Consider the following 264460-nt stretch of genomic DNA (forward strand, 5'->3'; position numbering starts at 1 on the left):
TATTTGTTGGTCTGTGGTAAATTCATATACCGCCCTTCATCTGTGCACAATAGGGCGGTCTAAAGTATAGAAACACAAAAATACATAAACAAACAATAACTCCCGAATCCACCACAGAGAGAGAGAGAGAGAGAGAAATTCAAAGGCCATAGATTGTGTAATTAGCCGAAGGCCGGGGAGAAGAGGGATATTTTTGCCCATCACCTAAAGATATGTAATCAAGACACCAGGTGAGCATCCCTGGGGAGAGCACCCCACAAGCGGGGAGCCATCGCAGAAAAGGCCCCGCTCTTGTGTTGCCACCCTCTGACTCTCGCAGAGGGGGCACAGTGTCTCGGTGTCTTTATTATGTAAACTACTAATCTGTCAACATAATATTGTATTATACTTTGTAATTGTCATTTGCATCCGTCGGTCTTGAGAGACAGTGGAAGGGAGTGCGCTGTTGTAAGAATTTTAAGGTATTTTATTTATATATAATAATAATTGTTATTAATGTACCAAAACAAATAAGGCCACATGTCCGAAAACCAGCACAGGAAGACAGGCCTCACTCCCAACTGACCAAGTATTTCTTTGTCTCAGGAACAAAGGGGGGGTTGCCCCTCCAGCTACTCAGCAGACCTCTGCCTGAGTGATAATCTCTGGCATCCTGATACCTGTGTCAGACAAAAGGGTGTGATTAACTTGGCTGGGAGATAGGGAAATGTAAATATCTTTTGTTTCACCTGATGGGTTTTTGGTGGAGGGCGAGAGGAGACATGGGGGCAGGGTCCAAGATGCTACCAGACCCTCCCAATTTGTGATGTAATTCTAATGTATGGAGGGGTGGTCTTGAGCTGGGGGGGGGGATTTCAAAAGTCTATATAGGAGCTTGCGAACCTTTGTTCGTGGTCTTTTGCTTGCAAAAACACCCTGCTGCAGCAGTAATAAAATAAAGGGCTACCGCCTTGCTTTGGGAGATTCTGTATTGTCTCTATTTTATTCATAAGTGCTCTTGAGAGGAGGGGAGCCCTACTAAGGCTCTCCCCCCGGGTTCATGGACTCCCTTCTGGGGTTGAACCTAATTTTTATAACAGCGCCATCGGAGGTGAAGTCAAACCATTGGAGAGTTACAGAGCCTGCTGCAGCTGCAGAAACCAATACAGGAGAGACGTGTTTTACAGCAGCTGTGGCAGATGAAAGTGTCCGGTTGCGCTGATGCAGATGTAATGTGGCGTTTCTCTCTCTGCGTTCCTCCCAGTTGTCCTGTCTCCCCTGTTCACTGCTGTGGGTACACAACCTGATTGTTTCCAGGCAATGCAGTCGTCTGCAAGGGATTCCCACACAGCAGGGTTGATGTTGCCAGTATTCATGTAACGTTTGTGGAAAACTTTGTAATGCAGAGTGTCCGTATATTATATATACGCTGTTGGCATTGCTGCAGGAATGACACAATCCCTGGCATCCTGGCAGATGGATGCTAGACAAATAGTCATCAACTGTTGATAGTGGACCATTCAAAATTAGATACCACCCCTATCCTAGACAAATAAGTGTGATTGTTTGGCCAAGAGCACCACGAACTTGTAAATATTACTACAGTGGTAACTCTGGATAAGCACACCTCCAGTTGCATATCCTTCGTGATGCGAACGCGGCAAACCCAGAAGTATTTTTCTGGGTTTCCTGCCACGCACATGTGCAGAAGCGGTCCCTCTGGTTGCAGAAACCTTGGGATCCAAGCGGAGCTCCGGAACGGATCCCGTCCGCAACTGGAGGTACCACTGTATTGTCTTACTTGATGGGTGCAAGGTGGAGGTAAGGGAAGGGTAGGGGGCAAGCCCTGGTACTCAGGTTACTGCCACATAACCCTCCCCTAGTGTGATGTAGCTATGATGTAGTTGTGATGTAGTTTTATGGGTGTTACACTGGTAATTTTGGAAACTGATAAAAGTTTGAGCCCTCCCTTGTTCTGGACTTCTTCCTGCTTCTCCCATGTGGTGGGTGGAAGTCCTGTTGCAACAGCCTCGTTGAATAAAGATCAAGCCTACTGGCTGCTGTTTTGCTCCTATATTCTTTGCTAGTGTCTTTGTTTGGTAATCCAAAGTGAGCCCAAGGGTTTTCCTACAACAGTATCCCTCTGTAGTCAAACCGTTGTGTTAGTAGCACCAAAGTGACCTCCTTGGGTGCCAGCCTGGGCAGTGTGTATGCAGGCCCTGGGCTGCCCAGGCAACAAGACCCCACTCTCGGCCTCACCAATGTGGTTCAAAGGACAGCAGAGCAATACATTTGGCACCAGCTTGGCTGCAGGAGTTGCTGGAAGGCGCCATCCAAATGTCAAGGCGCCATCCAAGTGTCTTAGAGACTCCACTCCGGATTTGTGTAGAGTTAAATCTTTAGCCTTTTTTTACTGACAAAGATATCCCTCCAAGGCAGTGGAGGTTTAGGATAAGAGTTTTGGGTGTTAGGGGAGGTGTAGCACCTCTGAAGGGGGACACATCATGCTCCTTTTGCAGTAGTTTGTCCACCTTTGGTCCCTACCCAGCACTCAGCTCTCACCTGTCAGCATATAGGGTTGCCATATTTGAAAAAGTAAAAATCAGGACACCCCGAAAGATACTGAGTTTTTTTTTGAAGGAATGCCGAAAACCCTGATTTTTCAGTTTATTTCCCTAAGATCCAGGACAAAGCACCACCTTTCAGAAATCCCCCCCGGAATTCAATTCTGCCTTTGAAATCCTGATGGCGCTTTGGTCCAAACCACTGAGCTTCTTGGGCTTGCAAATCAGGTCGGCGGTTCGAAACCCCACGACGGGGTGAGCTCCCGTTGCTCTGTCCCAGCTCCTGCCAACCTAGCAGTTTCAAAGCACACCAGTTCAAGTAGATAAATAGGTACCACTGCGGCGGGAAGGTAAACGGCATTTCTGTGTGCCCTGGTTTCCGTCACGGTGTCCCATTGCGCCAGAAGCGGTTTAGTCATGCCGGCCACATGACCTGGAAAGCTGCCTGTGGACAAATGCTGGCTCCCTCAACCTGAAAGCTAGATGAGCGCCACAACCCCATAGTCACCTTTGACTGGACTTAACCGTCCAAGGGTGCTTTACTTTATCTTTACCTTTAATGTATGGCAGCCCTAGCATACAACAGTAGCCAAGCTCCCGAGAAGAGCTTTGACAAATGACTTAATAAGTTGATAAATGACCTTCAGATGACAAATGACAAATAAGTATTAATAAAATAAATAAATATTTAATGGTATTTTTGTGTGTGTGTGTGTGTTTGCTGCAAGTTGCATGAAAGACCTTCAGGTGACAAGTGACTAATAAGCTTAATAAGTAGGCCTAAATAAAAACTTGATGGTATTTTGTGTGTGCGTGTGTGTGTGTGCTGCAAGTCGCACAGAGACTTTGGGAAGATGAGCGACCAGTAAGTTTAATTTGTGCATGCACATGAAAGCTCATACCAATAACAAACTTAGTTGGTCTCTAAGGTGCTACTGGAAGGAATTTTTTTTAAAAAAATAAATAAGTAACTAAAACAAAATATTTGATACTGCTTCTGTTTTCATCCTTTTGAGCTCACGGTGCTCCCCAAAACCCCGTGTTTCTCCATTGCTTTCTATGGGCCCCCAAGCGCAGCGGGGTGGGATATCCTGCTGAATATTGTCTCTCTTTTTTTTTTTTAACTCCCCATTTCGTATTACTCTACAGTTTTTCTATCTCTGTGGCAGTATGCGCCGAGGGGGGCGGGGCTTACTCCGGAGGGTTGGGCCGTGCGTCAGGCAAGAGCGGTGAACCAATCAGAGGGCTGGGCGGAGACAGCGCCGCGGGGGGCGGGGGAAAGAAGAGAGAGCGAGCTGGGAGTGAAGAAGAGAACCTTGGACGGGAAGCGTCGCTTTTTGATTGCTGCTCCAAGGCTTGCAGCGCACACGTTTCCGCAAGTCAGCCGTCGTCATCACCTCTACGCAGGGACCAATGTGCAGCTCAAGTACAGAAACGCCAGCCAAGAATGCAGAAGAACGAATTCATATATCTCACCCGGGATTATTTAGGTGGGAAGGATGGGATGAGAAACCAAACTTCCAAATAACCCCTTTTTTGCTACTCATGCTGGGGAAGGAATTGTTAAAACGGGCTGGAATGCATGGGCGTTGCCCCCTCCCCTACCTCCCCTCCATATCCTTAAAAATTATTGAAAAGCATTAGGTAAAGGTAAAGGGACCCCTGACCATTAGGTCCAGTTGCAGACGACTCTGGGGTTGTGGCGCTCATCTTGCTTTATTGGCTGAGGGAGCTGGCGTACAAATTCCGGGTCATGTGGCCAGCATGACTAAGCCACTTCTGGCCAGCCAGAGCAGCACATAGAAATGCCATTTACCTTCCTGCTGGAGCGCTACCTATTTATCTACTTGCACTTTGACGTGCTTTCGAACTGCTAGGTGGGCAGGAGCTGGGACCGAGCAATGAGAGCTCACCCCGTTGCGGGGATTTAAACCGCCGACCTTCTGATCAGCAAGCCCTAGGCTCGGTGGTTTATCCCACAGCGCCACCCGCATCCCTATTGAAAAGCATTAAAAGCATACAATTAAGGCATAGCTGTCAACTTTTCCCTTTTCTTGCGAGGAATCCTATTCAGAATAAGGGAATTTCCCTTTAAAAAAGGGAAAAGTTGACAGCTATGAATTAAGGTTCTCCCCACCCCATCATACGCCTGTCCCTCCCCTCATTTAAACAACCTTAAAATATCAATGACTTCCCTTCTCTTTCCATGGTTCATTTTGCATATCATAAATCCCTGCATATTTTACATAAGCTAAACCAGCGTTCCATTATTACATCCATCAAAACTTATTTACACTGTTGAATTTATCTTAATGCTGCCAACATTTTCAAGTGTACATAATTCCCCCATATATTCAATAAACATTTTCCAATCTTCTCTAAATGTATGTTCTTGTTCTCTTATTCTATATTGCGCATATTCCATCGTTGTTGTTTTTTTTAAAAAAACCCCAACCCCTGAACAACTTCTGCTCCCCCAACAATAAAAATCCTGGTTACGCCCATGTCGCCACCACCCCCCACCTACAGTGTTGATTGGGTTTGAGAGATAAATGTTGTATCACAGCTACCTTTTCCAAATAAAAGAAACTAGCATACAAATGCAGAAAGTATTAAAATGTCTGTGTTATACAGGTGAATATAATCATACCTGGATGTTTAAAGTGTCCTATTTCCTTAGGAAGTCTCTCTTTGGTATAGGTAATTAGTCTTACTCTTACAGGTCGTTTAGCTGAGGCGTAAAATGTAAAATCCCACCAAATTGCAATAAAAACGCTCTGATGTTTCTTTTCCCTTCATGGCTTGCGGATCATGGGTTATTTTCTTGGCAATTGCTATATTTCATGCATTTCTGTACCACAATTTAGGAGATTGTATCTTTCAGATTTTGGAATGCCAGCTTTTGAGAGATCTAACTGACCAAATTCACATTGATGACACATATAATTCTATGAGGTAAACACAGGACTCAGCTACATGGGCAAAGAAAAAGTGCTTTATATGTGTTGCATATGCATTATAACACTGTGACACCAGATGGCGCTGTAGAGTTCTGTTTTTGCTAACCCGATTTCTCATACAAAGTTTGCAATGCGTTTAACTGAAATGCTTCTTTGATGTGTCTAGATCCAGCCCCAGTGACCCCCAGATCTGTCAAAAAATCACTTGTTCTGCTACCAATTCCCATGGATTAACAATATAATGGAAACATATAAAACAGTTACATGTGTAAAACCAGCTTAAACAACTGGATACATAAAAGTAATTTTTAAAATATATACCCAGGGCAGGCCTGCCAGCCATTAAGTGGGGTGAGGCCACCCCCGCAGGCAGCAGAAGGAACACCTGCCACCTCCACCTGTGGTGTAATCATAAAATTGTAGAGATGGAAGGGACCACAACGGTCATCTATTCCAACCCCCTGCAATGGAGGAATCTTTCACCCAATGTGGCGCTCAAACCCATGGCCCTGAGATTAAGAGTCTCGTGGTCTACTGACCGAGTTAGGAAAGTGGTGTGGCAAGAGCTTGCTGGAAACCCCCAAATCAATACTGATGCCACAAGATCTTACCCCAAATCGGTACTGATGCCAGTACCACTTCTCTGACTTCCCATTTTGCCTCACGTGGTGAGATGGGACACACCACCACTGTGTGTATTTTAAAACAACAGCGTGTACATGAAATGAATTCGAACCCCAGTACAGATGTCAACCGTAGAACAGGTTCGATTTTTTGAGGGGGGGAATGGCTCCAAATGCCAACTTCCAAGCTATCCAAAACAGTGTCAAACGACTGTTGATATATGCGTGATGTAGCGAGAAACAAAACATTCACAAATCCTGTATCCGTTCCTGATAATAAACAATATACCGTGACAGAGTGCGGGGGGCGGGGGCAGAGAGAAACCTGAAAAACCAATTTATATATTTATTGCCCTGTTTATTCCTCAAGATAAGTAGCAGAATGCAAATGGTGATTCTGTGCACCAGTTCTGTTCAATGCCATGTAATGTGTGAAATGGATAGAGAGGAAGTTGGCATGTTGCAGTGTTTGTGATGTGGATTATTGCTTACAAATAGAAAAATGTAGACTCTTTGGGAGCTTGGTGACTTTGGTATTATTCTCATCTGGACCTGTGCAATGCATCAATTCAATTGGTTCAGAACAGGGGTTGGGAACCACAGGCCAAATGTGACCCTCCTCGGGAGTCTTCCCAGGCCACAACATGCATTGGTGCTGCTCCAGAACCCTCCTCAGGTGTGGCATTTGTAACTGAAATGGGATAACACCACTTTGGTTTTTTTGTGTGTGTTTGTGTAACCCTCTCTGGCTTCTGCGTGTCTGGAATGTTGCCTAACACAAAGGTGAGGGCCACATCCATGGTCCCACTCACTTTTTTCTCTTGCCCTGACCGCCACGGGCATGCAGCCCTCAGACTGAAAAGGGTCCTTCTATATTGCGTTTAAATTTCAGGGGTCAGCAAACTTTTTCAGCAGGGGGCTGGTCCACTGTCCCTCAGACCTTGTGGGGGCCGGACTATATTTGGGGGGGGGGAAATGAACGAATTCCTATGCCCCACAAATAACCCAGAGATGCATTTTAAATAAAAACACACATTCTACTCATGTAAAAACACCAGGCAGGCCCCACAGATAACCCAGAGATGCATTTTAAATAAAAACACACATTCTACTCATGTAAAAACACCAGGCAGGCCCCACAGATAACCCAGAGATGCATTTTAAATAAAAACACATATTCTACTCATGTAAAAACACCAGGCAGGCCCCACAGATAACCCAGAGATGCATTTTAAATAAAAGAACACATTCTGGTCATGTAAAAAGACGCTGATTCCCGGACCATCCGCGGGCCGGATTTAGAAGGCGATTGGGCCGGATCTGGCCCCCGGGCATTAGTTTGCCTACCCATGAATTACTGGTAGTTAGTAGTAGTCGCTCTGGGCTATTTTTGTGCAACCCTGTTTATTGCTGGAACAGGTAGCAGAACGTGGAAACTGTGCAGATTTCATGAGTATGTATGGTTTCCACCTAGCCCTGTGTGACTTGTGAGCTAGGCGTTTTATATTCTTCTTCTTTTTGTGAAAAATAGGTTTTGGCTGGGAATAAGTTAATAACATTTCAAATAATGTACTGATCTCATTGCTTCTATGTGTATCTATCTAGTCTAACATATGCCCCTGCATAATAATCAATTAATTATTTCATTATTGCAGGCCTTTCAGTTCTAAAATATTGTTCTTGGGTATCTCTGACACATCCCACTGTTTTTTGCAACAATTTTATTTATAAAAGGGATGCGCTGGCCTGTTCTCTCTGTTTTGTTTTGTTTTTGTTTTTTTGCACCATCCCTATCCAAAGTGTTTGCTCTCACTTATTCAGTCTCACCATTTGAATTCCTGTAGAACCATTGCTTTTTGAACCAATTTGAATCATGATTTGTTTTTCCAATGTACACAAGGCGAATATCTGCCATTCACATATAGAGCACAGCGTAACTTTATGAAGACATTATGAAATGTTGTCATAGGGTGTATGGTATATTTAAATACCTTAATAATATCTGTTTGGGTGCCTTGATAGGTTTGTGGAATTTAGAAGTTCGTCAGCTTGCTGTGTGAGAAAGCAGCAACTGTAGTCTGTTATATTTCTTCTTTTGTGTAGGTGTTGTTTTAGAACACCTTGCAGCCGTTTAATTGCAAGTTTACAAATGCCTGAAACAAAAGCAGAATTAAAAAAAAAAGTAATAAAAGCAAGTGTTGCGTCTAGAAGACAAGGAGAATGTTGAAGGTCATTTGGATTCAGATAGAATAGTAGGTAATATGGAAATGCAGGTCCCCAAAATTGAATGTGCACAGCTAGTTCAGCAACCCACACTCTTAGCTGGGTGTCCCAGGACACAGACAGGACAAGCATTTGAAACTGACTCTCCTACTTGCTCAGCCTACATTTGGTCCTGCAGTTGTCTTTGTTATCTGTGCAGACCCGCAGCCTGTGCTGCTGTAATGCGTCAGATCCCTGAGACACCACTTTGGAGCATGGATGGGGAATCTGTGATCTTCCATCTCCTATTACCCCTCACCACTGGTCATGCTGGCTGGTACTCATGGTGGGAGTTAGGAATCCAACAATGTCAGGTTTGCTCCTCCTGCGTTAGGGGTTGTTGTTGTTGTTGTTTCATCGTTTAGTTGTGTCCGACTTTTCGTGACCCCATAGACCAGAGCATGCCAGGCACTCCTGTCTTCCACTGCCTCCTGTAGTTTGGTCAAACTCATGTTGGTAGCTTCGAGAACACTGTCCAACCATCTCGTCCTCTGTCGTCCCCTTCTCCTTGTGCCCTCCATCTTTCCCAACATCAGGGTCTTTTCCAGGGAGTCTTCTCTTCTCATGAGATGGCCAAAGTATTGGAGCCTCAGCTTCAGGATCTGTCCTTCCAGTGAGTACTCAGGGCTGAATTCCTTCAGAATGGATAGGTTTGATCTTATTGCAGTCCATGGGACTCTCAAGAGTCTCCTCCAGCACCATAATTCAAAAGCATCAATTCTTCGGTGATCAGCCTTCTTTATGGTCCAGCTCTCACTTCCATACATCATTACTAGGAAAACCATAGCTTTAACTATACGGACCTTTGTCAGCAAGGTGATAATGATGAAGAACAGTTTGGATTTGATATCCCGCTTTATCACTACCCGAAGGGAGTCTCAAAGCGTCTAATATTCTCCTTTCCCTTCCTCCCCGACAACAAACACTCTGTGAGGTGAGTGGGGCTGAAAGACTTCAGAGAAGTGTGACTAGCCCAAGGTCACCCAGCAGCTGCATGTGGAGGAGCGGAGACACGAACCCTGTTCACAGATTATGAGTCTACCACTCTTAACCACTACACCACACTGGCTCTCTGCTTTTTAAGATGCTGTCTAGGTTTTTCATCGCTTTTCTTTTGATTTCGTGACTGCTGTCACCACCTGCATTTAGGGGTACCATGGGAAAAAAATGAGGAGCCATGCTGCATTAGACCAAACAAACATCTACCGTAGTCCAACAGCTGTTCTCTCACAGTGGCAAATGAAATGCGCCTATGAAGTTCACATGCAGAGCATGAATGCGGTAGCTCCCACCCTCTCTGCTGCCATGTTGCTGTCCTCTGGCAACACCCTGAAGATGGACAGACGCAGTGCTTTTTGTCTGGGTCTATTTTTGCTCCTCACCAGGCTTACATCTCATCTTATTACAGGGTTCGTATGAAACTCTCTTTTTCTTTCAAAACCCTCCATCGGCAGCCTGTAATTTAAGCAACGAGAGACCTGGACTTCTCGTCCCTTTCTTTAAACTTTACATCTACTGTGATGGGGAATTTCCGTCCCTTGTAATCAGTTACTTTGACAGAGGCTTTCAATAAGCCCCCAGCCACAGAGTAGAAATAGGCTTGTCCATTTACCAGAACAGATAAAGTCAATGCCAGACAAGGGAAATAATTCCCCCTCGAAAGAATATATGATTTGGGGCAACAATTTTTTTTACTTTTTTTTTTTTTTTTAAAGGGGGAACTATCTCTGGAATTCCATTGTCAAATTCCACATACATGCACATTTTCTAAGATAGTGAAGTAGCAAAAGACTGATAACGCGACCCCCATGCATGTTTACTAGGTAGGAAGATAGTTTTGTTGTGTTCAGTTAAGTTTATTCCCCCAAGCAAGTGTGCCTAAGACTAAAATCCTATGCATGTTACTAGGAGGCAATTCTCATTGCGTCCAGTGGATCTTACCCCTAGGTAAGGGGCGCGATCCTGGACAGCATTTGCGTGAGACTAACTTGGGGGATTTATTTTTGAGTAAGCATCCTTCTGATCGTGCTGACGTTGTAAACCAGGAAGATCTTGCCTCCGTGTCCCCGTTAAGCAGTAATACTGGGATATCAACCTACTCTATTTAAACAGTTGCTGAGACTGGGTTAGCTTCTAGTTATGCATCTCTAGGGATGCTCCCAGATGGGGGCTTAATATGCAAGTGGGTCATTCAGATCTGTTTTTTTATGTGTGTGTGTGTGATTGGAATGTTAGGTTCCTGACATTCCAGGTTTTTTAAATATATTTCTGCATGCCACCCTGAAATATACTCGGAGTCAAGTGTGAATTTCATGCTCTTTATTCAGCTCATAGTAGTGAGGAATGCAGTTCCCCCAAAATGTTTGCTTTATATACACTATTTACACAATGGGCCCCATGTGATTGGCTAATTCCAGGATACTCCTGTATGCCAATCAGGTTGCGGATTCACTTCCACCTGGAGCTGGATTGGGTGGCTCCTGCGGACCAATCAGACTGCTGCAATCTCAATCCTATTGTTCTAGGACCAATCAGGCTGCTGCATTTTGGATCCTATTCAACTCAGTACATAACACACCCCAATCTCTGAACGCTGCGAGACTTCTGGGTCAGGGTCAAGTTTCCTTGGAACAAGGGACAGCAAAGACCTCATATGTGCTGTGTAGAGATCCCTGAGGGAACAACTAATCTGAACCATGTTGTTAAAATTTGGAAAGCCCTCAGCATGTAGGAACTGGTAGTATTAAACATGCTTTTCTCATTTGGGTCACCGAAAACGAAATAGGGAGGTTGTGGTCAGGTGAGGAAAAAAAGCAGAAGCAAAGGAGGAGGAGGAGGGATAGCAGGGAACCACCAAAATGTCGCCACACATGACAAACCTCTCACCCACCCCAAAAAAACTGCACCAAAGAACTTTCACACCAACAGCGACTGTGGATGGATATAACATGTTACTCTTCCTTGTTTGATTTTCCTGGGAATCTGTAAATCCACATTAAATAAAGAAAAGATAAGGGCTGGCATTTTGATGACGACAACATTATGTGGACAAAAAAACAACAACAAGAACTTCCAAGCAGGAGCAGTAATGATTCCACCATAAATTTCTACCTGGAAGAACCCTAGATGTCATGCAGGAATCTTGGGCAACAAGGTTTGGGACTAGCTTGAAACCTTGTATTCTTTTTCAAGCAAAAGGCCACACTTCAAGTTTCTTTGAATGGGCAGAGACCACGGAAGTTCCCCGAGTTCCCTCACGTTTGCAAATTTCTTATGGTGGCTGTTGTTCAGATTCCCATCTTAGACTTGGATTTTATTGATACTGTCTAGAGTCTTATGATGAGTCATGTGAAACTGAAGATGTTGTGATGGCTCGGGGGTCCTGGGTGGAGCTGTAGGATCACACCCTCCTTGTCTTGGAGGATGTGAAAATACTTCATTTGAACAGCTGCCAGCACTCATCACTTTGGACTAATGAGAAATGTATTGCAAAAGATCTGAACAAGCCCCCGCAATATACTTTGCGAACTAAGGAAGATAAAAGCTCTCTTAATACGTAGGGTTGTATATGAATTTATTCTGAAGGATTTGTTGTTGTTTAGTCATTTAGTCGTGTCCGACTCTTCGTGACCCTATGGACCAGAGCACGCCAAGCACTCCTGTCTTCCACTGCCTCCCACAGTTTGGTCAGACTCATGTTGGTAGCTTCGAGAACACGGTCCAACCATCTCGTCCTCTGTTCGTCCCCTTCTCCTTGTGCCCTCCATCTTTCCCCACATCAGGGGTCTTTTCCAGGGAGTCTTCTCTTCTCATGAGGTGGCCAAAGTACTGGAGCCTCAACTTCAGGATCTGTCCTTCCAATGAGCACTCAGGGCTGATTTCCTTCAGAATGGATAGGTTTGATCTTCTTGCAGTCCATGGGACTCTCAAGAGTCTCCTCCAGCACCATAATTCAAAAGCATCAATTATTTGGCGATCAGCCTTCTTTATACTGTAAAACAAAATTATTTACAGAAATCAGAGTTTCAAGGCATTTAAACTATAAAAAATAAAGCATTTAAAAGTATGAGAATACACAATCTTAAATCCTGGTTGTGTTTGTGTCAGGAAGCTTTTAGTTATTGGTTGCAGGAAAAAAGTTTTAGATTCACCCAACTTTACTAGCGAGCGTAGAAATATAGGAAAATAACTTTAAAAATCGCAATACATAAGGAGAAACAAAAATGTGCATATTCAACAAAATTCTATATAAAAATGTATATATTAGGTAAAATCTGAACTAAATGCTGGTGAATTTTCATGATGACCTTTAAAAAATAATAAATGCAAATTGATATAGAAATGTAGAGAACATGTTCACCCTATTCTAATAAAAGAGGGAACGCAGTAATATTTCCCACTAGTTTTTCTGTTAATATAATACTTATTATATTACATTACAGTATTGGCAATTCAATTTCTCATTATAATTTGCCTGGAGATTACATCAATTGACTTCACTTAAAAATAAATAAATTAATATGTATTTTGTCCCATTTGAATGATTAGTTGAATTTGTTGATCATTTGGTATATTGGGGAAATGAATGAATTTGTATTTATGAATAAATAAATTTCTATCTAATACCTTTTGGAATGAATTACTTGGGTTGTTGATCAGTGGGCACCCTGAGGAAATAAATATTAATTTATTTTGCTGTCTTCTTTGATTTTAACACATTTGCAAATTTATTTTAAAGTGTTACTCAGTTCATAATAGGGTTTTTTTGTCATTATGTGTTTTCTTAATTAACAGAGCCTAAAACTACAATTAGCATGTGGGCATCTGGAAGAAGAAGAAGAAGAAGAAGAAGAAGAAGAAGTTGTTAGACGGGGTCCTCAAAGGTTCACGTTAGGGTAAAGTGTTCATAAAAATGCATACTGTAAATGAATGCAAAATAGCATACAAAGTACATTATAGAGGGGTAGATTGCATTTCAAAAATGTGTATGTTATGCAAAATTGCATTCAATTATGTGTTTATTAGGATAAATTCACTCTAAAATGCTGCTGAATTTTCACGAGGACTTGTTTCTTGAAAATTCACAAAATGATGAGGAAATATGGAAAACTGAACCTAAGAAAACTGAACCTAAAAATTGGAGGCGGGGGAGCCTATCTCTGCTTCCAGACAACCTGTTCATCAAGCCTTCATCCTTACCGGTATGTGCTTGCACGAAGTTTGCAGGGAGAATATATGATTCCAATTGTTGCATTGAGTTTTCATTCTGATTTGTTTCACGGGAGATTACCGGTATATAATGTCACACCAAGCAATTGCTATCCCACATTTTCCATCGCATTTTCCTGCCCCTTTCCTTACTGCAAAAGGGCTGCTGGGTTGTTTTTCCCCCCCGGGGGGGGATCCACTTTAATTGTGTGAGAGCTTGTTCAGTCCCACCTGTGATATAGTGACAATCTGGAAGCAGCCCAAATGTAAATGCATATATTTCTCCTAGCCTACTAGATTGACAGGTGAATGCTGTTGAGTTGGAAATTATAAAGCATTTGAGCTTTGTTTATTATTATTATTATTATTATTATTATTATTATTATTATTATTATTATTAGCCTCTTTGCTTTAGGACTCTTCAGGTAGTTGGATAAAACTTACCTCTGGAAATAGGTTAGCTAGAACCCCCCCCCCCAATTAACAACAACAACAACAACAACAACAACAACAACAACAACAACGTTATTACTGGATAAATTAAAACACTGGATGATTGCAGCCTGATGCAAAAGCTTAGCTTCTTAGTATGCCTGGAATTGTTTGTCACTTAGTTTATCACCACAATTTGGGGGCGGGAATGAGACCTTCCATATGCCAGCTATGATGGTTGGGGAGTGTTTTGTTTAAAATAAATAAATAAATAAAAAATAGGGGGGAAAATGGGGAGAAATATATTCTTTAGCAGTGCCTCAAAACTTGGGATCCATTGCTTATGTATGATCACCATGGTAACCAGGAGACTAGAACAGGGGGAAATGCCTTTTATGGCCTATTTCCGTATTGAGCATGGCCAGAACGGGTGCCTGCAGACTCCACGGTTTCTTAGCAACCTGTTCCTTATGCTGCAGTCGCTAGGATACACTGTCCATTGCAAAGCGAGGTGGGGTTTTGGTTTTTTTTGTTGGGTTCCCCCCCCCCATTTTAGCAGAGGCTGACATCATGATCATATGTTCCATTCTGCTTACTTTTGTTTTTTTTTCTCCCCCTTTCCTTCCCCCCTTTCCTTTGCTATGAATAATTAGTATGAAATAAAGCTGTAGAAAAAAAACTGCTGTTCCTCCTTTGTCACTGCTGCTGCTGCTGCTACTCCCCCCCCCCGACCAGGTGCCATCTCCCCCTTGTTGGCAGTTGGCACCATGTAAACCGTGTGTGTGTGTGTGTAAATGACATAGCCCCCTAGTTTTGTGATTATGTAGCCTTGTATATATTTAGAGCAATCTTCCTATAGTGCTATCCAATATACTGTTGAATACAGCATACATATTAAGGGTCCGGCCTTATATGCAATATGCTAGCTGGGGGAAAGCGTTTTAGGATATCGTAGAAGACCTGCTGTGCTGCCAGAACCTCCCATTTGCCTCCACCAGTGGAACTATGCCGGTTCAACCCAAGAGGTGTGCAACTCCATGTCAGTGGAACCAGTGTGGTGTAGTGGTTAAGAGCGGTAGACTCGTAATCTGGTGAACCGGGTTCGCGTCTCCGCCCCTCCACATGCAGCCGCTGGGTGACCTTGGGCTAGTCACACTTCTCTGAAGTCTCTCAGCCCCACTCACCTCACAGAGTGTTTGTTGTGGAGGAGGAAGGGAAAGGAGAATGTTAGCCACTTTGAGACTCCTTCGGGTAGTGATAAAGCGGGATATCAAATCCAAACTCCTCTTCTTCTTCTTCTTCTTCTTCTTCTTCTTCTTCTTCTTCTTCTTCTTCTTCTTCTTCTTCAGTGTATCTGAATAGCCAACACAGAAACAAGGGTGAGAGCAGGGAAGGAACAGATATATTCAAAATCCTAAATTCCCCATGTCCCAACGAAACGGATCTAAGTTAAGGGATTTTCAGAAACCCACGGTGTTTTATGAGTTAATGGGCACCCCAGTTTGTGTGGCAGATATCCCATGGGAGGCGGGACATTCCGCTCTTTAAAAGGAAGGAGCAGCCGTTAGAGAGGTGAGTGGTGACTGGAAGGAGGAGGGCGTGGGGCCAGGATAGTGGCGGGTAGGTTAGGTTAGGTTAGGATACATTGAAGATGTGTATATGATGCTGAAAGAAAGAGTCTACACTGTTATGAAACTAAGCTTATAAACCATTACCGAAACCGTTATGTTCTGAAAGAAATAAAGACTCCTTATTGTTGAGCTAAGAAAATATCGTCGTTCGTTTGGTCCAGCGAACTATGTATGCTCATGAGGAGGTGAACTCAGGGAAAGGTCAAAACTGACCTGCAGTGATAGTTTGTGTCTTGGAGTTCCCTCAGGAGGGGCTAGCGGGCGGAAACCCTGGTATTGCCACAGAGTTGCTAAGAGGGCTTAGCTAACTGATATAGTGAGGGATCTAATGAAAAGAGAGACCCCGAACTGTAGGCAAAGAAGAGTTTAACCCCTGAAGCCCAGAGCAGAGGATATAACCGGCCACGGCCGCTGGACAGGAAAACTCCCGTTACTAAGAGATTCCCAGATTATAAATAAAAGGGGATTGACATCACAGACGGACCTCAGAGGGACAGGTGGGGTGGATTGAAATTTGACCCAGAACACCTGATTAGAAATTCACTTAGTAACAAGGGGAGAATGTGAAGTGGAGGTACGTCGCACCCTCCACCAGTGGAACTATGCCGGTTCAACCCAAGAGGTATGCAACTCCATGTCAGTGTATCTGAATAGCCAACACAGAAACAAGGGTGAGAGCAGGGAAGGAACAGATATATTCAAAATCCTAAATTCCCCATGTCTCTGAAGAGCCCACATCATATACATCATTTATCATCATCATCATCATTAAGGTGGAAGTGGAAAAGGTACCATTGAACTCAGTAGAGGGCACAAACCACCCTCCCCAACTCCTGCCATGAAACCCAGCTTACTACAAGGAGGACATGATTCAGGCTACATCTGTGAACACAGGCGGCACACCAACTCTGGTATCTAGCTCCCTGACAAGAAGGCCACAATTCAAGGGACAGGCTTTGTGGCATGGGCCCATATATCTCTGACCACACACACGTTCAGGTACGGAGCACACACAAAAGAGACCTTTTAGTGGTGGGAACCACATGGAAATGTCGCTTTGCAGAGAAGGAGAGCTCTTTGCACAAACAGCTCGGCCCCAGAACACACACACACAAAGAGCACATCCATCCTCAGAACCCCATAGGTAAAGTACCTCTGAATTCTCCGATTCACGTGCACCCCGTGCACTATGAGAACACACTCCGCCACTGAGTTTATGGCTACTATGACTACAGAGGCGTAGGAAGGTCAGGTGGTACCCGGTGCGGAAAATTTCTTGTCACTCCCCCCTTGATTCCCCCCCCTTTGCAAAAAATATTTTACGTTATTTCATATTTTCTTACAAAGGAATAATAACAAGTAATAATCATAATAAACTTTTATTTATATCCCGCCCTCCCCGGCCGAAGTCGGGCTCAGGGTGGCTAACATCAGATACATAACATTGGTATAAAATCAAACTATAATTAAATTACCTCCTAAAAACATCTCAAAATCAAATTAAAGTCTAATTAGATGACTTTCCACAGGGTTAGGGTTGGGAACAGTAAGTGCTCCACTGAAATGAAATTTCAGCCTTCACGACATAGGAAAACAGCCAAGTAAACAGCTATTTTGGTGGAGGAGGGTCAAGATATTAACCGATATGCATGAAATTTCATATATAGCTATATAATCCCTAGTATAGTAAAATAAGACCTTTGGAGCAGGCATTAAAAAAATATTAATGAACTGCCCTAGTAGGGCAGTAATTGTAAAAAACCTGATTCTCTCCTATTGAGTATTGTAGGTAATGAAATCCCAGTTAAAGTAAGGGAAGTTTTCCTGTATGCTACGGCAGCCGCCCAAATTATAATAGCAAAGAGGTGGAAAGAACAGGAGCCACCTACAATAACAGAGTGGCAAAATAAACTACAAGACTTCGCCGAAATGGCCCAGATGACCAACAGTTTGAGGGGGGATCAAAGCAAAAAAAATTAGATAATTGGGTTGGATATAAAACATACGTCGAAAAGTACACTAAGGGAAGGATAGCCATGACAGCTTTTCAATAGTCTTGGTGATGGAAAAGAAGACGTCGAAGTGAAATGGGGGCACTGGACGAGATGGTAGTGAAATAAAGAGTTCTATAAAGATAAGAAGACAGGTTGATTTACACTCATAAGTAAGAGTGAGTATTATGTTTGGGCTTGACAGGAAGTCAAGAGGGTTGAGTTCTGTTTCTTTTTGTGTTGTTCTATTTTGTTGTGTTTTTGGGTTGATATTGTTTTTCAATTTCGAAGTATGTAGTTTTGCTTTATGTGGGGAAGGGTGGGGGTGAGGGTATCTGATTGATTTTTCTTTTTTCTTTCCATTTTTTGCTTGTCATGTATATATGGATTGATGAAAGGAGATGTTCGGTGAATGCCATCTAAATTAATACAGAAAATTTTATTTATTTATTTATTATTCTATGTAATAATTCAGAAAGGAATGGTACAAAAACCCGACAAATTGATGACAATATTTGACAATGTTTTATTTTCCATTTTTTCTTTTTGGAAAAGTTTTTATTATGACCTGCAGTTGGAATGTTTGTTGTATATTTTTGTTAAACAGCTAATAAATAAACTATTTTGGGGGAAAAAAAGTAGGGCAGTAATTGTTCCTTGATAATTTGTCACCCCCTCCATTATGGAACATGGGGCGGACCGCCCCCTATGCCCCCCCTTGCTACGCCCCTGTATGACTAAGCCAGTCTAAGAGGAGGTGTTCATGGTGAGGTCTGGCACCTCTTTTTATATAATTTTTTTTTAGCACTGCACACCCCTATTTTCATCAGAGAAATGTTAGAGAGTATGTTTTAGTTGGGCCATAAGTCGTATCTCACTTCAGACACATTGCTCTCTACTTTGCTTCCATAGTGTGGAGACACAAATGCAGAAGATTCCCAACTGATAACCTGACATATTTTCATTAACCTCCCCAGTGTTAGAAGGCTTAAGATGTTTCTTGAGCACCTTTGCTATTTTACGACACACTGGGGGAATGCAGCGCACAGCACACACTGGTGGAAGGCAGAGCATGATGGCTTCATTCCTCTTTGATGATGTTCCAGTATCAGTAGCAGAACACTTGTTCTGCTAGTGTCTTCCACCAAGACAGTGAATGTTCATTTGCACCTCAGGTAATATAAAACCAACAACAGGAAAATAGGGATGTTGACACAGATGAACACTTTCCATATTCTCAGTATATGACATTTCTGTGACCATTATTACATCTGTCTCTTCAAGATGAGTAGCCTAGGGCTCTGCCCTTCACAAGATACCTGGGCACTGTTAACAAATTAATACCTGTCAGGTGCACTTTGAGTTGGTGGTGTAATGATTATTCAGTAACACATCCAAGCAAGAGGTTCTGTATCATGTCTTCTGTGCTGCATGCCTGTGTGTGCTGTTAGTTTAACTTGTAAATCAGTAATAATGTATGTTAAGTAAGTGTCTCAATGTCTTCATTATGTAAACCACTCATTTGTCAACATGATATTGTATTATAGCATGCAATGGTCAAGGGATAAACTGTGGGAATGTTCAGGGAGGCAGGAGAGGATATATTGTTTAATAATATCCCTCCTAACTTGCGTTAGCAAGTCCCTTTACTTAGCAGAGTGCATTCCCCTTTTGAACACACCAGTTAGCTTGTTGCAAGCTTGTTTAAGCTTCTCAATATAGGATTCCTGGTAATCCACTTTTCTCCCCCTTAAAAAGAATAGACATGACACGATCTTATGTAAAGTATTATAAAATAAGTTTACTCACATATTCAGTTCACAGATGGATCCCTGAAGGCAGACTTACGTTACAAAGTACAGTGGTACCTCGACTTCGTATTTTTCAACTTTCGATTGACCTCCGGAAGTGAAAAAATGGCTGCCGCTTCCGAATCTTTCGACTTGCGAAGGGAAAGCGGTGGCACGATACTTTGACTTACGAAATTTTGAATGTGGTTTTTTCGACATACGATTTTTTTTGCCGTTTGGAGATGGCGCCTTTGACTTACAAAGATTTTGACTTATGAAGGCACCTTCGGAACGTGTTAACTTCGTAAGTCAAGGTACCACTGTATATACATGTGGAACTACCCCATATGGAAGTTAGTCCCAGTGACTGCAGACAGGCAGTCACTGCTGCTCACTCGTTGAAAGCAAGATGGAGAAGAGGGGAGTGTGGTGCCTGCCTTGCCCCTTTAGATACCTGGGCAGGTAAGTTCACACCCACCTCTAGTCACATGGAGAGGAAGTTTGTCCCAGCTCAGGAGGAAACAGGAAGTTTTCTACTGACTGGAGCAAACATCCCCTTTTATGTTCACTCTAGGAATGTTGTATTTGACTGCTATCTATGTGTCACATCACACACAAACCAGAGAACTGCACATTTATTAACGATTATAACTTGTGATTTTGGTAATGCTTGAACTGAATGTTCAGCTACACTCCCTTTAATGCTTGCGTTCCCATTACAACAGTCATATTACCAATGGTGTTCCTATAGGCATAATTCATACATAACAATGTCCAAGAGGTCTTATTCAAGTGATGCTTTTGAGAATTATTTCTGGACATATCCACCCAGTATTTTCCAGGTATTATGGGGATTCTTAGTCACAGATGATTTATTACATAATTTGTGTTCTGTTGCTTTCCTGTGGTAAGTTGTGCTTTACTCCAAAGTGGCAAGACAGGGGGTAGCAGTTAAGCAATTTGTCTCTCTCTCTCTCTCCCTCCCCCCCCCCCGAGTCTCTGTTAAGAGGAGTGCAGGTAAGGAAAGGAGTTTGACTGGGCTGAGATCTCAGCCTATCAATAGTTTATTTTCGCTTAATTTATTAATTGGCTTATTTACTGTACGTTATCTCAGGTGGACTCTTTCTTTCTTTAAGTTGTCACTTCCCTGCTAAGCTAGTCCACTGATTATACCGAACAATGGCTTCATCTAATGGAACTTTGCTCCCCAATTAAATAGAAGAGAGCAACGCAATCTTTCTGAAGGCGTATCCAGACACAATAACTTGATTAAAAAAAAAAAAATTATTATATTTTCCAATTAAACAAATTAAAACAAATCATAAACATACAAATACACATAAATCCTCGCTCTGCCGAGCTACGACTTCCCTCCATCACGTCAGCAGGTTTTCTAGTCCAATCTAATCACGCAGTTTATTACTTTAATCCTTCCAACAATGTCATAGGGTCATTCCAATCCCGCTAGTGTCTTCAAACTTCCGCAGTTAGATCTCATATAGTCAACGAATTTACTCCAGTCCCTTTGGAATTTTGATTCATCCTGGTTTCGGATCCTGCCAGTCAGTTTTTACAAGTTCTGCATATTCCACCATCTTCGTCTGCCATTCCTCAATCGTTGGTACTTCCTGTAATTTCCACTTTGGGGCAGACACAATAACTTTCAAAGTCCCAGCCTGAGTAAAAACTCACCTGTTATGTCTTCTGAAGGGAAATTTTGACACGTAAATCCAAATTGCCTAACATATTTGTTCTTGCGGCAGTTTTTTGATGTCTGAGAGGAAATAGCGCAGGGAATCTATATCCACCTACCACAGAAACATTAGAATTTTATGAAATTGTGCCAGAGTCCAATGAAATTATTTGTTCTTACAGATATACTACAGGACGACACAAACCAATTGTTTGGGACGCCTCTTAACTAGTATAACTGCTTTTCTTGGTACAGGCAGCGTAAGAGTTTCTTTCAATGCAATCTAACTTTACCTTAAGTTTACTATGTTTTTAAAAAGCCATTTTCCCTTCCCTGTCACAACACTTTGTGACCCCGTGCTCTGGTCAATGGGGTCACGAAGAGTTGGACACGACTAAACAACAACATCACAACACAGTGGGATCCATTCAGAATAGCCATTTTGGGAGAGGATGGTGCATCAACCCTGGAATCCCAGATGCTGTTGACAGATCTGTGTTATTTCCTGAGCTTATCACATGTTGGATCTCTGAAAGCGGTACAGTTCCATGTTTGGAGCTCAACATGACTTGTATACTAAAACAGCATTGTGGTGCAAAGATTAATTCAGCGGTCAGCAACCTTTTTCAGCCGTGGGCCAGTCCACCGTCCCTCAGACCATGTGGTGGGCCGGACTATTTTTTTTGGGGGGGGGGGGAACGGAACGAATTCCTATGCCCCACAAATAACCCAGAGATGCATTTTAAATAAAAGCACACATTCTACTAAGGTAAAAACACGCAGATTCCCGGACTGTCCGTGGGCCGGATTTAGAAGGCGATTGGGCCGGATCCGGTCCATGGGCCTTAGGTTGCCTACCCCTGGATTAATTCCAGCATTTGAATGCAAGTGTGGAACAAGCAGGTGACATTATTAAACATACACCATCCAAAACAACACCATTCAGATTTCAAGGGCAAATTTCCTTCTGTCATTGTTGTCATCCAGAGGGCAACCGATAAAAACTTAATTTCAGCGCGGCAAAAGAATTCCGTAAGATCCGTCAACAGTAAAAAAAGAAAAGTGTTTGATTCTTGGTGGTATATGGGACAATATTTCAAGGCAGGCTGTGTACAGCATGAGGCACTACAGAATGTGTTGTTTCCTGCATGCAGTTTACACAGGGAGTGTCCCTCTTTGCTTAACCAAACAATGTAATTATATAGACTGCACTGTCCTATTCAGGCCTTGGCTTCTACTGCAGGCAAGAAATAAAGATGTGTATCTACAATCTGCTGCAGTCTTTGAAAGGCATGTGGGCACTACTGGTGAAGAAAAATTATGTGCTCTTTTGACATTGTTTTTGTTTTAGTGGAATATACTAGACTAGGTTCATGCTATATATCAGTAGCAAACTTAGTTCTCCAAGGAAGCCTGGGCATAGCCAGTAGGCAGAGGGGCAGCTGCCACCCTAAATCAAGTAAAATAAAAATACTTAAGTAAAAGTAGAAATAATCAGAATATTCAAAATTGAAATGATTGCTGAGGTCACTTGGGTGATGTTTTGGGCATTCTAGCACAACTGAGCAACAGGCTTCTGCAAATGGACCAATCGCGTCAGTAACTTCCTAGTTTTCAAATGACTGAGAGCCAGTGTGCTGTAGTGGTTAAGAGCGGTAGACTCATAATCTGGGGAACCGGGTTCGTGTTTCCACTCCTCCACATGCAGCTGCTGGGTGACCTTGGGCTAGTCACACTTCTTTGAAGTCTCTCAGCCCCACTCACCTCACAGAGTGTTTGTTGTTGGGGGAGGAAGGGAAAGGCGAATGTTAGCCGCTTTGAGACTCCCTTCGGGTAGTGATAAAGCGGGATACCAAATCCAAACTCTTCTTCTGATGGTGATTTTGACAGATTTTTCTCTGTGTTTGGGGTCAAAAGGAAGTAATTTAAAGCAACTGTTGAGACATTTCATTCAGACCCAGACAGAGGATGATGGCATGTAAGTGTCCTGCCCCCCATAACATAAATCCTAGCTACGCCCAAGCAAGGATGGATCCTTATGTAAAAACAAAAACCCACCACAGCACCATCAGTGCACAAAATTATCAATAGATTTGGGTGAACCCAAAGCTTTGCAGAAGTATAAAAATATTTAGCATGCCCCTGGGTGCCCAGGGTGCAGAATGATGGCTGAATGCTGTAGGAGAGAAAGCAAAAAACAAGGGACATGAGAAAGGGAGTGGAATGAAGTATAATGGAAAAGGACACTGTTGTCCAGCTAGAACCCTGAAAGGGAGCACCTCACACCGCAACCTTCTGTTCAAGTCCTACTTACTAAATGTCATTGGTATTACCATAGTTATTGAATTAGGTAGAAACAAATGGAATGACCCAAAGCCAATAAGGTGACAGTTTTAGTGGTCTATTTCCAGCTTAGGAGTTGAAGCAGTGAACTGAGAGGGTTATGCACAGATGTGCCCTTAGAAGATCATGCAACAAAACTGAATTTCCTTGTTCAGAATCTGCTTAAAACAATGGCTTGTAGTAAGTTGTGCTATCTCTAATTGCCTATTTTCATCACATTGGAATTTATCCTTGGATGAGGTAAGTGTTGCAGGGCTGTTGTTGTTGTTGTTGTTGTTGTTTTAAAGTGCCCCTTGCCACTGCCCCAAGTCCTATCGTGTTCAATGGGTCTTACTTCAAGGTAGATCAGCACAGACGTTAATAACTATAGTTTTAATTATTTTTGCAAGTCAATCCATCATTTTTATTGTATATAGTCAAAGGCCTTTACAATGGATGGCAGAGAATAAAAGGAAATTTTCATGTAAAATCATACAGGTAACCTGTAGCACCCACCTACCTATCCAGAGGCATACCTGGGAGGGTCCCTGGAACTCTTTGCATGGAGCTGTATCAGTGCCCCCGCCCTTCACTGAAAAAAAATCGCTTTACCACCATAGCCACATTAGAGATTACACATTTCATGCACCCAAAGTACTTGAAATGTCCCGAACGAGGACAAGGTGGGGAGGGAGGGCGCAGCGTAAGGATTAAGGGTTTGATCTTGCCCCATGACAGCAGAGGCGCATCAGCACACACACACACACACACACACACACACACACGTCACCAAGGGGCTATTTTTTCCGCTCGTGGCCGGGGGACGACTTGGTTTCCCCAGCCCCCAGGTACGCCTCTTTACTCACCCACCCACCTACCCACCCACTCCCCTATTAATGGCAATGCTTCCTTCCCGCTTCCTTTAGGGAGCACCCCCGGTTTGTGAAGACCCACCCTGCTCTATTTCAAGAGAGAGAGAGAGAGAGAGATGGAGACCCTTACTCCTGAAGGGTCAGGGGCGTGCCTTGAGCGGGAGAAACGTGCAATGGAGGCGGGGGGGGGGAGAAAGAGGAAACAAGCGAGCCGCCTCCTCTATCCACCCCCCCCAATCCGCGGCTGGCAGACCGGGAAGGGAGGAAGTCGAGCGGCCACGCCCCCCCCTCACGCGCGCACCCGCGGCGGCCAGCCACCCAGCCAGGGAGGTGCTTCCTAACCCCACCCACCACCTGTGCGCTGGCAATCAGCTGCGGCTCCTGCTGTTGCTGCCGCCGCCCCTCCTTCCCGTGGGGGGAAAACACACGAGAGAGAGAGAGAGAAGGAGGGAGAGTGCGCGCGCACCAGTCACCCCTCGCCGCCGCGCTGCCCGGCCCTGGCAGGCGCGTGGCGCGTGCGCGGCGGCGCATGCGCGCGGGGCAGCCCTGAAGAAGAATAAGGATCAGGAGAAGCGCGAGGCGGTACCACCGCCGCCGACCCCCTCCCCCTTTTCTATCCCAAACCCCGCTGAAAGCGCTTCAGCCGTCGCGCGCGCAGGCAGGCAGGCGGGCGGGCGTGTGGAAGAGGGTGGCGCGCGTGCGCGCACTACCTCCTCCTCCTCACTATCTCGTCATTTGCTTCTCCCTTGATTGGTGAGGTGTGTGTGGTGTTGTAGAGGAGGTGGGGAGGAACCAAAACAAAAGCGGCCGGACTGACTGACTGACTAAGGAGGCGGGCGGTGGGGTGGGGGGTCAGCCGCCATCCCCACCACGGTCCCCGTCAGCAGCATCGCCTCCCCGCCCCCTCCTCGCCTTGGCTTGTATCTTTGTGGAGGGAGGAGGGAGCCGCTCCTCCTCCTCGTCGCTTTCGGGATGTGGTGAGGGAGGCAAGGGAAGGCTCCCCACTCCCTCCGCCCCGCAGCCCCTCCCTCACCCCCCCCACCCCACCCCAGAAAAGAAACCCTCCGGGGAAGGGAAGGAGGTGGAGGACAAGCCGGAGTTGCCGCGCCCCGGAGGCAGCCGGACGCCCCCCTGCCCCACGCACGCCCCCACCCCGACGCCCCTCAGGAGGTGAGTGTGGGATTGGCGAGAGGGGAAAAAGGGGGAGCGGGGTGGGCGGGTGGGCGCTGGATGGGTGTAACCCAGGCGGGGGGAAAGTGGGATTCTGTCACCGTCTCCTCCTCCCCCTCCTCCTCCTCCTCCCAGCTGGCCCTATCGCTCCAAAGCCTCGATGTGGAAGGAGGGGATAGGTCGCCCGCGCCGTCTGAAGGAGTGGTTGCGTGACAGCGGGCGAAGAGCTCCGTGCACACACCACGGGACGAGCGGGCGCGGATGCTGTCTGGGCATCGCTTTTATGTAGATGCCTTCCGTCCCCCCCCTCCCTCCTTCCCGCGCGGGCGGGCGGGCTGGAAGGGCACACCTTCGCGCGCCGGCCCGACACGCATCCGCGTTCGGCTGCCATTAACGATGCTCCTGCTACACGCGTAAAGTTATAGGTGGTATGTTAATAATAATAATACTGTAATACCTTGCTCGTTTGCGGAGGTCACTTGGCGGGCCGGGTTTAGTCGTGGCAGCCGGGTCGCTTGAGGTGAAAAGCACACGCTCTGAACGTACAGCAGCGCGTATTAATTCTTATATCGGGGGCGAAAATGGGGTGGCGTTTTGACTGGGAGGAGGAAGATGAGGATGTTGCTGTTTGGGAGCATGTTTGCGAAGAGGAGGATATCCTGAGCTGCTGATATCCTTTCTCTCCTTCGCCTCCCCGCCATCCCAGTTTGCCGTGGTCTGAGGTCATCTGGTCTTGCACGGTGTATGTGTTTTGTGTTTAGTTAGAAGTACTGTATGTTGTTACAGGCGATCGGGGAGGGGCATGAATCATCCCAGTGACTCAAAAGGGGAAGGGGTTGTGGTATCTTATGGGGCAGTGGAATTTGCTGACAAGTATTAATCTAGTGGGGCAGGAGTTTGTGGTACCTTGCTTTTTGTTTTGGGTGGCAGATGTGAATGTGGGAGCAGTGTGGGGGGGCATCTTCGTTCAGTCTGCATATGTAAGAGTTGGGTCACATCAGCCTGGGTGTGTGTGTGTGTTCAGAGTGGGGGTGATGCCTGCACTGCATCATTACTACGGGTTGTGTGTAGATTGGGGGCAGGGAGCAGAAAAAAATCCCATGATGTACCAGTGTAGGCATGAAGCCCTTTGAACAATGATGTCAGCCATGTATAGAGAACAGAGGGTATATTGACATGAAGAGTATGATAAATGTTTCCGCCATGGGCTGGAAGGTAGAGACATTGAGTCCATATGGGTATTGTAGGGTGAATGGGCATTATAGCATGGTGATACTGAATTGGCAGTCTGTTGTCGAACTGGAGGGGTGGGTCTCTTTAGGACTTGTTGATATCAGGGTGACAGAAGGTGCTTGTTATACAACATACATACTCATAAGCCTGGATGTGGTATAGCAATTACAGTGGTCCCAGTTGGTGTTTGGAGGGTGGGAAAGTCTCTTTTCAGTATTATTGATGAGGTAGCAATTATATTGGGGAAACTAGTAATTACTTTAAGAAATCTGAATTCAAAACTTGGTGGCCAGTATTCGTATTGGAGTCAAATTGTTCACACACAATAACTGAAAGTAGAGACCAGTGTAATATTATTCCCTGTTTCAGTAGGAGCAGCACTAAAACTGTATTAACTGAGGTAATAGGATATATTGGCTTGTTATGGTTGAAGTGAAAAGAGTTGCTGTTTAACATTTATGTACTAAAAGTGCTACTATGGATGTATTTACTATTTAACTTTACAGGAATCTTGGTCAACTACTCTTCCTCAAACAGTGTGACCTATATACAAAAATGAGGACGAATCCTGTTTCCCCCAGAAGTAAATTCCGCTGAAATGATGCCTAGCTTTGATAGCTTTAGCAATTTCCTCCTCAATTTTGTTTTTGTTTGTCTTATTATCAACTTCACATTTTTCTTTTTTCACTTGGAAAATACTTATTCCCCCCCTTTGATACTAGTTTGGTGTAGTGGTTAAGAGCAGCAGACTCGTAATCTGGGGAACCGGGTTCGAGTCTCCACTCCTCCACATGCAGCTGCTGGGTGACCTTGGGCTAGTCACACTTCTTTGAAGTCTCTCAGCCCCACTCACCTCACAGAGTGTTTGTTGTGGGGGAGGAAGGGAAAGGAGAATGTTAGCCGCTTTGAGACTCCTTCGGGTAGTAAAAAGCGGGATATCAAATCCAAACTCTTCTTCTTCTAAGGAGCCAGACAGTTGGGAATAAGCCCCATTGAATTCAGTGGGACTTGCTTCAGAGTAAAGATGCATATCCTTTTGGGCTTGTTTGCCTTTCCTGGTGGTCTGTGGCACTGAGCTTCCATGATAGTGGTTGCTTAATTCTCCAAACTTCAAGAAGGGTTCCCTCCCCCCCTTGTACTGTGTGCCATCTAAAGCTATAAACAAATAACGCAATCGTCTAATTTTGATAGATGGCACTATTTGAAATTATTGTGTTGCATACGTTGTAAGCAAGACTGTTTGGGAGCTCTACTGTCCCTTGGGGGAAATGCTGAGAATTTATCCATTTTCTATGAATATGATGCTGGTGCCTAGGAGATTGAAACATTACTTCCAATTCTGCTTTGGTGGGCTCCACTAGAAAATCTTGTGATGTAGAACTTGTCATTTAATTGGGCTACCATTTGTGGCAGGAGTTAGGGAAATAAAGTATAATTCCTTACTTTCGTATCATTTTAAAAAAATTAAACTTGCATGTCCTTAAAACTGTTGGAATATAAAGGCCTATTAGAAGGAAATGTATTGGACACCATTCTTATTTACTTTCCCCAGAATTTAATTTTACCTTGTGTTTAGCTTGATTTCACTGTCTTGAGAAAGGTGAAGAAAAGTTTAGGTTCTAGTCATACAACTGGCCAATTGCGAGTTGATGACCCACCACCCGCGTGGAATAAATAAAACACACGGACACATGATTTTAGGTTAATGGGAAAAATAAGGCCACAACTTTATTGGTTACGGCGTGTGAGTGGTATTGGCTTAGGCACTGGACAAGAGCGCAACACTTTTGGGTTAACAACCAGTGGGAGGAGCTTGTTGATGCAAATTCAACTGGAAGCTTCCCCTGACGTCACCAGGGGTCATGCCATGGCCCTAGCCACTAGCAGGGCATCGGACAGGATCCACGACCGCCGGATCCCTTTAAAAGGATACCCCTAGGAGGTAGGTGATGGCCACAACCTGACCTCCAACCACAACACATATTACATCACCTAATGAATATTCCAATGCCTAACTGCCAGTACCATAAAGTTGTGACGAGTTGCTACGAGGTAGGCGAAAAAACCAAAAAGGCCGGTGCCAATTTGCCAAATGGATAAAAAACTCCTACAAGGCCCCCTGGGCAACCAAGGCAACCAACCGAAGTCCATAGCAAGGTCAGAAGCATAGCAAGACCTAAAGGGAGGGAGGGAGGGAGATCCGATGCGAGTAGGGGCAGAATGAGGAAGATGGCAGTGCCCAGGCTGGTTGAATGCAGCTAGGCACCGCCCCCCCAGCCAGCCCTATTGACTGGCTATGAGGCTTGTGCAGCAGGAAGGAGGGGCTAAGGCAGGGGGCGGAAAACACCCCCCCTGCCAGCTTGGGAAATGGCTCCTGCTTGCAAATTCTCCCCTCTGGACATAACTGCCAACTTTTTCCTTTTTTTAAGGGAAATTCCCTTATTCCGAATAGGATTCCTCGCAAGAAAAGGGAAAAGTTGACAGCTATGCTCTGGGATGAGGAGAGGTCTTCTGTGCTAGCCAGCCACTGAATTACTTTCATGTCTGTTCCTGTTGGGATACCAATTTTATGTTGGTGGATCCTTGGGTAATGATATAATTTCAGGACTGCGAGCCTTATTTAGCAGTGTTGTTGCTACAAAAACCAGAAGAATCTTTAACTCAAATTTCCCATAGCACTGTACTATAGGAAATGTCTGAGGTTTGTGAAAAATTGTATTTTGAAGTTTAAAAACTGTTTGCTATGCCTTACAGAACATGTACAGAAACATCTCACTGGTTTTCTTTGGTTTGCTGTCTGTCAAATAGTGATTTTTGAAGCTTCAGATTTTCTGGACACTTGTTTGGGTGCAAAGGCAACCATAAGAACAGTTTGGTCTTGAGAGTTTTTTTTTTACAGTCTGTTTCTATATAAACTTTCATTTTGTAAATGGCGCAGTTCCACCCAATTGCATCTTTGTAGAATGTATTGCTAAGGTTTTGAAATTTTAGAAATTAAGCATTTACATATGAGTAGCTTTTATATCTTACTGCAATATTGGACTACAGAATGTGCATATGCTCCTATTCTGAATGTGAATGTTTAGTTCAATGGTACTATTCATGTTGTGTGTCTTGACATATTTAAGGCTTTAGTTCTTCACAGGGAAGGCTTTGTATGAGAACTGATGGGTGGGGAAATTAATCTGTTAGAGTAGTATGCCTTTCAGATTAGCACAAAAAAAGAAGGAAAGCAGATGAATCACGCTTGTTGACATTTCATTTCACTTGTTGTCAGTATTTGCCATTTATTCATGCTAAAAACACATTTTGGAATATCAAAATATGATTTTACATAGGCACTAGAATTAAAGCAAAAACATCAATAATAAGGTCTAACATTATGTTTTAATTTAAGTTATTGTGAAACATGAAAATAAAATTTCATAGGCTTTCTCACAGTCAGTGGATATAGGGGTTGCAACCTTCATTTTCTTTGTTGTGCTTTACAGCATTAGGTTTTGACTTCACTCATTTTTCTTCATATGTGAAGTAGGACAATTACTCCTCTTGGATTTCTGTCCCATCCTGTCTTGGAATAATAGGGTGAGTTACTATTTATTTTGTTAAGGATGAAGGATTCTGATTTGTACTACATTTGGACAAATTTGCAGTATCCAAGGTCTGCCTTCATTCTGTTTGAGTCTTGTGGAGGCATAATGCTCCCAGTTTGCCTAGCACTTGGGAGCAACCTCCCTCCAGCCCCTGGAGTGTGAATTCCTGTCACAACTTAATTATAATTAAGCATCACATTGGCAGAGATGTACACCATGGTCAGGGCTATTCAGCATTCCCACTTAATAAAGATTTCAAACTGTGGTTTGAACCCAGCTCCAAATTATGGTTAAGGAAAAGCCCTAATTATGCAGGTGGTAGAAATTTGCACTCCAGAAAGGAGGGATTGGGAAGGGAGTGCAAGATCTATTCCTGAGCTAACTGGGAGTGTTACACCTGCATTTATTAAACATATTCATCACAATGTATTACCCTCACTTTCCATTAAAAAGTCTCAAGGAAGTTTAAAAAAGTTATGAGAGCAGTGAAAGAGTGAAGCAGTAAACAAAAATTCAGAAAAAGACTTGATGTAACAATTCAGCTGATTTAAGTTTAACCATTTTATGCCAATTGTTCTCTGAGATCTTAGACCCCTTTGCATGTTGTGGCCTCCCCCAAAATACATTTGGTTGGGATTAGAGCTAGGGTGGGGAACCTGATTGTGGCCTTCCAGATGTTGCTGGACAGCTATCACCCATGAACATTGACCCTGCTGGCTGGAGCTGATGAGAGCAATACAGTGGTACCCCGGTTTTCAAACGTCTCTGTTGACGTACATTTCGGTTTTCGAACGCTGTAAACCCAGAAGTAAATGCTTCAGTTTTTGAACATGCCTTGAAGTCAAAATGCCACCTGAGTGCAAGATCCTGTGGCCTAGCTGTCAGCTATTGAGTTTTCGGTTTTTGAACGTTTCATAACTTGAACGGTCTTCCGGAACGGATTGCGTTTGAAAACCGAGGCTACAAATTTCCCACCCTTGGACTGGAGAGTGTTTTTGCAGTGGCTGCCCATGGTTCTGGAACTGCCTCCCATTTCAGGTCTGCTTTACTGTCATGTTGCTCACCTTTACTTTTTAGGAAAGCTTTTGATCCTTAAGTCAGAGGTGGATTTGGGCACAGAGCCTTGGGAGCACCACAGGGGTTATCACAGCTATGATGTAGAATGAAAGGTAAGAGGCATAGGGCATCAAATTTTGGCATTGCACAAGGCGCCGCTGAAATTCGAGGCCTCAAGGTCCGCCACTGCTTAAGTATATAGAGTTCAGGACAGATAAAATAAAGTATTTATTTACACAGTGCATAGTTAAACTGTGGAACTTGTTCCCCCAGGAGGCAGTGATGACCACCAACTTGGATGATTTTAAAAGAGGATTCAACAAAATGGAGGGGAGAGCTATTTATGACTACTAGCCACAATGGCTAAGTGCTGCCACCATGGTTAGAGGCAGCAGTGTTTTTTTAAATGCCAGTTGCCAAGGGCCACAGGTGTAGAGAGTAGTCAAGTGCTTGAATCCTGCTTCCTGCATGCATCTGGTTGGCTGCTGTGAGAATAGGATGCTGGACTAGATGGGCCATTAGCAGCAGCAGGCTCCTCTTATGTTCTTAAGTTCTAATTCTACTATATATTGTTTTAGTAGAAATGGTTTTAGTGGATGCTTTCTATATTCTCAGCACTGTTATACTTTTACACTTGTATTATAATGCTTGGTTTCTCTGTGTTAACCACCTTAGACTTTCCTTGAGGAAAGGAAGGGCAGAATGTTATTTTATTTATTTATTGAGAATATTTCAACTAAAAAATAAAATAGAAATAGAAAGTGAATGATTAAAATGTTACAAATAAAAAGCTGATGGAGCAAAAAGGGTTTTATACTGAGTTGGGAGGCTGGCAAAGAAAGGAACAATACAGGCGTTTCTAGGAAAGCTTAGGTGGGGCAATCAAAACAACACTTCTGTGTTTTAACCAAAGGCAACTCAAATGTTAGTGGAATGCAAAGGAGTGTGTTTCCAGAAGATTATAATCAGCTTGTGGACGTAAAGGTACTGTATTCCCAAAGTTGTTCAGGGCATTTTGAATTGGAACCAAAAGCAGACCAACAGCCACGGAAACTGTTGTAATAAGTGACTCTGGTCAACAGATTGGCCACGACATTCTGGACCTCTGAAACTTTCAAATACTTTTAAAAACGTAAGAGGAACTTGTTGCATCAGGCTGGCAGATCATCTGTTCCAGCATAATGTTCTCACAGTGGCCAACTAGATGCCCGTGGGAAACCTGCAAACAGAACCTGAGCACAAGAGCATTCTCCCCTCCTGCAATTTCCAGCAACTGGTATTTTCAAAGGTAGCTCCACATGGAGCACATTGCAGTAATACACTTGCAATGTAGCCAAGCTGGGTTACTCTGGTAAAATCAGATTTTTCCCAGGAGCAGATACAGCTCATCTACCAGCAAAAAAGGGCAATTTCCAGTGAAAGATACACAGAGTAGGAACCTAAGCAATTTCAATTAGCAGGGCATTCTAGAATTGTAACATAGCCACAGCAAAGGCACTATCTCTTTTGTTCACTTGCCATATCTCCTGAAATGGTATCCAGAACAAGGTCTTTGACATTAATCTTAATTCCTAGGCAGGCTTCTCAAAGAGAGAGGTCTCTAAGGTAACCTGGTCCTAAGCTGTTTAGGGCTTTAAAACGTATAACCAACTCTGCTTGTGCAGCTGTTTTTAAAAATGTTTGAGCAAAACTTTCCATCCCATAACTGCATTTAAAGATGTATTGTAATGTGTCTAGATAATCCTGGAAAATTTGGAGTTGAAACATCTCCCTATGCTTGAGCACGTTGCCCCAAAATAGAATATTAGGTACAGTCAAACCTTGGTTCTTGAACGACTCCGTTTTTGAATGTTCCGGCTCTCGAACACCGAAAACCAAGAAGTAAATGCTCCGGTTTTTGAACATTTTTTGGAACAAATTTGCATATTTCCAAGAGTTTTTTTGTATTCAGATTTTCTTTCCTAAATTGAGATTGTTCACATTATCAATCAGTTGTGAATAACCGAGATGACTAACTTCTATGTCAGTGATTGCCGGAAAATGATACTTTATATGGTATATTGGAAAGTTCTGCCTTTCTTTCACATGGCATAGAACATGGGTGGGGAACTTCTGGCCCACTAGGCTAGGTTCCTAATTTGACTCACAAGTCACAACACTTTTCCTCCAGCCTTGTCCACCTGTCATTTCCCTGATGTGCTGTTACATTAGATATTAACATTAGATATGGAACAGGTAAAGCTGTGGATGCCAAGGAACAATTGCGAGCCTTATAGGACTCTTCCTGCTGTTCCTTTGCATTTGCAATTTGCATTTGGTGCTGTTTAAATTTGATGCTAAATGCAAAGTCTGCTGCATTTGGCCTGGATTGCATCCACTTGGGAGTTCCTGAGTGGATCCAACCAAGCAACACAGCTTGCATTCTGCACCAAATTTAAACAGCAGTGAATACAAGCCATGCTTCAAAGGAACAGTTGGTCAGGAAGGCTCCCAGTTCAGTTCTGTTTCACACTGAATAAAAACCGCACTGCTTTGGGCTTGATCTAATTGGAAGGTCGATAACCCTGTTAAACTGTTAAACATGTGGAGGGTTAATCAGAATTGTATCCAGCCTGCTGTCTGAAGCAGGTTCCTCACTGTGGCATAAAAATAACTTTGCTTGTTTTTGAGATCCCACAGTTCAGTATTTATTTATATGTATATGTATAATAGGTAAAGGTAAAGGGACCCCTGACCATTAGGTCCAGTCACGGACGACTCTGGGGTTGCGGCGCTCATCTCGCTTTATTGACCCGAGGGAGCTGGTGTACAGCTTCCGGGTCATGTGGCCAGCATGACTAAGCCGCTTTTGGCAAACCAGAGCAGTGCACGGAAACACCGTTTACCTTCCCGCTGGAGCAGTACCTATTTATTTACTTGCACTTCGTGCTTTCGAACTGCTAGGTTGGCAGGAGCAGGGACCGAGCAACGGGAGCTCACCCCGTTGTGGGGATTCGAACCACCAACCTTCTGATCAGCAAACCCTAGGCTCTGTGGTTTAACCCACAGCGCCACCAACGTCCTTATATGAGTAATATTTATATTTATTTATATCCCACATAATCTGTTTTGCAAAGAGCAACAGCATCTCTTGTGCTGGAGATCCATCTTAAACAGGAAATCTTCTTAGCTGAGGATCTTGGTTTGCTTAAAGAAACAATGTAGTTTTGAGGACCATCCATTTTCAGATGAATTTAAGGTAAGGCTTTCAAGTTGTCACAGGTTTCTCTGAAAGCAAAAGCAATTTTTTCATCATGCATCCTTTAATAGATGTAATAATTTTATGTAGTTACATGTTTACTGTGCTTAATTAAGCTAATCCACATAGTGGTAGCATAAAATAAGATACTATGATATCTATATCTATATCTCTATACTTTTAATTTTATTAGCTTTTTAAGAAACGTGATATAAGCATAACAATTGGTTCCCCCCCCACCCCCAGAAGACCATACAGTAAATTTTTCCATAAATCTAATTGCATAGTTGGTCGGTGCCAGTCATCAGGGTGTTCATTTGAATACTTTATAAAGTAATGCCACATTTTAGCAAAATCGTCTGTATCAGTTGCATCATTTAGGGCGTGTACTCTTAGTTAGTTTCTCAGATAAAGCAATTGTCCATATTTCCTGTGATACTATTATCTCTTTATTTAAAATATTATTTCACCCTTTTGGCGAGAAGAGCTTCCAAAGCCTCTAAGGAATTCAGCGGTGTGACCATGAATACTTATGGGTACTTTAGCTGGAGAAGATGACCACGTTGTGGATGGATGCTTCCATACAACCTTGACGGAATAACATAGGAGAAACTTGTTAGAAAATCTAAAAAAGGAATGAATATTCTAAAGGCATGGAGGGGTGTTACGTTTACCTGTCCAGTTATATTTTGTTACACATCTATGAAAACAAATAAAATTACTTTTTAAAAAGTAAACACAATTTTAAAATAAATGATGAGACTAAATAAAGATTAAAAACCATAAAGCATTGAAACCAGATCAATAGCAGCACATTAAGTATTATTATAAGTATAGGTAAACAGCATGGAATTGACAGTTTATCTGAAAAAATAGTGAAGATGGCAATAATTGAGCTTTCCTGGGGAGAATTCTTGAAGACAGGATGCCTTTGAAAAGACTCTTCCACCTGCCTAGCCTCAGGCCTCAGCTACATTGGCAAAGAAAAAGCACTTTATATGCGTTGTTTATGTATTATAACACTGTGATACCAGATGGCAGTGTAGAGTTCCATTTTTGCCAACCCGATTTCTCATACAAAGTTTACAACGCATTTAACGAGTATCCAGAGAAAGGCCTCAGAAGAAGGTCTTAATTGCTGGGTAGACTCTTGCTTTACACTGCACCTGAACTAAACAGCATCTCTTGACTGAATTTGGAGAAAGTGTAAATCTTAAAGACAAAGAAACAATTTTAACTTATAATTAGAGTCCATGTACCTGTAATATTCTGCATGGTTGAATTTGCAATGCCAGCTGGAGCATAGGCTCTGTACCCTGGGCAAGAGTTACCGGTAGTAAGTACGTTATAGTTATAGTATAGTATAGAGGCTTGATCATGGACTTGGAGTTAAGTTTCTTGAGTTTATAAATCTGTGGTCTATACCTTTGCAGGCAAATATATTAAAAAGTATTGACTAGCGTGTCTGAATATTTGTGTGTTGTATTGTGGCTTCACTGGTGGATCTGGCAAGCTACTTGCTCAGAAGAAATTGTTACTATTCTGCATTATAACTGCAAGGATGTCATCTTGGTTAATACTTATGTATTTATTTATTTTATTTATTCCACAATATTTAGATATAATTAGATATAATTTGATTTTAATAAAATCTCAAAGCAGTTTAATATTTGTCCACCATCCTTTACTCTCTTCCACCTGATTTCTACATCAGAGATTTCATATAAATCATGTGGGGAATGACAAGTGATTTCTGATAAAGAAATCCAATGCAGGGAAGGAAATAAGAGTGAATAGATAAGAATACATAACTGACAGTTGAATACATAATTTGACAATTTTGGCCATCCTCCCTCAAGAATTTTCTATCTACTTCAACAGTCACTGTTTAAGGGAGTACCCAGAACTATGTTGGTTATAAAAATATGGGTGCAGCATTAATTTTCATAAGTGTGCCCAGTTAATTCTTTAATATTCTGCTGAGTCTGCTTTCTCCTTTCCCTTTTCCCCATCAACATCCCTTTCTAACCTTGATGTAGTATACTCCTGTGACCTACTTCCTTTCCACTCATTAACATTCTTGCTTATCATTGGCCCTTAAACCTGGACTTAAATTAATAGAAACAACAGAGCTCACACCTGAGTACTGGTAATTATTTCTGGTTGACAGAAGATTGTTTTACTCTGTTTATATTCAGAAAATCATGTGTAACTCAGTGGAATAGAAGGCTTTTTTTCAGAAAATGAAGCAAAATGATTTTTTCATTACTCTGGGTCCAATAAAAATAAAAACATAACAAAAAGTAAAATAAAAGCCACATCCATTTAAACTAAGGTTCACAACTTTATTACTAAACTATCTGGGATGGAATGGATGGTAAATTAACATACCGGTACTTCCTTTTTCTTCCTATGTGCATTGCCTGCTGCTTAGGTGAGAACCAGAAAATGCTGTCTGCATTGTTTAGGTCACCCTATCTTGGCACAAAGCATCAATTCAGTCCTAAAATTGAACCTTGCACCTCTCTGCCAGCATCCCTGAAAGGTGTGCCTAGGAGACCATTGACAGCAGCACCAGTCTGCAAGCCTGTGAGTTTGGGGTCAATGAGTCCCAAGGCTTATTCCCTTTCCATGGTGTCTTGGTGACATGTGAGGAATCATTCATTATTTCAAGAAAAGGTGAATTTCATTGTCACTATAGAAATCAGTCAGTAAGTGCTTGTTGCCAGGGATGGGGAATGAAAATCTCCAGTGATGTGTCGTCGTCCCCCCTGGAAAATTCTGAATTAGAAAATGTCCCAGAAAATTAGTTTAACTTACAACAAGAATGGAAAGAAACCATAAAATAGGCAGAAGCATTAAAGCCATAAATAGTACTAAAAGTATTCATCCGCCAGCAATCGGTAACAAGGATATGTAATTTAGCATGCTTATATTACTTTTATTTAGTAGTACTTCAGGGCAGATTTTTGAAAATCCAATTTCTAAATAAATTGTGTCCAAGTCCCTTAAACCTTGACATATGCATTCTTGTACATATTGTAATTTCTATTCTGATTTGAGACGCCATATCATTTATCCTCTACTGTCTATTTTGCCAGGGCACCCAAATTAAAGATTTGTAATCCCTTGTTTATTGGATAAAGTCTTGTATCACTGGACAGGTGGCTAATGTTTTCAAAATTGCTATATCCATAAGAGGTCAAATGATGGACTGTATTACAGGGACTGATTTTTATTTTTTTTGCTCTGTATCTAAACCGGACCAGGTCTTATTACTGTAATTAAGGTATTGATTGATTACTTGTAAACAAAACTAAAAACTTTGAAATAACCAAGCTCGACTAGTTTTTATTTGTAATTGGCATTCATTTGTTGTTGCTAATGAATTTAGGGAACAGATTTTTTGTGTGCAGAAAAATAAAGCAGTGAAGGTTTTTTTAAAAAATAAAAAACCTTCCTGTTCCACATCACTGACTGTAGCTCTTCTCCTGTCCAAAAAACAAAGTCTAAGGAAAGGATTAAGGCTACATTCATTCTGATAGTCTAGTTGTACCTTAACCTCAACTGAAGCTCATAAAGTCTCTGTATGTTGTGTTAAGATACTTGACCAAAACTGGGTGAATGCTGCAACCCAGTTGACCCAGTTGCAGTCAACCTGCTTGTGATGAATGTTCTCCTGGTCTTTGGCATCATCTGCCACTCTGATCTTGACTTCATGCTCCTTATAAGTAAGCATTCACTCTCCCTTCCCATTTTTTTTTTCTTTTGGTGCTGCAGGCAGGGAATAGCCCTCTATCCAGAAGAATATTGTGCAACTCTGTTAGGGGGTAAGCATAGTCATGGCCCACCAATCTGTGGGTCATCCCTGGTTCTTGCAGGATGAAGGCATAATGACCTTCATTCTAGCAGGTTCAATATCCTGTTTCTAGCACGTTGATGATATGGCTACACCCAGCCATACTTGCTCATGTTTCCTACAAGGAAGGCCAAGCTGCTTGCTTAGGGCCTGGAATACCCCCATCCTGCCCTATACAGTGGTACCTCTGGTTACGTACTTAATTCATTCCGGAGGTCCGTTCTTAACCTGAAGCACCACTTTAGCTAATGGGGCCTCCTGCTGCCACTGCGCCGCCAGAGCACGGTTTTTGTTCTTATCCTGAAGCAAAGTTCTTAACTTGAAGCGTTATTTCTGGGTTAGCGGAGTTTGTAACCCGAAGCGTATGTAACCTGAAGTGTATGTAACCCGAGGTACCACTGTAATGTGATCTTGAGAAGAAAGACACAGCATCTATACCTCCTGGAGGTTGGTAGGACCCTTATTATCCACTTAAATCAGGGGAGTCACAACTCCCAAGTCCTCTCAATCCCCCAGATATGTGGAATTAACCTATTTGCACTAGTGCTGTCTTGTAATAATTAATCTTTTGTCTTCATTGGATGACCTAGTTGTTCATTGTTTGCTCATTCAAAATCCTGTTAGAAAGTAACTTAAGTTTCTTTCATATTTCCTTCCTGGCCATCCTTGTATTGGTCTCTGGTTGCCTAGATCAAGCTCTGCTCTATGGGTTGACGTCTGTTTCCCTTTCCTGCTCCAACAGCAGTTGGATTATTATTATTTTTTGCCACTCCTTGTCCTCAATTGAAATTACCGGTAGTTCTGTGTTGGATGAATGCTGTTTTCTGGAGAGCCTTTCTTGGGGGCATGCCTACTGCTGCCATTGATGCCCACTGTCATGAAATACAGTAGACTGGGTCTCTCCATTGTGTGTGTGTCAGAGAGAGGGGGGTTGGGGGAGTTTTTTAAGGTATTCCCCCCCCCCTTTTTGGCACAGCCTGCCATGCTGGTGTATGCACCTGCAGGCTTCACTCCTAGCTGTCACTTGTACTATGTAGTCTAAAGGGAAGAGAGAAAAATGGAGTTTTTACTGTATGCAGTTTCCTTTAAGGTACTGGGGCGGGGCCGGCACCAGCCCAGTCAGCTCACTTTCCCTGGACTGGGAAGAACCAAATATATTCTGGTCCAATCTAACTTCCTCAATAGAACCCCTTCATCCTTAGAACTCTCCTGCTGATGCTGCTTTAGAAAACAGTTTCCTCTTTGTAGGACTTCTCAGCCATTGCTCTCCTGCTGTGATGGAGGGGAGTCCTGAGCACTCTCCAGTCTTTCCACCACTGCCCTGCCAAACTTCTTTTCAGTCATGCTGGACTGCAAAGCCTGCCAGTGCCAGAAAAGCAGCAAAAACGGTGTGATCTTGTTTCTGAAATTTCACCTAGAACAGGGTGGTGGATGGACACGGTAAAGCAGTTCTTTTGGTGGCTCATCACAGCACTCTTGCCACTGTCGGCTTGATCTGCCTCTGCCTCTCATTCCTTTCCAAGGAGTGGAGGTAAAGTTGCTGCTCCTCCCAAATAGAATTCAGCATTTTTATTTTAAAACGAGAAATTATTTTGAAGTGAGAGTTTTGACACATACATTTGACACACATATTCCTGTATCACTACACTCGATTGTATGGAAGTGTTTAGAAAAGATACACTTGGGAGTATAATGTTTCAGTGTAAATGTGTAATATACATAACATTTTTATAGAAGTCGAATTATCGCTGGATTAAGCATAGAAATGATGACTGTTGAAATGCTTACTTCTAGAGTATTTCCTTGATTTTTGCACAAGTTGTTTCAGACAAGCTTCTTGATTAGTATTTGCGTTCATAGTATGATTACTTTTGTGCAGTGTTGACTTTTTTCAGCTGTCCTATTTATGTAGTGATGATATATTTCCTCTTCCCCTTGAGTTGCATTCACATAATTGGTGCCATGTTGTTTATCTCCTAAACTATGTTACCTATTTCTGCAGTCTACAACAATATAGCTATGTAAGCAGTCTGAAAGGTGGTGTTATTGTCATGGCAAAGGTGCCAATTTGTAGTAGCTTCAAAGTGGGTAAATTAGTAATTGCCATACTAGTTTGTTGAAATGATACCTTAGTGTGTGACAGTGGCCACACCCCAGGAATGGCTTCGACTCACCAGCTAAACCAGGCAAAGGTAGCCGATTGGTCTCAAACCCTCAGTGAGTTAGAGACTTCCCCTGCATGTGAAGACAGGCTCCAGTGAATTGAGAGGATGAGACCAATAGCAGGTCCAACAGTTAAGGAGGTGGTTTCTACATGATCTGTAGGGGGAAGTGAGGGACAAATTAGGCCCATCAACCTGGTAAGGCATCCCATTTTAGAGAAGGAAAACTTAGTTCCTAAACCCGCTGCCTTTCGGGATATCTTTGGGATAAGAAAAGACTAAGGAGTAAACTCTACACAAATCCAGATTGGAGTCCCTAAGACAGTTGGATGGCGTCTTGTATGCCTCCTTCCAGCAACTCCTGCAGCCAGGCTGGTGCCAAATGTATTGCTTTGCTTTCCTTTGGACCATATCAGTGAGGTTGAGAGCAGGATCTTGTCATTTGGGCAGCCCAGGACCTCCATAGACAGTGCCAAGGCTTGTGCCCTAGGAGGGTTGCTTCAGTACTGCTAACACAGCTGTTTGACTTCACCTCTGGAGGCACACTCTGTTGTTCCTTGGGACAGACTGATGCCAACAACAACAACCTCTTAAACAGCTTAGCTTGAATCACTTATACTCTATCCCGAAAAGTGTTTACCCATGATGTAGTTATCAAAACTGACGGGGAAAAATAAACTCTATTGATTTATGTTAAATCCAGACAGAGTAGACTTCCTGTGTGTTAGATTAAATTGTCAGTTGACTTGTAGTATAGATATTGTATATTCTGGCGTATAAGACTACTTTTTAATCCAGGAAAATCTTCTCAAAAGTTGGGGTCGTCTTATACGCCGGGTGGAGAATCTGCGGTCGAGTATATCTCAAACTCTATATTTTAACTGGAAAAGTTGGGGGTCATCTTATACGCCCAGTCGTCTTATACGCCGGAAAATACAGTAATAATTTGCAGGTGGGCCTTGGGTTGCTTTGACATGCTGAAATACTACTTGGATTTCTTCCGGGGAAACACTGAGATGACTCAAGTCCACAAGCTAACCATGGTTTGTCGTCATGTCGGAAACAACAGTATGCAGCTTAGTATGTCTTTCAAACCAGGATCTGAAACCTGGCAAAGCAAGCACTCAAACTAAAGGGACACTTTCAATGTTGCCTAACAAAATGCCGTCATTTTAATATACAGTAGCTTTAGTATATTAGTAAATACATATTACATTTATGCAATTTTAGAAGAACACTTCAATCTCCCAGGACATTCTATACAAGATCCCAAAGTAGCTGTCTTATTAAAAAGGAATTTCAGAAATAGACTGGAAAGAGAAGTTGTTGAATTGCAACTCATTACCAAACTTAAAACCATGGAGAGACCTGGTCTGAATAGAGACATTGGATTCTTATTATACTTGGCAAAGCTATTTTTAACCTTCTCATCCCTTGCTTTTTCCTGAAAGACCAATTGCAGCCGTTAACATTCATCAACAGGTTTACCACAGCTTTCAGCCTATCTCCCATTCCCACCACTCTTCTGAGTCATACCCCTCCCCACCCTCTCACTATATATAAGGGTCTGGTGACTTCTGTTTCAGTGTATCTGAAGAAGTGTGCATGCACACGAAAGCTCATACCAAGAACAAACTTAGTTGGTCTCTAAGGTGCTACTGGAAGGATTTTTTTTATTTTTTATTTTGTTTAGAAGAGATTATCACTGTGAATCTTACGAAGTTACTATAGATTCTGAAACAGGGGTTGGAAAGAAAATAGATTATTTGCCAGGAAGCAATACATTATATCTATTTCTCATTTGAGTTGGCTCTGCTGTCCCCTTTGCCATCTTGTCTTATAAAAAAATAAATTTTTATGTTTGGTGGTGATGAGAATATGTCCATTGGATAGAACCCTAGGGATTTTATTATTTATTTATTTATTTATTTATTTTCCTCAATAAAAATGATAGGAAACCTTAGCCTGGTAATGGATGGTAGAGGGATATATGTGTGTCCCAATGGTTTTTATTTTAATCTTGCACTGATACAGGACTGGATTTAAGTCTAATACTCAGATATACTTCTGAAACTGTTTGATGTAACCTATTGAAATATCCAGTTGTGATTCCGGCACAACAAACTGAACACAGCTTCTACAGTTCATATCTATTCAGTGTAAATGCATCTCAGAAGTAGGTAAAACTAATACTAGATTTAGATTTATCCATCTTTGGTAACCTCTGGTCTTGTCTAGTTGAAGGTTGGAGGATGGATGGCTGTGTTCTATGGAAGGATCGTACTGTGCAATGATATCATTCACATGCTGGAGTGTGTAAAAGGGTTTGGAAAAGCTCTCCAGGGTCCAGGTGGGTTGGGTCATCCTGTTCACCATTGCCCTCCTCTTCCGTGCTTTCAGAGCTGGAACTTGATCTCACCAGTTCCTCCAGGTCTTCCAGACTCAAAGCCTGTTGCCCCTCAGTCAGTTCCCCCTCCTCTTCCTGGATGAAGTCAATAAAGCCATCACCACCAACTTGCCTCACCATCTTCATAATAGTCTCAACCTCATTGGCAATGCCCGGAAATCCCTTGAAGTCGTGAATGCATTCCTTCCACAGGTTGTGCCAGCATGTTTCAGGTTTCAGGCTTGATTGCATCCACTGCCTGCTTGATGTAGGTGACACAGTCGGCAGTGTTGAAGGACTTTCAGAATACCATGAGGTTGAGATGTAGATTAGCATCCATCATATCGATCAGCGAGGAAAAGGTGAGCCTGGTGTAATGAGACTTGAAGCAGCGAATCAGCCCTTGATCCAAAGGTTGGATGAGTGAGGCTGAATTGGAGGGGAGAAAGGCAACCGTGATGTCGTCATGTGCAAATGGCAGTCCTTGCGGGTGACCAGGAGCATTGTCCACCATCACCAGCACATTGTCCACCATCAGCAGCACTCCAGCCTTTTCTCCTGCAGGTAACGCCTCACCTCCAGAATGAAGCACTTGTGGAACCAGTCCAGAAAGCTGGCAGGCCTTCTTGTTGGATTGCCAGAAGACAGGCAGCAGATTCTTGTTCTTGCCTTTGAGGACATGGCTTTTTTGAGCTGTACACCATGTCCAGCTTGATTGCTATGCTTAGCTACATTGCTTTCTCTGCTTTGTCAATGTAATCTGCTCAGACATCTTCTTCCAGAACAGGCCTGTCTCCTCTGCTCTGAAGACCTGCTCTGGAAGGTATCCTTTCTCCTGCAGCAGCCTCCTTAGCAGCTCTGAGTACGCTTCAGCAGCCTCCTGATCTGTGGTTGCAGCTTCACCAGCTGCCTGTACAGTACTTGCCCAGTTAAGTGAAAAAGCAGATAAATGGAGCCAGACTGGTACCTGGGAATAATCTGCACCAGGATGGACCTAAAAGAGAACATAACAAAACACTACAGTATTTATAATCTAATAGCTTTCAACTAAAACCATGCATCCTTAGTGATCTGTAGCCCGTCCTGAATAATCACACTTCCTTCTCTCATAGGCCTTCAGTACTGTATTAGGTCTGTATTTGCTTACAGACAGTGCCCAGCCTAAAACAGCCATTTGCTATTAGCAACAGGCCATATATCAAGAGACACAAACACAGAAGCCAGCCTTGCAGCAGGCTGAGATATCAACTTTATCCCCATATCTTGCAGGCAACACTATTACAGGGCTTAATAATGTCAGCCCCATCAGTGGCTTATTTGTGTGTTCATCTACTTGCCATCATCTCCCAGCAGTGCCTTTCTGCATTCTATATAGGACAAAACAAACCTATTTCTATGCAAAATAAGAAATAGACCAGCCTAATATTAGAAATAGCAATATGCAGAAACCAATAGGAGAACATTTCATTATACCCGAACACTCTATAACTGATTTTAAGGTGGTCATCCTTGAACAAAGGAACTTAAGAGGGAAATTCTAGTCTGAATTATAAATTATTGGGGAATTAATTTTTGTCACTTGCAGCTTGAATTGAGATTAAGGTTTGTTTGTTTGTTTATTTTAAATCTACATGTGCTTGTTTATTAGCTTACCAATGCCAGGATGTTTGTGTTCTCAGCAATAGTGCTGTGGCAATCGGTCATTGCTTTTAAACAATTGTTGCTGTCTGTTACTTATGCATTTCATTTCTCTTTACCTCACTCTCTTACATTCCACCTCCCCCAGCCATTACTTGGCAATTTAGGAATACAATTCATGCATCTGATAAATAATTATTATTTTAATTTCTATACTGCCTTTCTTCTGAAGTTCACTTGGTGGTTTACAGTATATTAAACAAAAATACACATCATAATAACAAACCAAAACAATGTCTCCTACAGTTTAAAAGGCCATAGATTGTTTAATTAGCCAAAGGCCTGGGAGAAGAGGAAAGTTTTTACCTGACACCTAAAGATAGGTAGCACAGGCACCATGTGAACCTCCCTGGGGAGAGCATTCCGCAAGCGGGGAGCCACTACAGAAAAGGCCAGTTATCGTGTTGCCACCCTCTGGCTCCGTCATGGAAGGCCCTCATGATGATCGCATGGTCTAGGTTGATTGATATGGGTAGAGGCAATTCATGAGGTATTGCGGTCCTGAGCTGTTTATGAAGGGGACTCTAGTCCACAAATGCTTATTTCATAACATTTTTTTCTTATTCTTTAAAATGCCACAGAATTCACTGAGTCTTACTTTAAGCCTGACTTGCATGGATCCAGAAAATCTGTCTAATATAAAATAATGCTTGATTTACCACTCCTTTTTAGAGTACCAGGAAGCAATATTTACAATGGCTGTTAAAAGCTTATTCAGCATAGCCTGAGAAGATTTCACAAACCAGATTGGACAGGGATTGAGTGAACAAGTGTGGAGCCTCAGAATTCCAAGAAACCTGTCCAGATATTTGTGCAACAATAGTTGCACCCCTTCTTAGGACTGCATGAACTATGATATATTATTGGAAGCAGGTATAAGTGATTTAAGCTGCAAAATGTTTAGCAGATTGGTCACAGCGACAGTTGGTGCATGTGATAACAGATATATGTGTATATATATGTATGTATGTATTCACAAATTGACCAATGCTGAACAGAAACAGTTGTGGCAGAGTGTTGCTTTTTTGCTGTCATCACTGCCACATTGTAGGCTCTGTGAGAATATACCAGATTTTACGAATTTCTATGAAGTCTGGTAATTATAAGATCTTCAATAAATTTATCACATGGTTGTCATAAATAGGATAACAAAACTCACCTACCTTTTCTCCACAAATGCACAAATCTCATTCCAACAAATTTTCCTGTATTTTCTATCTATGAATGTCAAGGGCATTGCTTTAGAAGGGCGGTCTGATTTCCCCCCCTCCCTTTAAAGGTGGAAAAGAATGAATACCTTTGCTGACAGTGATTTTGTAGTAACATTAGAAAGCTCTATTTTATATTCTTTTCAAGTCTAGATCAGGTGCAAAGATCTTTCCCTTTACTTGTTTTTTGACCTTATACTTAGAAGATGATATCTGGTTTTGTGACAAATTATATTCTAGCATTAGCTTCTCACGCACCACAGTCTAATAGAGTGTATCTGTTTGTTTTAAAGCACACTTTGAATTATATTGTAAGCATGGACGATTCCACAGATTCTACCAGAAGAGAGTCAGTTACCACCTTACTTTCAAATTTTTTTGAGAAGAGCTTGTATTGCTTGAGGTGCAGTGAATCTGCTTATATATTATTTTTGAAGACTTTAACTGAACCAAAGGCCCAAACTTTTGAATCTGATATATTTTATGACCCGTTTCAACATACATTTATGGTATTCCAAAATACCATAACTCTGGATTCTAATTGAGAGAGTGATTCCTGTTGACAGTGCAGCCTACGTTTCTTAGAGTATTTTCATCCCCACTTGTGACATTGAGATTAGGGACATACTATGTGTACAGGTGACGACTGATTAACACATGTCTGAAAGGTCCGTGATCACATGTGCACACAGCACCGAATCTGTAAGTAACCGAAAATGTCACTAAACACGTCACCAAAAAGGGTGGAATGGGGGCAGGGTGGGGGTAGAATGGGCTCATACTTGCTCTGCCGATGTGCGGGTGTGGGCGGGTGGGTGGGAATGGAATCCCTGCACGAAATGGTCGTTGATTGTATACTTACGATCAAAGTGTGTGTGTGTATGCTTATGTATATATATAAATGAGAATATGAGACACACGTAAAGAAATTTGTAGAAGCATATACGTTCACATCAAAAGTAAACAAGTGGGGGTTGGGGGACACTCATAATGGAAAGAAAGAACATAATATTATCTTGAAAGTTGATGTTCCAAAATATTTTAAGACCATCCTTTGATGAATGCACACCAAATAGGTTTATCAGTCTCTTAATTTTGATAAAAGTGCAGTATCCCATATTCTCCCATACTAGTTACAGGTGGGTAGCCGTGTTGGTCTACCATAGTCGAAACAAAATAGTAGATAAAATAAAATAAACAAAATAGATCTTCTTCAGATATCTGAAGAAGTGTGCATGCACACGAAAGCTCATACCAAGAACAAACTCAGTTGGTCTCTAAGGTGCTAATGGAAAGAATTTTCTATTCTCCCATACTAATCACACTTCAGTGGGGCCACTGTTTCCAGTTTGTAGCTATACATGTTTTCGAAGCCATGAGTAAGTTTACAACTACTTCAAGATCATTGATTGAAGTTTGAAAATGTAGTGGCTAACCTTTTTGGGGCGAGGGCAGCATTGGGGCTGCATGTCAGATGTATGTGTCAAAAGTGTAAAAGTCGGCATTTACATTTTCTTTTAAAGGAAAACTATAACAAGGGAGTAGGTCTTGGAGGGTCATAACATCATAATTGCAGCAGGGGGAATGGTCAGTAAAAGAATTACTATTGTTTTTTAAAATAAAAATTGGGGGGTTTACAAAAAAACAAAAACTCCTTGGTGGGGTTAGGGTTAGGTTAAGTTAAAAAGTAATAATTACATAAGAAGGATAATGGAGAGGAGCCTATCGCTCCTCAACAATCTTTCGGTTTTTCGATATCACAGGATGGGACACATAGAAACACTATAACAACATTTTTATATATATTTAAAACGGCAGGTTTTTTTTGAGTGTGTGTCTGTTACACAGCAAAACAAAAACCTCAAGGGAGGGAGGGATGCTACTTATGGGTTATTTAACCTTGCCTGAATGGGATGAATATCAAGGTTTTTTTTGGGGGGGGGTTGAATTCACAAGGTAAATGGCAGAGGGGGAAAGGTAACACAGACACATACTGTGTTCCCAGTTTGAACACTCAAGGCTTGTAGTTGCTAACCTAAATCTAAAGAGATGGGAGAACCAGTCATGAATTTCTATCATTTAATATAGTTCAGCCTTTAATCAGATATTGGAACGTTAAACTTTTCTTATATTGACTTGGTTTATGATTGGGTCTGTGGGTACTCTGTTGCTCCAGTTTTTGCCATTTGCAAAGTTTATTTTTACTTGCTATGGAGAGGAGTAAGGACTTAAGCAGGGCACCAACTGTGTATTCCCTGCAAAGCTTATTAAGCAAACCCTCTGTATATAACAGTTGCTGGAAATCACAAGTGGGAAGACTGCTGTTGCCCTTAAGTCTTAACTGTGGGATTCCCTTGGGCATCTGGTTTCCACTATGATAGCAATGGACTAGTTGGGTCCTGATCTAGTAGGGCTCTTCCTATGGTCTTCCGTGATGTTGCCTCCATGGTTTTAAACTTACCTTAACTTGTAAAAGAGCTGGAAGAATTAAAGGTGAATCCTGCACATGTTCAACATTATTTGAGTTTTCTGAGTTTGTACGCAGCCCTAGGTACAATCTTGTAGAAATCTTTGTACAGTTCAATATCCTTGGCAAATACTAATAAATAAGGTTGATAATGGGAGTCTTTCAAGGTCTGTGTAAATAAATTCACCCTCCAAGTATCCTGAGCCTGTTCCACTAATACAGCTTGGTGGATCTTTCATACCTGGTCTGTTTCTTATTTATGTAGGTTTGGTGCTCTCAACGGCCTTTGCAAGACATGGCCTCTCTACAATAAAATTCTGGATTCTACATTGTTACCAACATGGGGGCTACTTTGCAAATTTTACCCAATTTGCAGAACCCAATCATGGCAGCATTTTGCCCCAAACTATTAAACAGGTGAGACAGAACAGAATCCTGAAATATGTGCTGACCATGGTTAGTCTCTGGAAGAGAAGAAAAATTATAATAGAAGATTAGCACTTTATTTTATTTACGGGTTTAAGATCTTTTTTGAATGCTTGGTTTCCTACCAAAAGCCAATTCAGATGTTACATTATTAATACAAATAGCAGTTGCAGAGACGCAATAAATCTTGACGTTATTCCTTGCTGCTAATGACCAAAAATTAGTTAATGGATGCCTTTTATTTTTATATTTATACAGCTTTGGGGGCGAGCTGATTAGACCAGAACAGCCATGTTTCGGAACAGTCTCAAGATGCTTCTTACGGGTGGGAAATCAAACCGCAAAAACAGATCAAGTGGTAAGTGAAGGAAGGAGTATTTGAATGCAGCACAATCATCCCAGTCCAGCAAATGAAATTTGCATGTAGAAACTGGCTGCAAGGTGAGGTAGAATTTTGCCATGCCAGTAATGTAGTGATCCCATTCCTTATTCCGTATCCTCATCGAGACTCAATTAGTGGATAGACTGCTCTCCGCATTGCTAAGACGACTCGAGTTGATGCTGATCATGCTCCTGAGACTTCAGTTATTTTGTCACCCCTTAATATAATGATAACAGTATAACTTTCAAGCCAGTTTCATGCCAGATGAGCTGAATAATGCTGAATGAGAAGGGAAGAGGAAATAATTCTGATGATTCATGTGATTGCTGGGCAACCAGAAAAACTTCCTCTATATCTTCTGGCTGCTAATCCTGTAAGGCCACATTAAAAATTCATATTTAAATGGGTGTGGCTTCAATCTTGTGTACCAGCAGTGGGGGTCCTCTGGGCCACAAGTCTAATTAGGCTTGGCAGGGGTCTTAATTTGGACCATGTGACATGTTTACTGCAAACCATCCCCACCTGTACCACACATGACAACATATGTGACATCAGTTATGGGGCAAGCCAAGATGCAAAGGGACAATGGAGAGTCTTACAGTGCACACCTGATTGCTCCTTGGCAAGCGGATCTTGCATTCAGCACCTTTAAAATTTGGTGTCAAATGCAAGTCCGGCTGGGATTGGTTGCACTTTGGAGCTCCTAACTGGAGATCATGAATGCAACCAGTTCCTCTGAAAATCAGAATTTGCACTCAGTTCCAAACTCTTTGCAGTGATCTTCATTTGCAGCTGGTTTTAGCTCAAAGTGGACTGAAAAGAGAGAATTGGGAATCTTTCTTTATTTTTTTGGGAAGTTGGGTCTGTCCTGAAATCATGGGTATGTCAGGCTATTGGTACGAGGCCCCATCCTTCCATCATAATGGCCCATAGTGGTTGGGGGAAACTTGCAACACACTTATTTAGAAGTTGGACACATTGAACTCAGTATGATTTGATTTTGAGTAATATGCATAGGATTGGGCTGCAAATGAACTAAACATTTTGTGAATGAGAGCCATTGTGCTTTGAGTTTCAAATGTTTCTGCTATAATATACAATGTTCCTTTTGATCTGGAGAAAAATGTTTGTTTTATCATATAGTGCACAAAAGATGAATTATCCACAGACGACTTTGCAGGATAATTTCTATTCAAATTCTGGCAAGACTTGATGACTTTATTTTACAAAATGGCAATATGCCTAATGTACAGTGTTTTATTTATTTGCTGTCCAAGTTGTGATCTGGAGTTTCTGGGAAATTTGTTACTGTGATTTTTTTCCTGCTTCATAAAAGTCTTTGATGGGGTTGCAGGACTGCCACTGACTGCAAACCTTGAATCAGTGAGACCTGTTGGTTTGTGGATCCACAACAACAGTGTGTTTTTGCTGGAATATGAATTGCACACTTTGATTTGATATTTAGAAGTCAGATGAACTATTTTCATTATGCAGAGTGAGCTTGAAAATAGGAAGCCACTCTATGTTGGATATTTAATAGACAAAACATAGTTTAAAAAAGCCCTTGTACCTAACCTGCTGGCTGTGTTTTGTATATCATGGTAAGCCATTAGAACACACAAATGGCTCTAATGTCACTCCTTCCTGCTGGTGAGTGGGAGCAACAAACTACTATCATTGGCTTAGCCTTATGTCTGAACTAGGGATCATGGTTTGTTTCACTTAAGCAAATCGTGATCAATTTTATTTATTTTTTAAGGTTCAGCTATGGTGAAACGTATTGTAGCTTCTTTCATTTGGGTTTTATTTGTTTTGATTTTTACAATGAACACATTGACTTTTATCAAATTACAATTCTTTGTGGTGTTTTCCCAAACAAAGCAACTAGCACCAGCAGTCAGGATAAGTGGAAGTATGCTGAAGATCGAAACAAAATAAAAAATAAAAAATTCCTTCCAGTAGCACCTTTGAGACCAACCAAGTTTGTTATTGGTATGAGCTTTCGTGTGCATGCACACTTTTGCTGAAGATGTCAGTATTTGGTGATGTGGTCCTGTAATTCTGGCTGACTATTATTTCAGCTTACTCATTATTCATCACCCTAGTGGAGTTGTTTTCAGCTTTTTCACTCACAGCTTCTTGTTAGTTCTTTTAGGTTCCACGATATAGTAACAAATACTATAACAAAAGAAAAAAAAAGAGAAATTGGTGTGTGTCTGCATGTGTGTGATTATAAAGATACCAAAAGTTTTATACTTTTACTCAAAAAAAGCACTGCTTTAATATGAATTATTAGGTTTTTAACTTGCAGGTTGAATGTGAAGTGATGCACTCCCAATACAAATGAAACCAGAATTCCATTGAATGCTATCTATATCTACAGTAAGGACAGGGTCCTGTAATATTTGAATACGAACCTATTTATTGTTTTTGTGCAAGACCCGGCTTCATCAGATCCATAGAATTATTCTTAAACACAACACTAGGACTATTACAGTTGTACCTTGGTTCTTGAACAGAATCTGTTCCGGAAGTCCGTTCGACTTATGAAAATGTTCAAAAACCAAGGCATGGCTTTTGATTGGCTGCAGGAGTTTCCTGCACTCAATTGGAAGCCGTGAAAGCAGCATCAGATGTTTGGGTTCCAAAGAATGTTTGCAAACCAGAATGCTCACTTCCAGGTTTGCGGCGTTTGAGTCGCAAGGTGTTCAACAACCAAGGTACGATTGTATAGAGTTTAAGGTTTAAGGTATAGAGTTTAAGGTTAATGCTATCCATCTAATGAAGTAAGGTAAAGAAAAAGGGACCCCTGACCGTTAAGTCCAGTCGTGAACGACTCGGGGATTGCGGCACTCATCTTGCTTTACTGGCCGAGGGAGCCAGCGTTTGTCCGCAGACAGCTTCCGGGTCATGTGGCCAGCATGACTAAGCCGCTTCTGGCGAACCAGAGCCGCACACGGAAACACCGTTTACCTTCCCGCCGGAACGGTACCTATTTATCTACTTGCACTTTGACGTGCTTTTGAATTGCTAGGTTGGCAGGAGCAGGGACCGAACAACGGGAGCTCACTCCGTTGCGGGGATTCGAACCGCTGACCTTCCGATCGGTTTAGACCACAGTGCCACCCGCATCCCTGAAGTAGGGGCTTGCAAATGAAAGCTCATGTCAGAAAATGTTTGCTTGTATCTAAGTGCCAAGGAGTCTTTGATGTGTTTTCTATGATAGACTAATTATCTGCAATTTAAATACAGATCAGGTTTCAGGCAGTATTTAAATTAAGTGGTGCATCAAAGTTAGTGCAGTGAATACTTGTGTAAAACCAGCTTGCAGGGACATCTTGTATTCTGTGTGTTTCCCTGGTGAGAACTTGTGGAAAGAGTATGAGGCATGGGTTCAGGTTCCGTCTCAGTCAAAAGTTGACCAGGTAGTTTTGGGCGATTTTTGCCTGTAAAGTGAAACGATACTGACATGCAGGGCAGTTGTATCCTTTTCCATGATCTTTGCTTCTCCAACTCTACTACCATCAGTCACCCTGGGATATGATGTTCTTTCAGCTGTGTTCATTCTTTCTTGCTGCCCCTCTTTACCTGGAAAATGTACATCTCTGACCTGTAATTGGTGCTCCCTTCTCTCGCCTCCTGCCCCTTCAAATCCTTACTTAAATCCAACATTTTATTTGGAAGCCTTTGGTTTAATCTCTTCATCCTCAACCCCAGCTGTTGTTGTTCAGTTGTTCAAACGTGTCCTACTCTTCATGACCCCATGGACCAGAACACGCCAGGCACCCCTATCCTCCACTGCCTCCCGCAGTTTGGCCAAACTCATGCCAGTCGCTTCGAGAACACTGTCCAACCATCTCATCCTCTGTCGTCCCCTTCTCCTTGTGCCCTCCATCTTTCCCAACATCAGGGTCTTTTCCAGGGAGTCTTCTCTTCTCATGAGGTGGCCAAAGTATTGGAGCCTCAACTTCAGGATCTGCCCTTCCAGTGAGCACTCAAGGCTGATTTCTTTAAGGATGGATATGTTTGATCTTCTTGCAGTCCATGGGACTCTCAAGAGTCTCCTCCAGCACCATAATTCAAAAGCATCAATTCTTCGGCGATCAGCCTTCTTCATGGTCCAGCTCTCACTTCCATGCATTACTACTGGGAAAACCATAGCTTTAACTATGCTGTACGGACCTTTGTCGGCAAGGTGATGTCTCTGCTTTTTAAGATGCTGTCTAGGTTTCTCATTGCTTTCCTCCCAAGAAGCAGGCGTCTTTTAATTTCGTGACTGCTGTCACCATCTGCAGTGATCATGGAACCCCAGCTGTAACCAAACTTAAATATTTGAAGCTATATTTACTCTGATTCACTTCCCCCCACTTTGTCTCCTCACTGCCTCCTTTCTGTTATTGTTTCCCAGTGTTGCTTACCAGCCGGGATCTCTTTTTTTGCTGATAGAAATCTTCAATGTACCATGCAGGATAATAAATAATTTTTATTTATTTAGCACCATCAGTGCACACACACAGTGCACACAAGATGACAGATCCCTACCCCAAGAAGCTTACAAGGTCATGCAGGGCTTTGATGATTAAGGTAAGGAGTTTGTCCTAAATCCAGGCTTGGACAGGAACCCAATGTAGAGCAATGAATTAGGTGAATGAATTTGGTGGTGAAGTTCTGGATAGTGGTGAATAATGGAAGAGAAATTGGGTGGCAGATGGAGAGTTGGGGATGGGTTGATTTTTTTGTTTGTTTTATTGTTTGAAGTAGGGAACAATGGAATGCTTGAACATAGGAGGGGAGGAGCCATAAGACTTCAGCAGCCAGGAGTCTGGAGGGGATAAGATCAAGGGAGCATTTAGGTGGGGGTTAGATGAAGACTAGTCAACTTCTCAAATAATAGCACAGAAGAGGGATGTAACCCAAAGCACAAAGGTGGGTCTGCCTCAGTGGCGGAGTAAGGCTCCGCGGTACCCGGGGCGGCAAAGGAAACGCCCCGGGGGCGGGGCGTCGTGACATCACATTGTGACGTCATGACGCTCCGCCCCCAGGGCGGTTCCGGGGGTGCCGGCGCCGCTTCTGCAGCCCTCTTTTAAGCCGAAGAGCTCGCTTTTAAGCTCTCCGGCTCAAAAGGAGGCTGTGGAAGCGGCGATCCGATGACAGAGTGCGCCTGCGCGTGCAGGCGCACTCCGTCGTCGGGCCGTGCGCTGCCGCTCCCAGGGTGACGGAGGGAGCGGCAGCGCGTGGGAATGGTGGGAGGGGCTGCCTCTTGCCCCCCCCACGTGCCGCCGTTCGCTCCGTTGCCCCAGGAGCAGCAGCACCGCACACACCGTGCGCTGCTGCTCCCGGGGGGACGGAGCCAGCGGCAGCGCGTGGGGCTGACAAGCGGCGGCCCCTCCTGCCACTCCCCACGCTGCCGGTCACCCCGGGAGCAGCAGCGCTGCACGGACGGGGTGCTCCCTCGGCCGTGCGCTGTTGCTCCTGGGGTGACGGAGGGAGCGGCAGCGCTTGGGAATGGCGGGAGGGGCTGCCGCTTGTCACCCCCATGCGCCGCCGCTCGCTCCGGTCACCCCGGGAGCAACAGCGCACGGCCGAGGGAGCACCCCATCCGTGCAGCGCTGCTGCTCCCGGGGTGACCGGCGTTGCCTGGGGAGTGGCGGGAGGGGCGCCGCTTGTCGCCCCCACCCGCCGCTTGTGGCCCCTGTCGCCCGGGGGCGTACCGCCCCCACCGCACCCCCCTAGCGACGCCCCTGGTCTGCCTTCCCAAGTATGGAGTGAAGATTCTGAGAATCTTAGTGGGGAATGGGAGAGACAGTTGGTGAGGAGAACTATTGAATTTCATTTCTTCCAATTCCAACTATAAGAACTTTAGTCCACTTGGTAATGGTTTTTTAAATTTTTTTAAATATTCAATAAACTTTTTACAAACAACAACAACAGTACCTGGTACCCTTAAATGCTTCCTTTGATCTTAGCTGCTGTCTTTGCAAACCTCAGAGCACTCCAAGGAGGCTTTGGAAGGCACAGTTTATAGAACGATTTCTGCCATTCCCCAGAGGAAGAAGAGACGTGTGGTGGTGGTAGGTAACTCACTGTTGAGGGAGACGGAGGCAGTAGTGTGCAGAGGAAACAGGATGTCCCAGGAGGTGTGCTGACTTCCAGGTGTAAAGATTCACAATGTGACAGAGAAGTTGCCAAGCCTTATAAAGTCCACTGACCACAACCCCTTCCTTCTGATTCATGTGGGTACAAACAATACGGCCACACACCGCTTTCAATGTGTAGCTTGGGACTATGAGACTCTGGGCAGGAAGCTGAATAACCTTGGGGCACAGGTGGTCTTTTCATCACTCCTGTTAGAATCATCGAATCATAGAGTTGGAAGAGACCACAAGGGCCATCCAGTCCAACCCCCTGTTGAAGGTTGTGGCCTAGGAAGAGAGGAAAATACTGGAGGTAAACCACTAGCTCCACAGGTGATGTCATCAGGAAGGGTTTGGCTTCTTGGATTGTGGTCTGCACTTTCTTGAGGAAGGACTTCTGGCAAGAGATGGGCTGCACTTCACAGTTGTTGGCAATAACGTGTTTGCTAAGAGTCTCGTGAGCCTGATCAGGAGAGCTTTAAACTAGATTGGGGATTGTCAACCTGGTCCCTACAGCCCACTAGTGGGTGTTTCAGGATTCTAGGTGGGCGGTAGGGGGTTCTATGGCATAAGCTGAATCCTCCTTCCAATCAGGCACTGGTGGGTGGTAAGGAAATTTTACCATCAAGAAAGAGGCATTAGTGGGCGGTAGGTATAAAAAGGTTGACTACCTCTGAACTAGATCCTGGTGCAGAGGGATACAACATTACAGAGGATAGAAGAACACCTGGTACTGTGGGTAATAGATTCATTACTGCACAGGGAACTGAGGTGGAGCTCCAGAAACCTGCTAAATGGCAAGAAACTTCAAGAAGGAAGCAGCTGGAGAGAATGACTAATGGTTTCATTTGTCTCTACACAAATGCACAGAATATGGGAAACAAGCAGGATGAATTGGAGCTTTTAATGCAGGATGGCAAGCATGACTTGGTAGGCATTACTGAAACCTGGTGGAATGAGACTTTGGAAGGCAGAGTGGAATGTAGGAATTCAAGCATGAAGTGGGGAGGAGGAGTAGCATTATATGTAAAGGATGTGTACATTTGTGAAGAAATCCATAACCTGGCAGATTGAGAGTATATGGGTAAAATTTTGTAGGAGAGAAAAACAACATCAATCTTATGTGGGTGTCTGCTTATAGACTGTTAAGCCAGATTGAAGACTTGGATGATGTCTTCCTAGAGCAGATTACCAAACATTCAAAAAGGAGAGATGTAGTAGTCATGGGAGACTTCGGCTTCCCCAATATCTGTTGGAAATCAAATCCTTCCAAGAATATAAGGTCCAACAAATTCCTCCATCGTCTTGCTGTCAATTTCATTTCACAGAAGCTGGAAGAAGCAACAAGGGGATCATCTATCTTGAACTTGGTTCTCGCCAACAGAGAGGGACTGATTGACTAAGTGAAAGTACTGGGAAACTTGGGGAAAAGTAATCGTGTTCTCCTGGGTTTCATGATACAGAGGCAAGGGAAAGTTGAGTGCAATCACATGCATTCTGGATTTAAGAAGTCCAATTTCAAAAAGCTTGAGTGAGATCCCATTGTCAGAAATACTCAAAGAGAAGGGAATCCAAGATGGATGGGAGTTTCTTAAGGATGAAATATTGAAGGCCCAAATGCAGATGATTCCAACAAGAAAGAAAAGTGGGATGCACCTAAGGAAACTGGTGTGGCTGCATAAGGAGCTTATAGATGAGCTGAGATTTAAGAAAGGCATGTATAAGAAATGGAAGAAAGAGGAAATCACAAAGGAGGCATATACATGTACAGTATTGTGAACAGTTGCAGGGTAAAAGTCAGATGGGCTAAAGCTCAGAATAAGCTCAGGCTTGCAGGAGAGATTATAAATTATAAAAAAATAGTTTCTTTGGCTATGTTTGAAGCAAGAGGAAGAACAAGCAAGTGATAGGTCCTCTGCGTGGAGAAGATAGGGAATTGCTTTTCAGTAACAGAGAGAAGGCGGAACTGCTCAACACCTACTTTGTCTCTGTCTTCTCCCAAAAGGAAAGCAATGCCCAACCTGGTGATAACATAATAAATGATGTAATGAGGGAGCTGCAGCCCAAGATAGTTAAGGGCTTAATGAGCTGCACACAAGGGTACTAAAGGAGCTTGTGGATGTAATCTCAGAGTCTCTGTCTATAATCTTTAAGAATTATTGGAGAACAGGGGAGATCCCTGCAGTCTGGAAGTGGGCAAATGTCTCCATCTTCAAAACTGTCAGCTGCTCTCTGAATGACTGCCCCAGGATGTTGGTTATTGGGGAGGGCTCCTGGAATATTAAGACAAATTCCACTTCTTGCTGCACTCCTTTCTTTTTAGTGTCAAACTGTAGTTATCCATGAGTGCTGTCAGAGCCTTAGTGATGGAATGAGATACATATCAAGCAACCTCTGCATAAGAGTGATTTGGTTGTTTTGAATATCACCTTGAATGTTCCTGCATAATGTAAACACCATATAATTGTAAATTTGTGTAATATGTCACATTTGTACTTATTATCCCCTACCTACACTGGATCAGTATCTCTCTTAAAGGTAAAGGGACCCCTGACCGTTAGGTCCAGTCGCGGACGACTCGAGGGTTGCGGTGCTCATCTCGCTTTACTGGCTGAGGGAGCCGGTGTACAGCTTCCGGGTCATGTGGCCAGCATGACTAAGCCGCTTTTGGCAAACCAGAGCAGTGCACGGAAACGCCGTTTACCTTCCCGCCGGAGCAGCACCTATTTATCTACTTGCACTTTGTGCTTTCGAACTGCTGGGTTGGCAGGAGCAGGGACTGAGCAATGGGAGCTTACCCTGTCACAGGGATTTGAACCGCCAACCTTCTGGTCAGCAAATCCTAGGCTCTGTGGTTTAACCCACAGCGCCACCCGCGTCCCCTTAAAAAGTTCTTCCTACTGCTGTATTCCGTCTATGTCCGGAAATTCTGTATATATGGCAACCCTAGTTAACCCAGTGACTGGCCCAAGGTCACCCTGTGAGCTTCATGGCTAAGTGGGGATTTGAACCCTGGTCTCCCAGGTCCTAGTCCAACACTCTAACCATTAAACCACACTGCCTCATATCTCTCTTATGTATAGGTAAATTAAATATGTTATTGCTTGTGACTGGTGCAGATTTTCCAAAGTTTGAAAGGTCAAATAAGCATTTACTGTTTTATTTATTAAATTTCTATCCTACCCTTCCTTCCAAAGGAGCCCAGGCCACTTCTTAAGCCCTTTTTGGTATACCTTTACCAATGAAACGTTACTGCTGCATTAGCTAATGCTCTGGTAAAGTTATAGTACCAAATTATGTATTGTTGGTGAGGAACCAGTAGAGGGAGTACAAACATGTTCATTCTACTCTTGCACTAACTTCTGAGTTATTTGTTGCCCTTCTGTTTGCATGCATCTTTCCTGGTCAATATAAAGGTTCTTGACCCTTTGTCTCACTTTTTCCATATATATTTTGAGCCTAGACAAAAATGTGGCCATTCCATTCTCTTTTGCACAAAAGCTTATATAGAATGAAATTGGGGGCAGGCACCATACCACTTGAACTGTTTATTTCTCCAGAAGACTAGAACATGATGCAGAAAGGATCATGTCACCATTTTATTAAACTCTTATAAATGAAAAGTCAGCAAAAGCATTACCAAAATAGTTTTGGAAGTTTTGGCTTTTTACAGGACACTTTGTAGCTCAATGGAGTGATTTCACATTTCTACTAGGGCTTTTAGCATGCAAGCATGCCAATGCTTCATTGCAAAGTGATTTTGAAGTTCCATGTGGATTTGAAAGCTTCTTGTGGGGCACTATGAGGGCTGGGGGAGATAAAACCTCTTCAGGCTGTTGGCACCAGTTTTCTATGTCTTTGAATTCTTTCCTGTGTTTGCTGGTTGCAAATTTTGTTGGTTGTGTTTTGTTTTGTTTTGTTTTGTTTTGTTTTTTTACAACACTGGGTTCGTTTGGAAAAAGCATGGTTACTTTTTGAGTAAATATTTTGGAAATTGAATTATCTCAAAGGAAGAACTGGTGGTTAAATGTCTTTTTTGGAACATACTGGCTGGCTTTATTTAAAAGCAACTATAAAGGGAAACTAGTCTGTTTCACCTTGAACACTAGCTTAATAAAAACTTACTAGGTGTAAAGCACTCCTGAGTTGTATCTATATTCAAACAGATAAGGGTTTCTTCTCATGGAAGGGCTGTTTCCGACCTGGCAGAAGAGCTTTATGCAGAAAATAATTAATTGTTATTTTCTTTTTGCAAGCTTTTGCACAAGGCTTTGCACAAGCAATTGTTCAAATACTTTTTATTTTTAATTTTTTTACAGAAAGCCAGTAATCTCTCTTTCCCCCACACCTAAATTAATCCATTCAAAAACCTTACAAATTTGGGGCCCACAAGAAACCATATTCTGGAGTCCATACGTTGTAATTCATGGCCAAAGTGCCTATGCATCTAACTTTCTAGGGTAGCACCACAGTCATCCCTTTATTCTTATTTGTTGCAACCACAACATCTGCTATGTATTGAATCAAGAGTAATTGTTTATGTAAAATAAAATACTAGTTATACAATAAAATAAAAAAATAAAAAAATGTTAAAGATCTCTCAAGGCAAGTTACATAAAAAGGAAAAGTTAAAATTGCAGTTAAAACATACCAAAAGCCAGCTTCTCATTGCAGAAGGATTATTACTTTGTAAAACAGAGTGTGCAACGTAAAAGCAACCAGCGGAAATGTAAGGCATAATTGAAACTTGGCAACGTCAGTGATTATGCTCTCTGTTCTATCCTAGTTCCTGCTGTATGGAAGCTACTCTGCTTGATAGGAATGTTGCCCCTCCTGTTTATTCCCATGTAGAGGACAACTAGCATGTCAACTGTTGAGGCAAGGTTGCCGTTTTGCAGAATACATATTTCTGACTATTATTTACATTATTCACTGTATATGGATCCTAGTCAACAAAATCCCACTCAGTCGCCGCAATTAAGTTAGTTGTGTCAATTAACTTCAGTGGGTCTGCTCCAAGTAGGACTAGCATCAGTCTGTTGAATGAGTACTGAAAGGATAATTAAACATGGCCTGGTAGAGTTCAGTGCATGAAACCATGGAGACCAACTACCAGTAAGATTAAACATGACTGTTAAAACTAATATTCCAGCTTGATTACTGATACCAGTTGCAGGAGCACTGCTGGTCATTGCCCGATATATTGAGGCTCATTTGATAACAAGAAACTGAGCCTTAAGAATCATCAACTTAGGGTAGTATTGTGGAATATTCTGCCAGTGGATATTCAGCAGGTGCCTGCTAAAAATTTCTTTCTTCCATTCATTAAGAATGCCTCTCAACATAATGGTTAGCTGTTTTCTGATTTTTATATGGTTATTACTGTGTGGCTTTGCTATCATTGTTGTAAACCACTGTGATAGTTTTCGTAAATAGTGGTACTGCAAGAAGATCAAACCTATCCATTCTCAAAGAAATCAGCCCTGAGTGCTCACTAGAAGGACAGATCCTGAAGTTGAGGCTCCAGTACTTTGGCCACCTCATGAGAAGAGAAGACTCCCTAGAAAAGACCCTGATGTTGGGAAAGATGGAGGGCACAAGGAGAAGGGGACGACAGAGGATGAGATGGTTGGACAGTGTTCTCGAAGCTACTAACATGAGTTTGGCCAAACTGCAAGAGGCAGTGAAGGATAGGCATGCCTGGCGTGCTCTGGTCCATGGGGTCACGAAGAGTCGGACACGACTGAACGACTGAACAACAACAACAAATATACATATGAGGAACGGCTTAGGGAGCTGGGTATGTTTAGCCTGGAGAAGAGAAGGTTAAGGGGTGATATGATAGCCATGTTCAAATATATAAAAGGATGTCATATAGAGGAGGGAGAAAGGTTGTTTTCTGCTGCTCCAGAGAAGCGGACACGGAGCAATGGATTCAAACTACAAGAAAGAAGATTCCACCTAAACATTAGGAAGAACTTCCTGACAGTAAGAGCTGTTGGACAGTGGAAATTGCTGCCAAGGGGTGTGGTGGAGTCTCCTTCTTTGGAGGTCTTTAAGCGGAGGATTGACAGCCATCTGTCAGGAATGCTTTGATGGTGTTTCCTGCTTGGCAGGGGGTTGGACTGGATGGCCCTTGTGGTCTCTTCCAACTTTATGATTCTATGATCTATGATTCTATATTTTTTAATATAAATAAAAATAATGATCTATCATAACATTTTGGCATATTGAACATCATGCCAAACTACTGTTACATGCAGAACATAGAGTGGGGATCATGCAGTTGCATTCACATTTTGCTTCCAGCACTCCCACAGGCATCTGGTTGGCCACTGTGAGAATAGAATGCTGGACTAGATTGGTTGAAATGGCTCCAGGATTGTTTTAGGACCAATTAATTTAAAAAGAAGGTTATTGAGAGAGCACAAACTATAAAATCTGAGGTACATGAGAGTCTAAAGTATGTAAGGAAACAACTGGCATTTTAAAACTGAAATTCCCAAAGAGGAAACAAAAGTTTGATTTTGACAACAAGAAATATAAAGTTCCTAAACTTTTATCTAGGTTTTTGGCCTATCAACAAAGGAAGAAATTGGTTCTTCCCATCTAAGTAATAGGAACCATGCAAGAACAACAAAGCAAATGTCAGGGACTTGCATTTGGTGGGAGGCCAAGATGAGGAGGGCTCAGAGCCTGGGGAGTGATGGTGGGATACTGAGGACAGGTCAGAGGTTGAAGAGGGAGGAATCGTTGGATACTGAAGAAGCAACAGGCTTTAGTGAGTAAGAAGAACATTGTGCAGAAAGCAGTGATGAGGAGGAGTGGCCAGAGGCTGCAGAAGCATCCCAGGAGTTTGCCTTTCCTACTGTGCTAAGTTCTCCATCTCCCTTGTCTCCCAGTGGACGGAGAGCTTTGTGTGTTGCAGAACGAAGAGCACAGCTGCCTCCCTGGCATAGTTTAAGGCAGCTTGAGAAATGTCCAGCTGAGGAGGAGGAGACTTAAAAAGGAGTACAGGGACTGGAGGATTATCATCATTATTCCTGTTCAGGTCCCACAGTTTTTTGAGTACCTGAGAGCTAACGACAAGCTTGCTTTAAATGTGGTGCCAGAGTATTTTTGTGTAATTTGTTGGTGGGGAGAACCTTGCACATTTTTAATGGAGTATGAAATGCAAATAGAACTGTAAGCTAAACATATTTTTCCATTATTATTATTAAAATTCAGAAGAAAATCTAAGCATGAGAAATTAGTGTAGTTATTTTACATTAAGAATAGGTATGTCATAGTCAGAACAGCAAAATGTATTGTAAAGCAGCTTTCTAAAAGCACTCTAAATTTAGTGGCCCTAGGTAATGACTTACTTGGTAATTTTTAGCTAGGAATTAATCCTTCTGTACTGCATGTAACTACAGCAAGTATAACCTAGACTGATGTGTTCGTTTGTGTTTTAGTTTTCTGCATAATCTTTTGTTGTTGTTGTATGCGTGCATGATCTCATTCTCTAGATTCATGTTCAATATAAAGCTAAATGGTTAACAGAACATATACCCACCTGCCCCTGGCACAGAAATTGTATGATACCTAGTATAACCCCCACAATTAAAGCTGATTGGCTTGGCTGAAAAGAAATATAATGCAACTGATGGGGGGAAATCTCCTGCCTCTCAATTCATTTCTGGAATGGTATGTTAAATTTGCCCTTTTATTAATTTTCATTCAAACAAACAAATTTAAATTCATTGGAAAATGGACTGTGATTTGGAAAATGGATGTGAATCTACTGCGAACATAAAGGATACAACTCTTTATTTGCATTGCTTGGGAATAACAAATTTCAGTATTATATCCGGACATAATTCTTTTCATCTTAGTTGTAAAAAGTATTCGTAATATTTTATTTTTATTTTTTCTTACTTGCTATATTGATGTATCTATTTTCTGCTTTAATGAAAAAAAGAAAAGAAAAAGAAAACATTGACTCAGTGTGCGGCAGCTGCAAAAATGACAAATTTCCTGATAGTGTTTATTAGGAAAGGAAAGGAAAGGAAAATAAAAATAAAACTGCCAGTATTGTAGAGCCTGCATCAGAGCTGTAGTCTGGCCACATTTACAATACAGGCATACCTCGGAGATATTGCAGGTTCAGTTCCAGACCACCACAATAGAGCAAATACAGTGGTCCCTCCGGTTATGAACTTAATTCATTCTGGAGGTCCGTTCTTAACCCAAAACCGTTCTTAACCTAAGGCACGCTTTTGCTAATGGGGCCTCCCGCTGCCGCTGCCCCGCTGCCCCGCTACTTCTGCTCACATCCCGGGCCAAAGTTCGCTACCAGCAGCACCTACCGGTACTTCCGGGTTAGCGGAGCTTGTTACCCAAAGCGTTCATAAGGAGGACGGTATGTAACCCGAGGTTCCACTGTAGTACAATCATGCAAGTCACACTGGCTGCAGGAGTGGGAGGGGAGAAACCCGGCTCCAGCCCTAGCTAGCTCCACTCCTGTGGCCAGAAGAGGGGTGGCGATGGCGGGGGGCTTCCTGCAGCTGCACCCGCGTCCTTGTAAGGAGCAGCATCTGTGAACCGCAAGAAAAGCAAAGTACAAAAAAAATCAGGCATGACTGTACTGTGGACGGTTCTGGTTGTCACATTTCAAAAACATTATTGGAGAACTGGGAATGGTGCAGAAAAAAAGGCAACTGAAAATGATCATGGGGCTAGAGCACCTTCTGTTTGAAGTAAGACCACAATGGTAGTTTTTTTTTTTTAGTTAGAACAAAGACAACTAAAGGGAGGTGTAGAATATTGTGCATGGTGTAGAGAAAGAGGGTGGTGAAATTACCCTTCTCATAATAAAAAAGGTTGAAAGAAATACTAAATAATGCTAAAACACAGGCCAGCTAATGAAATTACTTTGTAGGAGATTTAGAATGGACAAAAGACAGTACTCTCGCATGATTTTTGGATTTAATTGCCACAAGACCATTAACCTGGATTACTTAAAACTGGTTATGCAGATTGATGGCTTGCAGTTCTCTCATTGGCTACTAGTCATAATGGTTGTGTGGAGCCTCCCAAGTTTACGTTTGGAGAGGTGAGGAAGCAGTGTGGGAGGAATATTGCTTTCATGCCTTGCTTATAGGCTTCTCAGGGGTTTCTGGGCAACCACTATGGGAAACAGGATGCTGCAGCAGGTAGACCAGAGGTGGGAAATTACTAGCTCATGGGCCAGAAGCAGTGCACAGTGCGCCCCAGTGTGTGTGGCTCCTCTGCCCCTCTGGTAGACTTTTGAGCTGTTCGCCTTTGCGTAGTTCATAAGGTTCTATGTCTCTTTCAGAATGTGCCAATGGATATCTCAGACTAATGATTGACTAAATGCAGTCTGCAACTCAACTTTTTCAAGGTTTTGAACTGTTGACTGAACTCTGTTCAGCTTGAAGATTTGCATTCAGACTGTGAAGTGTACTTATTCATTGGTCACTAATTAAATGTTAGAGGCAGTTGCTGTAGCACATCATTATTTAAAGATAGAAAAATGAGAAATATTAATAATGGCTAGTGCATATTGCAAAGTAGCTGTTCTGTTTGTGGAGTGTGAAACCATGCAGAATATACTGAAGTGTGAATGTGACTAATATGTGCTTGTAAGCAATTCCACCTACTTCCCACCCACCCTGTTGCTAACCCCCCTCCCTTTATACCTTGCCCCAACCCCTCCTCCCCTGCAGCTTGCCCAACCCTCTCCCTCTTCCTCTCACAGTCAACCCAACCCCTTCCACCATACTTCCACAGCTGCTCCTCCCAGCTTGCCCAAATAACTTCATCATATTTCACCCAACTCCCCCATATGCCCTCACAGCTCCCTCAGCCCCCATCCCTTCATTTCCCCTATTGTTATCACCACTGGCCGTGGGGAAGAGAATGAAGGGGAGACTATATCAATGACTGCTAGCCATAATGGCTAGACTTCATCCCTCATTTGTCTGATATTTTAAAGTCATCCAAGTTGATGGCCATAACTACATAGACTGAACGTAGATTCCATAGTTTCACTATGTGTTGTGTGGAAAAACACACCTTCCAATATTTGGCTTCATTTGTCCTGGATTCTAGTATCATGAGAGAGGGAGAAAAACTTTTGTCTATCTATTTTCTCTGCACCATTTATAATATTATACACTTCTATCATGTCTCCCCCCACTCTCATTTTAGAAAAAACTCCACCTATTTTAACCTTTCCACATAGGGGAGTTGCTTCAGCCTTCCGATCATTTTGGGTTGCCCTTTTCTGAACCTTTTTCCAGAAGAAGAGACTAGATTTATCTGGCATTACCCATCTTATCTGTAAAGGTTTTAGGTTGCAATTCTATGCATACTTAACTGATAATTAGTTTCACTGACTGTTGTGGGACATGCATAAACATAAACATGATTGCACAGCTAGAAACACAGTCTTAATGTGGACTTGACTTTTGGTACTGCAGGATTAGTGATAATATGACAACCTGGTGATCTGTACCAAAAAAACAAAACAAAACAAAAAAACAAAACAAAACAAAACAAAACAAAACAAAAAAACTGACCACTATCATGCTTCCTGATGTTAGTTAGGCTTCAACTATGGTGTTCTGGTTCGCCAGAAGCAGCTTAGTCATGCTGGCGACATGACCCGGAAGCTGTATACCAGTAAAGCGAGATGAGCGCTGCAACCCCAGAGTTGTCCATGACTGGACCTAATGGTCAGGGGTCCCTTTACTTTTACCTTTTATGTTTCTTTTAAGCACACAAACTGAATTAGCACCAGCAGTCTAAATTTAAGTATGCTCCACTGAGTGAAAAGCCAGCTTTTTTTATTTTTCTGCCACTGTTGCATCAATAATTCTGACATTTAATTAAATTATTTGATTTCTCCCTCTGCACTTTTCTGACTCATACTTAAGTATACATGACTCATCTGATCATATAACAAATCCTAAATGTATTCTGTAATCTTCACGGTTTATTCTCATACTGATCACCGGTCTGCCAGTGTTGTTATAATTAAAGGTAGGGGAAAGATATAAAGCCTTATATGTGCTACTGCTGCATTGGTGACTTAAATTTATATTCATGGAAGGTTTGTGAGCTCTGTTAAACAGCATCTTAAGAACCCTCCTTTCCTGTACCTCCACTGATAAAGTCATTTCAAGATTTTCAGTTAAATTCTGCTGTTCAGAGATTTAGTGGATATGTCGAGGTGTGAAGTATAACATGAACTATTAGGTGCCTTAGAACACTTTTGGCTGCAGTTTCATTGTAGAGATCTCTATTTTATTCACATTAGGAGTAAATAATATTAGGCAGGAACCTTTGCAATACAGTACCTTTTTCTTGCAGCAAGCCATATAATTTAAAATAAAAAATTCTTTCCAGTAGCACCTTAGAGACCAACTAAGTTTATTCTTGGTATCTGCTTTTAAAGTCTGTTGATAATTATTTTATATCAAAACCTAAAGAAAAGAGCAATCCCAAGTACCTTTTACAATTCTAGTGTGAGGGGCTATTAACCAGAATTGAGTTCCCAGGAACCATGATGTCTTAGACTATACTCATAAAAATTGATGTTCAGAACGAGAGGATACTTTCTCTTGGTTCCCTTTCTAGCCAAGGTGCATTCCAACAAAGTAGGACAAGGATCAAGTTCAGATGGTGGAGTTAAGATGGTGCTATGGTGGAGGAAGAGCCTAAGTACTTTTCCACTACTCAAAAGTCACCTGTGCTTCACAGATTGCTGTTTTATATCCATCTCTGGTGCGTCCACAATAGGAAGTTCTGACTAGCTTGTCTCTTGAAGGCTTATAAGTAGAGTTAGGCAGAGAGTACAGAAAAACTAAAATAATAGAAGCAATGGAGGGTTGTCTTTTGGAAGAAAGGCTTGAACAACTGGAATTTCTAGATTAAAGGGGAGAAATGCTGGAAAGGGCAATTATACAAGTTTTTAACCTGCTTAGAAGTTTATCAAGTAAGCAGTGTACAAGTTTTGTTAAGTAAAATACTTCAAAGAACAGTGGAGAGTGTAAAACCAACTAAACAGATCCTTACAAATGTATTGATCCTTACAGGTTGTAATGGTGAAGTCAGCAACAGATGGAGTGCATTGCTCCCAATATGTTCTCACTGTTTGATATGTGATGCTCATTTGGCTCTCATTTTTAAAAAGCTGGAAACCAGAGGTTCCCCTCCTCGGAGGCAGAGTTTTTACTTGCTCTCTAGTGGGATTGACAGCCATTCTTCTGTTTAGGTGGTAGTGATAAAGACGACAGCTATGGAGTACGTTGCTTCTGTCAGTTCTCAAAGCACCAGACACTAAGCTTGGGCATTGTTCAGGCTTAAAAAGAGGGAAACGTGAAGTATCTAACTAACTTGCACTTCGTGCTTTCGAACTGCTAGGTTGGCAGGAGCAGGGACCGAACAACGGGAGCTCACCCTGTTGCGGGGATTCGAACCGCCGACCTTCTGATTGGCAAGCCCTAGGCTCAGGGTTTAGACCACAGCGCCACCTGCGTTATTGTTAAAAAAAGTATAAGCTGTGGTTGGCAACAGCCTACTTAATCATATGTAGTACAGTATTGGAACTGGAGACAGCAACATGATATTGGGATAGATGAAAGGCTTTCAGCCTTTCCACCTAGCCTAGTGCTGTGATGTAGATGCAAGTTGCTCTATTGTGAATCATTTGTTAAGCAGGGAGGGGGTGCTAACCTGCCTCTCAGTTGATGTGCATGAATCATTGAGGGTTTTTTGTGGGGGGCTTTATGCCTTGTATGTGTATATGAGTGTGGGTTAGCCACACCCTTACTGGCATGTAGACCCTGGAGGGTTGGCCAATAAGTGAAAGTGGCCCTTAGACCAAAAAAGATTAGGTACCCCTGCCGCTCCATGTGTCTACATAATTTGCTGTTCCTCAGAGCCAACTCTTAAGTCCTGTCATACTGTCTCCAGGGAGATTAAAACGATCATTTACTGCTTTCTTAGTGTTCTTGCTCTTTGTACCTGATTTGTGATCATTCAGTCTTTGCCTTAAGGACCATTTAATCTTTGCTGATGGACACATGAAGCATGAAATTAAGTTTACTATATTCTGAGATATGTAGGTGTAAGGACCATTGATGTGATGGATTTACATATCTACTGGGTTTACATATGGCTGATATTTGCAAGATTTTGTTCATAAACTAGGGAAGATGTACAGTATGTGTCTGTGGCAAGTACCGGTAGTATTCAGGTTATGTGAGTGTTTGTCTGTATGCAAGCAGTGGTGTGCCTCCTGTGGTTTCTCTGAGAACAGGATCATTCCAGAAAATAGGTTGTAGTTTCCTTATGAAGCATTTTAAGACACCCAGCAGTGAGCTGCAGGTATTAATCAACAGGAGGTCTGTCTTTTCGCTTGTGGTGCTTTTATGTTGAAGTACTTGTCTTCTGAGAATTGGAACTGGTCATTGAAATCTGGAGATGTTTAAGAAAGCTTATTTCAAAAGGTTCAGCTGGTTGTCACAACTCGATAGATATGAACAAATGCGGTTGTAGCGTAAGGCTTGCTTGTGTTGTGTGGCGTGTGTAAAATAGATCTTACTGTAAAGGCATAGGCGAATGTGAAATGCTCACTTGGCTTCTGATATAAGCAGTCTTGAAGCCCCGTTAATCAAATTGTGGTAACAAGGAAATTAACGTTCAAGGTGGAGTAGATAATGCTCAGATTGATGGTGAGATGGAAAGAACTGAAGGTGGGACATGTGGTGGTATATGTGCATGTATTTTGGGTGGACGGATGTAAATACATTAGACCAGGCTTCCTCAAACTCGGCCCTCCAGATGTTTTTGGCCTACAACTCCCATGATCCCTAGCTAGCAGGACCAGTGGTCAGGGATGATGGGAATTGTAGTCTCAAAACGTCTGGAAGGCCAAGGTGGAGGAAGCCTGCATTAGACACTGGTAATGCACCCATAGCTATGTGCCATTCTATAGAAATGTATTTGTGTGCATACTTGTATGCAAGTTTGTGTACTAGAAATTTTGCTTCCTGTAAACAGACTTCTTTTGCTTCTGCAACTCTCCTATGAAAAAACATATTGCTTATATACCATTGTAGAAGTAGAAAAAACATCAGTTTTTTGATGCCTTTAAGCTTACTAAATTTCAGCTTATCAAAGAGAACTAGCAGTAGTTCTTTTTGAACCAGTTTGAAATTTTGAAAACCACTAGCCTGTGTAATTTATAATCTGCAGGGAAATGAAAACGGCCTAATTTAATACTATGCAAATGACGTTTCACAGAGTTACTTACCACAGTCAACTGAAATATTATGTGATTAAAAATGCGTGGGAGGAAAATGGGACTTAATTTTTTTAAATTTAAACCTTGCTTTAGAGGAGAACATACGATTTTCAAAACTGAAGCTAAATGGGTGTGAGTCTGATTACTGGTAGTGCTTTGGAAGTGAGACTGCCTAGAAATTCCATGTGGACTGCCTTAGCTTCTGTGGAAGAAGGGCAAAATATAAATGTATTTAAAAGAAAAAGAGAGAGGATACTTGAAGCATTCTTTTTCTTTTCTTTTTTCAACTGCATGGAAAGGTTGTGTTTGTTTGTAACCTGGCCTTGACTGGTACTGATAACATGGGGAGGGGGCATTCTAGAAATGAGGCAATATCACCGAGGCTGCATTAACTGAAACTGATCCCAAACAGCATGAGTTGAATATCTTCATTGACTCTACATCAACAGCTGTGTAAGGTCAGTGAGAATATTAGTGACTGTATCCACAAAAAGTGCCTCACAGATTTGTTGCAGCAGCTTTTTATGGTTATACCACCTCCCTATGCAGGCCTGCTTTCACCACCTGGAGGTGTTACGCTATTTGGCAGAACTTTGGTAGACTTTGAGATGCAATGCTGTCAAAAAAGTGAGCTTGATTTGCTGCAATCCATTCCCTGCCACAAAGTAGGCACAATAATAAACTCTTGTGTTTGATCATCGTTATTGTGAGACTTGTGCCATTTGTGTTCCAGGTGTCATCCTGCTTGCTTCATAGGCCTGCAGTTGCCCAGAAAACCAGAGAGCCAGTCAGTCTCCACTCTGAGAGAGAATAGTTGGGAGTGATGATGTCAGTAGCCCTTTGAAACAATCAGATGGAACATTCAGACTAAGACTTTCACAGGAGTACCAACCTTGCCAGTTGGAAACTCTTTTAGAGCATTCAGGAATCCATGGGATTACATCAGGAATAATCTTGGGTCCCTTTTGTAGGTGTGCTCTGTTCCCTCCCCATATCTTATTGTTAGAAAGTTCTTCCTGATTCTTAGTTGGAATCTCCTTTCTTGTAACTTGAAGCCATTGGTTATCACATCTCCCTTAAGTCTCCTCTTTTCCAGGCTAAACATACCCAACTCCCTCAACTGTTCCTTGGTTTCTAGACCCTTCCTCTGGACGCGTTCCAGCAGAATAGAGTGGTACTATTACTTCTCTTGATCGGGATATTATACAGTGGTACCTCGGGTTACAGATGCTTCAGGTTACAGACTCCGCTAACCCAGAAATAGTACAACGGGTTAAGAACTTTGCTTCAGGATGAGAACAAAAATTGTGGTGCGGCGGCAGCGGGAGGCCCCATTAGCTAAAGTGGTACCTCAGGTTAAGAACAGTTTCAGGTTAAGTACGGACCTCCAGAATGAATTAAGTTCTCAACCCGAGGTACCACTGTACCTCTGTTGATGCAGCCTAGAATAGCATTAGCTTTTTTTGCTGCTGCGTCACACTGTTGAGTCTTGTTAAGCTTGTGGTCTACTTAGATGCCTAGATCCTTTTCACATGTACTACTGACAAGGCAGGTGTTTCCTCAACCCCAGCCCCTCATATTTGTGCATTTGGTTCATCTTGCCAAAATGTAGAGCCTTGCATTTGTCCCTATTGAAATTCATTTTGTTAGTTTGGGCCCAGTTCTCCAATCTGGTAAGGTCGCATTAAATCCCGATTCTGTGGCATTGGCTACCCCTCCCAGTTTTGTGTCATCTGCAAAGTTGATGAACAACTTGGCTTCATCAACCATCATTGCTCACCCCTAACTCCAAACCATTTATGAACAAGATAAAAATTATAGGTGGCTGAGGAAACCCAGTCAGATAGGCAAGGTATAAATAAAAAAATTATTATTATTTATTATTATTAGGTTCAACATAGATCTTTGTGGTGCTTCACTTTTCTTGTTCCTCCATGGTGAGAACTGGCCATTTATTCCTACTCTCTGCTGCTTTTACCATTTCCTGATCCATAAGAGGATCTGTCCCCTGATTTCACTGTAAGCAAATGGTTCAATGATACTTCCATCTGATTATCATGTAAGCACTCCCAGTTAAGTCCAGCAGAAATCACCCACTATTAACTATATTCTGCTGCTTCTGTCCATTCCGTCATGCTGCTGATATAGTGGGCATATCAGGGTGGAGAACCTGAGGCCTAATGCAGACCTCCAGGTCTCTCTATCTGGCCTTGGGACTCTGTCCAGGCCACACCTCTTCCCCAAGTCATATCTCTCACTGGCTTTTCTCAGTACCCTCAAGTGCTTTTTCTTGTAGCTTGAATGCATTGGTTCAAAACAAAATCGAAAATTCTTTCTAGTAGCACCTTAGAGACCAACTGAGTTTGTTCCTGGTATGAGCTTTCGTGTGCATGCACACTTCTTCAGATACACTGAAACAGAAGTCACCAGATCCTTAAATATAGTGAGGGAGTGGGGAGGGGTATTGCTCAGAAGGGTGGTGGGAATGGGTGATCAGCTGATAGGTGTGGAATACCCCTCCCCACTCCCTCACTATATTTAAGGATCTGGTGACTTCTGTTTCAGTGTATCTGAAGAAGTGTGCATGCACACGAAAGCTCATACCAGGAACAAACTCAGTTGGTCTCTAAGGTGCTACTAGAAAGAATTTTCGATTTTGTTTTGACTATGGCAGACCAACACGGCTACCCACCTGTAACTGGAGCATTGGTTCAAGTCCTTCCAGAGCAGCAGAAAACGAGCTTCCTCCATCTTCCATGTGACACTGACAGTCCTTGAGATATTTGAAGATGCTTATCATATCTCCTCTCAGTCTCCTCTTTTCCAACATACCCAGCTTCCTCAACCGTCCCTCATAAGGCCATGGACACTACCTCAGCACCCATCTGTAGGGTACCCATAAGCTGTGGACACGATTCTTTTGGGAGAGGGTTACAGTTCCCTCTGAAACACATAAAAGTCCAAGCTCCCAGTCCATTGTTATCTTTACTCATCAGCACCTTGATTTTACCTGGATTGAGCTGCAGTTTCATTGGCCTCTAGACTAGACATAGGCAAACCTGGCCCTCCAGATGTTTTGGGACTACAACTCCCATCATCCCTGACCACTGGTCCTGTAAGCTAGGGATGATGGGAGTTGTAGTCCCAAAATATCTGGGGGGCCGAGTTTGCCTATGCCTGCTCTAGACAGTCCAACTTGAGACACCTGTTTATATTGATCTCACAGCTAACTTGATTTAATGACGAGGAGATATAGATATATGTAAGCCAGATGACCTCTCCCAGGTGCTTTGCTGTCTGGTCCTTGGAACTCTGCCCAGGCCACACCCCTCATTGGCCCTGCTCTGCATCCCCCTCCTTCAACTGGTTTTACCTAACTGGATTGTGTCCTTTCACTGTGATACTACCTTTTGCTTTCCTGGATGAAGGATGGAGACTGGTGTGTGTGTGTGTGTGACCACACCCACTTTTGCCACACTCTTCAGTGGTATGTGCTGCTTGTGAGGTTGCCCGTGAAGGAATCAGACTAGAAACGGGTTCCTTCTCTTGCCTTGCAGACTACTGTCACACTACCAATTCCCAGATATAAAAGGCCTCCCTCACACTAAGGGCCTAACCACATGAATCTCTGAATTTGGCACATTCAGTTGTACAGACTAGGCATAGTAATTTGAGAAAAGACTGATAGTAACCAACAAAGCATGAGGACCCTTATGATCTCCTGCTCTTGCCACCTTTCAAGTTGCCCTTGTTGGCAGTGACTCACTCTGCTCACAATAGGTTTCAGAGGAGAATACCCTTGCACCCTGGAAATAGCTGCCAAGCAGCCAGGCACCTGTTGTCTTTCATAGGGATGGGGCTTCCTCCTTTGATGTATGTTGGTTCCAGCATAGCCCACCTCCTTTCTAGCAGTAAGCAAATAGGCTTGGGGTAGTAGCAGTCATTATGGATGTTATGCCTCCGCCTAGTCCTCAGCTTTTCCAGCTGCTGCTCTTCTGCAGCTTTTCTTTCGATAGATGGATTTTTAATTGAATTTGTAAATTGGCCTGGGACCATGATATGGAGAAAAATGGGATAGAAATTGAATGAGTGAATGAATGAAATGAAAGTAAGAACAAATGCCTTAACCACTTGATGGCCAAAATAGAAGAGCTATCCTGATCTTTCATCTCCCCCTGTTCTTTCAGTGTCCTCTTCTGAAATCATACTTCCGCTAGCTATGATTGGGATTTATTGCACGTCTGATTGCAGCTTTTGAGTCTTCAGGTTGAGGAAAAAAGCAGAATTGCTTCTGTAGTGGACTCTTATGTTTTCTGTCCTTGCAAGAACAAATTATGGAAAATCTTGGTAGGAGAGCAAGCACATTTTGTAACTTCAACCATTTTACTGTACTGTAGCATTTTGCTAGATAACCTCCCACCACCATACGGTTTTATAGCTTTCACAGATGGTTTTGAACAGTATTATGAAAGATCTTGTGCCAGATTTTAAGAATATCACCCCTGTAGTCTAGTTTCTTACACTTCTTGGTTAAAATTGCATTTTGAGCATTCAGCAACCTATAAAATGTAGCCTGTAAAATTTCTGAACAGTTTAGGTTGAGTTTGTTCTTCATTATTATTGGAGAGATTTGGATTCAAATCCTACCTCATCCCCAAAAGCACACAGGCTGATTTTGTGCCAAACACTATATTTCAATTAACAATACAGTATATGGTTGTAAGGATAAAATGGAGGAGACCATGCCTAAGGCCCTTGGATGAAAGGTTTGTTACAATTGTATTTTGCCGTTTCTGTAAGAAACTCAGGCTGGTACAACATTATCTTCTCCCATTGTATCCTCACAACAAACCTGTAATGTAGCTAAGAGATAGTGACTGACATCTTTCAACTTTTGTGACCTGGGCTGGCATTTTAACCCAGGTTGTCTCAGTCTAACAGTATCTACTACTTCTCTCTGGCTGTTAAAAATTATAATGCCTTGGGCCAAAACCTACTAGAAACTGAGACTCTCGGAATTGTAGAGTTGGAAGGGACCCAAGGGTCCAGTGATAATGAGAAACAACAGAATTAATTCCTTCATGATTCCAGTCATAAGTGAATGACTACCATTGGCCCCAATGATAAAAAGTGCTGCGGCTGAGGTATTGTTCATTTGTATGCAAAATCTATACCTATCAAGCTGTGGGGACTCCATTTATGCATAATATATGTATTTTATTTTCAGAATACCTTGGGATGAATTGTATTATTTTGCAAGTGTCCTTGGAGTATGGGAGTTCCTCTGCCATCCATCCAGGCATTTTAAACACTAAAGCTGTGTGTTTTAAAAACTAAAGCTTTAAAAAACAATTGTAATGCAAAAGGCTTACAAGAGTGTGCCTTTTAAAGTAACTTAATGCGGTAAGGTAAAATATGCACAATCCATATGCATACACATCTATAATTGTCTGGCCTTTGCTATTGGTTTAGATATCAGGACATGCATTGCCATGATGCTGCTTGATATGCATCCTGTTTCCTTAAGTTGAGATTTTGCCGTGAGCATCCTAAGGGGGGTGCTGATTTACCGTGACGCAATGGGTTAATGAAGAATGAAAGTAGAGCACAGACATTCTACTGAGAAGACGTAACAGCTTGCCTGCAGCTGTAGGGCTCTACGTAGGCACCTGTGGGTCTCAGTGTGTTTAATGCACAGACTGCAGTATGAGGCTAGCACTGACATTTGCTGACTCCAGTATACTCATTTGCCTGCTGTTCTGCCAGCTTCTGCACCATCCAGAAGACAGGCAAAATGGTGCAGTGTGTGAGAGGCTTCCTTAAGAAACAATAACCTTCAGTATGATGCAGAGGTAGGTTTGCAATGCCGTTTAGCTGCACAGAGAGGGGGAGAACAAGAGGAATTGCTTTAGCAAAAGCATTCTGATTATACTTGCCTATTTAATCCTTATTTTAGTTACAAGTATTTAAATATTGCAAATAAAATACATTTGCATGCCAATAGAAATAAAATTGACCGTATTACTTACATGCATTATGCAGTATATACTGGTTTTCCTGGTTTTTAAGAAATGTTTTTATTTTTACATCAATCTATATTATTTAGCTAACATTACAGCAAGCTTCTTTTAGTCAGAAATTATTTTCAAGTGAGGGAGGCAGGAGAAAAGAATAAAGTTTTATTTTATAATAGAGTGGAGGATTCTCAGTTGAGATGGCAGAGGAGACAAACACGCAGTGGAAAATGAATGCTTCACTTGCCACTTTATCTTTTATTGATGAATGCAATACCCTGTTAGGTTTGAATTGCAGATGGTCAGCATTAAAAATAGTGCCTTTGTCTGACTGTTGATCAGATTGATCCTGTTGGAGACAGGGAGGGATATAAAAGAACCACAAAGAACCCGAAAAAAAACAAACATTTAAGAACAGTTGGCTTTTGCTTTATATTTTTTGCTCAGAACATTGTATGCCCAAGATAGCTTTAGGTTATTAGATTGATATGAAGACACAGCAACCGTACAAACATTTTAATAAAACCTGACACATGATACCTCATTGCGACATATTATTTGTTAGCTTTTAAAGATGGATTTTATGTTTGTTTTTGAGCAACCTACTTTAGCATGACTCAAGCTTTGGTCACTGGATGCTAGTGATTAAGGAGCATGATAAAAAGGTTAAATTAACTGGCCACACCTGGGCATTGGGGGGGGGGCATTTTAAACTGTGATATTGTAAGTTTATAATTAAGTTACTCCCACAGAAAGTGGGAGTGAGAAACATTTTAAGCAGTGCTGTGTTAACTGAAGGGAAAAGGGATAGTACAGATTGCTGTCCTTTGGTTAAAGCAGTTAGAAAACCTTTGCTTAAAGAATTGCTTCTATCAGTGCACCTCAAGATAAAAACCTCACGCATATATAGAAATGGTATAGATTATGATTGTGTGCACATTACCCAACATGATGATTGCGTTTATGGAATAAAATGGTTACACAGGAGAAGAATGGACATTTAATGGAAATGTAGTTTAATGCAGTTTTGTATGTTAAGAAATACAGGCCTGAACGTCACCCATACCGAATACTGGTACTATTTCATTTTCATCTTATTTTGAGGAATGGAAGGCTCTTCCCTTATGTTTAAGTTGCATGTTGCTGCTGACCGGGTGGTCACTGGTGTGTTTCAATTGTAAGCATGTTATTACTTGAAGGCAGCAAATAATTTGCCTGAGTTACATATGCTTGCTCTACCTACTAAGGCTTAACCATGTGATAACTTCTGGACATCTTAATGTCTCTAGAATGTTATATAATGCTGATGGAGTGATTGCAGATGAAATGGAGTAATATGATTGGTTCTGTAATAGGATACAGTAACAGTGGGAAGTGTTATACCTTTCTGATTCAACCTCACCTTCAGCATGCTGGTGAGAAACAATCATTTCTGTTAATTTTTAAAGTAAAAAATAAAGATGAATTGCAGTGAGAGCTGTCTTGAGCTGTTTCCTTTAGAGTGCAGCATGTTTTGTCTGGATCAAGAGGTACTCTGTTCTTTATTGTGTAGTGAATATTCATATATTATGCTATACTCTTTGGGTTGGTTTCTGTTAGACAAATGATTGCGCTATATATTTTGACATACAGGCACTTTACAGTTTGCAGAAGGAGGTGTCGGCAATCGCTTAAAAATGGGGATGTAAAATTTTACATTCGTGACAGATTAGCTGAATAAAACCATGGGCCGTTAGCTTCGAAATTGTTTTAATTTATCTTTAAAAAGATGTAATTTTGAAGATCATTGACACGCCTTGTAATTGGCATTCCTACAGCAGGCTATTGCAGTCCAAGCAGGTGGAGAATAAGCAGTCTTCCTTCGACTGATTATTAGGTCAGAATAATGTATGCTGGCCTTGATATATTTATTACTTATTGCAAGCTGATGCAGTGAAATACACTCCTTACTTTATTAAATGTATGACCATTTCCTTTTAACCTAAAATATTTAAAAGGGTAATTGTACTCTGAAGCTTCTTGTTGCAAAAGATACCTGTTTTGAGATAATAGAATTTAAGCCTTGTTTTTGCTTGTGCTTCAGAGGCTGCAGAATGTATATGGCTGTGCAGATAAGAGTTGCAGATAAAATGGGATGTAGCAGTGTTAGAAGCAAAATATATTATGTTACATAAAATATTTGTTGCTATGTATTGTTTTAGCGCTTAATTTCATGATCATCTGGTATGCTAATAGAGAGGTAGACTAGAGACATCTGCTTGTTAGGCTTTCATGCTCAAAACAAAATGGCTGGTGACTCCCATTGCTGCAAACTGCAGATGAAAAACTGGCTGCAATTAAAATATATTTCCAGTGAAAGGGGAAAGCACAATGATTTTGACTCGATGTTTGGTGCCAGTTGTTGTTTGCAGAGAAGAAGAGTAAAACAGTAGCTTCTTATTGGAGCAAATTTGCAAGCAAATAGCCTGGGCTGTGATTTCTAAACAAAGTTTTAAATGCGAGATTACATGCCAGATGAATATTTTTAGTTCCGCTTTTGTATGTGTTTATTATCTTTTTTAGAGCAACTAATGTTTCCATTTATTTAAAATTAAAATATCATTTAATTTCTGCATGTGAAGTGCCTCAGATAAAAGTAAATGAAGTTCAAGTTTCTGAATTCGTAGGTTTAAAAATATATCTTAGGAGGGGAAAAGGCTTTTCATGTGTGTACTCAAAGCATCTTTAGGGGAGCAACTGTTATGAGTTTAAATGTAGGAAAGTGATGTTACAGAAGATAATTCTCAACTTTCTGGGATACAAGGAATTGTTCTTCTAGCCCTTTTTTCTAAAATGACAGTTCCAGACATGACTTTTCAGTTTCCAGCTGGCTGTTAATTGAATATATAGATCCATTTGTACAGTGGAAGTCACTTGTCTGCTCTGACCCAAGCAAATGCAGTCTCTGGGTGGAAATGATTTGCTCATGCCACACCCAGCAGCCTCTTAAGGCATACATAACTGTGTGGCAGTCTATGCACACACTAACACAATTTATTTCTGGCCACTGCAATATGCGCAGAAGTTTCTGCTGCCCCTAGGACTGTCATTCTCAAGGTGTAGTGTATTTTGACAGTGGGCTAAAGAGATTCCCTCCCCCCCGCCCCCAATAGTTATTCTCCTGATGGCTATTGGAAATGTATTGATTATCCAATTTAATTTACATAGCAGCAAAGAGCTTCACCATCGCACATGTGACTATAGAATCATAGAATAGTAGAATTGGAAGGGATCATGAGAGGCCATAACTCAGTGGTAGAGCACACTGCATGCCGAAGGTCACACATTTTATTCCTGGTATCTCCAATGAAAAGGATTGCAGATAAGAGACTTGGGAAAGAATGAAGGCAGCTAGTTTTGACTGAAACCACTGTGAATAGGTTGGAGGAGGTGGAGCACCAGCTTGTACCCATTTTTCACCCCAGAACAAATATATTTCGACATAGTGCTTACCACGTTTAGTCGTATTTGATTGATTGATTTTTTTTACAGCCACCCATCAAGAGCAGTTTACAACTAAACCATATTAAAATACAACATATAACAATTAAATGCAACAATAACCAGTAATGGATAGGGAAAAAACCCTAGCCGCCTCTAAAAAAAACAACCTTAAACACAAACAACATAAAACAATGTGTAGCCTGGATTTTAAAAACACAATTAAAAAGCCTGGGTGAATGAAAATGTCTTAATTTTGGTGCAGAAAAGACTAGGAGGCTGAAAAGCAGGGTAAAAATGTAACAAAAAAATAGCTAGGCTGCAGGGTGAAGTATGGTCAGAAGCGGCAGGGTGCAGGAAGTTGAAGCGAATCCCAGAAACCCTTGGAATCAGTGTGTCCCAGGATACTTGGCACCGTTTTAGAGGACTCTGGGCACATTTGAACTTTTCATGGGGCAATGGCTTCAGCCACAACTTGGGTGTACTTCCTTCCAGCATATATTGTGTGTCCTCCGTTCCCGCTTACATAGCACCAATTTGCTGTGATGGAGTAGGGCCAGCCCCTGGGGAATGGGGGGTAGGTTTTGTCACCAGGATTCAACTGCCAGCCCTAGAATAAACAGTACTGGAGTGGATAGACCCAGTAGTCTTAACAATTATAAGACAATTGATATTCAGAATAGTAAAAAAGACAGAACATTGGGGAGGGGGGTGTTACATGCTTATTTATTTGCAGATCTAAATTCAGCAAAGTGGATAATGTGGAGGATTAGTACCTCTTGGTTCAAGTTCTTTTTTTCCCTTATGGGCCTTCCACATTTTAGGGGAGAGTCTGTAGCTCAGTTGCAGAGCACATGCTTTTGCATGCAGAGGACCCCAGTTCCCTGTCATTTCCAGTTAAAAGGTTTCAGATAGCAGAGCTAAGAAACATCTCTTCCTCTGACTCTGGGAGAGAGCCCTGCCAGTCAGAGTAGACAATCCCTGGCTGGATGGAATACTGCTCTGACATTATCAGACAGCTTCAAATTATGCTGCAAGTGATACTGAATCAGCTGTTCCAGGTGGCTGTCTTCCGGAAGAGGTCCTCTGTTCTCATCTCATCTCTTTCATGAGATGCTTTGAATTGTTCTGTAAATGCGCTGTTATAGTTACTGCTGTTATTACTGTGTAGTTAATACAATTAGCTCTGTGATGGCTATAGGTGACTTTTTCTCATCAAGCTCCTGTCATATTAGTTTGTTTACATAATCTGCTTTTCTAGACAAGGCAATGGAAATCCAATGAGCAAGGAGCTTATATGAAATCACTGGAATTGTTTACCTTTAAGAATGGTTGAGGGACGCAGGTAGCGCTGTGGGTTAAACCACAGAGCCTAGGGCTTGCTGATCAGAAGGTCGGCGGTTCGAATCCCCGTGACAGGGTGAGCTCCCGTTGCTCGGTCCCAGCTCCTGCCCACCTAGCAGCTCAAAAGCACATCCAAGTGCAAGTAGATAAATAGGTACCACTCCGGTGGGAAGGTAAACGGCGTTTCCGTCCGCTGCTCTGGTTCACCAGAAGCAGCTTTGTCATGCTGGCCACATAACCCAGAAGCTGTAAGCCGGCTCCCTCGGCCATTAAAGCAAGATGAGCGCCGCAACCCCAGAGTTGGACACAACTGACCTAATGGTCAGGGGTCCCATTACCTTTACCTTTAAGAATGGTTGATCTTTTACTTTCAAACAGCTGACTCCCCTGCCATATCTCAAAAACAATATTTAACTCCCCAGCGTCTCAAAAGCAGTGTGCCTTGCAGCTTCAGAGCTGCTGTTTGGGGCTGCAATCCTATGCACACTAAACAGTGACTAAGCTGAAATGAATACAAAAAACCCCCACCTTCTGAGTTAACTTGCATAGGATTGTGCTGTAAAACACACTTTTGACTTTGGCAAGTGAAAAAAGATTTTGAGAAGTTCATTTGCAAAACCATTAAGATAAACAGAAGCAGGAAAGCAACCAGGGAAGCAGCTGGGCCATGAGATAGCAGCTGGGAAAATAAACATTGCAGAGAACCCAAATAAAATATTTCTGTTCATTGAAGCTAACAGGAGCTTTCCCTTCTTGCAAATAGCAGGTGGGTCAGCCAGGTTTGGGACTGCAACAGGGGTCAGAAGGCTAAACCTCCTCTACCCTGATGTCGGGGTCCCAATCAGGGCTGGAGTCCTGCATGGGCTATTTGTGAAAGCAAAGCCCTGCACTTACAGGCAAACCACATGATTAATGTAACATGTAGTTTGCCCCTTAGATGCCAGAGATAGACTATTGTTTTACTTGTTCAGCTTATTATGGATGAGTTTCATCTTGTGCAACTTGAGGATGGTATTTTGAACTTGCCTGGGTGGATCTGTGCTCAAAAAGGCAGTGTATAAATAATTTTACATTGAAGGATGGAGACTAACTACGTGTACTCTTTATACCTCGTTCTTTCTGGTTAATTAAAGCTGCCAGAACTAGCTCCCATACATAGGGTGGAATTCAGTGTTGCACTATTACAAATGTTTTGCCTGTGCAAACATTTTAGCTTGACAGACAGAACAGTCTCCCCATCCTCACACTCTCTGTTCTGGGTTTTCTCCTGATACCCTCCTCGAACCATGGGGGAAGGGCAGAAGGGGAGAGGGAAAGCCCCATTGCACAAGTGAAAGTCCTTGTGCGTGGCTTCAGCTGAGGAGACTCCTAAGGTGAATCCCACTCTTAGACATTGGAGACAGCCAATCTTCTGCTCAGTTGGTGCCTCTTCATCTCATCCCTGGGTGTTTCTAGAAGAAACTACGGTAATTATTTAGACCTTTTATGATCAAAGTCCTAACTTTGTTTGGGGATAAGAAATTAACTTCCAGAGAATCCCAGCAGCAGCACCCCCAGCACAACCCTAGTGGATTACTTGCACTGAGAGATGGACTGAGAACATGCCAGCATGTTGATTCTTGTACACCTCTCAGCAGCTTTTGATCCCATCAACCACAGTATCTTTCTAGGTCACCTTGTCAGGGTGGGAATTGTTTTACATTGTTTTATGTACACATTGTACATACTGGACACACCTCTCGCCACTGAAATTGGGCTTGAAAGAACATTTTGTCAAGCCCAATGCCTGGGGGAAGCAGGAAGAATGAGTGTGCATATGCAATGGTTGTCATGTTTCTGTGCATGTGTGTATGGTGCCTACAACAGTTCTTCTGGTTTGCAAATATGCTCCTGGGCCCCAAAAGATTGGTGACCAGTTTATGGAAGGATGTTCCCAGAAGGTTGTGCTGGGAAACTATTGTCCCTTTCTGTGGTTGGCTCTGTCTTGTACCTCATATTGATTCACATCGACATGAAATTTTGGCAGATGTCATCCAGAGGTTAGTCTGAATAGTTACAAGCATATTTTCTTCATCATTGTAGGGAAGTGCTGAAAATTCTGAACTAGTGTTTGGAGGCAGTTCTGGTGTGGATGAGGGCAAACAAACAAACTTATTTCAGAAAAGCAGAGACATAGTGTTGATGGTAAACTTCACTGGTCTGGTTGGAGGTATCTGGTTTGTTTTCTGGCTCAAATTAAAGTACTAGAAATGACATTGAAAGCTCTGAAAAGCCTGGGATCATAAGGACCGTATTCATCCATTTGAATAGGCATCAGAGGTCCTGCCATTTTTTCTTACTGATAGCTGGAAAATGAGGACAGGACTTTATTGGTAGTGACACTATAGCTGAGCGCTTTCCAGGAAAGTCTGATAGCCTTTCTCTTTTTTTCCATTTTTAGATGGCATTTATGAATGTTTTTCTTCATTTTTTGCTGCTTTTTAATGCTGCTCCATGCTTTTAACTTACATGATTTTTATATTGCATTGCTTTTCTATTAATGACACCACTTCAAAAAATAAATATGAAAAACATTGTGTAAATAATTGAAATAAATTGTATTCCAACTTTGTTTTCTAAGTGGCAATGAGAGGTCAGGAAAGATCAATATATGGGTTTTAAGTAATAGTTGGGGTTTTTTTTTAGATGCTTTAAGTATGATTATAGAAGAGAGAGATTATTTTCGTATTGTTATCAGGCTTCTAAACTATCCCAAAATAATGTTCAGTCAAACATGTTGGCAAAAGATTCCTGCATTTCGGGGTTGGACTTGATGACCTTTGTGGTCCCTTCCAACGCTATAAATCTATGATTCTGTGTTGCAGAAAATGCTGAAGAGAGTATTTGTGCTCATGTCATGCAAACCAGGCACCCATTAACCTTATAACCTTACAGTTTGTAGTATTCCTTTTTGTTTTAAAAAATTCTGTCCCACCCTTCTAATGCATACGTATTGCTTAGTGTGGCGTATACAGTTTATTCTCTGTTTTGGACAGGGTTGCACTCCCCCTGAAGTGTTTGGTTGGTAGTCTGAGGGTTCTCCTTGATCCGCTTTTGTCACTTGATCACTGGGAGTATAAGTAGCCTCCATGCAGACTTTTGCATTTTCACTTGCCACATTCATGATGTCCAATGTGGTGCTGCTCTCTGGTGAGCATGGTGGGCAACCAACCTCCCACTCATGTTTGAGTTTGCAGAGGCAGGTGGGGATCATACTACCAGATCCCCGGTTTGTGGCAGTTTCTGCTTCCCTCTCTAGCTGCAAGGTTAGGAGGAAGGCTGGGGGTTGCTCGGGTGATTGTAGAAGAGACTCGTGCTGCATCTTCTCTCCAAACAGCCAAGCCAACGAGGGATAACTGTACTTCCTTAGCTGTTTGGAGGAAAGACATCCAGCTGTTCTGGAGGGAAGCATCCAGCCAGCATAACTTACTGCTCTAAGTGGCCAGCCTGCCCTGCAGGACTTAAACCATCAAGCTGCTTGGGAAGGCTGGACACAGGCTTCATCGTCAGGCAAAGAGTGTGGTGCCTGCTCCTATGGGCCTTTACATGTGAGCTGTGCAGAAGGGAAAGGCACAGCATTGGGAGAAAAGAGTGGAAAGTTATTTCAAAAGGGGTTGTTGAGAGTGGGGCAGCAAAGGAGAAAGGCTAGGGGAAGCAGCAGAGCTGAGGAGCTGGAGAGAGATGTCATGAAGAAGAGAAAGAAATGATGGAGGGAAAGTGGATGGGCAAGAGAGCAGAAAGAAGAGTGGTCTCTCCTAGACTGAAAAGACCTGAGACAGACACTGCTATTCAATTAGCAACAGCTAATGGAATTTGTTTATTTATTTATTCCTCAAATCCACTGTTGCCAAGTAACCAGGAGTGGTTTGTGTTGAGTCACTGTGGAGTGTGTTAATTGTTGATTAATTGTTAACAGTTTTTATTCTTATGAGATAAAGAAAGACTGTTATAATTCATTAGACAGAGTGATTGCCAATCTGCCCCTCCTTATCTTCATTACAGAACCCTGAGGCATTAGAGGAGGAACCTGGTGACCACAATTTTTGACTTGGGCAAGAAGTGTAGGCCTTTGCCTCAGTTGAACAGAGTTCATCTGTTCCCTCTGTTGCAGTTGGAATACCAGCCTATCTAGACAGCAGGAGCATGCCCTCAGTTATTCATGATCCAGTAACCACCAGATTTGGACTACTATAATGCATTATATATGGGACTTCCATTGCTGATGGTAGCTTACTGGGTGTTATGTATGTTCATATTATATTGGTGCTCCATCCACTGCACAGGCTCCTGCTCATATTTCCATACTCAATCCAAAGTGCCAGTTTGAGCTTTAAAGCCCTTCGCAATTTGAGATCAGGGTACCTTAAGAATCTCTTCTCTCCATATGCATCTGTCCAGACTGCTAGGAACTTCATCTGCCTTCTGTTTCCAGCTGTCCTCACTAATTAAAGTGTAGTGGGTGGCTTCTGGTGAACTTGCCTTTTCTGTAGTGGGGCCCTGATGATAGAATGGTCTTTCTAGAGAAGCTCACCTGGTGCCCAGGGATCTTCACTAGGTCGCAAGTGGCTGATAGTCAAAATGCGGAATGCACCTGGTGCCTAGGGAATTTTGAACACTGTTTCGGACTATGATTCTACACTGTGAAAAGAGCATGCAAGTTTTAGATGTAAAAGGTGGGGGGGGGGCAACCATAAAACCCATAAAGCACAGTTGAGGAATACCAAAGCCTTGGTATTTTTATTAGCTCAGTTTTGTTAAACCATGGTATGGAATTCTTAAGCACAAACAAGTAACAAATACCTTTCAACATATAAAGATTTCTTCCTCTCAGCACTGAGCAGTTGAAGCTGCTTAGAACTAAAATGGGACAGCACACCATCGGCTCCTGAAGAGACCATTAATGGCCAAAGATAACTATTGGACACACTTTCCCTCACTTGATCTGGGAATGCTTAAGAAAGACCTGTGTGCCCTGAGGGAATGTGGAAGCTAGGAAGCCCAGGCCAGGGAGCTTGTGACACCAGTTCCTGAACAGACCATTAGTTGGCCTGAGAGGACTCTGTTGCTCTAGATTTTATAAAATTTATTTGTCTTAGTATTTTAAGACAGTGAATTGCCCTGGGTACCTTGGCAGAAAGGCAGTATATAATGCAATCAATCAATCAATCAATCAATCAATCAGTAAGAAAGGGAGCTTAGAATTCAGTGGCATGTCTCCAGCACAGATTAAATTCCCAGGATCTCTCCCTTTAGAAATTAAGCACCAATTCCTCCCTCTCTGTCAGCAGACTACATCCAGAGAAGAAGCATTTCTGTTTCCCTCGACATATAGCCCACTTTTCATTTTGTTTCTTCCTTCAGCAGCCCTTCAAAAGAAACACCCACCACCTCTCCCTCCCCATTACTATTAATTATGTCAAGATCTCCACAGACCGTGCTATTTTGTCTAGAAAAAAAGGTGCCAGAACTCACCACAAGCTCCTCCCTTGTTTTCTTATAATGGCAAAGGCGCCAACCTGAGAGGTGCCGGAACTGAGTTCCAGTGAGTTCTAGCTGAAAAAAAAGCTCTGTCCACAGAGTCTGTTCAGGAGTTTGTTTCAATGCTAGGGTTGAGTTCTGGAGTATGGAAAGAAAAGTAGATGTGACCATGTCTACTAGCAAATCCAGGTATTATGCATTTGGGAGCAGGTTGCCCCTCAGCACTTGTGTAGTCACCATTTTCAGTACAAGGGCTGAGCCCATGATCTTTTCACTCCACAAAAATCCACTCCTGGCCTTCTGTTCTGTTTGTTCCCTTACCCACATTCCAGCCAATTCCCAAAATAAAGGTGTATTCAAAACAAAACAAAACCACAGCATCGTGAAAAAAGACCCTTCTCATTTTTAATGTTTCGTCATGATGCTTTATTGGTAAATTAATGTTCAGAGTAGAAAGCTGAAGACAGCACTTCCCTTGCCCTAACCTTCTCTGCCCTCCCCACTTCCATTTCAAAATCTATTGCATGTCTGGGAGAAGCAGAATGAGCTCTCCTAGTACAAAGATCCCCCCCCCAAAAAAAAGTCTGTCACAGCTATCAAATACTAAAAGCATTCATTTACATTTAACGCTAAAGCTTTTAGAATGAATTTCAGAGGAATGGAAAAATCGGATAACAGATCTTATCTGTGTTCAGCCATGATAGGTGGTTTGGGCATAAACATTATAAATTGGGAGGGGAAATGATGTATTTCTTTTTACAACATCAGTATGCAGTTTTTTATGAGCTTAAGCTTTAGTTGTCATCAGCTGCAGAAGTACCGGTATATGGGTGGGGAAGTTAAGTTGCTTCCTTAAAACTGAGATAATGGGTTGGTTGTGTGTTTTCCCTGGGACAGGATTTTGGAAGACGTGGCTGCGTCATGCGTGTTAGGAGAGAACATAAATAATATTGAACTCAGTAAAACTACTACTCATTTCCTCATTATTCTGTATGTGAATAACTCATAATCTATTTGTTAAAGTAGTGATACCCATAAAGCTGCTTCTAGCTTAATTTTGCTCTTCTTTCCTTAAGAGCCACATGAGAAATGGCATCACACCATCTTCACTTGGGTGTGGGAGACAGGGGTGCCATCTCACCCTCAGGATTGTGGGTGCCCGCCGTCACAAGGTAGACATGTGACGTCACATGCATACATGTGTACATAATAAATTAAAAGAATTCTTTAAAAAGAAAGTTTAAAAGACTCTTCTTAAAAACCTAAAAACTCCTTTAAAAGAATCAAGTCTTCAAAAAAGTTATATGATCTAAGAAAGTCTTTAAAAGAATCCTTCCAAAAGAATTAAAAAATTATAATGTAGCACCTTGAAGACCAGTTGAGTAGTTTTAGGTATAAGCTTTCATGTGCCTGACCCCCACATTTATATTATTGTGGGTGCCCGAGCACCCATGGCACCCTGCAGTTGGCTTCTATGGTGGGAGAGATAAGAAATGCTGGGAGCTCTAGAAGGAATTGTGAGACTGAAGTCCCTAATGTAAGGTGTGAGTTGGAAGGGCACCAGATCCATAGCCTGGAGACTGTGTATTGCTGTTAGGTGGGAAGCTCCACTTCATCATTTCTCCAGAAGTTAAGGAGTGCACCACCCTTCCACCAATAAGGTGAACACAGCCAGAGATTCTTTGCAAACAGATTTCCTTCCAACAACAGGAGCAGGCTGAGTTGTCCCAGTTCCTATAATTGAGACAGTTACCCAGATGTGGCTCATCTTTGTCTAATGCAGTTCCCTGTTGCAGTGTATTTCTCATCCATGCCAAAGAAACATTGCCACAACTATATGGTTGTATTTTACAGATTACTGCTTTGACAAAAAAAGTAGAAAAGCATCTAAAAGATATAAACACAATTTCTGCAGCAGTTATATAAAAAATACCCAATATCAAACGAGTGAACTGAATTGTTGATTATATTACTTTCATGCCCACCTTTCAAGAAACATGAGCATAAGAGGAAGGGAATAATAATAATAATAATAATAATAATAGCATCTAAAAGATATAAACACAATTTCTGTAGCAGTTATATAAAAAATACCCAATATCAAATGAGTGAACTGCATTGTTCATTATATTACTTTAATGCCCACCTTTCAAGAAACATGAGCATAAGAGGAAGGGAATAATAATAATAATAATAATAATAATAGCATCTAAAAGATATAAACACAATTTCTGTAGCAGTTATATAAAAAATACCCAATATCAAACGAGTGAACTGAATTGTTGATTATATTACTTTCATGCCCACCTTTCAAGAAACATGAGCATAAGAGGAAGGGAATAATAATAATAATAATAATAATAATAATAATAATAATAATAGCATCTAAAAGATATAAACACAATTTCTGTAGCAGTTATATAAAAAATACCCAATATCAAATGAGTGAACTGCATTGTTCATTATATTACTTTCATACCCACCTTTCAAGAAACATGAGCATAGGAGGAAGGGAAGCTTCATAACAACCACCACCACCACCAAATAATTCATACCTCGCCCATTTGGCTGGATTTCCATAGCCACTCTGGGCGGCTTCCAACAAAATATTCAAAATACATTAAAACATCAGTCATTAAAAACTTCCCTAAGCAGGGCTGCCTTCAGATGTCTTCTAAATGTCAGATAGTTGTTAATTTCTTTGACATCTGATGGGAGGGTGTTTCACAGGGCGGGCGCCACTACTGAGAAGGCCCTCTGCCTTCAAAGGGAGTGACTATACTGTAGATACTATCAGATCAGAGGAAGCCAAAGGAACTCAGGTATTCATCATATGTGACTGTAGCAAAGCAGTTGGTTGATAGCTTTTATGATAGCTTAGCTGATTGTGATCCTGGACAAACAGCAAGGCAATTGGACACCAGCTCCATGACACACCAGATACGCTTCACATTTGATAAATTTTCAGACTCCTTGGACTTTTCATTTCCCGTGGAGGCATTTGTTTCCAAGAGCATAATTGTTAAGGGCTATGGGGAATTTCTGTCATTTGGAGTTTGGATGTGGTATTCTCAAATCCACTGTTTGTACATGCTGTTTGACCTTAGTTTTCCCTCGAGTAATACTTGTCACAAATGAATCATTGACTCATACAACCTGTGCTGAATTTAATTTGATCAGCCTTGTACGTAAGAACTCCTTGCAATCAAGTGCATGGAATTAATTCTGTGCAAGCAAGTGAGCAGGCTGGCACAGGAAGGAGAAATTTCTCAGTCCCTTCTCCGCTAGCCCACCAGGTAGATTTTTTTTTTTAAAAATTTGCTAGCCTTCTAAGAGCACTAAAAAAAACCAGGCTAGTAACTTTTCTGGCTTGATATATAAGGCTCAATTAGACATGCCACTGTACTAATCTCCATTCTGTTATGTGCTGCTAATTTGTACCTATAATACCTAGAGAAGTCAGGGCGCAGGGAAGACTTTGACCAGCCAGAGGGCGGAGCTGGACAATGATGGAGCTGGAGGCAGAGGGGAAGGGCACAATCTTGTCACAGAGAGCTAGGCGCCACCTTCATTGGAGCATCAGATGAGTGTGGATGGGTGTGTGCCGCAAAGCCATAGGGAAGGAGAATCTTGTGAACTTGCTCACCCCACTTCATCTTTAAAAGCTTGGCAAGAGGTGTGTGCCAACTGTTGGGACATCTTTGTAGCTTTTGTTCAGTTATGCCTTGGAAACATGACCTCTGGACCTTGTGATGGCTGCTGAGGTTGTACTGCTACGAGCCTGAATGAAGATCTCTTTCTTATTCTCAAGTAATAGCTGCTCTCATGGCTTTGGACGGAAGCACGACAGCGGAGAACCTCAGGCCTGAAGACCACATATGGTCCTCCAGACCTCTCTGTGTGTCCCTTGGTACTCTCATGAGGTAACACCCACTCCGGCGCCATACCTGTCACCAGCCCAGCTTTGCACTCTTTTTGAGCGCTTCATGCTTGTCTCAATGGAGAATAGAGTGGATTGTGAGTGTGCGAACAAACTAGGCTAATACACAAAAGTAAAATTTACATTTACTCCTCCCTATTTTGTCTCTGGCCCTGCCTACCAGTTAGCATTCATCCCTTGATTGGCTGCCTGGAAGGGGCCGTGGCGTTGAGCTGAAAAATTTTCTCTACCCCAGCTGTACCAAAATCCCAAAAATCCTAGAGAGACATCAGCAAAACAAGTAAGGACTGCCAACCTATGAAATAGATTTTTTGTGTTGCTCATATGCCTTTTAAATAATAGATTTTTGATTAATTGATGTTGAAATACGTTTATGGGAGTCTTTTTGAAGGATGTGTAAGTGATTTTGCAATTTAATACACAAACTGCCTTCTGCTAAATCTGTTCAGAGGTCCCACCTTATCCAATGAAACTAACCTAAGTGTGCCTAGAATTGCAGCCAAAACTACCATTTGGTATTAATTGTCCTTAATTCCCTATTTTTGTAATATACCAGGATCAAAAGGCGCATTTTGCAACAGGGAATTTCATTAGGGTGAGCAGTTGCTGAGCCTAAGATTTCAGGTTGAAACTGCAGTGTGGAATGAAAGGAGGACCTTTTTCTGTTTCCCCACATCATCTCGCTTTATTGGCCAAGGGAGCCGGCGTACAGGTTCCAGGTCATGTGGCCAGCATGACTAAGACGCTTCTGGCGAACCAGAGCAGTACACGGAAACGCTGTTTACTTTCCCTCCAGAGCGGTACCTATTTATCTACATGCACTTTGACATGCTTTCGAACTGCTAGGTTGGCAGGAGCAGGGACCGAGCAATGGGAGCTCACCCCATCGCAGGGATTCGAACTGCCGAGCTTCGAATCGGCAAACCCTTGGCTCAGTGGTTTAGACCACAGCGCCACCCACATCCCAAAAGTAGCATTGACAAATAAAGAAGCATGAGCTAATACTGCTTCCCAGTAATGAGTCTATCGAACAAACTGATTTAAGTTTTGTATCTTTATTTCTTTATTGATTGCCGATCGATGTTTGGCTTGACATTAACGTGATTTTCAGAATTTTAAGTGTTTACTTCTAGACTCGAATGATGGCATCAAATATATTTGGGGAAGGTTTCCAAGGAGAGTCTGAGGCCTAACGTTCTCTGTGGAAGTTATTTAGCATTGGATGTCACACTCTTGTGTGTGTGTGTGTGTGTGTGTGTGTGTGTGTGACTCTTGCTTGGAGAGGCCTAGATTTCTAAGGCTATGTGGTAGTGAATATCACATTTGGCATGGAACGCTTCAGGTGTGTAGCCTGTCCTACTACTACTATCTAGTATTGTCTGCCTCCTTCGCTCTTTCATTTGTAATTAAATTTATAGTTTACATACTTAATATAAGCTTCAGCTAACTGTTAATGGCTTTACGTACTTCAATGCACATCCTAGTTTGAATACGCCACGCATTCTGGTATATATGTATTGACATGTTTATCTATTGTAACTAAACTGGTAATTTGATCAATGAGAATGACGTGTGGTTAATTGCATAAGATTTCCATGTCCCCATTTATCCACAAAGGTTTATTTGCATGTTAGTTTCTGCTGCTGCATTTTTTTTTCTGAACAGCCCCACAATATAAGAAACACTTGTGTATTATGATTGTTTGGATAATAAATTCATTGTGAAGGAATATTTCATAGAATAAGCAGCTGGTTTTCAACTACTGGTTTTATTTTGAATATTATCAGCTACTTCTTTCCATCAGTTTATCTAAATGGTTTAGATCTCTCTTGTAAAATTAAATGATGGGCACTGTCATTTTGTCCAGATATTTGTGGAGGCATTGAGAGACTCTTAAAGTACTGTATATTTTTGGGGCCTTTGGTTCAGGGACTAATGACAAGAACCAAAGAGATTTTGCTCTTGGGTTGCTTTCTTGCTCTTGCAACCAAAAGAAAACCAGCTGGCCTCCTAGCCTGATAGTGATGCTACTGCAAGAGAAGCTGCGTCTGCCAGAATTATCTGCCTTGCTGATTTACTTGTGCTGTTTTGGTTCTCCTGCAGATGGAGGAAGCGAGGAACCATCAGACCGAAGGCAGGCAAGCATAGACTACTGTCAGAGCCATTCTGGGCAAGGTAAGTAAACCATGGATTTCCAGATATTACATATGCCTTGCAGAGCCCATTTGTGATTTTATATTTTAATGTATTTCAGTTCGCAGCGATGCACAATCTTTTTAGAAACGCCGAACATTTAAGGATGAAGATTGACTCCTGTGAATAGTTTTATGTATGTACTTCCATTAAATGTGATTTGGACAAAATAATGTTCTGTTTCCTTGAATTAGTAGCCCCCACTTCTCCTCTTGTAGTGGGCTTTGTTGAGTATACTTCATTGGGAATAGTGAATACAAATATGCATAGCTGTTGGATAATGGGGTTTGATAATGTGGCAGCAGCTTTCTTCAAAGAAAATATCACATCAGAATGCAGTTCAGTTGTGCTGTTTCAAGAAATCAGTGGAAACATATTCTGAGCACTAACCCACTTGCTCCACTAACTCAGATCTGTGCCAGCTGTTTACATACTTCCTCTTTTGCTCCACCTGCAAAAAAGTTCCACATTTATTTATTTTGACGCATTTAAAATCCACTTGATAGTTTTAAGTTCTCTAATAAGTAGACACATATCTGTATTAATATTTATAGGAAGTAATTACTCAAATTATGAAAGACGAACCTTCGTCTCATATCTTGAACAGAAATCTAATTAAATACCTGATAGAAAGTTATCTAATTTTCTGTCAGTAACTTATTAGCTACACAGATTGTGGAATGTCTTTTATTACAAGTAAGTTAGCAGACTGTGACATTGGAGATTACTTCATTTTTATTGTAGGTCTTCACTGTTCCAATCCAGAATATGACCATTTGGTCATTCTTGTGGCCCTACTTTGGGAAGAAGGGCAGGGTATAAATTTAATAAATACATTATAACAGTATTAGTGCTAATGCCGCTCTAAGGCGAGATGAGCCAATGGGTTGTAGCCAGCAATGTCAGTTTGGTTTGTGCAGAAAATCTCATTGCACAAGATGACACTGTAGTGGAACAAGTTCAGTGTTAACTCTCTTTAGTTTAGCAGTACATTGGATAGGGCCCATGCTTGTCTCTCTCCCCCCCCCCCCTTTTGACATTTGCTAATAAATTATCTAATGTAAACAGTTCTCTAAAACATATAAGGGAGGCAATCTCCTGCAGGTCTCATGGTGGTTCACAGGATAAAATCAGACTATAAAACCCCCAAATACATAATCAAAATAAAAACAGAAACAACCTAATACCCCCCCCAAAAAAAAACATTTTAGGGAAGTTTTTAATGTTTGATGTTTATCATATTTTTAATATTATGTTGGAAGCCACCCAGAGTGGGCGGGGTATAAATTATAAATAATAATAATAATTTTAAAAGGGCATAGGATGTCAGTCAGCCAAAGGCCTGGTTATAGAGCAGTGTTTTTGCCTAGCTCCTAAAGGTGTATAATGAGGGTGCCAGGCAAATCTCCCTGGGGATTTTTGCTGATGAAGCTTTTTACTGGTTTCACAACTTAACCTTATTCCTTGTTTCTAGTGGGTTGCTATTTGAACCTTGACTGGGGGATCCAGTTGGTGCATTGACCAGAATTTGGCACGGTATGCACTGGCCTTAATTGGATGAATTCAGATGCTCAGTATTTCTTACTAATTTGTATCTGTGCCCAGAAGGCATTCATTTGAGGGATTGGGCACTGTTTCAGTTCTTCTGATCGAGGCAATCCAGATAAATGAGCTACTGTGTGATGTGATAGTCAGTGCTAAACCCACATTGGCAATGTAATTTATAAAACTGGCTCCCCAGGCTGAGAACAGGGATGTCCTGAAGGAAAACTGGCTTCTTTTATCATAGAGTCCACCTGAGAGCGCAAGGATTTCACTATGGAAATTTAAAGATTTTCCAGTTTTTGATAGTTTTAGGACATTTCCCACCCCCACCCCTTGTCAAGGACCACCTTTCCTCAGAGCTAATATTTTGGGAGCCACATTAGGGTGAGTAGAGCCAGAGACAAAACTAGAATCATAGGATTGTAGATTTGGAAGAAACCCCAAAGGACATCTAGTCCAGCCCCCTGCAATGCAGGAATCTCAGCTAAAGCATCCATGACAAATGGTCATCCAACCTCTGCTTAAGAACTTCCAAGGAAGGAGAGTGCACAACCTCCCAAGGGAGACCGTTCCACTGTTGACCAGCTCTTCCTGTCAGAAAGTTCTTCCTGATGTTTAGTTGGAATCTCCTTTCTTGTAACTTGAATCCATTCATTCGACTCCTACCCTCCAGAGCAGGAGAAAACAAGCTTGCTCTATCTTCCATGTCACAGGCCTTCAGATATTTGAAGATAGCTACCATATCACCACTTAGTCTCCTCTTTTCCTGACTAAACATACCCAGCTCCTTCAACCGTTCCTCATAAGGCTTGGCTTCCAGACCCTTGATCACATTGGTTGCTCTGTTCTGCACATGTTCCAACTTGTCAACATCCTTCTGATTTTTTTAAAAAATACAGCAGATCTATACAGTTACTCTTCTGAAAAGCAAGTGAAAATAATTCCTTTATGGCTTTAATGTACTATATACACCATTGTTGTTGTTTTTTAGTCGTGTCCGACTCTTTGTGACCCCATGGACCTGAACATGCCAGGCACTCCTGTCTTCCACTGCCACCCGCAGTTTGGTCAGACTCATGTTGGTAGATTCGAGAACACTGTCCAACTATCTCATCCTCTGTCGTCCCCTTCTCCTTGTGCCCTCCATCTTTCCCAACATCAGGGACTTTTCCAGGGAGTCTTCTCTTCTCATGAGGTGGCCAAAGTATTGGAGCCTCAGCTTCAGGATCTGTCCTTCCAGTGAGCACTCAGGGCAGATTTCCTTCAGAATGGATAGGTTTGATCTTCTTGCAGTCCATGGGACTCTTGCACTATACATATACACCATACATCTGATAAATGGCACAATACATCTGATGAATGGCAGAAGCATACCAGTTTGTTCTCAGAAAACCTGAGAACGGGGAGATATTTCACGTCAAGCCATGTAGCTACGTGAAACTTTTTTTTTAAAGCAATATATTTGTATCAAACAAAATACCTCCTCTTCTAATTGTTCTGAAGCCACATAGGAGGAGAATAAAATGCTTTTAAAAGCCTGGAAGGTAGGAACTCAGATGGAATGAAAGAATGGGGCATATTGGAATGTGTTTGGACCACATAATAAAACATAAGCAGCTCGTTGTTGTGAGGAGCCACAATGATGGCTTTCCAGCAGCATTGTTGTTGCTGCTTACTGTGTGAGAGAGGGGAAAGGTGGTGGTGAGATAGTCATTGCCTAGGTGTACCAGTGAAGCCAGTTTGGTTCTTCCACCAGTGTGCAGTCCCAACTCTCTCAAAAAGCTGTGCAGCAACACTCCTGGTGGGCTGTTGCCAGGAGCTCCTGCTGGGAGATGTGTGACCTCTGGGCTGCAGGTTGCCCAGATGAAGTATCTTGATTCTTAGAAGAAATTGTCCTATTTCAGTTTATGATAATGGATAAAGGGTCACAGACACTATCTATGAACTGGAGTATTGTTCAGGGTTTTTGTTGGATGTTGTTGTTACTGTTATTAACATTATTATTTTTTTATCCTTACTTTATATCTTCTTATGATTTATGTGGAGATTGTTCAGTTTGGTTGTGTACTTTTGGATGTTTTATTTATTACGATTTTTTTTAAAAGTTTATAATTATGTAATTTCCCCTCATGTAAACCGGTAATGGAAAGGTGGCATACAAATTTAAGGATAGATGTATGTACAGCGGACGCTCAGGTTGCGAACGCGATATGTGCGGAAGGCGCGTTCGCAACCTGTGCCGATGCGTCTGCACACGCGTGTGATGCAATTCGGTGCTTGTTCGCATGCGCAAAGCACCGAAACCTGGAAGTAACCCATTCCGTTACTTCTGGGTTGGGCACGGTGCGCAACCCAAAATCGTGCAACCTGAAGCGGCCGTAACCCGAGGTATGACTGTATTTTAAACAAGGAGGCAATACTTGGTTAATGATATTTTATTTGTTATATTTCTCCCAGGTGGCAGCTCCACAGAGAACGACTGTGCTTTTGAACCAGAGTATGCTATCCCAACACTCCCAGTGCCTGAAGGTATGCAGCACATTCGGATTATGGAAGGCATGTCCCGCTCTCTCCCATCCTCCCCATTACTAACACATCAGTCTATCAGTGTTCGGCTCCAGCCCATGAAGAAATTAACTGGTAAGGAACTTACACGAGTTGAGTGAGTTTGAAATGTTGAATAAAGGTTGTTTCCACCATCCCATCCAAAACTTCCACGCAGTTTCTTTCCACAAAGCTCCATTGATAATCCCCCTTGTCCGACATGGTACAAGTTGGGCAAGTTTGGGCTGTATGCAATATTCATGTTAGAAGTCTTCTACAAACAGAACAAATCATATTAAGTACCTTGCAATATTTATAAAAAGTGGGATAGAAATCGACCTTTTCTTTCTCTGTTCACAGAAGTCTCATATTCTAGTGTGATCCAAAAAGAGAACAGGGATGCCATTGAGTTCCCATTGAGTTTCCTGGGATAAGTAAATGGCCTATAATCTGGGACATACTTCAGGGTGCAGAAGTTGTTTCTCTCTCCAGACCCTGGGACTTCCTGGTGCAGATATGGGGCTTAGCCCCCTTACAAGCCAGCTGTGTCCCTGGTTACAAGTCCTTTTCTTTCTCTCATATAAGCAAGCAGCTGTCATTCCTTTCTGTGATGGAACATAAGGAACTGCAGTTGCAGACAGCATTGCTGTGGGGGGGGGGGCAAAACTGTATGCTCTGGCCCTCTGAAATGGGTATGGCACTTCTCTGCACTCCTGGCTTGTATGAACAAAACAACATAAGAGCCAAGTTTCTGAGGTGGAAATTTTCCACCCTTTATATAATTTCAGACTTCGCTCAAAAATATAACTCTTTATCTTCTGCTCAGGGCCTGGACCTGAGGTTATATTTGTAGGGAACAGAGGCAAAGGGCAGGTTTGGGAAAGCAGACATGGTCTCATATTTTGCGTCGTCTAAAGCAGAGGTGTGGAACATGTGGCCCTCAAAATTTTACTGGACCCTTAGCTCTTTTCAGCCCCAATGAACATAGCCAGTGGTCAGGGACGATGAGAGCTGTAGTCCAACAGCATCTAGGGGGCCGTAGCTCCCCACTTCTGGTCTAAGATAATGGCGTCAGTGATGCTGGGCAGGAAGTAAGGGCTAGAACTCTCAATTCCTTCCTCAACTCTACTAGTCATACCTGACAGGGCTTGAATTAGTTGTTAATTAGGGCTGTCATGCAATAAAAGAAAACTTAATTGATTCATTGTTTGAGCTTTAGTTGATTAATCTATTTGCATAAATATGTATATTAATAATGCAGTGCTTCTGAAAAAAAGCTATCTTTTTAAAGATGATGCACTTATCTTACAGCAGACACCATGAGAGATGCTTCTGCTGGCGCATCAGCTACAATATTTGTTAGTAGTTAAATTGATTTTTTTTAAAACCAAAGACACTAAAGTGCAGACAATATAAATATCATCACAATTCTCATATACTTTATCTTAAATAATGGCAAGTATTTCTTTCTTCACGTTTTCATGTGATTTGGCCTTTTTTTGCAACCGATCTGAGCCATTATTTCAACAACGACAATTGATTAGTTTTTAAACCTCACTTATTTCTTTATTTCGCATAATTTATATACCACTTGATAGAATAAAGCAATATAAAATACCTTCCCAACCATCTCTACATGTGAATAAGAAGCAGCAGTTTATTGTTTCCTTTGTTCTTCCCACCTGCATCCAGAATGGAAAGATGCCACAGTAACCATTAAATCTTTGACACCAGTTTGGCTACCCAACCTTTCATTTTTCTACCCTACCAGCCTATGCATTGTGTTGGCTGAGTCAAATAAAAATGCTTTACTTAATTGCATTTCTGGAAGAATATACATGGTCTCCTAACTGCCAGAGCAGATTATCTATTAGTGTGTTCTTCACTTGATGGTGCATGTGTTTTTAAAACAAAAAGTTATCCCAAGGTGGCAATCAGTATCCTAAAAACTTTTTTAAAAAACCCACCACTATTTAAAATGTTAAAAACTAGAAGAGTAGTACATATCATTTCAGACCAATGATTCAAACAAAACCGTTAAATGTTATCACACATTAAAGCATAAAGCAAGAATGATGTAATAGCGTTATTATTCCTGCTGTTCAGCCAGTGATTTCATAGTTACTTACAAATGTCAGTGATAAGGCAGTCACTTCCTTTTGGCTTACATGACTTGACACAAATGAAAAAGGGGTTGGGAGGGTGGAGGAGGGGAAAGCAGAGGTGGCTCCAAAAGTTGCTGGTTTTTCAGCAGAGTGGATGGAGAGGCACTGCAGTCCCATCTCCCTCCCTCCCTCCCTCCCTCCCTCCCTCCCTCCCTCCCTCCCTCTCCCTCTCCCTCTCTCTTTCTCTCTCTCTCTCTCTCTCTCTCTCTCTCTCTCTCTCTCTCCCCCTCCCTCCCTCCCCCTCTCTGTCTCCTATACCCTTATGGAATAGCCATTGTAGATGACAGCTCAGGGAGGAGCCTGATGGAGCTTGTTTTACAGCAGATGCTGCCATTCAAAGAATAATTCAAAATCCAGCCCTTCATTTTTAAACAAAGGTGGATTGTAGTAAAAAAGGTCTCTAAAACAATGAGGGAGACAAATGGAAATGGAGTTCCACAGTGACAAGGCAACGACTGAAAAACCTTTTCAGTTTATTATACCTGACAATATGTCCAATATGGTGGACATATGAACATGGTCACTTGGTGATCTTAATGCCTGGATATATTTAGGCTCAGGAAACTATATAGGGTAGCTTTCCTCAGCCTAATGGCCTCCATATATTTTTGATAGTTCTCATCACCCCTGATGAGGCTAGTTTAGGGCATTTAAAAAGTCAAGACCATTTAGTAGACTCTGAACACCCAACATTCACAAGCGTCCATCGGCTGCATTCTGTACCAGAAGCTGCTGAACTGTCTTTAAAGGCAATTATATGGTACACCACCATAGTTTAATCGGGACATAATCAGGATTTGAGTAATTGAGATAAAGTACACCATTTCCAAACCACAGAGCCTAGGGCTTGCTGATCAGAAGGTCGCCGGTTTGAATCCCTGCGACAGGGTGAGCTCCCGTTGCTCGGTCCCTGCTCCTGCCAACCTAGCAGTTCGAAAGCACATCAAAGTGCAAGTAGATAAATAGGTACCGCTCCGGCGGGAAGGTAAACGGCGTTTCCGTGTGCTGCTCTGGTTCGCCAGAAGCAGCTTGTCATGCTGGCCACATGACCCGGAAGCTGTACACCGGCTCCCTCGGCCAGTAATGCGAGATGAGCGCCGCAACCCCAGAGTCGGACACGACTGGACCTGATGGTCAGGGGTCCCTTTACCTTTACCTTTACACCATTTCCAAATTGGGCCTCGGACTGGTGTTCCACCAAAAGATGGCAAATGACACCACAGATGCTGCCTGTGCCTCCCCAGATGCAAAACTGAATGGTTCAGAGAGAGTGGAATCCAATCTAGAACCAGTTGCAGACCTCCATTTACATAGGCTGACCTTTCCTCCCACAGTACCACTGTCTTTTCAGAGTGGAGTTTCAGCTTGTTAGCCCTCATCTATCCCCAAACTACCTCCAGATATCTGTTAGTAGGTGGAAATGAGAGGTAGAATTCAATGTTATCAGCATTATTCCAAAACTCCAGATGACTTCCTCCCCCCCCCCAGTGGCTTCATGTAAAAAGCCTGGGGACAAGATGGCGCTCTGAGGCACCCTAAGGTACCATGAGGTAGAACAGAAGTCCTCTTGCACCAGCATCTGGATTCATCTTGCATGGAAGAACCAGATCCACCACAGCATTCTGCTCCCCAGATTCACTCCAGCTAGATGAGCCAGAAACAGACCATTGTTGAGACACCCAGGGAGAACCAACAGGACTGCACTCCTCCCACCATCCACCAGGTCACCCAATGCTGCTGTTAGGATATTCCTTCAATCTTCTGTTTTACTGAACTTTCTTAAAAGACACCAAATCTGTTCTTCCTCTGTAAAAGACCTGGGATGACAATTATGCCCGTTGAGGCTTTTGGAATGTCGGAGTGTGAAATTGACACAACAGGATATATTTGACAACATTCTTCTTAATTCAAATGTCTCAGCTCATACCAAGAACAAACTTAGTTGGTCTCTAAGGTGCTACTGGAAGGAATTTTTGATTTTGATTTTGTTTTGACTATGGCAGACCAACACGGCTACCTACCTGTAACTGAGTTTCAGGAAGTGTACTTAGGCTGGTAATTTTTTAACGATCTTTTTGTAGTTGTAGAAATAAATTAATATTTACAGAAAAAGATACTACTAAGAAGAAGAGAAGAGAAGAGAAGAAATGGGAAAACACCCCCCCCCTAATCTGACTATAATTGAAATATAATTGAAATGTTGTACCTTTTGTACTTCTCTGGATTCAGTAATCCTATCTAGCACATTGTAGCTTTTACTTAATTAAAATAAATGCAATTAGTTTATTTTATTTAGTAAATTATAAAGTACTTAAGCCTCATATTGGCACTTTCCATTGGAGGTTTTCCAATCATGGTAAGACCATGTCAGACTAGAATTGGATAGCCAAATCTTTTGGCTATCAAACAATAAACAAAGGTGTAAATTCATGCAGCCATTTCAATCCAATTTAGCTATTGTGATGGAAATGTTATGATTAAAACTCTCATAAAATGTTGTTGTTGTTTTTGGAATTATTTTTTTAATCCTGGTGCAGCCTGAAATTAATCAAAATGTGAATTTATAATCCCTACATGTCCTACTTGTCAGATTTGTAACATAACTTTTCTGACACCACCTCTGTCTGAAAAATACTTTGTCACTTGTGGCAACAAATTGTCTATGATGACAAAGTATAGAAACTTTATTGGTCAATTTATAACCTAATTGGAGAGCTAATCTGGAGTCGTTAGATCACAGGGACCTGGGTCACATCTCTTTCACTGTGGGACCTTGAGCCAGTTACTAGCCTTGTCTTTCTTACCATAAGTGACTGTTTTGAGAATCAAGTGGGATAACTTCTTATAAGCACCCCTGAGTTCCTTAGAGGAACTTTGATAATACGAATAAAATATATTTGGTGACAGTATTTACTGTGTCCCTATGGAGAAGTTGTGAATCCAGGTTGCTGCGTTTGACAGAAAATTAAGGCAGGCCTACATGGTGCTTAGATTTTTAATGTTTCCATTTCTGTATTTTGTAACATATCCATAGGCAAATTAATGGAGGACATGGCTATCAACAGCTACAAGTCACGATGGCTATGTTAGCGTCAGTATTGTAGCCAACTGCAGTATGCTTCTGAATGCCTGTTTCTGGGGATCATGGATGGGAAAGTGCTACTGCTCATGGGCCCTGCTCATGGACTTCCTATGTGCATCTGGTTGGCCTCTGTGAAAAGAGAACTTTGGTCTGATCCAGCAGGGCTCTTCTTAACATTATTTTTAGGTATTCATAATATTCATGCACTGCTTTTCAGCCATGTTTGGCATATAAGCTGGCTTCCAAGACCCACACAAAGATACAGTATAAGTAGGATTATGTTCATGTGTGGGGAGGGCATTCTGGAACCCTGGTAATTGGTGATTCTGCACTCTTATTTCAAGAATTAGGGGGCAGAAGAAGCTGCAGACGGACTCAGGGCTGTCTGTTGGTAAAGGTGCCAACACAGAGAACTAGCCCATCTGAGAATACTGTACTTAATAGGCCAGAGGGTTAGCAGGCTGCCTTTGCAGGTTGAGCCAGGATGTCATAACGGAGGACAGGTTGGGTACTTTCTGTTCTTCACAGGCAAGATAAACCCATAATGCTATCTTGAATAAAAGACCGCAGGGTGTCTTAGCTATCCCTGCCGAACCTGGAATGCAGCCAATTCCTTTGCCAAGCAACTCAGAGCCTTCAGAGAATTGTTGGGGGTGGAAATGGAGAGAGGCATAAAACACAAAAATAGTCTGCTGTGGGTGGAGTAATGCTCGATGAACATATAAGGTGTGTGGTTTTATGAAGAAGCTGTGAAAGGGACTGCATCATGGCCCAAAGGCACAGGAATAAACCTGTAATTCTTAGCTACTTATCTTCACTTGCATGGTGCAAGAAACTCTTCTGTCTTCAAGATGTGTTTGTAAGGGGAGCATACCATAGACAAATGGCTTGGAAAAATGCAGAATGGTTTGAGAGTCTGACGAGAAAGAGCAATATTGGGGGAAACAGCATTGCTATTGTCACAATTATTTTACAAGCAAGTATAGTGATACCTTGGACTCATAATGAAGGGAAATAGTGCAATGTGATTTTGTAGATCAAATGTGAGAGTGATATTCTGGAAAGTCAAAAAACATCATACATCATTTCCAAACACATAATATAGCCAGTTTCTTACCGTTGTCTGGTTTGAGCATCTTGCCTAGGTTGAGGTTTTGTGGCTCTTGAATGTTGGAGACCTAAAGAAGGTTGCAGGGATATAAGATACCAACCACTCTAAAACAAACATGGGAGCAAGGAGCTGTCCTGCCTTTAAAACAGAAATGTGTATTTTATTAATTCCACTTGGGAGTTTTAATCTGGTCCGTCTTTAATTGCAGGGATAGAGAAACCATATATTGTTGGACTATAGCTCCCATCATTCCTGGAGACCACAGGTTCCCTTGACCATGATATTGATACACACACACACACACACACACACACAACAAGAATGATATGTTAGAATATTGATGCTATACCTGCTCTACGTGCTATCCTGGCTGTCGCATTCTGTACTACTTGAAGTTTCCGAACTGTATTCCGAGACAGCTCCTCATTAAGCTCCTAGCTTGTATAAAGGTGTATTTAGTTCTGATTGGTATGGTAAAGTTAAGGTGTGTACTTGCTTTGGAAATATATGAATTTCAAATTGGAAAACTTGAGTTACTGGCAAATTATTTTCAGTTTGTCTTCCCCCTCATATCTGGTGGTTGTGACCTAATGTTGGGAGTAAGCATTGCTACTCCCCTCCCCTGGCTCCTGCAGAACAGCCCCAAGGGTGGCTGTAGCCTCTGTCATCTCCAGATATCCCAAGCAGCTGCTGTGGAGTCACGGGCTATGCAAAGAGCCAGCACAAAACTACAGGGGAGTTTGTGAGGAATAGACAGAGCAGAGCAGCAGTGGCAGGCTGAAAATGGAGTTGCAACGAGCTGGTAGGGAGGTGAGGAGATGGCAGGCAGAGGACAAGCAGGTTCCTGTGAGTGGAGGAGGAGAGCGGGCATGGCAGGAGCCAGATCAAAATCTTGAGTGAGGAAGAAGGCAAAGGAGGAGAGTGGAATGTACAGGAGAATGGGCAGCTGGAAGAAAGAGACATGGAAGAAGAGGGCAGGACAGGTGGCATTGAGCCAGAGATGCCAGAGGAGCAGGAGAGAGATCAGTCAAGTGGAGAGGGAAGAGAAAGAAAGAGGCAACCACTTCTGTGGCCAAGGATTATTGGTGGGGTGGGGAGCAGCCTCTTGCAGGAGAGAAAATGATTCCCAGGACCAACCTGTGAAAGGGCCAACTGTGAGAAACCAAGGGATAGAATGGGGCAAAGCAATGTGGTGATGGGAATACCTTTTGGAGGTGGTCCTCAGCCCTGTTGAGAGAGGATTGAGGAGAAGCACATCAAAACTTTTCAGAACTCCCCCCCCCCCCAATTATGAAATAGACGTCAGTAGGGGGCGGTCCCTCCTTTCCCAAGCTGCTTCTTCTTGCCAATCACATTTGGATTAGTATATTTTTATGTTAACAGAAACTGTCAAACTCTCATACTAGTGTCGTATGTGTTTTTTTTACTGGCATGAGGATGAGGAGTGGCTGTTTGTTATGCCACTGTTGCACAAACACACGATGGTGATTTAAATTAATCATTTAAATCAACCATTTAAATAGTTTGGGTTTAAAGCAACTCATCCTGATCAATTACTAGGATCATTATGTCGTGCTGGTTTCTGATCCCAGCTGTTGCCTTTCGTGTGCGTAAGATCCACTTTGTGCTTGCCATCATTGTAGCAGAGTAGGAACCCAGTAATGGTTATTGAAGAGGCTTGCAGCTGACACCTGGGGTGGGGTATCCCGAGATTGGAGCTGATGCAGAGTCACTGAGTCTCCAGCCAACCTTCTGACATGCTGAGCTGCTATTAGTCCTGTTTTCTGTTCCAAACATATGATTGATAGAATCCTAATTCTCAGCCAAACGTTTTTCTCCCTTTCCCTTGCCTAACCACCGCAAGAGGAGCCTTTGTGTTATTTCAGTGTTACTGCTGCTACTGCAGTATTCCCAGTGCAAACAGTTTTTCTTTTTGAGGTGATTATGCATGTGACAATTTGTTGTGACTGAAAATGAAGGCTACACAGACATGCAATAGAGAGAAGGTAAGTGTTAAAGGGTTTATTGCTTTTTAATATAAACCATTCCCGGAATCCATGTCACAGTTCCTTACATGGTAGTGCTTTTTTTCCTGTAAGTTGCCATGACAACAGCAGCACTGCACCATTCATCAGCTCTGGACTGGGTTGCATTGCTAGCCTTTCGTGTTACTCCTGAATGTTAAGGAGCATATCAGTGAATCATTCACTTGGTATACTGCGCCATTACCTTCATGTCCCTTCTGTAATTTACTCCGACAAGGGGTAGGACAAATTAAAGTGCGCCATAGAGAGATTCCGTATGAAAATACTTAATTTAACCCCCAGGGAGCTGCAGAGTTTACTACTTGTGTGGTAGTCTAGAGGAGAAGGGTTATTTTGTGCTAAAGGACTTAATAGCAAGAGAAGCTTAGCATTGATGTCAGCTCTCCTGAAATTGACCTTGAATTGGCTTTCCTTGCTCACCCAGAAAATGCAAGCACTGTAGGGAGATTGGCTTTTGGGATCAAACCTCACAAGACACTTTAACATCACACTGATGCTGTCAGCAGTGATATGGATCTAGCGGCAAACAAACCAAGAGGGTGGATTGCTGGCAACATTGCCTGTGAAAGAGCAGGGTTTTTTTTTTGTCTTACTGGCAGAAAGATTGCATTCTATCGACTAATGGGGAGGAAGAACTGAACCCTGTAAGTATATGGGGAGGAAAATTTGCATCTTGCATGTACTCTAGCTGAATATTTTTATTAATCTTTTCAGGCCTGCTTCAAACATTAAAAAAAATCATTGCAGCAAAAGGGTTTTTGTCTCTTGAAAACTCTTGTCACAGAAACCATCTATATATAGGCTGTTGTTGTGAATCAGAGGTGTTGTGCTGAGATTTCTGATTGCTTGCTTACAGCTCTTATATAATGTACCGGTATTTGGTATTGCCTTTTTAAAATAAGATGTTCACTTTTACATGGAAATAGTGAAAATTTATGTTATAGTAATATTATTTTCTTTACCTTAATAGAGTATAACTAGTTGCATTATTTTCTTGCTTTAAGCTGTTGAAGATCCTATTACTTGGAACATTGTATCTACCGGTAATAGATTGCTGCTGCATTCAAAGATGTTTTTCAGTTCATGTTTTAATATGTGGCTGGATTATGAAACCTGCGGCTCCCAAGAGATTTTCACCACCCACAAAGGAAAAAATAGACTTGCCACTTGCAGAAGTTGTTTATGTACTAATAAGCTACTCCAATGTCAAGAAATGCAGCCAAGGTTATGTGTTCTAGATTTTATTGTTAGAAACAGTAAATGATTTCATTTAGCATAACTGTTTACAAATTTTGAGTGTGCAGTGCAAAACATGAGTAGCATTTTTTGCAATTTCAAACAAATGTATTTAGGGTTTTTTTTTAAAAAAATATTTTGTTGAATTGGAATCTTCCTTGTTTGTGAACTAGACAGATAAAAGTATGTATTGAATTTTCAGAAAAAATTATGAAAATACATAATGTTCCCCTTCTGCGCCTATTCTGGTATATTTGCTGGAATAATATTTAAATGTGTAAATTAGCTAGAGAGATAGGTCAGGTCAAATGAATATAAATTTTATAACTTGTTTAAAGATGGACTTGGACTTTAGCCATAAAACTTAACAACTATAAAAAGGTAAAGGGACCCCTGCCCATTAGGTCCAGTCGTGTCTGACTCCGGGGTTGCGGCGCTCATCTCGCGTTACTGGCCGAGGGAGCCGGCGTACAGCTTCTGGGTCATGTGGCCAGCATGACTAAGCCACTTCTGGCGAACCAGAGCAGCGTTTCCGGCGGTACCTATTTATCTACTTGCACTTTGATGTACTTTTGAACTGCTAAGTGGGCAGGAGCTGGGACTAAGCAACGGGAGCTCACCCTGTTGCGGGGATTCGAACCGCCAACCTTCTGATCAGCAAGCCCTAGGCTCTGTGGTTTATCCCACTGCACCACCCACGTCCCATGTTTGCAGCTTTAAGCTAACTGACATGGAGAGAAAGTCTCTTGAAATCAGTATGGCATTTTCTTATACATTGCTGGAGTGAATTAATTTTATTTCTTGTCTTCAAATTAAATAATTTTTCCTCTTTGGGATGTTATGTCAACGTTTTGCCCTTCAAAATTAAGATGGTACCTCTGTGAATTACTAATGATAGAAGTGCAACTTGAGTTGAAGGAATTTGGAATATAACCTCAGTTCAAAATGCCTCACTCCAGTGCAAGGTGAACTGAAATCTTGTCAAATTTGAACCTAGGCTCATACTGGAGTTCACTCATAATCATCACCACTCCTGCTAACCAGAAGTCGACATACCTGGCTATGGGGTGGGGGCAGCAGCAGCAGCAGCAGCAGCAGCAGCAGCAGCAAAACCTCTTTCCCTCTCCTCCTGGCATAGTATGAAAGTGGAAGGCTTGGAAAACTTTTATATATGAGATACTGCTCCTTCTGAGCCCTTTGGCTCTTTGGCAAGCAGCACCACAGTGGCACTACAGTGGTAAATGAGGTAGCCACAAAATTGATGGAACAGTGAGGAAATTTTACTGCACAACTGCCATGTCTATCCAGATGGCCATTTATTTGGCATGCACACCAACCATCTCTGATGGAAAACTCATCTTGTTCCTGAACCACCAGCCTCAAGGGAAGGAAGCATTCCAACTTGTGAAACAACAAGTAAATGCAAAAATCTGTGCCACCGACTGTTGGTCCAAAATGATTGCCAGAGTTGTGTGTCTCCATGGACACTTGTGGCTACTTTCCTAGTTCCAGATACTGGCAGTTTGGTCTCATATCAAGGACCTTACATTTGATGACAGAGATTGTTTTGTGAAAAGTCTGATCGAGTAAGTCCAGAAATAAAAGTCAACAGCACTGTCAGTGTCTCACAAAATTCCAATAATTATCCTAAATCTCACTTCTAGTTTCATGGTCTCTGCCCAATGCCAGAGTCCAAAGTCACTTAACATACCCCCCTCATTGCATTGGGCTAACAACTTTGGGTCTTGGAGGTGTAGCTGTGCTGGTCTGTTTAGTAATCCCCCTCCTCAACTTGTAGCATCTGAAAGTCTACCACATTTATTATGGCATAAGCTTTGTGGACTGGAGTTCACTTTTATCAGATGCTTGTAGCATCGTCCTCAGTTGGCCATGTGTACACATGGTTGTAGAGGGGGGCGGAAATCTAAATTTTGAAGTTACATGACAATGAAATGTAGAAAAGCAGGTTCCCAGCAATCCAGCTAGAGCTAAACAGGATGCAATATAAGCACAGTGGTCATCCGTTGGTATATCATGCTAGTACTGGGCTGAAGTATTTGCCCCAGACTTTTTTCAACATTTTTTGGGTGAAATCTCAGAACTTTCAGGTTGAGGTTTGGGCAAATAAAGTAGGTTCCCACCTGAGGTTTCTCCCTTCTTCTCCCCACCCTCTTCTGTCTTTCTCAATAGAGGAAAAAAATCCTTATGGCTGCTTCTGATAGACTGTCAGCAGCCCTGTAGCGTTCCCTTCTAATATGGGACAAAATACCCCTATGGGAATGATGCTGTATCACTCTTTTGGAGGAAAGGTGGCTGCCACCAATGGGTCCAGGTGTAGACAGAAATATGCAATAGGTTTCTGGATGAGACATATAACCTGTTTTTCAGACTTGACCATGCTGCTGATCATTGATTTTATAAGAAAGGAATACACAAGTAAAATGCCTAGCACAAGCATGTCAAAAGTAAAGTTCACTCTGTTGTATGTGACAAATCAGCCATGACTTCCTGTCCATCAAGGCTTGATAAAGCTCAATTTTTGGCTCCGTGCTGGCCACAAGCTAGAGCTTCATTAAACCATTGGTATATGGCCTGAGTATATGGCTTGTTTTGCCGCATACTACCCAGGGTACCACAATTTTAAGAGGGTTGGGTATTTTATTTTGAGCTTTTTACAGTATATGTTGAGGACATTGAATGTATCATGTGAGGACTGAGCTTTATTTATATATTACTACATTTATATCCCACTTTTCCTCCAAGGAGTACATGGTGGTGGATATACTTCACCACCACTCAGTTTCTTGTGATGTAGATGAGGCTAAGACACAGTGACTGGCTGAAGGTCAGGTCACCCACTGAGCTTCACAATAGAGTGAGGATTTGAATCCTTATCTCCCAGGCCCTGGTTTAAACACTTTAGCCACTATACTCACACTTCACAGGCCTCATTTAGCCGAATTTCTTTAGGAAGAGTTTCTGCTTGGCTCTTTTTATGTATGCTCCGATCCATATTATCTCTACCTCTTGTGAACAAATATGATTCCCCCCCCCCTACAGTAGAAGTGATTTTTATTTACAACACTGACAAGAAAGCATTCTAGCAAGTTCTGCAACGCAGTGGGAATCCCTGTATCTTTCAGTAGAGTCATAGCTGGTTATGTAAGGCAGGAAGCAATTTGCTCTTGTGTACAAGATTAAAGCACACATACACACACCTTGCTTTCTGTATTGGAAAAACAAAAAAGAAAACAATATTTTCAAGGGATCTGATTTAACTAGCTTGGCAGGCTTTGTCAATGGTGCATATTTTATTTGTTTTATGTAAATACTCTTTCCCAACCTGTTCTTCTGATTGCTTTGAAGTATTAATTTCCTTAAGAAAAAAGGTCAAGGCGGGCCACTTACATGGGAGAGCAGAATATGTCTATGTGGTGTGCCATAACTCATGTGCTGAATTATTACTTTCCTACAGCAGCAGCATCGTGTCTTGACCATGGAGGGGACAAGTTAGGTGAGATGGTAGGATAGACTGCAGGTCAGAGGATCAGGGCTGCAGGACCTCCAAAAGCTCTGAGGTTGACAACTTTGTCTAATGAGCGTCAGAGTTAGACAGAACTTCGTTGGTATAAGATCTGAATTCCATGTCAGGCTCTGCTTTCTTGGGTGAGTGAAGAATGCATCCTTACTCTTGTACCCCTGTGGTACTAGTGACACCTTGTGGGTCTTCTGGCATCTCTGTTAAGTGGAGATAAGTGATAGGTAGGACAGTCATTCTGGTTGTCTCTCCAGGTAGACAGTGATAGTGGATCCAATTTTTGTGCCCATATGCATTTTACTGATCCTGCATTGTTCTGTTTTATATTGGGCACTCTGTACTGGTTCAGGGTGGCTGTGATGCTATTCTGTGGTGGCCTTGTACCGGTAGTGGTCAATACTGAAGCCTTTTGTAGGCCCAGACAAAATGCTTTCCTCTCCCCTGGAGGATGCAAGAGAGAGAAGTGAATAAAAGGCTCCAGCAATTGCCATTTTTGTTATAATTGAGTTTTATAATGGAAAAACCAAGACGAGCTTTTAAAAGCAGGAAAACACAATATTCTTAAACAATGATTTTGACTACAGTATTTTGCATTGGGCTGTGCTTACAAATATTAAGTATCCCATGATCCATTTCTGATTTTTTTAAAGAAGGGTTGAATATATGAGTTTGCCCATGCATGCATGTTCCACAAATTGTATTTACTGGGTGTGTAACCTAAGAATCACCAGCCTATAAGAAAACAGAAACCGAGAGATAAGAGTTCTTTAAATAGAATTGATCAGCTAGAGGGTCTTGTGGTTAGGTACTGTGAGTGTGTGTGGAGGTTGAATCTCATAACTTTAGAGTTAATTTCAACATTTACTTGGTTTCTTTGAATAAATATAGCATGCAGTGGCAGGTTTATTTTTGGCTTGAGTCTTTTAATGGAGTAACTTGCGAAAGCTGTCCATACGCCTGACTTCTGTCTTGTGATATTCCACATTAGCTGTATATTTTTAGGATCATTTTAGGCTGTAATTCCTGTAGGAGTGAAAGTGTCTCCTCCTTTTGTTCCTTCAGAAACAAGAGTACTTTTAATAGCAGGCATGGTGAGTTATGGAACGATTGTGTTTTGTTTAATGCAGTTCCTTTGCAGTAGTCTCTCAGAGTCAAAAAGAATTCTAAGAATATATAGTATAATTTAGCTATGGTCAGTATCTTAAGCTTTGACACATTTGTATTATAGACCTTGATGTATAGATGTTATAGAACAGGATGTATAGTTTTGTGATACAAATGAGTCAGTGTTTGAGAAGTCCTGACAAATTCAAAGATTTATGAGGTTTTAAAAAACATAATGAGCTTGGATGTCATTTGGATTTTATTTTGTTTTTCCCATCAGGCTTTCAGATAATGCCACTTCAATCCCGGAGGGTTACCAAATATATGAAATAAAAGCTGGGATTCTACTAAAGAATTTATTTGTTACATAAATGTGCTTTGTACATATGTAAATGGGCTTCCAGATATGTTAACCAACCCTCATCTCACCAAAAATTGAGAAAAACAGAGGCAGTAAATGCCCTAAGTCAAACAAATTCAGTGTTCTGTCTCTTTCCTTGGAAGGTACAATGGTTCCACACACATAGTTTTGTCATGTTGGCATTCAGAACGCAAGTGATATTTTTCAGCATTTAAGAGTGTTGTGTAAGTTGGTCCTTAGGGTGGATTGTTAGAAAAATGAGCACACTACAATAGACATGGGTCATCATGCTGTCTTGGAGATGATATTTTCGGTAGAGCATAGTCCTTCTATAGCTCAGACCATAATATGGCTCGATACTTAACACCCTAAGTAAGGCCTGTCTGTGCCTCTGTCTCTCCTTTCCAGAAAATTCAAGGACAGACTTGTTCTCTGTCCAGGATATCCCTTCTAAATAAACCACCAGGACTTGTGGAGGGGCAAATTCTAAGCACTGAAGGTGGAAAGGTTGTATCTGAGCCAGTGGAGTTGCATGTCCTCCTGAACGTCAAGATGTTTATCTAATTACAATGATCTAATGACCGTGAGGGACGCGGGTGGCGCTGTGGTCTAAAACCACAGAGCCTAGGGCTTGCTGATCAGAAGGTCGGTGATTCAAATCCCCGCGATGGGGTGAGCTCCCGTTGCTCGGTCCCAGCTCCTGCCCACCTAGCAGTTCGAAAGCACGTCAAAAGTGCAAGTAGATAAATAGGTACCACTCCAGCGGGAAGGTAAACGTCGTTTCCGTGTGCTGCTCTGGTTCGCCAGAAGCGGCTTTGTCATGCTGGCCACATGACCCGGAAGCTGTACGCCGGCTCCCTCGGCCAGTAACACGAGATGAGTCCCGCAACCCCAGAGTCAGACACGGCTGGACCTAATGGTCAGGGGTCCCTTTGCCTTTTTAATGACCGTGTATCCTCACCCTCCTTGCTGGTGGAAGAATAGGGGACATTAAACTTATACTGCTGTCATGGAGATCCTAGCTTTCAATATTTGTACTTTAGTTTGTAGGGCTACTTGCTGTACCTGCAGTGTTTGGAGTGTCTGCACCATGCTTGGAGCTGCCAAGTCACCAGAAGAGTTACTTGTCTTATTTATGGTCAGGACCAGTTTGCTGCAGCCTGGTAAACTGTCAGAGCTAAACCGTATGTAAGTGTCAAATGGGAATCAGTAGCAGGGAACCAGAGTCTGTTACTCTGAGAGAGTCCCCTAAATAGGTTCTGTTAAGTCACTGTGAATTTTTGTCCCCATGAATTTGTCAAAAACTTGTTTGAAAAGCCATCTAGGTAGGATCCTTAACCACAGGCTTTGTAAACCCCCAGTATACCATACTCAGTGGTATAGAGCTTCTGCATATAGAGGTTCCATTGAGATACACTAGCTAGTAATCACCAAGAGACCAAATCAGTAGTCCTGGACAGATTGTCAGAGGTACACATTTTCTGAAATAGAGATTCCATTAAGTCACCTAAACCATCACTCACTAGAAGCTTGTCAACGACTGTTCATTCCCGTTTTACAGTATCTTGGAGGCTGAGACAAAGAACCAGTTATTAGCTGCAAGCCATCATCTGTATTCATATCAGAGCCAACCTTAAATGTACTACAAAGACCTACTAAGATTACTGTATTATGCATCTGATGAAGTGTTTTTTGGCCCACAAAAACAAACAAACCCAAAAGCCTGTGCTGCAATTATTTTGTTAAATGTACTGCAAGACTCTATGCTGTAACAACAACAGACTTAACAAGAGTTACACAACATTACACACCCCTGGAATGTATATTGTATGTATGATTAGCAAAAGTCCTTGTTGACTGGGAGGTTTTGTGGATTTATTTTGCAAGACTGTGACATATGAGTGAACAGTTCTTGAGTATTTATTATTGGGTGTTTATTTCTTCTTTATGCCATAATGTGAAAGTGCAGCTTTTAGCTGAAACTGAAGTATTAAGTGAATTGATTTCTTCAGGGCAGAATACATAGAATGGGTAGGTGTAAGAGTGGCTTCGGAAACCCAGCCAGAACGATGGGCCATAAATAATAAAATTACTACTACTACTACTATGTGTTTCCTTATCTCTGGTGCCTGGAGAATAGCAGTATATCCCCACGAATGAAAAGTAATACTAACACTTAGATGTTTCTAATGGTACACAAGAATGCAGAAATTAAAAGAAGAATCCCAGATCTTTGATTTTTGTATTCATATTTTATAAGCTTAGCCTGAAGTTTATTAGGCTACTTCTAGGACTAAAATCATTTGTGAAAAATAGGCAGTTGTGCATTAAAAAGAGCCTAGCCTTTCAATAGTCAAGATGCTACTTCCTCTAATAGTGGGTGACTTACCATGGAGTTAATATACATGCATGCAGCAAACATTAAATAAGGTATGTTTAGAATAATTTAAAATTGGAAGTCATTTGAAAAATATTGCCTAGCCAAGAAACCATCACATGGTGCTAAGCATTCCAATCTACAAAACTTTTATATTTATCTCTACCTTTTTTTGCTTAGCAAAGTGTGTGACATTCAGGAATACATTGACAATCATAAAGTTGAAAATAGTCTAAACAGCCCTTAAGTTGTGCAAAATGAACACAAGTACACACCCTTTAAATCCCATAGAGCAAATGGTTCCCATAAGATTGTTACTGTTTCCACTTTCCAGAAACAATTGAGTACATTTTTGTTCTAACAGACTTTTCTGGCTGGATAAATGGGTTTTTGCCATGAGTGTCTGTACTGTACTGTGTTTTGTATTGTTTTAGTTCTCTTATAAATGTGTCAACTTTTTGTGTTTTTAACTTGTTTTGCTGTTTATATTGTACATCACCCTGAGATGATAGTGCAGAAGGTGATAAATTAATTGATGATGATGGTGATGATGATGATGATGATGATGATAGCATGTGTATATAAAAAATAATCTCCCCCCCCCCACTGGATCATACCAAAGCTCATATGGTCCAGCATCCTATTCTGACCATGGCCAATCAGATGCCTATGGGAAGCGCTCAAGCAGGACATGAGTGCAACATCACTTTCCTGCCAGTGTTCTCCTTCAACTGGTATCCAGAGGGATACCCACCTCCCAGTGCTGTAAGAGAGCACACATTAATAGTAGTCATTAATAGCCCTATTCTTCACAAGTTTGTCTAATCCCTCCTTTAAAACCATCACAGTGGTGGCCACCATGACACTATGAAGTTATGAATTACATAGTTACGAATTACATGCTTTTTCATAGTTCAAAGTAGTACCGTATTTTTCGCTCCATAGAACGCACCGGACCATAGGGCGCACCTCATTTTTAGAGGAGGAAACAAGGGGAAAAAATATTTTTCTGGTTTTCGTCCTCTAAAAGCCCTTTTTTGTGTGTGGTTTTTTTTTGAGGATCAGCTAAAAGTTTTGCAGCTGTTTTTGCAAAGGCAAAAGGCTTTTTTTAGGATCAGCTAAAAGTTTTGCAGCTTTTTTTGCAAAGGGAAAAGCTCTGGGTTTTTTCCCGAGGGTCAGCTAAAGGTTTTGCAGCTTTTTTTTGCAAAGGGGGAAAAGCAAAGCTCCTTTTGCAAAGGGGGAAAAGCAAAGAGGAAAAGCCCCATTTTTATGAGGTTTAACTCACATTTCTGAAAAATCTTAAGGAAAGGGAGCCTTTTCTACTGTTTCCAGACAGATAATCTAATCAGCCAGTCACATGCCTTGGGGAAACAAACAACCTCCCTCTGCAGCACATTCAACAAAGGAGGGCGGGGCTGAAAGGGAGCCGGGACTCTTACCTCTCTCCCGATCTCTTGCTGATCAGCTGCTGAGCGGGTCCTTTCAACACTCCCTTTTCTCTTTGTAAAATAATAAGCATGATCCTCTTTTGGCCCCTGGGCAATTCAGCTCCAGGAACCACCATTCGCTCCAAAAGACGCACAGGCATTTCCCCTTACTTTTTAGGAGGAAAAAAGTGCGTCTTATGGAGCAAAAAATACGGTACTTGTTTGTGTCTGTCCTTCAGCTTCATTGGATGAACCAGGGTGGTTTTTAGATTGAGTCTAAGCACTGTTGAGTCCCCTAATTTGTTTTCAGGCCCAAGCATCCTTCAATATTTTTGTGTTTTTCCCCCAGTTAAGATTTTGTACGACGGCAACCGCCACTATTGTTTCGTAATTGTGATTTTTTAGACGCAACAGAATAAGGCTCATTAAGGCTCACAGAATAAGCAGGTCTAGAACCTGAGCTATGTTTGGAGTGGTCTTGCTATTTAGAAATGGATTGTTACATGTCTTGAACTATTTGAATCGATAGCACTGCAGCACTTAAAGCATTTTAACACCAAAGGCCACTCATTGCAGTATTAGATAGTAACTGGTTAGTGTCCAGCATATGAAGTCAGCTTCTGGCAATAGAATTCATTATTTAAGTGGAGGGGGGCAGGAACACTTACAGTAGCTTAATCTGCAATGGTTGGATGTTTGTTTTATTTAAAATCAATAAAAATTATCCTGCTGTGGTCGGCAATAAAAAGCCTTGTGGTGAAACTTGAGGAGTACAGGATAGTGGGGCAAATTTGTTGCCCCACATCTAAGTAGCCTGCCAGAAAGTCTCATTAACATTGTTATCACTGTCCCCATACCCTTCTTTCACCTTTAGTACAACTAGAGAGCCAGATTTGGCTCAGAGGCCACTCAGTTATTGAACCTTACACACTGCGGAAACCTTATACTGCAGAAAAGCCAGAAGCAAATATTAGACTGCATGGATGCACTGTTGCCCAGCTCCTGTTCAATTCAGTAAATAGGAGAAATTTCGCAGAAGGTTTCCCCCTGAATGCCTTAATTTGTCCCTTTCAGTCACCAGTGCAGATGTAAAGCTGGGGATCCCTTAATCGTGGGGTTGCTCACTTCCTCCTCACTCTACTGTCTGTAAAAATGGTAATATTCCAGTAGACATTTTTGAGAAACTGATTTTTGAAACTGGCTTTTACTCTAGGCTGGTGCTTTTAATATTTTGGTGTAACTTAGTTTTGATAATTTTGATTGCATTGTTGATATTTTGATATGGTTTGTAAGGTATATTGTTATAGAAAGATAGGATGGTATGCCACAGCAATGCCCCCCCCACCAAAAGTGACCTCAAACACAAGATAGCTCTCAATTCTATTGTCAGCTGCAGAGTGAGAAGGTTGAAATCTCATATGTATATTGTGGATTTCAATACTTCTTCTGTTGACGTTTGAGGCTTTTCACGTACCTCAGGTGTGTGTGTTGTAGATTAGACCATCAAGTCACAAAGCTCTTCAAAAAAATTACCATAATTAAGCCTATTTCTTTTGAGAGCTGACATGCTATTTTTCAATTGTACTTTATTAATAATATTTCTAAAAAAGAAGTCCAAATAAATATTTCCTAATTAAATACCAGCTCAATCATAAATGGCATGTCACAACAAAACAATGTAAATAGAAAATGCAATTATATTATTAGCAAGCTAAATGGATTTAAGTATGGAGCAAATCACATAGAATCAAGAGATTAAACTACTTCAGCAACAAAAGCATTAAAATGTGTTTTTGTTCTAGCTTCTTGCATTAGGAATGGTTCCGAAAGTGATCTGCTATTCAGCCAAAAAGGGATGGGTGGATGGAATAATGCAAGCTTAGTGCCAAGAAATGTTCACTGTTATCATATTGGGTAAAAGTGCATCCTTCTTTCAGACTCCAGCTTCTTGCTTCTTGCTACACTGCAGGCCTAGATCCTTTCCCGGGCCGTTGTCCTTCATCCTGCCTTGTTCTTGAGTCTTGTCTAGCTGTTCATTCCTGGCTTATCCTGTGGCTTCTGGACTGCTGCCCATGGCCCAGACTTGTCACCTTAGCCTGGTGCCCTTTGTTTATTACTAGGCCACAGCAACTATGGTGATTGGAGTTGATGGAAATTGTAGTCAGACAGCATTTGGAGGGCGCCAGATTGGCGAAGGCTGCTTCACCTCTTATAGCATTGACTCTCTCCTGAGGAAGGAAGGAATCCCAATGTTTTGAGGTGGAGGAAGGCCCACCAATCTCATGTTTGTTGAATAGGGTCTTTTTAATTCAAAGCATAGGCTCTGTGTCTGAGCTACAGCTCCTTTTCACTAACTTAAGCTGGGCTTACCCAGTTTCCCAGTGCAAAGCCTAGTTCTCATCTTGCTGATGCTTTTCCTCGTGGGAACATGACTGGACCCTCCCTTAGTATCATCACTGAGCAAGGCTTTGAGGAAGTATAAGCAAAGGACAAGAAGTGTCCCAGCTTTGCTAGTCTCAGTTATACTTTTGTTGAATTTCTGGTAGTGATTGTAATGGATGCATTTTTCAGTGACGCTTGTCATACCAGAAGGGATTTTTAAAATCAACTGTTAACTTTCTCAAACTGTCCTATTTAGCCATAATTGGTTGCTGTTAACATATGTTCTCTCACATTTGTACACCATAATGAGGCTTTTTGAGGTTATGGTTTAGGAATGATATTTATAATGATTAATAAAAACCTTGCATATTTTTTTTAAAGATATGGGTGCTGATATAATGCAAAATGAAAGCCCACTAATTCTAAGTGAGAGATGCTTGCCATCATTGCTTTTGGGAAGCACGGTCTCTGAAGTTGTTTCTGTGTATTCTTACTATATGAAGAATTCTCATTTAGTTGCCCATGGTTATCCTAATGACTTTTACCGACAAGTTTTTGAGAAAAGCAGATAACTTATCACCATAACAAATCTCAAAAGCCTGTTGCCTGTAACTCTTGTGTACATAGCTTGTGCATGGTCTTGCAAATTCAGATGTAGAATACAGTATTAACAAGATAAAAGATATACAAGTGTTATTTCTGCATTTCATGTGGCCCCCTGATTCCTGTTAAAAAAGGACCTGGATTCTAAGAGAGATCATGCTCAATCATGGGTGAAAATAGATGGGAGACTCATAAACAGTTTGTGTTGTGCCAGTGTGTGTGTGTTCCTGTTCAAAATAAAAAATAAAAGAAAAAGCACACAGAAACACACAGATATCCATTGGGTCCACCCAAGGTTTTCAGAAGTCCTGCTATAGTAAAATCATATTGAAAACCTGTTGGGATTTGCCTAATTTTGCAATTAAAAGTAGTCACATTCTGCAAATATTTTCATAGGGATTTATTGCAAAAGGGAAAGTGAGGTAAGAACAATGTGATCCCCACATATGCTTTGGAAAAGTTTCCAGTCAAAATTAGAATCCACGCTTCATAAAGAAAGGGACATTTTTAGCAACTTGCAGGTGGGGACGGCAGAAATCCATTAATTTTAATTGGTGTCTCTGTGTGTATGTGAATCTTGTTTTCAGTTGAGTGGCACAAGTCCACCAGCTTCGCTGCTCTTTCAAGTGCTGGTGGAATTGCAGTTAAATCAGCCCAGCAAGATTCCTTTTTGCTGCAGAATGGCTCAATCGCATTGGCACTGCATTGGGACATTCCTTTGTTGCTGAATGCCCAAGTGACATCCATGGTATAAAGTGCCTTTCACTAGCTGATGCTGGTGCACCAGCTAGAACCTGTCCACCCCACCCCCTCCTGACTCCTAGATAGGCCTGCATTATCCATGCTCTGATAATCTCCAAACTGTATGCGGTTCTAAATGTTAAGTCACGAGCAGTATTTCTTGAACAACCTGTGGGTGAAATTCTTTGTCTGATTGTGGCAGTCGTTTCAGCAAGGTTTACACAGTTTTCTGCTGCTTCCGTGGTCTAGAGCCAGATATAGGCATGCATTATTGCTAGATGCCATCTGCCAGAGGGGATTTACTGAAAACATTTTCTGGAGAGAGCTTATGAATGCCGTTACCTGTATTGAGTCTAAAAAGAGGGCAGGTAATACATTGAAATAAAACAAATGGTAGAAATGATTGGCAAAAGGAAAGAATTGTCGGAATACGTTTCACGGATCCGCCATGGATTCATAATTAATTGGTTATTTTATGGGTTTTTCAAGGTCTACTTTTGGTATAATTGCGCGCAAAAGTGAAAGTGAAAGCATGAATGAATAGTGTGATTCACTTACAAGATTAATCCGCCTTTATTTTGTAGATCCGGTCATGTTCAAAGTTGTTAATGAGCGTTAAACTTGCTTCCCGCCCTTTTGGAGGGCAGCAACAGTGATTTTATTGGTTAAAGTACTATTGATGATGTCACGTTTGTTCCCTAATAAAAGGCAGAGGCACCCCGCTTAGGCAGGAGGAGTAGCACGAGACCGCACGTTCTTCTTATGTTCTTTTAGTTGGGTTTTAGTTGAAGTCAAGTTTAGTTTAAGGGGCTAGGAGCGGGCTGGACGGGTTGGATGGGTTTTTCTTTAGTTAGAGTTAGATCGCGGAAGATCATTCGGTTTAGCCTTAGTTAGGTTTTCTTTAGGTTTAGCCTAGGGCTAGAATTGCGGAAGATATTTCGGTTTTAGTTTATTTAGTTAGCCTCGCGGAAGATTGGGCGCGCAGGGTCTTTAAGCTTAGGAGAACTTAGCTTAGGGGACGAGCCTACGCGGGTTCTGCCGAAGCCACTAAAGATACAACCGGTGTCTGTCTTCCTTTGGGGTTAAAGGGGGGAGTAAAGTAAAAAAAATTTTATTTCTTCAAACTGGTCCGTCTATTCAGAGTCAGGGTATATATTTTATTTCACGAGGCAACTGTTCATTAAAGAAGGCAATTAGGAACTCACACTTCATCGGAGTCGTCAATTGGCTTACTCATCATCCTTCAGACTGTGAGGCTTGGCCGGCGACCGTGCTCAAAAGCACGCGGAACGCTGGCCACTTTCCCCGCAACTGGTACCTCGTGCATAACCAATCCAAGGCCGTGCACGAGGAGCTCCAGCACCCAAACCCCGACAAGTGGTGCCCTCTCTGAGGCAAAGCGTAGTCAAAAATCGCTTCCACGAAGACTCCGGTTAAAGGCAACATATCGGAAGTGGCTCGGAAACAGACATTGAGAGGTGAGGTATAACGGCCCGGTTTATCCAGGATTTCGCTGCAGTAGCGCGAATCCACCGCTTGCCCAAAGTAGTGTAAATAGAAGTCGCGCGCGTATATTTTGCCCCAAGGGGTCCCCGGGTAGAGCGGCAAGGAGTTTAGTGTAAGCCTACGGGCAGAGTAAGGTCTTCCCTAAAGCCTACGGGTGGGAAGGGTTCTGGCAAAAGCCTACGGGTGCCAGGGTCTGGCAAAAGCCTACGGGTGCCAGGGTTTTCGGTCAAAGCCTACGGGTAGGGCCGGTGTCTCCCGAAAAAGCCTACGGGTGGGAGGGAAAGGTTTTCTGGCTAAAGCCTACGGGTGCCAGGTTTTTCGGTCAAAGCCTACGGGTAGGGCCGGTAGCCCCTAGTAGAAGCCCACGGGTGGGGGTGGAGGTTTTCTGGCTAAAGCCTACGGGTGCCAGGTTTTTCGGTTAAAGCCTACGGGTAGAACCGGTGTCCCCTAGTAGAAGCCTACGGGTGGGGGAGGAAAAGTTTTGGAAAAGTGTTTAAAAAATGGGCTCCTCACTCTCAACTGCTCAAGTAAAATTTTGTGAAGATTTATTGTACCTTTTGAAAAGAAATGGTCACCCTGTCTCTGAATCAGAAGTAGAGCTTTTAGTTAAAACCATTGGGGAAATTTGTCCCTGGGTCCCTAAGGAGGGAACGAAAGATTTAGCCTCATGGGAAAGGATCGGGTTAGAATTTATGGCCAACCCGAAAATCGGAATTCCTGTACAATTAGTATGGAGCAAAGTAAGAAACTGCTTTCAACAAATCGCTCCAAGAAATGTTTTGCTTAATGGAACAGTGAATTTAGGAAATACTGCTTTTAATAGTGCCCCTGTGCTGCCGCTTGCGGTTGTGCCATTTTCGGCCCCCTCGCAGCAGCCAGTTCAGGCCCCGTTGTCGTACACGCACTCGCCCTTGTCCAATTTGTCATTGCCAGATTCATTGCCGCCTGTGCCGGTGCAGCAGACGCCGTCGGCCTTTCAAGCCCCGCCGCGGACTGCCCCACCGCCAGTCGCTCAGCAGTCATCGCAGGCCTTTTACCAGCCAGCGATCTCAAGTCAGCAGCAGCCGCGGACCTCGCTCCAAGCAACGGTCCCGCTTCCTCCATCGCAAGCCGCGCTTTTGCCAGCGATCCAGCAGCAGCAGCAGCAAGCAGCCTTTTTGCCAGCAAACCCTGCTGCCCTGCAGGCCGCGCTCAAGCCAGCAGCTCCAGTTTTGCAGCAAGCTGATTTCCAATCAACAGCAATCCAAGCTTCAATGCAAGCAGCACAACAGCAATTTACCAACCCTTCAGCACCTCCAATGCCAATGCAGATTCCAAGACAAGAGCAAAGCCAAACAATGATGATCCAGATGCCAGGACTTGCAGTACAGAGCCAACAACCTTATGCTCCAACTTCAAGTCAGCCATCTTGTTTTCATCCAACTTCAAGTCAGCCATCTTGTCTTCATCCAACTTCAAGTCAGCCATCTTGTCTTCATAGTCAGCCATCTTCAAGGCATCCAGATGTCAAAGACTCTTTAGCACCATCTAGTGGCTCATCATTTGGAAAGCATCAAGAAGATTTAAACTCACTGATGCCACCTACAGATCCAACAGCAATGCAGCCCATCTGCAGAACCCAAGCTTTGGAAGCAGCTTTGGGACAAATAGACTTTAGTGCTGATCCAATGCACATCTTTCCAGTGATTCGTGCTAATGGAGGACAACCTGCAAGATATCAAGCCATTCCTTTTGAAACACTACGTGAACTGCGAAAAGCCATACGCGAAAATGGACTTCAAGCTCCTTATACTAGAAGTTTACTTGAAGGACTGTCCACTAGTAGACTTCTGCCATCTGATTGGAAGTTGATTCTTCGCACCTTCCTGTCGCCTACAGATGCTCTTCTGTGCCTGCAAGAGTGGAAAGAAGTAGCAGCCAGACGTGCAACGCCACTTGCCACAGAAGATATGCTCACAGGATCAGGACATTACTCCAATCTCAATCAACAGCTAGCCATACCTGATGCTGCACTTGTCACCATAGCAGACATTGTAGTCAAAGCTTGGCGCAGACTACCCAATCGCACAGATGCTAGCTCAGTATCAGGATTCGCTGCAGTTAGGCAAGGTCCAAAAGAACCTTATGGGGACTTCGTGGATCGCCTGATTGTTGCAGTGGAACGCCAGATAGAAGATCGTCATGCCAGAAACATGCTGACAAAACAACTTGCCTTTGAAAATGCCAATGATGACTGCAAGAATGCCCTAACAGCAGTTGCAGCTCGTCCAGATGCCACATTGACCGAGATGCTACGCGTCTGCCAGAATGTCGGTACCCACTCCTACAAAGCACAGCTCTTGGCAGCTGCGGTACAGATGCCACGTCAAGACAGCTCTACGCCAGTCAAGAAGTGCTATGGGTGTGGAGGCGATGGGCATTTCCGGTCGCAGTGCACAACAACGCCAAGGCCTTCTGCCAAGCCGCCAGAGAGATGTCCCATCTGTCAGAAAGGATTTCATTGGGCGAATGATTGTCGCTTGAATCCACAAAACACATCACCTACCTCATCTCCAGTTCAGGGAAACGGTTCTGCGGGCCGCGCCCCGGCCCCGGTAAAACAATAGGGTGCAAGTTCAAGAACATCATGAAGGTCAACCATCCCAGAAAGGTGAACAACGCTACTCCTTATCCAGGTCATCAGGAAAAAAGAGTGATCCAGAGAGATATCTACTCTTCAGATGTCCAGAGAAAAGATGTGACCTCATCAAGCATTCAGGTTCCAGAGGTTTCATCATCTGCCTTACCTATTCAAAGGATTCCAGTAGAGAACACAGCATTCAGTTCACCTTCTGCTGACCGCCCTTCAGTTCCTGCTGATGTTGATCCTGCTTCACAGCAAGCAATCACAGTCAAGCCTCTGATCGCAGAATTGCCTTCAACGTTGAGAAGACATCCTACTGAGATCAATCTCGCAACTCCTGAGCTTTATTCATCTTCAAATCAAGGTCAATCTGTCATTGAAGGACATTTGCCCTTGATGAAACAGCAGTGTTCAAGTTGCAACCCAGCTGATGATCACTTTCCATGTGGCCAAAGAATGCAAGTGGGTGGGCCAGCTCCCTCTTGTGGAAGCTTAAGCATCACTCCAGTTAACAATGTCCACACCTTTGTGTCACCTCCAGCTTTTAAGCTCAGCCCGCCACAACCAAACAACTATCAGGAACAACAACTTCTACTGCCTCGTGTCAAAGAAGAAGTTCCATCCTGCCAGTTTGATGCACAACTGACTGAATGCCAGCAGGTTCAACAGCATCAGCAACTTTTACCAACAGAGGAACCTCAAGTTTGCCAACTCAACGCCAAGCAGCTTCAGAGTTGCCAACTTCAGCAGTGCAAAAAACCCGAAGCCAAAAAGATATCTTCAAACACTGCCAACGAAGAACAAGAAGAATCTTCTGTCCCAGGTATACCACTCTTCTTAACAGAGGACTGTTATTTTTCAAATCCATGGTTTGCTCAGCAATTGCCAACATCCATTCGTGGTCCATTCCCAGACACCTCAATTTGCCTTATCCTGCCTAGGATGGATCGCCTCCCTGCCACAGTCACACTGACTGCAGGCCTAGTTCGAATCACAGATTCATCGCAGTTGCTGATTCCAGGATTTTCAACTGTTCCTTGTGTCCTAACAAAAGGTTTGGAAATTGCCAGACTCTATTTGCTTACTTCTACGCCTACAGCTCCTGTAGACTCTTTGCCTCCTCAGACAGCAATGGCGCTAATCAAGATTACAGAAGAACGCCCTCATCTCGTCTTAGAAATGGGTGGACGAAAGATCAAGGGTCTTCTTGATACAGGCGCAGATGTCACAGTGATCGCCAGAAAGGATTGGCCTGACCAGTGGGCAACGACTGTCACCCAGGAAGTCTTCGGAGTCGGAGGTTTCGAACCCGCCCACCAGAGTGTGCATCCGATTACCTTCCAGTCAGACTCAGGCTCCATGGTGCAGCTCCGTCCACTTGTTATGGATGTGCCTATCACCCTTTGGGGTAGAGACTTATTGTCTAAAGCAAGAACTGTTGTCCATACACATTTTTGATGTGGGCCTTTGCATCAGCGCCAGTACATGCTCTTCCACTCACATGGAAGGAAGGACCCCCTGTATGGGTCGACCAATGGGCGCTGACGTCAGAAAAGCTCGCTGCAGCAGAGGCCCTAATCAAAGAGCTGCTACACCAGGATCGTGTGCCAACAGCCAACTGCGCTCTTTCATGTGCTATCTTCACTACACCAAGATTGCCGACAGCAGCCTTATACGTTCCGGATACTTCCTCAAAGGTGGCGATCGTGGAGTGGATTCATCTTTCGCACACGCCTCAAAGGAATGTGTACCCCAGTATGGACGCTGTTGCTGATCTCCTTGTTAAGTGCAGAGGCCGTGCAATTCGCCTGAGTGGAAATGATCTGCTTTCCATCTACCTTCCTTTCTCTCAAGAACAAGTACTAACTTTGATTCAGTTTTCAGATAGTTTCCAAATTGCTATTGCAGATTTTGTCGGTTCATTCTTGTATAATCCTCCTAAGGACAAAAGATTCACTTTGTTGCAACAAGTAAACTATCACCTTTCATCCATGTTGGTGCTTCAGCCTATTCCCACTGCAAAAACTCTGTTCACAGATGGCTCCTCTTCCTATGGTGTCCTTGCATGGAAGGAGGATGGACAATGGAAAACTGTGTTTACAGAGAAACAACTTTCAGCACAAAGATCGGAACTGGCAGCAGTGATTCTCGCTTTTAAAACTTTCACTACAGAAGCATTCAACCTCGTTGTAGATTCTCAGTATGTATATAGACTGTTATCATCGCTTCCAGTTGCTTATCTGTCTCCGTCCATGGACGAAAATCTCTTTAATCTGTTCGCGCAGCTTCAAGAACTACTACAGAGACGTTCATTTCCCTTTTTTGCTGCACACTTGCGCTCTCATTCTAACCTTCCAGGATTCCTGGTGGAAGGAAATGCAGTAGCAGACGCTGCCCTCAGGACTCTAGCTTTCTCCTTGTTCGACAATCCTGTGACAAGCCATGAAACTTTCCACCAATCAGCAAAGGTTCTACACAAGACCTTCAACATTCCAATGTCACAAGCAAGGGACATTATTTCATGCTGCCCTTCGTGCTCCAAGTCTCCTATCTGCTTGCCATTTGACGCTGTAAATCCTCGAGGCACGGAGGCGAATCAGCTGTGGCAGATGGATGTGACACATGTCCCAGCCCTTGCTCCAATGTCTAAATTGCATGTCACAGTGGACACCTTTTCAGGTTTCATTTGGGCTACAGCACTGAAGGGAGAAACTACGAGGCACGTCATACAGCACTGCATAAGAACCTTTTCAGTTATGGGAAAACCTCAAGCCATTAAAACAGATAATGGCCCGGCCTATGCTTCTCAGGCCTTTAATGACTTTTGTGTGCAATGGAATATTTCCCTATCCCACGGGATTCCGTTTAATTCGACAGGCCAAGCTCTCATTGAAAGGACACACCTCACTTTCAAAACTCTGCTCCACAAACAGACCGCAGGACGTCACCTTCCGGCCTCGGAGATCCCTTTGGCAGTTGCAAAGGTGCTGTTCACCTTAAATTTTCTTCTCTTTCCACATAACAAGCCTCATTCCCCAGTGGATCTCCACTTCAAGAAAGAAGAACAGCTTCCTCGACCTTTGGTCTCTTATCGCCTCTTGCCTGACATTGAATGGCGAGGACCAGTTCCACTCATCACTTGGGGTCGTGGGTATGCTGCCGTTGCCCTTGAAGAAAAGGCTGTTTGGGTGCCTGCCAGATGTGTGCGCCCTTGGAGAGCTAAGGAACCAAGTTGAGAATATCCACCTCGTTGTTTGACTGCACTAGTTTCCAGTGTCAAATGCAGCAACTCTTCAACTATCCTCAACCTATGCCTTTTGTTTGCCTCTGGGCAGCCCCTTGGTTCCTGGCTGCCTAGATTTGTTCCAGTTATTCCCATACCTGCACTCACTAGCAGATCACCTTGATTTGCTTGCTTAACCTCCTTTCTTCTACAGGTATCATTGTTTCTTCAGAACTCGATGTTTCAGTACTTTCCTGAGCTCCATGAACTTTTCCTGAGTTCCAGGACTATTTCTTCTACATGGTCATGTGTAGTCGGAGAAGAAGACGACCGGCAACTCATTCATCGTCTTCATCCTCCTCTCCAACACCATTTTGCAGTTCTAAACCTGTCTTGTACTTGTAAAAATTGCATATTTACCTTTGTATGCTTCTTGAAATATCCGCCTCGCATATTACATGTGTTTTCCATATAGCTTGGTAATTAATGATATGGATGTTTATTTACATGCAAAGCTTTTCTGAAATGGTTTCCATTTAGAGCGTCACAATTTTGATGATATGGAAATGTTTATGTAAGGTCAAAGCATCGTCTTTGTGCAGTTCTAGTCATAGACATATTTATACATATATGTTTTATTTCAATAATCCTAAATCTCCACGTTGTGCTTGCAAAAGTTGTAGTTCAAAATGTGGTAACACTTATATGCCTTATTTGAAATATTTCCTTTGGTCAAAGAATTGGTCATTCTCGGATTTGTTCAAGATATATGTGTCAAGTCTGGTGGCGTCCTACCCTTTTGGTACCCCTATTTTCTTTGAAGAATACCCCTCTATATGCTACCTTTGGCAGTAAACCAGGTTCCCAGCTTTTCCCTTCACCTTGTTTCCTGCTGTTCATGGGAGACCCTTATGTAGTTGGTTTAAATCCCATCTCGTTTCGCTGGAAACCCTTGCGTAGATGGTTTAAATCCTCATCCTGGCTGGGACACCTTTATGTAGGTAGCTTAAATCCCCTCTTGTGGCGAAAACCACTTGTACATAGGTGGCTTAAATCCCCTCTCTGGAATCGGACCCTAGTTCCCCGTTACCTGTGGTCGCTGTGGTAAGTCCAGAATCTAAAGTTCCCTCGATTCTGTAGCCTCAGAGCCACAACCCTTTTATGTTTCCTTATCCATTTTCCTTAGTTTCCAAATAAAAAATTAAAAAAAATGGGGGAGGGGTCTGGGTAGGCCATGTAGCCCCAGCTCTAGTTATACTTTAATTTTGGGTCCCCGATCGGGACCTCTCTTATGTTTGGGCAGTCGTTATCCGTTATTTTTAATTTTGGACCTGTATCAGGTCCTCTCTTGTGTTTGGGGAGTAATTTGTTGTTTTACGCTGCACGCGAAAGTATACATGCTTATGAGGTGATTTGTTGTGTTATACTACATATTGAAGTATTTATATATGCCTAGAAGGTTTACAGTGTATCGGATCGATCATTTTTTATGTTCGGCTAGTGGTTTGTTATTTTCATGACTTTATTGCTACATTATTGTACAAGTATTTCCTCCTATGAAAGGGGTGGATGTTGATGGTTTTGCTGGTGTTTATATCACAGTCTTGATGTGGACACTGTCAGCACTGTTGACGCTTTGCCTTTTCATGTCGAGGTTTATATCGAAGCAAATGGTAATGTTTGTGTCAAGATAAATGCTTATGATATCTCTAATTTTTTTTTATATAACTAAATCAAAATTAATTTAATTTAAAACAAAAAAAGAAAGATGATATGTCGGAATACGTTTCACGGATCCGCCATGGATTCATAATTAATTGGTTATTTTATGGGTTTTTCAAGGTCTACTTTTGGTATAATTGCGCGCAAAAGTGAAAGTGAAAGCATGAATGAATAGTGTGATTCACTTACAAGATTAATCCGCCTTTATTTTGTAGATCCGGTCATGTTCAAAGTTGTTAATGAGCGTTAAACTTGCTTCCCGCCCTTTTGGAGGGCAGCAACAGTGATTTTATTGGTTAAAGTACTATTGATGATGTCACGTTTGTTCCCTAATAAAAGGCAGAGGCACCCCGCTTAGGCAGGAGGAGTAGCACGAGACCGCACGTTCTTCTTATGTTCTTTTAGTTGGGTTTTAGTTGAAGTCAAGTTTAGTTTAAGGGGCTAGGAGCGGGCTGGACGGGTTGGATGGGTTTTTCTTTAGTTAGAGTTAGATCGCGGAAGATCATTCGGTTTAGCCTTAGTTAGGTTTTCTTTAGGTTTAGCCTAGGGCTAGAATTGCGGAAGATATTTCGGTTTTAGTTTATTTAGTTAGCCTCGCGGAAGATTGGGCGCGCAGGGTCTTTAAGCTTAGGAGAACTTAGCTTAGGGGACGAGCCTACGCGGGTTCTGCCGAAGCCACTAAAGATACAACCGGTGTCTGTCTTCCTTTGGGGTTAAAGGGGGGAGTAAAGTAAAAAATTTTTTATTTCTTCAAACTGGTCCGTCTATTCAGAGTCAGGGTATATATTTTATTTCACGAGGCAACTGTTCATTAAAGAAGGCAATTAGGAACTCACACTTCATCGGAGTCGTCAATTGGCTTACTCATCATCCTTCAGACTGTGAGGCTTGGCCGGCGACCGTGCTCAAAAGCACGCGGAACGCTGGCCACTTTCCCCGCAACTGGTACCTCGTGCATAACCAATCCAAGGCCGTGCACGAGGAGCTCCAGCACCCAAACCCCGACAAAGAATTGGCTGTGCCAAGCAATGCTTTTGTGTTTTCTCCTCTCCCTCTCCCTCCTCCTACACAGCACTGTATTGGCTCTCAGGCTGGACAAGAAATTGCAGAAATGCACAGGCCACCCCGGAAGCATGTTTTCTGTAGGTGAAGGACAGGTTGGTTGAATTGTATTTCCCAGTACCTGTATGGGAGGCCTCTTGGAAATCACATGTATGCCATCTTGGCCTTCATGGTGTAAATAAGGTGGAATATAAATGTAAGATGATGAATAAATACTTCAGCACAGGCAAAGAAACTCTCCACTGCAGTACCATGCTGCTGTTCCCTATCTGCACCTGCTGTCTCAATAACTGGTACCTGTGTTTGAAACCCCCATTGTTCTAGGCACATTTTGCAACAGGGAATTTCATTAGCGCAAGCAGTTTCTGTGTTGTGGGCACAGTACTGCGCCTAAGATTTCAGATTAAAACTGCAGAGTGGAAGGAAAGGAGGACTTTTTTTCTGCCACTCCACCTCTAGCTACTCTCTGAAGATTGGAGAAGAGGCCCTCTTAAGAATATTAGGGGGGTGGGCAGGGAAAGGACTAGACCCATGTGAAAAATGAACATAATATTTTAGCTACATTTCATTCATTTTCAGCTTCGTATTCTTGTTATAAAAAAGCACACCTGAACATTCTGTTGTTGCACCCATAACCTAGGTTTAAGGTGCCATTTAGCTCCTAGCTCTCATGTCCCAGTTACTAACTCTGCATCAAAGTAACATTAACAAATAAAGAAGCATGAGCTAAAACTGGTGTGACTTTGATAAGAGCAGTGTGCAAGTAATGCTAGAAACTCAAAAATATAAGCTAATTGCCAAATGGTACCTTAAACCTAGGTTACGGTTGCCACAACAGAATGTCTAGGCGCCACCCCCCCCCCCAAAATGGGGCTGGGGGTGGTTGTTCATTTCATTTCTAAACCGCTTTCTATTTTAAATTAAAAAAAAATCTCAAAGAGGTTTACAACACATTAAAACATCAAATAAAACAACCCAGAATAAAACATTCAAGTTTCAAGGAAAATATTTTAGATCCTTCTCTAAGTGACATTTCCCCTTCCCCATATTTAACCTACTTAATTTATATAGTTGGCCCATAGCAGATGTACTCCAGGAAGCCAGTGTGGTGTAGGGGTTAGCTTGTCGGACTAGGACCTGGGAGGCCAGGGTTCAAATCCCCACTGGGTGATGAAGCTCGCTGGGTGACCTTGGGCCAGTCACAGCCTCTTAACCTACCTGACAGGGTTGCTGTAGGGATTAATTGAAGAGGGGGGCAAACTATGTACTCCTTAGAGAATAAGATGGGATTTAAATGCAACAAATAAGCCCTTCTGCTTACCTGTTTAAGAAAGCTGGAGGGGCCAGCCAGGTGGAGCTGTCAGTTGCCAACCTGGCATCCAGAGATCTCCACTGAACCCGTGCCACTGGACCCGTACCTGGCTAATTTCTAACACTGTACAAGTAACTGTTAAAGCTGATGCTTCTCAGTGCTTTGAAGTGAGACCTGCCTGTAAAGTTACTCTCTCTCTCAGAACCTGCTTCTAAACCTGTCTATGTTTCATGTAATGCTCTGTCCGGTGAAAGAGAAAAAGCCCTTGGAAAGGAGGAAACCCCTTGTTGTGCAAATGGGTGTTCCCTTTTGATGGTCTTGCACCATTTTGAAGTAAGGTATACGCCAGGGGTCAGCAAACTTTTTCAGCAGGGGGCCGGTCCACTGTCCCTCAGACCTTGTGGGGGGCCGGACTATAATTTGAGGGGGGAAATGAACGAATTCCTATGACCCACAAATAACACAGAGATGCATTTTAAATAAAAGCACACATTCTACTCATTTAGAAACACGCTGATTCCTGCACTGTCCACGGGCCGGATTTAGAAGGTGGCTGGGCCAGATCTGGCCCCCAGGCCTTAGTTTGCCTACCCATGGTATATGCTGACACAAGAAAGGGCATTCTTAGTATAGATGGCCTGTCTCTGCAATGCCCTTCCCTCCAAATCTAAATGGTGCTATTTCTTATCAATTTTGGCACCAACTTAAAGACTTCCTTATTTACCTCCTAGGCCTTTGGGTGATTCATTGGTCTCTGCTGTGGTGAAGCTTATTTTATTGTGCTGTTATTTTATATTTTCAGCCTGTTAATGTGTTAATTGGTGTTTTATTGTTGGCAGTTATATTGTTGGCAATTATTTTGTTACCAATCAGTTATAATGCACTCTGGGATATTAAAGAGTAGAATAAAAATATGTTAAATATTGTCTTGGAAGATGTTTAGTAAGGCCAATTCTGGGATGATTTCTAATACTTGCTTGGTTAACAAAGAACTCATAACCCACATACTTTGAGCAGCCAGAAACATCATAACGAGACACTGGAGAGACCTGTCAGGAGTAAGCATGGATCAATGGTACCAAATAGTATGGGAAACAGCCTTACTAGAAAAATTAACCAATAAGCTGAAACTGACATGGGGACAAATAGAAGAAGACGCCTTCACCCCGGTATGGCTCCCCTTTATCACACACACAGCCCAACAAGACAATGACAAAAATCCACCAACAGCATACAAATCAATATGGCTAACCTGATCAAACACACACACCCCACTCACACATGAAAACAAAGACCACCACAGCCAACCACAAATGAACAATCACACCCTAGGTCAAGCAACGCTGACATCAAACCCTACATATATTAAGTAAAATAGAAACATCATCACTCGACCCCCCCTCCACCTATTTCCCCATTTTCTTCCTAATGTCTCAACAAATGAAACTGATTTGTAAAAACGTTGCATGGGAAAAAAATACAAGAGAGAGACATTGCACATACTTTTGTAAATCAAGAAAATCTTTAATAAAAACACATTTAAAATATGTGAAATAAACAAACAAATAAACTTACCCAGGAACATGTAAGGATGCAAAGTTTTAGAAGCATGCAGTTTGAGAAGCTGTATAACAGACCTCTCTACTTAATGATGAAAACTAAATTTATAACAATCTTCTTTACCATAAAGCCTATGGTTTATTTTATTTTTAAAATAATCCCTGAGGTGAATGAGGGCAAAAGAGCGAAAAACTAAATTTGGGGGTGAAGATGAGTTAGTCACAAATATGTATCAAGGATATTTGGATACTTTTAATAAAATATTGAAATGCATTCATTTAAACAAGATGCTAAAAATGCTTTTATTGTATCCAAAGATGTAAAATGGGAACAGAGGAGTACAAAGCAATGCTGGAAAAACACCCTTGGTTTGTGTTGCTTAATTTAGCCATTCTTCTGCCTAGTGACTAAAGTGAATCATGCAAGGTTTAGCTGTATAATTTGTGAAGCAGTTTTGAATTCAAGAAATATGAACATTTGGTGTGTTTCTACTACTTATAAAATTATAGTCATATTCTTAAAAACAATTGTGATTCTGTGATCCTTAAATAGTTTGTAAACCTAACTCTTGGCTATAATGTCAATTAGCAGCAAACTGCTAGCTTGAACTGCAAGGGACCAAATACCAAAAATAATTAGAAATAGATTTAAAAGCAAATGTGAGGAAAATAACCCAGTGCAAACTGGAAACTTCTTTTCCTTTCTTTGATGCATTTTCTAATTCAAACTAGTAGTTTATATGTTAAAAATATTTGTAAGATTGTTTGCATTTCTAATTAAAAGTTAAAGGTTGTATTTCAGCCAGCAGAAAAAGAGCCTTTGAAGTTGGTAGTTAGGCAGTATTTTTAATTAATGCAGCAGATTTCTGCCATCCCACTCCCTCTTTTAAACAGATACCTCCCTCAGTTTATTTTTAAAATAAAACTTATTTGGCTAATAGAAGTGTTTAGCTCTGAGTTATATATCTTGCCATATTTTGGCTTTTCTCACTAGGAATTAAGAGCAACGTGGCATCTGCTTGTGATAGATTCCAAGACTGGAGCAGATCATTCCATAGGCAGTTGAAAAAGGAAATAAATCACCCATTCTGACGACCTTTAGTGAAGGAACATACATACCAACATGTGATTTAATCATGAATTTTGATTTAAAGTAATGAAACCCTAGTGTAGCATTTCCAAAACCTATAGGCAGTGCGTTTCAGTGATCCAACTTGGGGGGGGGGGGGGCGGACCTGAATCTGCGAGGTACAGTAGACTCTTAGCCTATGTAGAATTGTGCTACAAAAGCATAAATTGATCAAGACAATATATGTGCTTATAGAGTAAAATAATATTGCTGTGCTATCAAGGTGGGACTGGACATCATAGCTAGCTAGTAGAAACTAATGCTTGCCTACCAAGGCCAGCCATGATTTATACACCCCTGTCTTTTATACATAAGCCTACTGAGCTCTGTAAGTGAAGAAATTGCCCCAGGAGTTTGGATCTTAATCAGGAGAGTAGGTCTGGGATAAAATTTGAATCTCATGTCCTTAATTTTATTTGTCTCTTGATATTAGAGAATTAGCATTTCATGTTTTCTTTAGATGGCATTCTGCACCATTACATATAGGTCACATTATTGTAGATTTTTCTTCTTTAAATTAGAGCCCCCACCCCCACCCGCAGATTTATTCCCCTGGAACATTGTTCTGTTGCTGAGAGAACTATCCAAAGATCTGTTCTTTTCTGGTTTCAGGTTGTTCAGTATATCATGAACATTACAGATTTTGGAGTGCTCTTTGAATCTATAGGCATTATATTAGGAGGCTTGATTAACTTACTCCTTGTTGCAGTCAAATATCACAAATCAAGGGATCCCTTAATTGGATACCTGCAGATTATTTCCTGGAATGGTGATTATCTTTTCTGAGTTATATAGATTCTACCACTTGTCATACGCAAGACCTTAAAACTGTTTTTGTTTTGTATGCCCTTATACGATGGATTGTGATGCTGCTACGTTTTCCTTGTTAATATTGTTCCTTATTGATGTTCATTAGTCCTTTATATTCTGACTTCCTGGTGCCTCTGTTGCTTACCTGTTATGCTCAGTTTGATTTAGCTTTTTAAAATAAGTGGAGGCACTTCCAATATGTGGCAGAATAAGGATCTTCTAGTTTTTTGTTTCGTGTAATTATTGTATGACTTACCGAAATAATGTAAAATTAACAAGTTTTTTTTTTTTTTTTTAAGGAATGTACTTTTAGCCTCACAATAACCCCAGAGTTAGGTTATGCCACAAGAGGATGTCTTTTCCAAAAACCACAGGGAGATGTGCATGGCTGAGCAAGTCCAGCACTCTGTTCTTTACACCATTCTGACTCACATTGTTTAACGTCTGTAATTGGATCTTACAAGTTGATGATGTGTAACTAGCAATTAATATGCTGCTTCTCCGCAGTGGATACTAGAGTTCCTTTAAAGCTTTGCTGGGGTCAATCAAGGACTTGTTCTTGATGTTAAGATATGCCCTCTCTACACATCTTTGGCAGGGGGTTGGACTGGATGGCCCTTGTGGTCTCTAGAAGAAGAGTTTGGATTTGATATCCCGCTTTATCACTACCCAAAGGAGTCTCAAAGCGGGTAACATTCTCCTTTCCCTTCCTCCCCCACAACAAACACTCTGTGTGGGGCTGAGAGACTTCAGAGAAGTGTGACTAGCCCAAGGTCACCCAGCAGCTGCATGTGGAGGAGCGGAGACGCGAACCCGGTTCTCCAGATTACGAGTCTACCGCTCTTAACCACTACACCACACTGGCTCTCATAGGTTTCAGTATTGCTTATATGCTGATGACACCCATCTCAGCTGCTCTAACATAGAACTCTCCACCACCATATCTGTTGCTGGCTCTCTTTATATTTTATGTAAACTTTATATTTGGGTGTTTGATTGCTTTCCCCAACTCTTCTGTTTTGCCTGATGCTCATGCTGCAATTGTGAACACACTTAGTTGGGCATAGGTTTGGAACATAAGTCCCACTAAGGGTAAATAAATATGCTTAGCTGGGTGTTGTTATATGTTTGGTTCCTGCAAGTTTTGTCTACGGAGCTGCTCACATATTTTCAGTTATATGTGTGCTGTTTTTTTTTGTTGGTAATAAGTTCCATGCCTGCCCTTTTCATATTCTGTATGCTTTGTCGCCTTTCTGTGTGTTCTTAGGTCCAGAAAACATTCCTTGGGGTAACAAGCTTATCCACTGGGACACATGGGTCGAGTCATCTTGACCAACATTGTTGTAGTTCCAACAGTTATAATAATTGCTCAGAAGATTTTCACTGATTTACAGTCTGGGGTACTGAAATGCCACACTTCTAATAATAAGGAAGAGGCCAGGACAGGAAACATGAATGTGATGAGTGCCACTCGTGTGCTTAAAAATCTCCACTAGCTTCAAATTTGCTTATAAGCACAAATCAGAGTGTTTGCTTTGACCTGTAAAGGCCTAAACAGCATAGAATCTGGGTATCTGAAGGAATGCATGCTCCTGTTTCCTTGTTTTTGTTTTTGTTTGTTACTATAAAGAAACATACAGGAATATACATCAGTGTTGAACACACTAATGTGAACATGTTAGCAAAACACCTCTAGAATTTCTTCAGAATAAAGCAAAAACAATATCTATTGCCTTAATCATGCAATATTTGATGAAGCATGGCTACTTTTCTCTGAATTTTATCCTTCTTTCTCTTTGTTCTTTTAGTCCAAGGTAATATGGTAATTCTGTCATCATTGCATATTCTGACATTTTGTTTAACCAGTCTTTCACCAAAGGTGTTTATGTTATTTCACATACAAAACCATTGTTGTCATATAAATTTCTTCATGTCATTGATGGACATACCCATCTATAGAAATTAAAACACTATTTTTGATATCAGTATTCTAATTGGTGTAATTATTTTTGTAAACGTATAGTTTTTCTCATTGCTTGATCAGATGTCAATTTATTAAAATGAACTCCTCCAATTGTTGAGGACTCTATTAAAGGTCCCACCTGCAGAGTTGAAGTACTTTGCTAACATGGGCATAGCCTTCTCAGTTGGCACCCTGTTTATGGAATTTCCCCAAAAAACTGTCCACCAGGCTCATATTTGACCACCACTTTGGTGTCAAACAGTTCTATTTACCTAAGCATTTACGGTAGTAGCACTTGATTGAACTCTTGTTTTAATCTGGTTCCTTCCCTACTGTCTTCTGCTTTATCATTTGTTTAAATGTCTTGACTTTTGAGATTTGTCAAGTGGGTTCAAATTATTGTTTGTAAGCTGTCATAGGGACTGCATGGTCAAAAGGTGGCATAGAAATGATGAGCAATGTTTATCACTTCATCCCAAAGTCTCTTAATTAAGTGCTTTAAAGCAGTCACATGATTGCTTTGTCACAAGCTCAACTCAGCCTACATATTTGTCACACCAACTTTTGTCCTGTGACTTGCAGGGCGAATAAGCAGAAGGCATGCTTTTCTTAAATTTCAGTCCTAGTGCTCTTTAGGTCACTCAGAGGAGCATTTTAGGCTATCACAAACGGAGGTGGGTTAAGATGAGATTGCAAACTTCCCCAAGATCTGCCATTGGGACTCATGGTGGAAGAGGGATCACATCCTGAGTTAAACCTAGTACTCTGGCTTCTCTACCGTGCTAGTTTTTCAGGTCTAACAGATGCTTGCTTTATGAAATAATTTGTGTATTATAAAACAATGGAGTAATTTAGTTATGATTTTATGTACTATCAACATAGTAACTTAGTTATAAATATCTTCAATCTGAATTCAGCAATCAGCACCATTTCTTTCATGGTTGATATGTTTTAAACAGTAATTATGAAGCTCTAAAAAATTGTTCTAGAAATCTGTTCACTACCCACACAAATGTGTAAGTCAGCCTTTGGGAGGCTTGCGTCTTCAACCTGTGATGAAGTGGAATCTGCTTAAATACTTGAGCTACCTTCTTTGGCATGCAAGTTCACATGATAGGCTGCCTCCCACATTGCTTCCTTGCTTTAATTCAAAGAGGTGAATGATTTAATTCTTCTTCTTTTTTTAGGAAACAGATTTTCCCATAATTTAATCATAGCAAATTAGTCTTCACTAAATGTGAAGATTGTTTATTCTTCCTAAATTGAAATTTGCACATGCTGTATTCCTTTGTATAAACTTTCTCCTGGGAAGATAGTGTCAGGCTAGGTAGCTAGGTATCATAAAGATGGTAACTTTTCGGATGCTTGAAAGCTCTTCAACGTTGGTTTTAGAACATTTGTTCAGATACTTTTTAAAAAAATCCTTCTAGGGTCTTTGGCTAAATAGGTTATGTGGGTTTTTGCATGTCCTACAGGAAGAGATTGCTTTCATTTCACACATTAATGTGGCTCAGTTATACTGTCTTCTGTTATCTGAAAAAGCTAAAGTCTGTCTAGAACACCAGAGTACAGTCTCATAAGGCCTCCATTCAGTAAGCAGAAATTGATGGCATTATTTGCACAGTTACATATTTGTGTGCCCTTAGGATTGTGCGGAAGCTGTAACTGGAAGGAGTCTGATGCATGGTTCTTTTGTTCAAAGTGGCTTATAGAATGGACAGTGAAATATGGTTCCTTTAGATTACAGTGGAGGGTGAATCATTCCCATCACTTGTGCATGTGCATAATCTGTCCAGGAGACATAACCTTTAGTATGCAATTCTAACCATACTTATATTGGCGTAAACCCCATGGGACAGAGTGGAATTTGCTCCTGAGTAAATATGTATAGGGTTGTGCCATTAACTGTTTTTATTTCACCTGGAGGTGGTTTCTTCACATAAGTTTTCTCAAAAGACAGTGTGGAAATTTGCATTTTTAATATGATCCACCTCTTTTCTGAGAAATGTAGAGCTTTTGGTTTTACAAAAGGGAACATGAACTGGGCCTGACATAGTTTGTTTAGCTAAATGCTTCCATGTGTTATTTACTGTTCACTTGCTCATGACCTTCCTTTGTGTTTCCCTTCTTCTTAAGCTCCTCTAAGGAAGGCAAAATTTGTTGAGAGCCCTCGAATTCCAGAATCTGAGCTTGGCTCACCAACTCTCACTTCTGCACCAAAACTGGACCTTGATGCCTACTGCCCTGGTAAGCATGCATGCAAAGCCCTCACTGCGTTCAAAGAGAGACACCATTTAGACCTTGATAAATAGCTTACAGGTTTTGTATGCTTATCAAATCTGGCTGTTTTAAATTTTGGCAGCAGTTGCTTACAGTACTTTATGCTTGAGTTCTTAGGTGTTAAATTAAGGCTTTCCAGAACTGAAATTACTTTACAGCCAGCATTATATCTCTGCTGGCTCATGTCATTGAGAATGTTTGGAAAAGTTACGGCATTCAGTTTTTAAATTGTTTTTTTAAGATACATTGTGTTGCTCATTCCCTGTGTGGCCTTGGGTGTTGGAGGTTGCAACAGGGGCTGCTTGGGTGCTTCTGGGTCAGGCTGCTACAGATGTGAAACACTGGTACTGAAAGCAAAGACAAAGCAGTTTTATTTGCCTATTTCCCAGCCAGAGGTGGGGGACATGTTATGTTCCTTCTGAGGTAGCTTGTCCACCTTTGGTCTCCACTCTGCACTTTGTTCTTACCTGTGGCTCCTAGAAGCTGTCAGCATCCAACAGCAGCCACACCGCAGGAAACGGCTTCAACTGGCCGGCTAAACCAGGTGAGGGTAGTCAATGGATCTCAACCCCTTGGTGAGTTAGGGATTTCTCCTGCATGTGAAGACAGGCTCTGGTGGATTGAGCAGACAAGACCAATAGTGGGCCCAATGGACAAGAAGATAGTTTCTGCATGTTCTGTAGAGAGAAGTGAGTGGCAGATGGATTTCGTCAACCTGGGAAGATAGCCCATCTAGGAAAAGGAAAAGTCTGGTTCTAAACCTCCGCTGCCTTGTGAAATATCTTTGGGAGAACAAAAGGCTAAGGAGTAAACCCCACACACATCCAGAGTAGAGTTTCTAAGATGATTGGGTGGCACCCTGTATATCTCCTTCTGGCAATTCCTGCAGCCAAGCTGGTGCCAAATGTATTGCTCTGCTTTCCTTTGGACCACATCAGCGAGGCCAGGAGGGGGTCTTGTTGTCTGGGCAGCCCAGGACCCCCATACACACTACTCCATACATTTTTACCATCTATGTGAAAACACTGGATGAAGTCATATGATTAACAAGCCGAAACAGAATCCAAACAAGATGATTGTGCTTGTACTCAAACATACCGGTGATCTAGGTGAAATGTTCAATCTGTCTTGGATGGATTGGCATTTCTGATGAAGCAGGTTTCTGTCTTGCAGTATTCTTCACTGTGTCATTTTTCCTGGATACTTGGGTGAGGGTGGCCGTTATGGTGCCTTTTATCTACTCCAGTAGGTATACTGGCTGTGTGTGATCTTTCCTGGAGAAGTTGAATTTGGCTTCAGTCATCGGTCCTTTAGTTGCCTCAAGGATGGACTAGTGATGTTGGCCTGGAAACTTCATTAGTCCAAAGTGTGATAGCCAGAGCTTTGTCTGGCACCTACAGGCAGGAAATTATTACTGTCTATTGTATGTCAGTTTGTTAGCATCATATCCTCTTCTGGGCTCAATTCAAAATGCACATTGAAGCGTTGGCTGTAAAACGGTTTAGGACTAATTTGCCTTATGGATCAATTCCTCCTATATGGACTTGCTTGGGAATTAAACTCAACTTCAGAGGCCTTGCTCTTGGTGCTGTCTTAAGATAGCCACAAGTGCTTGTGAAAGGCTGGGCTTTTTATATGGTGGTGTAATAGTCCTACAGTGCCCCCGTCAAAATCCATTAGACTCTTTTTTCTGTGCCTTTTCTACCAGTAATTGAAGACACTTTTGTTTCAGTTGGCTTTTAAGGTATAACTGCATTGTTTTAACAATTTCATCTTTATTTTATGATACCGTACTATCTTGATACCTATACAGTAGTAAAATAGCAGCATAGGATATTACATTATGTTATAATACAAGAGTGCTACAAAAGTGCGCCCTCTCCCTCACACAGAAAATCTCCCAATGTTTATGTGAGCAGACTGAGGAGTGGATTTGGGCAATGTCCAGTTGCTAGGGCACCCTCTGCACGGGCTTTAGAAAGATACCTGCACCTGACCAATCCCCCGTCCTGCTCTCTGCCATGCTTGATGCTCATGGGGCACTGAGGCTGCCACTCGGCTAGGTCGCTGAGCTATTGCTCCTTTGTTCCAGCCTATCAGTGGGCAGTGCCGAGGAGTTCTGCCCTACGCCACTGCCCCCTTGCCAGCTGGTGCTGCTGGCAGCACTGGCGACAACATGGAATAGGAGGACAAGTGGGTTATCAGCTGCAGACCAATCAACAGAGAGTGGAGTTACAGCTCTCCAATCATCTGGACAAAATAATTGGATGTTTTTGTAAGGCTATAAAAAATAAATATTAGACATCACATTTGGTTGTGTGGGGGCCCCAATGGAGAGATAAAAGCAAAATACTTTACAGTTTGACTAAATGAATGATAAAGAAGTGAATAATTAAATGTATAGATTGAATATATAATCTCCTAGGATTTCACAATATATTTCACAATGTGGCCCAGATATGTGTGGATTTGTATTTTCCTGCATCATATTATACCAGTAAGACTCTCTCCAATTCTATAAGCATGTTGGTCAATTTGACCATATATACTATGTGCCATACTCTAATTAACCAGTCATCCAGTGTCAGAGTCCTTAAATTTGAATGAATAGTTGTTCATTCTGCTGTCAAGAAATGTTGGACCGGTTCCCTGTCATCTGCTAATTCCAAATCTTTAATGCACCCAAATAATATAACTAATGGATCTGTTGGTAAATCTGTTATTTCAGTTTCTTATTTACTATCCAAAAGATTTGCTGAATATCAGCATTATGTACTTTATACCATCAGCATGAACTACTTGCTGTTCTGTAAATACAAATAAGATGTAGTACGGTTAAACACCATTGAAATAGAAATTTATAAAAGCTTCCTTTAAAACTGATACTGACCATACATTTTGAACAAAGCAGATACTTTCTATCTCAAACATTTGTAGAACTAGATATGACAACTGGAAGCAGGGGTGACTGTAGGTAAGAGTAATCTCATTCTCCCCTCTACATCTAAGCAGGGTTTTGACTACTAGCCAATTGAATTGCAAAGCTATTTCTTTTCCAGCAACAGGTTACGCCCTTTCAGAGATTTCTGGGCTATAATCACTTTGGACAAGGGAGTGTTGCCTGGAATTTAAAAGGTTATGTTATAGAGCTTATTTGTGCTCTTTTAGACGTACCTTCTGTGGTTTCAAAAGTTCAACTTCAGTTACAGCTTCAGCAGGAAATAATGGGGTCTAGTTCAGAAAAGTGCAGTGAAGGTATTGCTACCCATTTTGTAGGGGAGGAAAAAAAGGAGAAAGAAAAACACCTATATTGGATACATGGGTTATTACAAAGGTGAAAACTACAAATCTTGGACTGCTTTCATAAAGGGAATTCCTGCTACTATTAGACAGGAATAATGTTTACAATAATCATAGAATCATAGAATCATAGAGTTGGAAGAGACCACAAGGGCCATCCAGTCCAACCCCCTGCCGAGCAGGAATAATGGATTTATAAGATGTTTGTTCTCATGTTTTTTCAATAAACAATCCAGAAGTTTCCCTTTCAAAGCATTAATTATGTCATGCAACAGCAAGCTATCACTGTGCTTTGGAACACATAAAAAAGCCTGACTAGCTTTTCAGATACCTTTTAATTGAATAACTTTCTAAAGACATGCCTGAAGTAACTGATATTATGGTTTGAAGTCTTGTTTATTCTGTCATATTTTATTCCAAGAAGACCCATTTATCCTAAATAGAACCCAATAAGGCAGACATGTACAGTCATACCTCTTCTTGCGAACGCTTCATGTTGCGTTTTTTCCCGGGTTAAGAACACGGCAAACCTGGAAGTGTTTACTTCCGGGTTTCACCGCATGCACAGAAGCGTCCTGCGTGGTTCGCACATGCACAGAAGCGCCGCTTTGGTTGTGGACTTTTTGGGGTGCGAACGGCACCCCGAAACGGATCGTGTCCACAACCAGAGGTACCACTGTATATACAAAATACAGTGGTACCTTGGTTGTCGAACTTAATCCATTCCAAGAGTCCATTCAACTCCTGGAACCATTCAGAAACCAAGGCACGGCTTCCGATTGGCTGCAGGAGCTTCCTGTACTCAATCGAAAGCCGCAAAAGCCGCGTTGGATGTTCGGCTTCCAAAAAACGTTCGCAAACCGGAACACTCACTTCCAGGGTTGCGGTGTTTGGGAGCCGATTTGTTCAGGAGCCAAGCTGTTCAACCACCAAGGTACCACGGTATTTTTTTTTTTATGTGATAACTTTTAAAGGCCTGCTGAAAATGTTTCTATTCCGCCAGGCCTATACAGGCGATGAAGAAATCATCTTCCAACAATAGTTATTCAATGCCTAATTTTAATTATTTTTATGGTTTTTATTGTATAGTTTTATGTATTATTGTAAACCGCTTTGATTTTTTTAAATGAAGAAGCAGTATGTAAATATTTTATAAATAAACAAAAAAAGAACACAAAATTTGGCAAAAGATATGCTAACAGACAATAAGAAATGCTAGAAAAGAGCCATTGCTCGAAATATAAAGACCAACTACAGAACAATTAAATACATTAATAGTAGGAAACCGGCTAGAAAGGCAGTTGGACCTTTGAAAAACAAGGGATCCAAGGTGTGCTAAAGGCAGATAAGGATTTTGCAGAGAAGCTGAAGGAATTCTTTGAATCTGCCTTTACAGTGAAGCTATAGGGTAGGTCCCTGTGCCTTAACTAACTTTCACAGGAAGGAACAGAAGCAACTAGCAGTGACAAGAGATGACATTTTAGGCCTTGTTGACAAAATAAAAACTGATATATCACAAGGTCCAGATTGCATCCACCTGAGAGTTCTGAAAGAACTCGTGTGAATATTACTCTGTGCGACCCACTGTAGCTTCTTATTTTATCTACTGATGGATTTCCTCCAGAGCTCAGAAAGGAACTGGGAAGGAGATGTGGTATTCCTCCACTCTTCATGATAGGAAAGTGGTCAAAGCCATTAGGGAAGTGTCTCATGTGTAGAAGGGTTCTAGAAGACTCTCTGCAGCTGGCCTGGGTATGCACGGCTCATAGGGCTGGACTATATGGAAACCCACTTGATAAGTATCAGTTACAGGTAACAGCAGTCCTGTTTATTTCTTTCTCTCCTTTCTGTCTTCACCCTTATTTTGGAAAGGCAATATGGGCAGTACTATCTGGGGTCATTTACCCCAGATACAAAGATTTTGTACTTTGGGGCAGGACATTGCTTTCTTCAAAACAACAACAACAACAACAACAACAACAACACAACAACAACAACAACACAACAACAACACCCATCTGGCTGGGTTTCCCCACCCACTCTGTGCTGCTTACAACATATCTAAAAATAATAAAAACACCAATCCTTTAAAACTTCCCTAAGCACAGCACATACTTGTCGTTATTTGGAACTTGCATCAAAATAATGGCCTGTATTCTCACCTTTTAGCATGAATATGCCTATTCAAGCTTCCAGCCAACTACCCAAGCATTCTTCAGGATTTTATAACATGTAAAGAGCTCAAAGGGGACATTCCCCTCCATTTTCCCCTTTAGTCCCCCCCCCCTTTATGCAGTCCGTGATCTTTCCATGGCTACTGAGCATGATAAATCACCGTTGATCTCCTTCCCTCACCCTTAAGTTTTGGAGGAAAAACACTTCTGCCAACCTTGGGGCTCCCCCCAGGTATACTAACACTTCTTTCTTATTTCTCTGTGGCCTCGTTTTGGTTCCATTTCTGTCAGCACTCACTTCCTGAATTTACTATTACAGTGGTACCCCGGGTTACATACGCTTCAGGTTACATATGCTTCAGGTTACAGACTCCGCTCACCCAGAAATAACGCTTCAGGATAAGAACAGAAATCGTGCAGCGGCAGTGGGAGGCCCCATTAGCTAGAGTAGTGCTTCAGGTTAAGAACAGTTTCAGGTTAAGAACGGACCCCCGGAATGAATTAAGTACATAACCAGAGGTACCACTGTATAAGGAGTGATCAGGGCTTTTTTTCAGCTGGAACGCATCAGAACTTAGCTCTAGCCCCTCTTTGGTGCATCCGGCAGCTCTTTAGGTTGGGGCTGCGCGCCAGCGGGTGGCACAGTGCCTGGGGCTGTGTGGTTTGCCAAACAAGTTGCCATGGCGATTGTGTTGGTGCGGCGATTGTGGCTGCGCAATGAAGGTGGAGGTCGGCAGCAGCATCGCCAAAAGTGGCGGTGGGGGCGAAGAAGAGAAGGTGGGTGCTCCCCTAAGAAAAGCTCAACAACTTCGGGTGGGTGCTCAGCAAGTTCCACTACCTCTTTTTCCAGGGGGGGGGGGGGAAAGCCCTGGGTGTGATAATGTTAGTATTAATTGCAATAATAATGACATGCCAGCTCTGTCTAAATTCTGTGAGCTCCTATGACTGCACTCACGCCATAGGCTAGCAGCCTAAACCACCATCACCCTCCCCACCCCAATCCACTGCGAGCTATTTTCAGCCATCTTTCTCTGTGACTGTGAGGAAACTGTGGAGAGGAAACCAGAGGCTGTTCACTTGATAAAGTAGCACTTTCAGTGTTCCTGCTCTTCTTCCTCTTTGTAGGAGTCCTCCTTGCTCCTACTTTAAACGGAAGAAATTTAACAGGTGGCTGCTGACTCTGCTCTTATTTACCATCCTCAAAAGGGAAGGTTCCAATGTTCTCATCGTGTTTAAGTGTTTCACAGTTGCTGCCCTGCGTTGCTGTAGCATGTAGTTTGTGCATCTGCAAAGAGATTCCTTTGACTTAACAGTTCCAGGTAAGTAATATGTAGCTTGGTGGTGGGGTCTGTTTTGAGGTTCTGCTTTTGATTCCCTTTTGAAATCCTAGCATAGCAGAATGCAAATGGCTGTGGATTTGCATGTCAAAACACGTACATTTTCCTAACTTGCTAGTTTTGATTTTCTGCAGATTTTGATGAAATGTTTGCAGCTCAGTGTAGTCTGCAAAAAATGGCATAGTTAGAAAGAAAGGGCCTCCAGGACTTAACCTGATATGTTCCTTGACTCTTCTGTTCATCAGTTGACTTCTTCAGTATCTTGAGGGACTGCAGGCTGTTGCAGATGTGAGAATTCCATTAAATCTTTATTTAGCTGCAGCTCGCTGCTTGGCTGCTTCTGAACTTGGACTAGTTGCTTGGCAACCTCATGTAGGCTGTGCACAAAGGGAGCACAATGCAGGCAGACAAGACTTTTATCTGAAGAGTTGGGGAGGATCTATTTTTAGCTGTTTTCTGAAATTTTGACTGCTGAGTTCTCTTATAAGCACAGGGAGATTGTATTATTCTTGTGATGTGGACACTGACAAATGAAATACTTTGATAAGTCGCGGTCACACAGAGTTTTCCAGTTTAAAACGGGTTCTGAGGACAAGGTCAGAAAAAGAGGCAATGGCAAGCACCGCAGTTTCCCCTAGGAGAAGGCTGATTCCAATTTAGCTGGTGAAAAAATGTTGAAAACCAATTGTCGCAGTTTAGCACAGGCTATGTGTAAGGATGCATTCCTAATCCCGTTTGAGACCTGGAAGGTTAATATTACTTAAAGAAGTGTTTTGGAATAAGATAAAAATAAATGGTAAAGTCACAAAGCATATGGGAGAGTCATGGAGAGAGCTGTTTATGTGTCAGCAATGCAGTTCCATATGTTAGGATATCTTTCAGGGGAACTTGACTCCCTCCTTCTCCTCTCACCCCTCCCTTCTCTTCAAAAAGCACTGCAGTTCATTGGAGAGGAGGGAGCAAAGAATCTGACTTGCCGGGGAAGTTTGCAGCATGTTTACATACGCGTGTTTGCAGACGAGGAAAGAAAAAATAGAAGAAAATAGGCTTTTTAGGGTTTCTATTGAGAATACTGGAAGCCAAAACTCACCAAAGGGAATTACTTTGACATAAAAGGTTTGTTTTTCTTTCTTCCCACCACCCTTCTCCACTCCCTGTTGTGGAACATTCCATATGAGGTATGTGCTATTTTCTCCTGTGATGAAATAGGGTTAGTCCTCAGAAACCTCAGGTAGGAGAGGGGGAGAGTCACTTTGTGTTGCCGTTCATACTTAACATTTTGAAGTTAAAACCAAGATCTCTGGCCTTAATTTTTCTTCTTACTCTCACACACTGTAGTTTCTCATTGCACTCCAGAATAGTTAAGTCCTTTGTTGCAGAGGTAATATTTCAATTATTGTAGTGAAAATTTTGACCCTTGTTTCTTAATTTGAAGATTTTTGCTGCATGCTGCCTCCCCCCCCCCCAAACAGGATCCTTTTCATACTGTTGTGTTTTCACAATAAATTTGTAATGCTTTATAGAGAGAATTAATGGAAGAAAATGTCAAATAAGCAGATTATGTTTTACTTAGTCTTACATTTTGCCTTTGCTTTCACGAAGATTTTATCTGATCAACAGTGGAACATTTCTCTGTTTTATAGCTGAAGTAGTCCTGAGATATTCAAAAGAAGGTCTTTGGAAGCCTATTAATTTGACTGTGGATGATATAATGAACCAAAAGGCCCAAGGTGGCTTGAATACTTCAGTTTACAGTGGAACCTCGTGTTATGGACGGGATCTGTTCCAGAGGCCCGTCCGTAACATGGACCTGACACAAGCCGAAGTGCTATGTCTGGGCACGCGTGCGGCGCAATTTAGCACTTCTGCACATGCATGAGCGGCGAAACCCGGAAGTAACCCATTCTGGTACTTCCGGGTTGCTGCGGGACGCAACGCAAAAACACATAACCTGAAGTGGATGCAACGTGAGGTATGACTGTACTTGGGACAGCCCCACAAGATCTCAAGGGAAAGCATCTCGGAGCCCAAGCACTGAGAGGGCCTTGCCTGGTAAGCTATAGCATTACCCCTCTTATTTGCCTTGCTGTGGTGGGTATCTCAAAGAGACCAGTACAGTAGAACCTCAGGTTATGGCGGGGATCCGTTCTGGAGGCCCCGCCGCAACCCGAAAATGATGCACATCGAAGCGCTGTGCCTGCACATGCGCGAAGTGCGAGTGGCGAACCCGGAAGTAACCCGTTCCGGTACTTCCGGGTTTGCTGGGACGTTCACCGAAGTGGACGCAAGCAGAGGCAGGCGCAGAATGATGTTTGACTGTAAATGCTTGGTAGAAGATGTTGCCCTAGTGAAATCTCAAGTCCTACCTAGAGATTTTAGTATGATAGAGTCTTCCCAAAATAGGCACCAAAATGTGAGAGAAGAGATGTGCGCACCATTAAATTGTGACATTTTTTATTTTTTTTACAATAACTACATTTCTAAATAAAATTAACATTGAGTAAAACATGGTTAAAAAAGTACCCTGGAATGCCTTCCCACAAAGATGCAGAGAGTGAATGCATCTTTTAAGATGGCTGTCTTTTATTGGCTACCTCCCAGCCAGCATTGTTCCTTTTCCTTGGCGGCTGGTGCGATTCTTCAGATGCTGCTGTTAGCATGGTGCAGCAAGTCACCTTACAGAGTTACTTTAAAGAGCTGCAAACTACTTTGGACCCTTTGAGTCTGTAGAAAGGAGTCAAACATAAGATATGGCACAGAGGCAAAAAGATCTTAAGAAATCCTGCAATCTCAGTAAAGGGTTCAGAGAAGCACAGATGGGAACGGGGAAAGGAAGGAGCTGTTTCTGCGTGTCAGAGAGAGAGAGAGAGAGAGAGAGAGAGAGAAAGAAAGAAAGAAAGAAAGAAAGAAAGAAAGAAAGAAGTTATTAAAAGGAAGTAAGACACAAATAGGTATGTGGAGAGCTAGGTAGAACATAAGTGTTCTTGAGAACCTAAAAGTTTATTCAGAAATATGAAATGTATTCAGCATGTACAATTTTTTTAGTTTAAAAGAGAAGAGAAAATAAAGTGCTAAGGTAACAGATTATTCCATCGCATTGCTTAATTTACAAAAGAAAGGAACTGGAATGGTTCAAGCATGATTGAGCACCATGTTTTGCTTCGGATGCCTGGCACCAGTTAATTCTATATGCTAACCTGAGTATGTTTGCCTATAAATCCCACTAATTTAAGTGGAGCTTATTTGCTAGAGCATCTGCTTAGGATTACAACCCAACACTCTTGAAACAGGCTGAGGTAGTTTAATATTCCTGGACCCCAAATCTTATTCATACCCCAACTTCAACTAAGTACAGTAGGACGTAATTCTGAGTAACATGCAGCGAATTGAACTGCAAACTGCAACCAAGTGATAATACCAAAAGCTAGTTACACATTATTTTATATTTGAGAATGTAGTGTGTGATTTTCTGTGCTGCTCCACTGCAGTGAAAATGTCATGTGCCTGCTCTACTACTCATGAAGTCATTCAGTATATATTTCTGTGGGGTTTTTTTTATATATAGGGCAAAATGATTTGTCTGTTGCATTGACTATTGCTTCTGTACAGTGGTACCTCTGGTTACGAACTTCATTCGTTCCGGAGGTCTGTTCTTAACCTGAAACTGTTCTTAACCTGAGGTACCACTTTAGCTAATGGGGCCTCCCACTGCCGCCACACTGCCACCACGTGATTTCTGTTCTCATCCTGAGGTAAAGTTCTTAACCCAAGGTTAATCTTCCGGGTTAGTGGAGTCTGTAACCCGAAGTGTTTGTAACCCAAGGTACCATTGTATATCTGATATGAACCGCCTGCCTGTAAGGAAGCTGTGTGAATGAAAATGATTACTCTGTAACTTTAAGAACTGGTGTCTGCTTTCTTCCTCCTCCCTCCCCATCCCTTTTTCCTTTTGTGTTTTAAACTATAAGTCTGAGGGCCGGGGCTGTCTTATTTTTTATTCATCAGTAGAACCATTCTGGGAGCGTTTTCAATTGAGCATAAGGAAAATGATTTAAGTAAATAATGGATGCACTGATTGACTTAGGCAAGTCAGCCTTGACTAGCAGTAAAATGAGAAAGTAGGGATGAAGGAAGTGGTGTTTGTGAACAACCATTGATATGGTAGTCTGTGGTTAGTCATATTTTTTTTGCTATAGATCAGACTTCCCCAGCCTTGGCCCTCCAGATATTTTGAGACTACAATTCCCATCATCCCTGACCATTGGTCCTTCTAGCTAGGGATCATGGGAGTTGTAGGCCAAAAAACATCTGGAGGGCCGAGGTTGAGGAAGCCTGCTATAGATTCACTCAGTCTTGGGCTTGTCCTCTCAGCTTCAGTGTTTCCCACTTGTAAAATGAGAGAGATGCTTTTTACAATGACTTTCACATTATTAATTTCACAATAAAAGTACACTGTGTGTGTGTGTGTGTGTGTGTGTGTGTGTGTGTCTTAGAGATTTGTGTAGGCTCTCTGTGCAGCCCAAATTACAATAAGAGGTATGATTGAGTTGAGGTTTTACGTTATCCAGGTCAGACCATGCTGATAACAAGGCATCTCAAGTCAAATTAGGGACTCCCTTAAAGTCCCAAGTTGCTTTGTTGACTTTGATGCCCAAAATTTCAACATTTTACCATTTAAAATAAAGCAGCTACTGCATCTTTTTTTTTAAAAAAAAAAAAAAAAGCAGAGCAAAAACAATCCATTTATTTTTTTATTTTCTCCCTCTTTCTCCCCACAGGATTATGTTAGCTTCGTTCTTAGCTTGCAAACTTTTTAAAAAGCTTAGGGTCATTCTTCAGTTTGTCTCTGTTGAGTTGAAGGGTTCTTAATGTGATTTATTTCTGTGCTTTTTATTCTAATCCCTTTCTGTTTTCCAATAGAACACGTTTGATTTCGCTTATTTTTCCTTGGGTTTGGGCTTACTTTTCCACCACCCCACCCCTGCTGCTGCATGAGTGCTGTTTGTTGTCCTATATATACGTTTACAGTTGTTGTTTTCCTCCCAGTCTTAGTTTGCTAACTTAAAGTTTCATCCTGCTCTCTTTGTTTTCAAGGTACCTGTGATTTCATCACATTGAATTACTGTTGTCCAGTATTAGTAATAACTGATGTTTTCTCCCTTCCGCTCTGTAGGCCCCACACTTTCCCAGCACCCAGATAAGCCTGCTTGTCTCTGAAGTAGGCTCCCAGTGGTGTTGCTCATTGCCAGGTGTCATTACCCAAGGGACAGGCACTAAGAATTGCCGCAATGAAAGATTTCCTGAAAAACAACAGGAGCCCCCTGTCTACCTCTCAGTCATGTGAGGGAGGGGAGGATATCTAACATAACCATTCAGCTACATTGGATTCCCCCCACCCCACCCCACATCTGACAACTTCATGGCTATGGAGGCTCTAGTAGATGAGGGAGCTTTGTCTGTTACAGAAATATTAACATATTGGGAGCCAAAACAATTATTCTGGTTGTTGTTTTTCAGACTTTTGAAATAAATACTAACTAGGGCACTTAAATCTTCCATTTCCCCCCGAACTGCTACTCCAGACTGTAAACCATAGAGAAAATGGATCGGAAGTTAATTCCTAAATGAGATAAATCAAAAGAAAAACTTTGGATTTTACCATTAGCTTAAATGATAAAGAATGTTACATTTAGCCTTGTTGGCCTCTTAGGAGATTTTGCAAGTTGGGAAATTAATGCATTCTCTGGGTTCTGTGATGGGGTGGGAGCAGATATATCAGAAAACAGGATACCAATGTGGTTTCAAAATGTTGAGATAAGGGAATTTCTTTTATCAAAATGTGGTGCGCAGTGTATTGTCACTCATTTGCTAATCTGCAGGAAGTGTACAACATATGGTCAACTTTTATCTTTGTATAGCGTAACCCAGTGTTTTTCAACCTTTTTTGGGCAAAGGCACACTTGTTTCATGAAAAAAATCACGAGGCACACCACCATTAGAAAATGTTAAAAAAATTAACTCTGTGCCTATATTGACTATATATAAAGTAATTTTTCAATTTTTCCCACGGCACACCAGGCAACATCTCGCGGCACACTAGTGTGCCGTGGAACAGTGGTTGAAAAACACTGGCGTAACCACTCAAAGAGCTCCCTTGTCAAGTAGGAATCTGGTAAAAATGCAGCATACTATCTACTACTTCATTGCACTGACTCTCTGCAACTTCAGGAATACATTACCAAGCTGGACATGTCAGTGGGGGGAGAGATTTTTCAGGAACTTTTTCATATGAGAGCATGCCATTCTGTAACGGCAAACCTGAGGAGATGGGCATAAAGGTTCCCCAGTACTTATTTGACTCATGTTGATGATATCAGTATTTTTCTTTATTTAGCCATCACCTGAAATGGAACCTTCTGTCTGTAGGCAAGGCCTTCACTTCCCATAGCTACTGCATATATGACCCAAAAACTCTTTTATGCATATGGGTAAGAAAGCTATGAAGTTAAGTTGCCATCTTGACCACTGGCAAACAATGCCCCTCTGCCTTGGTCTGTGTTTCCTTTTCAGTGCTGGATAAAAACCTTTTTATTTGTTCATGCTTTTTAGTTATTTTAGTGTGGATATATGATATTATGCTTGCCTGCTATGTTTCTGTGGGTTTTTTGTGTGTAATTGTATTGCTTGGTTATTTATTTTTGTAGCCCTCTCTGAAAGTTTCAATAAGTACTTTTAGTAACATAGATATTGTTGACTAGGGCAACAAAGGCGGTTCGAATCCTGAATAAATTTAGGGCAGAATAACCAAACTATTGTGGGAATATAAAGTATCCTGAAGTTGCGGACTCAGTTTGCCAGTCAAGTTAATGCTGGGCACCTTCATACTTAAAATGGCTCAAATATTTTGCACAGCGTATTTATTCAGTAAGGAATATTTAGTCCTAATTGTTTTTTTTTAAAACAAAAATTTATTGGTTTTCCACAACAAACATAAACAGATACAACACATCATAAAAAAGAAGTTAAGTTTGGTATTATGAAGTAAAAAGTTCTGTATTAAGAAGTAAAATTTTGTTATTTTGATGTTAAATGATATAAGATTTCAGAAATGGCAATTATGAATTTATGTGAGGGAATTGTTAAGACAGATAGAAAGTTACTAAAGTAAATTAGAATTGAAAGCAGAGGAGAGAACGGGGGAAGTCCCCCTAATTAGATTGAAATAAGATTACAATTAAACTAATGAAGTATTTGTGTGTTCCGGTGTAGGTATTAGGTATGTATGTAGGTATGTATTTTCTTTCTTTTATTTTTGTTTTTTTTCTGTTGTGTTGTACTTGTTGTTTTTTATTTAGTCCTAATTGTGCTTACAGTATGCACGCTTGAACCTCGGGTGTGTAAAGTAATAATGAAGATGTGAGTTCATTACAGCATGGAGGACAATTTCCCTTATTACTCATGAACCACAGTCATCCCACTCATATTTAATATCTAGGGGAGGACCTTCCAAATGAGAGTATGGGATATTTCAATGTCTAGTGGAGGCCCAGCACATCTCCTGCGGGAAATTAAGTATCACAGCAAGTGAAAGCAAAACAGTAGTTAAAAGCTCAAATTTGGGAAATTGTTAAATGAAATGTGAATCGACTGCTGGAAGAGTGAGCTGGAGAAAGGAGGAGTTTGTGCCTTCCCCAGCTTTAGAAAGGTCTGCCTCGTATTACAGTAATTACAATTTATCATGTTAGGTTTTTTTCTTTAAAATGTTCCAAATTAAGTTTTAATATTTCTATATTTCCTCCTGTAGTAGTGCTTTTGTGATCTTTTAATTTATTATGCTAAACAAATATCATTACTCTGTTGTCCCAGCAACTGTATATGAATAATGTGAGCAACTGTGGACATTCTAGGTTGCATGATTGCTGACCTTCCACTAAAACTTGCCCCCTCTATTGAAGCCCTGTCCATGTAAAGGCCAAATGAACCAACAGGGCGTTAAACAGATCTGCGTGTGAAACATGTTGCAAATTATTCTGATGAAAATTACTGATAAGCAAAGTACGTTAATTTATTGAGCTGTACTTTTATAAGCCGTTCCTTCTACAGAGTGGACAAAAGGAGACAATTCTGTGTGGGACAGAATTCTTCTGCCAATAGGGAATACAGCTAAAGAAGAGTACTTGTAGAAAATGAAAGAATCTCTTGCACATCCTTTCCCCAAATAGGAGACCTTAACTTTCCCCCACACTCCTGTTTTGCTGTGAACTGCTTGAGCAGGGATCAGACAGACTTCTTGTAAATCCTCTTTTGCATCTTAGCAGAACATAAGTCACTTTCTGGCCGTCAATGAACAGAGGCGATACTGTTGTGTCCTAAATGTTAAGATCGCAGAAAGAAAAGTAATGGTTATTTCTTTATTTATACCCCACCTTTTTCCCTGACATGGACTCATAGTGGCTTAAAAATAAAATAGAAACAGCGAAAAATATTTTTATCGTTAAAACAATTAAACATTAATAGAAATATACCATATTTATGTGAATCTAATGTGCACCTCAATTTTCAAAACCTTGAAACCGAAAAAGTACATTTGCAAATGTAAATGTGCCATCAAATTTTATGTGCAACCTAATTTTCACGATGTAATTTGGCAAAGCAGTCAGTTCCCCAACAAGATGATCTTTACCTGCCAGCAGAAGCACAACAAGGAGGGAGCCAGTCTTAACTTTTTCTAGGGTGGAAGTTTCATTAATGACCGTAGTCCAGCAATTGCGAGGGTGGAATGAGGCAAGTGGAAAGGAGAGCTTCTTTGGGGCAGCATTTGCCCCTCTCTTGGGCTGCCCATGTGAATGAAGTTCACTGAGCTAGTTGCTGGGTGAACTAAAGGTGAATTAAGTTTCTTTTAGGATAGAATTTTAAAGGATTTCTAGTTAATCAATCTTCATGTTCAGTCCTTCCTCACCCCCAACAGGAGTCCTGAACTCCTAGCTTACATTTAAAAAAAAGAAAAGAAAAGTAAGTCAATCAGACATCTTTAAAGAATGTTAGAAAGCAAAATGTGGAGGCAACACACTAAAACTTATTTAGGTAAATATGGAGGCGCTGCTGTTGCTAAGGTTGCTTAGCCACTTAATCACTGTTGCTAAGCAATCAGAAAGAAGCAATGTATTTTTCCTCCTGGGGAGATTCACACTCTTCCAACAGGAGCACTTTGCAGTGAGAAATACAGGAACAAAGTAAATGATGACTTGCCTTTATCAGCTGTGTGGAAGGCAGAAATTAAACAGGGCAATACAGTACTGTAATTGGGAAAGCCTCACCTTTTCACATTCTGTCAATCACACATTATAATATTTCAGTATAGCACCTAGTTTACTTTTTTACCCTATACTTCAGCACAGCAGCCTGTAACATTCTGGAAGCTATTTTTGTTGTAGTTGTGGATGAACTGAACTAGCAGTTCATTTTGTTAAAGGAAGAGCTTGCTCCTTTTTGGACAGGATGAACCTGTACTAGAAATAATAGCTGAAAATAGTTGATGTGCTTTGAGTACATTTTGGTTAATAATCCAAAGAAAGCATTATCACAAATGCACTACCTGTTGTTGCATATATATAGAATGGTTGAGCTAGCTGGAGAAATGGGCAAGAAATCAACAAAATGGAGTTGCTGGAAAAGAATCAAATTGTTGATGAGTAAAAACTCAATTAAAACATTCTAGAATGCAGTGGAGTCAAATTGGAGAAGCTATAATAACATTATGGAAGAAATACTAAGTTTCAAACCCAAATTATTCTTGTTAAGCATTAACAATATCTGGAGAGAAAGAGGGGGTACTGTTCCCTATAACTGTAACAGCCAAGCTAATACATGCCAAATATTGGAAGACTCTAGAAATACCTAAATTAAGTGTATGGTATGTAAAGTAATCGAATACATCTGTTCTAAGTCAACTAACAAGGGCACTGTAGAGGAAACAGGAAGCGTAATTAAAATTTGTTTCAAACAGAATAGAGGGTTGTATTCAGTGTAGCGCTAAAGTAAATGTCTTATTAGTGCAAAAACAGATTGGGGGTTGGCATCGAGGGAGGAGAAGGGAGTAAATTATGCTTGCAAGAATTTTGTTGAATACTGCCCAGGGTGGTTATCTAGTACAAAGATGGGGTGCAAGATATGTATGACGCTGGAATCAAAGGTGTGCTAAAGGAAGAAAATTAGATGACAGAGAAGCTGACTACATTGTCTGCATCTGTCTGTAGGGCAGGTCCCTGTGCCTGAACAAACTTTCTTGAGAGTTTGAGGAAGTAATGGTGATGCTCTAGGCCTCATTGACAAATAAAAAAAAACGCACAAAGCACTGAGTCTTGAAAGTTCTTAAGCTCAAATTGGAAATTGCTGATATGCTAACCAAAGTAACTTGTCCCCAAGGTCAGCCTCCATCCCTGAGGATGGGAAAGTGTCCATTGTAACCAGTTTTTTTTAAAAAAAGGGATCGAGAGGGGATATGGGAATATTAAAGGCCAGTTGACATGTGTTATGAGAACACTGGTGAAAACCATTATTGAAGATTAAATCGCCAAGTACATATTCCCAAAAGTGAAAATCCGGACAAAGTTGTTGATCAATATATATATCAGTAAAAAAATCCGCTGGATATATGGCAGCCCTAATATAGATGAACAATCTTGAAGAAGCAGATAAAAAAAAACGACTTTTGCAAGATTAAGTCTTCACAGATGGTGTGGCACCTATGTGCACTGTAGGTAGTTTGATTCCGTTTTTGTTTGACGTGACACATATTCTTGAGGGAGATGCAGTGTCCATGTATTGTTTACTCAGTGGGCACCATCCAAATACGGATCCTTCCATCTTGAAAGGAGCCAAAAGGTTGATGTGTCTAACACCCATATTGTTCGTTATGTTTGGGGCCAAGTTATTTGAAGTAATTGCTGTGCATATAGGCCCTAACAGACCCTGTTTGCAGACCCAGCATCAAAATCAGTCAGACCTAGTAGCTAGAAAAGTTTCTGGCCCTCTCACTTGAACTCCCTTCCACGGAATATACACTTTGCCCTTTCTTTAGTCACTTTTTAAACAGGCTTTTAAAAGAATTTCCTATTTCAGCCTGCTTTCAGTTACTGTTGATCTGGAGTTGTTGTTGCTCTTTCTGGATTGGGAGTGATTGCTGATCTGGACTGGGTTGTTTTCCTGTAACTATCTTATTTTAATCCTTTTACATGTGTACTGTGTTTTTAAATTGCCTTCGTGTAAGCTGATAATAGTTTTACCTTGCAGAGTCTTTTGCTTGAACTAACTGGGTGTAACTAACTAACTACCTAAATAAAAAAATAAAAAATAAATAGCTCTACAGAGTTCCATGCAAAGATATACAGAGTTTTTAAAAAGTGCATAGACACTTTTTGTTATGTTTACCCCTCTTTTGTAACTGCATAATTAGCTGTTTTGGACTTTTCAAAGGAGCATAGGGGAACACAATGGAATGCTTGACTTGTATACGTTGTTATTTCATCCTAGAACTATTAAGGCCTCTTGCGAAATAGTGGCTCAAAATCTGAACAGGTGTGGTGAAAATTCTTATCTCGGTTTTATTTTGTGCGTATGAAATTGGATGCACAATAAAATGGTCTTCTGTTATGAATGAATTTCTCCTGAAAACATCTTGAGAGTATGAAAACCCCTTTTGAGGCACATTTAAAAGACTAGTCATGCTGCATTATTTATATTCCGGTTGTTAGTAAAATGGCACTCTCTGCTTGCACTGTATATTGTTCTAGGAAACAGCTGCTTAAGCCAACGACTGTTGCTTATGCTTAGAGTTCTCAGGCATTTTCCTTGTGAGTCAAGGAGTTTCCCCTCCTCCTGGGTGTAGCTAAGCTGCTGCAGAGTCTGGGGCTAGATAGAGAAGATGGTACTGTATGTCTATTTAGCACTTACTTGAGAAACTAGAAGTATTCACTCATATAATCTCATCACGGCAAGGCCAAACCTCAGTGGCCCCCTGGAATGGTGCCACTTTTGGACTCATGGCCAGCCCCGACCTGGGCCCCCATTCAGCACTGATGCTACCTTCATCCGGACCGTCTGGTTCTTCTGCTGTTGTTGCAAGTGCCACCACTACTAATCACTCACCTACCCTCCTCTCCCTGGGCCCAGATGTGTCTCCTTGATGGGCAGGCAGGCAGACAGACAGACAGACAGACGGACGGACGGACATGCTTTGTAGAGCCCTTTTAAATGTCATGCCCATCAGCTCGTACCTAACTATGCTTGCCCCTATGCCAGTCCTGGACATAATCGTTCATACCATCTATGCCAGATACCATTGAGCAGTAGTTACATGGGATAAACAGCAGGATCTGCACAGTCGGCCCATTGTCATTTTTTCTACACTGCTGGTGTCTCTGACAAAAACCCGCTTGCTTTGCTACAAATACTTGCCTGCTTCACTGAAAACACTGAGGAAGTTCTGAACTAAGACCTCCAGGGGAAAAAAAGGAGTGTCCACTGTTTGTGTTAGGATCACAGGGTACAAATATCTGCAGAATGGGGTGACGTTTGTTTTGTTTGCCTGTGTCACGGTATAGTGTAATAATACTGTGACAAGACATGCTGCTCTTTGAGCCTTCACCTATCTCAATTCAGAACCATCTCTCGGAACAGTCTAGCTAAAAGCAGTTCACACATCCTCTTGCCTGCTGCTTTTATGTTGAACATTAAAAAAATGCTTTTTATTTGTTTGTTTTTTAATTAACGTAAGCTGCCATGGGGGTGCGTCTAGGCCAGTTTTGATAAGTATATAAAAATTGCACTGTTTAAACATGTAATCCAGGAGCAACTCTCATGAGCATATGTGTGTATAAACATTTCTTGGTTTGAGATTTATGGATGTGTTTCTAAGTTTACATTTGTAACTGAAAAAAGTAGCAAGGGCCTAGTACAGTATAAGAAGAGTTTTCTGTACAAATTTCTCTCTAGGAAATCGGAGTATAAGAATTTGGTAACTTTGAAGAACTTTTCTCTTTATTTATAAAAAAAGTTTTTAGCCCTTATAACAGGCAGTTGAAACAAAATAAAATAAAAAATAAAAAATTCTTTCCAGTAGCACCTTAGAGACCAACTAAGTTTGTTCTTGGTATGAGCTTTCGTGTGCATGCACACTTCTTCAGATAACACGAAAGCTCATACCAAGAACAAACTTAGTTGGTCTCTAAGGTGCTACTGGGAAGAATTTTTTATTTTTTATTTTATTTGGTTTTGACTATGGCAGACCAACACGGCTACCCACCTGTAACTGGAACAGGCAGTTGGATTGTTTCTATCCTATAGGTGCAATGAGATAATTTGTTCAGAAGTGAGCAAACACTCTTGGTGGGAGAAAATGGAACCATATATTTGGTATATCATCATCATAATCTAATTTGAATATTGAGAAGAGATAGTGAGGTGGGAAAGACCTGGGAAACATTGGATAATGATGTTGTGAAGTATAATTTTTACAGTTGACATCCTATTTCCCCTCCTCTCTGCAGGTGAAGCTGAGCCGGAACTGGGACCCCCTCCATCTGTAGATGAGGCAGCAAACACACTCATGACTCGCCTGGGCTTCCTCCTGGGAGAGAAAGTCACGGAAGTGCAGGCTGGGCAGCAGTACAGTATGGAAGTACAGGAGGACAATCAGGTGGGCTTGTTTTGTGCCGATTGATAGTGATTTGACTGTGTCTTGTTCCTTGACATAATGCTTGATTTGCAAAATGAGGGTTTCTGTTAAAAAAAATAATCCCTGGAAGCCATGGCTCATAATCTTAAGATTCATAGGAGATTACTTCATAGGCTCTTTCTTCTCTAGTGGCAGAGGTGGGGGAACCATGTCCCAATGGAATACAAAATGCTGATTTCGAATTGTGAGGAAACCGTAGTAAATTGGGACACAGCTGAAGTGGGTGCAAAGCCTGTTCCCTGTGGCCCAACTTGTTCCTGCAAACTCAGATTAGTGGAGCAGGACAGCTGAAAATAATGCCAATATATTTCACATCTGGCAACCAATGTGCCTCTTTGGTTTCAGATGTACCATTGGTAGGCAAGTCTAAAAAGCTCTCTAGCAGCTATAGTGGTTCATTTACCAGGAATAATGTATTTAGTATTAAATCTGTAAGTGTATACTTGATTGTGACCTGTCAGGGGGCTGCGCCAACCTCAAGGCAAGGAGTTGCCAGGGCTTTTTCGGTATCGCGAGCCTCCTCCCCAACTGCTTAGCAATTCATCTTCCTCCAGTCAGGAAGAAAGTGATCCCTCTAGTGGGGAGGGAGAGATGGGGCCGGGAGGTAGAAGTCAGGGCTCTGACAGGGAAGGAGAGCCCTCGCACCAAGCAGAGGCTGGAGGGGAGGCACCTCTTCCGTCTCCCCACTTGTGCAGGGGGGGAAGACGCAGAGGGGCTAGGCGGGGGTTCCGCATCCCACGGCTTTTATGCTGGGCAAAGAACCGGAAGGGGTCATTCCCGGACTCTGGCGAAGGATGAGCTAGACGTACTTTTGTTGCTGCACTGTATATATCTGCACAATAAAGAAACTTAGTTTAGAAACCTCAGAGTCTGGCTGGTTACTCATGAGCAATCACTGAACAACCTTACATGACCATACTAAGCCTCCTGGGCCTCCTAGACCATGGAAATTTGTGCCCTGGGCTTTTTAGTCTGGTCTACCCATGTACTATTTGAAACCAAGGGGCACATTGGTTGCCAGATGTGAATTTTTTCCAGCTCTCCTACCCCACTAGATAAATAATTTCTCTAGCCACAGATGGGGGCCTCCCCATTTACATTTTTAATGGGGGGGAGGAGGGATGGGACACTCCCATTTTCAAGCTAGTTGTGGCTCTGCGACAGGCAGCAGAGTTATTGTGGAGCTCCCGGTACCATGATCTACAAACTAATTTTAAAATAGAATGAAAGAAACTTTTGATTTTTGAATGTTTATTAAATAAGCTGAGTTGTACATTCTAATGATGTTAGATAAAACAGGATAACAACTACCGCAAATAATAATTAGTAGCTAGGTTTACATCGAATAACAAAAATTAACAAATATATCCAATAAATATTAAGTTACTTAAATTTAAATCAAGTTAACCAGAGTCACACACAGTTATTCAGATCATTCCCAAAATAGAACAGAGTTGCTCTGCATCATTCCAATATTGAATAAAAAGGCTTCAATTGTCAATGACGATATCACTGTGTTGCATTCCCTCTATAACCTATCAAATTTGTAAGATTAATTGAGTAAACTATATCTCATACCCTCAGGCATCCGTTCTCTAAAGACAGTGGATTGATCTTTTTCCATTTATGACTGATAGTCATTCAGGCAGCTGTTAATAAATGAAGTACTATTTCTATGTCCTCAGTTTAAAACAATGCCCTTGACAAAGTCAAATAAAATTAACAATGCAGATGAAATAATTTATGTACATTTCTCCCTCCTAATGGCTCTAGTTAATGCGCTTGCAAATATCTTAGGATTGCCATATTTCAAGTTGTAAAAATCCAGACAAAAAAATTTTTTTGAGCTTTTTTAGGGCAATTGCCCGATAGCCACTCTGCCACCACTGAGCCAAGCTTTAAAATGTAAAATTCCCCCTGGATGGGCATGTAGGACCCCCCAAAAGAGGACATGTCTGTGAATTCCCAGACTTATAGCAACCCTAAAATATCTGCCTGTGGATCAAGCTTTCTCCTCTCCTCACAGTGGCTGCAAATGAGCCCAGCTAGAAGTGCTTTCCTGCCAAAGTTTAGGTTGACCTTGCATGGATAACACTATTTCTTATTTCAACAATGTATATGCTGCTTAATCACAACCGTCTCTAAGCAGCGTACAAGAAACTCAATGCAATAAGAATAAAAATCAGTTAAAATTATAAAATTAGAATTGTTAAAATGCCTGTTGGAATAAAGAAAAAAGTATTCACGGAGCACCAAAAGTTCAACAGGAAAGGGGGCCTGCATGACTTCAGCCAGGAGTTCCATAAAGTTGGTCTCCAGGTTGATATGAGCTGTGCCTGCGAGTCATGGGGCACCACTAACATTGACCCCCAAAGACCTCTGTGATTGGGAAGACCTTCAGAGCAGACTGTTGGTTGCACAGAAATCCACTTCCTCTCCTTTACTCACTCCAGGCTGAGTCGGTATTGAGTAGTATATGAGTGCAAAAGCAGGGACAATGTTTCTTGCACTCTCGGTACCCTAACTTTGGCTTTGGTAGCTAAAATTATTCCGTACTGACGGTATTCGTACCCAGTTCAAGTCATGGTATCTGGAGTTCCTTCATATTGACATTCCTGCTACCAAACTCAAGCCTTGGGGCATTTCTTGGAAGGGGCAGTTCTGATATCTAGCTCAGGCCTCGGTATCTATAGTTCCTTAGTGCTGGCAGAGATTCTGTTCCTGATTCCAGCTGTCAATACAAAAGTTTTTGATACCCAACTCAAACCTTGGTAAATGGCATTTTACCAAGACATCTTTCTGAAGTCCTTTTGCAAGTGGTTTGCTTGCAGACAGACTTCAAATGCGAGCCCCTTTCAAGTTGTCACAGGATGTCATAATGGCATAAAGTGATTGAGAGGTGACGTTGGCCTGCGTGGGGTAGAGTGGGAAGGATCTGGCCTACCATATGGATGCACTTATGCCCTTCGGCTTAAATTGTATTGAGATTTTAATCGTAAACTTTTGGGGAGTATATAAACATTCTTATGAATAAATAAAATTCGTTGGGAAGTGGAGTTTCATGCAGTCCCACCTTTAAGGTCATTCCATTCTGGCTTGAAAGGTGTCCTCAAGTGTCTTTGAAGGCACAATCCCCATCCACCTCTTCTGAGATGCCTTGTAGGTTTGCAAGTGGGAAATGTCTGAACTCTCAGCCCATGCAGTCTCTACCTGCAAAGTCACCCTCTAGCTGGCTGTTAGGTGGCTCTGCACTGGGTGGCTTTTAAGGTGAGAATCACACAGGCTGACAACTATCACAATCCCCTCTTTCAAAGCCACTTATTTTCTGGCTGTCAGGCAATTTCTTGTGGGGGCAGCCTGACAGACAGGGAAGCAGTGTGCCTGGGTAGCATTGAAGGCAAGGATGTGTACAGACATCCTTTTTCGTTAGTTTATTTTTAATGGGCACTTAATTGAATACATCAAAGCAGAGAGCAGATACTTCTGTTATAAGTGGTTCCTTGTGTTCAGGGATTAAAAAATAGATTCCATCTTCTTATAAAAAGCAAATATGCTTCTGGAAGGCAAGCACAAGAAAGTATCTGTGGAGGAACGGTTGCATTCTGTAATAGATTTATATCTCTGAGCTAGTTTTTGCATGAGCAGGTTTCTGATGGGCTTTGAATACTTTCTGTGTATGTAAAGGAAAGATAATACCTGTAAAAGCTGTTTTCTGTGAGTGGTACTTTCGTTAAGGGCAGTGATAAGGCTGTAGTGAGGCGTGGGCAAATTGGGGTGGTTTTGTTAAGAATTCCTCTTGTCCCAAATCAGTGAGTGAACGTAATAACTTTGGCCTAGATGCCGTGTGATGCCTTGGAATTATATAGCAACATAACACAAAGGCCCTAACTTCAAATAGCCTGGTAGAAAACTCAGTGAGACTTAAACATGAAAAACAGCACTTAAAATGGGCTGAAGCACTAGAAGGACCTGGTTAATTAACGGCAGGTGCATGAGATAACATTCATGTTATATTTTGCTGAACTAAAATTTCCTTTGTTTTGCCATTTTGAAATATATTAGCAATTTGGTTCCTATGATGTACATGGGTTATATGTGCTTGAACAAGAGACTGATAGCTGCTTCAATTTGGGCCTGGTGGAAGGGGGCAAAAAAGAGGAGGTTTTTTCCAGTTGATAATCCTTCCTCATGCAATGAGCAATCTGTAGGAGAAGATTACAGTACAAAGTATGATGGTGCTCTGAATCAGTTAGCAGGAGGCTGTTATATTAATAGTACTGTCACCCCTTTCCTTCAACCCTCCCCGAGTCTTTCCACATTGTAGCTTACTGCCACTACAATAACAGCAAACCTACCTCTAGAACCTGTCTGTCCTGGGATTGATTGCTCAGCATAATGAGTCGTTGTGGGCGAAATTGTTTGGATTACCAACCGTTGTCTTGCTAATCGTAGTATCTGGTGTTTGGTTGAGAATCGAGTTATTAATTTGCCCTTAACTTTCAAATCCTATTAAGTAAAGAAAACCACTCTGAGACCAACAGCTTGCAGACTGTCCCTTTTGCAGCTGGGCGTTTCTTACATAACCAGAACTCCTGAAAAGCAACTTAAAATCATTAAAAAAAAATAAGAGCCCTGTTGGTTCAGGTGGGGCGCTTGGGCTGTTGGCAGTGGTTCTCTTGCCTCCAGTCATTCTGTGTTGCTAATAGATTTTGTGTTCTGATATCTAGTGTAAAGGCTTGTCTTTCTTTGCTGTATTGTGAAGAGCTGCTCTGCTTCTTGCCACACTTATGTATTTGCTTTCCAAAGAAGTGAGAATTTTCACAAGCAGCAGTAGAATTTCTACAGCAAATTATATCGCTTTCTTCACAGATACCCAAGCAAGTGTCCTTCTAAATTAATTCTGGCTATATTTTCATTGCCCTACTTTACAAGAGTCAGTTACAATCATTTCTCACATCTATAATGCTTAAACAATTTTTTTATATCATAAAAAATTAATACATCTGATTTAAGATTCATATAACATAAGGGACGTGGGTGGTGCTGTGGTCTAAACCACTGAGCCTCTTGGGCTTGCTGATCAGAAGGTCGGCAGTTCGAATCCCCGCGACGGGGTGAGTTCCCGTTGCTCTGTCCCAGCTCCTGCCAACCTAGCAGTTTGAAAGCATGCCAGTGCAAGTAGATAAATAGGTATCGGTGCGGCGGGAAGGTAAACGGCGTTTCCGTGCACTCTGGCTTCCGTCATGGTGTCCTGTTGCGCCAGAAGCGGTTTAGTCATGTTGGCCGCATGACCCGGAAAGCTGTCTGTGGACAAACGCCGGCTCCCTTGGCCTGAAAGTGAGATGAGCCCCACAACCCCATAGTCATCTTTGACTGGACTTAACCGTCCAGGAGTCCTTTACCTTTTTTTTTTTAACCTCATATAACATAAACACACAAACGCATATATGTGAAGAAAACAAATTAAATACCAAAGGATTCCTGATATGAATAACAGCACTCCCAAAATTGTTGAGTTGTGTTTCATTTGGTTCCCAGTTTCATTGTTTGTATAATTTTTGTATAATTACTATCCTGTTTTTCAATGCTATTCCATTTTTCAGTCATACAAAAGTCTTCCATTAGGTGGCAAGGGTTAATCTGGCCATTGTTATAAAATATAATACAGCTTCTTATATATTTTCTGTTTTATATTTGCAGATATATTTATATTTTCAGATAATTAAGCACACATGATAGGTTAGGAGTGACACTATTACTGAAAATTTCATTAAACATTTCTGTTAACTGTTTCTGTATATATTGGTGCTCTTTATATTGCCACCACATTTGGTAAAAGTCTGCTGTTATAAGACAAATGTTGGACAGGAAAGTCTTTGAAAGTTTCCCTAATAAAGAGCTCAACGTTCCCAGGGTTTGTTTGCTTACAATCAACATGTACATCTGGAAGCCTGTGGGAATGGTCTCACAAATACATTAAGCAAGTCAAGATCATTGGTGCACTAATGGCTGAGGAGTAGCACGCATGCTATTTGATCTGTTCTTCAATGTTTCAGATTCCTTATGCATAATTAGAGCTCAGAGCATTGGAGAGCAGTAACAGTACCAGTACCAATTTTGGTTCTGAGTTGGCATGTGCATTTTTGGTAGGAACACTGTCACAGACTGCAATGTGGGTGGCCTATGATGGCTTTTAAAAGTAACATATTTTAAATGTGCAAAATTAAAGCAGCTGGCTTTTTCAGCACGCTATAAGCTGAGCATACAAACTCTTCTTTGAGCATACAAACTCTCTTCTTCAATGGAATCAAGATTATTTGTCAAATTAGACATCTTGAAGCCACTCATCTCTGTGCAGGTGAGCTGTACATGGTTTGCAGACTGTTAAAGTAAAATAAATCTTCCCTTTTTGATCAATACCGACCTCATATGCCTTCAGCTTTGGATTATTCTGTTATGCAAAGGAAATACTTTATTGCTTGCTCTTTTTCAAAAAAAATAAATTTGGCATGAAAAATGTTCCCTATGAGAAAAAGGGGGGGCTGTTTTGATACGTCTTTCTTTATCTGAGTACAAAATCATTGTCATATTCCGTGAATGGAAGAAGCACTTACAAAGCAAATCAGATGCCAAGAGAGCTTCCTGAGCGAGTCATTGGGGAAAGTGCCAGACTGGCAAGTCTTTATTGGATTTCCTGTATATATTGTGCCAGGAATGCTAAAATAGAAGGAACTCAAATAGTCTTCTCGGCTTTCCACAGCTGTCTTGCTTGTGTAGAAAAACAATTTTGCCAATGTTCTGCAAAATGCTACCCATTCCAGTACTCATATCTAGAGCAAATAATGACATTATGCTGGTTAAATATGTGTTGCTTACTACTGGGAAAAGCAGAAAATACAGATGTGTGTCTTTTCTGTGGCTAGCTCTCAAAGTAGCAGGTATGTAGGATACAATCGAAATATAGCATTTTTAAATAGGTATTATGTGAGGAGGGCTATCAGTCCCAGATACAATGCAACTTTGGGTGTACGTTAAGTATTACACCAGCAGCCTGTACTAATTTTGCAGGTTTTTGTTGAAAGAATGTGATTTTACTGTATTCTGCACCAAGAGGAAAATGGTAGGGACTTAGAATGGCCTGGAAGTGTAAGAGAGGTTACTTTAGAAACATTGTCTTAGCCTAGATGACATTCTGACAGCAACTATATTTGTTGTTGTACTATATAGATGCTGAGTATGAGCCAGAGTTCAGCATTTGAATGCTATACTAATATATTGCAATTACTGAATTGTTCCCGTTTCCAATTTTGCAGACCTCAGCAGTGTCCCAAGAATAAGTCTTGTTCCACGCTGACCAGTAGCACTGCTTCACCACCTGCCAGTAGTCCCTGCTCCACCCTCCCTTCAAACTAGCACCAAGGATGTTATAGCAAAAGACTGCAGTTATGGAGCTGTCACCAGCCCCACTTCTACTCTTGAGAGCAGAGACAGCGGCATAATAGGTGAGTCACGTTCTTGGGCACCAGTAATGCTATGTGTCTTGGAATAATATTTAATAGAATGTTAGTAAGACATGAATAATTGGCATGAAACTGCTGAATTAAAGCTTACTAAGATTGATTCTATTTGCTCAGGGCATGAAAAGAAACAATACTTTCCTACAACAGATTACTTAATAATGAGAGGATGGTTGTATTAATACAAATGCTGCTGTTATGAATGGTCACTGTGCTTATTTGCATACAGCTAAGCGTCAATTTATAGTCGTAGAGTGGTACTTTTTGCATTTGATTGCCATTTGATCCCACTATGGACCGCTTACACACACACACACCCTGAGGATAGCTATTCATTAATTGGGTGAAGTGGACTTTAGTCGATTAAAAGCATATGCCATATAATTCATTAGTCTTTTAAGGTGGCAACAAGACTCTTTCTCATTCTAACCTTTCTTTGGGTAGAGTATATCCATGGGATGCTCAGTAGATGAGCCCTCCAGTTAAATTGCAGAGCCTGGATCAAGGAGAAGCAGTCTCTCAAAATAGATGTATTTCACAGAGTCATGGTCACTTGCAGAATCCCTATCATAGTACTGTTTTGTTTCTCCTGTTAGCAACAAAGTGCAAAGCTTCACCAGGTCCTTGTGCCAAGGTGCAAAGGGGACCTAACTGCTGTGTCACCTTGGCTCAGAAATTTGCTTCCATCTGCAGTAACCCTGATTCCCAGAGTGTTCAGGAAAAATCAGAATTGAGAGAGTAGATATAATCTGTGTTACCTCTCAATAGTACCCGCTATTGAAGCTATTGATGGTGATACCAGAGAGACTTCCACTGGAGCGCAATCTTATCAACCTCAGGGACTGGCAAATGTCTGCCTTTTGGTTATCTGAAGAAATGATCTCAACAGCTTTCTACAACACAGTTTATGAAGTAATGTGGAAGGTGTGTATTATGTGGTGCTAGAGGAAGAGAGTTGTAGCTCTTCGTTGCTTCTTTCAAGTAGAAGTTAGAATTGCCTTAACTTGTCCTGTCTCTCCTCTGTTCCCTCAATCCTTAAAATACTTAAACAGCTTTTTAAAAGATGGAGTTTGAAATGGTAAAGAGGACATGTTTATGTGTACCAATAGAGCACTATCTTGTCATATTCAACATTTTCTGTTGCCTCAGTAATAAAAGTTTTTAGCTGCCAATTTCTTTGTGTAAGACATTTACCTCTCAACCCTTACTCCATTCTCTCCGTAGAAAAGTTATCAAATAATTCTAATATATACTTCCCCATTATAAATTGTTAGAATTTCTGTTTGGAATACTGCAATGAAAGGCAAAAAGTTGATACAAGTGTGGCTAGGAAAACAGATTAGAGTTACCCTTCTGTGCAAGCTGATTAAGAGCCACATGTGTCCAAAAGTAAATTCTCAAATAGCAAGCAGGTTTGTAGTACCGTAATTTGTTTCAAATGAGGGGGGGGAAAGAGATTTGTGCTCACCCAACACCATTCCTTTGATGAACCACATTTCTTTAACCAGAGGCTGCACCAGAGGATTCTGTTCTTGCAGAAATATTCACTGCTTAGTTCATTTCCATGAGGATCACGTGAAAATTCTAATCAGATGCTCTTTCATTAATCTGTTTTGCTTCAGTGGCTCTTGGTAGGTCCGGCTCATAAGCTCCTCTCCAAATCCGCTGCAACTTTCTCAGAAGTCCTCCTTTTTCTTTCTTCCTCTTGTCATTCCTGCCTGGTTCCTGGCCCACTCTGACCCAGTGGTTGATCTAAACCTTTGATCAAAGCCCTGAGTCTTCATCTAGGGCCATCTCTCACTGGACTTGAGAGTTTGAGCCATTCAGGCTAACTGCCATAGTTTCTGTTTCTTTCTGTCATCTCCAGTTACTGAGCATGGTCTCAATATGAGCAGATATGCTTCTCAGACTGCCTGGCTTCCACAGGCTTCTGATTAATCCTACTGTAAGGATTTGATCCATCCCACCAAGGCCTTTACATGAGGCTTTCACACAAGGCGAAAAGTTTAAAGGGGTTCCCCCTCACTAATGGCTACAGCTAAATCTCATTCAAGCCACTATTAGAATAGGTTGCACTTTCGCTAGTCAGCAGCTATTCATATAGCTTTTTGCTCTTGTTTGCATTGGAAGGCCAGAAGGTAGATAAAGCCTGCTTATTTTCAGCATCTGACTGTAGTACTCCAGTCCAAGCTCATTAGATACTCATGCATCTTGTGGAATGTCTTAACCAGACTCAGATGGGATCTGTGCAACTGGGCTTTTAGGTCAGCTTTGATCCTTTTAGCTGCTGAGCAAGCAAGGTTTTCACCTATTCCTGTGCAGCCTTCAGGGTTGCTTTAAGTCATCTTCATCTCCTAGTGGGATACCCTGATTCTACTAGAAGTGCTGCTGCAATTTTCTACATATTGGCTAAATCACATCACATCACAGTTTCTCCTGAAAGAAGCATTGCTGTACTTCCGACACTAGGGTTAAGCACTCCGTACTTTCTCAAGTATGAGAAATCCAGGGAACTGTACTATGGGATTTAGTTTCCTTCGAATGAAAGTACGTTACATACTTAAGTTGTCACGGAAGTCGTGTTTATTTACAAGCAAGGCATAGTAAAAGCAAAATATATTTCAAAAACAGGCAGTAAAAACTGGTGACCCAAGGCAGCTCGCCCAGCAGAAGCCAGTGCAGATGAACTCACATCTGCCTGCCTGCCTGTCAACCTCCATCTGTGCCAGATCGTCTGACCTCAGCATCTCTCGTCCCTTCTGCTTCTGGTGTTCATCCTGTCCTTCCTCTCTAAACTCTGATGGGTGCCTTATTTCAAGGCATTGGGAGGGGAAGTCCCTGGCTACCCATTGGTTTAACAATAGGTCCATTTGCACTAATCAAGGCAGCCAAACTCAGAACAAAGATTACTAATGGAAGCATAGAACCTCAAAGGAAATTGTGGTGCAAACTAAGTTTATCGTTCTTAGATTGTCCGGTCCATGTTGAGGTCTGCATATTATCTCACTTCAATTGCAGTTTCTCTCTGTCTCTCTCATAACCAATAAAACAGAGGTTTTCAACCTTTTTGGGTCCATGGCTCCCTTGACCAACTACATTCTTTCGGCATTTGATGCCTGCCCCCCAGCCCTCACACTTCCTTCTAAAGCAAAACTCTCGTCGGGTCCTAGATGTCCTCCTTCCAAAGCATAGTTAGTGCGTTCCCAGATTTGGGAGTGGTGGGAGGACTCTAGGACCCTGCCGGAGCCTCTCTTTGGAAAGGGGGGGGGGCGTGGAGTGTCAAATTGTGTGGCCTGTGGTTCCATGTCAGAGTACTCTTGTGTTGGACTGCCCTTGTTTATAGCTTGCTAAGATAGTTTCATACAGTGATGTATACACTAAGAAGATCTAGAAAAATCTAGTTGACCAGATTTGTGTGGGGTGGCGGAAGTTACTCTGGTCAAGCTCATAATTGGCCTAGGGTAATCGGTTTGTTTATTCCTTGGCCAGTTGTGAGCCAAATTGGACCTCATCATGCACACTCCACAATTGTCTTTGACAGTGCAGTGGGCTCCAATCCCACCTCCAACTGTTCGCCTTCCACCCCACAAACGTCTTCCTGCATGCTCTCATTCCGACCAGGTTTTTCCAACTCCCTTCTAACGCATGACGCCGCCCATGTTGCCTGGCGCTGGATCCAGTGGCAGAGGAGGCAATAGCAGGCCTCTCCCCACCCTCCACCCCGATCTCCAGTTCTGGTGCCTGCTGCCCTGCTATGCAATGTGCTGGATGCAAGCGCACAGGGAAGTACAATGTGCTGGGAAGATGGATAGTTGAGAGAAATGTCCTATCACTTATTTCCTCACTCCTGCTTTCAGCCAAAGCAGCAGGAGCAGCCAAGTAAGTGGATGGAAAAGGAGGAGGCTTGGAGGATCATATGCTTGGGGGTGGCAGGGACATGGCTTGAGGGCTGTGAAGGAGGACAAGTGTTGAATTCTCCTTTGCCTCAGATTGAAATCTAAACTGCAGAGAACAGACTCCAAATTTCATATTTCAGGGCTGGGTGATATAATGCCTGCATACACAGAAGCTCAGAGCCAGTGGCTGGGAGTCAACCATTGAGTCCTGTCAGCAGCATCCTGTGCAAAGGCTCCTCTTGGCACAGTGGGAATTCTTTCTCTTCCCCTGCTTGCCCCCCAAAATTGGTTTTGGGGAGTCAGGAGAGTGGGGATCATTTCATCTGGCAAGCTGAAATGCTTGCCCTGGCGGAACAAATTGCCTTAGTGCAATGTTGAATTCCACCCAGTGATTGTGTCCCGTTTGAATGATAGCTAAATTAACCCCGTTGGAGGTAATGTGAGAGAATGACAGAGAAGTGGGAAGTACCGTCATCTGAGTTCACTGTATCAATGAGCAGATTGATGAACAGAACAGCTGAGAAGGAAAGGTCGGGGCTCCTGTATATATTAATGTTGTAAGAGCAAAACTTCTGCTTAATGATGAACTCCAGCAACTAACAGTTTGGCTTTTGTGACCTTCAGTGTTTCCTTAAATACAATTGTGTTGTTACATTTTTCAAACTGCAAAGGTATATTGCATATTCATCTCCCTGTAATTCCAAAGCTTGCGTTTATGTGGCAGAATAGTTGCCATAATGGTCATCTTATATTCTGTTTCTGATTGTCAAGGGAAAATACACATGCTTACATAGCCACAGTAGACAGCACTCATGCATATGAGGAACGGGCAGGTATCAGCAGACTGAACTTCAAGGTTTGCAGAAAACAAAACAAATAAAACCCGAAAAGGTATCAGCAAAGATCCTGGTCTTTCTCATTTAGTTTTTGTTTTTTTTTGCAAAATCCAGAGCAAGTTCAAATAATTGTCCATATTGCAGGTTGGAAGGCATATATCTGGGAGAGAGTGGCTTAAACTGCAACATTTTGTTGTGCGGGACCAATTTGGATTCCATCATCTTTGAATTTACAGTTCACATTTTGGGTATCTGAATGCAATGCAAAATTATTTAGGGTTGTCTGATTGTTAACTGAGAGACCAAACCTAAAATTTGTGCCTGAAGGCTCTGCAGCACCACCTCTCTGCTCTAGCCTTAACACTGTTGGTTCCATCGCTCACCAGAGATCTAGGCTTGCCTCACAGCAGACAAGAGAGGATAGTATACAGATGAGCAATGGGGTAGCAGTCTGAAAGTGCAATGGCCGCATTCATACTCTTAAAAGGCAGCTGAAGAAATAGATATTGTTGAACCATGGCAATCCTTACCTTCCTCTGTAGAGTCACACTTGAATTAACTGCCTCCTTTGTTATTCATGTTCTTTGTTTGTTTCTTTGTTTGTTACAGCAACACTGACAAGCTATTCTGAAAATATGGATCGTGCTAAGTATGGAGGGGAAAGCAGTAAAGAATTAGGATCTGGAGGAAACTTGAAACCTTGGCAGTCTCAAAAATCCAGCATAGACTCTTGTTTATATCGAGTGGATGAAAACATGACGGCTTCTACATACAGTTTGAACAAGATCCCTGAAAGGAACTTAGAGACTGTTTTATCCCAGTCAGTACAATCCATTCCACTCTACCTAATGCCTCGGCCAAACTCTGTAGCAGGTAAGAAATTCTCATTAAGTGCTAAGGTAAATTGAAATTAACGGTGAACCAGAAACTCGTTACAGTACTTACATTTTTATCACCCTTGTAAAAACTGTGTGAATGCTTCAGGTGTTTAAAATATTGTTTCTGAAATAACACCCCACACTAATTTTACATTTCAAGTTATCCAGTGTCTCCTAGTTTTGTGTCCCATGGATCCTGCCTATCTCTACCTCAGTTGTGTCTTCGGCCAGGAGAAACTTGCTGAAGGATCACACAAAGCAACATCTCCACTCCTGATAGTTTCAGAAGTACTTGCACAATGTCACTTGCTCTTGGTTCAATTTAACCCTCATATTTAATTAAATCACACAAACTTCTAAATGTGCTAATGAGAGATGAATGAAAAGCTGCTAAAGAGTGTTGCTGTGTGAATCAAGTAGTGAAACTGGGAGCGGAGGGGAGCCAAAATAAGACTGTACAAGGCCACTGTTTGCGAAACTACGAACTCTTATCTTCTGTCATTTCCCCTACTCCTAGGAACAACTTTAATCCAATCTGGGTCTGCTTTACTTCCAGCTAGCTCTAAATCAAAAATTTCTATTGAGTAGTCGCCAATCCTAAATTGACGAGTGACTCCCTAGAAGAATTTCACATGCAGGCAGCGACCATTTTAGGCGCATCAATGTTGGGTGATAACACCGAGGCCGGTGTCTCCCCCCCCCCCCCAACGAAGCATTGCCCGGGATTCATCACTTTGGTCCCGTCACGCTGATGGGACCCATATCCAAGGACATGAGCACACGACTAGCAGAGTCCAAACAGAAGCTCAGCCTTGAGGAGTAAGACCTAAGCCTATTTATTGCAAATTAAATCAAACGTAACAGAACTGTGGTCTAAACCACTGAGCCTAGAATCTCCCGCGATGGGGTGAGCTCCCATTGTTCGGTCGCTGCTCCTGCCAACCTAGCAGTTCGAAAGCACGTCAAAGTGCAAGTAGATAAATAGGTACTGCTGCGGCACGAAGGTAAACGGCGTTTCCGTGCGCTGCTCTGGTTTGCCAGAAGCAGCTTAGTCATGCTGGCCACGTGGTCTGGAAGCTGTCTGCTGACAAAAGCCGGCTCCCTTTGCCAGTAAAGTGATATGAGCGCCGCAACCCCAGAGTCATCCGCAACTGGACCTAATGGTCAGGGGTACCTTTACCTTTACCTAACAGAACAAAGAAAAACATGACTTCTCTCTCTGTCTTTCTTCCTCGGGGAGAGAACTGCAAAAACAATAGCTATGCAGAGCGGAAACAGCGTATCTCCCTTTCCACTCACAAGACTCCAATAATCAGTGCTGGAATGTAAACAGACATGTGACAAGTAACAGTCCCACACATCTGCAGCACAGGAGGAATGGAATTCTCAAAAGTCCAATTGATGTATGATTGCTGACACATGGGTCCTTTTGGACCCGAGAGAGGGTAGAACTAGGGTGGTGGTGGTTTAATGGGGTACAATGGTGGCAGGGCACGCTTATGTGCATTCAGCAGATGCACATGGGAGCTGGGAACGGAACCTCCACACAAAATGGTTGGTGCTTGTAGTAACAAACCTCAAGTGGTACCCGGAGAACCACAAAAGGTTTTGTCAGGGAACTGTCCCCGGCTCAGCACAGGGTGGTGGAAGGGCTCTCGGGATGCTACAGAGAGCCCCGGCCCCACCTGACCAGCAGCACCTCCTCCTCCAGCGGAGGAAGCAGCGATGTCTCCAGTGGGGAGGGGCAGGCAGCTCAGGGGCTTGAGAGCAGAGGCTCTGGGGATGTTGGAGAGACCCTGCACCCCCCTCGCTCAGCGGGCGAGGAGGGAGACACTCCATTTCCAAGTGCACAGAGGGGTGAAACGCAAGGAGGGAAGGCAGAGATTTTGGATAGCGAAACTCTTATGTTGGGGTCACTGCCGGAAGGGGCCACTCCCAGATTCTGCGAGTGACTGATACAGACATGAACTTGTAGCTCTGCACTGTAAATAGTATGCACAATAAACCTACTAAAAGACTGGTCGGAGTCTTGCCTGATTACTCGCGAGCAACTACCCCACGGACCTTACAGGTTTATATCAGTAATATTGCAGAAACTAATAGATACTGGTTTGGGACACAGATTTGATGAGCTTGTATGCTTAGGAGAGGTGCCCATCAAACATTGTTTCCTTCATAATTTGCCTACAGCTGAGAAATGAAATTCTGCATATGGGTGGGGGACATTTCTTCCCAGGTGTCTCAGTGCTGGAAGCAGAGGCACTGGAGAAAAGTCTTTGGTTTCATTATAAAAGAGAGGTGAAAACATAAGCTAGTGTAGGGGTTTCCAAACTGTGGTCCACGGGCCACCAGTGGTCTACAAATTTCATTTTAGTGGTCCACAGTGTGTTGATAAAAAGAGCAATTAAAGATCATACAGCATCTAGCGCAGTGCACTACAATTGCTACAACAGGCAGAAAAAAACAACTAATGGTCTGCCAGGACCCTCAGCAATTTTCAAGTGGTCCATGGAGGAAATGTTTGGGAATCACTGAGCTAGGGGAAGCGAGCAAAGCCTGTAATAAAATTATTTGCAAATGCTATTAGTTGCTTGAGTTAGGAAGCGTCCTAGAACTTACTTGGTTAAACAAGCCTAAAGGCTGCATAGCTGCTCCCCCCCCCCCCTCGAAGTTTGAGAGCATCACTAGATTTGCTCACCTTGTTTGTGAGTCTTAAACACCCCCCTTTGGGGAAGGGTGCACTTATTTTAGAGCTGAAATTAATATTCAGGGCTTAGGACAAAAGATAGATGGGATTTGAACCAATCTGATATAGTACATTAAAAGTCAATTTAAATAGCTGGTGACTCATTCCAACCTGAACTGAGGGAAGTTTGCCCATCGCTAGTTTATATCACAAGGGCTTTATAGAATCATTAATAATTACATTTAATCCTAGTTAAGCTATATTTCCCTCACTCTTGGATAGTTTTATCACAAGCTCTGCTTTCTCTTTCTTTTGCAATAACATGTGATTAAGTGTTACCTGGAAACTAAATATGACAGCATGACCTGAAGACACATGATCCAGAAGTCTTGCTAAAGTTGAGCAGGCTTGGATATGGTATGATTTCGTGGGGTAAAGTCATGATATCAGTGAAATAAAATGTTTATCTCAGCAGCCCCCCTCCAAACTCCAATGGAGCCTAGACTGCAAGGCATTGCCTAATATAAATGGGGGGGGGCAGTAAAAAGGTTTAAGATTGTAGGCTATACTGGTATCTTGTTGTTGTTCAGGTCGTTCAGTCGTGTCCGACTCTTCGTGACCCCATGGACCAGAGCACGCCAGGCACGCCTATCCTTCACTGCCTCTCGCAGTTTGGCCAAACTCATGTTAGTAGCTTCGAGAACACTGTCCAACCATCTCATCCTCTGTCGTCCCCTTCTCCTTGTGCCCTCCATCTTTCCCAACATCAGGTCTTTTGATAATTTTCATTTCTGCAGTCTTTGCCACCCTTAGCTGTGTGAAGATTTCCTGCTCCCTTGAACAGTTCCAGCCCACCTTTCCTCTCTTGCTAAACTTCCTCCCAGAGCACCTTACTTCTTTCCAATACCCCCTCAAAATCTACTTTTTTGCGAAGCCTTTGACACAGTAGCCTGGTTTGCATGTAATGCTGAGTTAAACTGGCTTACCTTAAACAAGAAAATTCTGGCCACCTGGCTGATCCCTTGCTCCTCTGCCTCCTTCACTATCAGGAGCTAAGTGATTTGGCTTAGCGTTATGTCTGAAACGGGGCTTGTGATTTGTCATACTCCAGACAAGCCATGATCTGTAACCAAGCTTTGTTCATGGCTTGCCATTTGTGGTTTGTTTGGGAGAGGCAAGTCCCGAGCCCGGATTTGCTTGTAATGCTAAGCTCCTGGCTTAGCTCTTCGTAGTAGCACAGCAGCAGGGAGAGAGGAGCGAAGCAGCTGCCAGCTTCACATTCTATGATCAAGGCCAGTCTCCTAGTTCTTGTGCCTTACTGTACCTAAGCCTAAGTATCTTTAACTGAAGTAGCACATATTCTTTTCCTGTTTTCCTCTGCCTGCCTCCACTTCTCTCTCCTTCCTTTGTTGTCTCCATTGTGTCTAATTATAGATTATAGCCCTTTGGCACAAGGACATCGCCTCTTGTATTTCAGCAAAACAACATGCACACCAATTATGCTGTATAAATCAGTCATTTTCATTGCCCAAAATAGCCTCATATCTATAGAAATCTTTGAAATGCTTCTTAGGACAAAGAGGTCATTTTTCTCTCTTTTGACCATAACTGTATATATTCTCCACCTTTCTGCTGAAATAATATTTCATCAATATATTTTTTTTACTGTTCAAAACAACATTTTAACAGCATCTAAGCAATTTATTTATTGTATTTATTCGTTCAATAAAAATTCAAAGTATTTTACAAAATGCAAATACAAGTGACACCTTTTGCTTTGTGTGGTTGTATGTTATACTTAAAATTACATATACATTCTGAGCCGGTTTTCTTTTTCCTGTTCCACGCAATCTGAATACCTCTCTTGTCGTTCTCTTTTTGAGGGCTGAGTAAAAGGAAAATATAGACCGAGTGATTTTTGTGTGCATGGGGCCTTAAGTATTTTGCATTGTTAGTGACTGAAGCCATTCAGCATTCCTTAATTTCAGCTGAGAATATTTACAGTGTACAACATCATTGTTTTCTATGTAAGCCTTCTAAAGAACTAATCAGGCTAAAGCTACATTACAGTACGCTGCTATATCATTTTATTCTCACAACAGCCCTTTGAAGTTGGCCAAGTGGAGAAATAATTACTTGCTCCAGGCTACGGTTTATGGGTGAGAAGGTATTTTTGACCTGTGGTTTCTCTGTAACATATATTTTAGCCTTATGAACAAAAGCTGCCTCCACCTAGTTATCAGGGTTGAAATGCATCTATTTTCAGGCATTGCAAACACCTACCATTAGGTGACAGGAAGGCATTTTATAGCCGGATGGAAGTATTCATGGCAATGAAGTGTTTGCCTCATTGAACTGCAAAAGGGTCAGTGAGAGAGTTGAGAATCACCTTACTGCAAGGTTTCATGCTTCAATATACTCATAAACAAATCCCAGGAAAGGAAGGTCCAACCCTGTATCAACTCTAGATATAATACCTGACATGATATATATTCTCTTGGAACTACTCAATCTAGGGCCTAAGAAATAAACAAGTGGCTACTTTTAGGTCATTTTGCTTAGGGAAGTTAACATAATTAATTTATGGAATCTTTCTCTCCATTCTTTAGAAACCTGCAGGTTTACATTTCTATCTTTTACTAAATTAATAGATATTGACATTCTAATAAGCATGACCAACATATCTGATGAAGAGTTTCTGTTGACTTTTCTTTGGTCCTGTGTTAAAGAGCATGAATTACCGTATTTGCTTTGATCCAATGAGCACAGCTCAGATGCTATACACCAGGGTGGAGACCTTCCAACCTGTAGGCAAAATTAAACCTGCCAAGCCCTGGAGGTTGGCCCACCCAACAGTTTTGGGCAAAGCATGCCCATGTTTGTGGGCCTGGCATATATGAAAGTTCAAACCGCAGGTTAAGAAAGAAGAATCTTCAGTGCACTTTCGGTATGCTTCTGATTCTTCCTTTTGAAGACAAAACACTACACTTTTGAATATGGTGCCTTTTCCTGTCACCCTTCAATATGTATTGAATGAAGAGTGCTGTATATTTACTATAATGTCTTAATGCCAGTCCCAAAAGTGTGTCTCATCAAGCATTCTATTCATTGGCAGCTACAAGCTCAGCCCATTTAGAAGATCTAGCTTATCTAGATGAACAGAGGCATGCTCCCCTACGAACATCTCTCCGGATGCCTCGTCAGAGTATAGCTGGTGCTCGCACGCAACAGGACCTAAGAGGTAAGCATTGTATGTGTGCACCTGTGACATATGCTGGGGTCTTTAGCAGCTACCACCCTAGTACAGATGCCTACTGAAAGTGTCCGCATTCTGAGAAGGAGTCTAGTGTAGTCTGGGCTATCTCTGGCTCTGCTACAGTAAGTTATCCCGAGCTATCCAAAACATAATTGGAATTGCTTTAAAGCAGGGTTTCCCAAACTTGGGTCTCCATTTGTTTTTGGACTACAGTTACCATCATTCCTGATCACTGGTCCTGCTGGCTAGGGATGATGGGAGTTGTAGTCCAAAAAAAGAAAAAGGAAAAAAAAAGCTGAAGACCCAAGTTTGGGAAATCCTGCTTTAAAGTAGTCAGATTTAAATCAAAAATAATTACTGCCCTTTTGGCCACTAATAGGACAGTACAAAAGGCGCTATCCACATACAGTGTTGAGAGCTTATACGTACTGGGGGATTCCCCAGCTATGGCAAAAAAGACTGTATATTAAGAAAGATTACTTTATATATTTAAAAAAGAGGCAGGGAGAGAAACCTTTTCAAATGTGTGTGGTGGGCGGGGTGGGGTGGGGAAGGCCTTTTTATCTGCAATGTCCTTCTATAGTAACAGAATCTTAAAAACAGTTAAAAGCTCTATAATTATTGAAAGACATAGCAGAATATCTAAAACAGAGGAAGCGAAATCTGTCCACTCCTCTTTTTATAATCAGTATTCAAAAAGTGAAGTTTATATGAGGCCGTTGGGTACCCCCCCCCAAAAAAAAATCCCTTCCCATCAAATTAGATTTCCTTCCGCCTTTTCTTAAATTTTCCAACTTCTCTGTATTTGAATAGAGCAGTGCTATAGTAGCCAAATGATACCTAAGTTCAAATGGATCCCTTGAAAAGCTCACCATTGTTCAGGACTAGAAGGTGGCACTCTGCGCTTCCTTACCATAACTAATTATAGTTCCTGAATTGTACACTTGTTTTTTTTTCCCCTTTGCAGTACGCTTTGCACCTTACAGACCTCCTGACATCTCTCTGAAACCGCTGCTTTTTGAGGTGCCCAGCATCACCACAGAATCTGTGTTCGTTGGCCGGGACTGGGTGTTCCAAGAGATTGATGTACAATTGCAGAGTGCTGATGCCAGTGTGAACAGAGGTGTGGTGATCGTTGGAAATATAGGCTTTGGCAAGACAGCAATCATCTCCAGACTGGTTGCGCTGAGCTGCCATGGCACACGCATGAGGCAGATTGCTTCTGACAGCCCCCATGCGTCCCCAAAACGTAAGTGAAGAGATGTACTAACTGGATAAATCTGTTGTGTGCTTATATAGGTTACATATTATCTAATGGAGATGTCCTCCTATATCCTGTACGCAAGCAGGTTGGGACAGTTCCTTGCATTTGTAGGTGTGAGAAATGCCATTATAGGGATTCTGAACTACAGTGGTACCTCGACTTACGAATTTAATCCATTCCGAATGCACACTCGTAGGTCGAAAAATTCGTAAGTCGAAAAAAGCAATTTCCCCATAGGAATGCATTGGAAACAAACCGCATCTAAAATTCGTAAGTCGAGTAAACCCCATCTAAAACGGCCAACGGATGTCCTTCAGATGTTGAAAAATTTGTAGGCGTGCAGGCACTTTTTCCATTCGTAAGTCGAAAAATTAGTATGTCGAGTAATTCGTAAGTCAAGGTACCACTGTATTCATTTTCCAATCATATACTATAAGAGCTTGGAATTGCTAGAAATTCAGCTTTTATTTCCAGTGAATCTAGACTTGTCTTTCCACTTACTACAGCTCAAATAAGAGTGTTGGCAGCTATCTGCCTATATATGCAGCTAGACTGGTGACTGGGAGTGGCCGCCGGGACCACATAACACCGGTCCTGAGAGATCTACATTGGCTCCCAGTACGTTTCCGAGCACAATTCAAAGTGTTGGTGCTGACCTTTAAAGCCCTAAACGGCCTCGGTTCTGTATACCTGAAGGAGCGTCTCCTCCCCCATCGTTCAGCCCGGACACTGAGATCCAGTGCCGAGGGCCTTCTGGCGGTTCCCTCACTGCGAGAAGCAAAGCTACAGGGAACCAGGCAGAGGGCCTTCTCGGTAGTGGCGCCCGCCCTGTGGAACGCCCTCCCATCACAGTTCAAGGAGATAAACAACTACCTGACATTCAGAAAATACCTGAAGGCAGCCCTTTTCTGGGAAGTTTTTAATGTGTGATATTTTTGTATCTGATTTTTGTTGGAAGAAATCCAGCCAGATGGGCGGGGTACAAATAATAATAATAATAATAATAATAATAATAATAATATTAATACTAATAATAATAATAATAATTATTATTATTATTATTATTATTATTATTATTATTATTATCATCATTATCATTATCATTATTATTATTATTATATACTGAAACATTTGGGTGCCGATCTTTACAATGAGGACATATACAGAGTTCTTAGTGACTTCTCCACAATTAAGACTTCTTCCTCTGGAAATCATACTGAGTTCAAGCCAGAGGATCTTTTGGAAAAGCTATTTTTAGTGGCCAGGAATATATGTCAGCATGGGTTTATTTAATGTACAAAGCTTTGAATGGGTTTAGTAGTACTTATGCATCAAGAGCCTTCAGGGTGACATAAAAAGCCTAATAGAAAAATGCTTTTATTGATGGTGGAGAGGTACTGTGGTAATTTCATTCTGGGTACTGTAGGCTGTGCCTGCCTTGCAGGCTATTTTGGTTTTATATGGTGCCATTTTGGTTGCATTGCCTTAATGTCCAGTTGCCCACTCCTACATTCCTTTATTTGACTCCTGTTTTCCACGACCTGCTGTTTACAAAAGTTGGCTTGTGTAAGGGAAATTGAGCTGTCCTTCTAGGGTGCATAGATGTGATTTGCTTGCTTCTCACTCTTTCCAGTCTAAGTCCATCTTTCCGCCTTTTCTGCATTGCAGATGTTGATGCAAACAGAGAGCTCCCTCTCACTCAACCACCTTCTGCTCACTCTTCCATCGCAAGTGGAAGCTGCCCTGGAACCCCAGAAATGCGCAGACGTCAGGAGGAGGCTATGAGGAGGCTTGCTGCCCAGGTATTACTTCCCCACCCAAACTTTTCATTCTGTTTTTCTTTCATATGGATGAAGCAAACCAAGGGAAAGGAATAGTGTACTTTTAAGTCCTGTTACAGATAATTAACAACTATTTATTATGCTATAGCCATGCTAAAATTCCAGAAATATTCATTCTGCTTGCACGGAGGTTCCATTAATGTCAGAAGATCTCTTCCACCTCTTGGGGTTATTCCTTCACCAGTGTTGAGTGGGAAGTCTTTCCTGCAATGTGATACTATGAAGATACTAGCAAATACTCCCTTTCTTTGATGGTTGGCTGGTTTGTTCTGAACAGTGAAGTCACTGTGTGGAAGCATTGCTAAGTTAAATGACCACTGTTTGGTTTTGTGGGAGGGAAAAGAATTAAAAATACACAGCTGCATAAAACCGTTATCTAACCCAGTGTTTCCCAGACTTGACTCTCCAGCTGTTTTTGGACTACAATTCCCATCATCCCTAACCATTGGTCCTGCTAGCTAGGGATGATGGGAGTTGTAGTCCAAAACCAGCTGGAGACACAAGTTTGGGAAACACCGATCCAACAGATAGACTCAAGGTGGCGAACCTCCATCCCTCAAACAAACCTTGGTCCACCAGGTGTTCCAATTTGGCCTGCAAGGGCATTTGCTATACCCACCTATCACTTAGCTGACATCAGCTAATTGATGCCAGCTGATGGACAGGAGGGCAGAGTTCAACTCTGCCTTGGCTACGTGAATAGGTGTTTTCAGCCAAAGCAGGGTTTAGTGGGGGCACTAAAGCCTGCTCAGTTTGGCTGTGCACACTTCTTCCTTACTGGGAAAAGATTCCCGTAACCAGTGCAAACATTCCCAGTTTTTACAGGTCTCAAGTGCGAGAGGGACTTCTTCCACCGTGCTTGCGAACTGCACCTCTCATGTGATAGGGAGGGGAGAAAGAAAGTTTCCTTTTGCAAGCATTAGTGGAATATGGGAGAAGTCCCTCTTGCAGCTAATGCTTGTAAAAAAGGGGCACCTTGTTCAAGGGTGGGGGGAGCAGTTTCCTGCAGTCCTTGTAAAGGACTCTGAAGTTAGGAGATACCCCCCCCCCCGAACTACAAGTACCCTTAATAAAGTACAGTTCCTCAGATCCTATGGTGGAAGCCATGATCATTAAAGTGGTTTAAGGGTGCTTTAAATATATGGACCATAAATAGCTGGACCATCAAGAAGGCTGATCGCCGAAGAATTGATGCTTTTGAATTATGGTGCTGGAGGAGACTCTTGAGAGTCCCATGGACTGCAAGCAGATCAAACCTATCCATTCTTAAAGAAATCAGCCCTGAGTGCTCACTGGAAGGACAGATCCTGAAGTTGAGGCTCCAGTACTTTGGCCACCTCATGAGAAGAGAAGACTCCCTGGAAAAGACCCTGATGTTGGGAAAGATGGAGGGCACAAGGAGAAGGGGGCGACAGAGGATGAGATGGTTGGACAGTGTTCTCGAAGCTACTAACATGAGTTTGGCCAAACTGCGAGAGGCAGTGAAGGATAGGCGTGCCTGGCGTGCTCTGGTCCACGGGGTCACGAAGAGTCGGACACGACTGAACGACTGAACAACAACAAATATATGGGCTAGTTGTGAACCTAGTCATTCTGCCCCTCATGTCAAAGACATTTAGCACAGGATCTTCCTTCTTGTTGGAGTGAGGGAAACCAGCAAGCTAATGTGGCTATTTTTTAACGTCTGTGTGCTGCGGAACTGATGTTTGTTTCCCCTTTTGCAGGTTGTTGCATACCACTACTGCCAGGCTGATAATGCCTACACCTGCCTTGTGCCAGAATTTGTACACAACGTGGCAGCCTTGCTCTGCCGCTCCCCACAGTTTGCTGCCTACAGAGAGCAGCTGTTACGGGAGCCCCATCTACAGAGCATGCTTAGCTTGCGGTCCTGTGTTCAGGATCCCTTAGCTTCTTTCCGGAGAGGAGTTCTGGAGCCCTTGGAGAGCCTTCATAAAGGTAGTGAAAAGCCTGAGTTTACCTTGATAGCAACGAACAACTGCGGCATCATTTTAAAGCATAAGCTGAACCTTTTTGTCCATATCTTTCTCCCACCTCCCTATTCCTAAACTCTCAGAACGAAAGATCCCCGATGAAGATTTCATCATATTAATTGATGGGCTAAATGAAGCTGAATTTCACAAACCTGACTATGGGGATACAATAGTATCATTCCTCAGCAAAATGATAGGGAAATTTCCATCCTGGCTGAAGCTGATTGTGACAGTTAGAACAAGTCTACAGGTAGGTTGGGGACTAGTTTATCCTCTGTTCTGTATGATAATTGCTTTTCTCTGAATGGGGGCAGACACCTTACGTGGCCTCTACTGTGATGGGGCTATCTGTTTGGAAGCAGATGATTTATGCACAGTTTGCAAGGCATATGAACTGGTTGGGAGGAAATGTGGGACACACAAATGTTTATTAACCACTGCAACCTTACGGTATTGAGGTTAGCTGTCTTGTTTAAGATTACCCTGACAATTTCTAACTAAAAGAGAAGCCACCTTCATTGTCTACAGCTGCAAATAGAATTAGTTCACTTACTAAAGCTGAAATGTTGACTTCTTAAAAAATGAAAACTGTTACAGTTCAAAGGAAGATGTGCTTTCCAACCAGTATTTTAAGAAGGCAAGGCCACAGTTAGGTGCACCCAGCAGGACTTCTGGTCTTTTCTCATTGTGCATCGGCATGAACTGTTTTTGAAACTCCTCCAGCTTTCAAGAGTACATTGAATGCAATGGAGAAGATTGATATATTAAAAAGAAGTAAATCCCCCCCCTCTTGACATTGTGGTTAATCCTATGATTCTCTGAATTGTTCCCAAAACCAAAACAATAATGGCGGTCAGTCATTTGCAGCTGCTACATTTGGATAATGAAAGTACATCTACCCACCTGCTGGTTTACTGATGAATGGTTTGGCTTCTTTAAAAAAAGTGACTTTTTCAGCAGCAGCAGATTTTCCCCCCACTTCATTTTTTAAAAATTAGTTTTTAACAAAAGTGCACTTGTCACCTTTGAGAGTAGCAAATTTATAGTGCTGTGAATATTTATAGGCAACATAACATGCATAAATATGATGGAAAAGGTGATAGAAGAGTTAAAGTACAAAGGAGGATAAAATACGTTCATATGGCTATCAGGGGCATAAAATATTAATAGAACACATTGCTAGAACATCTGCTGGAGTTTTTAAAAAGTGCAGGAGCACAGGACTTGCAAATGGAATGTGTAACTTAGGGGAATACGATTTTCTCAGTGAGAACCACCTGTAATCTTCAAACCTTGAGAAACAAAAACACTGGCTTAGAATAGCGCTGAACCCTTGACACCTTTCCTTCCAGCCAAGGTTCTCACATTGTTATGGCAGAAAAGCAGGTGGAAGCAAGTGTGGAAGAGTGGAAAACATAAGCACAACCCTTTTGCTATTTCTAATCATGCCTTTCACCGTGTTTCCCATACCTTGGACTCCACCCAGTGTGTTGTTCCACCTTTACTTTAAAAGTGCTGATTCCAGCCTCATTCCAAGGAGAAAGCCCATTTTTTATTTATTACTGCTATTTAAATCCCTGAGGGGGATTCTCTTTTCTATCCATTGCTGTGCACATCAAAATCCTGTTCTTTTACTAAAGACATCTACACCTTTGGAGATCATGCTTCTCTTGGGCTCTTCTGCGGGGGAATCAGACTTCTGTCTTCTGAAAAAAAGACTGATAAACCATGATGAAAATACAGGATGATAATGATGGCATAACATGGGTGTCCCATAAAAAAGTGAATGAACAAAACATGGCAGTTTCACACTAAACTGCTAGTGTAAAAGCACCCTAGGTCAGTTTATAAAGGGCAATGACAGACCAGAAACAAATCTGTAGAAACTGTTGATTCCATTGTCCATTTGCTATCTCTTGGTTGTGGTTTTGAAAGGCAGTTTGGAAATTTAGCTTTCAAAGTCAGTTTAACTGTACCACCCAGGTTTAACAAGTGGTGTAACCTCATTTGGAGCCAGTATGACAGCATGCCTGGCCTTTAACTCATAACTTTGTGTGTCAATATTTATACTTCCAGTGGGAGACAATATTTATACTTCCAGTGGGAGACTGATTGTATTTCTCCCATTTTTAACTTCTCCATTATTTACTTTATTCTTTTTTTTCTTGTAGGAAATAATTAAGTTATTACCCTTCCATAGGATATTCCTGGACAGACTGGAAGAGAATGAAGCTATAGATCAGGATCTCCAAGCCTACATCCTACACCGAATACATAGCAGCTCTGAGATACAGAATAACATCTCTCTTAATGGCAAAATGGACAACACAACCTTTGGCAAACTTAGTTCTCATCTCAAAACCCTGAGTCAAGGATCCTACTTGTACCTTAAGCTCACATTTGATCTAATAGAGAAGGGCTATTTGGTGTTAAAAAGCTCTAGCTATAAGGTAGTCCCCGTCTCCCTTTCGGAGGTGTACCTACTTCAGTGCAATATGAAGTTTCCAACACAGTCTTCCTTTGACCGGGTGATGCCTCTCTTAAACGTGGCTGTGGCATCTCTGCACCCCTTGACCGATGAGCATATTTTCCAGGCCATCAATGCAGGAAGCATTGAAGGTTCCTTGGAATGGGAGGACTTTCAGCAAAGGATGGAGAACCTCTCCATGTTCCTTATCAAGCGCAGAGATATGACCCGAATGTTTGTCCATCCATCTTTTCGAGAGTGGCTTATCTGGAGAGAAGAAGGAGAAAAAACCAAGTTCCTCTGTGACCCTAGGTAAGTAACCCATCACCTTGTGACAGGAGAAGACAGCTATAAGATCACTTCATTTTTCATTAATATACCTCTGTGTAGTGTTATTGAGATGTGGCTAAAAAGATGGTCCATTTACAATAGGAAGAGAACCAACTGGGTGTGTGTGTTATTGGGTTGATGTTGTTTTTATTTTGATTATGTAATCAAAGAGATTAAAAATACATTAAAACATCAGTCATTAAAAACTTCCCTAAACAGGGCTGCCTTCAGATATCTTCTAACGTCAGATTGTTGTTTATTTCTTTGACATCTGATGGGAGGGCGTTCCACAGGACGGGTGCCACTACTGAGGAGGCCCTCTGCCTGGTTCCCTGTAACTTTGCTTCTTGCAGTGAGGGAACTGCCAGAAGACCCTCGACGCTGGACCTCAGTGTCTGGGCAGAACGATGGGGGTGGAGATGCTCCTTCAGGTATACTGGGCCAAGGCCATTTAGGGCTTTAAAGGTCAGCACCAACACTCAGAAACGCACTGGGAGCCAATGTAGGTCTTTGAAGAGTGGTATCTATATTCAGTAAATAGCAACAACAACACTAAGATAATCATTCTCTGATTACTCTCTCTATGTATGGAAGTCTGTGAAGGAGCATCAAAAGGCGGGTGATGTTTGAGGGCATACACCTTTGTGTTTCTTTGGATGTGACTAAGGAAGATGATCACGTGCCAAGATCTTTAGTGATTATTCATTGTATTTATTTTTGAGTCAATACCTCCACATTTAACTTGATGTTAGAATTTACTTTGACTCTGCTTAATGATGATGATGATGATAAGCATTTTGGTGTTCAAAGAGTTTTACGTACATTACGCTGTTGTAATCTTTACAGAACAAAAAGGAGAACAGGCTCTTGTATTCACTCATGCACAACTCTTTATTGTAGCTCAAAATGTTTCAGAATATAAAACTCCTTCAGGAGGTTGAACAAAGCTAGCAGGTTCTTAAAATACCTTGTTCTTAAAATCTTGAAAGCTCAAGAACCATCTTGAAAAAATGGTAGAGCTAAATGTTTATTGTCTTGAGATCAGTTGAACGTAGATCTGGAGGGCTTAACAGATGGAAGAAAACTTGTTGGGGGAAGCTAACACTTTGAAAGACAGGAACAGAATTCAAAATGACCTCAATAGAATGGGAAACTGGGCCAAAATTGGCAAAATGAAATCAACATAGACAAATGCAAAGTTATGCATTTAGCCAAAACAACATAACTAATCAAAGGCACAAGTATAAGATGGGGGACACCTGGCTTGACAGGTGAAAGGGATCTGGAGACTGTAGTCGATCGTAAGCCGAATAAGAGTCAGCAGTGAGTTTTCAGCTGCAAAAAAAAACCCTGAATATGATTTTAGGTTGCATTAATAAAACCATCTTTTGCAGCCGTCCAAAAACAGCTGCCCCTGTACTGGATTTCACTCTTTATTAGTGACTTCATTCTCTACAGAACCCACTTGCTAATGCAGCAATGTGTCTACTGAGAAATAGCAGAAAGGCAATGGAGTGCAAGACTCTGGGCCAGAGAAGTGCATGTCCAAGGGTCTAAACTCAGCAAAGGAACAGAGCTTTGGGGGTGGGTTGGGGAGTATATAAGGGCTCCATAGGGACTAAGCACTTGTCTGAACAAGTCATCTATGATCTGTCCAGGGTGCTGAAAGTCCTCTCTGTGACTGCCTTTGCTGTCCAGTGGTTCCTGACCTTGAATGGGACATCTGCATGGTTTTTGTGCCTGCATTCACCTCAGTTCTAACCAGTTTACTGGACAAGCTTCTTCCCAGCACTACCATGGTCTCAGCCACATCTGAAGTGGACATGACTCCTCCGTAGTGAAGTATATAGATAACTATTCATAAGTTTGCTTCCTCTCCCCTTGCAAGAAAAAAAAAATGCTCTGCTTCAACCTCCACCTGCTCTATGACTGCAGAACCAAAGGGAGGCATTCCCTGGCCTTTTACCACCACCGACAACTCCAAGGGCCCCTGGGAGGCTGCACCCAGCCTCACTGGAAAAACTTTGTGACAAGTATGAGACCAGTCTGGCCCCATTCACTGGCTATTGAAGCAACAGCTGCTGCAATGCTTGCTTTTCTCTTCCATTCCTTTTTCCTGTTGCATCATGTTTGTAGGCCTATATTAAAAGCCTTATGATTATGATTTACAAGGATTATTGTTATTTAACCATATAATCTCTGATAATCTTAACAGAAATATTAAATTATGAGAGTTCTTTTATTTCAGGTAGCCAAAAATTATAAAGTTAAAAGGGCATACTGTAAACTGCCCTGTGATCCTCAGATGAAGGGTGGTATAGAAATTTTAATAATGATGATGATGATGATGATGATAATAATAATATAATAATAATAATAATAATAATAATAATAATAATAATAATAATAATAATAATAATAATAATAATAATAATAAATTTTTAAAGCTTCAAACGCAAGTCCCAGCATGGAAGCATGGGTAGTGGTGGTTAATCGATTCTGTCTGCTACCTTAAAAATAGATTCTTGTGGCACTTGCCTTGATTTCATTGGTTGAGCTCTTCAAAGAGGTGAACTAGATGGATTGTATAGTCACTAAGTTCCCCTTCTTCGATAGGGAACATGCAGAAATAAACCACTACTGCTTCCAACTCCAGGAAATAGGGATTGCCCACTTCAGTGGATAAGAATTATTATTATTATTATTATTAGTCTGTTTATATCCTGCTGTTCTATTAAAAGTACACACTCAGAATAGAATCCATCATTAAGTGTAGCTTCCTACAAGGAGGGGTCACCTCAGACTTTGAAAGATCTTTGCTTCTAATATCGTCCCTCTATGTCAGTTCTCCTAGAGAGAGGAATGAGCTACAATGCTATCTAATAGTTCAGCAAAGGTATGACCAGAGCTGATGAACAATTAAGGAAAACGTGGTCCTGATGTGCATCAGTGTAAAACTAACAAGGGTTATCAGGAGGAGGGAGAAAAGGTTTATCTTCTTCATTTCACAGTCTGAGTGCTAACTGTCAAAAGATACATTGGAGTTAGAATTCTAACTTCCACCATGTTTCTTCTTTTCTCTTTTGCCTAGGAGTGGCCATACGTTGCTCGCCTTCTGGTTTTCCCGTCAAGAGGGAAAACTCAACAGACAGCAGACTATTGAGCTGGGCCATCATATTCTCAAAGCACACATCTTTAAGGTAGCAAAAAATTGTGCAGTGATATCTTCACCTTGGATTTGAATGGTGTGGTACTGGTGTTTTCAGAGCACATGAAGAATGTTAAGTTTCTGAGATCCTCACTAGTACCTAACCTGGTCAGCCACAAATTGTGGTGAAGGCCAAGGCCCTGTCCTCAGGTATCGTCAAAACAGGAGGAATTAGTTATGTGAGGATGCTGCCTCACAACGGCCCTCCATGATTTTCTGCTGCTACCAGACAGCTGATTCAGCAAAAGGTGACCAAGGGTGAGCAGCAGGAGGAGAAAGAAAGGTTCTTTCCTTCATTCAGTTTCATGGACCTCTTCATCCTTTTCTTTCCAGTTTTGGGAGAGAGGAGGGTAAATAAGAGAGAAGGTCTCTCTCTTTCTTAGATCTTAGGGTAAGCAGCTGACAGGAGGAAGACATTGGTGCCCCCAAAGGGAACTGAATTTGGCCTGGAACTGCTAGTTAGTGATCTCCACCCTCCCTAGATCTGTATCATTATTCCATTCTTCTCATACCAAACACGGCCTATTGATTGGAAATGAATTCCTTTGATCGGACATGAAAGCCCTTTGGCATGAGTAGCTTTAAATCCCTGAACACTAAGGAATGTTTGAGAAGTAATTAATTAATAGAGGTCTCATTAGCAGTCTGATTTCTGTATGAGAAGTACTAAGTAGTAATATCATGCAGAGTATGTTCTAGTCTAGTTTATGACTTTCCATTTTCTGAGTCAAAAGATTGCTCAGTGCTGCAACCAACTTGCTAAGAGCACCTTAGGAACAGTCACTGTTAATTGTAAGCCCCATGTCTTGACATACTGTCCCAAGGAATATGACTTACAGTGTGCAAATTTTATTTTTGGAGGGGGCTGTAGACAAGAGCTTGGGTGACCTTCCCAACAAAGGTTCCTAAAAGAATCCTTGGGGGAAAATAGGAGTATTAGATTGCATTGCCTTTTTCAAAAAACATTAAGCTATTTATGATATTGATTCCAGAATAAATGTTCCTTATTCAACACTGGCTCACCTCTTTCTTTGATTCTTCTATTCTTTGTTGTGTCTTTTTGCTAGTACTTGTAGTATACAGCCCACTGGACGTGGGGCAAAGGGATTACACCACTTCTCTCCCTTTCACGATGGAATCTTGCTCAAGAGTTCCTACTCATGTGATTTGGTTGGATGTTGAGGTTGTTATTTGAAATGAGGTAGACTTCAGAGCATTTAGAAAAGAATAACTCTTTGGTGCTCTGACGTAACTTGCAGTGAGTAGTAGGACTTAATCCTTGGAGTTGCATCCTCTCCAACACTCCTACTTTCTTTTTAGAATACAATATTATTGTAAAGTTGACATTGAATCCTTGCTAGTCAATTAGGGTTAAATGAGCCACGTGTTAGTGATGTGTAAAAGAAAACCAGTACTGTACTTTGAATTATCAAATTTAAAGTGTGTCTTTTGCAGGGACTGAGTAAAAAAGTTGGGGTTTCCTCCTCAATTCTCCAAGGGCTTTGGATTTCCTACAGCTCAGAAGGTCTTTCCATGGCGCTGGCCTCTCTGCGGAATTTGTACACCCCTAACATAAAGGTACGAGAGGGGGATCATTTTTATTGAGACTTTGGCAGGCAAGGGAAAGTATTAAGTTTTTCTTCACTACTCCCTTCTCATGGTGGGGTGGGGCTACAGCTGTTGTTTACATCTTTTATAATGTGCATGTTAATTGATCTAATGTCACATCTAATTCCGCCTTTGGTCAATATAACCATTCTTCACATCTGCACAACCCCTTGGGCAGCCTCATAAAATGTCTCTCTCCATTCTTCCCATTCAATAAGAATTTTGACTTCTCTTTCTATCACTGCCTCCTCTTTCCAGCTTTCATTTTATTTCCAAATAATATTTAAAATGCAGAGAAAATGTAACGTCAACAGCTCCCTAGGCTTGGAGTTATAAGGTAGCATACTTCCAGGTACCAGGTGTTTGGGACAGACAACAGGTTTTCCTTGATTATGGGCTTTTGAGACGCATCTGGTTGACTCTTGCCTGGTAGATGTCAAGGCAGATTGGGTTTTTTGTATTGCTTTAGAACATTTCTGTAGCACTCTTCAATTTGAAATTCAAGTGTTGTTCGTAAAATAGCATTAAAACACATTTAAAAAAATAAAGGCATACTGTATTTTTCCATCTATAAGACGCTCCCTATTTTGGGGGGCTCAGATTTAAGAAAATGGGGGGAGATGGCCCTGTGTATAAGACGCCCCCTCATTTTTGACATTATTTTTTTAGGAAAAATATGGTAATTGTTGGCAGCACCATACATTAAAAGAGGTAGCAAAACAAAATATTAGTACTTAGATTGTATTGTCATATGTTAAAGGAACTTAATATGAATCTTAATATTAAAATTCCATCTAGAGCCATAGATAGATGTTTTTCATCCTTTTTCCCTGCTACAACCATCAAAAATCTGACTCTAACCCAGTCATTTCCAAACAGTATGCTGAGGCACACGTGACACCTGAGCTAATCACAAATGAGTTGTAAAAGTAAATAAAATAATTGAGGATCTGAGTGTGCTTCCTTCTAATCGCTATCCTCAGAGGGCAGGTAATTCTGCACTCTGTCTGCATCTGATTGATTTAGTCATACCTGCTGCAAAGGAACACCAGAATTCCTTAACCTCAGCAGAGAGCGCCTGCTGCATCTCAGCTTGAGTCACTGCTTTGAGAACAATTCCTCCTAGTCAGAAATAGCATCAGGTTACACAGAAACACACTAGTGCATTGGAAAGCAACATATCACATTCAGTGGTGTCCTCTGGAGAGTGTGTGCTTAGGGAGGCAACATCAGAGCAACATTGGAAGTTCCAGAAAGTTAAGAAATTGTTCTGTCAATTGAAATAACCTCACCCACCACAGAATGTCAGTGAGTTTGGTAAGACTCTGGTGACTTGTAATGCCTGCCTTAAAAGGAAAAAGGAGCATGATGATCACCAAATCTTTATTTGGATTGGAATTTAGCCAACGTACCAACTCACCTTGCTTCTGTACTACTGATGACAGACAAGAAGGGAAGTTCTCTTTTTCCCTCTTTCTCTCTCCCACACCGGGGAAAAAAAAAGATTTTGCAACATTCAAGGTGCTGGAAAGAGGACAGGGGAAGTAGAAAGAGAGAGAGAGAGAGGAAGAAACGTCTACCCCCTTGTTAGTGCCAGAGGACAGCGGAATGTGGGGAGCGAGGACAGCAGTAAATTTAGAACTCATATGGAAAAAAACAACATTTTCCTGTGTATTCTCTGCTTTGGCTAAGAATTGCTAGACAAATCAAGCTTGTGGTAGGGGAGGGAAGCTGCTAATCTCTAGTACACGAAATTCTTTCACTCCGTTTTTAATTGAGAAAATTGGCTCGTTGAAGTTTAGAGAATGCTGATCTCATCCATTCCCTTTTCTTTCTGTTCAGGTCAGTCGGCTACTGATCTTGGGAGGCGCCAACATCAATTACAGAACTGAAGTGCTAAACAATGCCCCAATTTTATGCGTCCAGTCTCACCTTGGTTACACAGAGATGGTAGCTTTGCTGTTGGAATTTGGAGCAAATGTTGATGCCTCTTCGGAAAGTGGCCTGACGTCTCTTGGATATGCTGCTGCTGCTGGCTATCTAAGCATTGTTGCCCTCTTGTGCAAGAAGCGAGCGAAGGTGAGGAAGGCATTGAGCTGGTGGCTGTCCTGTTCTCAAACCTGAGCAAGCAAGCCACGGGTGGGCTGCCCATGTCCCTTATGCTGCAGTCCTAATCGTTTGCATCCTTGTAGCTGTGTCTTCTAGCTACTCTCTGGGGTAGTTATGCTAGCAAGAGCATGGGCAACAATTTCATTTTTGTTTCTTCATAAACATACTCCACAATCTTCACTGGTTTGTGGTCCGCAACTAAAATTCCAGAGCAGTTCATTGGCAACTCAGGTTTGGGTAAGGATGTTGCTGAGCTATTGAAGGGATAGGGTGCTAAACCTGTTTGTCTCGACATTTAAAGTTCTCCTGTTTTAATTTGCTATCACTCAAATACCGAATGCAAGGCTAGAGTTCATAATCTAGTTTTGCACGAACATGGTAAACGCCAGGTGTTGGAGAATGTGCCTTTTCCCTTTTTTACATGACACTGCACCCCAAGTGAGTAGGAGTAGCCAATATCCCTAGGATGGTATTCCAAAATCTAATACATCATGAAGCATATCCTGGCAAAACCAGGAACTTTAATGTAACATGGATTAGAAGAAGAAGAAGAACTGTTTTGGATTTGATATCCCGCTTTATCACTACCCGAAGGAGTCTCAAAGCGGCTAACATTCTCCTTTCCCTTCCTCCCCCACAACAAACACTCTGTGAGGTGAGTGGGGCTGAGAGACTTCAGAGAAGTGTGACCAGCCCAAGGTCACCCAGCAGCTGCATGTGGAGGAGCGGAGACGCGAACCTGGTTCACCAGATTACGAGTCTGCCGCTCTTAACCACTATACCACACTGCCTCTCATATTAGGGATAATTAACTATTTGTTCAGGAACATGTCATTTTAATTGTCATACCTGTCTTCGTAATTAAGATGGCTAGAAACTTGTTTTCATTTTAGGTTAAAATTAACTCTCTCAGGCTCCTGAATGTTGCAGAAGTTCCTGAAGGTGTCCTCTGTTTGCAGAATGCTCTCCCCAGGGAGGCGCACCTGGCACCATCTTTAGACATCAGGCAAAGACTTTTCTCTTTACCTGGGCTTTTGGCCCTTAAATTGAAGCAGGCAGCATTGTCGCCTTTTGTAATGGGGCAGGATTTGTTCACCCCACCTTCTAATTGTATAGCTCTGTTTTGAGGGGGTTTTGTTGTTTTTAATGTGACTCGTTTTTGCTCACTCTATAAGAATATAACTATATGTCTGTTCAACATGATTGAGAATTGAATAGCCAGGGACTGGGAACTTTGAGAGTTTAAGATCAGAATGTGGAAATTATGAGAACAAGAAGAAGGCAGAAAAATAATTATGTGAGATGATTCTTCAGAGGTCCAGAATATGGGAAGTCTGTTTAAAATTTAATAATAATTTGGATTGTAATTTGTTTTTTTTTCTTGAATTGGATTATGATTTGATTTGATTTGTTATCAATTGGATGTTCTTAATGGAAAAATAATAAAAAATATTTAACAAAAAAAGAATATAACTATAATACATAAATAAAAACTAGAACAACAACAACAACAGTCTTTGGCAGAGTCTTCGCTACTAATATGGTCCATTTTGGCTAACCTCAGAAAACATCCAGGAACCAACACCTCTCCAGGAGCCTGCAATTTTATGCTGTCTCACTAACCAGCTCAATGTTTTAGGTGACATTTGTGCTCTATAAGATCACAATGTCATTTTGTCTTGTTACCGAATGACAGTATTTGCTTCTAGAGAGCTACTGTGGTTTTCAGTGAACATTTGCTGTTTCCCAAAAGTAACAGCAAAATGTTCACTGAAAACCACATGTTGCTCTCTAGAAGCAAACACTGTCATTCAGTAACAAGACAGAATGGCATCTAATTCCCGAATTAGATGTAAACAATAGATTTCTTCAGAATGACTTTGCTTATTGGAGTGGGACTTGGTTTGTTGTTGTTCAGTCATTCAGTTGTGTCCGACTCTTCGTGACCCCATGGACCAGAGCACGCCAGGCATGCCTATCTTTCACTGCCTCCTGCAGTTTTGCCAAACTCATGCTAGTTGCTTCAAGAACACTGTCCAACCATCTCAAGTGGGACTTGGTAGATTTTACCAAATGGGGGAATGTAGCAAAGAGGTTTGCAGATCACTGCCGGTGTACATAGCAATTGTGCGTTGCAAAATTTGTCCTGAGTTTATATTCTAAACTCCATTTTAAATGTCATTGCTCCTTGCAGATGAAACCCATGAGAGTGGTTTGTGCTACATGTGAATAATGTACTTGTGGACACAGAACACAGTTGTCATTACAAAACAGGCACCAGGTTCTGACTAGCTCTGCATATATGGCCAGAGAAACATGGAGAATATTTCCCATATGAATGTGGCAGTGTTAGGAAAGCAGGAACTGAAACATACAGCAGTTGAGTTAAATTTTAATCAGCCATTTTCCCCCCCTTTTCTTGAAAAGGTGGATCACTTGGACAAGAACGGTCAGTGTGCACTGGTTCATGCAGCTCTCAGAGGCCACCTGGAAGTTGTCAAGTTTTTAATCCAGTGTGACTGGACAATTGCTGGGCAACAGCAGGGAGTGTTTAAAAAGAGTCAAGCCATCCAGCAGGCACTGATTGCTGCTGCCAGCATGGGATACACCGAGGTAAGTTGTCGCTCAGCCTTGTTGAATCCTCACTGGCCAAGCGGCCTTTGTGTTAAGGCAAAGTACTGAGTAACTGTTTTTAAAGCTTGAAGTGCGCGGGAGGATTTTGCAGTTACTACGGGAGCATAGGTACGCCTTTGTATGCAGCGAACCTTTCTGACCATCAAGTGGCTTGAGGGAAGTCACCACACCTTTAGCTCTGCAGCCAAAAGCTGTGGACAATCTACTGACATTTTGTTGTTTAAAATAATCTGCTTGCCTCTCCTGTGCTAGAAATGACATGCAGGGTGGCTAACAACAAATCGTTAAGCAACATAAAAACAATTGCAAGAAAAACAAGAAATGATAGAAAATTGAAATTACGTATACAAATAAATTGCAGATAAAACATTTCAGGCATATTATACAAATTAAAGCAATTCCAGCGGCCCATATCATACAGGAACAATGACCGAGAGAAATGAATGTGAAATAGAACAAGGAAACGAACAAAATACCAAAAGCCTGAATAAGTATGATAGAATTCTCCTAGTATCTAAAAGACAATTAACGTGGCTCTTCTGTGGGCTCAAGTTCCATAGGCAGGGTGCAACCACGGACAAAGTCCTCTCTTGGGTACATAAGAGCATAAGAATAGTACACTGGATCAGTGTACCAATGGCCCATCTAATCCAGCATCCTAGGCTCACAGTGGCCAGCCAGATAGAACATGAGCATAAGAGCACTCTCCCTTCCCATTGCTGCCTCCGACTGTGGAGGCAGAGCATAGCCATCATGGTGAATAACCACACATCTAACCTCTGAGGCACCTGGGAAAATGTTACCAGGCAGGCTTAAGTGGGAGCAGGCAGTCCTTAAGGACTGTGTTGTCTCATTAGCTGGGATAGAGGGTGGGGAACTTCTTTCAGCCCAAAGGCCACAGCCAACCTTCTAGGGCTTGAAAGGTCAAAGGAAAACATAGCTGTCCTGTACAGAACTAGCTCAGGTTTCCTAAGAAGTTTCAAAGACAGCTGGAAACATTATACACCCTTAATATAATATCCAGTAATTAGTCTGGATGTTCACACATGGATAACTGATGGCACAGTTAATATATCGCATTTACTCGAGTCTAATGCGCCATTGAATCTAATGCGCACCTCAGTTTTCAGAACCTTGAAACCAAAAAAAAGTATTTGCTGCTGAATGTAAATGTGCCATCGAAACTAATGCACACCTTAATTTTTGCAACGTAATTTGGCCAAAAAATGTGAGCATTTGGTTCAAGTAAATACGGTACCAACAATCGTTGAATGTAGGCTAGAGTTTTGAATGTATAGTGGACCCCTTTAGTACATCAGGTTCCTCATGAATCTTCCCATGCAGGTTTTTTTAAAGGTTATTAAGTGTATTATTATTATTATTTTTAAAAATGTGACTTGTTTGTTTGGTTGGATGTCCTGAGATTGTGTGCTAACTTCTAAAGGTGTTTCCAAATAAATAAATAAATTATGGTGGGGGGTGAGGGTGGGTGTTTTTGTTGTAAAGACAAATAATTATTTTAATGGGGCTGGGAAGTATATTTCCTTTGTGGGAAAGTGCCAGATAGGGAATTTGTTCACTCCTTTTCCATTTGTTTTGTTCAAAGCAGTTACAGCTTCAGATTATCAGCAGCTTATTTTTAGACATGCAGACAGTTCAGAAACTGACAGATTTCTTTGCTTTTAGATTGTCTCCTACCTGCTTGATCTTCCAGAAAAAGATGAGGAGGAGGTAGAACGAGCACAGATCAACAGCTTTGACAGTCTCTGGGGAGAGACAGGTAAATTCTGTAGACTGTTTGTGACTCCCCTTACATCCATTGAATACATGTGTGATGTGCTGAAAGAGATTGGTTATCCTCTGGGAAATTCACAACAGTGCCAACATAAACCTCTGTCCCTTAATATTCAGGGTGTTGAGTATCGGTTGTTTCTTCTGAGTTGTAAGGAGGAAAAGCTTATAAATATTTTATTTATTTCAATATTTATAAGCCGCACTTGAATAAAATTACAGCAAGGCAATATGCATAAGAACATGACATCCCAGCAAGAGCAGTAAAAGCATCAATTAATAAATACTTCTTGCTAAAAGAAATTCACCTCTCAGCAGCTTACCTGAATAACGCAGTTTTCAGGAGATGTCTAAAAGAAGGCAGGGACAATTCTTGCTGAAACTCTACCAGCTCAGTCTCTAGTAAAACCCAGCTGAAGTGCCCCATCAGAGGGTGCCAGTGATCATGGTGGAAAATATGGAGTCGGGAATTAACACAAGAACCTTGAACCTGTCTTGGTAGTGAATTGGCAGCCAATGCGGCTCTCTTAGCAGAGGAGTAACATGTTGCAAGTAACCTGCTCCTCTGAAGTGGACCTGCCACTGCATTCAGCCCTAGTTGCAGCTTCAGGACCAGATGCAAGGGGCAGCCCCATGTAAAGCGTATTACAGTAATCAAGCCCCTTGAGGTTACCAGTGCATGGATCTCTGTGGCCAGACCATCCCAGGCCAAGAATGGTCACATCTGGCATATCAGCCAGAGCTCATACAAGTCAAGGAGATGACATGGGCCTCTAATGAAAAAAGACAGATCAGTGAGTACCCCCAAGCTGTGAACCTGCTTTTCAGAGGGAGTGTGACCCTATTCAGAACTGTCCGTCCCATTTTAACTCAATTCTCATTGTATGGTCTTATCTGATTTTTATTTCATTGTATTGTATTCCTTGAGCACCACTTGAGGACTATTGTAATTAAAGGTATATAAATTAAAATAAAAAAGATGAACCACTATAACTCCAACTCCTGCAGAAGTTATACTCTGTTGTACATTTTGCATGTTTGTGGTCAATTGGCTGCCTTGCTTATTTTCATTATCCTGTTGTCTTCAAACTGTGCTGCTAAGTTGCATCCTAACCCAGGGATGCTGACATGATAACAAAAGCCAGCCCTTGAATTAGCATTTATTTCTTAAAATCAGTGCCTGGGAGAAATGCGAATATGTAGTCATAGATGGAAATGCAATTGTTGCCTCACTTTGGCCCAGTTCATACATAATGCTAAGCCAAACCATGGCTTTGTGCGAATGAGCAAACCTAAGTTTCTGAAGTAAAGATCACAGCTGGTGACTTACTCCCCAGTCCTGCTGCTCCCACATTACCTGAGGGGTAAATCAGGATCAAACCTTGGTTACAGCTAATAGTTTGTCTCAAATGAGACAAACCATGAGCCATGGTTCAGCTTTAGAGCTAAGCCAAACCATGGTTTAGTTCTGGTTCGTGTAGCAACAGCAGGACTGAGGAAGGAGCACAGTGGCCATTTGCCCTGAGCCATAGTTTGGTTTAGCTTTATGTGTGAACCAGGTCAGTGTGTGCTTTTACAGGTGATACTCGAAAAATTAGAATATCGTGGAAAAGTTCATTTATTTCAGGAATACAACTTAAAAGGTGAAACTAACATATGAGATAGACTCATGACATGCAAAGCGAGAGATGTCGAGGTTTTATTTGTCATAATTGTGATGATTGTGGCGTACAGCTGATGAAAACCCCAAATTCACAATCTCAGAAAATTAGAATATTGTGAAAAGGTGCAGTAGCTACTCAATCCATAAAACCTGCAAAGGGTTCCTGAGCCTTTAAATGGTCTCCCAGTCTGGGTCAGTAGGAATCACAATCATGGGGAAGGCTGCTGACCTGACAGCTGTGCAGAAAACCATTGAGACCCTCCATAAGGAGGGAAAGCCTCAAAAGGTAATTGCAGAAGAAGTTGGATGTTCCCAAAGTGCTGTATCAAAGCACATTAATGGAACGTTATGCGGAAGGGGAAAATGTGGAAGAAAAAGGTGCACAAGCAGCAGGGATGACCACAGCCTGGAGAGGATTGTCAGGAAAGGACCATTCAAACGTGTTGGGGACTTTCACAAGGAGTGGACTGAGGCTGGAGTTAGTGCATCCAGAGCCACCACACACAGACGGATCCTGGAGATGGGCTTCAGATGTCATATTCCTCTTGTCAAGCAACTCCTGAACAAGAAACAACGTCAGAAGCGTCTTACCTGGGCTACTGAAAAAAAGAACTGGTCTGTTGCTCAGTGGTCTCAAGTCCACTTTTCTGATGAGAGCAACTTTTGCATCTCATTTGGAAACCAAGGACCCAGAGTCTGGAGGAAGAATGGGGAGGCACACAATGCCAGATGCTTGAAGTCCAGTGTGAAGTTTCCACAGTCTGTGTTGATTTGGGGAGCCATGTCATCTGCTGGTGTTGGTCCACTGTGCTTTATTAAGTCCAGGGTCAACGCAGCCGTCTACCAGGAGATTTTGGAGCATTTCATGCTTCCTTCCGCAGATGAGCTTTATGGGGATGCTGACTTCATTTTCCAGCAGGACTTTGCACCCGCCCACACTGCCAAAAGTACCAAAACCTGGTTCAATGCCCATGGGATTACTGTGCTTGATTGGCCAGCAAACTTGCCTGACCTGAACCCCATAGAGAATCTATGGGGCATTGTCAAGAGAAAGATGAGAGATATGAAACCGAGCAATGCAGAAGAGCTGAAGGCCACTATTGAAGCATCCTGGTCTTCCATAACACCTCAGCAGTGCCACAGCCTGATAGCATCCATGCCACGCTGCATTGCGGCAGTAATTGATGCAAAAGGGGCTCAAACCAAGTACTGAGTACATATGCATGCTTCTACTTTTCAGAGGTCCACTATTGTTTTATTTGCAATCCTTGTTTTGATTATTTAATTTAATATTCTAATTTTCTGAGATTGTGAATTTGGGGTTTTCATCAGCTGTACACCATAATCATCACAATTATGACAAATAAAGGCTTGACATCTCTCGCTTTGCATGTCATGAGTCTATCTCATATGTTAGTTTCACCTTTTAAGTTGAATTCCTGAAATAAATGAACTTTTCCACGATATTCTAATTTTTCGAGTATCACCTGTACTTATCTCTGAACAGTGCTGGGCTGGATACTCAAAAGAACATCCTGATAATCCACTACAGCAGGTGCGTCCTTATTTTTGGCAGAGAAATGTGGCATTATAGAAGACAGTTGCTCCATGGCTTCTAATTTAAAATTTATTCATTTTGCACAGCTAGCAGATTCACCCATCTCAATGAACTTCTGAGAGATCTGGATCAGGGTTATTTTACAGAAAATGTTCATTTGCATGGAAAGAGGGTTGGCGCGAATGCTTCAAATAGCAGAGAGAGAAGCCAGGCCGGAATATTCAAAGAGGCAAATTTAAGCAGCACAAGACAAAGGACTTGGTCTGCTGGAGAATGGGAGGGTGAGGTGGTGGTTGGGAAAGAAATTGCTTTGCCGGCAGTTTATTGTGTCAGTCTGGGAAAGAGCAACTTCAAAAAGTGCTTTCGTCTGTTTTTCAGGGTGAAAGTGTCTCCTCTAACCCAGACAGTACACATTATGCCAGGCACAAGGCACTTCCATGTTACACAAAACTCTTGAAGTATTGAGAATGAATGATCGCTTGGTTGTACAGAAAAGGCTTTTGCTGCCGGTGGGCTCAAGAAGGGACCCAAGTTTGCATTTAGATGGAATCGTGTCTGTCTGATGGTTGCATTACAGGCTTTTCCCTGGTGAACTCTCAAAAGTACTGCAGATGAAAATGCAGGGTTTTGTTTTGTCTTCTTAAAAGCGTCTGTCCAAATTGCATTTTGGGGGCCAGGGAGTCAAATCATTCAGTGCTTTGGTTCAGTTTCAGTTGAAATTGAAGTTCTTCATGCTCAGCCCAATAATTTTAGAAACACATTCAGCATGCCTAAATTAGTTTAGTTCTGATTCACATGAGAAAATGTTAATGCCATATGAACAGATGACCCATATGTGGGTAAACACACTAGACAGAATAGTTTGCCAGTTGTACATAAATTTGAATATGGGGGAGGAGGGCACAATGACATTGATTTGGGATTATTACTTAATATGTAATATCATGAGAAATGTAGCAGTTCAAAAATTTTAAATGTATTTACCCACCCCCATGCAGACAGATTTTCCCTCTCTAATCCCTTGGAGGCAGGGCTGGCCCACCCATGAGACAAGGTGAGGCAGGATCCTCGGGGGCAATGGATGCAGCCTCCAAGGAATGGATCACCCTCTGCTGCTGCCTCAATGGCGGCAGCAGCAGCAGCAGCAGCTGTGGCCCACTCATTGGAGGCCGGATCTGCCACCTCTCTTGCAGCCCCTGCCCCCCAATGCTGCCTCTGCAGTGGCCTTTAGAGAATAGAAGTGCTGCTGGTCTCCTCCCACCCATGTTCCTGATGTAGATATCAATCTCTCCTCCCCTTCACTCAGATCTTCACTCATCCCTTCTTCTCTTGCCGGTTGGGGTAAGGGGTGGGGTACCATTTTGTGGTTGCCTCAGGTGTCAAAATGTCTTGGGCTGGCCCTGCTTGGAACTGCCTGCTTAAGAACATGTGCCCTGGGGAATTACTGTGCACTGTACTGCCAGCGATCCTGCATACCTGGCTACTGCAGATGCAGCCTGGTGGGAAATTTACTTTGTAATAATAATAATAATAATAATAATAATAATAATAATAATAATAGCAATAAATATGTGCGTAGTTCTATGTACGGGGTGGGAGGGGTGCTACCCCAAACAAAGTATTCTCTCTGGTAACTTAACCAGGATGTGGAGAATTGAACTTCAGTCTTTCCTCGTCTCTTGTTACTTAACATATAGCAATTACTATGAATGATGGAGATTTTTTTAAAAAAAACCATTTAATGTGTTTTCTAGTCAGTTAAGCATGAGAAGGGAAGCCGTGGGAGTGAGCACGCTAACTCCATCCTGTCCCCAGTTGAAGGATGGTCTTCTGAATTGGGGAGTTTTCTGTGGTCATAGAGGCTACCCACACATTTTAGAAACTGGGAAACTACATGGGGAAGAGGAGCCTCCCTGCTTCAGGAGATTACCCTCCAACATGGAATGGTAGCAGGAGGTGGAATTAGTGTGTTCATTCCCTTGGCCACTGGATAATGCCTGAAAAGGGCTAAAATCTTTCCAGAGTCTATGCTACCCTTTATCTCTTGGGCGAATCTTGGAAATTGTAACCTAAAGCCTTTTTTTATTTTAGGACCACAATCCTTTTATCATGTTCTTTTTTAAAAAAAAAAAAAAAAGAAGAAGAACCCTGTAGGCAGGGGTTATTTCCACTTTAGCCATCGCATAGCACTTAGGTGCATACCATGGCTTGAAGTCATTTAGCAGCAGCAGCAGCAGCAGCAGGCTTTCTTTTATTCCGATTGGTCTTTTCTCTCTTCCAGCCCTGACTGCTGCAGCCGGACGAGGCAAGCTGGATGTTTGCCGTCTGCTTCTGGAGCAGGGAGCAGCTGTAGCCCAGCCCAACCGGCGTGGAGTCGTTCCCTTATTCAGTGCTGTTAGACAAGGCCATTGGCAGGTAAGGGGAGTGGGAGGGAGAAAACAGTTGCCTGCCCTTGTCCCAATAAGGTAACAAGTATGTATACAGCTTGGATTTTTGGAGCTGCTTCCTTTATCATTTACACCACATGGGCCTTTTCGTGGGATATCCTCAACAACGTGAGAGGGGTTTCAACAGTGTCTCCCTATGGTGAAGTCCTGGGAGGATCGCTAATCGATTTTTCAATACCTTGGTGTTGCCACAGCGTCCTAAAAAAAATAAATAGGTGCCTGTCTGAAGTTTTCTGAATTTTAATTATGGAGGCTTTTAGATGTATGTGAGTTCTTCAGGAATGTAAGATGCAGAACAGGGAGCAAGGGAACTGATAACTGTGGTATTCCTAGGAATGCAGAAGGAAAGGAGATTGCTTTGACGTACTGCCAAAGAGAGCATTTCATACCAAATGCTCTTCCTCCCCCCTTTAAATGTGTGTGATTCACATGTAAACAGTGCCTGACTCTCATTAGAGGAAAGCTTATGGTTCACAAATGCTGATGGAGATTTATTGTGCTGGACGGAACATGTTTTACCCCAAAGGTGCCAAATGTTCCAATTTAAATTTAAGCATTTTTTTCTACATCATGTAGAAAGCCCCATTAGCCTATTCCAACATAGGCAAGTCACTCTTTATCTCCCATGTAGCCCTTTTAGCTTCTCCCACACACCTCAACGATGTCCCCCACCCCCGCCTTTTAGCAGTCCACGATTCCAGTCCGTTCCCACCTAACATTTGATAAATAAGGTTGTTCCCTGGTTGGCATTGTTGTGTTTTCTGGTTATGACGTTTAGTAACTCAGACATTCACTGCATTCATTTAGAAATATGGGGTTGCCAGTGTTTTTGCAACAGAGTTATTCCAAGACAGCCCAGCATGCACAGATATAGATAAAGAAAACATACATTATATATGGAAATGAGAGAGGGACCAGATAGCTCAAGGTAAACGACATGGAGGCAGCAGGATGGGAGCTCAAATCACCCAGAATCTACCCAAGCGTGTACGTTCGTAGCATTTACCATACATTAGCTTATACCATTGGTGGGGAACCTCCATCCCATTGGCTGGGTGCAGCCCCTGTGAACTCTTAATCTGTTCTGCCACCCCCTCACCAGCTCTGTTCTGCTTCCAGAAACTCACTTAGCAGCCTCCATTGAGAATCAACATGGAATATGCGGCTATGTCTTTCTCTATTTCTCCACTCTCTCTGCGGGTTTCCCTCTTTCTCCATGCTCATCCATGGTGCAGTTGTAAACAAGATGCCTTGCTCGACCCCCTCGGCAATATCTCCCCCCCCCTTACTCTCTTTTTCTCTGAGCTTTCCCTGTGCAACCTCCAATAATTTGGGGTGAGCAGATATAAACAAGTCTGTACATCTACTGTTGTATGCTGTCTCTGAAGGGAGATGGTGGAGGACCTTTTACAGGGAGGGGCTCTAGAGAGACAGCTTGCTCCAGTAAGTAGGCGATGAAAACATGGATCACTTTGGAGGTGCCCCACTCCACCCCAAAGAAGAGCATTCAGGCTGCAAAGGTGTCCTTTCAAGGTGTGCTGAGGGTGAGCCAAAGCTGGGCAGAGCCACAGAACCTATTTTCCAGGGAAGCCCAAAACATTTGAATGTTGCAGTTTGAAAATCCTAACCGGCCTCTCTATCCCCTTCCCCAGCAGTAAAAATAACATAATGTATAGTCACTGTGTGTGTGAATGAGGAGCGAATGTGTGAAGAGAGACATTTCTGTGAATAGGGTGTGAAGCAGGTGCGGTTGCGAGTGTGAATATGTTGGGTTGAAAAGGATTCTTCACCCCTTGTCTAGAGGAAGGATGTGCAGAACATTCTGAAAACTTCACATCCATTTTAAATAAAAGTATTTCTTAAATGTAAATCCAGTGGATATATGAGGAATGTTTGGAGGTGGAAGATTTTGAAAGTACTAGACTTAAGTAGGTGTAGCATAGTGACATTTTAATTGCAAACTGAAACTTGTCGTGAGTACAGAGCGTAGGGGCTTATGCATTTTTTTCATGGCTCTCAAACTGTGCACCATTTGTACTCAATGCATCCTTACTTTGTATGCTTTCAGATTGTTGATCTCTTACTCACCCATGGTGCAGATGTTAACATGGCAGATAAACAAGGCCGGACTCCTTTGATGATGGCGGCTTCGGAGGGGCATTTGGGCACTGTAGAGTTCTTACTAGCACAAGGTTAGTTTGGAGTAGTGTTGAGATTAAACCCAAGTATGTGTAAGCAGACTCCAAAATTACTGCGAAGATAGACCTTGAGGTTAGCTTTCCACAAATTTCACACCGTTGGATGAAATCATGCAAGCTAGACTCAGTTCAGAATTAGGATGCTGTATATGAATGCTTCATTTACAGTGGAACAGCCTCACTTAGTTGATTCACTTTTTACAGGGTCGTAACATTGTGAACAAAATGTCCCATCTCATGGTTTCCAAATTCAGGTGCTAATCCCACCCCACCCCCACCCCAGTCTACGGGTTCAGAAATCTGACTATTTCAACTCAGCAGAATAGCTATCGGCGTAAATGACCAAAATCATGCTGCTATTCTGGCTGTCCACAACCTGTAGAGATTGCACCAGCCGTGTGTTCCTCTATCCTTTGATTCTGCTCTCTAGGAAGCAGCTCTATCACGTCATTCTTTTCCAGATGGTTTTACCTTTATGGTCTGACAAGTAAGCACTTCAGATGTCAGCAAACTTAGTTGGTGGCAATTTTCCTCCAAAGATACCTGCCCAGCCAGTATATGGAATATTGCAGGGGACATAAGCATCTCTTAAATAAGGCACACACGTCCATGGAAGGAAAAAAAAAACCAACTTCCAGGAATGAAACTCTAAGGAGGGGCACTATGCGTTGCAGGTGGGTTTAGCGTATTTGGAATAACCCTAAGCAGTCTTGCTCTGTGTTTGGTTTTTTTCCAGGATCCTCCATTTCCCTAATGGACAAAGAAGGACTTACTGCCCTCAGCTGGGCTTGCCTAAAGGGACACCTTTCAGTAGTACGAGCTTTGGTGGAGAGTGGAGCTGCTACAGACCATGCCGACAAAAATGGGCGCACTCCGTTGGATCTAGCTGCTTTTTATGGTGATGCAGAAGTGGTAAGTGCTCTTTTTTGGGGGGAAGAATTCAAATCCAAGAGAGGAGTTTCAGGATGATGTCAACCTTTGGAAAACCCTTGGCAAACTTAGTTTAAATAAATAAATTTGTATACTGCCCTTCACCTGTAGATCTCAGGGCAGTTCACAACATAAAAGTAGAAAATAAGTAACACAGAATACATCATAAAAATAATAACAAAAACCAGTAATTCCCTCCCCCACAACACATTTAAAAGGGCAACAAATGTTAATTAGCCAAAGGCCTTGATGAAGAGGACATTTTCGCTTGGTGCCTAAAGTGTATAATGAAGACACCAGCTGAACCTCCTTGAGGAGAGCATGTCACAAATGGAGGGCCACTGTAGAAAAGGCCCGTTCTCATGTTGCCACCCTCAGGAAAGGGGCACATGAAGAAGGGCCTCAGGTGATGAGGGTCTGAGTAGGTTCATATAGAGAAGTGTGATCCTTGCAGTATTGCGGTCCTGAGCTGTTTAAGGCTTTATAGGTCAAAACCAGCGCTTTGAAACTAATTGGCAGCCAATGCAATTGGGCCAGGATCAGTGTAATATGTTCAAACTGAGCAACCTGGCTGCTAAATTCTATACCAGCTGAAGTTTCCAAACTGTCTTCAGAGGCAGACCTACATATAACATGTTGCAGTACTCTAACTTTGAGGTTACCAGAGCATAGAGAACAGTAGTTAGTCTGTCCCTGCCCAGATAGTTGTGCAGCTGGTCCACCAGCCGAAGCAGATGGAAGGCACTCTGCATCACTGAGGCCACCTGAGCCTCAAGTGATAGCAGAGGCTCCAGAAGTATCCCCAAGCTGCATACCCACCCCTTCGGAGGAACTGTAACCCCATCAAGAGCAGGCAACCTCCTATCCATCTGATCTAGGGAACTGCCCACTAACAGTGCCTCAGTCTTATCTGGATGGAGCTTCAGTTTGTTGACTCTCATCCAGTCCATTACCGAGGCAAGACAAAGATCCAGCACACCTACTGCCTCACCTGCAGATGTAAAGAGGAAGTAGAGCTGTGTGTCACCAGCATATTGCTGACAGCGTACTCCAAACCTCCGGATAACTCTACTCAGTGGTTTCATGTAGATGTTAAACAGTATAGGAGATAAAACTGAATCCTGAGGAACCCCACATTGGAGGCTGCATGGGGCTGAAAAACACTCCCCAAGCATCACCCTCTGGAAATGTCCAGCCAAGTAGAACCGGAACCACTGCAAAGCGGTGCCACTCACCCCTAACTTGGTCAGCTGCTCCAGGAGGATACTGTGGTTGATTTACTGAGCTAATTGAGGAATGTGGCCACAAACCACCTTCAAATTCTTATCCTACAGTAGTGGTCAACTTTTTTGGAAAGCACACCGAGGGAGTTTTGCTTCTAATGTACTGAGCTGAAAGAAAAAGCCCAACAGTATAGTGTCAGGCAAAAGTAGACATCACACTTCAACACAATGAAACCTGCAGCTATTTGCTGTGTGGCATATATGCACTCTCTGATTTGGTTTGGCCTAGAGTGTGTGGTTGGCATATATGGGTGGTTTTACCTTTGAGCCGGGGGTTGGATCTGATGGCTTTTTGATTCATTCCAACTCTTTAAGTGCCTTCAGGAGTCAAATGAGGTGAAGGAATAAAAATAGTTGGGTTTGCCATTTTAGCTCAGCATCCCACTCTCAATTCTTTTGAGCTCAAAAACCTGCACTTAACTGCATGATCATAATGTCTATGACTTCTAGGGTGATGCTGATTTCAATTGCTTGCTTATTTGTAGGTTCAGTTCCTGGTGGATCACGGTGCCATGATTGAGCATGTGGATTACAGTGGGATGCGCCCCCTCGACAGGGCAGTGGGTTGCCGCAATACTTCTGTTGTTGTCACACTACTGAAGAAAGGAGCCAAGATAGGTAGGGAACAGTCAAAGAAAAGAAAACCCACCATACGAATCTCTCAAGAGCCATATTTCCTCCCAGGTTGTGCAAACATGCGTCACTCGTGTGAAAAAGGCATGTGCAGTTTTGAAAGAATGCTGCTTCTGTTTCACCAGCAGAATGCCAGCATTCCTGTGTGCTTTGGCTGCTGCGTTGTGTTAATCGGACATTGGATTCCCCCCCTGCCTAGCTCTTGGCAAACTGGGGGAGTAACTCTTAATGAGGTTTTTCCTCTGAGAATGACCACCACTTCGACGGTGCTGCTGTGCTGATATGCTGCTGTCAGCTGTTGCTTTCCTTGCTCTGTAGATGCTTCCAGGTTTGGGCATTGCCTGCACTGTTCTACTCCCCTACAACCCCTCGTGTCACAAGGGAATTTGCTGGTGCCTTGGCTGCTTTGCTGCCTGCCTCTCACTGCTGCTTTTTCCTTTTTTTAAATTCACCTTCATCCATTTTTTTTTCTCCCTCTTCTACAACTTTTTTGTTTTCTCCTTTTCTTCAAAGGCTGTCAGACGCTGCCGAGTCGCCCACGAGGTATACATCACTGCTGTCATCATCCAGCTTGGTGGTCTGACAGCTCTGCTTTCTCTTCTATGGTTTTGCCTGCCTGCATTCTCTCCCTCTCTTTTCATTTTTTCTCACCTCCAAACAATTATTTTTTCCCCTTACTGTTGCAGAGAATAACTTGACCTCAAGACCTAATTCACTTTTAAAATGCTGCCATTTTTTATTTTTTTTACTCAAAGCCTTCTGAAATGCTTCTCCATGCCTTTCTGGCTTTTTGAGAGCCCCCTATTTGACAATTAGCTTGCCAAGTGAGACCATGAAGGCTTGGTGGATTTGTAAAGGCCTACATAAAACAGCTGCAGAATTGGGCTCTTGGACTGCATTAGAAGGGGAGTGTATCCAAAGTACTTCACAGGTATAAGTCCTGTTTGAAGTGAGCATTGTTCTGAAACACTGAATATTTATAAAACTCTGTTCACGTTGTGTTGACACAAGTGTATCACAAATAAATTTTCAGCCCCAAATACGTCCAGGTTGCTGTAGCATACCATATTTAAAGTTTACATGGATTGATCTATATTGTTTGTTAAAACCTTTGATTTCTTCACTAATCACATTTTCCAGAACTTAACTGTCTTTACTTCCCACCAATGCTAATTGGTGGATATTGATGCCTTCTTCTCCAGCATTTGCGAGTCATTTCAAATGAGCTGAAAGAATAGATTGCAAGGGAAAGGTATTTTTAGCTTTGAAGCATTCTTGTGAGAACCCCACTCTTTTGTTGGGACCATGTTGCTCCTTGGGTTGGCTGCACCAAGTTGTTCTCTCCAGCAGAAATTTCTTTCCCCCCAGGATGTTTATCCACCTTAGCTTTCCTCCCTTACCACCTTTTGCATTGTATGAGTTTTTTACCCATCATGCATCCTGTACACTACAGGTCCAGCAACCTGGGCGATGGCCACCTCCAAGCCAGACATCATGGTCATCCTGTTGAGCAAGTTGATGGAGGAAGGAGACATGTTTTACAAGGTGAGAGATGGAAAACTGAGCTTTTCACCAAGTATCAGTAAACGACCTTATATCTAGTTATCAGTGTTTATTTCTTTGCTGCTGCAAGTGCATCAAAACAGTTCCTGAGCTTTCACATTTTAAAAAAAGCACTTTCCCCCCTTGCTCTTCTGACTATGCCACAGGGTGATTGAGTGGTGTCAAGTCTATGATGTTTCTTTATTCTGCAGAGTACCTTCACTCTCTCAGTGGTTAAAAGAACCTAATTTGAATAATTTGAATTCAAATGAGCAAGTATATATAAATGTGCTTAATTTGCACAATTCATGTGCATCAGTTAATTTGTAATTTTTTAGCACAAGCAGTCATGACAGTAGCTTGAATTGCTGAATGAATAAAAATCCCCTGGTCTCAGAACCTGGCAGCAGGTGCCCATTACTCCAAAACACTGCAGTACATCTAAGTTAAGGGTTGCCACTGTAGAACATCTCTTTATTTTTGATGTTTTGATCTGGTGGCTCTTGGCACTGCCCATAGCCATTGGGATTAAATGCATACAGTTGGCATGTGCATAGAACTTGAAACCCCATTGAGCCCTGTGTCTTGACAGGATTGTCCGTAGCATCACTGCTTGACTAAATTGCTGGGCTTTGTGAAGCAAAACGGCAGCAGTAGCAGCAACCACAAACACTTTTATGTTCTCCAATATCTGGAATAGCTTTCTTAGAATCAAGGTGGTTCTCTTAATTCAGAATCTTGAGCTATTGCTTGGCTACAGTTTATACCTTGCACTAAAAATTAAAATTCTGCGCCACATTGCTACTTGCCTTGGGAGGAAAGCCTCTGCTGGTGCCAATGGGATGTTGCCATCCAATGTAGATATCATGATGATATGAGCAGAAGACACAAAAAGATGCACTAAGCTTATGGAATGCCTTGCCCCATGAAAGTTGGTGTTTTTTTAAAATAAATTTTATTAAATTTTCAACAATAAAACACAAATATTACAAACATACAACTATAACAAAAATTATACAAAAATACAAAGACCAAAAAGGATACAAAAATACAAAAAATAAAAATAAAAACAAAAACATCTATAATAGCTATAATCATTCTATTCCTTAACATTGTTATTTGACTTCCTCACATCCTCTCCTTCTGCGTTCACTGTATAACATCGTTAGTAAATTCTTAACATTATATAATCATCAATTACACCTAATCTTATTCTAAATCTATTTTCCTTATCAAACTTCTATCTTATTTAATCTTATCTGTTTTCCATATCTGTAGCCTATCAATTCTTCTAGTTCAATTCTTAAATACTAATCTTAGCATGAAAGTTGGTTTTTGAACAGAATGCGTTCCAGGTGTCCGTTCAACTCCCAGAACCGTTCAAAAACCAAAGTGCGGCTTCCGATTGGCTGCAGGAGTGTCCTGCAGCCAATTGGAAGCTGCGCTGGACGTTCAACTTCCGAAAATCGTTCAAAAACCAGAACACTCATTTCCAGGTTTTGATCATTCGGGAGCTGATTTGTTCAGGAGCCAATAATAATAATATTTATTATTTGTACCCCGCCCATCTGGCTGGATTTCCCCAGCCACTTTGGGCGGCTTCCAACAGAAATCAAATACAAAAATATCAAACATTAAAAACTTCCCTAAAAAGGGCTGCCTTCAGGTACAACTGTAGTTTGTTTCCTCCCTTGCTATTTTCTGCTGGTTGTTAACCATTATATCTTGGCAGAGTTTTGCTGCATCTGACAGATAAACCAAATAAACCTACCAAATTAACTGATTCTCATGTGTTTTTTTAATGATAGGTTGTTTTTATAAAATTGTAATTTATAGATATTGTAAGCTGAGTCTCCTTTTTCAACAGCAAGGGGTGGGATATAAATGGTTTCATAAAGTGAATGAATAAATAGATGAATAAAAGGAGATGCACTGGAGGCAATAGGCCTGGGATACAGAAACTAGAGGCAGTGGGGGAAAGACAGGTAATTTAAAAGCATGTGCCACTTACGATATTATGGAGGTCCCTCTGCACTGACCCCTCCATTTCCAGGGCTGGAAGTGGTATTGTAGGCAAGAGGCTCTTTCCTGCCAAATCCATCCTTGAAATCCTTCCGCTTCTTATAGTGGGGAAGCCATTAATAGTTCAAAATTTCCTTCAGCTGGGAAATCAGCCATGTGTGAGGGGGGGAAACAGCCACTCTTCTAAGCCGTATGTCAAAGTAGTACAGGAAGAGGTTCTGTTTGGCAGGAACCTTTGGGCAGTTTATATTACTGTCAGGCACATGTTGTTAGTCGGTCACTTGTGTTCTCGTTGGTCCCCTGTCCATGGTGAGATGGACAAGTAATTGACCAGGTCACTTCAGACTAGTACCAATGTGTGCAATACTTTTGGACATACTTCCAGTGAACACGATGTGCCCAATCATTCTTTGAGCTAACCTTTACCCAGTGTATTTAGTAGGCTATTTATAGTCAATTCAGTGGCATCTTAAGAAAACCCACCTAACCATTATCTAGGGTCTGAGCTTTTCAGCTGTGCTAAGCTTTCTCCCTCCAGTATCAGAACAAGAAACCTAAGAGCACGCCATAAATTAATTTACAGAGGAAAGGTTTTCTCTTAAAGACTTCCATGCAGCCAAATTTCATTCGGCAAGGAACAACAGCTGCCATGCTTATTTCTAGACCCCTCTGATGCAACTGTGTAGGCACATTCAGCTGTCTTCAGTGATTGTCTTATAACTGCTACAATGCTGAAATAGAAAACTGAGTGGTGCATTTTGACCTGTTTGCCATTCTGCTAGAAAGGGAAAGTGAAGGAGGCTGCCCAGCGCTACCAGTATGCTCTGAAGAAGTTCCCCCGAGAAGGGTTTGGAGAGGACCTGAAAACCTTCCGGGAACTGAAGGTGTCACTCCTTCTCAACCTCTCCAGATGCCGGAGGAAAATGAATGTAAGTGGCCTCCTTCTCAAAGCCCCTTCCTAGCAATGATCCTTTCCCAGCTCCCTTTCCTGTTCCTAACCACTCCCTAACCAGACTCTTTCCCAGACTCCTGGAATGGCCTTGAAAACCTCCACCTTTTTGTAACCTGGTTGTCCTTCACAGAGCACTGGCGTTTTACAGTTCTGAAACAGCCAAGCAATGGTTTGAGATTATTTTCAAGCAATTAAAAATTCATCGCTATATAAAAACAGCTGTTATAGCTCTCTTTGATTTTTTTTCTCAGTGTCTGTATGTGTGCAGATTGGAGGATGCTGTCGGACTTGTAATGCTGTCATAGCCTTCTGAAGCTCTTGCTTTCTCTTAGAGCAGTGACTCAGAATCAGAAACACATACCCCGCACCCTCCCGTCCTCCTCCTGGAGCTGGGCAACAACTCGCGTTAGTTGCTGTGCTGTTCCTGTGTCTAAAAACATAGCACGGGAAGTGTTTTTACAAGTGCATGAAAGAGAAACAATGCTGTTTATGCTAGGAATCCAGTAAATGTCTCCGCAATATAGAAGCCAACATATATAATTAAGCTCTTCACATTTGGATTTAAAGTCAAGGATTCGGCATGCAAACATTTTAAAGAATAGACATGTTTTAATCATATCTGTTAAGTGTGGCCACAGAGCTAAGAAACAGCATTAACTTACATTAGCGCTGAATTTGCAGGTAGCAGAAATTATTTAGGGAGTGCTTTAATAGGGAGGAGGGAAGCAAGAAACTAAAACTGTATGTGTAAAACCAAACATACCCAGTGAGCATATCGAGACCAATTTGAAGGGTTTCCTTAACCTTTCCAAGGTTTGCATCTTCCTTTTTTATTGGTTAGCAAAAAAAATCAAATCAGAGTGGCTGTATAAGTAGAGGCTTACTTGAATGCCCTCATCGCAGGGTTGTGTTGCATGGCTTCACTGCAGCCATCCACTCCAGCCAGAGTCAGCAGCTGTGTTAAGGTACCCTGCACCCAAACATTCGGCCCAGTCACAGTTGGCAGGGTGAGTTGCCAGCATTGAAACTGGCAAGGGGCAAAGCTGTCAAGCTATGAACCCCTTCACATGTTCCTTAAGCACACAGTTCAAGAGAACCCCCCCACCAAAAAAAAAAAAGGCTGTGAGAAGAGCATATTGATGGAAAGTCCTGTTTCCACAGTGCCCAGTATAAAGGTCTAGGCCGCAGTTTTAGATTAGCGGTGCAGGGAGGTTAACAATAAGCACATACACTAAAGAGGACCTGTCAAATTGACAGAATCATATATACAGCAAGGTTTCCAGGGCAGACAGTGTGACAGCAGACTGATTGAAGAGATACAAGGAACGAAGTGAGTCCTTATAGGCCCAGCTTGGGAGTGGATAACCTCGTAACTTCACAAAACAGGGTTGGATCTCTCGATACCAGCTATCTGTGACATGACCAGTGTTGGAAAATACCAAGTCCACATATAAAAATATTTCCATGTCATATTATTATTTTTTCTTCCCAAATTCTCTGTGTGTGTATATATTCAATGACTTATCTACGCACCTATTGTGATGGCAGGATTTTGGAATGGCGGAGGAATTTGCTACTAAAGCACTGGAGCTGAAACCGAAATCTTATGAAGCTTACTATGCAAGAGCAAGGGCCAAACGCAGCAGCAGGTGAGAGGAGAGCCAGAGAGAAATGAAAGGTTCTGTTCTCCTGAGGTTTGGGTGTGACACATTCCAAAAACGCCCCCATTCCACACAAATGAATCGACAGCAAGGGATTGCCCAAGGGAGACTATAATTCTAACCCTCAGAAATACCAGGTTAAGAAACTCGCCCTCTTCCATTAAGCTGAGCACCTTCCACAGTTCCAAATATAGTAATTCTGTAAGTTGGACCATGGTGTCCTCAGAGCATTCTGTCAGTGCTAGATTTATTCACATCACTGAAGCATGCAGCAGCTGAGCATCTGGAGGGCATGTTTGGGGGTTAACTAGTGATTGCTCTGCTCTGTGCTCAAAATTAGTTGTTGCCATGGGATGAAAGCAGTGGGATCCAGTTGTAGCTCATCTGTGTTCTGGTTGGTGCTTAAAGGGGCCTGGCTCATCTGCTGCAGGTGGGATCACATTTCAGAATCCTGAACTGACTGGAGAGCTTTGCCTTTCAGCCACTGCTAGCCTCTTTGCTCAGCTCATGGAGTAGGGTACCTGCTGTGACTGTTTGGAGCTTTGTTTTGTTCCAGAGTTTCTTTTGTACCTACCCATTTGATCATCACTGCTGAGCTGGAGGCCCTGCAGTTTAACCTCTCAGCTCAAGGACGACCCACTGAAGTGGCAATAAACCCTCATCTGGGTCTCTCACTGCTATAATTAAACTTCCATTCCAGAAACAAAGCTCTATGAATTGAGCCACACTTTCCCTCTTTTATGCATTCATATTCGGCTCCCCACTGCTTGCAATAAATTGGCAACCAATTTCCTTTCTGGGACTTTCCCACATTTCTTCACTCAGGGTCCATTATACCACTTTTTTTTTAAAAAAAGCCTTCCCTTGCCATACCATGCCTTGCCTCCTAGCATCAGCAGTCAGGGTAGGTCAAAGTTTTGGGGCTTGGGGAAATTGTTGTGTTTTAAAAACCAAACAATAAAACGAAATGCATGATGGGCGTAGAGGATATTCTCTACCAATCACAATCACATTCAAGTAGATGACTGTTTTGTTGAAAAGCTACCAGTGTCCCTGTAAATGACAACCCACCTCCCCCCAAACTCCCCACCCTTCTGTTCCTCAAAAGATAGCCAAAGGCATTGTGGGCTTGTGTCAGGCACTCTCTCCCTTCCTTGTTCCCTTCATTCCCAAGAGAACAATTCTCAGAGCAGAATGCATTGGCTGCAGGAAGGCCAGAGCTTGCCACTTGCCCGGAGCATTGTAAGGGCTTAAGCTCAGACCTTAAATAGTTGGAGGGGCACAGCTAAACCTACCCTGCATACCATAAAGTTGCCTTCCTTGTTCCCTTCATTTCCAAGAGAGCAATCTTGGGAAAACTGGCTTGTGTCCTCTGCTGTGGAAATGGAAGAAACAGCCAAAGGCTGAAGAATCTGGTTCTTACAGGACTTGGAACATCCTCCCCACCATGGCTAGCAATGCTTTTCTTCGCAAGAAACTTGTTGTTTAGGTCTTACCAAATCCATTCCAATCCAGAGTAACTTTGGTTCTTCTTTTTTTTGTCCCCTCTTTTCGGTCAAGCAGGCAGTTTTCAGCAGCGCTGGAGGACCTGAACGAGGCCATCAAGCTCTGTCCGAACAACCGTGAGATCCAGCGGCTGCTGATGAGGGTGGAGGAAGAGTGCAGACAGTCGCAGGCGCAACTACAGCAAGAGCCTCTTGCGGTATCTGAACCTGAAACGCAGCACGAAGAGTTGTATGCAGTGCAGGACATCTTGGAAGAGGAGTATCTTGAGCAAGATGTAGAAGAAAACATTTCTGTTGGCTTGCAGACGGAGTCACGGCCGAGCCAAACTCTGCCCATCATCCAGAGCCCACCTTCTTCCCCTGCCCACCGAGACTCTGCCTACATCTCCAGCTCACCACTTAGTTCACATCAGGTGTTTGACTTCAGGTCAAATAGTTCTGTGGGGTCACCAACAAGGCAAGGGTACCAGCCCACTTCCCCAGCACTCTCCCCAACACACCAGAACTCACATTATAGGCCTAGCCCAGCACACACATCTCCTGCTCACCAAGCCTCGTCTTACCGTTTTAGCCCACCTCCAGTAGGTAGCCAAGGGAAAGAGTATCAAAGCCCACCTCCTTCTCCCCTTCGTAGAGGCCCTCAGTACCGAGCCAGCCCTCCAGCAGATAGCATGAGTGTCTACAGGGCTCAGTCCGGCTCACCCGTACGATATCAGCAGGAACCCAGCATCAGTCAACATCCCAGTCGGCCAAAGTCTCCACTCTCCAAAATGACACAGAGGTCCTTCCAGATGCTTCCGCTGCCTGTTGCAGTCCCCCAGCAAGGGCACAGGTTGCAACCTGCCAAGGCACAGATCGTCAGAAGCAACCAGCCAAGTTCGGCTGTGCACTGCAGTACTGTGATCCCGACGGGCACTTACGGTCAGGTGGCCCATTCAGTGACCAGCAAATACCAGTCGGCATCGTCGGAAATGGCTGCTGGCCAAAATCGGCTGGTCTACCAGACCTCCATTGGGGGAATAGTGGGGGATGGGCGGCCCATGCAGCACGTTCAGGCCAGTCTCAGTGCAGGGGCCATCTGCCAGCATGGAGGGCTGGCTAAAGAGGATCTTCCACAAAGGCCTTCCTCTGCCTATCGCGGTGGGATGAGATATAACCAGACCCCACAGATCGGGCGCAGCCAGTCAGCTTCCTATTACCCAGTCTGTCATACAAAGCTTGATCTAGAACGTTCCTCCCTACCCACTAGCCAGCTTGGTTCACCAGATATCTCTCACTTGATACGAAGGCCCATGGCAGTAAACCCCAATGAAATAAAACCTCACCCACCGACCCCAAGGCCTCTGCTTCATTCTCAAAGTGTTGGCCTCCGATTTTCCCCTTCCAGCAATAGCATCTCATCCACTCCCAATCTGAACCCCCCCTTCCGCCCTTCTGCTTCTATTCAGCAGATGGAGATCCCCCTTAAGCCAGCCTATGACAGGTCATGTGATGAGCTTTCCCCAGTCTCTCCAACGCAGGGCGGTTACCCCAGCGAGCCTGCCCGCTCCAGGACCACACCTTTCATGGGAATCATTGATAAAACGGCCCGGACTCAGCAGTATCCCCACCTGCACCAACAGAACAGAACCTGGGCTGTGTCTTCAGTGGATACTGTCATAAGCCCCACGTCCCCCGGAAACCTCCCCCAGCCAGAAACATTCAGCCCGCCTTCCTCAATCAGCAGCATTGCCTTTTATAACAAAACCAACAATGCACAGAATGGCCACTTGCTGGAAGACGACTATTACAGCCCACATGGGATATTGGCCAATGGCTCCCGAGGAGACCTCCTAGAGAGAGTTAGCCAAACCTCTTCGTATCCCGATGTTAAGGTGGCCAGGACACTGCCTGTTGCACAGGCGTATCAGGACAACCTCTATAGGCAACTTTCCAGAGACTCCAGGCAAGGACAGACATCCCCTATCAAACCAAAGAGACCATTTGTGGAGTCTAATGTGTGAAACGGACGTGTCTTGGAGTAAGAGCCTTGTTTTCAGCACACTTTTCCCGGCTGAATTACCATATTACACTGCTGTTTTTCTTCCTCCCTTTTTAAATTTTTCATTCACCTAGCAGGCCACCAACTAGGGGTTTTTTCTGTGTGATGATGAGGCAGTCCAAGACATGCTCCAAACCCTTTGCTGCACACAGCTGACCTCAGATAAAGCCAGCACTGTACATGTCTTCAGCTGTCAATTAGGCAATGTTAGTACACGGTGTTGGGGCTAACCTAGAAGGAATCTATGCTCACTCGAGAGAGGTAACCAGCTCTTTGAAAAAACAAAATGTGAATTTCAAAATTCAGATTGGTTTGAGTATAGGCTTTAAAACACTTACTAAATTTTCCTCCAGAGTACTGAGCCCTTTTGACTTGGAAATTGCACTCTTTCAGTCAGCACAGTGCTGTCCACATTGTTTTGTTGTGTCCAAAGAGCTTGTTGACCTGCACAGAATGGGGCTTTTATTTTGTTCGTAATACAATGAGGAGCTATGCATAAAACCCATCCTGCTTTATCCGGTGTGATAGGATTGAACATTAGTATTAAGGGTTAATGGTTGTGAATTTAAAAAAATCCTTTCCAGCCGATCTGTTGGTATGGACTTCCACGGGTAACATTGCTTTGAAAGGCATGTTCGGAATGATACTGTTTTGATTTCCTCTGAGGCAGTTGAACAAATATTCAGGGAGAAATCAAAGTTCTCTCCACTTTAGCCAATCAGTGGGCGGCTACCTCGGTCTGTACATCGGACTTCCTGTCCATTTTCAGTGGGCTTGTCCTCCTAATGGAACAGCACCTTACCGATTCACACTCCAGGTATTGTTCCCGAATCAAGAACGCTCATTATAAACTGTGAGGTGTCCTATCATTTTAAAGCATGATGGGGGAAACTGAGAAAGAGAAGCAGAATTTGTACAGGCACTCCCACTGTGACAGTTAATGCCCTCCCCCTCGAAGTCAGTATTAGTACACTCGTAGCAATGCTTCCCGAGTTAGAGATCCACTGAGTCATCTCGGCATTCCTTTTCCGGCAGACACTTTTGGAGTGAAGCACTTTCTTCTTAAGTGTTAGAAGCTGGAGCTGTTTTTCCTGGCCAAATACAGAAGGCAGAACTGGGTGGGAGAAGATCAGATGTTGACAAAAATGATGGCGAGGAGTTCTGAGGGCAATTGAAGGTCATTCCTGAGTAGCAAGGGCTTTTCAGATTCATGCCGCTATAGGTTAGGCCTTCATTCTATTGGGGTATGAAGAGTAGTAATCTGTGAATGTATACAGGTGCTCAAAAGGTCATCAGAGGTACGGTGAAATGGCAGGAACACAAAGGAATGCAAAATCACACTTTGCCCTTTCTTCATTTTGGGTGAACAAAGGATAAAGCTGGCTTCCTGTTAATTCAGCGGGGGGTTTTCCTCCACGCTGTGATTGCACCGGCCGTGGACGGCTAGTCTTTTGTCCCAGCTGAAACGGAGTTCCTCATTTCTGTTATCAGGATGTGCAAAATGATGCAATGATTTCTGAAACATAAATCAGGTATATACATACCCTTTGCTTCCTATGATTTACTTTCAGTACTTGCCTTCTTTCTGAAGTCCATTTGCTGTCCTCAGGAGTCCCCCTCTATAAATAGAAAAGTGTTTAGAGAAGGCATTTTCATTAAACAGCAAGGCTTGCACCTTCAGGTGAGGTTGGCAGGTTCCATACCTGGAAGTGTTACTGACAATATGTTTATGCTTTAAGGTCCTGGAATTCAGAGACACAAAAGAGATTAATGTAACAGTTTCAGGAAATATTTTCATTCTCAGAACGAGTAGTCCTTGTTTGAGTGTGAAGGGGATATTTTCAAGGGTTTGTTTTACTTTGGTTTTTACTTTGATTCCTTAGGACTCTTTTTGTACATCTTTTCCCAGCTCTTAACTGTTGTATCCCAGAACCTGCAGTAATGGAAAACACTTAGCAAAAGAGGTGTTAGCATAATTTCTTCTGCTGCTACGGGGCTTGCCAAGGCATACTGGTGCCCAGCAAGTCTGGAAGTTGGCAGCTACATTTTTGGGGGATATGCTTTTCCGCTGTTTCAACTTGCATGTTGAAAGGGACAGTGCTGTGTCCTCTTGTGAGTGTGTGTATGAGAGAGGGGGGGAGGGAGCTTTCGTACATAACCCAAGGTATAAAGAAGGTGCAACTATAAATTTGCTTTCCTTTATTTTTGGGATGGATAAAGCTACTTCCTGCTTTCCCCAAACATTACTTTTGTTGTCCTGGGGAAGTAAAGAGGGTTAATAACCTCCCCCTGCACTTGCTATTTGTAGGGATCATCCTTATGATTTTAGTGTTGTCTTAGACATTTTTTTCTGCATTATAAAGACAGATTACTTTAAACTCTTAAAAACTGGAATACACACCACCAAACAAGAATATGTTTGCATGTGTTTATCGGTGATTTTTCTTTCCTTAAGAGATTTATGGCAACTACTTTGGAACTGCTTGTATCATGCAGAAGATAGAACCCATTTTACTGCAGCAGACAGTGGAAGGTCAAATTAATTGTTTCCGTTGTTTGCATTTTGGGCTACAGTAAAAGATCCTCGCACCAAATTGTTTGGTATGGCTAGAGTGCACTGAGGCATTACCTGCTGTCTTTCCCGATAAAGCAAGTGGAGAAACGCAACCAAATTTAGCTGTCTCCACCATGCGGGAGGCGGAGGAACAATGTTGCTGTCATGCCGATCCGATCACCTTTGCAGTTCCAACATACGAATCTTCTTGATGGCATAATGCTGTAGTTCTTGAATCTGGCTGCTTTGCTCTGCTCTTCACTGCCATGGGGTTCCCAGTACCATATCTGTTTACATTTAGTGTTTAGTGAAAGAAATGGCATGCACATCCAAAACGAGGTTTTAATACTTCCATTGGGCAGGGTTTTCCCCTCTCCCCCCCCCCCGGTACTGTGTTGTGATTTCACAGGATTTTTGCACTGATGGGTTTGTCACCTGCTCTCTTTGTAAATTGGGGGGGGGGGTGCACTTTACAGTTTCATTTGTCACTATGATAAATGCTGGTTATTTAAGTGTGATCGGTGTCTTCATTAGAAATACAACAGAACAGCTCTCGTCTTTCAGTGTATTAAAACAGAAGCAATGACTCAAAATATATAGCACAAGTATTAGCTGTTGTACATAAGCATCAAAAGGTGAAGTACTTTTTTTCAATATAAAGAGAAACATTTGCTGTGACTTATCGAACTGATCTCCTAGCAATTCTCTTTAGGAGCACCTGAGGCTTAATTGTGACTGCTTTTAGTTACCAGGTAACACACATCTCAGCTGAAATAGGAGCCGTTTTTTTCTTAGAAGTTGGCAGGAGGCAGTTCCTTTGGTATTTGCTCTCTTGGCTTAGACCTCGGTTGCTCATTGTGTCCTCTCCTGAAATACAATGTGATAGAGCACAAAGTAATTTCTTTCGCTGTCCTTTTCTGCAATTCAAATGCCTTTCCAAGTGAGGCTTTTTCTACTCAGGAAAGTGTGATAGAATGGCTAACACTCACCTACCCACCCACCCTGAAGGCTCCCAGATGCTTTTTTTTTTTAAGGGCCATGTAAAAATAACGGCACCTGTCTCCCTCTCTAAGCTGGAGTTTTAGAACTCTCTTTACCCGCACAGTCAAACACACCAAATAGTCCAGTGGCATTTCTGCTTTGAATGTATGCCTGTGTATGCCACCACTTCATGTCATTCTAACACTGCAGAAAGCTTCTAGGCTCAGTGGAAGGCTTATTCTAGAGCTAGGATCTAGATGCAGGTTTATGGTGCATGTGTTATGGCTCTTGAAGCAGTACCAGCTGCTGCTCTCCGAGGACCAAGCTAGACCTGTCCTTAATTGTGAGAATGCAGTGAAGAAGCACTTTTTTGTTTGTTATGTTAGTAACTGCCGTATCTGAGCAGCCTCAGAGCCACAGGGACCAGGAGGGGGAGTTCCAATTTACTCACCATGGTCCCAGCAACAAATTCTAGAAAGCTTCCAATTGAGTCTTTCTTTAAAATGTAAAGAGCACCTTCTGGACTTTGGCACATGGAGAGACTTTTCTCCACCCTCTGCCACAGTCTCAAGGTTTCGCAGGCTTCACCATGGCTGCTATTTACATACCAAAAAAATCTGTGTGCTGTACTTTAATTGCATTCAAGCAATTAACTTGACCCTGGTTTGAGTCTGCCTCCTGGAGTCTCGCCACTTGGGTGCCTATAAACTGATGCTGGCACCTGGAAATTTGAAACAGAGGGTGGAATTCAACACTAGGCCTGCTCAGAATAGGCTCGCTGAAATTAATGAACATGACTCCATTAGGTCTTTTCATTTCAAAGGGTCTACTCTTGAGTAAAAGTTGGTTGAATTCCACCCAACTAGTCTGAGCTGGCTCTTTAAAATAGGGAGTCTGAATACATTGCAAGGTCTGTTTTGCTCCAGGGGAGAGAGCTACAGTGGTGCCCCGCTAGACGAAAAACTCACTAGACGAAGGCATTCGTCTAGCGGAAGGCTGCCCCGCAAGACGAAAGTACATATTTTTTTCGTCTAGCGAAAACCGCGATTTACATTGGTGCTTCGCTAGACGAAAAAATCGCTAGACGAAAATGCTCGCAGAAAGAATTATTTTCGTCTAGCGAGGCACCACTGTATCAGCTTGGAACATGGCTCTACTGCTAGCTGTAAGAAATGTACTTAGAGGTTTGAGAGTGGCTGAAAATGTGCCTGCTGTTGCAGTCTCAAAGAGGCAGAGGCTGTCCACATATGCAGAACATTTGAGAAGGAGAACATTTCCTTTCAAATACTAAGCCTGAAGGCTATTTTTTTCTTTTATTACATGTATTTCTTCTAACAAGCATTAGAGAATGGACTGTGGAGAAAGTGGGGGAGGCTGCACATATTTTGAAAGCCCAAGTCACTGGCCTGGCCTTTTGGAGCAGTTAACAAAATTGCTACTGTTCCAGATACACACAGAAAGTCATCTAGTAAAAACCAAAGTGCCAGCTTCTCCACGCCTTACATAAAGCAACGAACATCACTGCGTGCCTAGAAATTATTCTCCTTCTCTGCTTAAGATGGCCCTTGCAAACTCTAGGGTGGCAGGCGACATCTCTCCCCATTTCCCTTTTCTTAAATACACTGGGAGTCCCAGGGCCTTCATCTACCGGAGTTCAGCTTATAAAAAGGGCTTAGAAGGGGACAAGAACTAACGTACCTCCTTTGACATGTTAGATGCCTTCACTAAATGTATGGTTGCTGTGGAAAGCGAAGGAGGAACTTGGGGCACAAGCACAAAGGGGTGGAAAACCTGGACTGCTCCTCTCCCCCCCCCCCCGGAATTACTTGAACTCAATTGCTGGATGATTTTTCTCCCCTAACAACAACAAAAACATAGTAAGGGCTGAAATTACAAGCAGGCTATTTACGTTTGCAGTTCTTGATTATAATCCACCTGCTATACCAGACTAGGCCCCTCCTGGCAAATAAAACCCTGTAATCCTTCTTGACAATTCCCTGGGATCTTCTCCACAGAACTGCTTTCCCCACAGAATGGCAGACACCGCTGGCCTGGGGCTGCTTCTGAGTCGAGAGGCTACTGGGAAAGGTTTTTGCACTTTTACGCTTGCTTAGAAAGGGAAAGAGAGAAATGATGCTTTTTCTTCTGGCTGCCGTCACAGTGAGTCCATGAGCGAGGTGGGGCAGTGTTCAACTCTGTTCTGCCTGGACATGCAGCAGACCCTGAGTCCATTTCCTAGAAGTACCCACTGTTATTTACCGATACTGACATTTCCACAGAGTGCAAGGCACTGATCTGTATAGGTCCAGGGTTTGGGGTATTTTTGGAGGGGATGAATGTTTTGCACCAGTTCAAACGTGTTTTCCATTCCAATGGTGTTCTTTCATTTTGCATTTTCTTCCCTATGAGCATTGCAGCATTTTGCCTGCCTTGTCTGCCTCTGTACAGTAACACAGCACTCCTTTGTATTAAAAGAAAAAAAACCTTTAAGGTTTGCCATCCTTCAAGACACTTGCTGGGAAGACACTGAGTTCTTTTTCCTTTTAGCTTTTCTATAATTCTGATGTAAAGGATTTTCTCTGTACAGTATAATAATATTCAATTGCATGTTCTGTTCTCTTACTGATATATTGAATCACCAACACAGTTGTGATCTTTTGCAGCAGGGCAGCCGCACAAACCCCTGCGCTCGGCTAAGACTCTTGGCCACCCCTGTATAAAAGGAAAGAAATGTGTTTCTTTCCCTTCACTGTACTTGCTTGAGCAGAGTTTTATTGTCTGTACATGTGAGCTGTCAGATAGACGTGGAAAAAGTTCAAAAAGAATGCATTCTCCCCTGCCCCTCCCTAATGTATACAGATTGTAACCTGTACAATGAACTGTATGTATGAAAAAAAATGTACTTATTTATAAATGGTTAACACTTGGAAATATTGGGTTGGCTACTGTGTTCAGCACGTCTGCTTCAAATAACTATCTGGTGGAATTGGGGGGGGGGGGGAGAGAGACACATGGTTTCCAGGCACAGCTCCTCAGCTAATTTGCCAGTTTATTTTTACACCTTGACTTACGAGTTTATAACACAGCATGTATCTTGGCTCCTTGCAAACTATACTTCTCGGCTTCATCAGCTCCCATTTCAAATACTTATACCATTGGCATATTTATGCTCAAGGGAGCAGTTGGCAATACATTATCTGTTTTCTGATTGTGAGTTTTTATGTGGCCAGGGGGAATGGGGTAGTAGTGCTTCAGTTTCCATTGGTAAAGGACGGCACAGTTTGTTTAAGCTAGTCTTACAAACACCTCTGGTTATTGGCTCTCCGTGTTGGCTGCACTACAGTCATAGAATCATGGAGTCATAGAGTTGGAAGGGACCCTGAGGATCATCTAGTCCACACACACCCCGCAATGCAGGAATATGCAGCTGTCCTGTATGGGGATCGAAGTTGCGACCTTGGCATTATCTGCACCACACTCTTAACAAACTGAGCTATCCAGTATCTAGATAAGAATCTCATACACATACAAATGAAAACCATTTTACCTTTTTGTTTGGAAGGCAGCTAAAGAAAGGAACCTTGACAGAAAAACTTCGAAGTAGAGATGTACTGTAATTAAATGAGGGGTTGCATCTTGAAGGATATGATTTTAGACCTCGCAGTGGAAGTTTAGTCACTGCATTTCTGCTGCATTCGTGCCACACACATCATCTTCCCAGGATCTGAGATAATCTCTAGTCCTGGTCTTCAGTAGAATCTGGATTTGTGTAGCACTGATTAGCTAGCCCTTGCGTAAGTCACCAACCTACATGCATACCACTGTTGGGACAGAGCTGTGAAATAACTGCACTAAAACTTTTAGTACTGTAAAAACCTGAATGGATGAATATGCAAATGCTGAAAGAATACAAGAGCAAGAGTGGGTAATGAACCACAAGAAGCATTCACATGTTCAAATTGGAGGTTGTATGTGTGTCTTTACAGGAGCAAAGCCAAAGTGAAGCTGAGATCACCCCACAGCAAAGTGAACCTCACATCTGTTCCTGGTTACAGGTACGGCCATACAGAGGACGACTGCTATGTCCACAACACATTCCAGACAGGATTACAGTAATCATAGTTGCTGTAGGGTGGAGATTATAGAGAGGTTTGTTTCTGGGGGCGCACTACAAACACACAGATGCACCCACTCTTCAAACCTGATCTGAATCCATGCTCTAGCTCAGGCACAGGCAAACTACTGGTCCTGTTAGCTAGGGATGATAGGAGTTGTAGTCTTAAAAGCATCTGGAGGGCTGAGTTTGCCTACGCCTGCTCTAGCTGCATTGCAGTATATAGTTAACATGCCAGAGTATGTTACTAAGCATTTTCAATATGCTTGGGGACTTGTGAAATTTAGACTGTAAGTACTATACAGCCTAGTTTTTTTCTATGTTTGGAAGCAAGACCCATTTAGTTCAGTGATGCATTCTTCTAAGTAAACATTAGGATTGCATCCTTATGTAATCCCAACCACTGCCTCCATCCAAAAAACACAGGTTCTTGGCAGTGCTTTTAGAGCTGCTCGCCTCAGGAGCCCGGGTCTTGCTGCAAATACTGACTGAAATCAAACTCGTCCACCAAACACAATGTATGGCCAATACAAAAACAGCTTGGCCTGTGCTGAGACAACATTTAAGTTAATGCTTTTGTTACAGGGACTGGATTGTTTTCATTTTCATTCTGTTACACAATCTTCCAATAGATAATTTGTGGTGCTTGCAAAGAAAGGTAGCATCTTAACTAATTTCAGCGAGTTTCCAGGAAAATGAATATATGTGTGTGTGATGCAGATACTTAGCATTTTTAAGCACCTTTCAAATACCCAGAGCTATAGCTAAATAATCCTCAAAATGGCCCTGCAAAAGTTGGTCAATAGTATCCCCTTATTACAACTGATGTATTGAAAGTCAAGTCACTAACCTGCAAAGCAAAGACTTCCATTACATAAGAGACTGAAATGAAACTTAAATGTCCTATCTTACATTGGCTTTTCATATCCTATAAATGGGTATCTTTTTCTCTGCCCAAAGCAAATGAAGATTTATTGATTTATAGCAATTTGAACCGTTGGAAGACCAAATGAGGAATTCCACCACCACCAAAAGCTCTCAGAATAGTTCGTTTTCTGCATGCAGTTGCCAATATCAGAGGAAAGGCCTCCATCAAAAATCCTTGAAAGATAATGGATTGTCAGATTCTGGATTTCTATAAAAAAAACTCGGTGAAATAAGAGAGGTCAGGTTTTTAAGTCGAATCTCTGCTGGTTGAGGAAGAGGAGACAATTGCAAAATCAACACTGTTGACTCGGTCTTCCCACATGCTGTGTTTGGTCATTGCTATGAAAAGAAATGGAGAAACTATCAAGTTTTACTTAAATGCCCTTATTATTGGGGGCGTCGGAAGTCTCTCAGGTATCATTTTGAAACTTGCTGCCTTCCCAAAACCCAACAACTTTTGGATCCCATCCAAGCTGGGATCAAGCCCAGAAATCTCTTATCCATCAGTCATTGATTATTTTTTGCCCATTGCAGCAAAAGCTTGACCGTGAAGAAAAACAACTTCCGGGGGGGCGGGAATGGGGGCTCAATTGTCACCATGGCTTTTAGCCACAGGGAGCAGGGCACAATCCCCATTCACATTAGGAATTCTGACGACACCCTCCTGTACACAATTTTTGGAATGGGAGTGCTGCTCGCAATGCTGTATTTTGAGGGGCCAGTGAACATATCTGTACAAAAACAAGATGTACTGTGTTTGTGCAATGGTGAAATAAGGATTGCTTACCTGTGTGCATTCTGCAACACAAATCACACTGACAGCACCACCTGCTGGCTCTGCTGTTGGTCCTGGGTCAAGATATAGCTCTCAACTGTTCCAGTGTGGTGTAGTGGTTAAGAGCAGCAGACTCATAATCTGGGGAACCGGGTTCGCGTCCCCGCTCCTCCACATGCAGCTGCTGGGTGACCTTGGGCTAGTCACACTTCTTTGAAGACTCTCAGCCCCACTCACCTCACAGAGTGTTTGGTGTGGGGGAGGAAGGGAAAGGAGAATGTTAGCCGCTTTGAGACTAGTGAAAAGCGGGATATCAAATCCAAACTCTTCTTCTTCTCAAAGGCGACCTACCAGGAGGAGAACCAAGATATTGACAAGGATGCTCTTGACACAAAGGAACTGTAGGTACAGGCACTGTCACTTCCCTTAAAAAAAAAAGTTTGCAAAGGGAGCATGTTAAAATCCACATGGGTTCTGCAAATGTTGACATGGCAAATATTTTCTATTATACTTTTGTCATGGCCACAGTCCCGTCCCACCCCCTTGCCCCTTCCCATAAAATGATACTGGATCTGGAGCATAGGGTAGGGTACAAAATAGTGGCTAGCAAAAAAACAACAACAACAACAACTTGGAAAATGTGAGAGAAGCTGTGCTACAAGTCACTGCTGATAGCGAGTCTCACCCTTGGGAAACTCATAAAATGACTACCCCGCCTGGATAAATTTGGTGAAATTGTCGCCTCCCCAAATTTCTCTGCCCACAAATAGGATGGAGAATTGTAACAGGTGCATAGCTCTACATTGCTGGGCAAGGCAGAGAAAGAGCTGCAATATGGAGGAGGAATGGGATTTAAAAAAAACAACACACTGGTTGTTTTTATGTGTGCCCAAATTCGCCTCTTCATTCTTCTGCTACGAAGATTCCTTTCCCAACTCTGATGATCTTTAGAGAAACTGTTTAGCAGCTTTGTAACTTGTGTTGCAGTTGGCTGTGCTCCCCTTGCATCAACAGCTCTCATGTCTGCGTTTGTAGAAACCAGGGAGTATTTCAGCAAGGGCTGAGGTGGTTTTGCAGCAGAGATAGGCAAGCTCCCTGCAGACTGAATTGAAATTAGCTTCATAGGGGCAAAAGCTCATCTGTACTGAGATAGTTCTCTGCCTGCTTTGTAATTGTGTGTGGCCATTAATGGTAATGGGCGCATATACCATATTGTAATGCCCCGCCCCACCCGGTTTTCTGAATTTAGCTAGAAGTGAGATAAAAATGGCTGTCCTACCTGGTACTTAATAATGTGCAATATTATCCAGCAGTGCCCACCCCATGGCAGGATTCTGGCTTCCTCTTTGAAGCCAGAGCAATTTGCTCGTCTTTTTTTTTTCTTTTCAAATGGTGAGCACAATTTTGCAATTTCATAACTTCATAATTGCACTCATAAAAATTAATGAGGGTTTGCTCTGGTTGAGATGAAAGCCCTTCTCCCTGAACTGGGGCAAAAGATGCAAAGAGGAAGCCTATAATTAAAGGAGCCCGTAGCCTTGAAAGGCTTTCGTTGAGCTTTTCCAGTCCACACTGGGCACGCTGGTGCTGTAACAGTGTTTCATGGCCAAAAATACTGCCCAGAATTGGTTCAAGAAAAAGGCAACAGCACAGCTCAACTTGAATGAATCTGGGTGGCAACAAGAAAAATCTGTGTTCAATTCCAGACTAAACAGCTAGTTTAGCTTCACCTGCCTTGCACTCACCCCAACATGGTAAGCAGCTGATTGGAAAATTTGCCCCAAATCTCCAAACACACAAACAGTACGTTTCCGAGCACAATTCAAAGTGTTGGTGCTGAACTTGAAAGCCCTAAATGGCTTTGGCCCTATATACCTGAAGGAGCGTCTCCACCCCCAGTGTTCATCCCGAATACTGAGGTCCAGCTCCGAGGGCCTTCTGGCGGTTCCCTCCCTGCGAGAAGTGAGGTTACAGGGAACCAAGCAGAGGGCCTTCTCGGTAGTGACACCTGCCCTGTGAAACTCAGTCCCATCAGATGTCAAGGAGATGAGTAACTATATAACCTTTAGAAGACATCTGAAGGCAGCCCTGTATAGGGAAGCCTTTTAAGGTTTAGTGTTTTATTATGTTTTTATATATGTTGGAAGCTGCCCAGAGTGGCTGGAGCAACCCAGTTAGATGGGCGGGGTACAAATAAATTATTATTGTTAGGAACAAAAGAGAGCATTAGATCTAGATGGGAGATAATAGTTCCTTGAAAACATTTTATGTTATTAAGTGAATTGGCCTAAACAGAGAAAGTTGTCAGCAAACAGCAAGTTGCTTGGTCTGGTCAGGTGGTCACGGCATGTATAGAGCAATCAGCAAGAATTTCATTAATGGTTAAAATTAATGACTTTCTGCACACGTTGACCCTGCATGTGCAGGATCTCATTCAGCATTCTCAGCCAGAATAAAACAAATGAAATGGGGTTTGGTTCATAAGGCAGCTGAGCATTATGAGCTTGACAAATACATAGAATGCACAAGGTACATCTATATTGTATTAAATCAGTCCGAGTTTAATTAAATGGCTAAAGGCTTTACTAATGAACCTTTACTAAGTAAAAGCATAAGACCCCTATTGGAATGGACTAAAGGTCCACTTAAGCCAATATTCTGCTCCCAATGTAGCCAACAAAATGCTTCTGAGAAGCCAACAAGCAGGAAATCAACACAATATTGTATTTATTTAATTTGTTTGTCGTTTTAACTTGCCCAGAGCAACTTACAACCAACCACCAAACAAACAACCCCACACAGATACAGTAAAACCAAGGGGGGGGGGGAAGAGATACATTAAACACACCCAACCCACTTCTAAAAGGCCACATATAGTTAAAGGCCAAAGGCCTGGTTATCTAGGAATATTTTTGCCTGGCCCCTAAAGATATATAAGGAAGTTGCAAGGCGAGCATCCCTGGGGAGAGCTGTCCACAAACGGAATAACCAAACAGGAGGTATAATACAACTGCTATGGCTAGTAGCTATTGATAACTTTATCCTCCATGAATTTGTCTAATCCCCTCACTTTAACAACCTATTTCTTGCTTCTACTGACACGGAATTTTGGATCTACCCAAAATCAGAAAGAGACATCACTGTAATTAGATGTAGATAAACACTGAAAAACATGAAAATAATGTTTTGTTAAGCAGCACAGCACCCAGATCCCATGCCTCCCCATAGCTCATTTTACTTGTAATCCTTTCTTTAAGAAATCAGAATGACTCCCAACCTCAGGGAGGTTCATTAAACTTTCTTGAGGTAGCAGCCCTGTCCTAAGCATTACTGAGCTTAAGAAAAAGTAGCTGCCCTTGTAAACAAATGAGAGTCTGAATGTTCTCTCAGCATGGTGTAGTGGTTAACAGCGGTGGACTCGTAATCTGGTGAACCAGGTTCGCGTCTCCGCTCCTCCACATGCAGCTGCTGGGTGACCTTGGGCTAGTCACACTTCTTTGAAGTCTCTCAGCCTCACTCACCTCATGGAGTGTTTGTTGTGGGGGACGAAGGGAAAGGAGAATGTTAGCCGCTTTGAGACTCCTTCGGGTAGTGATAAAGCAGGATATCAAATCCAAATTATTATTCTTCTGCGTGGGGCTGAGTCTCTACTGCTGCACTCTTATATTATGTATTGAAAACTGCATGGCTGGGGAGAATTCTGTGACACTTAAGGTGCTCCCAAAAGAAACAGTGTGGCTTGGATCACTTTTCTGACAATTGTGTATGGCAGATGCTGTCTCCCTGGTTCACTTGCCATTCCCTGGACAGTCACTGAGGCAGAGTGCATTGACTACAAGAGCCAAAAATCAAGTTCACCACATCAAGAAAGAAAGAAAGAAAGAAAGAAAGAAAGAAAGAAAGAACCCCTACCTCCCAGATGCAGATCTAGGTGAATCATATAAACCTGGTGTATGTCGTACACACTCTGCAAGATTGCTTTTTAAAAAATCATTTGGGTGAGGGGTCTCATGGTGCATGGTTTACAGCTCAAGTGCTCTTGGTTCACTGAAAAATTATAACTTTTTGTGTGAAAGACACACCTACTTCAGAATCCACGAGGAAAAACTGGTCATGCCTGGAGGTAAACCGAAGACCTTCCTTCCACCCATTTTTCTTACTTGTTTATGTCTTTTGACCACTAGGTGTCAGAGAAGGCTCACAAAATTGGATTAAAGTTCCTCAGATTTGGTGGCATTTGAAGGAGGTTTAAAACTTTGCAGTTGGGGGAGGCCTAGATTCACCAAAAAAATGCAAGATATGCGGGTGGTTTGTGTGTGAGGAGGATGATTAGAAGCCAGACAGTTGGGATTAGATAAGACAAACATACTGTATCAGAAATGTTCTTTATGCATCAAAATGCAAAGTTCCTATGAAAAACCACTAAAATACAATGATAAGCATGGATTCCAGGCACACAAAATCTGCTTGCAGCTGTCGCCTCTCAGGTCAACTAAATCAACTCTTAGATCAGCTATGCAGCCAGTGTCCATATACTCTTAAATAACAACATTTCAAATTAAAAGTGCCATACACGTTTCAGCCAAACAATCCTTTTCAACTAGTAGTTTACATATATTTTAAATAGTCACAATTGTAGACCCAATTAAAGGAGACCCATTTCACACTAGGAATACCTATATAAAAAGATGTGTCTCTTTCAAGAGTTGCCTTAATAACTTACCTGTGCATTTTAGGACATCAGCCCTTACAGCCAGGTGACTTTAAAAAAATATATACTGATGAGTTAAAATACATTGTCATTAGTATTTTGTATAATTTATTTAAAATGTTTAACTTGTATTTCTGCCTACCAGCAGGCCTCCAAAGAGGCAGACAATGTAAAAATTAACACACAATAAACATATGGTACTTTTTTTAAAGGCTAGTGATAACTGTTGAAGCCTTGGGGAGTGAGGGACTGTGAAGGAAAATGTCCAACCCCCCCCCCCAGGCCTTGGTGCCCTCCAGATTTTATTGGACTCCAGCTCCCATCAGTGCAGCCAGTGGTCAGGGATGATGGGGTTGTGCAGCAACATCTGGACTAGGGGGTTCCCCACCCCTGCCTTATATGTTGCCTCTGAAGCTGTTGCACAAACTAAATGTATCAACTTCAGTTAGCTTGTTTGCTCCCTACCTTGGGTTGCTATGAACTGTGCTCCGTGCAATTCAGTTCCTATCTGCAATATACGTATTTGTTTATGTTATTAAAATATTCCCATCCCGCTTTTCCATTCAATAACCCACAAGGCAGCTAACAAAATTCTTTAAAATTCTTTAAAATACATAATGCCAGTGTTTAAATGGAATAGGCAGCTCCCTACACCTTTCCCGTTGCTACCAAAAGGCTTTTGACTTGGCTCTGCGTTGCGCCTACCCTTTTCTTACTACAATTCTGCAAGGTAAAATCTGCCAGCTTCTAAGGTGGCAACAGAAGAACTTGCCATTCTTGAGATTCTGCACTCCATTCTCTGCTGAAAGGATGCTGCACTGGGCTTGGTGCTCTGCTTGCTTGGTGCAGTCCTTATTACGTTTTGCTGTCACAATCCAATTGACACATGAGAAGAAATGCAAGAGCTTGGAAAGCAAGAATTATCAAAGAGAAAGCCAAGCCATCACTTGACAGATGCTGAGAGTTACATGGTTCTTCCAGGATGGGCTTGCTTGTGTGCATTTAGGCTTGGCAGACCAAGGCCATGCAAGCTGCTTCTTCTCTTTCAAGCCCGCAAATTAACAGCATGGAAATGCTTGCTGCTTAAAATCAGACCCGGCACCTGTTTTATCGCACATTCTTCAAGCGGAGCAAGGCGCACAGAGCCCTGACAGTTGTTATTTCGGATGACAGCAATTTTGGCACAAGAAATCTTTCAAGCAGAAAAAAGCACCAGGGAGTAATATTTTGGCTTTCGGGTCTGAAATAGCCATTTTGATCCTTTGCTGCAAACACCACGGCAATCCTTTTCATTTTTTTTTAAGTGTAGACATAAACATGCTGATCCAGTAGGGGGCATCTTATGGGGCTGGCTGGGTGGGTAGCCTCAGGCCTTGCTCTGCGTATCCTTAGCCAGCCCTAGGACAATGTTAACATTTTTCCATGGTCATTCACTTTAGTACAGTATGTCCCCAGTTCCCTTCTGACTGCGCATGCTGCTGTGCCCCTCTTCAAAAAGCTGTAATGACACCTATCAGATCTTCAATTATGTGTATAGAGTGGGAGAGGTTGAATTTAGCTACCGGTACCTTCCTGACACAATTACTGCTTTTTGAAGAAGTATTCATGGTGCAGCTACATGTGGGTTTTTTTTTTTTTTCAAAGGCCGCCACCCATGGAGGATGGGAATAGGTTTTGTGTTCTGCCACAGCCTCCCTGGGTAGATATGGGACACAGTATTTGGAAGCTATCATGAAATTTGTCCTTTTGAATATCTCTCCTACGAGGTGTTTGTTTAGTTTCTTTGCCTGTCTTTTTTGCATTTGTGTTCACAGGTTCTCTGCAACTGTACTGGCTGGGTGTTGTGTGTGTTGAATGTGATGTATCTTGATTTCAACCTGAACATTGTAATTAGCCCCCCCCCCTAATATTCTAGTGGTTGCAGCTGAGATATGTGCATGTGTGTATATCACAATCATGTTTAAAACAAAATAAAAAATAAAAAATAAAAAATTCCTTCCAGTAGCACCTTAGAGACCAACTAAGTTTGTTCTTGGTATGAGCTTTCGTATAACAGTGTGGATGCACACTTCTTCAGATACACTGAAACAGAAGTCACCAGACCCTTATATATAGTGAGAGAGTGAGGAGGGGTATTACTCAGAAGGATGGTGGGAATGGGTGATTGGCTGATAGGTGTGGAAAACCTGTTGACGACTGTTAACGACTGCAATTGGTCTTACAGGAAAAGGCAAGGGGTGAGATGGCTAAGGATAACTTTGTCATGTATAATGACATAAGAATCCAATGTCTTTGTTCAGACCAGGTCTCTCCGTGGTTTTAAGTTTGGTAATTAGTTGCAATTCAGCAACTTCTCTTTCCAGTCTATTTCTGAAATTCCTTTGTAGTAAGACAGCTACTTTGAGGTCTTGTATATAATGTCCTGGGAGACTGAAGTGTTCTCCTACTGGTTTCTCTGTCTTGTGATTCCTGATATCAGATTTATGTCCATTTATCCTTTGGCGTACGGTTTGGCCTGTTTGTCCAATATAGAGAGCTGAAGGGCACTGTTGGCATTTGATGGCATACACAATGTTAGAAGATGAGCAATTAAATAGTCCTGAGATGGTATGTTTGATGTTGTTGGGGCCAGTAATGGTGTTGTCCGGGTGTATGTGGCAGCAAAGTAATGGTGGGGTCAGTAATGGTGTTGTCCAGGTGTATGTTGGCAGACCAACACAGCTACCTACCTGTAACTACAATCATGTTTGTTTGTTTTTTTAAGAAAATGGACCACAAAAAGTTACATGGATAATCTAAAATGGCCCACAGTAGATAGTTTCACAGACTTAACAGCAAAACAACAGATACCTGCATGCATCTCTACAATTCTATGATTCTGTGCTGTGGCTTGGAAGGCTAAAATGTAAGGCATTTGTTGATTTTTCATTTGAGAAAGAGAATAACTCCCAAGAGAGGAGAACATGTTTTACTGACCTGTTTGAAACAGTACCGTTATTAGTATGGATAATGATAACAATCTTCTTCCCCAAACAAAAGTTCATGAAGAACTGATAAATATTATCACCTAGTGGGATATGAGCAGAATAACTATTAGATAGAGACAGAGGACTCGGCTACATTCAGGCAATTACACTGTTATATCTGCGTTGTAAACATGCAACACCAGTTGAGTTTGATCCTTGGGCAATCCGATTTTCCATTATGAGCTTCAGAATGCGTTTTCCTGTAACGCTTTTTTAGATGTCTAGATCCATCCAGAGTTACTGGGGATAGAGTTTAAAGAACCACAGTATACTACAAAGCTACACCTTATCACACTGTGGCACACATTTAAAAAATTGGCAAACTTTCCTGTATTACCCATGCGGTAGGTTAGCTGCCTGTATTCACCCATTGTCTTAAACTCAGCCAACCTTACTAATGGACTCTTTTTAGTCTTCAACACCTAATCAACGCTAATGGGTAGCATCTGGCTTCCAATGTAGCTCATTGCTGCAAGCATTACATAAAAGCCATCCAGTTTCTTTCTGTTGGGCAGCTTGCATGTTGGGGGGGGGGGAATCTTTTGAATCTTTTTATATTATTATTATTATTTCATTTCTTTTTAATCTATCCCTAATGAGCAGCCTGCACATAGCTCTTTCATTTAAAGTAGGCCTGATTTTATTAAATCTGTCTTGGCTCTTTAGTGTATGAACCTCCAACAGCCCGTAACAAAATTCTCACTGAGCTGATTCCTCTCTGTCTTTTTGCTGTTTCTGACTGGAATGCTCTACAGCTTCTGAACTGGAGATGATCCTGGAAGCAGCCAGATCAGGGAGATCAATTTGAGGAAAATGCGGTCGGACACTGAGCTTTTCCTAACTGATTAAATCCCGCAAATTTTGACTTTCTTGCTCAATGAACTGAGATGTTGTGGACCTCTATTGTTCATGGAGCAAATATTTTGGGCCCATTAAATCTAGCACAGTGTTGTGCAGTATTCAAGAAAGTGATATGGAAGATTTTTATTGCACATCCAAGTGGGCATAATAAGTATCTTTGTTGATATTTCCTTTGGATTTTTGAAACTCTTTCCATTTTGCACATAGAACAGTCCAGACTCAAGGAGTCATCATCCCTGAATAAATAAATAAAATTAACATGTCACCATGGTCTCTAAGACAGGAAGCACGTCATTGTCGAAACTGCTCAGACCAGTGATCTTCCCTGCTTACTCTCTGAAAAGCATCTGCCAGCCCCTCAGCCTACTCCACATGCCCTATAGACAGCATCCCATCTTAGCTGGAGTCTCCTTCTGTTGAGACTGAATCTTCTTCATTTTCCTCATCTGCCTATACACCAATGCTACCAGAATATCCATATCGACCTAAGACACCCAAAAAATTGCTCCAAACTTCTTCTTTTAGCCCTCCTGAATGCCCTTTTAAGCACTGCCTTTGAATATTTCCATTGCAGTAAGTCTTCCCCAGCCAGGATACGCCTAACTCTTTGAAAAACCATATTATGTTCCTTAATCTCCTCACTACATTCATCCGACCACCATGGGGGCATATTCTAACCGCTTCTCGTTTTGTTCCACTTAGGAATAGCCGGATTGGCTGCCCCACTTTACATTTGCACCTACCTTTCATAAAACTCCACATCATCGCAGCCACCATAATCCTCAACAACAGCCAGGCATATAAACAATTCCGAATCGGCCTTCTTAAAGTTCATTAGACCTTTGAGACACACTATATCATTTCTGATTCCCCAACCCTCATATGAGACCTGGGCATCACTGTCCATATTGCTCTCCTCAATAATTTCTTACTCGCCCTGAGCTTGCAAGACTTTCAGACAGGGCAACAGTCCAGCAAATGAGTCAAACCGAGTGGGAATTCCATCACTCCAAACCACTAGTACATAACCTTCACGTAGCTTTTCCAGGAATTGCTCATTTTTTTTGTCAGCCTTCCAACTTTCCCAGAGGGAACTGTGACTAAAAATCACCACACAAGGCAGGGTGGATAAAAATCAATGATTTTTTTTAAACAAAAAAATCAAAAAATCAGATTTTTTTTTAATTTAAATCGGATTTTTTTTAAATAAAATGCTTTTGGGGGAAATATATTACCACCCAAAGGTTATTCAATCATGAAATAAAGATTAGTTTTTTAATTATGTAGAATATGGCTGTATATGTTTAATTTTTTGGTAAATAAATTCCATTAATCCATTCACAATGTCATTTATGCTCTTCCAGAGGTTTTTGTAAGATTATTGGGCAGTTTCTCTGCCTACAAGATATTATCACAGATGCTTGGTTTACTTTTGCAGTTCTCAAAACTGAATTTGACTCAGCAGAGATCACATGCCTCTTCTTCACAGCAAAAATGTTATAACATGAACAGAATTGAGAAAAAGACCTTAATCCTATTGTTCTACAAACCTATGAATACAGAATCAACCCCTTCAGTGTTAAGTTTCAAGAAGTTCAGTGAACAGAATAGAAACAATATTTTTCTGATTGCTTGGAGTGGAATGGATCTAATAAATCTATTTAAATTGTTATTATTAAGGTAATGATTATTTTTCTCCTTCCTAAGTACAACAGAAAAGTTGTCCAAATATGAATGATTAACCTATTAAACTAGGGATTAAAAAAAACTAATATGAAAAGTTGTTATTCTAAAAATCTCCATCTACTTGCATATTAAAGTTATACCAGCAAGACTTAGTCTTTATGTAGAAAACTGTGATTTAAATGAAGCCTTACTGACTAGTGATTTAAATCGTGATTTAAATCAAATCCACCCTGATACAAGGACCCAACACCACCTCCAGGAGACAATTTAAACCACCTGCGTCTAGAGGGAGACAGAGATTATACGAATTAAATACCCTTAAAATAGCAACACTTAACTAAAGGGGTATCTAAAGCAAGATATTCAAGAGAGGTCTCCAAACCCCACCCCCAGCTCAGCATAATTCAAACCTTCTTTAACAAAAATTACAATACCTGCTGCCCCTATCTTTCCAAAGAGCCATGTAAATCAACTATCTGAACTCCAGAGATATGTTTCTTGTGCTTGGACCAAATCTGGGAACACCTGCAAATTAGTCAACAAATGTTTCAGTTCCTGGCCATCAGCCACTAAACTATGAACCTCCCAACTCAGTAGCTCCAGGCCAACCATGCTCTGATTCCAAGCACCCTAATATCTCATAAACACGCTCACTTCCAAATATTTCTAAGGGGTCCTTAATATCATCATCTTTTTTCTCAGTCTGCAGTTGCTGACTTCAACTATAAATGCAACAAACTTTTCTTTCCTCACAAACAAAGGATAAGTATAGACTTTCTGCTCCCCCACAATCAACTCCACCTGCACTGAAAGATAAGGAGGAGCATCAGATACCACAGCATCGGGCACAACCTTCCTCTGCTCCCTAGACTGCCCAGCTTTGGTGGCAGAGGTAATCCCTTCTTTCACTTGCAAAGTTTGGATGTCACTGGACAATTCCTAGACCAGGTGTCGGGAGCAGGCCAGCAATAAATCACACAGAGTAAACGAAGTTAACTCTTTATTAGAAGAAACAAAGTCAGCTCAGGAGTGCCAGGCCTAATGAGCACAGCAACTCTTCCTGGTAAGTCTTGCCCCTATGTGGCAGTTGTGGAGACTGAAGGTCCCTGCCTTCCCACAGCTGCCTGTCACCTCCTCTTCTGGGTCCTTCCCAAGCAACCTGAGACTATGCCAATGTGCGTCTCTTTGCTCCTCCCTCTTCATACGTCTCCTGGTCCTGGGAGACTGGGGGGAGGGGAGCTTGTTGCAGCAGAAGGAGGGGTTGCCCTGGCTTCTTCACCAGCCTGAGTAATCTCTACTTCTTGGCCTCCCTCCTCTCCTGCTTCAGTTTCTGCTTCTGAGTCTGGACTTCTCTCTGCCACAGACTTTCCCAGTTCACTGAGCCCTGTTGCCCCTTCAGCTTCCAACACCTCTTCTTCCCAGTCTTCTCCCTGTGGCCACTCATTGTTGTCCCACCACCACTCCCCGGGCTCTGAGACTTCTTCACCGGTAGTTCCCCAACCAGTTCCTCCCATCATTCCTTTGTGTCCAACCAGTTCGTGATACATATGTTCTTCTTTCTCTTTCTCGCCCACCTAGAAATATAGTTTGCCCCTTCTGTGCCCTCCCAGAATATTTTTTTTTTCTGGTGCCACCACTGACCATATCTTACCTAACTATGCCAGTCCTAGCTGAATGGTGGGGATCTGACAACTTGCTGTTGATTCCTATGAACAATAAAATCACACCAAACTGGGGGGAAAGTATCTATTGCCTTTTGATTAGTTGCCAATTTTCACTTCTCCAACCATTTTTCCAGCAAGGCCACCTGCCAGATTTGGTTGTACCATATATTTTTAACTACCGTAAGCCCCTCTAGGTTCTTCCATGTCTGCAAGATCACTGTCTTTGCATCAAGTCTTTCTGCAGGCTTTTGTTTTCTCCAATAAATAAGGAGAGAAAGTGTATTTTTAACGGGACAGGACATGGGGGAATCACAACAGAACATGGGGTGGGCTTACTTTTCATTTGTCTGGTGAGGCTCATGTGCCTTTAACAGCTGTGCTAAAGCCTTTCTCAGTACTGTATAAAGATGTAATGGCAAGGACACTTTTCTCCATGAATCCTAGCTATTAATCCAGCTATGGGAAAAGGACTTAAGCGCCATAGCCTGGAACAGATTGTGTTCGGCATTTAAAACTGAATGCACTATGACGCAACCTCTCAAATTTGTTCCTATATATTTGAAGCTTGATTACATAGTTTTTTCCAGCTCAAGCAGGAATAAGCTTTGTGTTTAAAATACACAAGCCCAAACAAACAAACAAAAAACAAAACACTCCTAGGTTTTCAGCCAATCTATGTGTGTGTGCACATGTGTGTGCAAGAATTGTGTATCTTTATCAAAGTTCTAGGAAGTTAGCAGAGTGGCTCCCTTCCACCCAGTGAAACACTTCTGTTTAAAAGTGAGGCTTTATTTACTTTTACTGTATTTTGAAAATAGCAAAATGTTTCATTGCAGGGCTTTTACTCTTTACCAACTTAGAGCTATATGCCTAAAGCTGGTGGAGGTTGGTGAGAGGCTATTTTTCTTTGCATAGCAAATGTTTGTTCAGCTGCCCTGACCAACACCTTAAAATAAATAAATAAATAAATAAATAAATAAATAAATAAATAAATGTTGAGAAGAAGCAGAAAACCCAATTGACGTTTGTTCAGATTCAGTGGTAAACAGCGGGTTTTCCCAGGGAAAGCGGCAGGTCAAACAACAACAACAACAATTGGACAAGAACCTAGAAATCCCAGACCTGTGCCTGAAAAAAATGGCACAAAAGGAAATGTGGCTGAGCCCTTCCCTGTTGCATTGCTTAAGTTTTCCCAGTATATTTGCAAGGGAGGAGGAAGGGGAGAAAACCAGAACAATTTGGCCCCACCTCTGCAGATCCCCTAGGGCATGGGTGGGCAAACCAAGGCCTGGAGGCCGGATCCGGCCCAATCGCCTTCTAAATCCGGCCTGCGGACGGTCCGGGAATCAGAGTGTTTTAACATGAGTAGAATGTTTGCTTTTATTTAAAATGCATCTCTGGGTTATTTGTTGGGCATAGGAATTCGTTCATTTCCCCCCTCCAAAATATAGTCCGGCCCCCCACAAGGTCTGAGGGACAGTGCACCGGCCCCCTGCTGAAAAAGTTTGCTGACCCCTGCGCCTATGGCCTAGGCCACCCCAACAGATCCAGCAATCACTAGCTGCCATCAGCTGCCACTGTAACGGCCTTCAAGTAAATCTGATTTCAATTGCATTATCTGAGATTTCTGATTGCAAGGGTGCCCAGGGTTTCTAAGGTGCACAGAAGATACTGTGTTGCCTTCTTTATGCAGTTCCACATTCAATTTAGCATTTATTATTATTATTATTATTATTATTATTATTATTAAGCATCCATACGTATATGTACAAGGTAGTTTTGCACCTGCAACTCTCCCTTGTTACACAGCTTCCCTATAACTTTATAAAGATGTGGAAGTAAATCTTCCCTGTTCTGATCATGCCAAGAGCTCACAGCCCAAGCTCCTTGAATTGGGTTCAGGTCCATGCAAGCTGCTGATCCCAAAATTATCCATAAATATAGATAAATAAATAAATAAGAGCCCCATCTCCAGGAACTATATGAAAACTTTTAAAAAAAAATGTCCCACACAAACCTGAAACCAACAAACCCAATGACTTCGATAGCGTTTCTACTGTATTTTCTTCCATGGTAGAAGAATTTCATGTTTTCAGGGACTCGTTTTAACCAGTCAATTACTGTGTCGTCATTGCTACCACAGTTCCATTTGTCTCTAAACAAACGAGGTCAACTTAGATTTTGGCCTGTCTATGGTGCCCCTCCCCTGAGGACATTCTCCTCCTCCAGCTTGTGTAGCAATTCCTGCTGTTGTCCTACCTGATTAAGACCCCACCTCCTGCAACCACACCACACCATGTGACTGATTCACCAGTTCAACCGCTTTACTAGTGAATTTCTGCTTGCAAACTCTTGCAAGTGCTGCCATCCTTATAGCAGAAACATGTTGCTGCATGGGCTGCGCAATTTCTTGAACCCTGCTTTCCACAACCCTGTCTGCAGAGAGCAGGTGTAGGTGACTGAAACGTTCTGTTAACTACTGCCTGGAGAAAGCGTCTCAGCTCTCCAAAAGTTAAGGGGGAAAGGAAAGTTTCTCCGTCTTGCTGAAACCTTTATCTAAATTTATACCTTCCCACTGTCAGTTTTAGGAAGACAGGGCTTCCCACCATAGCTGTTTTTCTCTTCAGCAGTCAGCTCAGAGGAATAATACAAGTTTCACGCATCAGTGCCTGCCACATTAAGAAAAATAGCAATTTTCTGAACATCTGTCTTATAATCTATGTAGCAAATAAGAAATGTCTTCCATTCCTCAGCTCCCTAATGCGAGAAAGATAAAGGACTCAGAGGCCTCAAATATTCCACTGTACTTTCACACAATATATGTCACTCCTGGTACTATGTGTTGTTTTCTGGAAGAAGTTCTAAATTCAATGTAGTAATTTAGAGCGGTTATTTTATTAATGAATGAGCAGACACATATGTGCAAATTCCACCAATTGAACCTAACCTTCTCTACTTGAGAAAGCTAGTGGGGAGGCTTGCTCTTAAGAAACATTATCAACATGTTCAAAGGTCTGACAAGACAAAGAAAGCTGGTGGGTGGTTATAGCTAAGGCAGAGTGAAATGTGATCTCTCTCTCTCTCTCTCTCTCTCTCTCTCTCTCTCTCTCTCTCTCTAACTAGATGCAGTCTAGGTTATTGAGTCTTAGCTGGCCATACTAGGAACATAGGAAGTTGCCTTATATGGAAGTCTGGCCACTGCTCAGGCTTGCACCCCGGCGAGGTCATTTTGGTGTTAATGCAGCAAAAACAGCACGGGAGGCAGCAGTTATGAGTTACTGGTCTCTGCAGCCGCATCAGGTGCTGAGAATCCCCAGCAGTTTGACTTCACCCCTGGAACGCACTCTATTGTCTCAAGGCAGATGGATACCAACAACTCCTGGTCCATCTAGCTCAGTACTGTCTACACTGATTGGCAGCCTCTCTCCAGGGTTACAGGCAGCCGTACCTAGAGATGTCATTGGGCATGCTTCCTCAATCTCGGCCCTCCAGATGTTTTGAGACTACAGTTCCCATCATCCCTGACCACTGGTCCTGCTAGCTAGGGATCATAGGAGTTGTAGGCCAAAAACATCTGGAGGGTCTAGTTTGAGGAAGCCTGTCATTGGGGATTGAACCGGAGACCTTCTGCATGCAAAGCAGATGCTCTACCACTGAGCTATGGCCCTTCCTACAGAAGACAAATTATGCACCCAAAAGCACCACTTCAGCCTGTGAGCATTTGCAGCAGCTAGAACCAAACAGGAGCCCTCCAACGTTGTCACGGCCAGAAAACAGCAAACCTAACCACCAGGGCTGTCCAGCTGCTCTTGCCTTTCCTCTGCCATTTAGGGATGCCCCCCCCCTCTCTCTCTCCCTGGCCACTGGCATTCCCTCCCCAGAGTGTTCCTTTCGGCAGAGTTAACAGAAACAACTGTGTTGCTGACAGTTCAGTAATCACGAAAAGCATCTCAGCACACTCCAGTGCTGTTAACTTAGCTATCACATGGCTCATCATGGAGAGGGGGGAGAGAGAGGGAGAGAGAGAACAACAGCTTTTAGGGGTCTGCTTTAGTAGCTAATGCACAAGACTTGCGTTGTGGCGGCCGGGGGGGGGGGGGAGTAAGCAGTCACAAAACATTCCTTCAACCAAAAGCGGCAGGCCATTATATAACCATATAAATGACTGCCCTACTGCCAATGAGGGAATCTCACTTCTGGAAGAAAATGCAAGTTTTTTCCGTGTGTTTTCAAGGGGAAACAGGGTGTCATAAAGAAGAACCAAAAGTCCAACCTTTACAATGCCTGGCTCAAAGGGTGTGTGTGTGTGGGGGGGGTATTTCAAAGGACAAATCATTTGGAATTGTCCCCCCCCCCCCAGTTCACCACCTAAAACTGTACATTGGACATTGAATTTGGGAGGGCTGTTTTTGTTCAGCCCTCCCTTCATGACTTGCATTAAGTTAGGACTCTGTCCTGCAATTTGCTGAGTGCTGGAGCATCTAACGTAATAAGAAAGAAGAGCATGCACAGAGTACCTTTTCTTCACCAAGAGGCTTGAACTCCATGTATGCTATTTTTAAGCACTGACTAAAAGTCAAGTGTCAGATCTTAACCACCAGCCACTGTTCTCTGGAACAAAGGAAGCATCAAAATCTACCATGTAGCAGATGTGAGGAGGAATCTTAGATGTATCTCCAGAAGTCCCTTTCTCTGGCTCTCAGGACTCTCCCCCACATCGCGACCCTTTCCCAGCCACATCTCTCACTGACTCTGTTTGCACACCCCACAAAGGTTTTTGTTTCTCTGGTAATGCCTTTTGCTTGCCTGGGTGGAGAACTAACCCACCGTACCAAGGTATACTCTGCATTTGTCCATTGTGCTGAAAAACTTTCCCCACTCGCAGACCCTCCAAGTGTCCCTATTTTCCTGGGAAGGTCCCAGATTTACAGAAGCCGTCCCGGTTTCTACTCGATCCTGGAATGTCCCGCTTTTCCTGTTGTTGTTTAGTCATTTAGTCGTTTCCAACTCTTCGTGACCCCATGGACCAGAGCATGCCAGGCACTCCTGTCTTCCACTGCCTCCCGCAGTTTGGTCAAACTCATGTTGGTAGCTTCGAGAACACTGTCCAACCATCTCATCCTCTGTTGTCCCCTTCTCCTTGTGCCCTCCATCTTTCCCAACATCAGGGTCTTTTCCAGGGAGTCTTCTCTTCTCATGAGGTGGCCAAAGAGCCTCAACTTCAGGATCTGTCCTTCCAGTGAGCACTCAGGGCTGATTTCCTTCAGAATGGATAGGTTTGATCTTCTTGCAGTCCATGGGACTCTCAAGAGTCTCCTCCAGCACCATAATTCAAAAGCATCAATTATTCAGTGATCAGCCTTCTTTATGGTCCAGCTCTCACTTCCATGCATCACTACTGGGAAAAACATAGCTTTAACTATACGGACCTTTGTCGGCAAGGTGATTCTCTGCTTTTTAAGATGCTGTCTTAGGACGTCTCTATTTTCATTGGAGAAATGTTGGGGGGCACATCGCCTCTTTCATCAGGAATGGAGAAGCACTGACTCCCCAGATGTTACACTCCCCATCAGCCCTAGCAAGAATGGCCAGGGGTGAAGGGAACTTAGTTCACAGCAACCGCTGGAGGGCCAAGCGTTCCCCATACCTGCCTTTCACCTTCGTCCCACAGACTCCTGTGGTTCCCCATTGTGAGTTATGGTGCACTGGTTATGGTTAAGAAATGTGCTTCTTAGGAAAAGCTCTGCAAGGAAAGCAATATTTAATCTGTTTCAGAACAGGAGCGCATTTTGCATTTGTGGCCATTCTGATAAGCAGCACTGATAGCCACATGGTAATTAAACTTGATGACTGCAACTCCGAGAACAGGCATGCTAATCAGCCCTCGGGGCTAGAGCGCTGGTGATATTTTTAATCTTCTCTTTAAGAGAAAATAATGAACTTTGGCACATTATATGGACTCATAAAAGCTGACAGCCTCTAAGAAATACACGGGCTTCCAGAGATATCCCCTCTGGTTCTTTTGCACTGCCCATGGTTCAAGAAGAGAGCTAAGGGAAAACAAATGCTTGTATATATACATGGTGCACATTTCTTATGGGCTTCTTATGGGCCTCCCAAATGCACTTGTCAGGTCCTTGTTTGGCTCCTTCCCCCCTGCTTCAAGAAGCACAGGTTGAATCCCACTCATGTGGACTTAGAAACCACCAACAAACTCTGCCTTTGGCTCAGTTTGAGCCTCAGTTTGTTAATTCTCATAGCCGGACCTGGCTCTGAAAAGAAGGAGAAACAGAACTGTGTGCCATTTTGATGACAACACACTCCAAACCCCACTAAGGAACTCGCTCAGTGATTCCATGGAAATCAGGGGTGGTGAAGATAGATTCCCCAAGCATCTTAGGGAATCTCACATTGCAGACGGCCCCTGTGGAACTGAGCTGAGCACCGGGATTCTTTGATGGAATACATGGGCTTTAAATATATGGGGTGGATGGATCATCTGCTACCTGATCTTTCTGACTAGAGATACTGGTAAATTGAACTGAAGGCTTTCTGCATGCCAACCAGGTGATTTGCCACTGAGCTGCCCCAGTTGCACATGCCAGGTCAACCTCTTCATCCATAATCAAGTCATGAGTGAGTGATGTCCTGTTGTGAGCTGACCTGTCACCCAACAACAGTGCCTTCTGATTAGAATGGAAAATAGCCTTCCATGGGAGCGGGGAGAACAGTTTGCCTTATTTTCTAACTCAGTCCAATGTAAGCCTGGGGGATGTTGTCCATCTCTATTAATTAGTGGGATGTTGTTGGTGGAGGCGGTGACAGTGTCAAGGGTGAGAGAAGGAGACGTCACAGACAGCAAGGCCAGAAGTAAGCAAGATGCCAAAGGAGGAAGGAAATTGTACCAAGGAAGATGTGGGTTTTTCATCCTGGCCTGCCTGGGGATGTTGGTGGCAGAAAAAGCCTTCCATACTTTGCACAGCACAATCTGAGTTTTGTTTCGCTTCCACTGCTGCCTTCTGGATACCTAAAGGTATTTGTTTATTTACACCCAGTTAGTCTGTGTGCTTGCAGAAAGTTACACAAGTGTTGTCCTGCAACTGAAACAATTAGCAGGATCAAAGCAACACCACTTTTGCACCAGTTATTGTGAACGTGTCACCAGCGAAATCTTTCATGGCCTTGTCTTTTGATCCTAAGCAAATATTCATCAGTGCTGGCGTCATTCACCCAAGTTCTGCAGTCTGTGAAGTTAGATGTAATGGAAATGAAAGTGTATGTATACCAAGAGTTGCTGGAAGTAATGGAACAACCCAGAGAAACTACTGAGGAGACCTTTTGCACAATAACAGAGAACGACAAGAAACTGGCAGGTGACGTGGAGGAAGAACATAAAGAACCCAGAAAAACAATGCAACAGAAAAACATTGCCAATCATCTCAACCAGTCCACAGGACAGTGGTCTATCTACATTCCCTACCTATATTCACTTACTACCTCTCCAACGACTTGTTTTGGTGATGAAAACCAAAATGGCATACAATTTGTTTGAAACTACATCCATCTCAGATATACCACACTGAAGAAAAAGACTTTTAAGCTCTTTACAAATTGGAAAACCTTGGGAATGAGTTGTGGGCCAGAAGAAGAAGAAGAAGAAGAAGAAGAAGAAGAAGAAGAAGAAGAAGAAGAAGAAGAAGAAGAAGAAGAAGAAGAAAAGAAAGTACCAAAGAAATATACCCATCATCGTATGACATATGCAACCTGAACCTTGTTGAGCCATTGCACCACACAAAGCTGTTCCCTGCTATTAAAAGGGTCACCCTTACAGCACTTTTTATCCCAGCCACAACATGCACCATTGAACAATTCTTTAGCACTTTGATTGGCTTGTGTTTGCTGAGTGCCCATAGAGAAAAGCTGAAGGAGAAATCTATGGAAGAAGCTACTGACCATTTTGGTCAAGATCCTGTCATGGTCCAGTAGTTGGCTTCACCTGCTGAGCAGCAACCTGAAGGAGCAGAAGGCGAAGTGACTCCACCTGCTGCTGATCAGCCTTCTTGCTCCTGATGAGACCCAGCTGGCTCCAGCTTTCTTAAGCTGGGTTTCCGGCCTCAGTCAGTTGCTAGAAACATTTGTCATTCTTGGACAGACCTTACTGCTTCTCATGACCTTGGACCCTTGGCTTTCTTGACCCCCGGATTGTCTGACTACGTGAACTGAAATACTCCTGACCTTAGGACTAGACTGAACCTTGTATACGGACTCTGCCTCCAGTCAAGTACCCCCTGAGACTTGGCTGGTTAGCTGGCTTCTCCCTCCACTGAGTTCTGTACAGTGGTACCTCTGGTTATGAACGGGATCCGTTCCGGAGCCCTGTTCATAACCTGAAGCGCCGCGTCTGCGCATGCGTGAACTGCCAAACCCGGAAGTAACGCGTTCCATTATTTCTGGTTTTGGCACGTTTGTAACCTGTGTTGTACGCATCCTGAATCATTCAGGATGTTGTACGCATCCTGAAGCATTCGTAACAAGAGGTACGACTGTATAGGGTTACGACAGATCCTCAAAGACTCCAGTTAAGAACACAAGAAGAGCCGGTGAAATCCGACCAATAGCCCATCAGCCAGTCTAGCTTCTCGTTCTCCCAGCCAACCAGATTTTGTTCTTGTTTCAAGAACAATCCACTTTCTAGTTACATATGTCTTCCTTTATGTTATGGACTGACAAGGATTTACAAAAGGAAAGAAAAGGTCTGAATGGTTCTAGCCCTTGGTCTTGCATTCACTGCAGCCAAGGCAGATTCTGTGAAAAGCTGAGAGTCCTACAGCTTTATTGTGTAATGGGCAAATGGAAGCTGTATGTCTTTATTGTAGTGCCTTACTCTGGGGTTGCCAATGTGGTTTCCACCAAGTGTTGAAGACTACAGTACAACTCCCATCAGTCCTAGCCAGCATGGCCAATGGCTAGGAGTTGGTGACTTCTAGGTGTTATGGGACTCCAAGTTGGCTACCACTGTCCTAGATTTATCCCGCTGAATGTAGATAAAGTAAATGTGATGTGGTCCCTGGCCAGGACAACAGCAGTTTCTGTGTATCATGTGGGTGAAATCGAGAACAGGGACTGAGACATGGGGAAGTGATTTGATTAGCAGACGTAGGCAGAAGGCATGATGCTGTGAGAAGGCAGGGGTTTATAGCAAATGAGCTGTGCCTCTGGAATAACCACGCTTAGCCCACCAGGATCCAAATCCTCTGAAAATAGTAAGTGCTGTCCATTTTACCCTTCGGGGACGTGATATTTCAACACTAAAGAACTGCAAAAGACTTGCGAGTGCTACTTTGAAACTACCTCTCTTCAAAGACCATCTTTCTCTTCATAGTCTATTTGTTCCACTTATTGGTGGACTTTAATTTGAGAGGGAAGTATTGGGAGGAGCATGGCGGCCTAGGGCTGGGAGAAAAGATGGGGGCAGGCCTGCCTAGCCAAATTCAGCCAGGTTTGCTATCAGATGAAGATGACTTTGCAGGCTGTGCCAACTCCATTCTGGGAAATTCTGAGATAACTGCTTTTACATTCATTTCACCTCAAGATTCTGGTGCTACAAGTGAAGTCAGTCGTTCAGTCCCATTCCTGTAGTAATGGTGAGTGTCGTAGGGTTGGGCATGACCAGCAATGGATTTAGGGTGACTTGGGTGCCCAATGGGGTGCAAAACTGAGAAGCTCCATAATTGAGGAGATCCATTCGGGGGCAACAAATTTTGGCCTTGCACAGGGTGCCATATTATAGAAGATTACCAGATTCCACCTCTGGCATGACCCCACCATCTTAAGGTGTTTAAGAAGCACATGCAGTGTCAAGGGGAGTGACGGAGTGAGCTCCCGTTCTTTGGTCCCTGCTCCTGCCAACCTAGCAGTTCGAAAGCACGTCAAAGTGCAAGTATATCAATAGGTACCGCTCCGGCGGGAAGGTAAACAGCGTTTCCATGCGCTGCTCTGGTTCGCCAGAAGCGCCTTTGTCATGCTGGCTACATGACTCGGAAGCTGTACGCCGGCTCTCTCAACCAGTAATGCAAGATGAGCGCCACAACCCCAGAGTTGGACACAACTGGACCTAATGGTCAGGGGTCCCTTTACCTTTAAGGTGCTACTGGAAGGAATTTTTTTATTCTGTTTTGACTATGGCAGACCAACACGGCTACCTACATGCAAGGGGAGGCGATAGTAATTGTCTTCAGCACAAGACACCAGTTGCTTCAGGAAAGCTGTTCAGTGTCTCTCACTTGTTTTCTTTGCAATCAAGAACTGGAGAAAAAAGGGGAGGATTCCAAATCCAAGGAGTCACTTCTGCTTAGCTCAGCCTGTGCTGAGTGTGCAGGTTTTAATAACAAGTCAGCAATTACCGTATCTTCAGCTAATTATCTCTTCTAATCAGCTACTGGCGTTGCTTATTTTTCTCAGGCACAGCCCTAAAATATGAACATGAGGGATACGCGTTGTGGACTGGCAAGCGGTACGCTAAATCTGCTCAGGAGAGAAACCCAGTTAGGTATATGCTGATAAGGTGTTGAGAATAATAACCTAAACATAGGGTGTGAAATCATCTTGTCTGATGCTAAATCAAGGAAATGTTTCTGTACCAAGGCAAGAGGTTCACACGACCTACCTGTGGGCTCTGGAGCATGGGTAGGCAAACTAAGACCCGGGGGCCGGATCCGGCCCAATTGCCTTCTAAATCTGGCCTGCGGACGGTCCGGGAATCAGCGTGTTATTACATGAATAGAATGTGTCCTTTTATTTAAAACGTATCTCTGGGTTATTTGTGGGGCCTGCCTGGTGTTTTTACATGAGTAGAATGTGTGCTTTTATTTAAAATGCACCTCTGGGTTATTTGTGGGGCATAGGAATTCGTTCATTCCCCTCCCCCCCCCAAAAAATATAGTCCAGTGCCCCACAAGGTCTGAGGGACAGTGGTCCAGCCCCCTGCTGAAAATGTTTGCTGACCCAGAGACATTTTCTGTCCCAGGAGGGAGGGAGGGAGAGCAGAAACATTATCAGACAACAGACAGGCTGTGAAAACAAGGCTGCAGGCATGAAGATACCTGGTTGTACATTTTGTTATGGTGTACTAGAAGCACCTTTGCCTATTATGATGGCACCGGAAGAATACAAAACTGAAAAAGTAAGCTCATTGTGTAGTTTTGTGAGACACAGAAATGAAACACGGTATGAAGTGAATAAAATGTTTTTTTCCAGTGCCTCAGGCATCGGGAATCTCTGGCCTATGGAGCAGATCAGTTTTCCAAGTATGGCCTGCAAGGCCATTTCCCTTCAGCCATGCCCACTTGCCTCATGTCAGGGGAGGTATAGCTGGAAAGGAACAATTGAGGGTGTTACAGTGGACTCCCAATTGTTGTTCTGAAAGCAGGGCTTTCATTGGACGCCTTTTAAATTTGGCACCAAATGTAAAAGCCCTCCTGATTGGAGGCCCGAAGCAGATTGGAGGCCCGAAGCTTCCATTCGGTTCTGGATTTAAAGGGACTTCCCCTCCTCCTTTGCAGCCCAACTTGAGATAGACCCAAGCTGGAAAGGAAAACTATTTGGAAGTGGGGTTTGAACTCAGAGAAAACATCTGAGGTTTTTCTTCTTCTCACTCCCTGAAAGAAAAGGAAAGCCTCTTTGCAGAATTCCTCCCAAGTATTCTCCACATTATTTTTGCTGCAGCCATTATTTCTCTCCTCACCCCCGATAATATTACTCCAGAATGATGCGAGTTTTTCAACTCCTTCCTGATTGGTTGGCACTCCACCCAACACTGATTGGCTTCTAGGTCTCAAGAGGGATGACCCAAGATCTGTCCATCACAACTGCCTCCTTTGAGAGTGAGTTCCATAGTTTAACTATGTGCTAGGCAAATAACTACTTTCTTTTATCTGTCCTGAATCTTCCAATATTCAGCTTCATTGAGTGTTGTAAGACAGGGAGAAAAATCTTTTCCTTATCCACTTTCTCCATGCATACTTCTATAAACTAATATCATGTCATCTCTTACTTGATATCAATGACGTCTAAGTTTCTCTAAACTTTAAATTCCCAAACGCTGTGAACTTTCCTCATAGGGGAGTTTCTCCTGGTCCTTGGTCATTTTGGCTGTCCTTCTCTGAACCTTTTCTGACACTACAATATCCTTTTTGAGGTGAAGCAACCAGAACTGTACACAATATTCCGAATGCAGTCACAACATAGATCTGTATAATGGCATTATTGTATTGGCAGGTTGTTGTTGTTGTTGTTGCTTTGATTCCTTTCCAGTACTGTAATCCCTTGCATGGAATTTGGCTTTTTCACAGCTGCCACACACTGGATCAACATCTTCATTGAGCCATCCACTGCAACCTCAAAATCTCATTCCTGGTCCATGACCTCCACTTCAGACCCCATGAGTGTGTATATGAAATACGATGATTTTTTTTGCATTGAGCCCAAGGCTTGATGTGGCTAAGTCTCCTCATGTTAAGCTGTGATTTAACATGACCTCAACTGCATCTATGATTGGCCCAAGGTCAGCTGTTGTGCTTCATGGGTGAGTGAGGAGTTGAACTTGGGTCTCCCCGATCCCCCACTCCAACCATTACATGCTACTGGCTCTTATTTCTGATGTCTAAGCATTTATTTGATTGATTGACTGAAACAATGTACAGCTTGTCAACAAGCTGCACCTATGCATGGATGGGGTACAATATGAAGTTCATTAAAACAAGTGATTCGTTTTTTAAAAAATAAAAAAGCAAAGGAAAAAAATCTAAATAGAGAAGGCTAAAACAGCCACATTAAAAAAAACCCAGAGTAAATGAACATGCCTTCAACTGGCATCAACATTATCACTGCCTTATGTTTCTCTAAGTGGAGGAGATTCCCCAAACACGGAACAGTTGCTGAGAAAGCACTCTCCTACATCATCACCAACTGTTGTTGTTGGCATCAGTCTGTCTTGAGAGACAATGGAGTGTGCCTTGGGAAGGGGTTGAAGTCAAAATGATGTGTTAGGAGCACCAAAGTGACCTCCCTGGGGCGCAAGCTTGGGCAGTGCGCATGGAGGTCCTGGGCTGCCCAGGCATCAAAACAACAAGATCCCCCTCTCTGCCTTGCTGATGTGGTCCAAAAGAAAGCAGAGCAATATGTTTGGCACCAACTTGGCTGCAGGAGTTGCCAGAAGGAGGCATACAAGACGCCATCCAACCATTTCAGGGACTCCCTGAGCCTCTCCTAACTCTGGAAAATGCATAATAATAATAATAATAATAATAATAATAATAATAATAATAATAATTTATTTGTGCCCCACCCATCTGGCTGAGGCCCTCCCCCCATTCTTTCCTTTGATCTTAAAGAAAGCTGATAACAGGAAATATAGCTATCATATATCCCTGACCAAAGAAGAAAGATGGAAGATTTTGGGGAAAACTTGCTATTTCCAGTAAATCAGTGATGGCCAAACTTGGCCCTCCAGCTGTTTTGGGACTACAACTCCCATCATCCCTAGCTAACAGGACCAGTGGTCAGGGATGATGGGAATTGTAGTCCCAAAACAGCTGGAGGGCTAAGTTTGGCCATCACTGCACTAAATGAATCATCTTCTTTGGTGATTACTTGTAGCCGAGTAAGATTGTCTTCCATGAACGCTGTCTTAACAGTGAGCCCGTAAGTGGCTGTGGAGGCCAATTCTGGATGCACACGTCCTTCCACAGCAGGGACATAGGTTTCTGGGTGAGAGTTGATCACGATGAGGGTTTGCCAAAGGTGCCTTCCTCTTAGCATGTACAAGTGTCTTCAAAGTCCATGACACCTTTGGTAGAGGCTGTTCTCCAATTGGAGCAGCAGTCACATGCCAGTGTTTTCCAATTGTTGGTGTTTAAACTACATTTTTTTAGATTTGCCTTGAGAGAGTCTTTAAACCTCTTTTGTTGACTACCAGCATTATGCTTTCCATTTTTAAGTTTGGAATAGAATAATTGCTTTGGAAGGAAATAATCAGGCATCTGAACAACATGACCAGTCCAACGAAGCTGATGTTGAAGAATCATTGCTTCAACACTGGTGATCTTTGCTTCTTCCAGTTAGTTCACCTATCTTCCCAAGTGATGTGTAAAAAAAAAACCAGACACCATTGATGGAATCTTTCAAGGAGTTGGAGACAGCATTTATAAGTGGTCCATGTTTCACAAGCGTAAAGTAAGGTTGGTAGTACAATAGCTTTGTAAACAAGCATTTTGGTTTCCCTGCAAATGTCGTACAGCATGCTCTGCTCCTTATCCACCATCGCATTACAAATGCTGCACATGCCAGACCAGACTTCTCATAAGAAGCTTACCTCTCCCCAACATGTGCAATGCCATCATTATTGCCTCCGTTATTACTAATGCCATTCTTATCTACTGCCATTAAGCATTTCTTCGCACAAATTGCCAGCTACTAATTAAGCCAGTTGGACGCTAGCTCAATAGCTTAGTGAGATTTGATACAATAAGATTTGTGAACCTTTTTTCTTTTTGCCTTTTTTGGTGGGTCAGGTTGGGGGCTGGTAATTGCAGTTTGCACAAGACTCCATGGAGTGAGTTCTGGACATATAATGTAGCTCTTTGAGCAGCATACAGCTGCTTACTTCCCCCACTTCATTTATTTTATACTTGTGTTTAGCAATGAGTTATTTGTAAGCCCTGAACAGGAGGCAAGTCAGTTCAAAATAAGGAGAATTCTAGACAACTGGCAACAGCTGAAGAAAAGCACATCTTTGTGCAGAACTGTAGCGGGCCCACAACTTAATACCACCAATTAATAATGCGGCGGATCCACTCCTGCTATCTGCCCCTTATTAAATATAGTGCACCCACCTCACTGTGCACCAATTAGACAAATTTCTACAATTTACCACAGGCTATTGTGTGGGGGACTTGTGTGAATGGGAAACTTAGTGATTAGAGTCTCAGGCTGGAGTTGATTAAACAAACAAGAAACGTTTTTATTAAAAGAGGTTAATGAAACAAAGTGAGTCAGGAAATGTGTTCTTTTGGGCAGAAGTCTCAGGCTTAAACACAACACTATAAGCACAGCTCTTCTTAAACTTCGGTTACTGAAAAATCAGTTGTTACACTTCAGGTGGTAGAGGTTCAGGTTTCTAGAATACATGTTAAAATGCTCAACTTGGTTTCCGTTACTTAGGTATTACAGTTAAATGCTTTCAGGACCATACAGTTTCCTTCACAACTTAATACTTAGGTTCATGGGCGAGGGGCACTTCTCCTCGTTACCCACTCTCTTAACAATCCCACACCTGAGGTATTCTAAATGGTATAACAGATTATCAGGGGATCACTGCACCCCTTGTTACTGGGCTGGGAGTCTTCTGTACCTAGAAGAACTCTCCCCTCCTTGCTTATACCGAGATAAAGGTAGCCTGAATTCCCACAGGCTCAGACTCAGCCCTCCCAGGTCACTCCTGTCTGTATACCTTCCCCAGACCCTCAACCTGGTCTCCCTATCCAAGCTGTGAGGCTCTGTCCTCTCGCTACAGATAGTCTCCTCCGTGTGGATGTTTAACTTAACTCAGAACCAGTTCTCCCTATCTCACTCCCTAACTCCCAACTCCCAATCAAACACTATCTCTTAACCTGAACCTTGGCCGTATCTCAAAACCAAACCCTATTTCTCATCTTAAATCCAGCCCCATCTAACACTCTCCCTCAGAAACTGCTCCTTTTAGTCTCTACCCACCCCCCAAAAAGGTGCTATTTGTCCCCCTTCTGTGGCTAGCTGACTTTGAAGCCCATCAGAAAGAGGCTCCAGCACTCTGGTGGAATTTCAGGGGGGGGGCTGCGTCACCAGAATCTGGTCTGACTCTGCTGTCCGTCACAATAACATAAGGGGCTTAGGGGAAAAGGCAAGTAAAGGGAGATATGATTGAGACTTAGCCTATGTCACTCCCCGGCACAGAGCACATAGTTAAACTATGAGAGCCAGTGTGGTGTAGTGATTAAGAGCGGTAGTCTCGTAATCTGGTGAACCGGGTTCGCGTCCCCGCTCCTCCACATGCAGCTGCTGGGTGACCTTGGGCTAGTCACACTTCCTTGAAGTCTCTCAGCCCCACTCACCTCACAGAGTGTTTGTTGTGGGGGAGGAAGGGAAAGGAGAATGTTAGCCGCTTTGAGACTCCTTCGGGTAGTGATAAAGCGGGATATCAAATCCAAACTCCTCTTCTTCTTCTTCTTCTTCTTCTTCTTCTTCTTCTTCTTCTTTGTAATCCACTCTCACAAGATACAGTGATGGCTACCAACTTGGATGGCTTTAAAAAAGAACCAATGGCTGTCAGTGGCTACTTGCCAGGATGACTATGTTCTACGTCTGTGGTCAGAAATAGTAAGTCTCTGAATACTAGTTGCTAGGAGCAGTTTGTCCACCTTTGGGCCCCACTCTGCACTCAGCTCTCACCTGTGGCTCCTGGAAGCTGCCAGCATGCTGTCAACTTGGGAAGGTGGCTCATCTAGGAAGAGGAAAACTCTGATCCTAAACTTTCACTGCCTTGTGGGGTATCTTTGGGAGAAGAAAAGGCTAAGGAGTAAACCCCACACAAATCCGGAGTGGAGTCCCTAAGATGGTTGGATGTTGCCTTGTATGGCTCCTTCTGGCAACTCCTGCAGCCAAGCTAGTGCCAAACGTATTGCTCTGCTTTCCCTTGTGCCACATCAGTGAGGCCGAGAGGCGGAGAGTCTTGTTGTCTGGGCAGCCCAGGAACTCCATGCACACTGCCAGGCTTGCACCCAGAAGAAGTCACTTCAGTGCTGCAAACACAGTGATTTGATTTCACCCCGAGAGGCACACTCCATTGTCACTCGAGACAGACAGAGAGGTCAACAACAACAATAATTGTCATATCCATACCCCACCGGCTAACCGAAGTTTTTAAGGCAGCTTGCAATATGTTTAATAGACAATTAAAAACCACAAGTATTACTATGCTGGGGAGAAAGTATATATAAGTCTGTCTGTTCCCAGTTCTCAGATGTTCCCGCTGCCGCCTTGCCTCTGAATCAACCAGATGTGAAACTTTGATCTGTTCGAACATCGAAGGGTTGCAGTAAAAGTTAAGTAAGCAAAAGGGAAATCAACAACCCTAAGTCACCGTCCTTTCACCCTGGACAAAGCCATTCCTGTAAACAGTTGCAGGTATTTGCTGCTCGTGGGTGGAGGCAACCTTTCCGTAGATAAACTTGTTGCCAACTGTCGGTCAACAAAGGAGAATGTAGCTGAAGATAGACCCTCTATTTATTTGTTCATGTGCGGATGGCTGCGGATGATAACAGCCTCTGGGTCTTAAGGGTGAAAACAAGCCTTTTTCTGTCCCGCTCGGCTTCCAACAAGATTGATAGATGAGGGGGAAAGGCTTTTCCTTGCCTCTTAAAACAAGCAGCCAGTGAATTGGGTTGGGGGAGAGATTTATTCTAATCTGACATCTGGAAGTGGCTGTAGTTCATTATTGCCAACATACTCCTTGCAAGGGAGACAAGAGGCAGTGGTAGGCTATGCAAAATCCTAGACTTGCCCAAAGGACTCTTAATCTCAGGCTCTCTTCCACACACTGGAGTGAAAACTTTCCTGACACCCATTGAAAGCAATGATAGAAGTAATGGGGCTTAGAACAACATTGAGTCTGATGCTTTACTACCAGAGCTGAAATTATCTTAAAAGTAGGCATATGATTTGGGATTGAAGTATGAAATACACTGTTGTAGGCGTTGGGAATTCTAAGGTCTCAAATATAGAATAAAGGTTGATAACTGCACAAGGTAAACACACATACATAAGTATATAATTCCAGTGCTTTTTCCCTTTAAAAAAATGTTTAGGGGTTCTCTTATTTTCCTACTCATATTGAAATACTGCCCCTCAATGAGGTCAAACCTAACATTCAGAAAATGTTTAGGGGTATGCGTACTTCTGCATTCCCCCCCCCCCAAAAAAGCACTGTATAATTCTATATCAGCAGTATGCAGTAAAATGGGATTGGAAACACCTTTTTTTTGCCTTGCCAGATTTACTTCTGACAGGCGAGGAGGTAATTTTTACATACTAGTCTTTTGAAATCACTGGAAGGATGTTCTCTCTCTCTCTCTCTCTCTCTCTCTCACACACACACACACACACACGGCCTTTTTCACTGTGCATTGACCCCTCCCCCTCCAATCTCATTTGGCACTTCAGAGTGGCCCTAATTTGACTCAAGCTGATCCAACCCCCAATCTGATTTGGGAATCTGGTATGGACATGTGGTCAGAAGCAGGGGTGAGGTGGAGAAAAAAGGCACATGTAGGCTGCCAGTATTCCTCCTCCTCCTGCCCATCTCACCACCGGACCACCATCCTTCGACAGCTCTGCGTTGTTTTAGGGTTGCCATACGCCAGGAATTTCCCAGACCTATCAGGAATACTGCAGTCGGCAGTAGTGTCTCTGGGCAGAAATCAGCATAAAATGTCTGGGGAAACCCAGACGCGTGGCAGTCCATGCCTGTAGTGCCAATTTTCCATAAGAATAGCTCAAAAAAGGCTTTCTTTCTTTTTTTTGCAATTTTGCCAAGAAAGCTCAACAAGAAAGCCCCTCCCCAAATAAATAAATAAATAAATAAATAAACTCAACAACTTTTTCTGTCTGGATTTTCACTGTCTGAAACATGGCAACCCTACTAAGGGTGCATCAGATCTGACCCGGGGTCATTCGGAACTGCCTCATTCCCAAAACAATGATATCTCAGGTTGACCTGAATATTCACAGGCTAGCCAAATCTGCAGTTTCTATGAAGAAACACAAAACTAGAGTAAATCTACAAAGAAACGTGAGACCAGAACAGAACCTGGTACTCAGATGGCCAACAGACCTTGCAGATAGAACTTGGGTTACAAAATTTCTCCCCTAACATTAAAATAAGCAGGAAGAGCACCTTTTAGCTCCAAGTGACAATAAGGACCTTGTTCCTAGAAAAGTGCAGGCTCAAATAAACATGAACTAAGTCGCAGATAGTTGTCCCCCCCATCCCTGCTGTAAAATGCAGCTGCAATATGGAATAACCATCAAATAAGTTTATAGAGTGATGGATTTTATTTACAGTGTTCTTCAGTGATATATTTCAGGTCAATACCCAGCTCTATATCTCTTTTGTTTTATATTGTGATTGTCTATTTTCTTTTTACTACTTAGCATAAGTTTTGTATTCAGAGACTTGAGAAATAAAATCTAATGATAAATAATGTTTTAAAAATGAAATAAAATTCAGCAGCAGAGACTGTCATCTACCACAGATGCTTTATTCGGCTTTAAAAGAAAATCTCTTCCTCTCTCTCTCTGGCAAGATCCACACTATAGATTTAAAGCACATTCAAGCACCACACATTCAAAGCATGCGACTTCCTCCAGAGGATCCTGGGAAGCTAAATCCCCCCACCATGCTACAATTCCCAGAAACCTTAACAAACTACAGTTCCCAGGGGTGGGGGGGATCCCATGAGCATTTGAATGTGCTTTGAATGTATGGTATGAAGCTACCTCCTCTCCCTTCTTCACATGCGTACGCACCTGTTTTTCACACTGCTTCCTTTGCCCTGGATTTCGCCCCACACCTCCTGGCAAGGATTGGTGCAATACCTACAGCTAAAGAAAAAAGGAAAACAAAATGTGAGGCTACATGTTTGAAGAACAGCAAGAAAAAAAATACAAAGGCTGTAAAATAATTTATTTACTGGGAGGAAAGTTCACAACGTGCCATGTGAGTTATATAAAATTCTTTCCTTTGATTGGATGCAGTGAAAAAAGGGGGGAAATAGATGTTTTTAGGAAAGGACATAGCATTTAGTGCATGGGTAGGCAACCTAAGGCCCGTGGGCCAGATCTGGCCCAATCGCCTTCTAAATCTGGCCCGTGGATGGTCCGGGAATCAGCATGTTTTTACATGAGTAGAATGTGTCCTTTTATTTAAAATGCATCTCTGGGTTATTTGTGGGGCCTGCCTGGTGTTTTTACATGAGTAGAATGTATGCTTTTATTTAAAATGCATCTCTGGGTTATTTGTGGGGCCTGCCTGGTGTTTTTACATGAGTAGAATGTGTGCTTTTATTTAAAATGCATCTTTGGGTTATTTGTGGGGCATAGGAATTCGTTCATATTTCTCCCCCCCCCCCAAAAAATATAGTCCGGCCCCTCACAAGGACTGAGGGACAGTGGACTGGCCCCCTGCTGAAAAGCTTTGCTGATCCCTGATCTAGTGTGTGTCATCCTTTAAGGTAATAATAAATAAGCCTTTGCAGACTAATTAAGAACTGTACCTTACTTATTTATTGAAAGCATTTATGTGCAGCCATTTGTCAGGGCAGCTCTCTAAAGCTGGTTATGTAAGACATCAATAAACATAGTTAAAAATGATAAAATAGTGCAATATTCACTGGTATTAAAGGTCTCAGATAATGATTACATGCTAGGCCAGGGGAACATATTATGAGCATGAGCATGTCTACTCAAAAGCAAGTTCTGTTAATTTCAATAGGACTTCCAGGTAACTGTTTTCCAGGAATTCCACTTCAGAAATACAAAATACCAGGAGACATTAGGGTTTCTTTAACCTAACAAAGGAAAGTGTTTAATTTAAGCCAATGCTCATCAGGACTTTGAACTAGAACCTGGTTTGAATGAATGGGTCTATCACATGGGGTCTCACAAATCCTGTTGGGAGAGACAGATTAGCCCTAAAGCTGACCCTTACCCTGCCAACAGGTCCTGCAGTCCTGAAAGCAAGCTTTAGGGTGCTCTCTTAACTCACAAGTGTGCCTAAGGGAGTGCATGTAAACTTATTTCTACCTGAGTAATTATCTACACATACCTGCCACTGAAAATGGACATGTCTCAATCATGTCCTACTCCCTCACTCCACCTGCCAACGATAAGATGGGGACACTGGGCTTACTAGTACGGTAGTACATGTGAAAAGGACCTCGCGGTCTTGGTGGACCACAAGCTTAACATGAGCCAACAGTATGATGATGCAGCAACAGCAAGAAAGCTAATGCTGTTCTAGGTTGCATCAACAGAAGTATCGTGTCTGGATCAAGGGAAGTAATAGTACCCCTCAGTTCTGCCTTGGTCAGGCCACATCCAGAATACTGTGTCCAGTTCTGGGCACCACAATTTAAGAAGGATGTTGACAAGCTGAAACAAGTGCAGAGGATGGCAACTAAGATGATCAAGGGTCTGGAAACCAAGCCTTATGAAGGAAGGGTGAAAGAGCTGGGTATGTTTAACCTAGAAAAGAGGAGACTGAAAGGAGATATGACAGCCACCTTCAAATATCTGAAGGGCTGTCACATGGCGGATAGAGCAAGCTTGTTTTCTCCTGCTCTGGAGGGTTGGACAAGAACTGATGGCTCCAAGTTACAAGGAAGGAGATTCCGTCTAAACATCAGGAATAACTTTCTGACAGGAAAAGGTTCTTCAACAGTGGAATGGACTCCCTCAGGAGGTTGTGGACTCTCCTGGGGATTTTTAAGTAGAGGTTGGATGGCCATCTGTCATGGATGCTTTAGTTGAGATTCCTGCACTGCAGGGGGTTGGACATGACCCTTGGGATCCCTTCCAACTCTACAATTCTTTGATTCTGTGATGATATCCCACAGGCCTTGAGGGCATATATATGTAGGGGACCTATAAACCATTTTTTCTTGCCTGCCTGGGCCGTTATTATGTGGACAGTGTTTACTGCCGTTGGGATAAAATTATGAAGAACTGTATTCTGGTGCTTTGGATTAGTGGGAGGAAGAAAAGGAATCCCACTGTCACCCTCCCCCCCCCCCACATATTTGCATTGAAGAATACTTGGAAAGAGACTAAATAAGAAAGCTGAAGAGGGAGAAGGTATTTGATCACACTTCAACTTAAACTGTATACACTGTGTATACTATATTATACAACAATGGGGGGAACTTTGAAAGGCAAGGTAGTGTGTGAAAAAATAGCTTAACCTAATCTAGTTTGGAAGAAATTTAAGGGTTGTTGATAAGAACAACAATGATAAAGCTAATGAATTAATAAAACTACACGGAACAGAAATAGAAGCACTTACGGGAGCTAACAGTGTTAAACAAACTGAGGAGCGGAACAAAAAATGGTTTTCAGAAAATCAGAAAATGCAGGTATCAAATCAAGAGGTCTTCTTGAAGGAGGGTTGAATGTCAGACTTGTTTTCGATTTGGAAGGGAAGCTCCATATTTTATTTTAACTTGAGAAATGTCAAAACAGTAGGAACAGAGCATGTCTTCTGGATTACTCATGTGGCTGCAAAAAATATTAAGCTTGCCAGGAGGTGGTGTTAGAGAAGAAGCTGAAAAATTAGTTTAGGGTGGAAAGATGTTCAAATGTTAATATCCATCCAGGGATATTAAGAAGAGTGCATAAGTTTCTAACTACATGCTTGGTATAGTATATGCATATAGTGCTGTTTTGATCTTGCAAAGCTATTTGGGTCTTCTACAATGGCTTATTTGATTTTGCAGATTATTGTAGAAATGAAATTCTAGCTATTAAATATGATAAGTCAAATGTCACTGTATTTTTTTTAAAAGGAAGGTCAGGTAATCCTGGACTGTGGCTGACCATATAATAGAACAAATCCATTCATGTAAGAATATCAGAATTTGCTTTCGTGAATCTACCAATCTGGATCATGCAGGATAAATGAACAAAGTCATCATACTGCATATGGTAAGAGCATTGCTCTTATTTTTATTCATAAAAAGAAGTCAACTTGTCCCAGCAGTGATCTCGGTGTGCATTGCAAAAGTTGTGACTCTGGTTTTGTTTGGAACATTTTTTAAGAGCTTTTTGGGGCATACACAGTTTTTTTCTGGTACTACTTTTAATTTATGAGCTCATCTTAGCTCATTAGTTTGGCATAGATATATTCTATTCATTATTGGCTTCAAATGTTACGTTACCTGATGAAATGTTATTACGTATATTCCTAATAACAACTTACAGAGCCATGGAACAGCAGCAGTTGGAGTTATTTGGCAAATTTGATAATAATATTACATAATCCTGAATTTTTGACCATGATCTACAGTTGTCTGTATGACTCAGTGGAACTGTGTGTCCTTTTGTCAAATTTTCTTTCTTGCATTCCTTGGTTGGTTTGTTTTTTGTGTGAATTAAATAACCTCGAAAAACCTTTTTTATGGCTTCAACTCTGCCCCTCTGCCTTTCTCATTTTGGCAGATCATGTTCTGGTTGACTATTTTGTCCTGATGTAGGAGAATGAATCAATGGATTCATATTTTTTTTTCTGCTGTCATTGGAACTAGCGCAGGCCAAATCTATGGTTAAGCAGAGAACAAGAGACGTAGATGTTCAAGAGTGACATGCACTAGTCTGTGGGCCGTGTGCAGTCATTGGCCCTGACCTGTTCTGCTTTCAATAACTGCAAACTATGTTTAATATTTTAAACAATAACCAAATACAGAACAACTATCTTCCTCACTCAGGTTAAATGCTTTATCTTCAAAGATTTTCAATAGCAGATTTGCTAGATTTCCCTTTAAACATAAATGCTATTGGTGCAACCTCTCAGAGGCTGAAATGGCTTCCTGTGTGTTATTTCATCCTTGTTTTTATTAACCATCTTGTGAGATGGCTTCCTGATTGATCTTTAGAGACCCTTTTGAGTATCTTTCTTGACGAGACCAATACACTTAATTACTGAACTGGAGGTAAAATACCTGAGTGTTATCAATGCTCTTGGATGTGCTATGATTGATCATTCTTAGCTTGCTATTTAAATAATAATAATTGGTTTCACTGAGGCTGGGACTGGTGTATTTTATATTTTGAATTTTCTCTTGTTTTCCAGTTGACTGATTAATTCTTCGGACCATAGGGATACCTTCTCACCAGAAGAAGGGAATTAAACTCAACTGCCTCCCTAGAATTCTTCCGGCTGAAAAAAAACCATGCACTGCCCACCGTGCTCTGCAAGCCGGTGATGGCTACTGCCTTACCTCTGGTGCTCTGGCACCGCGGTGGCAACTGGGCTGGAGCCTGCGCCTCTACCGTGGGGCCTCTGTTGAGGCCTGCTGCAGCCACTGATGTACTTCAACAGAGGCCCCACGGCAGAGGTGCAGGCCCTAGCCCAGTCACCACCACAGCACCGGAGCATGCAAGCTCGTCGTGTGTCATGATGGGGTGCTGTGACATCATAACACCGTGTTGCAGCGATGTCATGACAGTGTGGTGTGGCACGCATGCACCGGGCACCCATGGTGCGGGGCCCCAATTGATGCACCTGTTATACACACCAGGCACCTTTTGGGAAGTGTGTTCGAACAAAGCCACCCAAAACCATCTTTGGACGGCTTGCAAAGGTGAGGTTTTCAGTGACTACTACTGAAGATGGCTATATCACCTACAGCACTAGAAGCAGTTGCTTCCAGTCACTGGGGAACATAAGCAGGCGGGGGTCGTTATGTTCCTGTCCTGATTGTGACTTCTCGGGGGCATTGGGTGTTTTATTGTGTTTTCAATATTTACCTAGAGTGGCTGTGGCAACCCAGTCGGATGGGTGGGGTATAAATAATAAAATTATCATCTTCATCTGGCTGGCCACGGTCAGAACAGAATGCTAGACGAGATAGTTATTTGCTTGATCCAGGAGGGCTTTTCTCAGGTTCTTGACAGGGCTGTCTTAAGCATATCCGGTGCCCCCCACCCCCGTTTCCCAGAGTTTTTTTGGGAGGACAGTGCTGCCGGCGGGGCTGGAGGAGGCGGGCAGCGGCTGGAGGGCAGCTCCTCCGGCGGGGAAGAGGCAGAGGCTGGCCGCGGCGCCTCCTGGCTCAGCTGGCCGCTTTGTGCTGCGGTGGCCGCAGCAGGCGGAGGCTCCAGGCACAGCGCTGCTTTGGTGCAGCATGGTGGAGCCGGGTGAGGCCAGGAGGTGCCGTGTCCAGCCTCCGCCTCTTCCCTGGTGCCTTCCAGAACTTGGTGCCTTGGCGCCCCGCACCACTAGCCTCTATGGGCAAGATGCCCCTGGTTCTTGAATATGAGATGGTGCCTCAGAGGAAACCCTGGAGGGAGGAAAGTGCTCTCCCAAAGAGAGAAGTGAAGGGGAAATTATTGTGAGAGACAGATAGCTGAGGCACCGATAACGCTGATTGAAGAACACCTAGGTGCACACATGATGACCACACTTCGCTTTCCTTACAGCAAAGATGGAAAACCTGTGGCCTTCTGGATGTTACTGGCCCAGAATTCTCTTCAGCCTCAGTCATAGGAGCCCAACTCCTAGGAGCTGCTGAGGTCCCTTTCTCCCCTCCATAAAATATTTGAGCACGCCCCCCCCCCCTTAACAGACATTGCCATTCAAATGCTGTGCATGCACCATGTCTTGCGATCAATTATGTGGGGTGGGACTTACCTCCCTCTTCCAATATCTTATTCAAGTTGGCACCCCTGGCCTCAGCCATTGCGTTTTTTTTTAAAAAAAGTTCTGGTACTCAAGTGCCATGGGGGCCACCACAAAATGGCGGCCACGGGCAGGAGGTGGGGAAGAGGGGCTGGTGCTCGATGCTGGTGAGTGCGGTCACAAAAGAAGCCCTGGTCCCAGCCAACAGGGCCAGTGCTGGTGATGGCGGTCGTTATGGGGCAACACCTGGAGGGAGGGCCACAGGTTCCTCACATCACCTTTTCCCCATCTGACCCAATCAGTGGACGATTCCATGCGGTGCCGGAGGGGGGAGGCAAGGGTACCTCACCTCACTCCTTCCTGTCCCTGGACCCTTGCGGCTTTCTGAGGAGAAAGCGCCTCTCCCCCGTAGTTCCTTTGGTGCTTGCCTCGCCTCAGGATGTTTTGGGGGTGTTTGTGTGTTTTCCCGCCCTCTGGCGTCGCCACCCAGGAGCGGGGTCTCGCGGTGGCGCGAGGGGAACCCCGAGCGCGGGAGAGAGAGAGGCCGGAGCAGAGACCAGGCGGCGACTTGGGGGCCAATTGGGGAGGCGAGGAAGGCAGCTCTCGCTCGCTCGCTCGCTCCCTCCGCTGGAATGCCTTCCTCTGAGGAGAGCAGGAGAGCTGCGTCCGGCTCGCCGCCGCTCTCCTCCGGCCGGAGAGCAGCGGGCTCCTCGGGGCGCCTCTTCCCCCCCCCCACCCGAAGTCCCTTCTCTTCCCCCGGACTCCACCCCACCCCACCGACTTCCCATCTCCCGGCC

At 42.4% G+C, this 264460-nt stretch overlaps 2 protein-coding genes across 7 annotated transcripts; both read left to right on the forward strand.

The window, feature by feature from the left end:
* Window positions 1-25061: 25061 nt before the first annotated feature.
* On the forward strand, window positions 25062-165584 carry LOC117058047 (protein TANC2-like). 6 transcript variants are annotated; one of them, XM_033168934.1, is made up of 7 exons: window positions 25062-25080; window positions 49082-49181; window positions 92052-92123; window positions 96144-96326; window positions 137448-137558; window positions 157950-158098; window positions 165451-165584. In XM_033168934.1, exons 2-7 carry the CDS (start codon window positions 49115-49117, stop codon window positions 165472-165474), a joined length of 606 nt encoding a protein of 201 aa, XP_033024825.1. In that variant the 5' UTR covers window positions 25062-25080; window positions 49082-49114; the 3' UTR covers window positions 165475-165584. The 6 variants fall into 6 exon arrangements, with proteins under 6 accessions (XP_033024825.1, XP_033024824.1, XP_033024822.1 ...); XM_033168933.1 differs by having other exon boundaries at window positions 25063-25085; XM_033168931.1 differs by lacking the exon at window positions 25062-25080 and adding an exon at window positions 25423-25497.
* On the forward strand, window positions 165507-220031 carry LOC117058046 (protein TANC2). The gene is made up of 21 exons (XM_033168929.1): window positions 165507-165639; window positions 170996-171259; window positions 177066-177191; window positions 178174-178455; window positions 180139-180272; window positions 182036-182267; window positions 182386-182552; window positions 184474-185081; window positions 188191-188299; window positions 189763-189885; window positions 191758-191994; window positions 194452-194637; window positions 196345-196438; window positions 201952-202085; window positions 204186-204309; window positions 205052-205227; window positions 207014-207146; window positions 208615-208706; window positions 211508-211654; window positions 213226-213326; window positions 214902-220031. Exons 2-21 carry the CDS (start codon window positions 171022-171024, stop codon window positions 216844-216846), a joined length of 5388 nt encoding a protein of 1795 aa, XP_033024820.1. The 5' UTR covers window positions 165507-165639; window positions 170996-171021; the 3' UTR covers window positions 216847-220031.
* The last annotated feature ends 44429 nt before the right edge of the window (window positions 220032-264460 follow it).

The sequence above is a fragment of the Lacerta agilis genome, chromosome 14 (assembly GCF_009819535.1).
Source record: "Lacerta agilis isolate rLacAgi1 chromosome 14, rLacAgi1.pri, whole genome shotgun sequence".
Taxonomy (NCBI): domain Eukaryota; kingdom Metazoa; phylum Chordata; class Lepidosauria; order Squamata; family Lacertidae; genus Lacerta; species Lacerta agilis.

What these genes read in the sequence shown, in the direction of transcription:
- LOC117058047 (XM_033168934.1), top strand. Translation starts at nt 49,115, where the DNA reads ATGTTTCGGAACAGTCTCAAGATGCTTCTTACGGGTGGGAAATCAAAC. An exon ending in CCTTGATGCCTACTGCCCTG is followed by an intron (nt 137,559 to 157,949) that starts GTAAGCATGCAT and finishes TCCTCTCTGCAG; the next exon opens with GTGAAGCTGAGCCGGAACTG. An exon ending in AAGTACAGGAGGACAATCAG is followed by an intron (nt 158,099 to 165,450) that starts GTGGGCTTGTTT and finishes CCAATTTTGCAG; the next exon opens with ACCTCAGCAGTGTCCCAAGA.
- LOC117058046 (XM_033168929.1), top strand. Translation starts at nt 171,022, where the DNA reads ATGGATCGTGCTAAGTATGGAGGGGAAAGCAGTAAAGAATTAGGATCT. An exon ending in TGTACACCCCTAACATAAAG is followed by an intron (nt 189,886 to 191,757) that starts GTACGAGAGGGG and finishes CTTTCTGTTCAG; the next exon opens with GTCAGTCGGCTACTGATCTT. An exon ending in CAGTCTCTGGGGAGAGACAG is followed by an intron (nt 196,439 to 201,951) that starts GTAAATTCTGTA and finishes TCTCTCTTCCAG; the next exon opens with CCCTGACTGCTGCAGCCGGA.